At 31.3% G+C, this 288,358-nt stretch overlaps 10 protein-coding genes across 20 annotated transcripts; 7 read left to right on the top strand and 3 right to left on the bottom strand.

Annotated features, from left to right (window-relative positions):
- Window positions 1-12,096: 12,096 nt before the first annotated feature.
- Window positions 12,097-126,147, top strand: LOC130898066 (homeobox protein aristaless-like). Of its 2 annotated transcripts, XM_057807112.1 has the most exons (5): window positions 12,097-12,248; window positions 16,789-17,046; window positions 101,429-101,666; window positions 104,357-104,402; window positions 124,780-126,147. In XM_057807112.1, exons 2-5 carry the CDS (start codon window positions 16,890-16,892, stop codon window positions 125,287-125,289), a joined length of 951 nt encoding a protein of 316 aa, XP_057663095.1. In that variant the 5' UTR covers window positions 12,097-12,248; window positions 16,789-16,889; the 3' UTR covers window positions 125,290-126,147. The 2 variants fall into 2 exon arrangements, with proteins under 2 accessions (XP_057663095.1, XP_057663101.1); XM_057807118.1 differs by lacking the exons at window positions 12,097-12,248; window positions 16,789-17,046 and adding an exon at window positions 75,650-75,801 and having other exon boundaries at window positions 124,780-126,135.
- A 26,786-nt stretch (window positions 126,148-152,933) lies between these two features.
- On the top strand, window positions 152,934-167,681 carry LOC130892484 (uncharacterized). Its single transcript, XM_057797925.1, has 15 exons — window positions 152,934-153,070; window positions 156,090-156,125; window positions 156,190-156,276; window positions 156,408-156,675; window positions 157,859-158,119; window positions 158,180-158,527; window positions 158,598-158,722; window positions 160,495-160,578; window positions 160,651-160,707; window positions 160,803-160,859; window positions 162,058-162,246; window positions 164,155-164,234; window positions 165,040-165,190; window positions 166,670-166,843; window positions 167,487-167,681. The coding sequence occupies exons 1-15, from the start codon at window positions 153,055-153,057 to the stop codon at window positions 167,567-167,569; spliced, it is 2,016 nt and encodes a 671-aa protein (XP_057653908.1). The 5' UTR covers window positions 152,934-153,054; the 3' UTR covers window positions 167,570-167,681.
- Window positions 167,682-170,390: 2,709 nt separating this feature from the next.
- Window positions 170,391-175,842, top strand: LOC130897882 (MOG interacting and ectopic P-granules protein 1-like). The gene is made up of 10 exons (XM_057806825.1): window positions 170,391-170,515; window positions 170,642-170,814; window positions 170,873-171,165; window positions 171,765-171,903; window positions 171,974-172,303; window positions 173,856-174,060; window positions 174,300-174,375; window positions 174,429-174,646; window positions 174,716-174,869; window positions 175,551-175,842. The coding sequence occupies exons 1-10, from the start codon at window positions 170,487-170,489 to the stop codon at window positions 175,713-175,715; spliced, it is 1,782 nt and encodes a 593-aa protein (XP_057662808.1). The 5' UTR covers window positions 170,391-170,486; the 3' UTR covers window positions 175,716-175,842.
- A 176-nt stretch (window positions 175,843-176,018) lies between these two features.
- LOC130897856 (inter-alpha-trypsin inhibitor heavy chain H4-like) lies at window positions 176,019-185,088 on the bottom strand. Of its 4 annotated transcripts, none has more exons than XM_057806799.1 (13): window positions 184,791-185,088; window positions 181,783-181,928; window positions 180,727-180,969; window positions 180,327-180,530; window positions 179,937-180,200; window positions 179,357-179,659; window positions 178,780-179,302; window positions 177,966-178,250; window positions 177,871-177,906; window positions 177,560-177,601; window positions 177,095-177,322; window positions 176,875-177,040; window positions 176,019-176,122 (listed from the first exon to the last, which is right to left on the bottom strand). In XM_057806799.1, exons 2-13 carry the CDS (start codon window positions 181,918-181,920, stop codon window positions 176,095-176,097), a joined length of 2,460 nt encoding a protein of 819 aa, XP_057662782.1. In that variant the 5' UTR covers window positions 181,921-181,928; window positions 184,791-185,088; the 3' UTR covers window positions 176,019-176,094. The 4 variants fall into 4 exon arrangements, with proteins under 4 accessions (XP_057662782.1, XP_057662774.1, XP_057662798.1 ...); XM_057806791.1 differs by having other exon boundaries at window positions 182,141-184,995; XM_057806815.1 differs by lacking the exon at window positions 177,560-177,601.
- A 3,578-nt stretch (window positions 185,089-188,666) lies between these two features.
- LOC130897821 (inter-alpha-trypsin inhibitor heavy chain H4-like) lies at window positions 188,667-210,709 on the top strand. 3 transcript variants are annotated; one of them, XM_057806744.1, is made up of 16 exons: window positions 188,667-188,841; window positions 197,364-197,487; window positions 197,652-197,897; window positions 198,595-198,798; window positions 198,854-199,117; window positions 199,175-199,456; window positions 199,752-200,000; window positions 200,069-200,360; window positions 200,423-200,695; window positions 200,753-200,878; window positions 204,858-204,887; window positions 206,217-206,270; window positions 208,494-208,526; window positions 210,083-210,223; window positions 210,287-210,461; window positions 210,598-210,709. In XM_057806744.1, coding segments are annotated over exons 1-16 (2,538 nt in total). In that variant the 5' UTR covers window positions 188,667-188,839; the 3' UTR covers window positions 210,641-210,709. The 3 variants fall into 3 exon arrangements, with proteins under 3 accessions (XP_057662727.1, XP_057662734.1, XP_057662742.1); XM_057806751.1 differs by lacking the exon at window positions 204,858-204,887 and having other exon boundaries at window positions 188,711-188,841; XM_057806759.1 differs by lacking the exons at window positions 204,858-204,887; window positions 206,217-206,270 and having other exon boundaries at window positions 188,711-188,841.
- Window positions 193,485-195,890, top strand: LOC130897842 (antichymotrypsin-2-like). 2 transcript variants are annotated; one of them, XM_057806771.1, is made up of 2 exons: window positions 193,485-193,630; window positions 194,585-195,890. In XM_057806771.1, exon 2 carries the CDS (start codon window positions 194,592-194,594, stop codon window positions 195,777-195,779), a length of 1,188 nt encoding a protein of 395 aa, XP_057662754.1. In that variant the 5' UTR covers window positions 193,485-193,630; window positions 194,585-194,591; the 3' UTR covers window positions 195,780-195,890. The 2 variants fall into 2 exon arrangements, with proteins under 2 accessions (XP_057662754.1, XP_057662762.1); XM_057806779.1 differs by lacking the exon at window positions 193,485-193,630 and adding an exon at window positions 193,770-194,297.
- Window positions 210,710-211,165: 456 nt separating the features above from the next.
- LOC130901723 (GTPase-activating protein skywalker) lies at window positions 211,166-263,979 on the top strand. 4 transcript variants are annotated; one of them, XM_057813285.1, is made up of 10 exons: window positions 211,183-211,748; window positions 212,643-213,214; window positions 228,803-228,927; window positions 235,093-235,239; window positions 235,332-235,685; window positions 240,014-240,043; window positions 251,479-251,565; window positions 258,912-259,070; window positions 259,707-259,924; window positions 260,847-263,979. In XM_057813285.1, exons 2-10 carry the CDS (start codon window positions 212,707-212,709, stop codon window positions 260,995-260,997), a joined length of 1,779 nt encoding a protein of 592 aa, XP_057669268.1. In that variant the 5' UTR covers window positions 211,183-211,748; window positions 212,643-212,706; the 3' UTR covers window positions 260,998-263,979. The 4 variants fall into 4 exon arrangements, with proteins under 4 accessions (XP_057669292.1, XP_057669276.1, XP_057669268.1 ...); XM_057813293.1 differs by lacking the exon at window positions 240,014-240,043 and having other exon boundaries at window positions 211,179-211,748; XM_057813302.1 differs by lacking the exon at window positions 251,479-251,565 and having other exon boundaries at window positions 211,187-211,748.
- A 3,240-nt stretch (window positions 263,980-267,219) lies between these two features.
- On the bottom strand, window positions 267,220-273,532 carry LOC130901746 (actin nucleation-promoting factor WASL-like). Its single transcript, XM_057813321.1, has 5 exons — window positions 273,155-273,532; window positions 271,713-272,206; window positions 270,901-271,192; window positions 270,222-270,403; window positions 267,220-270,164 (listed from the first exon to the last, which is right to left on the bottom strand). Exons 1-5 carry the CDS (start codon window positions 273,318-273,320, stop codon window positions 269,910-269,912), a joined length of 1,389 nt encoding a protein of 462 aa, XP_057669304.1. The 5' UTR covers window positions 273,321-273,532; the 3' UTR covers window positions 267,220-269,909.
- A 3,346-nt stretch (window positions 273,533-276,878) lies between these two features.
- On the top strand, window positions 276,879-284,556 carry LOC130901214 (DNA repair endonuclease XPF). The gene is made up of 16 exons (XM_057812423.1): window positions 276,879-278,053; window positions 278,107-278,274; window positions 278,326-278,506; window positions 278,555-278,707; window positions 278,760-278,885; window positions 278,944-279,080; window positions 279,808-279,959; window positions 280,073-280,221; window positions 280,282-280,617; window positions 280,800-280,973; window positions 281,026-281,166; window positions 281,221-281,433; window positions 281,487-281,660; window positions 281,713-281,853; window positions 283,396-283,587; window positions 284,013-284,556. Exons 1-16 carry the CDS (start codon window positions 277,929-277,931, stop codon window positions 284,154-284,156), a joined length of 2,706 nt encoding a protein of 901 aa, XP_057668406.1. The 5' UTR covers window positions 276,879-277,928; the 3' UTR covers window positions 284,157-284,556.
- LOC130901223 (aspartate aminotransferase, mitochondrial) lies at window positions 284,433-287,845 on the bottom strand. The gene is made up of 6 exons (XM_057812435.1): window positions 287,519-287,845; window positions 286,875-287,382; window positions 285,508-285,690; window positions 285,216-285,454; window positions 284,856-285,006; window positions 284,433-284,717 (listed from the first exon to the last, which is right to left on the bottom strand). Exons 1-6 carry the CDS (start codon window positions 287,587-287,589, stop codon window positions 284,595-284,597), a joined length of 1,275 nt encoding a protein of 424 aa, XP_057668418.1. The 5' UTR covers window positions 287,590-287,845; the 3' UTR covers window positions 284,433-284,594.
- Between the last annotated feature and the right edge of the window lie 513 nt (window positions 287,846-288,358).

The following is a 288,358-nucleotide window of genomic DNA, read 5'->3' as shown; positions in this document are numbered from 1 at the left end:
GTACTAAAGAATTCTCGTACTGCAAATTATCGATTAAACTTTAAAATAAACAGACATTCTAACATTTTTTTTTAATTGGAACTAAATAAAACCCAAATATGCATTTAAATTGTGGTTAGTTGTAGAAGCAGTGAACCACTAAATGTATTTCGAAGTTATAAATTACTTTATTTTGTCTTCTGCCTAAATATAAAAATTTATAAATGGAAAAGTTTCTTTCAACATCAACTGATGTAAAGGGGCGTTTTATAATTGCTGATTATTGCAGGATTCAAATTATTGGATTTATTGAATTCACTCTCTAAAATATTAATTACTTAACTAAGAAATTAAAATACACAATTTTCTCTAATCACGTTTTTAAAAATTATGCCTCCCGTTTTGCCTGTGACATTTTGAAAAGCTGCCTCAGATTATTTTATTAGTTCTACATTTTGGATTAATGGCAAATTAAATTCCCCTATTTGTGTAAATTTCAACAACAAACAAAAATTCTCGCAATTAAAAAAGCGGCTTTCAACCAAGGGCCCCATTTTGTAATAATAGGTTGAGGTGGAAGGGTAGTGTTCGGTAATTTTTTCTAATTTTTCTCAAATTTGCCCAGCTTTTTTCATGTATGGTGCTACATCTTACCAAATGAGCAAAAATTATGTCCAGGAACCGGAGTATGAAAAAGGTTGAAAGAATCTCTTGTAAAAATATGGTCATTATTAGTGTATTGGTTTTTTATAAATCTTAAGAAGTAATTGAGTAAGATTTTCTTAGAATTTCGTCTAGAATAGGTGAGTTTATCAATACATAGGGGGAGTCCGGGAGAGTTTGGGAAGGAGGAGACTTTAGCCACATGAAATATTTCATAGGTTTCATTACTTATTATGTTGTCGCCATGCGTAAAGTGCGTGCAACATCTGGCTTGTGTGACTCATGTTGAACAAAGGCTGTAGCCAATTTAGGTGAGAAGTAATAACCATCAAAGTGTTTTGTTGCCCGGTAAATGAAAAATAGACTTCTGAATAATTTGACTACCATTATGTTGTAGAAGCAATTGTAAAACCTTTATTAATGTAAAATACAGCTTGAATTGTCCTTATTTGAGATACTATAAGTCTTTTCGATCCAAAACAAATAAATTTTACGATAGATGATCAAAATGGCATCAAGTAGTAATCTTTTCAATCTCTATAATTTCATACAATTACTTTCAAATTGATAATGCAAACATTGATTGTAAGTTCCTTTCAGACTTATTAAATTTCTGTTCGAAGATGTTATTCCTATACCGAAGAAAAGAAAACACCAGCAGAAAAAAGCACAGAATTGATGAAATGGCCCTAATAAATGCTGTACAGGAGATAAATGATGGGCATTCAATTAGGTCGACGGCTAAAAAATATATATTATATTTTAGGAATACCTTGCGAAATTACGTCTGGAAAAACTAGGATACTAACCAAAACTCCAGAAAAAGTTTATGAAGATGAAATGGAACCTAAGAAAAAGGGAGTTGGAAAAATTGTTAAGGAGATAATACCAAAAACAGCCAAGAGGAAAGTTCTTCAATAAAGTCCAGAGAGTAAAATTCCAAAATGCCCAGCTAAGAACACTGAGACAAATAAGAAGATACTAAAATGTGTCCAAAAGAAACGGTTGACTAGAAGACTGAAAGACAAAGAAAAATCAAGCAGTGACATTGATACTCCTTCTGAAGAAATTGTTTGTAAGGACTACTCAGATGACCAACTGGAAGAAGATCCAGAAATAGATGAATGCTGGTTCTGCTTTGTATGCGGTATGGATGAAATGCTGGACATGAGACTTTGTACTTCTTGCGGGAAGTATGTGCATGAAATTTACGTTGGCATGACAAAAGACGATAAAGAAATCTTTTTCTGTCCCAAATGTGCCATCTAGGTAGAACAAAAGACCTGTGCACAAAGATTTTTATTCACAGGCTCTTTCGTCTCACAGTTTAAAGCTTTGAATATTTTTATGTTCGTTTTTAAGAGATGTTTATTTAAAAGGCGCAGATATCATAGTTTTAAGGTTTAGTTGTCTTTATGTTGGTTTTTTATGAGAGATGTTTACTTCAAAGGTTCAGATTTTTCTTTGTTATTAGTTTTAAGTTCTTTTATGTTCGTTTTTCATAAAAAATGTTTATTTTGAAGACTGATCATGTTCTGTGTTAGCCTTGGCTTTGTTCAACAAATAGACTTGTTTTCCATCATTTTTCTATTATTTTTCAAGATCGGTCAAAGTCTCCCTACCAGTAGGGTAAAGTCACATCACATCAGATCGCATACAGTTTTTGAAATTTGAAATTTTCACTGAATCCGCGGTGACAGTTTCCGAAAAGCCCTAATATTGTTGTGAAAATAATATATTTGAGCGTAGTTGATTTTTATTACTTGAGAAAAGATATCATGCATCGTGAATATCATAATAAAATATAGATACTTAATAAAAAATGATTTGCTTCTAGAAAAATATTATTGTATCACAAATCGTTAATTATTTTGGAGTAAAATATTATCAAACGACTGTAAATATATAAATTCTGTCCGTGATATCAATACAAATGTTACCTACTAGGGGCACAAATTTTAAAAATAATTATAAAGTACGCAGAAATATAAAATTCATGGCCTCATTAAATTTATTATCCTTAGTTAAAAATGTAATAGTTGTTCTTGTGCTAATAAGAATAAGAATTAATGAGTAAGCAAATAGATAATACTGCATAATAATTATTACAATTATAATTAAGGCTGTATAGCAGAGACATTGATATGTTAACAGTGATGTGGCATAAAGAATTTCTAATAGAGAATTATTTATTAATTGTATGACCTTATAGATCATTCTGGGATATTTTTTACATTATAAAATTATTTTTATACAAAATACGTATTGTTGTCAATCCATTTTCTTTATAGTAGAGTTCGAACGACCACTCATACTCAAAATGAGCTTTTCACTAAAAAAGGATTAACACCGGCACAATTAAAAACGAAATGGAACTATATAAGGTGACTTGTGTGCATCATTTTTAACAATTAAAAATTGGTCCAAGCAGTTTTGCTGGGGACAAGAATCATTAGAAGACGACCCACGTGCGGGGGTGTAACGTTGAGCATTCCAGAAAAAGTTAAAGTAATGGAAGAAGTTGACTGTGTGAATGGCGATTGAAAATAAAAAAAAATTGCAGCACAGACCGGTATTTATAAGGTTCTAAGGATGCTACATGAGCATTTGAATATGACGCAGCGCAGTGCAAAAGCAATGTCGAGTAGAATGTTTGTGAGCAATTTTAATCCGCGGAGACCACTAAGTGTAATTTTAAAGGGTGACGAAACTATGGTCTTTCAGTATGATTCGACATCTAAAAGAGATTCTATGGAGTAACATTGGAAAGAGGACTCGTCCCAAAAAAACAAAGGTCACGAAAATCATCAAAAACTGATAGCTAACATATTTTTGGACTGCGAGGGTATCCTTTGGATTAAATTCAAGGAGTCGAATACAATCGTGGCATATTACTCTAACATCTTAAGGCAGTTGTGTCAAAAAATTACCGAAAAAAGGCGCGGCAATATCAGCCGAAGTGTGCACTCGCTTCATGACAATGATTCGCTTTTCAAGGCTACTGTACACGAATTTGGGTTCACAGAGATTGTCCGACTATTTTTTGTCGCAAAGCTGAAAGCCAAGTTAAGTGGTAAAATATTTAACAACGACGATGAAATAAAACAGGCGGTGTATGAACATTTTGACTCTACAGATGCATCATATTTTTACAATGGCTTTAGTCGTTTGAGAAGTGTGAAAATAAGGATCTTTCTTTCTGTATTAGGCTGAGAACTCCTGGACCGCACTACGTAGCTTTCCGCTCAAATAGGTTTGAACGTAGTCGTGTTAGGATTGTTTTTTGAAAATAAACACATTAATACTTTATGGCATCCGACATTTTTTTGTGTTATTCTATTCACTTTATTATTCCTTATTTATGTTTGTTGACGCGCAAGTTGATTCGATGAAAGACAAAAGACAGTTTGAGATGCAATAGAAACAGTAGATTAATTAATTGATAAGCTCTTGGTTGAATTAGATGTTTTTCAAATTTAGCTATTGTTCAACCAAATCTGCTTTGTTATGTTTTTGTAGTTCTTCTGTTTATTTATAAGATGTTATTATAACTGAGAAATGCGAAATTCAAATTTATTTCTGATGTCATTCGATTAATCACTTCGGAACTGAATTAATAAGGGGTTGTGATCATCAACCTCTGGTCAAATATTCAACCAAACTGATTCTTACGAATATATTTTTATGGTGTATACCTATACATGAAAGATTTCAATCCACACGCCACTGTTTGATAAGGTAACGTTATTTTTAAGGGAACAATTAATAGGAATAGTTTTATCAATAACTAATTATGGTTATATTTATTATTACTCGTATTTTATTTATACATTTTATTTGAATTTACGCAATGCAGTGTTGTATTCTACAATAATTACTTACGTGAGTTAAATTAATATTTCCTTTTTAAAAAAACGTAATTCATTAGAATAATTTTTAAGTTACACCATTATTATTTTACTACTATTTATTTAGTATTATTTGAGATGTTGATTTCATTCCGCGAAATTACTGAGTAAAAATATGAAGTTTGTCAGTTCTAAATGACAGGAATTATATTATTTGTTCCACAGTTCCGACTTATGAATAAGATATAAATATCAAAGATAGCAAAAATATGAAATCGCTTTTGATTTTTATCAACTGTAACAGTTTTTTTGATTTGACAACCTCAAGATGCTAAAATAATTTAGAACTAGAATTAAACTTTGAAATAATTAATTTTATAAGTAGTGATTTATGTGGATATGCTTATACTAATGGCATTATATGCTACGAGTCTTGGCTGTAAAATAAGGTACTCAACGAATTTTCACAATGGAAAACATGCTTATTGGCATTGGGTAATACATGGGTAAAATGCGTTCCTCCCAAGTATTTCATTAATTCAGGGAAGAGATGGAAATCACTAGTAGCCGCTTTCACACGTTGACGTTGGTTATCATCCGTCATAATTTTCTGGATCCACTTTGCATAAATTTTCGTATATCGCAAGCAGTCTCTCAAAATTTTGTGAATGCAGGACTTACATTTAAGTGAACAACGTGCCGCTGTGAAATTTTGTTTTCTATTCGGTAAAAATGCTGCTGAAACTGTTTTAATGTTGAAAACTGCTTACAAAGATGGGAAAAACTCAAGTGTATGAGTGGTTTTCTCGATTTAAAAATGGCAATATGGCGATTGATGACAAACCTCGCTCTGGACGTCCATCAATTGCACCATGACGACGTACCTGAATACTCAGCCATGAAAAGGGACATGAAAGAACGGCGATTTGAAAACATTGAAGACATCAAGAAAGGAACGAGACAGGAGCTTGCAGCCATCTCTAAAGATGAGTACAAGCAATGTTTCGAATAGTGGAAGCACCGTTGGGACAAATGTATTACTTGTAATGGAGATTATTTTGAAGTGGATAAGGTTGTTTTGTAAATATAAGTATAGCATTTAAAAAATAATTCGGGTTAATTTTGGGTACCTCCTCGTATATTACATTAATGCAGCTCTCGTAAAAAGGGTATGTCGCTTTTTATTATTTTTGCAAGAAACAAATAATTTATATCTACGATTCTATGATTGTTACAATCAATGCGATCTCGCCACAACAATGTTATGAAGATAAGCCAAAAATCGGCTGTGGTTCGATTTTTATCTAGATGCAATGCAACCTTTGTTGACATGAGAAAAAGAGTAATGTGAAATATCATTAGGCGAAGATTAATGTTTTTGAAATAATAATGATTAGACCGATTGCCGTTTTTGTATGGACCACTTTCCATTTATTTGAGAGGAGTTTTTTGCATTTGTTAGTAATATACTGTTATGGTAGCAAAAAATCACTGCATTAGTCAATTCTGCAGGCTTCTTATCCATTATATACCCTTGAATTGCCATTGTTCCCAACAAGAATCTTCCAAATAACAAATTTTTGGCATAGAGATGCAAAAGCAGTTTTTTTATATAGAAAATTTCTTCATTTTGTTTTGCTGTTAAGCTATTCGAAGCCACGAGAGCAGACCTATAGTTACTTAATAAGTAATACTTATCAAGAAAGTACCATGCACTGACCCATCTAGACACTAAAAGAGTGCTTTTTCCATTGCAATTACTTCCACAGTGAAAACTGAACAACGATAAAAGAGAAACCTTTTATAGAGGCCGTCCAAAAAGATATTTGTATTTTTTAACCTTTTATTGATACTAATAGATAAATAAATTTGGACTAGTTTGAACTATTTCATTTGTCTCTAGCTAACGACCCAAAAAGTATTAATTAGATCCTGCATACTAAGGGCTGCTGTTTTTTGCGTTAACAAAGCATTGAATGATATTGGTGTTTTCGTCTTGAAAGATAACATATATAGGTGAGGTACTCAAAGTTGATATATATATATATATATATATATATTTATATATATATATATATATATATATATATATATATATATATATATACACTAGCATTATTATTATACGAGTACAATCAAGTTCGCAGCAGCATATGCAGTTTAACATAGTACAAAACTTCGATTGCAACCAATAGATATTAAAATTTTTCTGTCATATACGAAGTACTTTAGAACATTTCAATAAAATTTTCCGTTCTGTTACAAAATTCATTGTACACATTTCTAATTATGTTTATATTTTGGATGATTAAGGGGGTTAAATCCGGCGAACTGGCTAACCTAAAAATCTTCTAATGTTTATGTAAAACTTTCCTCTTAAATAATTTTCTTAATATTGCTTATAGCTTATAGATAGATAGATAGATGTAGATAATAGAAAACTGGATTGCTTGTTTAAGGTTCATTGTCCTCCCTATCAGAACTATTTCAACTATAGATCTAGGTAGATTAGAGAATGTACTAGATCCAATGTCATCAACTACTTTCTAGTACAAATGTGGAGTTATGTTTCACTCTAACTTTTTGAATTTAACACTACCAAATGTCTGAACCTGGAGTTATCCAGCATGTTAAATTACTTCCACAGTGATTCTCTTTCGGTTTCCTTGTTAATCCGAAACTTTTATAGGTCACATTAAAGCTCTAATGACAAGGGCTTATGCTCCTGGCGACTGTATTGGCATATTCATATTCTTTGATTCCCGTAAGCCCAAGAACCTACATTAAAGATACTTTATTATTTGTTCCCTTGAGTACTCCAGGTCAGTTTTGCGTCGATTACATGGGAGCTCTCGATAAACATTTCTTTATAAGCATTTTTCGATAGCAACTAAGTATTTTTACCTGTAAGATTTTTGGACATGATCCTAGCGATGATGACGATTGGGTATCAGCCCCGAGTACTCTAACGAGAGCTACTATAGTGGTTTTAGAAACATCTGCACCATTATATGAAATTTATTCTCAAACTTTGAGGGTATTTCTAATCTTCTTTCTTATTTACCATCGAGATATAGTTTTTATGGAGGCGTATTTATTGAAAATGATTGTTTTTTAATAAATCTTAGACGTTTAAACAATCAGTTACGCCAATGTCTATCATTAGACTTCCTGTATTTATCCATTCATTATAAGTATCAAAGTATCCATAAAGGAATAATTTTCCGCTTCCAATAAATTTCAAATGTCCAAAGTCACAACTCTATTAGTCTGGTTTCATTGCCACAACAGATGCACAATAATTATCTTGTAAAACAAATTATTACTTAATTTCAACATATTTTGAAAGAATAAACCTAATTTTTAGAACTCGAAGGCTACGAAAACTCTTACCAATAAACGAAGAGCTTGCCCTTCTTGTACTCGACACGCCTGACTGTCGACGCCCTTGCAAAACAATTTATTTACTATCCATATAATGAGGTTAAGGTGATTTATGTGAAGTCTATGGGGTATCATCTAAGAGATCTAGTGATTAAGATAATGATAAGTAACTAATGGGTAGTTTGCAAATAGAAAGAGGTAGAGTAAAGTAGAGTAGAGTACCTTGACGACAGATAAAATTGTATATAGGGTTTAACAGAAAGATAGATAATAAATTGAATCGTATATTTCGAGTTAAAAATAGTTTGTTTCAACGAAAATCACCTTAGATGGTATATACTTATGCTCACAAAGATACAATTTACAGTTATTTATATTGAAATCGACGTTTCAATTTCAAAGTTTAAGCGAACCTTTCCATCAGTAATGTGATAACATGATTGCAGAAGAAGGAAACAGGGAATGGTCGATGATCAATCTTAGCGGCAGTATAATGATCGAATTTCACCTTATATACTGCTAAACTCACATTTATGTTCATTAGTAACATTGGCTTGTTGAAGCAATGGGTTATGATGATTGCAGTATTGATAACGAAGGATAATATAATCCCATCTAGACCAGGCAATGATGTTTCCGTATAAGGAGGTGATGGTGGCAATCATTAATGTACAAATATTGTATTATGTCATAGGTCCTTAATAATTGTGCAAAATTCGAATTGTTGATGCTTTGAATGTACAGCAAGTATTCTTAAGTAGTAGATAGCTAACATATACTTACCTTTTATTTTGATGTGCAATGTGTTTCAAAATATGAGTAAGTTGGAACGTTTCATGACATTCTATTGTTGAGTAGAATAAAGTTTTTTAGAAATGTGGAAGTGGTTAAAAATATCCATAAAAATTATTATTTATTTTCATATAAGTAAATATCGATATGTAGAAAACAATTTAGGGTTTAGATTCTATTCTGCTCCCTTTATAGATAGTTACTTCAGTTACCTCACATTACCATATAATTCTAGTATACTAAGTGTTATCAGAACAGGAATTTCACGTGTCGTTGATGGTGTTCTTCGTTAAAGATGGCGTTGGGATAGAAGGAAATTTGGAACTTTATGTGGCAGATTCACCTGATAAATTATAATTTACGTCTTTGTTGGAAATCAACTGCCACATTTTTAAATAGATATATTTTTTCTTTTTCTACAGTGACAGTAACTGCAACAGATTTAGCTTTAGGTTGGGCATTATTTCTTTATGTTTTAAGCTACTTCGAGAAAAATCGTTTAGTACTATACGAAACTTTATCCATTTTCTGAAACTAAACAATATCATTTATTCAATTTTGGTGCATAGATATATTTTTTAAATCAGTTAAAATGGTAGGATGATGATACAGAATCTTTCTCAAGCCATCATTTGAAAACTTAAATAAAAAGCAGTCACCTTTGTTTTTTCTACAAACTTCTATAACGTATTCTATTATCAACAACTTCTTAACAACCATCTTCAATGAATATTTTCACTTCTGTCTTTCTATACACATAAGATAGTTGTATCAAAAAAAAGTGGGCATCGAGCAATCAATACATAAATAAGGAATATGGGTTAACGGAATGCTATACTAGGGTGTATACTATACAGGGCGATGAGGTATTGTGATTTTAAAAACAACTAGTTTATTTGAAAAGTAACACAGACCAACAAACTTTTGTTTGAAAACTTTTTTTATTTTAATAGCTTATTTTAATAGATCTTATAGATTTTTATGTGCTAAATCCAAATCTGGCCTTAGTTTTTTTGATCACCCATAGTTTCCAAGCTTTATGTATTTTATTATAATACCCTTGTAGGGTATATGAGGAAATCAATGAAACACTAAGTTACATCATAAAAATGGTTTGTATTTACAGTATAGTAATGTAGTGTGATAATACAGGATTTATTTGTCAACTGGAATTTGTCTATATTTTCTTTTCCTTTCTTGTGTAACTTTTTCTGCGATTATTCGCTTGCTGAACTTCCCGGTGAAGTGACCAACAGTAATTCCCTATAATGTTGGTGTTCCAGCGGCCCTAGTAACGTTTTTCCATCACTTTAACATCCTGGTAAAAACTCTCACCTTGCTCCTCACTAACATTTCCTAAATTGTCCGAAAAGTAATCGAGGTGGCTCTTCAAAAAGTCAACTTTTAGGCTCATCAAACATCCTTACTCTTCAATATTTTTTAGCATGTTGGCAACAATAGACTTATATTCTGGATCTTTTTCATTTCCCAAGAACTTGGTGACAACTTGCTTGAAGATACGCAGGCTTCTTTTTCATTTGAAATTTCCGACAGATATATTTGAAACAAGGCCCGTCTTTAGGAAAAGCCTTTACAAACTGTTTCATGAGGCCTAGCTTAATATGTAGTGGTGGCAGGAGCACGTTTTTTGGGTCTACAAGGTTTTTGCGTAGATTGTTTGCAACGAAAAGATGGAAGTATCATAGTAGTTACCTGATGATTGTACCATGACTACCTACATTTTTCTCAAAATCTGAGCCTAATGCATATTCTGCAGTCGATTTTGAAAACTAATCCGTAACACGGAACTGAGTCTCGCAATGCTTCCGTAATTGGAAAGCTACTCTTTTCGGAAGAAAACGACTTATTTGCATGCAACTGCAAATTCACAATAATTATAAGTTGTTTTATAACTCTAATACACAAAATACAAAGATTTTTGCAGATTTTTTTAACAATAATATGATTCCTTTATCCATTCTGTTACTATGGACTAAAATAATTTCTTTATTAAAATACCTACAAACATCGACACTGGAAGTGTATTTTTCGGGGTATTTGCGCGGGGAACGAGCGCACAGATTATATAGGAGGGTGCATCCAGCGCACATTTGCAGGTATAAAGACGGTATTTTCAATTTAGATTGAAATATTTATTAAATAAAAGAAGAAAAATTATAAAAGAGTTAACAACAGAGTATAAAAGAGTTAATACTTTATCATCAATGCGATTAAGATAGTCATAGTCTTCTAACCTAACCTAACCATTCTTAAATTAAAAGGCCTTTTTGTGGAGAATTATTTTGAACCCAATACCAAAAATGCTCTCATTTTATATGATATTGAACATTTGCCCATTTTGGAATATCTTAGATGTTGCTGATGGTTACTCGTTTTGTCTTAGTGATAATAATTATTCAAAAGTTCGTATTTATGCCAAACTCTAGAACTTACTTCGGCAGATCATATTTTATTGTGCGCTCATCGAACGATCTTTCGGATTCGACACAGATAGTGTGCGCTAGATGCATGAAATGCTTTCTATATGTGCCGGTGCGTTCCTCGCACCCCATCAAATACGTAGAGTCTTCCCAAACAAAGCTATTTTCTGAAGTTTTTTGTCCCGCTTCCCAAGGTAATAGCACTAGCTGTGAGGTACCTAGCAGGACATTTGCAGAGTAGATGCTCTGCTGTCTCTATGGCTTGGTCGCAGAATCTGCAGTTGGCGTCCTCTGTCTTGTCTAACGTCTTAAGGTGATATTTGACGAGACAGTCCCGTATTAGAAGACTGGTATAGGTATCTCAATTCATTAATATTTTTTATAGGTATTGAAATAATTTCATGTTTTCCGTGATTGATGTAGGTTAGAATTATTTGTTAATCTCTGAGAGTTTCTCGTTCATATGTTATGTATTTGGCCTCTTCTAAGATGGTCATTGAAATCTGTGAAAATTCAGACGATGAGAGAACATGAATTTTCAAATAAACTTATGGACTGGATAAAAACTAAACGTGTCTGCCTGTGTGGATACATGGTATTCATCATATATTTTAAATTATTCCTCTTAAAAAAAACCAAAGAGCTTTATTCGATAATAAGATTTAATGACAAAATTGCTCAAAGAAATTGAAAAAACTTTTTAAAGGCGTTCATTACTCGCAAAATTGAAACTCCAGCGATTTGTTCATCTTAAAAGCACCAAGTCACGCATCCACAAACAAACCAGTTAATAAAATACCGACTTCAACCAACGCTCTATACATTACAATCAGAGAATAGACACTAACAAGGTTGATAATTAATGTCCGCCCCGCCTACGGGCGGATCGATCGTGAAGTCCGCCCCACTAGGCAGTACGAACTTCTGGAGTCCTGACAGGAGGCCCTCTGCCGACCGACTTACCTGAAAGTTACTTTTGCTTTTCACCTGCCAGTTGTTGTGATAATTGTTCACGTTTATGTGATATTTTTTCGCACGTTGGACATTCCACTCGTTATCGTCGGTTACGTGCTTGTGAACATATCGGGGGTGTGCAGCTTTTGGACTAGGGTGGGATTTCAGTGACAGGGAACTAAGTTTGGTTAGTACTTATACCTTCTCTTATCCTTTCTATATATATTTGCACCGAAAAAACTTATTTTTCATGATTATTTATAGAATAATTTGTGAAGTGGAGCTTTTAAAGCTTCATTTCATGATTTTAATAAATAAGTCAAGTAGGTATATGCGTTATAAAACTAACGAAAATTGATTTCCTGTGATTATTTCCACTATCTATCATTTTCTTCATCTTGATCAGTGTTTTCTTTTTCTACTTTTTTCTACCTAACCAATTAAACATAAATATAATTGTCTAGCTAGTATACCCTAGCTTTGTTATAATATACACTGTACCTATTTTCTTCTTCTCATTGCCGCATCTCATCAAACTTTATCGAAAAATTAATTGAAATACATGATTTGGAATAATAAACTAAATAATAAGTTCCACCTATAATAAGTCTATATATTAGAAATCATTTTTCAAATATTCAGCTTATCTTCAAGCCGTAATGTAATTTCTTCTGTTTTAAGTGTGGAGATACTAATCTATACTTTCAATTCTCATTTCTTTTTAAGTTTTTTCCAATACGCTCAAACAAAAATTTCGAACATCAGACAAATAATTCTTATATTTTTTTTGGCTCATATAACATCGCGACACCTTCTAATCATGTTCTCAAGTAATCTTTATCTAAATTATCCTATTAAGAGGTGTTGTAGCTACTGCAAGTTGGCACATTTTTAGATTTCACCCTTGTGTGAAATAATTCCAAACACATTCTATAGTGTTCGAAGTTGCACCGCTTGCGAGATAATTTAAAACGGGAGAATTTACTTACTGAGGTAATTAGGAAGGATCTTCGCCAAGCGAGGATGTGCAAAAAACGAAGTCGTTACCAACAAATGGAGCGGAAGATATACCAACATTTGGATTCAATATATCTCTAGGAAATAAATTAGTTCAAAAGACCTATAAATGACTATATAAATTAAGCCATTATTATTATGAATATTTCCTGGCAAAATTATAACGTGAAATCAAAGCGATGACAGTATAGTGCGAAGAATTAGGTAAGGAAACCATATCAATGGCGAGAATTTGGAGAGTAGCTTATATAGGAAACCTAAAATGATTCTCTTGGGAGTCATAACAGATCCAAAAAATGAAACTTATAATGAGGAGAAAATATCAAATGTTTCAACAGTTAAGAAAACAGCAAAACAGAAAAGTGCACTACAGAAATTGAAACAAATCGATGGGGCGAGATAAAATTTATACTGAAATAATTAATGCTGACATTGGAGAAAATGATGCCAAACACATGAGGATTAAGAGTGAAACAGAAGAATAAGGTACCATGATGTAAATACTACAAGGTGTTTTTCCCGAGGGCTAATTTTCGACTAGTTCTGCGCATCTCTTTGGGAGCGAATTCCCATTGGCTGCTTACCAGCTGGTGCGCTATAGTCTTTACATCATGTGAGGTACAGTGTCTCAACTCTGTATACCTTATTAAAAGGTAGTTAGAAGAATATTAGACTTGAATACGCAAGTAAATGGAAATCACTCACAAACGTGCATAGATTTAGTGTGAAACAGTGTAAGAGATTGTGGCACCAGAGCAATGAAAAGCTATGTAATGTTCAAGCAGAAGCTGATAAAGAATTAGTGAAAATATCAGCAATGTACGGAAGAAGTTTTCATAGAAAATGTACCTAGACAGTACAGAAAACAATATACATATTAATTATTTAACCTAATTGTCTCTATTATTTGAACTAACAAGGTTTTCAAATAAATTTAGCAAATTATAAATATTCACATTATGATAACAACTAATTTGCTTAACTATCGAAACGCAATTAAAGTTAATTATCTTCGTTCGTTACTTTGTTCATATTCGTTAAGTAGTTATTTATTATTTTTAATTTCCGTAATCTAAATACTATTCGCGAAATTTCTTATGCACATAATTTTCGTCAATTTAGATTAGAACTAATTATAATTTTTAATTTTAGCAATACGCTTAGGCTTTCAACCGACTAGGAGGTAATAACTAACCCTATAAAATCTGTTTCCTTAATTATAACACCTTATTACTCAACATTTTCATCTTTCCTTAATATTTGGTCCTGAATCTCTTATGTCATCTTTGCTTTTTGTCTTTGTCTAATATGTTTTCTTGGATTAGTACTTTCAATATGGTATAAATCTTGATCTATCTCTATTAAAAACATTGATGATATTCGTACACTAAATCTTCAACATCTTGTGACAGTCTTTAATTTATAATGGCTTCGCAGTCACAAAGTATTGTTGATCATTTTAGGAATTTATAGAAAGGGTCTCTCGCAAAACATCTCTAATTAAACACTCCTAATATCCATCTCACCCAGGTGATGTTGATGTAATAAATATAATACAAAATACCTTAATTTTTCGCCAGTCAACATTAGCTAGTACATTATCTAAACCAATAAATGCTCCTGCAGTATCACTGTACGTGATACTTGGTCAACTCCTTCTTGCATTAATATTCGAAATGATTGAGTAAATACCTTGGTTGACAATAAAGACTGTACATTGGATTAATGAATAACACAATCCGTGCATTTTCTATTTTTTTTACGGAAAGAGAACTGGAATAGACAATTACTAGGAAAGTCTGGTAGAACTATGAAGGTTTAGTGTACTTCGAAATCATTCCATATGATCGAGATATCAATACCGAGATATATAATGGTCCGCTGATACGAATGTATAAGAATTTATCGGAGAAATATTCAGGTTAAGTTAACCGAGAGCCGGCTCTTTTACAAAAAGACAATGCTAAACCATATATTGCAAAAGTTACGCGGAAAAAGATCAGCATTTAGTCCATCACATCCATGGCGAAATTCTTGCGTAGTAAAAAATTTGATTTTAGGGGAGATATTGAAAATACTTTACGACAATTTTCTGCATCTAAGTCCAAAGTATGCTTTTACCAATGTCTCAAAGAGCTTGCTGAACATTGAATTAAACTAGATAATAATATGGGCTATATAGTTCGAATGTTAAGGATTCCTTTTTGTATGATTATTTGAAATAAACAAAGTGAACATTGAAAACCAACATTGTTCATGACAATTGACGATTAAAAAGATGTTATTCATAATTAGATATATATATTGCTTTCTCCTCAATTTGATGGTGGCCAGACCACCTATATTCTTTAAAATACCCACCCTTTATTTTGACATTATTCGTTTATACCTTGTCTAATCAAGAAAGATAATAGATCAGTTTTAACGTCTATAATACGTTCAATAAATATCCATGTCGCCACATTCGTAATCGGTAGGATTCTATGTTGTGACATGGCTGTATATTATTAAATCATTGCTTATATAAATCAACATAGTATAAAAAAATTACAGTGCAACAAATCTCCGATACAAACTAAAATATCAGGTATTAAGTACATAATTGTATAAAACTTATATCGCCCATTCTTTATAAAAAGTATCAATTTGCTTCGTTATTAACGCCAGCCGAAGCATAAAGCCAAAAGTAGTGGGTATAAATCCTCCGCTCTTGCACCAAAAATCAACCGAAATGTTTCGATTTTTTATTACCAGAAACTAGAAAGCAAAAACTGACAGTCAGACCTGAGAAAGGTTTATTATATGCTATGATTTTCGTAGTCAAAAGAAAATTAATCAAATCGAAAGAAAGGTATTTTAATAAAATTAATATTAAATATACAAACACACTACGAAGCGAAATGAAGAAAAGAATGTAAAAAACCATTTAAGGAAAGGCGTGCGTGGTTTTATGGTAAACTGCAATCAATTATAAATATAAATAATATGTTTATTCAATTTAGATATTTAGGACACATCGTATAACATTTTATATGGTTGAAATGTGATGCACTGTATTTTAAAATGTTTAATTTAATCGTTTCAAATCAAGTTATACTAACTAAAATATTCATCTCGACAGTGGATACTGCGAACTAATCATTGGGGTAATTGCGAAATTACCATATGTTTCATAATAATTTACATCAATCAATAGCTGTGTGACTGAAATTAATGAGAAAATTACACGCAATCTCAGCATAAATTTATAAATGTAATATTTTGTCGAAGAATTTCTTTGACGAGGAAATTATATTAATTGGATTATGTCAATTTGGATGTATATCAAATCATAAACGGCTTTTTTATTTTTTCAAAAGCTGTTTTAACCATTTAGGCTGTTTATTTCAAGTTTTGCAAAATTATAGGTTACATTTAATGGTTTCTGACGATAAGGTATGGAAAATGATTTAATTACTAACTGTTGTTAAATTTCTAATATGAATTTCCCTACGAGTTATTCGGAGAGTCAACAAACAAATATATGTTAATTGCTATCTAATAAAAGAATATTAGGGATCAAAAAGTCTGAGAATACTAGATTGAATACGTATTTTTCTCATTCCCTCATGACTAAACCTTCTTCTGTTTTCCGATCTGGTTGTCATATTCAGGGAGATATTTTTGTTTTGTTTACTGTGTTTTTGAAATTTTGATTTCTTATTTTTTAGTTATTCTAAGTGCGTCGAGTACAAAAGCAGAACGTCCACGGATGTTAAGGAAGTGACTAATCTTTCTCAGTATCTCAGAAACATCTCCGTTGTATATACCAATGGATAGTGATTGTTTGGAAATGGACTTGACTACAAAACAAAGAGATGGGGCCCCACTGCGTGTAGCCAAATCGGTATTCTCAATAAGGAGCCTTGTCGATCTAGGAGATGTAGGGGAGAGGTTTGATGATAGAGACAATGGTACTGGAAATGGAGGTAAGTTTTTATTAAATTTTTCGGAACAAATTCGGTGCTGGAGACGTAGGATATGTTGTGGGCATCTTAATGTCTCTTTTAATTCACTGTACAGTAAAATTTATTGAAATAATAATTTACAATACGTGTTAATATTTACCGGTTAGTTTTGATACGTTTTTTCAAACACCTTCATTCAATTGCTGCAATAATTATCATATATTATAGATGCAATTAAACGATTTATTATAATTTGCCAATTAGTTTTAATTTGATTCATTTTCTAAAAATTAATCTCAATTATCATTAGTTACTGATTTTTTCAATATTTTATGAACAAATTCAATTGAATTAAGCTACAGGGTGCTTCTAAATTTATGCGACAAAATTCAAGATGTGATTGCTCGTATACAATTAAGATGAGTATGACTAGCCCACCCCTTTCTGAAATATAACCTTTAAAAGGTGATGATCAGAATTGAGTTTTTATTTTTTTGGTAAAATTTAAGCTGAAAACTTGAAATTCTCTAATTTTCGTGTACTCGCAAAGGACTAAGGTGTTTTTTTTTTATATGCAGCTATTGGTTTTGGGAATTTAAGAATAAAAAATATTTCTGAATAAAACAAGAATTTTAAGTAATAATTCTATTTCATAAAACTTCATCCTGATCAATTAATTTCATCCTCGTATAATGTAACAAAAATAGTGAAAAAATACCTGAAATTTTAGAAAAAAAAAAACTCAATTTTAGTCATCACCTTTTAAGGGTGATATCTCGGAAAGAGGTAGGGCAAAGAAATTTTGTTATAGGAAAGATTCAACTTAATTTTATACATCATTTTATATATCGTTTTCTGAATTTTGTCGTTTGAATTAAAAAAGAGATAGGAGTTGCTCCTCTCCAGGGCTCGCATGAAATCAGAAATCAGTTCATATTTTTAAAACTTAATATGTTTTTTTATTTCTGTCACCTTTCCAAGTACGATTTTTTGATGGAGTGATGACTTTTGAGAAGTTAATTTAATGTGATGAATTATTTTATTTTCCCGTTTAAATCTAGAAACTTAGTCCAGGGAATATACAATTTTTTCATAGCATCAAAATGATAATATACATTTTTTTAACAGTACATTTGTCTCAAATCGCTATCCACCAAGTCACTTTTTTGAATTTGAAAAGAAAAAGTAATCGTAAGGAGCCAGATCAGGTGAATATGGCGGTTGAATCAATAACTTACAATAACTTCGTTCGTTCGTACAAAATCAAGTTATTTGTCAAAATTTTTTTTGACAAACGTATTTATATAAAGTGTGCAATCTTGTTGGAGTGTTGTCAAGCAAGGTATTTAGTATTTTGATTAACAATCTTGTTCGATAGTTTGCGAAGGTGTTTTGTCAAGTAAGAGAATCAATGCTATTAAAGAACTATTTTCTTCAACAAATGTGGTTGTTTTTCGGCATCGAAACGTTTCAGAAAATCAGTAGAATACTAATCTGTGAAGATTCTATGTCTATATTTCCAAAATATTGTAGGTATGATCTTATTATCTCCCTTGTAAGAATGCTCCTCGAATTCAGTACACTGTTTCTACTATATTTTGATTCTAATTATAAAGATGTACCCAGGTTTCATTAACTGTGGCATTCTTCGTTAGAATGCTATTTATGAGCAAGCTTTTGAATTGAACATCATCAAGTAGCCGCGTCACTCATTTTGGAAAAAGCCTTGCATATCACTATAAGAAACACAAATATATACCTATGGTTTTGAAATATATATGGTATGAAATTCCAGTAACAGTTTCTCTGTGAGATCAAATTTATATGTCGAAATGACGATATCTTGGAAATAATTATGGTTCATTATAATGTTCAGCTCTCAATGGTATATCAACTTTATAATACGATGGTTAACGCCAAAAGCTCTTTCGATTAATATCATTCAATTTCTGTTTAGGTTTACCATATTATTATAGCAATAATAGAAATATTGTCAACAATTATAATAAAATCATTATCACTTCCATTCTTAAAATAAAATGACGAATTTTTCACAACGCTCTTTATTGCTATGTTGTATCATAGTTTTTTGAGCCCGTTAAATCAATATCTTATCATTCAGTTTGAACAACGTGTTTACTGTTAGTTGACGCCATTTTTATTACATGTACTCGTATCTTAATTTTTTTTTATTAAAGGCAATTTCATTTGTAGTTCTTAGTAAAGTTTCTCGTAAGATGATTAAAGCGTGCAAATCGACGTTGTTCTTTCATGATTTCAGTGAAGCATGCACCAATCGTGAGACAACAATTATCATTATAAGATTGTAGCGTTGTTGAAATTTTATATTTTCTAATGATCACTACTTGTCTTCTTAATGTTTTATTAATAGAGATGGTGGGAATTTGGCTTTTTTTTTTCGCTTATCGTGAGATTTACCAGGAACAGAAAGTCTTAGAAATAATTGAATTGTTTTTTGCTCGATGATTTTTATTAACAATTATATTATTCATATCAACCAAACATGAACAGAAATAGAAAATCTTCGGTGTATGAAGAAGTTTCTAGGTTGAACAAACTTTTAAACTAATCACCCAGTTTACTATCACTCACAATTACATTTTCTGGTCCTACGAGGTTCATATCCAGCTCGAAGGACTATAGATATAACCGAATTGTTGGAGTAGTAGTAGTAAACAGAGCGTATAGTATCAATTCCAATAACGGTTCCAGAAACTTCAGCTTATCTTTATTGTGTGATTTGAAAAATTGATAACCATCCAACCAACTTTGTCTGTGCTCTAATTATTATTTGTAAACATCCTAAGTAATCAACATGAATTATCCAAATTTCCATAGAGATAACGAATATATATTAAAATAGGAATTAAGCTACTTTAAACTGAAAACCAACATATCACTTAAAAACCTTATTGCTGGTCGTAAACAGTAGATGAATTCTTTTTCACATCTATCTTTCGATAACAAAAATTGGTTTAAAAAAAAAAGATGAACCAGTTCTTTGTCTATAAAAATTACTAACAGTTTAGACACGCGACAAATGCATCAGTATAATCAGGTTAGTGTCGTCACCCATCATGCCATCATCCTTTCGGATGTCTTTTATATTACATTCCAATCAGTGGCGTTAAAATCATTTCTACCATGACAAAAGACAAGCTTGAAATGTATTAAATATGGAGAATTACCAATCATTCAATCAATTCATTCTTTTTAGAAACCTCTCTATCACTTGCTAAATATTTTACTTGATTTCCAGTGTTTTGATTTATCATTTAAATGTTTTATTACAATTTTGTCACATTCTAACTTTCATTTCGTTGCTTATCTGGAGTTATTGGTGAATTTATCTCGATTATAGATATTTTGAATTATTTAATTTCTCTCTGTATTAATTCTGAATAAATTTTATCAATTCTAATATACTGTGCCACAAAATTATTGCATATTTTGTAAAATCGAAAAATGCATGTTTAAACGCACTATATAAATTTGTATATCATGTATAATTCCATCCTTTTCAATGCGTCTTCCTTCATTTACGTAATTATTTGTTATAATTTATTTTTGTTTGTTTTAACAAGGGCGAAGATAGATACTGTACATTTGTTCCGCCTCTGATTGTTGTTTGGTCTCCAAATTGACCACACAAATTTTGTTATCAAAATAAATACCGTATTTTTTGGTTAATTTCTATTAATAATCCTGTAAATATGAATTCCTAAGATAACTGAACAAAACCACTAATGGACAGCTTAGACCATTCGTAAGTGAAGTAATAAATTATAAACACCTTTTTTGGTTGAAAGTGAGTCACGTATTTTTATTTTGTATCGAATTCACGGTCACCGTATATTAAAACCACAAGTTTGAAGGAAAAATACACCAAAAATTGAACGGATTACCCTCATTTTTTGAGCAGCAATAGTTAATAAGAGGCAAGACTTATATCATTCATCATATAATTATTTGTTCACTACTGGACAGATCTTTCAACTAATCCATTAGTTGCCGGTCGACCTTTTCTTCGATTATTCGCTATCCAGATCTCTCTTAGTTCATCTCCTTACAATAGCAGATCTTATTATATACATATATTGCCCAGATCAAAATGGTTAATATAACGAAAGGTTGACAACCATACTGTAATAAATGCAGGGGCTTTTTATTCAATGACTAATAGATGGAATTAGAACATTCTCAATAACTGCTTTTACATTTGATTATAAATGTCGCGGTATGTAAATAATAGCCAAAACTGAGTAAGCCAAACATGTACAGAGGCTGTCTCATAAATAATGTCGGTTTTCATATGTAAAAATTCCTCCACCTCAATTTAATCATGTACATTGTTAAGACTAGTCTTTCTATGAAGGGAAAAGAACAATATCTTCACTTTCTTTCAATTATTCTCTTTTTTTTATTGAGGATGCAGTACGTTTTTATAATAAATAGTATGTAGAGTGCGATAGTTGTGTGCGATATTAGTTTATTAAAGCAGTTGTGGTAGCAAGGAAATTATGTGAAATTGAAGGGGAAGGCACAGTTGATGAGCGACTGGTACAGTATGTATGTATAAGGTATCATCTAAAAAATATCCAGACGAAAGAAAAAGATCGAAGAACTTCGTGGCATTGAAATCGTACCATATACAGCATTTCGTCTGGACCTTGTACCGTCAGATTGCTATTTATTCAGATAGCGAAATTCTTGCGTGGGAAAAATTTTGATTCCAAGCATTTAATCCAAAAAGTTGGTTTTACCAAGGTCTCAAAGATATTACTGAACGTTGGTTTAAAACCATAGATTACGGTGGGCTAAACGAATAATTCTTTTTGAATGATCATTTGTGACCCCATCGTCATGGTAATAGTTGTGGTTAGACATTGATGTGATATTAGATCCAGTGAACTAACCCATGGATCGATTACGAACATAGTAGCTTCTATCTTGATAGCTTGGAGAGGATTTGAAGAACGCTGATTTCACACTATTGAATTTAATTGATAACTATTCAAGAATCTCTAAATGAAGATTGTTCTTATACAATGGATAATCAGAGGGAATAAACAGCCATAAGGAACAGAATATATGGAATTTTAATTGAGTTTTATCCGAAGTCATTGAATTTTGGAAATATTCGACAAAAATGGTTGGGATACTGAGATTTTTGAAAATTGTTACTATATAAACGTTCGTATTAGATTATGCTTTTGACGCGTCATCATTTGAAATAATATGATAGAAACTTCCAATTACAACTTCCAACTTACAACTTACTTGCAGGTTGTACAAAACATGTGTTTACGTATAACAATCAAATATTTAGGTTACCCAAAATTACCGATTCCTTTTGATAATTGAAAAAGCCAGTATACTTACTTTGTTACAAAAACAAATTTTCTAAATCATTATCTAGGTACCGAAAGAACTTTATGACAAAAAGTTCAATATCCAACTAATTTTGAACCAAGGATAAATTCAGATGGTTCTTAACTACTTCTAACACAAAAAACCTTCTAATCAAACAAAACCGACGTAAGACTTGTTGCCTTTGTTTACCCCTTTGATTTTTGGGTCCCTAATTATCCACTGCTTTCCAAGGATAACCTGGGACAAAGTTTTTATGCAACTAAAAATGTGTGGAAAATGCTTTTATTAGCAAAGAGCTTCGAATACTGCAATCGAGATTTGTTATTAGGAAGCAGAAAGCATTGAACGAGCACTTTTTAATAATGATGGTACAACCCTAGTCTATGCTTTTTATAGTTGAAGGTAATGTCAAGATTCACGAATTCCTATCAAAATGTGAAAAGTACGAATTCAAAAAAATTTTAATAAGTCAATTTCACGGACAAGCAGGTGTATTGAAAATATTGAATTAACTTACCCTGCAACTGATGTAATTCCGTTTCATTGTCGTATAATAATTACTTTGTTTTATAAAATTTTGGAAAAACGGAAGTATCAAATTGGCCGTTAATCTTAAAAATTAAAATTCAATTTAAGCATAAAATGGTTAACTTTAGTCGAGGAGCTCTAGCTTTTAATGGTGTTTATTAGAAGATACTTATCAAAAGATTTTGATGTGCACTCCATATATCCCAATATAATTAATAAATAAATCAATAAAAGAAAATCTAATGGGTCAGCCTAATCACTTGACATTCACGTAAATTATATTATAGCTCCTGCACATCCAAAAAAAGTAGCACATGTTCAAGCTACGCTACCTTATCAAGTCAGTTTGATAACTTCGGAAGAAAACTATACTTTGTACAAATATGTAGGTGAAATAAAAGTTTTAAGAAAAACTGTTTCTGGAAAGTACAATAGTTCAATAGTAGAATAGTGGGCGACCAAGGACCGCTTCCTGATAAGTCCGTTGAGCCTCACTTGAAGCTACCAGAGACTGATGTCATTTGAAAATCCACTCAGGCGGTTTGGCTTGAACCTTTTGACGTTATTACGCAAGCTTTAAGGCTTGCCCAAGCCTTTTAACCGTGCCCGTGTGCAGTTTCTTACTTCTCCATGCACTGGCCATCTGGGTCGAATTTCGCTTTAATTTAAGTGGAGCATTAGTTCGACAAAAGAGGCAGAAGGCCGATCTATGTATGTTTTAGCTAATTTCATGCCTGGTATCCATCCATCTCCGCAAAGCGTGCCCTGTAAATAAACCTGCAGCCATCACTCACTACAACTCTTTTACATTCCAGCACAAGCCTGGAGCACACAGTTTCGGCTGTTATAGCTTGTGTGGCAGCTCTGTTATCTATCTGAGCAGATTGAGATAACTGTATTATGGTAATTGGGGCATCTTTCTTAGAATGAAAGAATTGCCGTATAACTTTTTTTCGAATATTCAAATGAAAATTGTGCTTAAGATGGAGTGGAGCCAAGACTAAATCATAAAAAAAATACACGAGACCATCTCACTAAGCCATGTAATCGCATTAACTGTGAAATAATAATCATTCATCCTAAACACTAAATTTCATTTTCAAGGAAAATAGTATGTTATTTCAAATTAAAGCAGGTGTCGAAAAAGAATTACAGTCAGCAACATGCATCGACGGTTTGACAGAGACGGAGGTGCACATTTTTTGTGAACACATACAGGGTGCAATATGAACTATCGTCTTGGTTGATTCGTAAAAGCTCATCTATTATTTTTTCTTTAGATGCAGGTATGATCAACACCTATTTTTTGGGGATTTGGTGGAAACTATCGCTTAAAGTCGCATAAAGATTAAATTGGGAACTGTGCGTACAGAGTTTTTTTTCTAAATAAATCTGCTGTGATGGCATCAGTATCTACATCTTTGTTATATGATCTGGTCTTTTGAATGATTTTTATTAAACTGTCTTCTGATTTTACTACACATCTTATTCAATAAGGTGTTTGTGCCTGATTATATTTTCACTGACATAGTCAATACCACATTTAGCACCTTTTCCTTGTTACTGCTGCTTAGTTTTTTTGAGATCCAACCATATAATTTTAAATACTTTCCTCTTGAATACTTGAAGCTTATCATTTCTTTATCTAAGCCTCTAACTAATATTTAACTTGTATAAAGTTTGTTTGGATTATGTTTTTTGCTGATTAAATCCTTATAATGATGTGATGGCTGAATGCTTAGTGATGCTTTATCTACATGATAATGTACAAGACATAATAAGAAGAAAAGCATTTTGTCAGACGTACATACAGTAGAGAAAAAAAATGAATGAGTTAAAGTTATAGAGCTGAAAATAAGTAATAATGAAAGATATATCCAGACCTGAAAGAATCGTAACTGCTTCTGATACGATTTTTATTATTGATTGGATTACATGCTCCTTTCATCTCCCTTTCAGCTCTAACCTCCGAAGAACGTACACTTTTTCTCTAGCCTAAAAACGAACACATTTTTTTCAAATTTATTTAACATGGAGTTCAAAATTCAACTTTTCAATTTGTTATTAAGTAGTACTGGGATCTAATCAACCACATAATTATGCCGAATACCTCAAATTATTATTATATACTTCGGAATCAGTCACTTCTTCTAAACCCTGATTTGAAACCTAATAGAAATCACACTAAAATGCAGACATTTTTCTTCTTTCTATCTAATTATCCTCCATTCTTCGTAGCATAATTACCGCAATTTTTCTTGATGTCATTTATTATGCCGGTTATTTTTATTCCTTCTCAGAATATAGAATAAATCGTGACCGCCTATGGATGAACGTGATTAAAAAAATATAACTTAATAATAAAATACTGTGGGATCCGGTCGAATTTAAAGAAATTTCATCTAGTCATCTTAAATCCACAAGGTTTTGTTTTATATCTTATTGAGTTTTAATATTGGATTTGGTTGTAGAAAAAATACCTACAACGGTGTGTAGCGGAGAGATTTCTCTCTTACGACATATATTTCTTCTATTTTTATGATAGTTGAGTTATTTCAATTCGTTACGTTGAAATTATTATTCAAATATTTGAATAAACTGAAACATGTAAAAAATTTTTCAATTTATATCGACTAGTTAAGAAAGCTTCCGGATTAGAAGAACACTTTCTTATGCTCTTCAAGTCTTAATTCAATCCGAATTTGATTTTATTCTTTATTGTACTTTCATTTAAGAGCGATATAGTTCAATTAATATTTCAATAAATTTTCCTGAAGAATGCTGGATTAAGTATAAAAGAAGTTTGCTTCGATCGTCCTCATTTGTGCTACTTTTTCCGTTGAACAATTTTCATGTTTTCGAATTAGTTCACTGGACACAAACTGCGGAAAAATGGCGGAAACATTTTGAACTTTATATCTTGTAATTCTTTTTACTATTTTATATTGACGGATCTCTATTTTCTAAATTTTTTCTATTGATACGATAAGAGACAAGTTTAATAACGTTGTTATAGAATCCTTTAGAGCTATGAAGATATTAAGTGTTTTATTTCATTAACACCAAGAGCACAATACAGAAGGCTGCCAGTCTGATAAGCGAAAATGGTGAATCAATCAGGCAGCCTTAAAACAATAGCATCAAAAACGAAAAAAAGTGGTAATGAGTTAATAACAAGGCACTCTTTTGATCCTTACACTAGAGTAAGCCTCTGCTGGGTAGCTGGACAATATAAATTGGAATGGAAAGGCAAGGCAGATTGGGTTGCTAAAGGTGGGACGAAGAGAGAGAATGCCTAAGAGATAGTGTTACTATCGATGGAATCGTTAAAAGATGCTACTGACACAGGATATTTTATTTAACAGAAGTGATTATTTATAGACGAATAGGTCAAGGATCAACGGAAATAATACAAAAAAAAATAGATGCCTCAAACATTCAATCCAGAAGACCATTGGACATTTTACTGTACTGCACAAGATTCCAGAAATGAGAAATGACAAAGAACAACTATTGCTAAAAGTGTAACGGTGAATTGCTCTACCGGTGCCATGGAGAAACTGCGTTGGAATATAAGCTATGAAAGGGTAAACATAGGAGGAAAATGTAGAAAATAAAGGGTAACATAATAGGCCTCATTTCTCCAAGTGAACCATGACCAATATTGATCGATGTTGCCAGTACTAACCTAAATTAGCACATATTTTATTTTTTCCATAAATAATCAGTTTTCATTTCTGAAATCAAAATTAAAATTCAAAAAAGTTGAGGTTGATTTACTATTATTTCAGTAGATGAATTTTAGTGCAAATAGCAAAGTGTTTTGTCGCAACAACTCGCGTCGTATTATTATTATTATGTAATCTAACAGGTCTGAAAACGATGTCTGGTTCATATTTTTAAATGATTAGGCACGCCGTAATATAAATTTTGCAATTTATAGAACGTCTCTAGCACTCATAACAGAGCTGATATAAATTTTTCAAAATGGAATATTTTTGCTCCATTTTCTTTTCTTCTTACAACGTTTGATTACGTCACCAGTACCGATCGAGTTTTGTTCGCCACACTACAGCAGCATCCACTCTACGTTGATTTGTTTCACCATCATATGCGTTGTGTAGTATTAGTCGTATTTTTGGTCAAGATATCGAAGTCTCGATTGATAAAGATTCGTTATAAATATTGTACCAACACTATTACTGCATCATATAAAGTATTTTTAAGTATCCCTAAGGGAGAAAAATTACGGAAAAAATGATGTGATGCAATAAAAATGGACAGTAAAAGGAATACCGTTTTATCAAGTACAAGATATCGGTTTTTGTTCAAAGCTTAAAACTTTAGATACAGGCTAGCTTGACGTATTATTGAAAAAATAATGTAGTAGTTTCAAGGTGTTACTTGTGATTTCATTTTGTTGATTTTTTTGCATTGGTCTGGCGTTCGTACGGAATCTAATTGGATATTGTTAAAGAAAAAAAAAAGAGGCACCACCGGATTTCAAAACTAATAATTTTTAAAATCTATTTGGGAAAAGTTGTCTGATGAACCACGAAAAAACCCCTGCTCCATTTTAATCAACAAATCAACTGCTTGTCGTTAAAATAGTTACAAAGGACTTTATCTAGTAGCTTTTCACAAGGCGGCCGCTCTTCTACATAATCGGCGCTAATGACGTAGTACTTTTTGAAACGGATATCGGACAGTATAAAATATATCTAGACTATACTAATATATATACTAATCTTATCGACTTGGAATAAACACCAATATGCTTGTAAAATTATGTTGTATTTATTTTCGTTGAACATAAGTATACTTTTTTAAATTTTCCACGCCTATTTTCACAACTTACTATTTCATTCTTGTTTTGTCAACTGGTAGTATCGGTTTTCAATTAACTTGTCAGTGTTGCCGATTCACATGACACGAGGTGTTTTTATTCGTATATCAATAAGAAAGTTAATAAAACGACCTTATGTTTTTACTTTTATTTTGATAACTTCTGAAGTGGTATTCATAGTAAAATCAAACGCAAACATACGTTTATTAAAAATGATATGATTTAGTCGAATCACTAAGCTAATATACAGATAGTACCAAAAGAAGCATAATGAAAACCATCAAAAGGAAAAAATGAAAAAGAGCGAACTAAAATTCTGAATGGAACAAAACAACTAGGATTCGAAGTAATATCTAAAATATTATCTACAAATACCATAGGTTTCCATATATAATGACCATTCATGAAATAGTCAATTTTCATTTTCATATTACTTTACTCAGCTGTTAAGGTTATAAATATTAAAAAACAAAGTCTATCTCGCCCAATGAATTATACAAGAAATGAATTACTTTGGTTTGTAGTCGAATCATTAATCGTATGAACGAAATTTAGTTTGGTCACATTCATATTTTTCAAATACACCGTAAACATAATAACAAGTGAAATAATACCAGGAGCGCCGTGTATGGATTTACCATGTTTCAACTTCAATAGATAGTTATTTTTCCGACTCGAACCCAACGAATACCTATTAAAACTATTGTAGTTCGGATATTGCATAAAATCGTGTATAGTTTTTATCAACTGATATCTAGTTTGTTAGCTGGATCAATAAATATATTGTTTCCGTTACGTGGAAGTAAATTTAAATTTGAACAAACGGAAAGAAGGTTTTGCGTGTCGGAGGGTAATAAAGCCCGCCAAATAAACAATGTATTGCTAATTTTATTATATTTTCCTCGTATACGATTGAGACACTTAAATATGTTGAACTTCTCCAAATCATTTCGTAGGTACCTATCCGAGGCGAATTAGATTTATTTAGTCTCATTAGCGTCAACACGCAACATAACAAGCTAGTGATTTTCATTATTTTCGTGTCTCGTGTCTATTTGGCGATATTTTTTTCACTTTTTTTCAGCTAAATGCTGCAGAAGTGAATAAATATCTATCAGAAAGGAAATATATTTTTATACAAGGTTTTTTACCGTTTTTAAATAAAAATTTTTTTTTTTAAATTTCATTTTTACATGAAAGGTTCCATCTAATGTTTAATGTAATTCCACCAATAGTAAAACACTTGGCATATTGTTCAATTAGCTTTTTCTTCTGCTACCTGCCTTAACGACACCAATACTATCGTTTTGACATCGTTGTCGTGGCGATCATCCTCTAGGTAATTATTCAAATGAAGGTGGTAGATCGTGACTGAGAGATTCCCAGACACATGAGCCGTTTGTAGATGGACAGAATCATGTAGCAAAAGGATACCTTTTTTTAGGGTAACAATGTTGAGAGTCACCATTTCAACATTGTTTTGATTCTGGTGTGACGTAGACCAACCATGTTTCAATCTATGACGCCTAATAGTATTGCAAGTATTTCTGATTTCTAACGTGATCTTCATTTCTGATATATCAAATATTTCATCTTAAATATTTAGGGTATACGATAAGTAACATTCCAAAAACCTTTTTTTATCAACTTTTAACAATAAATCATCGTTAGTGCGTCCTAACCCACAGAATAATAATTCCATTCATAATGTTTACTGTGAAGAATGTAGTGGCGCGGTGTTTTTCTACAGAACGTTCTAAAGTTTATTGAAATAAAATATCAATCGACTCAATAAATTGAATAGGCTAACCTTAACAGTCTTATCATACTAGCGGTTTAAAAGCGGCTGCGGAGCGAAGCGGGCGTGCAACGAATGCGTCGCGAACACGCCGCGGCTGCGCCGCGAAGACGTCGCGGGCGCGTGGTAGATGTGAAACGTTTTCGTCGCGTATTTGTAGCGTACAATACACTAACATTAATACATTAACGTACGGTTTGGCGTTTGTAAGCGACAGTACAAAATGGCGTCCCCGCTGTTATTCGCAGCGATCTCGTTGTGCGTCCGCAACGAATTCGTGAAGACGCCGTAATCCGCTAGTACGATAAGACCCTAAGTATTTTTCGTTAAGATTTATCATTTTAAAATCTAGAACGTAGCGTATGTTAATGGAGCTTTTGATTGGTAAGAGAATCATCAAATTGTTTAAGTCTTATATCCGTTCCAAACAATCATATATTTCCTCCTTAAAAAACTAGTAGGTATAGATAAGCGAATATGGTGGGCTTTTTACTAATTTGGTTGTAATATCCTGTTTTTTCTTTCCTTTGACAGACTATTAACTCTCTCCTTGTATCTGTGTTTAGCTATAACACTCATTAAGCTACTAACATCACTTAATGAATGATATTTTTTCAGTTTTTATTAGATTTCAATTAAATGAAATTTTGTATTTTTGAACATATGTCTAGTGTTCAGAAGTTTATGACTGACTAATTTGAGAAGGTAGATCCGTTTTTTTCACAGAAGGCTTGCGTCTAATTACCCGTGTAAACTTTATTAGGCACTGATGAACTAATGGGGCTTTTAAAATTTATTAAAATCCCCAGACGAACTGGCGGTCGGTCGATGTTTCATCATCAGTTCATTATATACCTACCCACGAGATATTTATTCAATCATAAATTTTATTGCATGTCAAATTTCTCTTTAACGTAAAAGAAAGGTAATGAGTTCCGTAATTGAAAGGAATGTAAGATCGTTGAAAAATATTTGGAATAAATACTTGATAAATATAATAATAAAAACATATTGTTTTTAGAAAGAACATTTGTTCAAAAGATAAATATTGAAACTGAAATAGCTTTAGAGCAAAGCTAACCAACTTAAGTGCACTACAAAATATGAAGGGTCTCTCATAAATGATGTCAATTTTATAAAATTCACTTTGCTTATTAAATAATTGTATATAAATAATTATAGAAAATAGAGGAAGCTCTATGAGACCTGGTTAAAACCATTCTTTGGGTTTGGATGCAAAAATTTATTATTTGCAATAAATTATTTTCCACGCAAGAGTATCGTTATCTGAATAAAAAGTAATCTGACGGTGCAAAATGCAACTAAAGCTGGATGTGGTAGAGGTTCTTCGATCTTATTTTGCGAAATTTTCGCAGTATGTGGTTTACCATTGTCTTTTTGTAAAAGAGCCCGCTTTCGGTTAACTTAACTTGGATATTTTCCGATGAAACTTCATACATTCGCAACAGCTAACCACTATATTTTCAAATTTGAATACCGACATTACGTTTGAAACACCCTCTGTATTTCGTATGCAACTCATCATACTTTTAGTTTCAATTTATGCATGAAATAACAGTTTAAAGAAAAATATAGAGAAGAAAATGTTAGTTCAACTAAGTGATTAAGTGTAAAATACCATGTTTTTTCAAAGACATGTGCCTCCCTTGTCACTAAAGCTAGCAGTGCAATATGAGTAGGCAGAAAAAACAATAACCGGAAAATTAATTAAATTCTAATTAAGTGACATTTTATGAAGTTTTCCGCTGAGCAATTTTTTGAGATTTTGGCTGTTCTGAAGTTAGCATAGCAATGCAAATTAAATGTGCAAAATCAATAGATAATGAAATTAGAATCGGCGACTTTTAGGTACGTCTGTTTTGTAAGAGTAAAAAAGTTTTACAATTGATTAATATGGTCCCACCGTCTTCTAATTTTTTGATGCGATACTGAGACTACTTTAGGGTATAAAGTTGAGGAGCCGTACTAAGACGAGCAATGCCTAGATAATACAACGGCATTGAAATTAATAATAGTTGCAGAATAAATAAAAAAAATGTTTACAGAACCACCAAAACGTCTTGGATCTTGGACGATTAAGACAGTAAAAGCAAATTAAAACAAAATTAATATGAAATACAAAAGTGTGAAGAAACTATAAACTGCAATAGCAGTAGATTATGTCAACAAAATATGAATTGGAGTGATATCATAAATTCTTCAACCGGTTTCTGAATTTTAATAACCTTCGAAATATGGTAGATAGAGTGACTTATTATGGTTGTGGTGTAACACATTTAAAAAAAAAAGAGCAAACGCCTACTTAATTACATTTCTGTACAACTTATCAAGGCTCAAAAATCGGAAGTATAAAGCAATCGAAAGTAACTTATTATTAAAAATACTGGTAAGAAGTATGGGTATAAAGTTAAATATTTTACGTTTTTCGATAATCATGAACTCAATCAAACCAAAAATATATTTTTTCTGAATTCAGTTAACCAAAGAAATATTTCTACAACAACACTGGTCTAAATTTTAAAAACTTGTTCTAATTTAGGGCGTAGTTTTCATCTGCCAAAAATATTTCGCTTACTTATTTGTTTCTATTTCATTGTTATGAAGTATTTTTACCTGACGTCCCCTAAAAAGCTGACACCGTGAAATTACACACGAAAAACAGGCGTTTTAATATTACCAAAACGAATTCTAATTTATTGTATCGTGAAATGTGGGTTTTTTTTCTTCCTGGAAACTAAGCGTTTTATTTGATAAGATTGAAAATCATCCTCTCCAATCAGCAACAGCAATTTAAACGAGGTTGTTGAGAGTGTGATCTATGATCGATCGGGTTCGTAATGTTTCCCACAGTCGTTCACAAAGATTTTTCTCTTGATTGTTTCGCCGTGAAATTTGTTTTGTTTTCGAAATTTATACTCTAATTAACCTATTATAAAAAAGGACCTTGTTTATTTCGTTTTATTTTTTAATATTCCCAATTGCGATTACTTGGAATTTTTATAAACGCTTTTTGCGATTTATTTATTAAATATATTAAATCTTTGTTTTCTTGAAGCAAAAGGTGAATTATGAAATAAATTACTAATTTCACTCGATTTCATCATAATACAAGAGGTTAGATTAAAACCAAATATTACGTGCACAAACTAACTATTATAGCCGAGAAAGATAGTGGAGAAATATTATAGGTGGTAAAGGTCTACTTCCGCTTCATTTTTTAATGGAACCTACCGCATATGCCGCATTAGTCTTCGTATATAGTGCAATATTTGCGAAGCTAGTGGATACCACGAATATATTGGATCCAGTTGACATATTGTATGGTGTCCTTCTAATATCAGTCGCAGCCATTGCAGCATGAGTTTTTTTCTCTACCCGACTCTCCTTCTTCTTCTTGGAATACTAACGCTTCGGAAGTGCTGAACTCAGTATCTGTGTTATAATGAATATCCATCTTCTTTTTATTTTGGTTTCATTTCGACCTCGTTTTGTATTCAGAACAGATTTTATTAGTTTCGGTTCCTTTATTTTCTGTTGTTTTCTAGTCCGTTTTACTCTTCCATTTTTTTTTATTTCAACTGCTCAATATTCACCACAAAATTTGAAACGAATACTAAATTTTGGTTTTTTGTAACTGGATAAAACACCTGACACATGTGAAATATTGTCGTCCAATAATTTCCCTAGGGTCCACTCATCGGTTTCATCAATAGTTTGTGTATTAAAAATCTACTATTTTCTTCACGATTGACAAAAGATCGCTTATTGGAGCGTATCTGTTGAAGAGAAGGTAAAAAAGTTGATGCTTGCGCTAACGATTCTTGTTCGATGTAACTAGGTACAACTAAGAGGCTGTTTTCCAGCTCAAATTACGTCCCAAACTTACAGAAGTTGATCATTGACCTTGACTATGTATGTTTTTGAAACAAGTGACTATTCCTTCCTAATATATACGTGTTGTTTTTCTGTTGACTAAGAGAATCGTATAGAAATAGAATAATACTAGATTAGTCAGATACTAGATTATTGACCGCGGCAGATTTAGCCAGGCTCTACAAGTTACCAAGTTACAATCTACATATTTTGCAGTTAGGCTGCATTCTAATGATCATATTACAGGTACTGCAGGTAATAAAAGCGCTTCAATGATTCGAAAAAACTTTGTCTAGGGGATGCAGATAGTGTATTGTAGGACTTGGTAGTGTTCTTGAGTAAATAAAGACGCTGACCTTATCGGTTTCCTAATAATACAGCCTGTAGATATTCTTCGCTCCAGTTTAGCCCAAGAAACGTTGAAATGTTGGGCACAGATTGGTTGATACCTTAGTCTTCATGTGTTGCTTTTATCGCACTCTTCAAAATCATCTTCAGTCCATTCACTTCTTTTTACTCTTGTAAATTGTTGGCATTTTGCTCTTAATAAAAAATAAGTCACAAAAAATCATGAAAAATAGAATAAATTATTCACCCTCTATCCCTCAATATCTTTCCTGTTTGTTTGGGTTAGATAGTGACTGACTGGTAGCATTTACCGTAGACCTACTATAGTAAGCTAACCACTCTATGACACTGCGCGACATCTGCTTATTTTTAGCGGAATTAGAGCCTCTTACCTTCTCACTCAATGGAATTACCCTATAGAGACTGATTTTAGCAAAGAAGCTGCAAAAATGATATGTTCAATAATTAGTATCACAGGAATTATCAATCTATTCTATGGTGGACAAATATTTTGGGATAAGATATCAATATACTGTTCAGTTTCAAGTTGGCGTTATTACTTTTGGTTTGAAGATTCTGTACGTCACTGCTTTTTAAATTGCGTGGGCTTCGGCTCTTTGAACAAAGGTAACTTAATAATTTCCCCGGGGCCGTATACAATTAAAAATTGTTAAACAATTGCTTTTATATGCAATTAATGTATGACAGAAAGTAATGAAAATTGTGAAGTGGATTTATTTAATATTCTTAATGAGTTGATATTTTTTTCGACGAGCCAATAAACGGAATTGTTTAGCACCCACACCGACAATTAACATACAAGCTGCCTCGTTAGAAATGTGAATGAGGATGTTGGTATTGTGAAAGAGGATGTTTCAGGTACACGAGGACCTTATTAAGTGGACAACGTAATGAACATAGTAAAACGATGTTTTATTTATTAATTATGGAAATAGAACTTCTAATAACAAAATATGAGAATATATTTATCGCTCTATTGATTGGATAGGAGTATATTGCAATTTATTCTAACTATATTTTCATATTTTCTAGATTGTACATCCATTTATATCAAAAGCAAATTTTCTTCAGCTTAATATATCAACTACGAATATCACGATAACTATTTAAATATTTAATTTTATTTCGAATGGCACCTAGTAATTTTGTACAGCTACTGTGTGGCTTTAATAAAAGTGGACAGTTAACGCCCTTGAGCAAGACAAGCGTAAAGCAATGCAACACACAATGTATGTTCATCAAAAGTATGCGAATTTATCTCTCATCTTCATCTCACAATTTCCACTTTATCAGGTTTGTGTCATTTTTACTGCATGCATTTCTAGGGAAAATATTTTGATTCAGAACTGTCAACAATCACTCAGATTTGATTGGAATACTTTTGCTTCTTCGAACTATTTTGTTGATTAATTCATTTGTTTGCTTTTTTGATATTTGGTTAGTTGTTAAATCGAAAGTGATTAAATTTTTTTCTGTCAATAAGAATTTAGATGCAGTAGAAATGGGCGGAGAACTAAGTTGTGATTTATTGAAATGGCTACGTGACAAGAGCATGAGTGACATAATTTGAATCCTCTATCACAAGTTACTACATTATTTAATAAATTTGATTCATCTGGCCTGACCTATAGATGGCGACAGTTGCTTGAAAAATAACACAAAAAATTACACAATCTTTACAGCATATGTTTCAAGTTTGAAGACGCCACGTTGTTTAGTATTTGTTAATAGTGAACGTTTTCAGTGAATTTGTAAACAAAAATAATTGTTTATCGTTATGTGAATAAATATTTTTATTTGAAAGGCATTAGCGCAACCAAAATAGAAGCTGAATAAGATTTTACTCTGGGTAAGACTTCTTCTTCGTTATCAACAGTAAAATATTGGGTAGCAGAACTTAAACGAGACCGTACGAACTGCGAAGACCAGCATCGCATTGGTCGATCAAATGAGATGACTCCCGAAATGTTGAACATCTACAAAGCGGTACTGTATGATCGTCGACTAAAGTTCGCGAGATAGCAGACATAGTAGGCATTTCAAAAAGTGCGGTTCAACGCATATTAACTGAAAATTTGGATATGAGAAAGCTGTGCGCAAGATGGATACCGCGTTTGCTCACAATGTAACAAAAAAGAGCGTCATGAAAATGTTTCCATCGAGAGTTTAGAAATAAAGCCGAATTTTCTGGACTGAGAAAGGAGAACCGGCTCCAAAGAAGGCAAAGACCGTTCCATTTCAGGCAAGGTTATGGTTTTTTAGGACGCGCGAGGGATAATTTTTTTTTGTTGGGCTAGGTACTTCTGGGACCATCCTCGTGTTCTACTATAGTTTTCAATGTGAAGAAAATGCACAAGGATAGAAAAAGTGATAAAACTCAAAAATATCTTGAATCATCTAAGAAAATGCTTTTTTTCTACAATTCGTGCTCTATTTTCAATTGCAAACAAGAAGCAGAAAAATTTAAGACCCACTCTTTGAACTGTAAGTTCCGTTGGTATTAACCGTTGCTTCAGGGTGCAAAATTCCAATGATCAAGCTGATCTGCCCACTTTGTTTAAGTTTATTTTGCAACACTTCTATTACAAAAGATAATTCATACGGAAAATAAAAATTTAATTTACTATAATTACGTTTTGATACCCACTTTACAATGTAAAAATGTCCTCCCATTTTGCTTATTAGCTATTACTTCAAATAATAATTAAAAACTCTAATAAAATTATTTGCTCTTACAACTAATACGGGTACCCAGCTGAGTTAGGAAATTAATAAAAAATTAATCGACTATGTAATTAAAAATATCGTTAAATTGTTACAACGTACATAACCCAACAGCTATATAATAACAAAAAATTCAACAAATAATGCTGTCGTATATTCCACCAGTAATAAAATTAATTAATATAGTTAATGATGGATTTCAATCGGCCCTTAGTGTGCATTAAAATCGTAATAAAATTAATTCTCTGTATACGCGGTTTTAAATATCAAACGCCGCTCGTAAATCCTAATCAAGAGGGAACAAGAAATCTCTTGGCCTCTAGCTCAAGCCAATTAGTTAACTATTGGCCGGCGTTTGTGAAATAGAGGCTTAGGATTTTTCGTCATCTTGTAATACAAACACGAACTAGAATTTTTTTTTCAATACGAGTAAGTAAATAAATAGTGTGTTTGTGTAATGAGACGTATTGAAAGCAATTCAACTGATGCTTTCATTCACATTAGTTATACTCGTATTGTACGAATGAACATATATTGATTTGTCAACATTTACATTAAAATCTGTCACACGTGGGTGGTTACGTTTTAGGCTATTATGTTTCACAAATTGTGTTAAGCTTTGTTTACACGCACAACAGGACATAAGTTGTACGGCTGCCGTGATAATCCGACACCAGTCGGTCTTTAGTTTACCATCAAAGAGATTTTTATTGTAATATTTCGGGTGAAATAGATACTCATGTTGCGCATTGAAGTTAAATAGACGCGGTAATCAAAATATTTGTGATTCAGTTGCCACAAGCTATTTGTAGTAAATTATCAATATCTGTATCAAACATTTGCATATAATTTTTATAATAACCTTTCCAAATTCCTCAAACTACGGCTACTACTTTAAATACTACTTAAGTTTTGAGATATGGCAACACTGATGTTAATATATCAAATGAGATTGCCATCATAAAGTTTGACATTTTTAATGGTGAACGTACTCAGAACATGTTATCATACGAGTGCTATCTTTACAGATATTTGAAACATTCATCTTGGTCAAAAATGGAATTAAATCACGAACATTTTCGTGCGATGATTTTCTATGAATATCGACATGGATTAAACTAACAGGAGTGTGCCGATCAACTCACTTCGACTTTTGGTGATGAAGAACCATCTTTAGAAAGGTCATCCAAAATCGGCTGTTGTGCCAGAAAACATCAATGCTGTGCGTAAATTGATATTACAAGAACATCATGTGAGGTACCGTGAGATTGGGCATTGGTTCAATTCGCATACATTCAATCTTGCGTTTGTAATCATTTTGTAATCACGAAGATTTGTTCACGTTGGATACTGTACAAACTGCTAGTCGCTCAAAAAAAGCTTGTGTCGATTGGTACAAAGAAATGCTGAAAAAATTTAATCGTGGTGACAGGTGATGAATCATGGATCGATGCATATGAACCCGCAACATTCGACTGTATGAGTGTTTCAGAACCGAACCAATCAAAATTTGTTTGCGTACGAAGCACCGTTTCTGAAAGCGATGTCGAACGGTCAATTCTGAATGGTACACCAGCTTTGGTTTACCATAAGTGTTCGAGAAAATCAGAAAAACCAATTGCAGAAGTCGAATCACTACTATACTCGACTATGCGAGCTCTCACAGATCAATTCAAATAAAAACGTTTTTGAACAACGAATCGATAGATCATCTGCTGTACAGTTTTTGTTTAGCACCCAATGATTTCTTCTTGCGAGGTTAACGTAAATAGGGTTAGATGATCATTTGATGTGGTGAATTCGGATAGAGAAATGTATGATGCAATATTTGTGCATTGTGCTATTTTAAAACCAATAACAAGAAATCAGATTATAGAAAGATTCCAATTGAGTAAGGAAAATTGAAATCTACAATTATTAGATATATGTGAACTTATACTTTCAAAAATATACAAATACAACATAATTTGAAATGCTTAAAAATAATTGAAATTGAATTAAATTTTGACTAAAAACCAAACATTGTAAAGTACATAACAAATTTACACAGACTAAAACAAAGTAACGGATTTCACTAACTGAAACCTAACCTAACTTAACGTGTAGCATCTTTGGCTGAATTTACCAGTAAATTTAAAGCGACCTTTGTGAACCTGTGAGTCAGATAATTAGTTTGGCCGAATTTACATCCCCCGATTATGGACCTGTACGATGTTATTTTTTGAGAGATTTGTTTGTAGTTTTGTTTAAAATGATGTACGCTGTAGTCCTGTAAATTGGGAAGTAATCAAATCTAATTAAAGAAATGAAACAATGATCTATGTATAGATTTTAGAGTAAGCACTGTGCTAGTCAATAATTTTGCTCATTTTAAAAATATTTTCATTCTTGTACAAAAAACAATTTTCAGAACATTTTTTTGTTTTTATATTATGTTGTATTGCAGATGTATATGTTCCTGAAACACAATTTAAAGATCCCGAACCCGTTAAGACCAGTTTTCTTTGTTAATTGCTCAGTTTTCCGGTTATTAGTCAGTGATAGTATAAAATTTTACGTAATTGGGACAATTTTACATTGAATTGGGGTATTTTCGATTTAGAATCGGTACTAGCTTTCATATATTTCGAGACATCAGGCTCCCATAAAAAAAACTTCTACTAAAGGCTGGAAGTCTATTCCACTGAGTTTTCCATATTTGTAGTTTTCTAAAATATCTTCTGTTCATTTAAGGGATATCTCTCTCATTATATCGATGATCTCTTTTTCTTTCTGTTGATGAGATCTGAGATCATTTGGTATGTTCAGTCTCGGTAACATTTCCGTCGTCAGTAATGAAAAAATTGTTAAGTAATTTCTTCTTCAAAGCAGCAGCACCTGAAACAATTAAATTTATAATTCAAATTCAATACACGGAAGCATTGTAGCGTTACTTTTTCGACAAAACATTCTCTAATTAAAGAGTTTTTGTCGACTCTGGCGTTCCGCCTCAAATCTTCACAAGTTCATTATCGGATCGAAGAGGCCCGTTGCATAAAAGCTTTTTTTTCCTCCTTCTTGTCTCCACTATTTACTTTGAACGTTGTTCAAGCAGCGGCGCGCTTTTTAGAACAAAATAATTCAGCCTGTGATTTAAATTATTCATCTTTTTATGCATGAATCAATTAACGCGAATAAAAACTTTGAATTGAAAATGAAAATTTTCATAAGTCGATAAACCTGAGTTAGGGCACTCTAGCAACTCAAGTTCCATCAATACAAACTAAATCTTTTTGTCGTCCTGGAATAATCTGTTTGAACGCAGGACTTTCGACTCTGTTTTTCTTCAACTGAACTGAACAAAGTATTTATTTGATTCACTTAATCTTTGTACTTTAGTTATCTCATTAGGTACTCCGAATCTAAGCTGAATGAATATACGCTTTAGAAACTCTAATTGCATCGCCACTGGTTGAAACAATGGCTTCTTTCATTTGACTTAAATATCTAAAACAATCGAGATAGTAAGTGCGACAAATCAATAAATTAAAGCCTTTAAGAAAATCTCCTATCAGGAAATCTGAATGATTATTAGTCGCTACAGAATACCACTTTCACGCAATTTGTATAAATTCATTTAGGTGTAGTACCGACGAAATTCCTTGGGAACAAGACTGAAATGTATGACAAAAAAGTGCTTGGGGATTTAATTAATTGGATTTTTCACAATAAATTTGTTTTGCCTTTATCTTTTTCTGATGTCCTACGTTCCTACTCAATATAAAGTAAATATGTGTTTGTTATAGTGATTTATTTCCATAATTCTCTATAGGTCTTGATTATTAAATAAGAAAGCAGAAAAATTGAATACCGTTTAAAAATGTGTTTTTTTTTAATTAGTTATACTAAAAAGTAAAAAGTTTAAATAAAATAAAGTTTAAAAAAACCTGAGAAACGCGTATTATAGACATGTGGGATGCTTTCTATACGACATTTTAAAACTAGTTCTTTTGTTTCGAAATGAAACTAGTAAAAAATTGTAACGAGTGACATCGAGTCCTAAATTTCGATTTAACACTTTTTCATTTTTAATAATTGCTAATCAGTTACTGGTCAATCAAACGATGATTCTCTTTTTGCTCTTAATCTCACCATATTATCCATGATATGGCGAAACAGCCATGAATTCATGCTCTATTCTAATTTAATCATATGCACGATTGTACATAAGCAACTTATTTCGACATCTAACGGATCTGATAGTCTATGTTGAGAGGCTTTCTTCTCGTATTCTTCATATTTAACAGAAAAACTTTCTTCGGTATTCATTCATACGTCACATGGATTCTAAAATGTTACCAAAGCAATTTATTAACCATTTTCTTTGCAATATTATATTTAGACTTTTGTACTGAAAATCGAACTGACTGAACGCAGTTTCATCCTATACCTATACACTAACCATTCTAATTTTAATTAAGTGACTTTCAGTTTTTTAAATTGCTAAACTTCTTTCCTTCGCTCTCCTCTATATTTACATGAAATTGTTCAATGTTGTCATTTTCTTTTTGAAAATAAACGGTTGCAGCTCAGGAGATTGAAACTAAATAAAAATACTGTCAATATATTCAAAGCTTGTTTGAACAGTTAATTAAATAATATTCTACAGATCTCTTAAGTGATTACTAGATAGTTTAACGGAGAGATTAATCGTCTAACCACAACCGCTACTTTGCATGAATTACTAATAAATTTTGACCTGACTTCAAGTATTTCTCAATTTAGATACGGGATCAGATTACTTGAAGCTTTTCTATTATCAGCTTGATAGTTTTATTGCTAGCGATTTCACTATATCTGCTACCGAGTTAATAGTGTTGTTAATTATAATCACGAAATCGGTAAAAATATCTATAAATAACTAGACTAATTATTGAGAACACTGATAAAGGACTCGAAAAAAGAAGAATATACTTGAATCGATGACATAACATAGTAATTTTTCACCTGTTGAAAATCAACAATTTCTCAACAGAAATTGTACCTACAAGGTGAGGCAGAGCAGCTTTTTTATTCATATTCGGGATGATCGATCAATAGATTATGGTCATTTAAAACTCATGAACCTGAACTTCCATGAACAGTAATAAGAAATATTACCACTACTGTGAGGGATATGTAAAGCATAACCAACATGTAAACGAATTGCGGAGCTTCAAGCGGAAAATGTAGTAGTCACAAGATATAGCTTCTTATTCCAAATAACTATACCAAATAGATGAGACTGAAAAAGCGGTGCACCCATACGTACATAACAACAGTCAACTGTTATCTTCACATCATAACCAAGCAGGGCTGATGGTACTCCATTTTGTAGAAGTTAACTTTAAGTTGCGTCAATGTTATTCACCAGATCTAAAGAATGAATGAAACAGTTTGCATTAGAATAATCGCCATAATTCACGAGATACGAGATAATAAATAAAGAAAATGGTCAAAATTGTTGAGTTTCTATCGTAAGCTAAGTAGACATTTGGAATGTAAGGGGTTGACGAAGTACTTTCTGTAAGTAATAAACTGTGCATGACGCTCTATATCACTATATGAAGAAAAGCCGTTATGAGATGAAATAAATGAGAAGGATTAGGCTGGAGAATTAGATTTGGAGGATAACTGTAGATCTGTAAAGGTCGCTGCAGGATAAGTCTCAAAACAATTCATCAAATCTATGAACACATGAACAGTAAGAAAATGGCAAAACATCATATAAGATAGTTGTTTCACTTCCACATTGAGAGCATGCTGCTACTAATGAGTTTCTTGATAAATTACCTGTAATGCACGAACTTAATCTATCTGAATTTCTTACTGGAAAAAATTAATATGAAGCGTTGTTTGCATACGTGATATCTTTCTTATTTTCTTTAATGGTGAGGCTCACTTTAATTTTCCAAAATTGGAAAACAACTAATATTTTACATAATTGTTTTATTCTGGATAGTACATAAGCTCAAAGGAGTTTGAGAAAATATCAATAAATATTAGAAAAATAATTATCTTGGGGTACAAGTACGTACGATTTTGTTCAAAATTACTCTCCGCCAAAAAAGTATCGCATCACAATAATTTATGATCATTGTAATGAGATAGAGAAACTAATATTAAAAATGGGAAAATATAGTTTGAAATAATTCTTTTAAAACTGAATTTAGTAACGTGTGTTGCCTCATCGAGCTCTAATCACATCGCGTCAACGCCGTGGCTTCTCCAATTGATATTGGTTCAAATTTTCCCACTCAGCTATTGACACATCTTACAGCCGGTATCAAATTTGTGATTCTCTGTAAATCTAGTAATATTGTCTCACGCATGCTCAATAGGGCCCGCACTGCTTGTAGGCCAGTCTAAAATTACAATATTCACCTCTTGAAAGTATTGGCATAAGGAATAACATATACTTAAAAAATCTCTGTAATGGACATATGGGTAGTTAACAACATGATAAACCCTCCTCCAAAATATATTGCTAGGAAAATACCTCTCACCATCTCCTTCATAAGCCGATATTTTCGGATTTAGAGTATATAAATAAAATCTGGACTTGTACGTGAAAAGTACATAAGCCCAATAAGTCAGTTGAGGAGCAGTTTCAACGACTCTGACTCTAATTCCAGAATTTCTAAAAACACTTCTTATGGTTTGTAAAGTTATCCTTACTTTTAGAGCTTCAGTTCACTCTTTCACAAGAGTTAGCGTTATTGCTATTACATGACTTCTTCGTAAAGCTTGCAATGTCAAAAATCTATTGTCTGCAGATGTAGTTGTCGACCCTGCATTAGTCTTCTGTCATATCCTCTAGTCTCTCGATATCCCGCAAGTACCCGGAACACACTTAACTGATTAATTTCCAATATATTGACAAGACAACTCTGACTGCTCCCGTCTTCAATAAGAGCAATTATTCTAACGATTTAAATGTCTGTCCACGCTCTGGTCAATATTAATTTAAGAATGCCCAATAAAACACAAACTTCTTACTATTAATCTATACCGAACAAAAACTGATAAGAAGCAAAATCCAATTTTGCAATTTCTCTTGATTTTTTCTCTGAAAATTAAACTAATGGATATTTCAGTTGTCCTGTTTTTTGTTGGTTTCTAGTAATATAACTATAATAAAATTCCACTAACGCTGATTTAGTAAGCAATGTTGCCATGTTTATGGCAGAGTGTATTTTGGTATTATCTCACGGTATTGTCCATATAACGATCCATAACATTTTCCTTTATCACATGGTATTTTTTTTTTTCGATTTAAAATAACAACATTCTCTTCATGTCATATTGTACATATATGAAAGTGTATAAATGAATTTAGGAAGGTTTAAGTTATTTAAATTATATTGCTCGCTTTTGTTGTATATATATCTGTCGTTGAAAATTGCATGAATTGCTTGACTGAATCCAAAAAAAAAAAAGAAGAAAAAAAGTTAATCTATTTCACGTTCTGTCCATCAATATCAGAAATCTAATATATAAACAGGCTATGCACACAATCTTATACAATAATAGCAGACCAGTAAAATACTTAGCCTGCAATCATCCAAAACACGTTCGAGTACGTAGACGATCCAACTCAAAAATGACACCAGGCCTATACTTAGTGGTTTTTTCAAGCTAAACCGCATTGCACACGCGTTACCAAGAATATTTTCTTCTTCTTTTTTCTTCTCATTACCGATAAGTATATTGATTGAACACGGGGAAATTACGACGAGTTCGGTTTTTGTAGCGCCTCTCAATGTTCTCGAGAAAAAAATTATGTACCATATTTACGCTTTGTTATGTTTATTGTTATAGTCACTACTATTTTACCTCCTACTTCGTTTATATTATTGAGGTATTTTTCTGATGAATTGTCTAGTTATCGGTGGGAAAACTTTGTGGAATAGTGTGAATTTCATCCAGTTTTTATTGTCTGATTGCTTCTATGTATTTGCTGACCTCCCACGGACTTGATAACTTCAAATTACTTCAAAAGGCGTATTAAGGGCGTGCTATAAACAGCATTTCTTTCTAAAATAAACAATAATGATCATTATTATATAATTGTTCTCTTTAATGAATACAAGTGATAATCAGTTTCACTTGAGCTTTTCTAAAATAAATTCTTGTACTCTTTATAAAACAATTCGGAATACGTGTCTGTTTTAAATTTATCTTCATCACTAAACAGATAGAAGATAGAACTCAAATCTGAAAGGCCCCAAAACCAGATCAGGTTTTTATGACGGATGAGGCCTTAAATCGCTACACAATTGGGGTAATTTCTTTACATCAGTACCGGATAAATTGACAGGCGCATTGATGTGATGAAATAAAACTCTTTTCTTCAACAAACGCGGTCGTTACTTTTTTGACTTTCGTATTGAAAGTTATCGTTTTTCCTTTATTCTAAACTGATCTATCTATTAGATTTATGTGACATTTTGAAGATGACAACAGATATGTAGCAACAATTTATTAACCTCGTTTGTAACTGTGCTCGTACCAATACAGAAGAGTTAGGGCGGCAATAAAGTTGTTCACAGTGCTCCTTTTTTGTGTTTGTTTAGTTTATTATGTATTGCGGTTTCCCCATAGGTAAAATAATCTAACAAAAACTCTATATGGTTGTCACATTATAAAAAGAATTGCGTGTACAAAAGCACCAAAAATATAACCAAGTTCACGGTGAAGTATCAATGATATTGATCACCTCGCTCTAGTGGACCATCAACATTTGCAACTGAACGTAACACTGATTAATGATTGATTTATATTATCATATATCCGAAATAAATAGTCGAAGAAAAGAAACTACTGTTCCACAATAATGGTCACAAAGCATATATCAAACATAATAAATTGATTATAATTAACGAGGTGGACGAAGGAGCTTACAACAAGGCAGACAACAGGAAAAATATGAAGATAGGAATACAAAAGTACAAGAAAGATCTCCAGAAACGAGCAGACTAAATAAACAATAAAGAAAAATCACGCGAACAACTAAAAACTAATAAGTTAAATTAATAAAACTGACACACATGAAAATACCTATGAAAACGAATAGGACATGGAGAATGGAATGGAATATATGAAAACAAAAAATAAAATGGATATATTGAGAACTACAGAAACAAAAAATAAAGGTCAAGGGGAAATATAACTAGAAACATTTTTTAATATTTAATGGGGGTAGATACAATAAGTAGTAAAAGGATCTCGTCTTAGCATCTGTATTGGTTATCGTTGTGTCCAATTCTATGAATGTTCAATAAGCCTAACCAGTTTTTTGATAGTGAATAGATATTGATTTGATATTTATTAGTTATTTATATTGTCCCGTATTCTCCTTCTGTTTTTATTTGCTTCATCATGTGAACCGCAAGTCCTCTTCCTTTATCAGTTCAGTCTTAATTAACAAAACGATTAATCAAAGCTCCACCGTGGTAAAATTTTTTGTTAAAGAAACGTTTCATTTGGGATACGGTTGGCGCATTATAATATGAATCTATTTCAAGTCTTAAAAAAACTATTGAACATCCACCGTATTTCTGTGAGATGACTTTAGCTGACTTTTTTCTTTGTCTTTTCCTTAAAATTTAGAAGAAGCTCATTACCTGGCGTAAGAATTACGTCATGATGATACAATGCATTTAGAAATAGATATATCTTCAGTACTTCATTCATTGATTCCCGATATTTTGGTCACGAACATTTTTTTTAATCCATTTTCAAACTCAATTCCACTAAATATTTTTTCTGTAGCCTCATACTACCAACAAACCATTGTATAGTCATTGATGATCATTTCGTTTGTTTTTTTAAGTAATAAAATTATTTGAAAATGGGTTTCGTGGTTTCGTATTCCAATTAACGTATAGTTAAGAATATCTACAGAACATAAAATTCAATTAATGGAAATATAAAATTATGGTTGGCAAATGGTACTCAATAGTAATCAGTCATCAAATTATATATCTTGCGCTTCAACACTTCAGCGATATTATATCTATTACTCAGCGGACAGTATCGGATCTTCAAATATTTTAACTTTGAAAAACGAAAAATCTACGATTTTTTCACGTCTCACAATGCATTCTTAGATAGAATTGTTCTTATACTTTCTGTAAATAATTTAGTTACCGTTCTTCTATTTTTAATTAAGTTATTTCTATTAGATGTGGTTATGTTTTTATAAAAATATTTTGTAAGATTAACCTTACTGGAAAAAAATGAGCAGCCAGTCTAAAGACTATGTTGTAGATGTTGGGCACCGCCTGCAAATCAATCATAAACGTTGATACAGGAGGTAATACAAAATATTATGGTTAATACTTCCCCTCAACGAATTATTTTTTATATAAGCTTTTTTCCTAATAGAATTATGTCAAACAGTTACGATGGAAAACCCTCCTCGCTTTTCTAATTTTTTGAAATCCTTTTTTCTGTCAGCCATTGACAGCCATTTTATTTAGAAATATTGACATATATCTATATCTTAATTTATCACCATTGTTATGAAATTGAAATATATCTAAAATGTATGTTTTAGTAGATTCAGATCATCGATTTATATTCCATTTACGTAATTTTGAATATTTTCGAAATGTTCGTGTTGAAGTCCGGACCTGCTCGTATTTACTAAGATCCCAATTCGAGAAAATGATTGAGAGAAAGAGAGAGAATATAAAAGAGAGAAAAAAATTGACAATACGTGAGCTGTAAGATCGAGTTTTGGTTGGATAAGAACGGATAATGACCGGTTCTATGTTAGCCACACTATACATTAGCCTAATATACTCTAATATACCATAACTACGGCCTTTATCTAAATCTCTGAAATTAAAAAATTGTTTGGCTTCAACAAATTGCTAGAACGTTGTTTGGGTAATGGATTATTCGAAGATTAAACAAGTTAACCGATGGAAATGATATTTGGCTTGTTACCGTAGTTTTAGTTGTGTGGTTGCATCTCAATAAAAACTACAAAATAAACCATCGATCAATAAGTCCCCGGTTTAGTAACAAAAAACAAGATAATTTTCTTCAAAATTGATTAAGTGGTTTCGACGTCGGTTTCCATCCTTGTTATGTCATTTTTATAAAATGATTTTTCCGCCTGCTCCCGTGTAACGTCCCTTTTTAATTGATATCTCTTTTCTTAGAGCATTTTTTTACCTTTGACGACAACAGCCAGTAGTCGCTAGAGGTATAATCTGGAGAGTATGATGGATATAGAAGCGTTTTATGTGATTTACTTGTACAGTCATAGTCACTATTGATTGTATTTTTCCTTTTACAAATAGTCGATGAGCAATGTATATTGTCTGTTCTCCAAAATACACAGGTAATAAACCTTGTTAGTTGACTTTAACGTTTTTATTCGATTCAGATGGCTTTCGCCGGAACCAACACGACAGATATTTGATCTAACTATTGTTGTGGTGAATTCAACTTTCATCCGTAGATGCATATTCTCGCAAAAACATTCTACCTGAACAGCCTCAAAAAGTGCTCTGAATCATAGCTAAGTTGTTTTTGTTTCATTGTGAGAAAACGAAGCATCCACTTCGAAAGCAGCTTTTGTGAACATATGACGTTTTCTTTTTCTCATTGCAATTTTTCAGCAGGTTTACCAGGAGGACTAATTTATATTTTCTGCTGTAAACGTTTCCTTTCTTGTCCTGATCGTTGAACTTCTGTCAATGATAGTTTTTTCTTGAGGAAGAGCCCACATAATACATTTCAACCCAACTCTCTACCTCTTTGGTATATTTTCCGGTTCAAAAACATTTAACATTCGATTATTATTCAATCATCTTCAGGTACATAAATATACAACTGGAACAAATGAAAAATAGGATGTAGAAACTTGATCATTGGCTGTAAATAAATATTATTTTGTTTTTTATTGACTTAAAAGTTCTTCTCAAACAATTTTTCAGATACTGGTGTAATATTTTTGATAGATTATCCTCTTGACTATACATTATTTATTCTTCCAATGTTTTTTTCTTCTGATTCTTTTAATATAGTTTTCTTTTCTCTTTTGTTGAAATTTTTTCATTTCCACTGTTTACTTACTACTTCTCTACCAGACAAAAATTCAAATAAATAATATTTCGTAATGCGAATATGGGGATGCTCTCTACTCATAAGCGATACATTGCACTTATCCAGATTAAAAAAAAAAACAAAATCTTTAAATACTATCTTAATATTATTCAAAGTTTATGTGTGACATTTCAATTTGGACACATGTTTAGTCACTTGCTGTTTTATGAATCTTATTTCACCTTTCTTATGTGATCTGACTCGTATTTAACGACATCTTCTGGCAGCAAAGGCCTTGTTTACTCGCACCACTGCTCGCAGTTGGGAATATTTTATGTTACTAGAACATAAGCGTTTATAGCAATACATTTATTTTATATTAGGAACAGTATGTCCATTAATATGTAATGATTTTAATCAATTATGTTTTTTGATTCCAAAATGTAATGATTCCAATTGAGAATCATTTAACATAACGAGTAATTTGCAAGTTAATGCAATCTTTAGTTGAAGTTAGTCGTGTACAACACTCTCTTAGTTTACGACATATTACATTTCATGGGGTTTTAAATGATTAAAGTATACATTTTAATGCTATTGGTAACCAAGATGGGATTAAGAAGTATTCCGTTCCTTAAATTTTAAGTAACCGATTTTCTTGCACTTCGAAAGCCTGCTGTTTTCCAAAAACTTTAGATAATACTGTCATACTTACGATGCCCTGGAAACTATCAATTTCCATACGTCTTCCCCTTAATTGGGTATACTTTGCCCTCTTGGAAACAAACCATCCACGAATAGATATGTTTTATTTCCTTCGTTCACATTCATGTCTGCTTAAAATCAGACCGCTTAAAAGTTTTGGCATAATTAAGAACCAGTACATATCTATAATCGTTGATGTTCAAAGAAGTCATTGGTCTGTCTTCCAGCGCATCAGCAATACCTCAATGGTTTCCAAATCTATATAACAAAAGCTTCCATATCTATAGAAAGAAAATTGTAAAATAATCAATTTCGATTGAATTTCGTTGTCCTAATTAGACCATTTGGCGAAAAATGGAGCAAAAAATTGCTTATGATTTTTTGCTTACTGACGATTTCGCATGAATACGAAAATCCTTTCTAAAATTCCTTTCTAATTTTAGAATCGGTAATAAGTAATAAGAAATTGTACGTAACTGAAATAAAACATCGATTACCACATCTAATATGAAGAATAAAAATGTTTAAAAGTTCTTTTCAATTAGTTAAATATCAAAAATCAAAACATCATCTTGCTTAATAATATAATCGAGCGCCGGTTATCAAAAAATGCTCCCGGTTTCTCTTGGGTGGTACTCTACTTCAAAGAGTATGGTTCATCGACACCATCTAGATCATTTAAGCCGTTTAATTATAATTAGTTATTAACGAAAAAGTCATTACTTGTAAACTGCTTATTGCAACAATTTTTCAACTGTCAAATGTTGTGGAATTAACAAATACAACAATCAATCATTATTTATCAATCATACCACAACAGTACCTACTCAATTGGCCAGTGATCATCTGCTGACTGCCTTATTTGGGTAAACCGATTAATCATCTTTATACAGTGGTGTTCTCACCTTATAGAAAACTGTAATGGATGTTTTTTTTTAATGTTTAAATCATTTTTAATAAACTTATGCTAATAACTCAATAGGGGATTAGAATTGTTTGGAAACTAATGGATATTGTAATCATTTAGTTAAATCAATTCGTTTCGATAGTTACATAATAGATTGTAGGACGTGAAAGTTCATTCTTGAACATTTGAATTTTAATATAGATAAAAACTGCAATTAGGTACCAATCACTTGATTTATATACGAAGTTGTTGTCATTTTGACAACAATTACGATGAATGCAGGACCAGATATCACTTGACAATAATTCTGAAACCTATAGAGACTTGTGTAAAATGTAGACAATGTATCGACAATGAATTATATTCAATTGAGTTTTTTATTGCGAATTGTTTACCTAAGCTTTGAATATGAACATGAATAATTTTAATCTAATAATTTGAAATTACATTTGATGAATCTTAACATTGGTTGGTTGTCAGAACAAAAGTAACTATATTTCTTCGTGAAATTGTAACTAGTAGGAAACAGAACTGGCAACAAACCGATAAAGCTGCCGTAACTAGAATTTCCACTATTTAATTACCTTTGGATGCTTGTTATCAAACGTTCATAGAATATTTTCTCGTTTATAGTTTCGAGTTCGTTTTTTATATTTTCTTCTGAAAATCTTTGTAGTACGTCACTGTAATCAAATTGTATCTATTAAACCAATTTACCGACCTTTCATCGGCACAAGGGTGGTCTACCGTAATTAGTTGTAAAGGCGCCGCTCCAAATTTTGCGGTTTTGTCTTTGATTTCTGTATTCTTCTAATGACACTTCATAGGGACATCCGGTATAGCCTATGATGTGTCCATTAAGAATGTAGATCCGCCTTTTTAGGTTACAAACCTACGATTACGGCTGATTCTTTTGTTTGAAAAATCGTGAGAAATTTAGCAGTAGCAAAAGATTTTTTTGGTGCGGAAATTTGGAATTAATATCTTTTTAATAATTTTTATAAAAAAGTTTCCGTGTATTTGTTCAACATGTTGAGATAAGCGCAATTTAGTCTAAATGAAACATGGTTACGTCTAATTTTGTTTTGGTTCCGTTTTAGAATTAAAAAAAAACATGTGAAAATGAATTTTTAAACATCCTTTTTTATGAATACAGCAGTTCGCCTCAAAGTACATTTAATCTTAGAAATATAATATATACGAGCGTTTTACAAAGAGAAGCAGCTTTTGTATAACAGCGGGAAACAAGAAAAGGTATTAGGTGATAAATCGGGCGAATAAGGGCAATGAGATATTAATACGATGATTTCTCCTTCAAATATTCAGTTGTTTGACGTGCTGGCGTGCGGAATCCATCTGGAACATATCTTTCTCTCACCTAAATGTTCATTCAATATTAATTTTGTTGGAGTCTGAGATATCTTCTTTCTGTCTGTAAGACAAGACGAAAATTTTAAATTGTTTTACGAAAAAAAGTTATTCTTTATGAAAATTTCTGCTTTCGAAAAACATAATGTTTAGGTAATTTGACATTAATTGTACAGGGTCCCCACAAATTGCAAAAGATTAATAGGAATATTTTGACCACTTTAATTTCAACTTAAATTTTACGAATTTTAGTTGTGACACACGTCAACTTTTATCTTATTTAACAAGTTAACACACCTTAAATCTTTATTTGTTGATTTGACATATATTAGCAATGAATTTAAACCAGTAATAAATAATTAAAAGCCAACAGAATAATGCATTTTCTAATGTAATTTGAAATATAGGCTCTGACAGTGACATTTCTCTTACTGAAAGTCAGTTTAGTAAAAGTTTTCGAGAAAGAAATAATACATTCCATATAGTTATTGTATGTGTATTGAAATTGAAATGAAATGTAACTAATGTAAATAAAATTAAAAACTTTGGTGTGCATTAATTGTACATCAAGAAGTAGCGAAAATGTCGTTGAAATTGATTTTTGACGAAAAAATTGAAATTGTACTAATTGTCGGAGATTAATACAAATCCTATAGGGACGCTGCAATAATATTCAATAACAGACATCCCGATTAAAATAAACATTTTGCTATAAAATTTTGAAAAGATTCAGGAGAGATGGGAATGTCGATAATAAATTCAGTCTTAGATCGCGAAGATATTCAAAACCAAATAATGCTTCCAGCAGTAGAAAATCGCAAAGATTCGATAAGGAAAACGTTGGCCACATTTGATGAACGTATTTTGTAACTTAAATATATTGTTGAATGATCATCGTGCCATTTTCATCTAAACTTCCTCAATCTCTTGTTGATATTCTCTTCATAGTTTTTATATTGCATATATCTTGCTCTATTAGAAAAATATATTTTACTGTATTCATTTTTTAATCGAAAAGATCTACTCTTTATTAACTTGTTTAAATGCATTTTCAAACAGCTTTATTAATAATGCCGACACAATACATCAAAGACTTATCCACATGACGAATTGTGACTTTAATAAATTAAAAACCTTCTAGTATTACTTAAAGATCAATATTAAGCAGAATATGCAATATCCTGTTTATGTTTTTGAAGAAAGTTCATTTCAAAATATTCAATACAAATATAACTTAGGTATGTCCTTGTGAAATTAATACCTTAGTATAAACTTTAATACAATTATTAAGTTGATACAATGAATCTTTGTTATGTTTATTAAAATAACAACAAATAACATTTGGAGTACCCTCATAAGATTTTTTGTTTCAGTTTAGGTCCATTTTCTTTTGTTTGTAGGAATATCTTAATCTGTAATTGAAACTTTTCGAAATGTTTTTGGCTTCTTTCTTCAATTTCCCACGTAACTTTTCGAATTTGAATGTTTAAATGCTCTTTGTATTTCAAAATATCATCATTTTTGGACATATTCCAAATGGGGTGGTTTGAACTCCTTATTATACGAGGGCTGTTACTTTGAGGTAGACAAATAAAAACAAATATTTATAATTGGATACGGCTTTATTGATTTTCAAAATATTCTCCATTAAGATCAATACACTTTTGTATACGTTTGAATCAATTGTAGAAGCAGTTTCCGCATTCCGATTGAGGTTCCTCCAAAACATTTGAACGCATCAACAACTTCTTCAGGTGTAGAAAAACGTTGACCTTGGAATTTATTTTTCATCTGCGGGAATAAGAAGAAATCATTGGGTCAAGGACTGTATTGCGAATAACCCATCGATTCGTTGTTTAGACGTTTTTGTTTGAACTGATGTGTGAGAGGTCGCATTATCGTTGTGGAGAATGATTCGTCTTCTGCGTTTGGCTTCCCCGATTTTTTCGAACAATTTCTTTGCATTTCCTTGCACCAATCGACACGAGCTTTTTTTGAGTGATTGCCATATCAGCTTACGCACAGCATCGATGTATTCTGCCGATTTTGGGATCTTCACAAAATTCATCCTCTAGAGAAGTGCGACCACGATTGAATTCGAAAAACCAGCGAAACACGGTGACTCAAGACGGTGCTTCATCACCAAAACTTGAACTGAGTTGATCGACACACTGCTGTTGGTTTAATCGACGTCTTAAATCATGGAAAATCAGCGCACGAAAATGTTCGTCATTTAATTCCATTTTTTGACCAAGATTTATATTTAAAGTATCTGTAAACAACTCAAATATTATGTCAGAATTGACATATTTACATCAGTGTTGCCATAACTCAAAACAAGTAACCACCCTCGTATTCAGGGTATTTCCGATTTAGGTTGTCTTAGATGCATCTTCAGAATTTATCATATTTCGGTTTTGAAATTTCATGTGTTTTGATATATATTCTTTCTGTTTTTCTTACTTTGAATTCCATTCCGTTTATTGTTAGTCTCTAATTTCCAGAGCCATACTTCTAATGTGAAAAGATGTTGTTATGAATACCATAGCATCTTATTAATTAAAATTTGAAAATTTTGAAAATAAAGAAAATAAAATTCCCTTTTTTCTTGTCTTCTTCTTGGCTTAACCTTTTAATTATGTAGGCATCGTATTGGAACTTGAAGAGTTTTACCTTTATTCCGCCCTATTTTATTTATATGTTCAATCCATTCTTTTTTCATTGCTTTTCCATTTCCTTATCTTTCTTCGCTGATTTTCATTATTAGTTTATACTGTTTCAACTATTTCTGATTTTTGCCCTGTCTTTTGCCGCATCTGCTACAGATTCAATTTTCTTTTCGTTTTTTATTCTAATACTTTATTTTAAATTGCTTCCATATATCCTTTCCAGTTTCCTGATCATCTGAATTCCATATATGATTGTGGCTCTTCCCACAATCATAGATGGAATCAAATCTTAAATTAAGTACTCTTCTTATAATTTGTAATTAATAATAAATAATAAATAAAGTCTGTTAATTTTCCCGTCTATTTTTTATGATGACTCTGCTAGGCATTAATTGTCGATAATCTTTCTAGCATGTAACATTTTCAAAGGATGAAAAAATTTATTGCAAGTTGACAGAAATGGGAACAAAAGTAGATGGATTGACTTAGAAACGATTTATAGATATTTTCCTAAGTCATAATTAATTAATATTGTAGCTAAATTTTGATTATTGCTTACTCATAAAATCTTAATTTCATTCGCCTTATTTTTAGCCTGGCTTAATGTAAGATCAACATTAGGGATAATAAAAAAAATGATATATAGCCCTTTCGGCGCCAGGTATACAACCAGGGCCCGATACCATATTTTTTTAATATATGCACAGACCGATTTCTTTCAAGAGAAAACGATTTAGTTAAATGTTTTCAATTCATTATTCTTTAAGTATATTTCAAATAAAGAAAATTTTCGTAGTGACAGTTATTACTACTAAATTTTAATTTTGTTTTCTTTTTATTAAATCGGAGCTTTGTGAATGGACCTATTAAAGTCAGAATATATTGAACGTTTTTTATTAAAATTAACGTTGGATACTTTGTATGAAAATATGGATAAATTTTAGTAATATAATTGATTCTATGTTTTCGTGACTAATGGTATTGATACTGGCTTCAATAATATTACATAATATATTCATTTAGCTCTTATCAACACTTTAATTTTTTCATAATAGAAAGTGAAAAACTATCAACTGTGATCGAGTTTTTTTGGCATATTTAAAACATGGTATGATAACAATATCAACATTTCATATTTGATAATTACTGTTTCCTTCAATGATGAAATCTGTTAAAAAATCCGGAAAGTACAATGGTCAGAATGTGACATATATTGGTTTATCGTTAAGGTTTACGTGAACTGTGATGATGATCATGCAGAAGGTAGTAGAGGAATACGAAAAAGATCAACTGGTCAATCAGGGGTACCAAAAAGCTTAAGGCAGCTTGCTCTACCTGATAGTTTCGCTACTAAGCGTCGAATTGCTGAAAAGAATGATTTGAGGACGTGAATTTTTTACTATAAGTAAACTCTATAGTCGCATTCGGCCCTTTGATGGACATTACGATCGTAGATCTATGAGCCGGGATGTTGGGTAAGCTGCTGAAAGCCATATGCAGAGGACTGCTGTAATAATAGCTTGAGACTGTTACTTATGTTAACTGCGCACTTGTATTCATTTGAGGCAATATGATAGCTTGTCTTTATAATAATGTCCTACAAATCACTTCTGCATGGGAATCCACGAGACAACGCACGTCGCACTGTGCAGTTTCTCCAAGTAGATGTTTTGGCTTTGCCTTATTTGTATTCAATCAGACATGTGCACGATATGAGAAGATACTGTCCAGTTTTCTCCCTTCACATATTCTGTTTTTGTCAATGCCTGTACATTTCCTGTAGTGTATACAGCTACGGTGTCCACCTAAATTCTAATAAATATAATAAGCCAAAACGATTTGACTGATTACTCAAAAGAAACTGTTCGGAAAGAAAAGCGCGTTTATTATAACAGAAAATGAAAACATTAAAAAGTAAATAGTAACAACTAGAAAATACTATGAAAATTTAATGAAACTAGATTTATAATGCATCAATAGGAAAAATGGCTTATTTGGAACGAGCATTTGTCGATTAAAATTAATATTGAGTATTCTACCTCTTCACACATTTATGTAATGTTAAAAAATAATTTCGTGGCTCTTAGAAACACGGAAATTATTATAGAAACGGATCAGAATGAAGCTTTTTCCGTATCTTACGCGTGATCCGAAGTCGTCACCCTCAACAGATAAATCCGTGACCATCATTTTAACCTTATAGACCCGGAAATTTTTATAAAAACGGATCTGAATGAAGCTTTTTTCCCTGTCTCTAAATATGGTGGTCTAATTTTAATTTTCGAAACATGGAAATTTTAAAACTAAGCTAACCTAACCTAACCTAATCATCCGTATCCAATTGCCACGGATATTAGTAGTCACTCGTGTAACGTTGTGCACTATCAACAAGCTAAGAATAAATTACGAGATGTACATAGTACTATCATCAATTCATTATTACTAAGGTTATTCTTACAATCAAATTACTTATTAAGAAATTTTTTGTATAATTTGTTCTAAATGAATGAAAAAAATATATTAGGATTAGAAATGGCATATATGTCAGATTTCATCTGTAAGTGCTACCTAACCGTGGATGATATTTGTCAGTGGATGATATTTATCCGTGGACAGTATTTATCCATTGACAGTATTCATCCATGAGTTAAAGTTCATTATTGTAACAATCACGGCTGAAATTAGAGACACGGATAAAACTTCATTCGGCTCATTTCTTTAAAAATGTCCGTGTCTCTATGGTTACAATTAGAGTCCCGTATGTTTCCGTGGAGGGTGCGATTAGACACTTCGATTTACTAAGTGAAACTGATAAAGAATATATTTATTTCAAAGTTTAGTAGAACATTGTATGAAAAAATAATTTATTATTTTCAAATTCTGAAGTTTTAGAATCTGTTTATATTTTTTTGTTAGCCTTAATAATTTTAAGATATGATCGGTATAAAAATACCACTGTAAATAAAAAACCGCTGGACTAAACTTTATAAAAACCCCTTAGTATATTGCTGTTATTATAAACTATACTATAATATGTATTAATAAAAACAGGAGTATTATTTTGTTATTATACTTGAAAAAAGTCGTGAGGTACCTTCGCACAATTACAGTGCGAAACGTTTAAAATCTACTTACTATTTTTTTAGAACCCGTTTTAAACTCATCATGTAATTTCCTAAAAATTATGAAAGCAACTGACACACTGTCCTCAATTAGTTCAAATTAAATTTTGTCGTGTTTGTAATAATAATGTTGTACTTAAATACGAACAATTAGGCACGAACAAAAGAAGACGGATAAACTCACTGTATTAAAATAAAATTAATTTCAAATTTTTTTCACTGATTTTATCAGTATTATCAGAGACCGACAATATTTCTTGAACATTATCTACTTTATTCTGTTCTAGTATTTGTAATTACTTACTATTATTAAAATTATATTTGGTATACTGTAGAAAGATAATAGAAACTGTAAACTACAGCGAGGCTCATACGAATGAGGTTATGCTACAGATAACATTCTATAAGGATATCGACAAGGGTTTAGGAGAAAAAAACGTGTTCCTTTTTTAGATTTTTATAAATTTTTCGAAAAGATTAGATAAGATAAAAAGCACATAATAACTAATCACGTGATGAATACTTTTCATGAAAACGATTAAATTTTTAAGGAGCATCAACACGGAAAATTAAGTAACAACAATTAAACAGTGAGACAAGGTAATTCTTTACACTAGTTTACTCGGTTTTTATATTCTAGCCGAAAGTTACTAAAGTTTATTACTTGATAAACTGGGTTGACTTAGTATGAACAAAAATAAAACAATTAAAAATCACAAATTTTCGCCTTGATAAAGTTCTTTAAAAATTTATCACCTTTGTAACACTAAGATTAATTTAATCGAACAAATGAAAAATTTCTAATCCGATTCTCCATGAAAAAAACCTATAAATACTATAATTTTTCTATTCTTAATATCTTTTGAAAAGAATTTTATATAATACATCTGACAGTGACCGATTTTATCTAATAATATCTTATTTATTCGTAAATCTTCACTACACATAAAACTAAACTTTCTGGAATCTTTAAACAACATAATATAAAGAGACAAAAGTTCAGACAAAACCTTACAATCCAATCTGCCTTTACTACAATTAAATATAGAACACGAACCAATAAATTGAGTAATATAGATTAAGAAATTTCCTGTTTAAATTGTGATAAAAAATTCATTGAAGAATCTAAAAGGTCACTCACAAATCCAATACCTCCCACAAAAGTGACAGCAAATTATACTCCGGTAGATGCTCTCTTGCTGAATACGTTTTCCAGTTTTAACAACTGAAAATAACTAAAAAAACGCTTGTTTTTACAAAACAACACATATTGTTAAAAATGATTAATTCATTAATGAAAAACTCAAAATAACCTTTATGTAATATATATGCATATTATGATTTAAAAAACAACAAACTCTACCAAAATTCATTGTCATCCATAACGACCTAAATTAACCTAATCTTCAATTGTACATATTTCGACTTCAAAATATTTTAATAGCAAACAAAATAAACAAACTTCATATTTATATTTTATTCTCATTTTGGAGGTTGTTTGAACCAAATTAATTTAAAATTTCATGATAAAAGGATAATACCGCAATTCTCGTCAAAATGTGTAAACTACTGTTATCAACGGCTCTGTATAATTCATAAAAGCGTTGTGGACAAAGAGTGTTCTATTGTTTTAAAATTAATACCCGGATATTGATTTTGTGGCATTGCATGTATCTATATTAATAGTGCCCATTTGCATGACCATCTATCCCGTAATCCATGACTAATTCAAATATAATTTTGTTTATAAAAGTGATTTTTAATGTGAAATGAAGCTTATCGTACGTGCCATTAACATTCGCCTTCTCGAGCGCAAGAAGTCGTATTTAATTCCATATTGAGTGTAACAAAAAGAACGAGACATTAACCGTTTTATGTCAATAAAAAGTAAATTGGGTGCGTTTCCAAAACCAACACCAACCGGCGAAAAAAAAATTGATTTACGAAGAGCATTTAACAGAGTAAACGGTCCGTTGTTCGTTATAATATCTCTTAAAAACCACATCCTTTGAATGTCGAGAGCACAATTAAAAATAATTAAAACTTATCGAATCGGACCAATTGCGGTTACGATTCGTTGTTAGTGGTCTGTTATTTGCATTTCTGATATTGAAACTATGGACGAGCATAGATTTTCATTCTAGAGAAGTGTTCTTCTTGTAAAATTGTATTTACTTCCAAGTACTTGTGAAATATCTATAAACATGGGAAATTCCCATTACACCTTTTTCAAAATTCCAAAACGAAACAAAACAAAACGAAAATTGATTCACATGAGTAACAGTCGGTTTGCACTACCCCATTTTGACGCTCAACTGTTTAAATTCTGTAAATGATCTATGAGAACATTTTTGAGAGTACCAATTATTCTTGGTTACATCAATAATGGAATTGGATGATTGAACGATGATGCTTTTTTGAACGCTTGGTGATATAGAGATGTAAAGTTCCTCTTTATTGACGATAACATAGATTTCTCTACAGTAGGTTTACGAACTTCCAATTCCTCCTTGCAGTTTTCCGTTTCTTTCTAACATCTATTGCGATAAGTATAGTAAGTATTTTTTCGTCATTTGAACTTGTATTAGTTTTTAGTACAAAATATGGTGCAAAATCTAAATCTGGAAAAACATTTCCCTCAACCATCATCCAATTTCTGGATCCAATAACTGCATCAGCAATTATTGATGCCTTTCCATAGTCATTACCAAGAAGTTGTGCGGCATGGAATTGGATAACAATTCTCTCGGAGTGCTGCTTCGACATCTTGATTGTTATATCACTCTAATGGCTCAAAATTGCGACGTCAATAAGCCGCAATGTGTCGTGTCTAGAGAATTGTATCATAGTCACCCTGTTTTTTTGCAAACTGTACGGCTTTAAGGTTCTTAGCAACCTAAAACTTACCGTACTTTATTGTATTTTTCACAATATAAAATAATACGAATTAATGATACACGGTATCAAAACTTCACAAAACATCCAGGTGGAGAGCCCGTGCAGGGTTCAGGAATCATTCTTTTGAATGTTATAGCTTGTGCAACAGACTGTCAACAATACCGGTAAAGATAATCATAATTCTATTAACTTCTCTTTCACCGCTAGCTCTTACTCCCACCTGGTGTTTGCTTGACTTGGAAAATATATTTCGACATTTTTCTGAACTGCGGAAAAGCCGAAAATTATTCAGTCGTATCCAGGTCATTATATGTCACTATTGAAACCCTTACCGAAAGAATCGCCGCTGGTTGCCTCAAATAAATATTTGAGTGTCGTCTTAAATCGACGAAACCACTTTTGGCCCGTCATCCTAAGATTTGTTTTCAAGTTATTTTTGATTGGATTTTGTCCCGCAAACTCGAAAGCAGCCATACAGATATCCCGAATTGAGCAGTGGTAATTTTTAGGTATCTTATCATTTTGTCTATATTTTTTTATAGCGATTTATATGTCCATTTCTAAACATTGGTCTTTTGTGCATTTTCGGTTCATTTTGTAAAAAATGAAAATATGGGACCGGTACAAATTAAGCCATTCGTAAGTGGTCCAATTTAGAAAACCAACACAGGTCCCTCAAATTTACAAAACTATTAACAAAAGGGAGATTAACTAAGAGGAATCATATTCAATGTATAGCTAATATTTGATAAAAACACATTATTATCAAAATTCTCTTCTTATGCAAAAACATTCAAAATTCGCATGAAAGAAAAATAATCAACTTAAATTTTTATAGCTGTCTCTTGTGATTCAGTGAAGACGGAGTTTTTTGTAGTGGGTAAAATATAGAATACTTTCATTTATTAGGAATTAACACAATGGAGCAAAATTAGAATTAATTCTAATAAAAATTTTGGCATGATGACGGTTAACAATAACACACAATTTAAGTTACTGTAAATTACCTTAGATAAAAACCGAAATCACTTTATTGAAAGATGAATATCCAAGTCATAAAAACATACATTCGAGTATACCATTACGAATTTCTATATAAATTCTATTCAACCGAATTTAACGCATTACTACGATGAATGCCACCAAGTAGCTTAATAACTAAACAAAAATTCGTATGAATGGTAGTTAACGATTATAAATGTCCTTAAAACAAGCCAGAAAAGTCTCATACATTATTGTAACAAGGAGCCCATAACATTAGTTATTAAAAGAAAAAACTATAAAAAGTGTAGAATTAATGTGGAGTAATCTTCCATGTATATAATTTTGAAAATTATAAAAATGAGAAATATTGATTTGGTGATATAACGAAAAGGTTACACTGAAAGTAAGGTTGGATCTCATCCGGTAATCCAAAGTTCCAATACTTAAGAACGATCAGTTTAGGTTTCAACGACAGTTTTTTTGAGAAGTCACTTTGACCTACCTATTGATTTATTGTGTACCTCGGATTGTTTGCCAAAGTCAGATAGAGAGCCGTCCACGCGCCCTGCCTCTTCGAATCTTAAGAACAGGAAATGTAAGTACTGCAGCCTTTGTCGCACTCACAGAGGACTGTTTTCTTCGGTTCCTTGCAAAAATGACCAAAGCTGTCAGGAGTTTAACTGATGTTCCTAATGTTCAGTGTTCAGAGAAAGTAACTCTACTTAGCTCGTATTTTTTTTTAAAGAAGTTTTTGGGTCAAATTTGTTGAATAAGAAAGAAATCTCTAAGAATGTTTCAAACTTGGGATCTTACTCCGTGTTTCTGATTTTCATTTTTTTATGATGATGACTTGATAGTTTTATGAGAAACCTATGAAAGTAGTTGTACATCCTACCTTCGCGGGGATCAGTTTTCTCATTACTGTGCACCTTGGTGTAGCTGGGTATCCACTTTGTTATTTCTTGTGAAACGTGTGATAAGACTGGATGCATATTTAGTTAAATGCGAGTTAACTTGAAGTTTATTTGCAAGAATATATATTTTCGGAAAATATGATTCGAAATCAAGTGGATTACCTATCAGCTGATTGCGATCCTAAGCCACAATGAGATAAGAGTTTCCGAATGTCGATAAGCCAAGAAAGTACAAAAATCGCAAGCTTCAGTGACCTATCAATAACGCTGCTATTAAGAATCAATTGTAAATAACTGTATAAAGGAAATTAATAATTTTGAAAGTTAAAGAAAAACAAAAACAAATCAATTGACCAGTACAACTGATCGTATTAATCCACGATTTTCTTCGGTCACTTTGCTATGTATTCAACATTAAATCGTAAGTAAGGAAACAAGAAGAAGAGAAGAACAAGAAAAATGAAGAGATTATAAGTAACCTATTTCATGAACTAATTTATATACTTAACTATACATCAATTGAAAATCAAAAATTCACATTAATTTTTTTATCAACCGTTTATAGATATCTAACCATTTAAAGTTGTTGTCTGGACTAAATTGTCATTTTTAGTTATCTTTCTCGATTTAAACAGTAGCGAGCTAGCCCAAATGAGTATATTTCGTGTTGTTTATCTTTTGATAAGATCAAACGTTCATTGCGGTACTATCAATAGAGCTACATGGGTTTCCATCATTATAACCAAATAAAAATTATGTTATTGGATAACATACTGTTGTCTGAAGATCATGGTTATACTGCTTATATAAATATATATATATATAAAGTTTGACGATATATTTATGACGTGATATAATTTATTTTCGTATCGGGTGGGGCGACTAGCTTGAAATTCAATGAAAGAAAAAGTAGATATACTTTTTATTCTGTGTGCTATATAAAGTTATTTCTAACTAACTGCAAAGTAGCGAATCAAATACTTTTGATATTTTTAGTCGATATAGTCATACCATATAACATCAGTATACAATTTTCGTTTCTATATTTCTTTATGTTGAATACAAAATTATGTCTTCATACTTTTTAAAGGTGTGACTTAATTACTTCATATTTTATATTGATTTTATATTATTTTAAATCCTTGTCGCATGTCACATCGGTTATTAGTGTCGTCCTTAACTTTTTTTCTAACTTTGAAATTTGGCATAACTTTATTGGAATTTCTGGAACCGTTGGCGATATTAATACCGAGCACACTGATTACACTACCACTGCACCAACTCTCTCAAGTTTCGATAACCAAATTATCGTTTTCCGACAGTGAAGGGAAACAGTTTACTAACAGTGTGTTCAGCTTGATATAACTTCTTTTCTTCGGTCACGACTAGGTTGAAGGAATTAAAATTTTACTTCACTTGTATGTTTAGTAGTATAAATATAAAATATTTAAAATCTCAACCACTTACATAATCAAAAATAATTTGGTAATTATAACCTTTGAAATGCTTTAAAAAACGTGATTTGATGTTAACGCGCTTGTTTATAAACCTTCCATTCCTATTAAACAATCATGTCTGAGTTTGGTTATTATATCAACTGAATTTAAAAAATGTTGGTGTAGACGTTATTGCGTATTATCATCCATATATTTTATATTTTATGTACAATTTTCAAATAGTTATGTATTTAATAGTTTTTTTTAAATAGTTATGACTTTCCAATATGAATTTAATTTACTAATAATTCTGGGGCTGGTTTTAAAGTCTTTCCACTTGCTAATAAAGCGTCACCTTAATTTACTCCCTCACAACGGACACTTCTTGATACACTGAGAAGGTTTTTTTACCTCTACACATGAATTGAAACAAGAAGTATATAAACAATTTATTATTACCACTTTGCTCACTATCGAAAACTTCAAATTCAAATAAGTAAGTTGATCTGTTCACGCATATATTTCTTCTTAGATACCAAGTCTTATTCTAATCTTCAGATTTATTCTAGTTATATAATTAAATTATTCACAATAATTTAATTTTTGTGTCCCGAACTTCTGTTTAATAAACATTATTACAATATCCAAATATATTCTAAAATTATATGTAGGTACTCCACCACTGGTTTTTATTTACTAAGGATGACCAGTAGATACGGTATAATCTAATATTACTTTAATATTAATATCATTAGAGGTATTGTTGGGAATGAAATAATATTACCACAATGTTATTGTATACAAATAATGAAACTAATCCTAATCATGTTTGAACAATGCTAGGTAATGATACGTAACATGGGAAAATTGGTTGGAGCATTCGAATAAATTGAATTTCACTATTTCTTTTATTGATGAATAGATTATTCAACTGCATATTGGTAGTTGCAATATCCCATTAAAAGATAACAGTAATAAAAAACAAATTGATTCCTCATTAATACAATCACGTATTTTGATTTGAGCAAGACTTTTTATCGAAATATAATTATTTAATTATATTTATGTAATAATAATAATAATAATTCATAAGCTTAGTCCTTCACGTTCTTCTGGTTATAATCACATCAAGAGGAAAATTATAATTAAATTTTTATTTTTTTTAATGTACTTGTATCACCAGAGCTTCATGTCAAGAACCAAACAAAGATATTTAGCGTTCAAATAACCCAATGTAAGTTCTGCGACGAAGATAAGGAATGAGGATAGATCGGATTGCTTTCAGTATTTGGAGTTTGGAGCATAGCATGTATAGAAGAACATCAATACAGATGACGCGATTGTATATACCTTTCAACTCCAAAATTGATCTGGACTGTTAGATCACGCTGTAGCTGTTCCATGAGCTCAATTATATGACAACGGATATACACAAGATAGACACTACTACTGTTACTACACTGGGTAGTATCATTCCTTTGATATCTAATTAGCTACATTCCGTCAATCTCATTGGTGTGTTTAGGTCTAATGCAAGCGAAGCGATAAGTGTATTGTGACAATTGAAGGGTTTTGTTTTGTGTTTTTTTTATTTTGTTTATTTTTGGGACGCTTATGATGTCACCTGTCAAAATTTTACATAAATCTGATTATTATTAATACTAATATTGAAAAAAAAACAGTTTTCGTGTTGGGCAAAAAGGAAAAAAAATCGTCGAAAAAAAGGATATGATACCCGATACGGACATGCAATGTATCATATATGAAAAAACTATCTGTTAGGTGGGTGTATTGATGCTGGTCAAAACAACGTTCGAATTAAAAATTCAAACGAATGTGAATTTTGCACATCACAATCTCCTCATCTAGGTGGAAAGTAATATCGAATTAGAGGAGGTAATGGAAGAGACAAACGCCTAGTTTCTGGACTTTACGAAAATTTGTTATTTTGAATGGTTTAAAAAAATTGGAAACTCGTTGGACCAAGTGTGTAGAACTAAAAGGAGATTATGTTGTAAAATATAATATTTTTTCATAATGAAGTATCTTTTTCATTGAAAAGTCTCTGTTATATCAAACCGCCCTTGTGAATACGAACCACAGAAATATACTTCATAAATAATGATCTTGGGGATTTCTTGCCAAAACTGTAATAATTACTGAAATCACAACTATTGTTTAACCACGACGAATTTTTTTTTATTCATTTCACTCATTTCTAGATTGAAATTACTGAATCTTTTGTATGAAAAAATTAATGAGCACTGCATGGAATGATGGAGCTCAAAAAAGTAGTTTCCGCATGAATTGAATTAAAACAAAGCTTCTAAATACTTTTATTGATTTTATACTATAAAAGAAAATAATTGATAGGTGGTTTGGTCATCGAGGTGGTATCAGGTACAAAAACATGTTGATAATAATATTGAAAAGTGTAATTAGAATACATTTTTTTATTCCTTAATTATTTTTTGTTGTTTTTTTTGTTACAAAACGTGTTTATTTGGATCAATTAATGATGGTATTAACAGTGATAATAATTTTATGAAAGCTATTTGTTCACTTTGACTTAATAATGAACTTAAGCTTTTTAGTTAAAAGCTCGCTGACAAAAATAATTATATGGACGAGTTAAGTCGTTTATTTCTTTTTAACACATACAATGTACGTTGTGATAGAACTTCACGTTTTTTGATCTACGTTGTTTCATCTCATATAACTGTAGAATGACGAAATTATTACCAAGCATCGATTGTAAAACTACTGATCAGTGACGTGCGGTTGGTAAAACATGTTAATGTTTATTTATTTATTTAAAACGCTGTGTCGAGGTTTGTGAACAACAACCACAATTGAAGAAACGTATTGATTAATAATAGCTTCAATATCCACAGTAAATGACATTGAACTATTCGAAAACGAAAGAATGTGATGCCAGATAATTGAATGTGTAGACGAATTTGGCGAAATAGTTATTTCTTGAACAAAAAAAACTTGGGAATGAAAATCGATCTATTATCTATCCGTCTGAAAAAAGAGCTATCAAATAGAAAACATTGTAATAATTCCTATTGAATCAAGGCGATTTTAGATTAATTGTTGTTATGAGGAAAAAACATTGGATTACTTGCAAGATTCTATGAATGAAATTTATGAAAATTAATTTCAATTGCTTACAAAAAACGAAATATATATTTTGTTAAAAGATGTAGCAAAGTTGATCTTTCAGTAGCGGTTAATATTAAGTGTATCTGTGATATAATGGCTAAAACTGTGGAGATACAGTGCACGCCATTAAACTCAATTGAACTCATTTGGTATCTGTTAAACTCCAGAGGAAGATCTGGAAGTGTTTCACCTATGCTGGTAGCGAGTGTGGCAGACTATAAGAAAGTTAATAATAGAAACTTGAAACGTATTGAATTGTTAGGTTAGATGGGTAAAACGGTAAGTACCTACAAGAATTTCCTGTTTTCGACTAAAAAAAATCCTTATATTTTAAAAGTTTCGTATTTACTTTAAGTATTTTTAATTTCTTGAAATCATTCGCTCTGCTTTTTACTGGTCTATTTAGTATATACACATATTCAATAGGTAATAATATTTTTGGGATGATACAGATCCACAATAATTAAAATTTTTGGTTGATGAAAATTTGGTTTTAGTTAATAAAACGCGTAAAATTCCATTAAAAACTTAATTGCCCAATATTAATCTGAGCTAATGGGCAGTTTACATAAAATTAATCATGTTATCTGTCCCATAAACTAAGCTATTTATAGGTTGTAACATGAATATACATTAATTTTTACCGAATACTTAAAACATAAAGTGTGAATGAATATAAAAAATAATTTATTATCTAAATACATAATTGTCATATTTAACTGTAATAATAAATTGAACGACGATAAATTGAGAACATATGAAACATATAAGAATGGATGCCATATTTTTGTTTTAATACAAATTCTATCCTCCATTTGATATTCTTTCCTTTTCATTAATTTCAAATTCGTGTATATTGTGGGATACATCCTCTCCGCGCCCCGGTTCTCGATATTTACACTGGCTAATATAAAATTGAATGGAACATAAAACTACATCGACTTTTCATATATTTTACGCATATGATTGTATTAATAAAGAACAGTTTTTCTAAATTCTAAATAATTTTTAAATAATAAGACTTAGGTAATAAGACAGTCTAGAAGCTGAAGAAAATTAGGAATCAAACAGGGATTAAGAAAGAATTATTTACTGTCTACCGTTACTTTTAAATTCAGAACAAATTATGAGGAAAATGTACCTATTCTTATCCCAGGGGAACAATTCCAAATCGAACTTTACAAATTTTTGGATTCGCTGATGATGTAGACTTGATGTCAAGAATGTAAAAGTGTCTAATTGCATGGATTCAAAAATAAACAAAAAAAAAACAGAATGCAAAGTGGAGCTGAGTGATAAAGGAAGATAAGGTTTTCCATGGACTGTAGAACCAGAAATTGAGTAACGAATTGTTTTTTTCACTTAATTAGCATAGTTTTTATAGTAGGTTACTTCAAAACATACTGGTTCATACTTCCTTTTTATTTTTTGGTTGATGTTTTTGCCTAAACTCTCAAAGAGTCGCTTGCGACACCTCTAGGTGAAATGAGCAACAGTAATACCTTATTTTGCTGGGTTTCCAACATCACTTTTAGCATATTCCATCACTTTAGTACCCTTACTTCTTACTCCTAAAATTATTACCCATAGCGGGGTAATACTTTTCTTCCATTCTTCTCTATTCCTTGACTTCGCCTTCCAGTCCCAAACTACTCCCTCCATTAGATCCTCTTGTATCCCCCCATTCCATCTCTTTTGTATCTTCTTTTTTTCGTGCTCCTGCCATATTCTTCTCCGTAATTTTCTTTGCCACTTTTGATACCGACATTCTTTCTAAGTATCCCAGTATCTTAATCTCTTGGGTCATATGATTTCGTTAATTTCTTGTTCATCATACAGGTTCATTATTTTTTGGTTTGTCCTTCTTCTCCATATCTCTCTCCTTTTTCTCTCCTAATATTGAGTTTCTTGAATGATACCCATGCGTTTTTCTCTTCTAATATGGTAGTTAGGTAGGTATACATAATTTTTTAATGTCATATCCCTTTAGTTCTTTTGACATTTGGTTATAAATTTTGTATCTTGTAATCTGAAAATCGTGTTTATTTCAATAAGTTTTGTGATGTTTGTATCTAATTGTATCTCATTTGTTTAAATTTTGGGCACCTGCAATTTTTATAATTACTATAAAATCTGCGTTACCAAAGCATTATTCCACACTGTATACCCGAATAGATTAATTCGTCTGATATTGTTGAAGGCTCTCTTTGACCATTATAATTACTTTCTAAAACAGTTTAAATTTAATTTCACGCTTAATAAGATTGGAAAATGAATAACCTATCAGTCATTATCTTCAGTAAACAGCCAGTAGTGAAGAATAGGAGAAGAAGAAATAACCGGTAGCCGTTACTATGCCAACGGAACACCCGCTGACATTTTTTCTTCTCGTTTTTTTTCTTTTATTCCCGCTGAAGACGTTTCGAATCACAAGAGATTAAAATGCTTTAGTATGAAAGTGGGCGCCACACAAACAATAAGAGCTCTATTCCAGTGGATACTGCGATAATCGAAAGTTAGCTCGTCTTAACATGTCTACCGTGAAATTACGTTGTTATTTTATTTTAATCTGTAAATTAAAACTCATTTGAACTAATGGTTGGATCTTCGTTATTAATTGACATATACAATCTTTATGTTTAATCACTTGTTCTTCTTTGAAGATTTTATTAATGGGTCGAGGAGGTAGAAATTGTCCAGTACAACATCCATATATATTAAATAGAGATACTACACAATTGGATCATTTTTATCTTTAGAAATAAATATGACGATCTGATTGCATCACGTAAAGACATAATTCTGTAATAAAAATATTATTTTCCAAATATTTTTGAACCTCACGTTTATTATGAGCAGGAGGAACCGTCTATAAAACTTACTGTCTAAAGAAATTGAGTTCAAAATATTAATTTCATGTTTTATTTGGAATAATCCGGTGGTCAGAGTAGACTGGAAAATCTGACATTTTAATTTAACCGTATAATTATTTCTTAGGAAGTGATATTCGGCCTCAGGAATAATTAATATTAAATTAGATGCCACCAGCTTTTCAACGGAATGAAATTAAAAAAAAGGAGATAGAGAAGAGTGGGTAACTCTTAAATAATTAAATTTACTACTGAAAATTAAAATAAAGCTTTAAATAGTGAAACAAGTTTCAGTAATAATATATTTATTAAAAGCGCAAAGATTACAAACAGTTTTAGTGATGAGTAAATGCAAGACCAAGACCAGGTTAGTTTCGGTATTAGTCTTGCATATTTAGTTTTGGTCTTGGTATTGCAGAGTTCAGTCTTGTCCTTGATCTTATACCATAACTCTCATAAGTCTCAAATCTTGCACTTATACCTAAGGGTTGACGCACAAATAATATTGAAAGAACCATTTTCAAGTCATTATCATTCGTTTTTTGGTCTTCTTCCTTAAGGCTGCTTAAAATCTTATTCCCTCAAGATAAATCCATAAAAGATCTCGTATAGCTGACGTGGACTCTCCAAACAAAAACCATACAAATTTTCAACACATAAAGACACATCACAACAATTTCCATTATCTTGTATTGAATGTAATAAGGATAATAAATGATAGACTAACCAGTACGGAAACTAAACGTTCCAGAACTGGTTATAATACTGCAGTTGAAGCAGATTAAACTCATACAAAAACATAAATGGAATAGTAGAATTTAATATAAGTATTACTCTGTTAAATAATATTCCCAGTCACTACGTCTCAAGATAATGTACATCAGTTAACTACAAGAACAAATCTAGGCACATACTCGTATAAGTCACTAAAGCATTTAGTAGAATACCTGAGAAAATAGAAAACTATAGGTTGTTATAAGAAGAGTAAATTTTCACTTAGGTAGAATTTATTCATGTGATTTGTCTGATAAATAAAATAATTTACGTATTCTCCATATCCAAGCTTTAAGCTCAGGTTAGAGAATTGTATTTATTTGTTTTATTGAAAAAGTTATAAATAAAGGATTGTTTAGAAAAATATACGATGATCAAATTGCACATTATGTGCAAGACTCAATAAAACAACAAATAATACCAAACCATACTTTGCTAGAGTAATTTTTTTCACCTAAACTAAAATAATTATGAAGCTATCTAAAATTATTAAAATAACCATATTTTCTTCTAATTTTCAAAAGCAAAACGTTGCTAACGTAATCCTATATTCATGTTTTGTAATCATCAGTTCATTCAAGAACAATGCAAGTATCTTCTGACGGCTTGAAAAGTTTGGAATTGTACAAAGAGTTTCTGTAAGTATTTAACTATTACATCAGAAACATAATTAAATCGAATCATTACAGTCTTTTGAAGATATAATTTAGTGGTTAGGAATGAATTACTTTTGTTATTTATTTTCTATATTATCACATATATGCTCATGGATTCTATTCAATTTTGAGGTAATTTTCTTCCTTAATAGCCATTTTATCTCGTTTTACAATAACAAAGGTCTTGCGGTCAATAAATCCGTTCTGGAATAAAAAAATCAATTTAAAGCATCATTCATTTTACAACGGTGGTTTAAATACATTCTGCTATAGTTAAATTGTATGTTAACAAAACATTAGGTATGGAAATTACTATAGAACCAAGCAGTTCACACACAAACGGAATTACTAAAATTTATCATTTGTCATGATTCCATTCCAATACAATTATGGTATGAGTGAATCGACGCGTTGATAAAAAATACTATGAGCTGTTCAAGACAAACATAAGCGATAATTATAGACTATCTGAAGAAGAAGAATGAGAAAAAGAAAAACAAACGGAGTGAATCGAATGCTGGACAATTTTTAAGGTTACTATTTTTTTATCTGTGGTTCCAAAGACATAGTAGGTAATATTACAAATATATTTTTTTTAAATAATTCAACCACTTTATATATTTTTGTTGATAAATCGTATCGATTGTAGGACCTATTTTTGTCTTTATCAAAATGTATAACCTTATGTACTTACTAAACAATTGTTCACACAACATTTTTTATTATTTCGTGTTTTTGTTCCCAATTCTGAATTACTTTTTAGGTCATCATCATAGTATATTTTATCCACATATTCCAACCATACAACTCTCCTCCCCTAATAAACATGTTTATCTTTGATTTTTTCATTCCAGTCCTCCACACCATTCTGTATGGTGCTGTTAAAGCAATACGTTGCATGTAATGGATCGATTGGCTTTATTCTCTTCGAACAAATTGTGGGGGGCTCAAACCACTTCTGCTTATTTTTTCAATACACTTTAAATGTTCATGAGGGCCAGAGGTGTTTAAAAGTTCCTTGATTGTCTGTCATGGATTTGCTTCTACGTTTGCCCTTAGTATATCGTTGTCTAATATTGTTGGGTTTCCTAATCAATAGGACGTAGAGCGATACAAATTAGCGAAACCAAGAGGTATTTGGTATTGGTATTTACGAACGTTAAATGCACATAGACATCGCAAACATTTTTGGTCGCAACTGTTGCGTTACTACTTTTATCTAGGATTTCACCTTAAATAGCAAAAAGATTCTAATATTTAATTATTTAGAAGTAAACAAGTCACAATATATTACTTTTAGGTCTGCTCAATGTATGACCCGCATTCAATACTTCTTAATAAGAGACCTTGTTGTGGTCTACAGTTTACTTGAACACTAATTCGTTGGTAATGTTCCAAGTAAAAACAAGCATTGGCATTACTCAAATATTTCCACTCCGATTGATACAGGTCTCTACAAAACTTTGTGTTTGTTTACATTTTCTACTAGTTTTTCAAGTTTTAAATTCAAACGTTGTCGAGGGGTCTACGCAGTTTCCAATAAAATATTAATGCAATGATAGTGTACTTGTAAGAAAGTTTGCATTATTCGAAAAGTTGTTTATTTTTTCGATAATAATGAAATAATTCCATGGAGTCGCCGTAATTGTTCTAATTATAGTCGACATAATAATTATATATTGTTCAAATGACTGAAATTTAGTTTAACTTAATAACAATTCAAATGAACAGATAATTTGAACTAATTAGAACTGTAATAATTACAGTGGTTATAAATAAAAATGTGGAAACTATGAAATTTTTTGTAAAATTGAGAAAACCACGGAAGACGTTGATTTTCAATCTCAATTTATGATAAGAGAACCTCAAAATTCAAATCAAAATTGTGTCGGATTCACTCACAAACAACGAAGCAAACTGGAGAAAAGAATATAATAATTAAGCATAATATTCAGTTAAGAATTATTATAAGGAACAATTCACCTAGCAAGAGAAAAATGAAAGAACTGGAGCAGCTGAAAGATTATTCAGCTCAGTCAAGAAACAATTTTTAGCTAAAAAGAAAATACCAAAACAAATAAAAACAGAAATATATATTATACCCACATTGGCATATGGATCAGAACCAAAACACACACAGGTTGTTTTTTAGTTTGTTGCATTCATAAATAATATTCAAGGTTTTATTTCTATTGCATATAATCGCAGCAGTTCAGATAAGCCAAAAAATTTGAAAACGTGAGATATGTTTTCACAAATTTTTCTGGTGTTCAATCTAAATATCCCAGAAGAAGCGTTGACATGTTGATTCTTCATTGAAAAATGATTGAACAAAAACAAATCAGGATCTTAAGTAATACAACCAAAAAAATTTATTAATTATTCCATTTAATCAATTATTTGGCTGAAATTCGATTGAGTTCGTATATGTATGAAATATGACAATTCCTCCATTCCTTTATATGGTAAGAAACGAAACTGAACCTTGTGGTATACAATATATTATTGTAAAGATCTGTAATATAATCTCAATTATTCTTAATGAGTTGTGCAACGAATCTGAAATTGGGATTTAAACGTTTCGACTTTGTTTTTTATTCTATATTTTTATTCAAGTTAAATTTAATATAATTCATTCAGACCAACATAATTGAATTTTTAACGAGATTTTAAGCATCGTAGGAGTATTAAAATTTATTTTATTTTAATAGAAAACATTTGATTATCAATTTTTTCAATAATTTTCTCATTCACGAATTACATCATGGTGATAGACAACAAAAATTTTTGTATAATATCTTCTTGTTTATTTCTGATGCATCTACTAATTTATGCCTTTCATTATACTTTCATGTTTTGTCTGATTTACCCAATTCTCTGTTATTCTGTGGATTGTTAGTACCTAAATTTTGCAATTATTTTGTTTTCGATGTTTTTTTGTGGCCAGATCTTTCTGTTTTTTGATTTAATAATTTTTATTAATCATTTCAGCGATGAAATCATTTAATATCTTAATTTTTCAAAAAAAATTTCTATAAATTTATTAATATGCATAGCCGTTTTATGTTATGTTTTTCAAATACACGTGATGTGAATAAAGAAAACTGGTTTTAAATGAAATTGATTCTGAAATCATATATTAAGAAAGAAATCATAAATTATGATGATAATAATAGAGCGCCTGCGGGCTTCAACCTCAATCAAACTTTTGCTTCTGTGGCTTAAAATGTTTTTGGCTCTAAACTAGAAATTATATGGTAGAATAGGAAAAAAATCTCTTCTATTGTTTTAGACCTGGGGTCTGATTTCATGTCTCTTCGCGTTTCCCCACTTTCTTATAACCATGTATTAATGGATTTTTGGGAAACATATAAAATGTTGTGGTCCTGTAAAAGGAGTTTTCCTACCTTTGGTTGCCAGGTGATCAGCTTGTTCTTTACACCGGTGTGACCAGGTGTGACTATGCTGTTTGCTACCAGCGAGCTCAAAGATTGAGTACAATTGCTAGCTTTGACTTAATTTTAAAAAAGTCAAGTGTTTGAAGAGCACCTCTGCTATCTAATATGATATTTTTGCATTGGGGTAGTTACGTTGTGCACAACTAGCTGCGCATGTAATAATAGCTCATGCGACTGAAAAATGGAAGGCTCCTAGGCCATCCATTCCTGTCTCTACTGGTACATCTCCCAAAAATTTTTTTATTAAAAATCACTCTTTTTAACGCACATTTACGATTGTTTACACTAGTTACATCTATTTACTCTATTTTTACAGGGCAATGAAGTAGCCCTAGCCTTTTTACTTTCTCGCAGAACGATTTGAAAGCCGTACCTAAAGCAAAACGTCTAAGGGTCACAAATTTCCATACCAAGTCAGTGCTCTTCTCCAATATTGAACGCTAACTGCTCGTTGCGTCCGATTTAGGTCTGAATTTCCAGGAAAACAATCTAATAATTCAATGTTCAGAAAGTTATACTTTGACGATGGTTAAATGACATTTCATCTTTTTATATCCCTTAGTTTCGCCATATATGGTTAATCGATTATTCTTGTAACAAAACCAAGTAGGTAGAATGTTTTCCTCAAATCTGTAAAATTGAGATTCAAAAACTATAATTTCTTTTGTTTTTTCTATTTGCTAACATATGAAAAGGTTGATACACTTTCATAATTAGACTAATGTTGATTGAAGGAAAATTATTGACAAGATTTTTAAATAAATTCAACTTATTTATGTCAGTTTATCAAAATTTAAATAATTAAGCATTTTCTCAAATTCACATAAAGCTCTAATTTATTAAAGCATCTATTAACCCCTCTCTTCATAACTATAAAACTCTTTGAAGCCGGATAATTTAATAGCAATTAGATCATGTTTACAAATAATTAGCTACCATGATCTCAGACGTAATCAACAGTTTCCATTATTTTAGTCTGAACCGGTAACTCCGCCTTGAACTAACCATTGGTTACAGTGCGCAGGTGAGTGATGCCCACAACCAAACCATTGGTTGAAGGGGAATGAAGTTTCAGTGTGAGCAGTTGAGTGAGTGAAAAAGACAGACCAGTTGCTCGCAGCTTGTGAGTTAGGACAGTTAGTTAAAGTTGTTAGTGGTGCTGGTTATTCAAGTTATTTTCTTTTAAATTGTTTTGTGTTCGTTACGGCCCTGGGTGAGTGTTTATAATATTATTTATGTAGGTTCTAGTTTATTTTCATCCCCATTATTACATTCTGTAAAATTTCTAAATTTAATTATGAAACAAATATGTATCTAATACATTTTAATAAAGTTTAAATTGCCATTTATCAAATGTATTGATTCGATTTTCAAGTTTTATTACGTTTATGTCAGAAATATTGTTCTCGTTGAAGATCAATATTCATAATTCAATATTCGCCAGCTGTTTTCAGTAACCTCAAACTCAAGGTTGAATTTGGTTTTTGCGTTTTAAGATCCTTCTTCAGCACTTTATCTATGTTTTTTCCACATTGTTTTTAACAAAGTAAGGCGTAATACAAAAATTAGTTGTTCTATTTTAAATTATCTTTCCATTTTCTCCAAATATGGATATGGATAAATGAATCTAATATAGTGTTATATATTTTCCCGAATTTCTTCTTTATTCATTTTTTTTTGGCATGGTCTAAAGTCATTCAGACAGCTTAATTCCATCTTTAATGACCTGCTGTTCGTAGCACGTGATATTTTATTAAAATTATTAATATCAGACAAATACCCTTTTTCCTTTTTTAATTTTGCACTTCTTCATTTTATAATTATTATAACTATAAAAAGTTGATAAACTTTGTTGTCAATAGTTATCGCGAATAAGTTAAGTGATACGGTGGTGCCTTCTGTAAAGTAATATTCTTACGGAAAGACTTTGCCTTGTGTTGTTTCTGTATACTGCATTGTGTAATCTCAATACGTCTTTGAACTTATTATAATTATAGTTTTGGCAAAATCACAAGCTTTCAGGTAAGTGATTTTATCAAAAATTTTACAGAAACTAACAACTTTTTTGGACGGTTTCAGTTTGACAAAAATTGTAATTGTGACACCGAATTGGTGGTTTTGTTCAGAGAACAATTTTGTTAGCTGGATACCGTTTTATCAATTGCCATTAAAGTGCATATACATCAAATAACACTAAATTACAATACATCTATTGTCAAAGAAATTGCTACTTATACATGATATACTATTTTAAAAAATAAAATTAGAAGAAATCAGCTTTAGTTTCTGGGTTTCATCTACGCAAGTATAAAACAGAAAAAACATGTATCGGAAACCAATAATAGTTGGACATCATATTCGTATCAGAGTAACCCTGGTAACGCTCTTCCATGATACGTGATTCCTGGTGCATATACTCTCCCTGCACTTTTCTAATATCTCGTAAATTTTCCGCAAACTTCTTCAGATGTCTATGAAGGAAATAGAATTTAATGCTTTTATTGCACCTCATATTTTTTAATTGTAATAGAAGGTCTTCTACAAGCATATAATTTCTTAACTGAGTATCTTTCGTCAGGTGTCTAATTTGAGCTCCATCTAAAATATTCGCTTTAATCTTGTGCTTATTGAGCTGAGAAAATTTTTAACCAATGTAGTGTTTCATGATTCATAATTTTGATACGAGCTACTGATGAATTATGGATTATATTTTTTTCCAGGCTTCATATTTTCTATCAAGGGCTAATTTCTTCTTCCTTTATGGTCGTTGTATTCTATTTTGTTTAAGGATAACGAAATGATCTTCCTTTAATTTTACTACTATGAACAATAGTTACCTCAGCGTATTTATTTCCATTGTGTGATAAAGCAATTTTTTTTCTTTTAGTTTTGATACTATCAATTTTGTAGCTTGTTTAGAAATATTGAAATCATCTAACTCAGTTTTAGAAGCATGTTTATACTTTCGACGTAACCTCAAAGTCAGTATCATTTTCTGATGAGTTTGGTCCTCCCATTTCTCAAAGGGCTCAGATATATGCTTAGGCATTGAAGAGTGAGGTTAGCGTTGCACTGAACGTTAAACAGAACTAGTACTTGGATACTGCCATTTAGCTCAATTTTAAGAGTTTAAATTCACGTTTACATTCACGCTACAAAAAAAAACAGCTCCAAATTTAAAGCCACTCCTATTACCACACAATCTTCAATATTTCACACACGATTCACAAACACAAATGGGAAACCAAGAGTTTTGATAATAATAAGTTGGTACCTACTATTTTCACCAACTCTGATATAACTTTCTACAATCTTCAAACACATAGTTTCCGATATATGGCAAAAATACACATTTTATCAACTAATATATAACTATGATTGAATTATAAAAACTAAAAACAAAGATTCATAAATGAACATTACCAACCACAAAATTCGCGGTAACAGACAAAAATTTTGTAAACTAGTGTAATTTTTCATCACTTTAATCTTTTTTTTATAAAGGTCAAATTAGAGTTTTTCATTTTTTTTTACTGAAATAAACATTTCATTTAGTGATCAAAGTCCAAGCTATGTAACTATATATTCCACCAATACAGTAAAGTATACAGAAAGTTATCTTGAGGAAACTCGGTGAACATTTATTATCATATATTGACTAGCGATATCCAGTGACAAATCTGTTAGTGAAAAAAATCACTCGCCTATATTTCTACATTATCATCATCATTTTCACCATAAGATGCCCACTGTCACAGTCAATTTTACTCTTCGAGATATTTGTTCTGCAAACATATCCGGAGTAAATCCGGGAGTTAATATCCAGAGCGATTTGGAAAGGCGTCCTAGTAACAAAGCGACGGAAAGCGCAAAGGTTATCTTTCCTAACAGCTTCCTTTTTAATCGGTTTGAACATAGTAGATAATAAAATACTGCATAGAAAATAAACAATATGGATGTAATATCAAAACTCTAAATATGTATCATGAAGGTGAACAAAGGAATTTGCTACCCTTTGAAACGACAGTCTGGGGCATTAATCCCGGATTGCCTCCCCCTAGGTCCCGAGCTGAGTAAAATTAAAGAGCTTATCAAGAGTATCTATGTAACAGAAAAATGGTTGTAGAAAAGTGTATGAATAATATTCTATTCTAATACTATCCAGTCACTACAATCTGTGTACGAGAAGAAGACCATATATTTATCATTAAACAGAAAATGTAAACGTAAAGAAAAGAGACTGTTAACATTCTTATGTTTAAAAAATCTGTTTCATGCAGAAAAAGAGATACTGTTTATTAGCGGACTGAGCAGAAACATGATATTGTTAGTACCACAACTAACGCATTGCAGAACCAATAATATGTTTATAGATTCTATAAAAAAAGGAAAGTTGGAGCTTGTTAGTGAGATATTTACGAATAACATTATAGAAAATCCAAATATCTAGGATATCTGCAATTAAGTGAAAATATCGGTGACGAAAGCAGACGAAAACAATAGTGGTTTTAGCATCACCAGCGCTCTGGGCGAAATTTCTACGGCGCCCCTCAACTGCTATTCAAATATGTACGTAAAAAGTGCAAGATATAATGAAAAACCTAACCACGTTTTCAGTAATTTCATTTTCGATTGACAAAGTTGCGGTAAAATGTGGAAACTTAATATGAATTTAACTTTATTCTTGAACAACGTTTGAGGGAATGAATTTTTTTTGTAGAGCGTAGAATTTTTTAGGAAGAATGCATCTTGACCATTCCAACGTAGGTATATTGTCAACAAAATAACTTTGTTTCTCATTGAAACGAGAAACTTTTGATTTTCTCAGTATTATTTTGTCCTTTCCAATAACATATAATGAAACAAACAAAAACTCGTCGATTTTTTTTGAAACAATGTATCTATTTGCAAGCGCGGATTCCCGTCCTCTTTTCGAAAATTTATGTTAAAAATAGATGTCTAATTAATGTGGTCCTCTTAGTAGGGGACGTGCCCGTTAAAATGAACTCCATGCAGTGCAGTGATTGTACATTGCGTACCATTCTAGTGTTTTTTTGGGAACTGGTGGGCAAGTAAGCATTGCTCAAATATCTCGCCAGCTGCATTCCTAGGCGGCCTCCCTTACACGTCCCACCTTAACGCCGCTACTGGACGAAAGTATTACTGGCCGAAACTAAATAGCTTGATTAAATAAATATGATATGAATGTAAACAAAGGTAAAACAGAGCTGGAACAAGCTCAATTGTTATAATAATACTTAATATGAATAATCCTTGAATTGATTGTATTTAATAGAATACACCAACCAATCTTCTTATTTGGTCGTGAAACATGGGTGTAGAGAAAGTTAAAACACAAAATATAAAGAAATACAATAGTTCATATTCCACTCATAGAAAGATAATAAAATAAAATGTAGATAAGATATGCGAATGAGCTATAGTTTGGAGTTAACGAAACATCGATGTGAATGTAAACAATATATGCTTTTTATTGTTAAATATTGAAAAATAAAATCTGTACTCGATATCGATATACAAAAGAAGGTATAAAAGGATTTAGAGTAATTCCTCGAAAAGTGATAAAAGAAAAAAGATCGGGGGCATTTTTAAATTCAACTGGCGATTATAGAACACTAAAAGTTAAAAGCGATCCAGACGGCTATGTCGCGCTGCTATATTGTCGATTCGAGTTTGTTTGATACGTGCACTTACGCTATCTCAGTTGGCCCTGACTAATGGAGTCTTTATCTGTTGGAGTCTGCCTCGGCCTGACTCCCTGATACTGTCTTTGTTGTTAACACGGATTTTGTCGTGTATTCTTTAATTACGTGCACTCTTTGGGCTTGCGTTCCTCACATTCTTCGGTCGGGAGCATATTTATCTGCTTCGATGACTAATAACACCTTCGATTTTTGGGTAATAAATGGCAAATAAAGACGATCAATGCATCAATTTCGAAAAAACAAATTATCAATTAGAATATGTTAATTTTTATGGTTATATTTTTTAAAGCTATTGGCAACAAATGGATTTTTGGATTGTAGCAGACAACAATATCCAATCTATAATACTTATCGTCTACGATATCAGTAACTACATGAATTTCTCATTAAACTTCTATATTTTCAATTTTAATTGTAATACGAGTGCGGCTTAAAAGAGTTTTAAGATGTCATGGCCACAACGTTGTGGAATTTCGAATGTTTGATCATTTATGAAAAAGCTAAACGATAACTGATCAATATTATGCTGATTTACTGATAAGTTCGGAGGTGGAATTAATGAAAAAACGAAAAGAAAGTATTTGTTGGACAATGCGCTCGAACAACCGACCGCTAATACAGAGAAACTAGCCGAAGGCAAATATACTAGTATCTACTAGCGGTGGGCAAAATAATCGATTAATCGAAAAATAATCGATTAATCGTATGATCGATTAATCTATATAAATTTTTAAATATAATCTGTAATCGATTAATCGAAGATAATCAAATAATCGAAAAATATCGATTAATTCTATCCTTTTTTTGTGAATAAAAGGAATGAAATGCTGACGTTCGCTTAAATAGATATAGGGAGTAATATATGAATTTTGAGAGATCATCGACTTGGTAACTTTTCTCATCAGATGATGGTAGATTTGCTGTTACATAAACCGAGTTTTCTGTTTGCTTATACCGAATAACGTATAATTTAATAATTGATTTTCAATTAATTTACGGAGCTGATTGTAATGAAATAAACATAAAAAATTGGTTCACATCATTTGAAAAGATTTGGAATAATGAGGCAACTGCAAAAAAAGGTGGAGGACACGGTCAAGAGAGCAGCAAAAGGTTTGTGAGAATGTATAATTTGGAATTATTGAACAAATAAGTCAAAACCACCGCAAATAAAATTAAGATAATCATGTAATGAACATGAATTATTAAAATTCCCGCTTCGATTGTTATTAACGAGAATTAGTTAGAGAGAAGCAGGAACATTTATATAAATATTTACTTGATTAGTTGATTGAAGTGAAGTTATTTTTATATCAATTTATAATATTCTATAACTCAAAGAACCTGTTATTGCTCTTCAGCAGCAATGCCAAGTGTAATGGACTTGAAACGTTGTAATAAAAATTTTCATCAAAAATTGACATCTGTCAATAAGTACTAATTAGGTATAGAATATAATGAGCTGTCATCAATAGAATATGTTTGTAATTATCGTATTTAGGTTCTATCGAGGATAAAGATAAGGAGAACAATCTGTGTATATGATATGTGTGTGTCCGCCAAAATATGTTAAAGAGGGTTAGCATCAGGGTAAATTTAATTATTTAAACGATATACAAATTTTCATGATTCTGTCTAATGCATGTCGTCGAAATTTTCAATATTCTGGAAGGTTTTATTTATCGTATACACTTTTTCAATTTTTATCCCAAGTATAAGTATCATAAATTACAAATATTTGAACTATCTGATTTCAATATATGTCTTCTAAATAATAGAAACATATACAAACTGTTTTCATCAGCTCAAAATAATATTTTGATAATTTGCGTGAAAATTTAAAAATTAACCGTCTTTAGCAGCAACAGATGTCATCACTCATAACGCTTGACAGCTTAGACAAAGTCTGAATGTGTAATTAATTCCATTACTAATCGTCGACATGTTTATCTCGCGTTCAAATTGACTTACAGTTAATTTGCATCTCTAATGTTAGCCTTAAATTAATTTGACGTAATAATGTGAAAGAGAACTTGAGAGAAGATAAGACAGGTATGAGGGACGGCAAGGGCCTCGAGGCGTTAACAAAACGAAAATATCAACTTATTTTTCTGCGTGGTACAACAATGAAGGAAGGCTCTCGAATAAATTGAAATGCTTTTTATTTGTAGTATGAAAATGTGTTTGATTACGGTACATCTACCTCATGATGTAAAGACTACAAGGTGTGCTACAGCGCACCAGCTGGGAAGCAGCAAATTAGAATTCGCTTCCAAAGAGATGCGCAGAACGAGTCGAAAATGAGCCCTCTGGAAGAACACACCTTGTAGTTTTTACATCATGATCTACCTCAAGTCGGCCGTTGATAATAGTAGTGGTGCTCCTTCACGAAAAATGCCTTAGACCATAGACGTATCCCATTTTTGGGTTTAAAATTCTAAGAAATTTTTTAACAGTTTATTACATCGAAAAAATGAGCTGAAGTTATCAAGAATCTAGTAATCGAGTTTGTCAATATCCAAGGATATTCTTTGAAGCAGATATGACCGTGGAATCAGTATAAACTAAGTTTACAAGAAATAAGGAAACATGAGACATATGAAAAGTCGAAGAAGGGGATATAGAAAGACCAAACACAAAACATGAATAACGTGATAGGGAATAACGAGCGACTAAAAGGCAGAAACATATAAAATAGTTAAACAGACCAAAACAATACAATTCTCTATAACCACTTTTCAATATTTCCTAGGTGCAGACCTTTTTTTAGAAGCTCTAATTATGAGATGTTAATTCGTAGTAGTTGTTCAGTAAAATAGGCAAGTTTGACAAATAATGCCACCGCACTTTAGTGTAAGAGTGATAAAACTCAATTTTTAATGCAAAACTTCGGTGATTTAGATATTTTTATAACCATATTTTTCATATAATACGAAAATGTTTTAACTATCTACTATAGGAAGTATGGATGATGAATGATCTATTATTATAATACTCCCTTATTCATGAATATTCGTATACAATAAATTTGCAATTTTTTTTGAAGAAGTATAGTTGTCCTTACAAATATCTACTAACCACTGTTTTAAATAAGTACTGTATGTTATAAATTCACCATTCATCACTTTTTTTAACAAAATCGAACTGCACAACACTGCGATATGCTCGATATTTTGACATACCTCACTCGTCGATGGCGAGTGAGCATAAAAAGGGTAGCCTCCATTGATAAACATATTATTTAGAAACTTGGCATTTTAATTGTGCTAAGTGTGCTTATTTCAAATAAATGTGACTCGTTTTCAGTAATTATTTTGCGTTGTAATGTGTTATCTCAACGAACGAAAACCCTCACAACGAATTAATCTTTTAATTAATTTAAATAAAGTTCACAGTTTCTCAAAAATATTTCTTCCAACGAATTAGTAGTAATTAAACTAATTACCCGCCTGCAATATTGTTCTTTTTATAAAAGTCGACCGGTATGAGATCAAATGAAAATACTTTTGTGCAACATTAAACTGATTAAAGGCTCATAAAGTTTTTGTTGACTTTTTGACATGATCGCATTTTGACTTCAGTAAATAAACTAATTGTCGAATGCCACAGAAAATAAAGATACAAAGAGATGGCGGCGAGTTTTTTCAATCACATAACCGGGATTATTATTGGTTTCTTCTCTTTATTTCAAATAAGCCTCGAGACTATTTAGTGTATGTTTATTGACTTTTCATTGAAAAATGTTCATATTTATGTTTTTCATACATTTTAAAGTTAATTTATCTATTTTATCGTGAACGTTTAGATTTATATCAACATCCATAATTATACTCACTGACGAGCATTTCGATAACCAACGGTTCTAGAAATTTCAATTTAATTTCAAGTTTAAAGAGATTCTTAATATCTTAATCTTAATATCAGCTGCTTTTGAATTTTTTTCTCAGTAATTTGAAGATCGCAGCTTTCCAGTTGTGGAGCTTTAGGTCGTTCAATTTCTGATTTAGTAAGATTTCAGTTTCTTGTATATGAAGATAAACGTTTTGTTAGTTGGATAACCTTTGGGCTAACATATCTTTAGCCTGACTAATCATTAGAAGAATCTGCACTAGCCATTTTAGAATTAGCCACTGCAGGTAGGTATAGCTAGTTGTTATCAGAATACAAAACAAAGCGCAATAAAATCAGTAAGATATTTTTTTTTGTTTTCCCTATGAATTTTAGGTTTGACACAGTAATTATCAACATTCCAGATACCACTTAAAATGAAAATGTTCTTGCTAATTGGTTTTGACAGCCAGTTGCGTTAATTAAGAATAATTTCGGACTTTATCAATTCACCAATTTAAAAATGTAATTAATATCGATAGTGAAGGATCGTGATAGAATTCTTATGTAATATTTTATGAAATCAAATCTAATACCATTATTTCAGAAAAATTAGCGCGTTATAGAAACTGCATTTAGAGATGCATTGACATCTAGTAGATTGGTAAAGATTTATTACTAATAGTCTTACGAATATGAGTTTCATATACAAATCCGTTAAGTACCATAGTTGTTACAAACAGGATTTCATCTCGGAAAAGTCAACTAAGACGAAGAATGTAAATTCAATATTTAAAATTTTACCTTAGGATATCATTAAGTTATGAAAACAAAAATATTTTTGAAAGAAACTTGTCGATCACTAAAGACAACATTGCTTTAGAGCAAGTGATTTCTCAGGTAAATTTAATGACAAGTGATGGTAAAATATACAAAATTAAATTGAACCTTGGCGATAAAATATGTAAATGGTGCACCATTAATGAATTTAAGCGTTAAAAACAAGTTCATTTAAAAAATGTAATTATTTCATCATTCAAGACAAGTAAGCTCATTACTAACAAACTTATTGAAAAATTTCAAAAAGACCAAATAAATTTTCGACAACGTCGTGAAACTGCATATCACAGTGAGACTATTGGAGGATGTGAAAGAAATCATAGGGTTCTTAATGAATATATAACCATGTATATAATGAATCACGAACATATTGGGATTATTGGACTCGACTTAGTAACATGCTATTCGGCTTGTTAAGTTTTTCTTTAAACATTTTGAATATACCTTTGTTCACGTATTGTGGATCGGTAGTCACTTCTATTTTAATTCTAACATTCGAGTTTTTGAAGAAATTAATTTGTTATCGATCTCCCACTCCATATACATTTTATTGGTTCTCAAGCAACCTAAATCGATGTAAAACTTGGAGATTTTTTTATCACAACTAACGAAGATCACAGAAAGTTAAGAAATAGTGAAGTTAAACCTATCACGTACATGAAAAAAAAGTTAAAAAATATGTAAACTGTTAAATTAAGTTTAGACAGACCTGTCACCAGTAGTTCAAGAAACTCACGAATGTGTCTAGTATAGAGCGTTATTATTTTTTTAGAGTTATTTTATTTCAGGATAAATTTTTAAGGATTTTTGTAAACTACTTTTTGCATTTTTACATTTACCTACACCAAACAAGATGATAATACGTCCTATAAATAATTTTTAATATTCCTACGGGAACCTAACATTGTTTCGGGATAAAATGTATTCTTTATACTGTTACTTCAATCTTGTATACTAAATTTCCTTTCCTATGCCACTTCATTCCATCTTTCTCTACAAAAATTTCGTAAATCTACTATCACCTATCAATTTCTTCTTTGGTTTTTCTTTTGTTGTCTTTCCCTCTTTTCTGGTTTTAATGAGTTCTTCGGTATTCTATAATTACTCATTCGGTAGACGTGCCGCACGCAACTAACTCTACCACACTTTATCCCCATATCTTTCGATAATATCTATACATAGTTCGAAAGAGAGCGAGAGAGAGAAATGCTTTATTGTCAGAAAATTGTTACAATTTGTAGACAAAAGCTTGTGAAAACTAAAAAACAAACATAAAAATAACTAAATAGAGATAAAACAAATGAAATAAAATTTCAATATACAGAAAAAAACCATAATGAGTAACTAATTTATAGGTAGCAGTAATAGGTAATAATGAGTAAAAAGTCAATAGCAAAAATTAAACCAATGTGCCCGGAATTAAAGATTATTATTATTAGAATAGAAGTCGTTTACAGAGTAGAAGGCACTTTTCAGTAAATATGCCCTCAAATTATTGGGAAATGCCGGAAAAAATTATATCGATTTGATTTCAATTGGCAAGTGATTATTCATTTTTTTTGTATTGTAAAATATTGAGCCCTTAAGCTACGAAGCAGTACGGATTGTTGGAAGAATAAATGTACTAAAACCTCTAGTGTTTACTAATATTGAAAATATTCTGGAACTTAAAACTACTTTTATGGCTCCGCTTTCCTTTCTAATAATGTTTTCCACCATTTGAATTTATGTATTTTCCTCTTCAATGCAGTATTCCTCTCCAATGTCCATTTTTATTGATAAATTGTGTGTATATTGATCCAGGTAATACTTAATCTGTAAGCCAAATTTCATCACCAATACTGAAATTTATCTTTAAGCAAAACGTATTTGAAAAATTATAGCAAAATTATGATTGTGACAGATTGTCCACTCTGTATAGACTTTATGGAGTCGGTTCATTCTGGCGGTATAGATACGGTGCGGTTGCTGGAGGACGTTAAAGAGGTAAGGGGGAAGTTGTGAATATCCTGCCTTGTAATTAATCGAAATGACTGAAACAAGCCCAACACATTAACAACTTGTTATTGGAGATAATATAGCATCATTGCCGCTAGAGGGACTACTTCGTCTTGTCATTTGCAGTGAGATCTGATAAAAAAATTATGAAGGTATGGGTATATGATGGAGTTTCACGGTTTTGATCACTTTTTGCTAACCATACATATTTGAATGAAAGAAGACAGTAAATTGGACAAAATCGATAATCAAATTATGCGCTATAAGATGCAACTAATCTTGAAGTGTTCGATACGAGGACGGTACCAGAAGTATCTGGCCTAACAAAGAAAACACAAAAATTTTGAGAAAAAATATATTTATTTTCCAACGTAATCTCCTTTAAGCTCCATAAACTTTACCAGCGATGTTTTCAATAAAAGTTCGATACCCTTTTTATAGTAAGAATCGTCAATTAATCATTAACTGCCGACATCGCCTCTTCATTGTTGGAAAACCTTAGACCACCCAGCTATTTTTTCAAGTCTCGGAATAGAAAATAATCCGAAGTGGCTGAATCTGGCGAATAGGGTGCATGAGATAGCAATTCAAACTAAGTCATTAATTCATTGAAATAACGGATGTAGAGCTGGTGCATTGTCTTTATGAAAAAACACTTTCTTCTTAGCCAAATGCGGCCGTTTTTGCATGATTTCTTCACTCAACCGTTGTAATAAATTGGGATAATACTCGCTATTGGTTTTTCCTTTTTTTAGATAGTCAATGAAAATTAACCCAGGTGCATCTCAAAAAACCGACGCCATGACCTTGCCTACAGTTGAAACGGATCCTTCCTTTTCAGTCTATTGTTTCAATTGTTCTTTTGTATAAGGTGTGAAGGACCCACGCTTCATCTGTGGTTATGAAACGGCGCAAAAATTCGGCTTTATTTCTGTGAAACATTGCCAGACACTCGATGGAAATATCTTCACGACGCTGTTTTTGTTCCATTGTGAGCGGTATCTTGCGCACAGCTTTCTCATGTCCAAATTTTTAGTTAATATGCAGTGTACCGCACTTTTTTAAATGCCTAGCATACTAATCTGCTAGCTCGCGCGCTTTCAGTCGACTATCATCTAGTCCAGCTTTGTTGATTTTCTTCAACATTTCTGGAATCGTTACCTTATTTGGTCGATCACTGCGATGTTGGTCTTTGCAGGTCGTTCCACCTCGTTTAAACTCTGCTACCAAATATCTCACTGTTCATAACGAAGGAGAAGTCTATCCCAGAGAAGAATCTAGTTCAGCTTTTATATTGCTTGAGCTAACACATTTCAAATAAAAATTTTGTATCCCAGAACGATGATCAATTTTTGCCATGTTTATAAACCCACTGAAATCGTTCACTATTGATGGTTGCCGAACAAATGGTAAACAACGTGTCGTCTTCAAACTTGAAACATATGCTACTATATATTGTTAACTTTCAAATACAGTGGTATTTTTCAACCAACTACCTCATCTCGAGTTGTTTTGTTTACTTCACAGTTTTAGTGCGGTTTCACATACCTATAAGCAATTCCATAAATATTATTTCACATAAAGCGCGTATAATTTCTATTCGTATGACGGGCCTACGTCGAGCCCGTGCGTCGTCATACTGTCAGCGCGCTCACGAGCCATTGCAGGTAACATACCTATATTTTCATATGATCATTAATAATCTCGTATGCCCTGTTGCCGGTTGTGTGTTGTCTCCACGTGGTTTTTGAATTAGATATGAATACGAATAATAATAATAATAATTACAATAATACATATAAAATTAGCGAGGAGCATTAACATACACCATCCAAAACAAAAATTGCATATAAGATGCATCTTGTGTATAATATGAAAATAATTAATAGAAATAGTGTCTACAAAAAAGTAACAGAAGTAGAAGTCAAGGACTTCGACAAGTTTGCTACAAAGGAACAAAATGTAGATACAATAATTAAAATGGCTGTTACTGAACGTACGATGGCTTATATATTGAAGAGCGTACGCGGTTTTATCTTTATATTATAAGAACAATGAATAAAATAAGTAGGGTGTATTCTATTAATTAAATAAATAAGTGATCGAAAAGACTTACAAAATTATTTTACGACGGCTTGTGTCGTGTAAATAATAATAATTACATAACTTTTTTTGTTACCCCAGCCACATTTAAATTTAAATATTTATGGCTTAATAAAAATGTAGATTATATGTATATTATTTTTATATTAATTCAATTAAAAATTATATTAAAATTTATTTATTTATGATAAATAAATTAAGGGTTTAATTTAAATGATCACCATAACTATTAATTTTTATCACTTTTAAATCTTTCATTTCATTTTATTTAATTCACAACATTTAGATTAACGCTTTTTAATAACCGTTATTCAATTTTTTTAATTATTAATTGCTTAGACAACAAATTTAGAAGTCCGGACTCGCTTTCATCAGAATCATTTATCCAGAATTCGTCCATAATAATGTCAGAAATGGTTCTTTGGCATTTGATTCTTTTTCGAATTTTGTGACATAATCACTACTGCTATTCTTGTATGAGACGCAATATAAATATTGTCAAATACTTATTTTATTGAATGATATAGGTACTTGCTTTAATTTCTTCGCTTGATAAATTTCATTAAATTACATTTTCTAGGCTTTCGATGCTTACAACTTCACCAACGTGAATTTTACTCTTAAATTTTGACTTGTAAAATAAAATCAAACTAACACAAAAGTGATAATTATTTAATGTTAATAATAACGCCAGTGCCGTGCTAGAGGATCTCCTCGGCGACCTGTAATTTGTAATACATAGTCGTTCTTTTAAGTTTTGTTCTAGCGCATCGTCAACTACTTCAACCACGCGCAAACAGTTTAGATCTTGTACCGGGTTTATTCACCAAAAGTATCATGATCAGATACTTAAACCCTCTCAACTTACGGCTTCGTACATGTTACGGATATTGATTTTAAATCAAAACCAGTCAAAACTATTCTCACAAAACGGCTGAATGATTTAGTAAGAGAGTTGGTACTTCCAAGAGACCTTTCTCTAGAACTACCTTCTCTTGGTATTGTCAGGCTGATTTTGTGAAATATTTTTCAAGCAATTTTCGATCGAGTTACTCGCTTAGGAGCTCCGGAGTACACACCTTCCGATTGTTTGACATAATGACTTTGTGTTCGCTTCTGTTCGGGTTGACCATTCAGTTCAGTTAAAAGGAAAATTATACACATTTACTGGAATTACTTTGAAGAATATAATATGAAAATCACAACTGGAAAGTATGAGGAGATCTAGACATTTTTGGCTTCCTCTTGGGTCTTTGTATTTCTAAATAGGTACATATCTCTCTTAGCATCATACAATATATCTAAATTACAATTCATTTCTTAAATATACTAGGATATCATATTTTCCACAATAAAAGGTCACGAAATTTTGCGAATGATGCTGTTGACTATCTCCGATAAGTCGCCACTTATAACATATATGGAAACGTGTGTGCACGTTTGAGCGCCGAGCGCATGTGTGCATTACAATTTCTGTCTACCGAACGACAAACTCCTGGAGAATCTATGGCGATCGACTGTGCAGCAGGGTGTAAAAAACCGACCTTTCTACGTTGATGAGGGGGGTTTGTTAAAGCGTATCTGAACCCAAGGTCGCGAGTGCCAATCTAGGACGGTTGAGTTATATAGCGAGTCGATCACTTACTCCCGTGAACGACAATTTTGCGAGTACGCATGCGATCGATCCTAAAGTGATTCGCGAGCAAAACTAATTATTATCAGTCTCATAATTTACCATTTAAATTCATCACATAAAATGAAAAAAAGGGAGGTCGCTCCAACCGGAAAGTGTTGTGAGTTTGGAATTATCAACGTTAAGTACACTTCGAAATCATTCCAGATGGTCCGGATCTCGCACTAACAGATTACTATTTATTCAGATCCATGGCGAAATTCTTGCATAGGAAAAATTTGAAACCAAAGAAGATGTTGAAAATGCAGTTCACATTTTTGGCATCCAAGCCCAAAGAATGGTTTTACCAAGGTCTCATAGAACTTTCTGAACGTTTAAAACCATAGAATACGATAATAAATATCAAGAAGAATATTAATTTGAATCGATTCAGAAAATTGTTTAAAGCTCTCAAATAAAACTCTTAGATATAAAAATGATTTTTTATAATTAAAATCATCATTTGAGATAAAGCAATTTTAAATTCAGAAATTAATTAACAAAATGTTGTGCTTACGTAAATATTGATAATTGTCGACCTTCAAGTCACAGTAATAAATGTTTTATTATCGCTAATTAGTCCTAGAACATGGAATTTAATTAATTTAATTAATAAAACTTCCGTGATTCGCTATCTATTTTAATAATTGTTTCGCTGCATTTATTTATGTAGTGATTAAAAATCCCTGTGACTTGCACCTATTAACCGCCATTATATATTATAATTAAATTTTTATGTTTCTGATTAAGTTTTTTTCTAAGCATAATAGTCTCTTTCATTTGCATGCACAACGAGAGCTAAAGTCACATTTTCGTGTTTCTTTCTGAATAGCACAAGAAGTAAAAACGCAATTTTAAAGTTAATTGACTTAAAAATCGCTCTATATCAGCAAAACTTAAATTTAGATCAACATTATTCGCTGAAAAATTGTCAATCACTCATTGTTTCCATTGAATTGAGTTTTTGGATCAGTAAGAAAAATAAATAATAGAAACTAAACTTTTGTCCCCGTGTATAACATTTTCTATTTGGCAATATCCTATTCAGCTTTCGAAGTTTTTTATTACGATATTTAGATATTAATAGGCTTAATGTTGTTTCAATTCCATTCGTTATTCGTTCAACTTATTTTCGTCTTCATACTTTTCATTAATATTATTCCTATATACTATAAAATATGCTACAGATTAAAATCCTGTTTCCCCTGAAACTGGTACGCTTATGTTTAAATTAAACGACTGCGTTCCCGTCCCGAAAGAAGAATGTGACGTGTGCGAATAATTTCATCAACGTAGGCTTATGGTTATTTTATGTTTTAATTAAATTGAAAAAGATAATAGATGTACGGTGCTCATTTCCGCGGAATTCCATTTTTTTGTCCGATGCGAATACAAGGAATGAAATTGTCATTTTCATTCCACAAATCGCTCGGTACTCGCTTTTTTCGTTCTTCGACGTTATTTCAACTTCTGGTTCATGTTCCACTTCAGAGTAAGCCAACAATGTGCAGGGAGGGATTCAGCCAAATAAAAAAAGATCTTAATAACATGAGCTCACTTGCAAAATCAAAGGAGAATAATATCTAATGTAATAAAAATGTGATTTCCTTCCTGCTTGAATTTTTAATTCTAAACGTTGTCATGTAGATGTCACTTGTGATATATCCATATGTTATAATCTGCTCATTTTTTTGTATATTTGAAAAATGAACAATTATTTAAAATCGATTAAATTTTGAATGCCAAAAACGAATCGAGGCATTTTACAGCAGTACATGCTTTCCACAAATGAATTTGGTGCTATTTCTGTCCAAAGTTGTGAAAAACGCTGTATGGTTTCTGGTCACGGATTGTGACCGTCATTTGCTTTTTGTCTGATCTGATCCCAAGCATACTCTGGGACTGGGACTTAATACAGGCGGCCTGGGTGGAAGTGTCACGTGAAGAAAACCTTGATTTCATATTTGTTCTAAAACCATTGCCTTATCTCGCATTATCATCTATAAAATTGAACTCACCCAGCTCATTTTTGAGCAACTTCAAATTGTAGCATTATGTTGGCCACCATGTGATCCCAATGTACTTGTCAGTTAAGTTTCTATCTAATATAATCAACTCATTTTATAATTATCCTCCTCAAGAGGGGTAAATTTTTTGGACAGATCGTTGATGCAAGGGCTTCAATAGACTTATCCCTATTCGTTCTCTTATATGATCTGCGAACAATCCATAATGATACTTATGAAGATCACGTTCCTCTTTTCATTACGACAGTGTTGTTACAATGCGCAAGGTAATCTTTGTTGCTTATGTGGGGGTTTCTATGGTACTCTCCTTATAAGTCGCCTGGATCTTAAAATCGCAGTAGGGATTCTTCTCTTTATTATTGAGATCAATACAGAAACACCTCTAGTATTAAAATGTTTTCTTCGCAGGACTCTTCAGATATTATGAGGATTTCTACTAGCCGTAAATCCTAAGTAACGATTATCAATTATAGTTCTTTCTCTGGGTCATCTAGTTCTTCGTCTTTTAGCAACAGTTCCAATTTCCTGGAACCAATTATCCATCTTCACCATGACACTTTGGGACACATTTAGTCAATTTGCAACATTCGTCCAATAACCCTAATAGACTCTTCAATAGTATTTTTGAAACCAACCAAATTCTTAGAAATAAGCAATTTTGAATTCTGTTTACCACAGATCCAAGAAATATACTTACAATAAATAATTTCAAATTGTTCCGAATATAGGACGACGATTTAGAAATATCCTTATCTTTTGTTTAGATATATATTATAATTAAAGTACTTATTATGTTTAATTAAAAGTTTATTTCGGTTGAACAAGTGAAATAGGAAGTCAAGTCCAAGGTTTTGAAAAGCATTCAATTATACAATAAAAAACAGAAAAAAACTACAAAGGATATTTCCAACCCTATAGGAAACCTTTATTTTCATTAATTAATTGAAAATAAAACTATCAATTTTATAATTAATAAACTCATTACCACGGTACATTATACGTTTATCATATCAATTTTATCTGTTTTTTATTCTGAGAAAAATATAAATATATTCACAACCTTTGATAGATTTTTCGTTTATAGTACCTTCTGTTTCGACTATTCTTGATTTGTCACATTTTCCCTCTTTATTTCTTTTTGTTTATTCTTACCATTCACTTTTAGCGCACTGTTTGTCGACTGCTGCGTTCATTGAATGCGAAGAACATTGTTCTCTTTCCTCTTTTTTTTTCGCTACTAAAAATCAAACTATCACAAACGAACTAACTTACTCATATATCCAACCTACAGCTTATTTCTTTATTAGGACTACATATCAACTTTTTGTTGATGTTACCCTGTATTGACTTGAACAATTAATGACGTGATTTAAATGGAAAATTAGTTTAATTGAATCAACTCATTTGCTTCATTGCTTTATTCCTCATGTTGATAAAATTTGCATGTAAATTATTTAATAATTTAGTATTCAATTTAATTGGCATTTACTGCATCTACTGATACTTATAATTAGAATTGCGCAAATATATTAGTCGATTCAGAATTTATTGGAAGTTATTCATTTATCTCTAGTAAATACCCGTTTTTATATAGGTAAGAGCAAAAATATATAATAAACTGCTGTTCAGCCTGTTCTTTCGTTCAATACGAGATAGTGATATTAGACTTGTGACGTGAAAGAAGTCCAAAAAGTGTATCAACACCAAAAAACGTAACGAAATGACAAGAAATATGCAAGATCGTTGATTAACCGAGAGAATTTTGGTGGAGGCTCTAGGAATCTCATCAGTATAAGCAATATGTTTGCTAATATCTTGGATTACACCTGTCCAAAATGAGTGCCGCATTTGCGCAGACTGAACCAAGGCACACTCATATGCTACTTTCTCAATAACATTTGAGTATTTTAGAAAGGATTTTGTGCGTTGTTTTCCAAATGAAGATGAGATTTGGCTCCATCACCATTAGTATTAATCAAAACAAAAGGCTAAAGAATGGAGCTAACCTGGTGCTAAGTCTCCAAACAAGTTAGGGCCTAAAAATCGCACAAGAAGGTGTTGGCATTAGTTTTTTATAAGGAAAGGAATTTTTTCAGTGAATCAACTTCACACTGGCAAAACAATAAAGGCAGAATATTACTGTAATCTTTCGAATTCGATTTGAAAATTCGCGATTAACGACCTGAGTTGAATGTAGTTGTTTTGTTTACGAAAAAAGTAGTTCAACGTCATGTGTAAATTCTAATTTCTGACTAAACTTGTGAATAGTATATAAAAACGTTTTAATTAATTAACTTTTTCATGTTTTATCAAATTAGAAAACATATTTTGAAAATACGATGAAACTAATTCTATAGTTAATTTGGTAGAAAAACATTTTCAGAGGGTTGATTTGTTGAACCGATAATACATTTATGTTACCTTGTGGCAATTACCAAAACTAAATCGATTAGGGTGGTTGTACATTAATTACTCAAGTACGATACGATACCTACAACGATAATATTGAAACAGGAAGTAGTTGTAAGTGAGGCAGGTCGGAAATTTCAACTTCCGCTTTCATAATTGATGACTACCAGAATATAGGTGTATACCTACATTTATCGACGTTACAAAGTAAATGAAATGATTTCGACACCTTGTCAACATATTATATTTATAATTGAAGCTACACTCCTCAGAAAACTTAACGCATAATGTTTTATTTGGTTCTAACTTAATGAAACAACAGATTTCTTTTACGAATACACGAAGACTGTTTACAGCTGGAATTTAGCAAATATTGCGTATAGCCCGCCAGGTCATGGAATGTGATAGGCGAAGTTGCATAAAAATTTCTAACTTTATTAACTTAGTTATTATTATTTATATTATATTTATATTATTAACTAAGAAAAATACTTCTTTTGCCAAAAATCGATTTTATTCATCAATGTAAACTCTTTCAAGAACAATACAATAATTTCAACGCTTTTCTAACTTCTCGATGCCGTGCTTGTGAAAGGATTTGTCTTTTTCCTCAAAATAATCTTCAGTTTCAGCAATTACTTGCGGATAAGCAAGCAAATCGAAGTGTAATTCCTTCAATTTAACCATCATTGCCAACGACTAGTGAATCGGTGCATTGTTTTGGTGAAACAATAGCTTTTTCTTCGACATATGAGTCCGTTTTTCCTTGATTTTTGTATTCAAACGATCCAACAAGTCGCGATTGATTGTCTCTCCCTTTTGAAGATAGTCGATGAACAATATTTCATGCGTATCACAAAACACTGAAGCCATAACCTTCTCAGCTGACTGTTAGGCCTTTAAACGCTTTCGACATTCTTCACTGGCTGCAGTCCACTCATATGATTACGTTTTGATTCCCGAGAGAAGTGATGGATCCAAGTTTCATCCATTGTCACATATCGCAAAAAAAACTGATTTATTACGTGTAAACATGACCAATTACTGCTCTGAATCATCAACACGTTGTTGATTTTGATCGACTATGAGTAAGCGCGGCATCCACTTTAAAAAAAGCTGTCTCGTGGTCATTGTTCATGCATAATTGTAAACACACTGCCTTCTGATATCTTTACGCCCTCAGCTATGTCACGCAGTTTCAATTTGCGATTGTATATAACCAGTTTTTGGAGTAACCACCTCAATTGAACGACTAGAACTTCAACCATCATCGGTAACTGTACGACCACGTTTAAATGCAGCAATACAATAACAAATGGTTCTTCTCGATGGAGCATAATCCGAATAACAATTTTGAAGCCATTTCAGAGCTTGTACAGCATTTTTTTCAAAGAAGCAATGATAAATTAACACACGAAATTGTTTTGAATCTGATGTAATATTATTCGAATGTTATAACTGCTTTTATTAGTTGTTAGTCAATTACTTATAAGATACCCTCTGTATATGAAATTTCAAGTCAATATTTTAAAAGTTAGTGAATACTTTGATTAGAAAATTTCATCTCTTCAAACCAAAAAAGTTGAATAAATATTGGTAATAAAGAGATTTTAAAAACGTACAACAAAAAGTATTTCTCAATTTTTCAATACAATTCCTTAAAAAGCTGCACACTTTAAACAGTGAAGTGTCGCAGAGGCGAAATGATGATACGGATACGAGCGAATATACTGACGATGAAATATGAAAATAAAATAAATACAGAGAAAATGAAATACCCACTAATTTAATAATCGATCAGGCTATAAAGATGTTTCCAGGATTAGAGCAGTTGCTGAAACTGTTTTACATTAAAAAAGAAGCTATACTCAGCGTGATAGCTTCTGAAAGGTTTGGTTCATCATCACCGTTGCCCAAGGTCGGATGCTACATAGGACGTGCTCAACGATCCCAGCTCTATTAAATCTAATTGGATAATGTAATTATACCGTAGCGGACACTAATCGCGTTAGAAATAAATTTACATCCAAAAAGCAATTACGTTGTACCGTTATGAGCTTGTTTTGATCATCGATGTCGACTTGATGATGGATCATTGACTATTAATCATCATTTCCATATATTTACTTCAGATAATCGTCTAGAACTGGAACTGTGTATGAAGAAAGTTCCATTTTTTTTTGTAGTATATTGAAAATTAGAAATCTCGCAGGATAAAAATAGTAAAAGTTCATTAATATCTTTATAAACGAGTCTGTATTTAATCAAAATATTATAGAATGCTAGGTATTTTAATTGACAAGTAATTATATAAATTTTTTATACAGGGTTTACTTTTACGTTTACAGAGTATATCGTTTCATACAAAAATTGTGTGAATGTAATTGAACGTACAATGGTGTGCAAATTTCAAGGGATATTAGAAATATATAAATAAGCAGTCAATGTGATAGACAAAAAAACAATGGAGAGGATAAAAGATGAAAAGAAATTAGAACACTCGGTAGACAAAGTAATTTAATATCAGATAAAGATGAGAGGAAGAGAGGTTGAATCTGAATGAGTTGTACGTGATTCGTAGAGATGATTATAAGGAGAAAAAGAAGAGGATTGAATTCGAAGTGGATTAAAAAATAACAAAATTGGAAAAATATTTTGGGAACCGCCACTGAGAGTTAGGATAAAATTGTTATAAAATTACCCTATTCTATTATTGCTATCTTTATACCGGTCGTAGTGTAAGCACATTGTTTCATATCGCTTGATTCCGTTAGAAATAAAATAGGTCTAAACGTATATTTATAGAATGTCACATTGAGTAAATTTTAATGCGGGCAGACATTAACTTATACCAACTAATTAATATAATTACGTTTATCTGCTTTACGGTTAACGAACACTTAATGACGCATTCATACACTATTTTAAAAAATTGTCGTGATTATAATATTTTTTTAAATTGTTTGTTTGTACCATGGATGATGATGAGTTATTTGTTATTTTTTGCACTGTCGTAGTTCTTAGTTTTGTTAGTGGGTGGTCAGAGACCGTTGCGCAAATAGGCCCGTCGTGTCCCATTGAAATCTACCAAAGGCCAATGTCCTCGGAAAAGATAATCCGGCTTGACTTGAAGTTTTAAATGTCACTATCCAAACTGTAAGGCTTCCCCATGTATTTGAACTCTGGCCATTCATCAATGACGTGGTCCGCAGTTTGGTCCTCCTCTATGCACTAGGGTCATTTCGAATCGTTCTATTGCATGGAGATGACGTCTTAGATGAACTTATCTGGTCAGAGAACTGTTTAAGCGAAGAAGTTGATTGGTAAGAAAAGAGGTAGTATGTACTTTAGCTTCTCTCGCGCTACTTGCTTCCATCCATCGTTGCAGATTTTGTCTTGTGAGAGACTACTACACGAATAATGGGTCTGGTCCTATTAGTAGTTTTTCTAATTTCAATTTGGCGAGTGAATCCGCTTCTTCGTCCGTTATCCTGGAGCCGTCCGTATCCTAGTATTGTGGGTTTAGAGGTCCACTGTTTTTCGTTGATCTAATCTCTTACCATTAACGGTCATTTGGTCATAGCCCATATCACTTACATTCTTAATTAGAATCAATGAGCATAATAAGAAATCTATATTATTTGCAAATATCAATAATTGATATATAGTTGAATAATTTTCTTACAGAACGCATCGATATTATTTAATTTCACGTTAATTATTGCTTGAATAAACACTTAACTTGGGGAAATAGGAAATGTTTAATGAGAGAGAGCTGGAAACCGTTGTTAATCCGACACCTGCCTGTTCGATCACGTATATTAAAACAAAAAACATCAGCGGCGAATCTATCGAGGTCGTAAGCGCCACTGAGGGATTCTTGTTTTTCCATAAATTCAGAGTCCCATAAAAATATTAATGTGAAGTTGCACATTTTCAATTCAATTATATGGTTACAGTTGCGTATAGTATATACCATTTATTCTTTATTATTCATATTCATATCATCCAGGTAACACTAAGATTAATTTAATTGAACAGATAAAAGATAGTGTCCTAAAAATTTTTAATTCAATATTTAAAAATACATCTGACATTGTCTACTAATACTAATTCTGACAATAATATCATGTATAAAATCAGTTACTTCCAAATACCATAATTCTGCCAAAGTTTTAAAAACTGAAATTAATTACATAAAACGATCAGTGTATTAATAGAAAAAAACTGATTTAAATAAACTCCATGTACTCTAAGCATATCTTTTAGATTTTGAAAAAACAAATTCTATAAAAATTCAACGACGTTTGTAACGACATAACCTATAAAAACTCAACGACATTTTTAACGACCTAAGCTAACATAACTTTCAATTGGACGGATTTCAAATTCAAAAACCCACAACCATCAAAATCAATAAACTATTTTTTTATAATTATGTTATTGTCAGTTTGGTTTGGTTTTTGAACTTAATGAATTTAATATGTATTCGATGATGAATACATAGTTATTCGAAAGCTTGGAAAACATATTATAAAGTACACTTCAGTGTTTTGATTGCCACAATCCCACAACAATGATCCTTGTTGCATTATACACACACAACACAAACCAAGAACGTTGTTAGTGTTCTGTGCAGAATGAAAAGAGAAACCGGAAACATTTGTAGCGTTTATTAAAATTATACAGAATAAATGTGTAGCGATTAGCGTTGTTTGGATAAACTGATTCCGAACGTCAATAAAACAATAGCATATTAGGCAAATGAGTTTCGACATTTCTGTTTATTCATGATACCATGAAAATTCACATTTAACTAATGATTTAATTGTATATAGGCGTACATTTAGTATTCAGTTGTCACGTTGAGGTTTGAACCGTGAAATTAACTTTTAATTACTTTAAAAAACTACATCTATGTATCGTTTATTTTTTTTTATTCTTCAATCGAAACACTGATTTTTATCTTTTTAATTAATCTAAAGCATTATTTCTTTGGTTCTTAGACAATGAGAAGATTCATTATCATAATTAGCTCTATCATTTGCATAATATGAATAGGTACTTGTTAAATTACTTGCCCCACTCCATATATCACAGATTAATTATATATGTATTATCAAATATCTAGCAAACTACTCGATATAACAGAATAATCAATTGTTATTAAACTTCCATGAAGTTGATAGCTCAATGGAAAAGTTAAAAACAGGATAATCTTGGTTGTAACATTACTATTGGCTGAAAATTTGTAGCTCCTATTCCTTTTATTGCAAATATTTGGCACATCTGTTCATTCCAATAGTTTTTTTTGTTAATAATACGTGCAAACTGGGCCATTATCAGATATGTCACGAGGGCGGATGAATATGAGAATAAATTTTCAACACTTTCGCTACATCGATTACATTGTTATTTTCCGCCATATTTATAATATTACCTGTCAAAATTTCACATAAATCTAACAGATAGAATCATTTTTATATTCCACTAATATAAAAAAAAGCTGTTCGCAAGGTCAGTACGCAATTATTTGATATTAATCCTCGCTCGCATTAAAAATTCAAACGAATGTTTGAATATCCTCAAACTTAGTAAATTTCCGTTCAAATGTTATAGTAGATAAATTTTCCATATACGCCATAAACTTAAGCGAAACTTCATCCGAGAAAACTGAGCCATTTTTTCAGATTCCAAACATGAAATTTTCATTTATTATTTTGGAAAAATTAGACAAATAACTGGCCGATATTATATTGATTTGCTGGAACGTTTTGATGGCAAACTTAAGAACAGAGGGGGTTTTACTCCATCATTGGAAAGCGTCTGCCCATTCTTCCGCTTTTGCTGCAGATAAATTAGCCGAACGGTATTGCATGTATTTCCTTATCCACCAGATTCACTTGATTTGGCTCCCCCTGATTAATTTCTGCCCTCAAAATGGTTAGTAAAAACTGTTTTCAACCGAATAAAGAGGACAAACGCGTATTCTGCGGAAAGTCTATTTAAACATTTATCAGAACACATGTCACATCACTATTTGAAAAAATCGTGTTTTCTTTCAACTTCAGAGACGAGAAGTACTTATCATTGAGTGTCGTCATCAAGGTTACTCCAGATTTTCTAAGCGTTTCTTCACAATATGTGGTCCCCAAATAGTACGGCTTGTAACAATTTGTTCGGATCATACCTCGTATGTTGATTCTTTCTTGATTAAATTATGTACATTTGTTTTAGAATCAGCTCCATCCGACACTAACCCTGACATAATGGGCGTATCTGAAGAAATAACACCAAACGCTGGAGTAGAGCCTAGACCTGCAGGACCTGAACAAAGCGACGGAAGTGATCCCGAACCCGACGAATTTGCTCCGAAAAGAAAACAAAGACGATATAGAACGACTTTCACTAGCTACCAATTAGAGGAATTAGAGAAAGCGTTTTCCAGAACTCATTATCCTGATGTATTTACAAGGTTAGTTTATATTCAAAATACTGATGAATTGAGTTTACCGGTAGCATTCAGAAGTAATGTATTTTTCTCTTTTTCTTTTCTGATGCTGCTAAAAATACATTTAGATTGAAAATGAGCATTCTCACGAAGGTAAGAATTTAAATTCATACCCATCAATTACGAAAAAAATGATGAATTATTCATTTTTAATGATACATGTTAAGGTAATTGACGTCTGACACATTATTTCGAAGGAGAGATTCGAGTTAACTAGGTATATCCTCTCAGAATGATAGTAATATAGATAGAAAACGTATATATAAACATTTTTTCTGTTTGCTACCAGCTTCTGTTTAATTATCGGCATTTTGCGCTGTTTTCATGGGCGTACCAAATTTTTTTTAAATTTGAAATATCATACCATCACCTTTGTTTTAGTTTCATTCCCGTAATTAGTACTAACATTGTACGTTTTGGCTGAAAATATTAGGAATTATTGATGTCTACTCGAATTTTTAAGATTATTATATTTCTATCCATATCATTTTAATGGTCTCCTGTTTATGTTTTGTCTCACTAATTTTACAAAACTATTTTATCGAAAACGTTACGAAAACAAAAACAGGTGTCATCAAACCCAGAATAGGGAACCTTTTTCAAATGATTTCAATCTAATGGCTAAAATGCGTTTGATATTCTTTAAAAAATTTTAAAAAGCTTTTCAATGTTCTACTAAAATACACCATTATACAGGCGAATTGGAGAAGTAGTAGATTGTTAAAAAAACTAAAAATATTACAAATTTATATTACTATTTAAGGAAATGTTGTGGATCAACCCTTTGCTTTAGTTACAACAAAAATTCTTCGTGATATGAAGACTGTGAGAAATTTTCAGTCTTCCTATTTTATTTCAGGCACATGCAAGGTTTCAGCATTGCTATTGATTTAGTGGCGCTTCAGTAAGCCCCATAAATGTTCTATGAGGCTCACATTTGTATACTGGAGAAGCCAGTCCAGAAGCTCGATGTAACTTTCTCGACTCCATGTCATAATGTAAGAAGATTTGTGGCATGACGCGTTAACTTGCTGGAATATAATATCGCGAAAAAGTCTCATAAGTGAGGGCAGTATATTTGTGTACTTTGTAAAATTCATAACCCCTACATGCACGAACAATTCAGCAATCTCAGAACCAGTCATGTAATCCCATACGATTATGCTACCGCTATCGTGTTATGCTGTGGGTATCACAAACTGCTACTCAAATTATTCGTCTACTTAATGACGCACTAAGGTTACATTAGGTGTAACATTGAATCAATTTATTACATTCTATAGGAGCGTTAGATGTACTATCTCACCTCATAATTTGATTCTTCTGACTAATCTTCTCCAATGTTACTGCGGACCTTTCTTGATGTCACTGAAGACTCACGCTTTTTTCTGGCTTCTTGAAGTCTTTTTACTAATAGATAGATCAGAAATTTTTGCTGATAACTCAGCAGTAAGCTCTGAAGATCTTTTCTTTCTTATATTTTGGCATATCATAAAGCTAGAACTCGAATGAAGAAAATATTTGTATCCAGATGTTTTATTGATAGCTGCGGAGTGTGTTATTATTTTTGTCGACAAAAGAATCATTAGACAATAGATTTGATTCTTTTTCATAAGATATTTTTTAATTTCATGACGTTATCAAACGTATTTTATAAAAAATTGAGAAGGAGAATTTCATATAAATGGTGTTATAAATTAACACCTTATAACACTGTTTACAACTTAGATGCGATATATCACATTAAGAAGGATACAAAATTATTTTTACCCCGTACTATCACATCAAAACAAGACTTCATTATATTTTTTGCTGTCACTTCGATCGAAATAAATCTATATATACAATATGATATACAATGTATTAATGTATTTTTCGATTCGATCGTCTGACCTAAAAACATCTACACAAAGCTAATTTTATAATAATCCTCTTATCTCCATGACCAAAATGTGGATACCGTGTATTCAATACGGCAACTTCAGATAAAGCCGATAAAGAGATCTAGTCGACCACGACACACATTCCGAGATGTCTGCAATTTGTACCAACGGCGCTGATGACACTGTTATGTCGAAGGTACTCTCCAATTAGGCCTACCTTCCGAATTTATTCGTAGATTCCATCTATACCATACGCGGAGGAACGAAAAGAGCTAGAGGAGCCTTTCAAACGACAAACATAATTGTGTTTAATTGTGATTAATGAACTTTTTTTCAAGAATTTTCACAGTTGATTAATGGAAATTATGTATTTTCGGCTTTCATATATGTGCTAATAGGGTTAACTGTATAGGGTTATTCCACATAATAATTTGGTAAAAAAATGGGTTGAGAAAATAATATAAAATAAAAATTTATGATGTCAACGTTCAGAGTATTAAATGTTGATCTATTCATATTTTTTTGGAGAGCTAGGGGTAATATAATATTTTTTATAGTAGTTTTTGCGAACAATTTTAATTTTTCTTCTTTCTTTTCCTCAACTAAAAAAAAAAACAATATTTTCGAATCCCCCTATATTTCAAACGATACAATTCTACGTAGAGAATTTTAATTAGTTTCAATCTTGTTCTTCAACTTACAAACAGATAATTTTCCTTCAATAATCTTTTCATTTTTTTGTATTTATTTATTTTCTTTTCTATTTTTCAGAGAAGAACTAGCCATGAAAATTGGTCTTACTGAAGCAAGAATTCAGGTAGGATTTGAAGAAATAATTAAATAAAAAAAATAAGACTGCTTCCTGTAATATATATATATATATATATATATATATATATATATATATATGTATTAATGTATTATGTATTAATTTATTATGTATTAATTAGTTTTAAACCATAGTTTTTCTTTTAAAAATCTTAAAAATCTTGGGCACCAAAACCACTGTTGACCAGTGTAATTATTTTATTTAATTTTTCGTAAGTTTGCACTACACGATAATTTTCTGATTGTTCCAAATGATCGCTTTCTAATTGCCGAATAACATAAACTTCTATTTGATGATTTCTGAAAATGATACTCATCCTCATAAACAAATGGGCTACACAATACAGATGTAAAGAACTCGGTAAATAAATACAGAAGAACACAGGAAGAAGTACGAGGATAATCAAAATTAGTAAAAAAAACTGAAACTATGAAGTTAATAATTCTTCTCTAATAATTCTCTTCTTTTAAATACTTTTCGATCATGTTCTTATTGGAAATGAACACGTGAAAATATTTATAAAGGTAGTGCCTAATAGTTAGTTTTATTAATTGCAAAAGTATGGAAGGAAATGATAGTTTTCAATTAATTTCTCGCACAAATCGAATATTTCGTCGTCAGATGTTTTCGTCGCGACTTCTGTTAATACTAAATCACTCAAGAATGACATATTCTTGTTAAGAACAGAAGCTCGATTCGTTAAGATTAAAAGTAATTGAAAAGAAAAAAAAACTTTCATTTCACCATTGAAAAAAAAATGAACTCCTTTTTAATTATATTTATATAACAATTATTAATAATTCTTTAATTTAGTTGGGCTAATGGAATCATCGACTTTCACAGATATTCTGGTTTTTTCATTGACCAAGTCAAACATTTTAGTTTTTTAGTTATCGTCAATTTGTACTTGCCGGTAAGCAAAAAGTTTTATAATAAAATTTGGCCTGTGTTTATCTAATATCCTTAAAATTTGAATTCTAAAAACTTTTTGTAGCTGACAAATTATAAAACTGTTATGTAATAAAATTCTTTAGTAACATCATATTCAGTAATATTTTCAGTTGAAGATTGAAACGAAATAACTTGAACTCATTCAGCATAAAAATAAAAATCTTATATAATTATTAATAATAAACTTTTAATGCAATAAAATGGGCGCGGTGTTAATATAAATTATTAACGATCATTCTCGACTTTGGCCTGACTCACTGAAAACCTATTGCTTACTGAAAGTGTTATAGTCCAGTAAACAATTGACTAATACGTGATACTTTTGGCAAAAAAGAGAAAATACGATATACTATATATAGTATAGTAGCATACTATATATTAGGTAGCCAAGTTGAGTAACCAGTCGGCCAATCAGTCGTTTACCCCGTCACCGGGCATTGGTTCAAATGGTGCTTATCACAACAAGGCAATTAGTCGTGCAGCCACTTTTTGACTACCGACTGTTTTGCCTAGCTCGGCTATCTCTGATTGCCCTTCTGTGTAGCATACGAATCTTATTATATCGGGCAACCAATTGCCCACAGCTACACAAGAATTCTCTCAATCATAGATTATAACTCAGGTAGTACTTATCACTACGTCGTTTATCATTGTTTGTGGTGTTTTGCATTACGTGTACAAGTTTTATAAAAATATGTTCAAATACATACTATACGGTACTATTATACTGCTATTAAGGCTTAAATTAATTTTAACTTGAATGCACATTTACCTCAAAGTAATTTCAAGTTTCTCTTCTGGTGAGATCCATTTTCTCATTTGAGTATCTCCCAGTTATGTCAAAACTTGGTTTTGATACGTGAAAAAAATTAAAAACTTATTGACATTTGCACATGGTTCATCATAAAATGTGTAGTTTTTTCATCACCTTCTTTTCATGAGTAGTGAGAGAAGAAGCAAATATTCATCTTCCATCTTATCTGTCATATCCACCAAACGTTCTCCTCTATACTAAACAGCGACCCTAGCTATGCATTGTCCTCCTTTTTCGTCTTCTTTCAAAGCTGGCGAGTTATTTGCTGGTCTACAGATTGCTCTGTTCGACAGCCAGAGTGGCTCTGTTCGACTGGTTGCGCAGCTTGGCTGCATCAACTAATAAGGGCATAAGGTGACAACTACCAAAACGGTGAAGAAAATCCACAAAACGAGATTAGATAATCGTTATCTTAAAGTGCTCAAGCTGGCATGCATTTTAGGCATTACAAGATAGGTACTACTTCAGCTCGCAGTTGAGAAAAAACAGTTTTGTGAAGATGGCTCCATCGATTATGTAGCTACAAAGTATTTTGGAGCAGATTCGTGATGTATGTCACCTCATACAATAATGAAATGGAAAGTCGAAACAATGGACTGGAGAGGGAACAATTGGTTACAAACATGAGAATAAAGTTTCATCTACAGACAAGGTTTGGGGTGTCGGTTTTTTGGGACGTGTGTGTGGACATTTTTATGGCTTAATGGATAAAAAAACCATCAACAGAGTATTATATCAATATATAGCAAAGTTTAAGCGCAGAAATCAAGCAAGAACGAATGTTTGTGGCTAAATAGGGAAAGATGTTCTCACCTCATACACCCTATTCGCCAGATGTAGCCCCTTGGATTATTTTCTGTTCCTAAATTAAAAAAAATACTCAATACTCATAGAAGTATGTCATCAGTTGATGGATGTTTTGATGAGCAAATTAGCTCTTATTATATAAAAATAAAATAGAATATTCTAGTTCGTTCGGGTACTCTTGGAGCTACCCTCGTATTAGCATGACAATTATGAGAAATATGTTGATGTTGCTTCATAGATCGCATCAAGGTTGAGATTATTTGCAAACTAAACTATGATATCTGAAATATTGTAAGATGCTTTGTTGTGATGATTTGTAGTTTCCTTTCCAGTGATTCCAGTATGAGATGGAAGCTTGGTAAAAAAGACATATCGAGCAATGTGAATTTGGCATATGTCATAATGTTCTGGCTTATAGGTTTCACTGAATGGACGAAAAAGTATAATATATTTGGTGGACAGAAGGAAACAGTTTGTGAAAGGAACATAGAGGTGTTCAAATATATTCGCTTAGATAAAAATGTAGTGGAATCCTATAGGCAATTCTGACTGATTGAGTGTGAAGGTTGATGCTACATTGGAAACAATTACATAGGGATATAAAAAGAATCTAGAAAACAAGAATATTATACCGGCGATAGACAAAAAGTAATCAATATTTTAAGATCTTGTTCTATTTTTGGTATGTATGTATTTGGAAAAAAATTGATGCCTAATTTTCGATAAATTGCCTCTTTTTTTCTTTGACTGGTCTATGGAAATTGACAGGATATAATTCCGTAATATATAATAATATGTTATAGAGCCCGCATAAGCACTTTTAGTAATTCACCTGGACTATCTTATAATTCGCTTCCTCCCATAAGAAATAATCACCAATTAATTGAAAGCGGTTGTTGCGAATAAATTGAAGTATTACCTATTACTAGAGTAACTGTCAAGGTATTATAAATTGAAATTATGAAATAAATTAACGTAATTGTTAATATTAATAATATTATGCGTAAATTGGAAAAAAGTTATTTCTAGCATAAGGGTCTAATGACCGTTGGTAATTTGTTTGGAATGTTTTTAATTATCGCAGGCTAAAAGATCTAATATCACCATTACTTCAGTTTCGTTATACAACAATAAAACCCACTTTACATCATAATTGTCACTTTCCAAGTGTTTTCTGGAACCCTCCAAACTGAACTCACTGTATATCACTCACATATATACTGAGAGAAAGTGTAATAATTTGTTAGTGTAGCTTTCTGATTTTTTGCGCCTCAATTTAAACATGGCGTAACATGTTAAGACTAGTCTCCAATTCTATGAAGAGTACAATTGCTTCACTTTCTTTCAATCATTCTTGACGGCGCAATTCGTTTTTATAATAAATAGTATGGAGTGTGGATAAATATGAAATTTGTGTATTTTTAAGACGTGGTTTGAAAAAAAAAAAATCTAAAGCAACCTTGGTAGCAAGAGAAATATATGAAATTGAAGTAGAAGACACAGTTAATGCGCGAACGGCACAACTTTGGTCTAATCGTTTTCATAGAGGAGATCTGACGCTTAAAGATCGTTCGCACTTAGGTCAGTTTACAAAGCAAGCAGAAGGAAACCAATCTAGCATCAGCATTCCCTGATTATCGGAGTCCCTTGGATCTTCTAAAGATACGATACATTACCGTTCAAAATCATCACCTAAGATTTATAAAAGATATCAAATCATCGAGTAGAGGTGTGTAAAAAGCATCTATGAGAGATAATCGTTTTAATGGACGCATTGTTACTTGTGATGGATTTATCAAAACAACATGAACATAAATAATCAGAGGTTAAACAAAGGTCAATTAGCGTAACCTGTCGCAAAGAGAGGTCTATTTGAAGTCTTGTTGTGTGTTTAGTGGAGTTGTGTTCCTCGAAATCATGGTATAATTGTCAATGCCGATGTATATAGTGGTCAGCAGATGCGAATGCTAAACCACATATTGCGAAAGTTACGATAAGATCCAATTTATTCAGATCCATGGCGAACTTTTTTTGTAGGCAAAAATTTGATTCCGCGGGAAATCTTGAAAATACATTGCGACAATTTTTTTCGTCTGAGTCCAAAGTAAATATTGTTTTATCAAGGGCTATATTTCGAATACTGAAGTTTCTCTTCGTATAATTATTCATTAAACACAGTGATCATTGGAAAACAATATTATTTATATATTTATATGGTATTTATGTGATATTGCTGACATACTGACGAGGTTGGCAACATTTTTTTGAGCTACGAGGATGTATTGATATCTAGTTAGCCTAGACCAGTTCCATGCATAAACAAAATATTGCGTTACCATAACAACGAACAATAGCTTATTAGAAGTGTCGGTGTGAAGTTTGACGTCAAAAAAGTGAACCAGTGTTACGCAATAAATTAAAAGAAAAAAGATATCCCCCACCGAAATTGTGAGAATCGAAAAAGTGGAGTAGCGAGCCATCATCAAGTACCTGAAGCACTGAATATTTCATACGAACGCGTTCATCATATAGTTCACGTCAATTTGGACATGAGAAAAATTGCTGCAAATGGATCCCTAAATGTTTGAATGTTGACCAAAAGCGTGCTCGATTTGAAAACGATGTAGACTTGTTACTATGGATGAGACTTGGGTACAATTCAACGTTCCAGAAACAAAGCAACAATCGATGGAATGGTGACACTTCGGTTCTCCAAGATCTAAGAAGTTTCGTGTCCAAAAATCTGCTGGAAAAGCTCTTGCCTCAGTTGTTTGGGATTGCCATGGAGTAATAATGATTGATTTTTTGGATAAGGGTAGAATAATAACTGGAGATTATCATTCGACATTACTGACCACTCTACGGGAAAAAATTAAAGAGAAAAAACGCCTAAAGCTATCCAAAGGTGTTTTGTTTTTGTAGGACAACGCCCCTGAACACAAATCTCATGTTTCCATGCAAAAAATTCGTGAGTTAGGGTTTGAATTACTAGAACACCCCCCTTATTCACCAAATTTGGCTCCGTCCGACCATCATCTCTTTCCTCAACTGAAAAAAAGTTTGAAAGGCCGTAAATTTTCTTCCAACGAGGAGGTAATAAAAACTGTGTTGTTGCAGAGCAAGAAGAAACATTTTTTTTTGAAAGGTCTAGAGACGTTGCAGGTTCGCTGTAATAAATGTAACCAATTAAGAGGAGAATATGTTGAATAATAAAATATTTTGAGATTGAAATTTTGTTTGGTTCTAATTTTTCAATATATCCTCGTATATTCTAATTTTTGTGAACTAAATTAAATTTTTACACTAAGTAGGTTAAATTTATTATGTATTTTAATATTATCTGAATATGGATGTACGAAATAGTCACAATTTTCGGTTTGGGCTAATTTTTGTGAAAATTTTTTGACAGATTCATTTAAAGAGCGAGACCTAGCTTCGAGTTTACTTTGAATGAATATTTATTAGAAATAAAAAAAGCAGCTGATATTGTTGAGAAGAGAAATAATTTTAAACTAGAAATATTTTGATCTGTGCGTTTACTGGTGATTCAAAAAGATCTAAATGCGTCAAAATCCATTTAAAATGGACATTAATGGACCGATGAACCGTAACGCATTGCATTCGCAGAGGCAGCGCAACAAATCTTTTAAACAAAATTGTAATGAGCTGAGGAACAGCTTATTTCCAAGCCATTGCTGAATTTCATGGCTGTATTCTTCATTTATAAAACTGACAAAGATACTCGCGTACCGATAAATTGGAAAAAAAGGCAACAATGACTACCTGTGCTAATGATATCGTCTTCAGGTGATTATAGGATTTTTTCTGATCTTCGATCCCTACGGGTTATTATGTGGTCTTAACCTTCACATTCGATGTTTCAACAGAAATACTTAAAGAAACACATGTTTCGTATTCATATTTTGTGAGTTTAATTAAATAATGAATGATTATTAAGTTTTACCAAACACCAAACACATTAAAGTCGTTTTTGAAGTAAATTTTACTAACAATCTAAATATCACAGGAAAAGTTTATTTAAAACATCCAATCTTGATCTAAAAAGTGAAAAAAGTCGATTTTCTACGATATTGTATTAGAAAAAACTAACAATAAAGGCAACACTAAGTGATACACGAAATGTTGTTGACTCTTGTATATTATTATTAACAATGGTGTACTTGTGGAGTGGAATGTCGTATTTATTTACTTTTAATTAGTACAAGAATTTTATACACCGTACAATTCTCAGAAAATCTGGGTGGAAAATTACTTTATCAGGATGTTCTGGAATGTCGTTGGTTTTTTCTATGGAAGAAATAAAATTATCAATTTATATTCTTCCTGATTGTTTCCGTTCGTTAAAACAATTCAACTGTTTTGAAAATAAAACATTTCTAGCATAGTCCAGAAGAGTATTTCAGAAAAATACTCAAAACACAATCGAAATGACAAGCGATAGTAGTTTGCAGTTTCTCAAAAAGTTGTGTATAGCTTGTGTAGCTATACACAAACTCGGTGCATCTTTAAGTTCAGCATGTAAATAATTTGATATCTTTTTACACAGGACAGTATTCAGGAACACCTGAAATATAAATTCTAATCGTTTGAGAGAAGGCTTTTTCGAATTTCATATAAAAATACTGATACTTAGAAGCATGTCAAGATTTAGAATTTTTGGCTTGTCAATAAATTATAAACTTGTGTAAATTTAGAATAACGCCCCAATTTTGTGATTCTATTAAAATGATCTTGAATAATTTTTTATTATTTTGAATTTTGAAAATGTTCGTTTTCCAGTAGCAACCGAAAGCGGCATTGTGCGTGGGTCTGACGAAATCATATAATTACTCTTAATCAAATACACACAAAATACTGGTGTCCATAAATCAAAGTAAATGAAGTACATAAAAATCTGCGTCTATAGTGACCCATTGCTAACTAGCTAGCTTCGTAAAGCCTTCTACTTGATAGTTAAAAATTTTTGGTATTATTTGTGGTGTTTTCAAATGTACCCTCTGCGAATCAAAAAAGATGAACGCATTTTTTATTATACTTTCAGGAGATCGTTAAAACTTCTCGGAGAACTTTTATCAAATTCATAATTAAATATGCATACAATTTGCTTTTTCAAAAAAAGGAAGCGATGAAGCCTGGTCATCGTTTAATTATAGCCTACTTAATTTTACGATGGCGCGGCGTAAACTTAATTTTTTAAAAAATAAAATCATTTAGGTCCGCGTCAATTAAAATACAAAGTCGTTAATACCAAGCAGCGTATTCGCCATAAAATTTTTACGTTTTTACTGCTTCTGGTTAGGTTTTATGCTTCGATTGAATGGAAAATAAATCGTAATCGTTTAACTCCATCCAATCGCAGTTTGCAAATGACTATGATTATGTAAAAATAAGAGCTCAGCTGTATTTAATCTGATATAAACAGCAAGTTGAAATTTGGATTTTATGGAAAACGTGCTCAATCTACATACATTTTACGCTAAGTTTTTTTCTATTTAAGTACCAAATTAAATCACTAAAACTTAAAATAGTAAGTGTTAGTGTAGTGTAAACTGTGTTCAGTAAAAACTTTAACCAAAAATTGAGTTGGGAGTACATAAAAATTTTACAGTTAAATTTCGAATATTTTTCATTGTTTCTTATTAGATAAACAAACTATTTTATAACAGAGAACAAAGTTTTTCTATTTCTACTCATATCTTCCTTATTACATCTATGTAATCGTTGGTTCAACTACTGTTTTATTTTATCTCAGTTTAATAACTTGATCCCGATATAATTATTCATTAAAAATACATTACAGGTAGGACAAAAACAAAAACTCGAGATCGAGAATGTTCAAATCATGCTCTAAATGAGTTTATCATGATGAGATATCTAATAGACCAGTTTATAAAGCAAGGAGAGGGGAATATGTATAGTCGAAAACGTATTGAGATCGTATCGGTTGTCGGATCGAAATATCATTGACTAAATTCGATTAAGATGAGTTTATATAGTTAGAGATAAAAATAGGTAGTGACTAAAAGCGTATCAACATATTTCCTACTTGTATAAAAGAGTGTATTAATGATTAGATTTTCTAGATTTAGGTTCCATTTTAAATAATAACGTGTTTTTGATATAGAGACCGTTTTGGTTTATCGATCTTTAGTATTCAAATATTGTTTTTCAACTCAAATAGCACTCAAATGACAATACATTCTGCTTACGTAAACCATTAAAAATGTCAACTTTATAATGGCAATGTCAGATTTGACATATTCACATCAGGATTTGCCATTCCCAAAATTTAAGTAGGAACCCTCATATCAGTTATATGATTTCGCAGCTCCAACAATAAACATATATCTGCTTCTTAAAAAACATACATGGCATGGTATACAAATAGTAAAAATATTTATATTACAACTTCATTTTGACTAACGTTTCGATTCATTGATGGATCCGTATATCCACTTCTAATTCCACATGGATCGAGTGAAAAGTATTTGTTTAGATTTACTTACATCGAATTTGCCCACTCATGATTGTGTTGGTATTTAGTAGTAGGAATTGTAGTAAATAGTAGCATTATTTTGTATAGATGGCGTTTTTAAATATATGTATCGCATATATTCAATAGTAGGTAGCATCTGAAAATCTTACTATTGGTTTGAAATAAACAACAGCTATCGAATGTAAAAAAATTATTGACATTTAAAGTCTAAAAATCATTTTTGTAACGCAGATATTTATCGCAAATGATAATTTTTACTTATAAATAGTCACATTGAAACAATGTTTGATTAAAAATTATTCAATTAAAAGAAAATAAGATATTCTGAATATTTCTAATAAATATATAAGAATAAAAAATATATAATTGAATCAATTAATGATGATGTTTTTTAATTGCAAATTACTGCGAATGCATATTTATCGTTGAGCAATAAATATTATTAAAATATACAGGAACTTGGCATTCAATAATTGCTTCATAAGAGATCTAAGTGAGTGTTTTCCTCTCGGTATAATTTCCAATTATCGCGAACACATTTTAACATCAAATTAATATCAGCTCAAACGCAAATATTGCTGAGGTAATGATATTGAAATGAATGTAAGTATCAGCTGTTTTCATGAAGATGATGTCTTTCACCTTGCAGATGTCTTTATTTTATTCAAAATCAATTCAAAGCAACCAATAAAATCATCTGGCCTTAAAAACGGATAAAACGTGTTTTCTCTTCTTAAGAGAAGTCAAATCATTGATGAGCAATCCGGTTAATTATTAAGATGATGATTAAGATTTATTTTTTTCGGAAGTTGATGATTTTAAAATCATTTTTTTCTTAAAATCATATTTTTTCTAGACAACATGTGTCATTTAGTTTAAAATATTTAATTTAGACAGTCTCTATAACGTAACTGAAGAAATTACATTTATATATAGAGTTCAGCAGTTAGGAATTTTCGCCCTTCCTAATCACCCGTACCACAAAAACAATATAAATAACTATTTCCGTAAATACCAGAATTACATAATCTTTTTACAATACATTTAAAACGTATATGATAGTTTTTTTGACATCATTCCTTTCATAATCATCAAGTTGTTTATATCCTCATGCCATTTTTTTTTCATTTTTTGATGTTAAATATATATAAAACACACACAATTGCACATAAGATGGAAATCCTGGTGAATAAAATCATAAAATCATGAAATTCATCAAAATAATAACATTTAAAAATCTCAGTTGCCCTATCGAGACATCACAGACCTCACATAAGATACTCAATAAGCATTACCAATGAAGAAAGCACAAATATAAAGCCATTTGTGTATTTTTCAGAAGTTTCCTTTCGAATAAGTTGAAGCAACTGATCTACGAACGTTCCAGTTACCAGAAATATCTACGTTATGGTGTAATGAAAAAACTCACACCTAGCTGGTTAGAAAATAACAATCAAGAGTTAAAGTCGCGGTCATATTCGAATTTCTCTTATAAAATATCTAAAGAAGAGATCCTCTCTAACATATTGTGTGTAGAAAAAGTCTTCAGGATTCTGGAACATATGAAAATACAAAAAAAACCTCAGGAACATCAAGCTTTATGATAATATTCTGTGATATCAAAGCGCAACCTTCCTAAAACAATTTAGTTAACCTTCTTTTAGTACTTTGATTGGTTGCTATAACATCTAAATAGTGAATAATATTTTCATAAGAGGCTTAAGTTCGTTATAACACGTATCAAACAATAACCACAGCTTTAATCTGGCGATTTGAAATCGATTAATCGAGGAATCGATTCCTTGGACTAAACGAATCGATTTCTTAATTCGATATGTTGTACTGAATCTATTCAGTGAATCGATATTACTAACTTAAAAACTGACATTCAATTTTTCCCGTGTTGATGAAAACCATAAAATTATTTTCAATTAACTGAATGTAATCGTAATATTACTGTTGCGGGTTAAAGGTTTAATTACTGAAAAACTCGCGGGATGGCTGTGTGCTTCGTTACCTTGTAAGATAATCTGTTCCTTGTGAGTTGCTTTTTTCAATTGCACCATGTCGGCAAGTGATGAACGATGCCGCTTGAATCGCAATAGACTTGACAGACTTATCAGGTTGCGATTCGAATCAATTTAAAAATCGATCTTTTTTGGAAACAATCGCCATCCCTTGCAAGTACGTCTTCAGTGAAACTTGTCGAAGAAGGCACAAGCACTACAAATGTCTACACTGAAAATATGAGTCATGCTAACTTTGTATCAATGAACGTATTAAAATTTTAATAACTACTCAAAGTCTACTTGAATTTTATAATGCTACCTCAGTTTTTAGGTGTAGCATAAATTGCTTTTAATAATACAGTAGTTGGTACGTACGTATCTTCGATAATTCCTTGGATTTAAATAAGTAAGTGGCGAGTAAGACAATTTTCATAACACTAATTACACATATAAAAGCAAAATATGAATGCCGATTCGAAATTAATATGAATTATTATAGAAAATGAGGAAGATAGCAATTACATAAAGTGAACGTGAAATAAAAAATAAATTGTAACAAATGGGATCAGTTAATAAAGGATAAAGAAGGATGCTTTAGTAAAGAATGTGTCAGAAAAGATTATTAACATTATTAAACCAATATTCAAGACAATAGAATATGTGTCAATTATATTTGTACCACACTCAAAAGTGAACCAACATAAACCAAAGATGGGTAAATATGCGGAGAAATGCTCAACTCAAACAAGCTTTATTTATACCCGAAACTATAAAAGAGAAATGTTTCTTCTCCACGTATTTCTGTTAGAGTAGCAGGTGCTCGTATTTGTTTCATACTTGTTTTATATACTTTTTTCTCTTTTGACACCAATCTTTAATCTAGTACTTTTATATGGCTAAGTACCGTAATGTACCCACATTAACAATCCGGTCGATTTCAGGTTTCCGATTTAATTTTCTTGATTCTATTCACTCTTGTTTTATAGCTTCCGTAGTGTACCTCGATCAATTTTCAAAAGCACTTCACTTTCCCAAATGTTCCAGAAATGATTTTTTCTCAAACAACTATTTCAAATCACCCAGTCTCTCCTAGGGTTGCTACATAAAAAGTGCTTCATACCTTTTTTTAAATAATTAAAAATTATTTTTTTTTTGCTTTGCTCTTATTTCAATTCAGTTATACTTATACAGTCTATTTTTCAAAATATGTTCTTTAGGACACATTTTAAATAAATTCTATGAAAAATTCCTACTTCAATATTATCAGAGAGTTATCATTATAGTTCTGTTATAGAATCTGGATTTCTATATATCTTGTCTGTCTGTCATGTGTCTGAAAAGAAACCGTTAATCTAGATGATCCTGATATTGTCAATACATCTTCACAAGGATGCAATATTTTTTATTTATCCAATAGTTTTAAGAGGGTAAAAATTAAGTTCAGCTGTCATCTGGCAAAGATAAGGGTATGAATTTATTGAATTATTTTATTGTCGTCAATTCTCAACAAGTATGCAAACTTAACAACAAATTTATCTGATCTGTTTATGGTGCGCAAAAATAGAGTATAAAGATTTCGTTACACCATGGTGATTCTGGCAAAGATAATGTGTTGTCGATATAATCGAGATACGTCACATAGATACGTAGATATCGAGCTAATAAAAAAATGTTAAAAAATGATGCAATTGGTTGGTGGTGACCATTTTATGTCGATTATTTCCGAGTCTAATATTTATTATTGTTTTCTGTAATTGAGTTATTTACTATTCATTCATGATATTCAGCATTATATTCCAATTTAATATGCGGTTTTCAGTAATTTTATTAAATTAATGAAAATAATTGAATTGTACAGTCAGCATAATTCTCCGGTTTGTAAATTACGAAATTAGATAATTCATGACTAATTCATTTCTTCTCACAAAATAATAGAAATATTCAAATAATTTGAAATACAAAACCATAATATTGTCAATCAATTAAACCGCATCGACTATGTTTTTGTTGTAAATTATACTGGTTTAATTCGTGTGAGAATATTATTGTTGTTTAATTGAAATAAATTTAAAGTTCAAGACCACAACATTATTGCCCTTGATGAAGGTCGAATACTTTTTACACTGCAACCAAGGAAATTGATTTGTTCAATTTATACCAGTTACTTTTCTAAATTAAATCGTTATGCAACGTTTCATTAAGTATTATGAATGGAGATTTCCAGAAACAAGCCAATTCTTAAAATTACCTTACTTCAATATCTACACCACTATCAATAAATTCGTCTAAAAATAATCCACTATAACTTTCAATATATTAATAATATTAATATTAATAATAATAGTGTGAAAAAGACACATAGAATAATTATTGTTCATATTTATAATAAATTCTATAACAAGTCAAATTCCATAATTCCGACGTATCGATATTGGAAAAATTTTCAATGTAAACACTGTAAGTTTGTAGATCACGTCACGGTAAATTACAATAAACATTATTTATAAATTAATTTTCAACCAACGACTAGGCTGATTCTTTAGTCAAACCGAACCAGTAAAACCACCTATGGTCCAAGAACCCAATCTTGGTGTAGCCAAAATTCTGAGTATTTTACTCGCAATACCAGCTTTGATGAGACACTTGGTATGAGACAAGCTAAGACAGACATAGATGAACCTTCTCACCTTCTCACCAATCAACAGCTCCACTTTAACAAGCATTGATGAGTACCCAGCACTCGCACATACGAGGTACCATGTTAGTGAAGCACCAAAAGCCTATCAGAGGGCGTAGCGGCTCTCGACGTCTCAACTATGAACTACGACATTGGATGTTAGAAAATTATTGAAAATGACATTCTAAAAATGATAACAATATAAAACAAACTTTATCGACGTTAGCTAAACAATTGTAAATTGTCTCATCAATGTCGATATATAGGTACATAGTATTTCAAATAACCACAAAAGAAAAAATCATTTGAAAATAAATCTGGTGTTTAGGAAATCACTTGATAGCACCATATGTGGAAAAAATTGAGGATAACCGTATGCTAGAGGCTCCTAAAATTAATCAGTGGAAACTAACTCGAGCCAAAAACAAATCCTCACTCACACATTCCCACTACATTATTATAAAGTGGAAAAGTCCAATTTATTATTTTTTTTCTGTTTAAATATTCATAACCTCACATTAATTACTATAAGTTAATAACAGGGAAGACATGTACAACGAAGATAAACTTTAATCTTTAAGATTGTTGCTCCAAAATTGGTTTTATAGTATTTCCTGACATGTAGGGGTTTTTTCTTCAAATTGATTTGCAGTTTGTAGATTATGAGGGTTGGGCGTAAAAGATTCAGCAGTTCCTGAATTAGCTTCGGATTTATCAATGTGAATGCTTCGATTATTTTGTACCTGGAAAAAAGTGGTAGTCTGCTTCTGATATAATGTTAGGGTTGTTTCTAGTGACAATGGATTTGCTGTTTCTATACTAGTAAACTAAATATCTAGTAAGAGCTGAAACATTTTAAGAAGAAATATACACCAACAGTTTTTTGAGAGCAAAACAGAACTTGAATGAAATAATTTAAACAAGACAGCGATTGAATGAGCAGAGGAAGACACAGAAAGAGAAGTTATAGAAGAAATAAATATCGGATTCTTCACTGAATATAGAGTTACTAACGAAAATATTTCAATGAAGATTTAGAAAAGTAACAAAGTCACTTCTTGGCAGTTCCAAATCAATTCCATTTCCTCTATAATGATAATGTGGAGTAAAAGATTACAGATATAATTCGTATTATAAACAAATTATAAAAGAACATAATTGCGTACCCAAATAAGCACGTAATTGATATCCATTTATTTTGCCGTTTGGTCTGCAATTACATGCTATTATATATACAGACGGAGTTCAACTCGGTTAATAATTATGTATTTTTTATACCTGCCTTCTGCCGATGTAAGGTTTCTTTAACCATGGGGTGGTTGTAGGTTTTTTTAAGCAAAAAAGGCGTCAAATTTGGTAAGAGGCGATAATACACTTACAGATTTCGTAATTAGTGTAATTTGTAAAGGATGTTGAGGTAACGCTAAGTAATATTTATAACAATAATAAGTTAACGCCAAAATCAACGCGTGTTGTTATCTTGATCTTTGGTTGGAAACACGTCGGTATCAAGGATGAAGTATGTATAACTGAGATGGGGTGAAAAATTGATATTGAACATCAGGAATTGATAAATGTTTAATGTTTAAAATTTATTAGGATACCTGTAACCCAAATTCAAACTGAAATTTTCATTTTCCACAAAAACGTCAACTATAGTTTTTTATTTGGATCCACAGAAAATTTGCTGTGCTATAATTTCCACATTGACACAATTGTTCTAGTTTCAGAGACTAAAGGTTTCTTTTCTTGAGTGTGAAATTTTTTGCATAAGAAATGCTAGTTTTTATCCCATTTTCACATTTTTCCAAAAAAAAAAAAAATAATTGGAAAGTATAGAATATTAACCAATCTTACGAATCATTGTAAAGACTTAGCCAATATTAAGATGAGAAGTATTTAAAACAAAATCAAAAGAACTGAAGTCTAGTCTTTAAAAACTTGACATTTTTTTTCCTATGCTCTTTTCTCGTGTTTTCAGTTTCTTTATTTTCGAGTTTCAATACTTTACTTGATCTTTACCATAACAGACTCACCACACTTTTTCATCATCATCGAAAAATACCTTTTTTTCTCATCATAGTACGCCTCTGATAAAGACGTTTGTTTATAAACTTAAAATCAAAATTGAAGTTATATATCTGTGGTTACGTGATTCTATTTTCTAAATTCGACGGTATGGGGTAACCATATAAATAAAAAACAATAAAACAAAAAGACTGTTCTCCTGTGAGATCCTATAAAAACTAATAACTGTTTAGACACCTGTTTTATGAACGAAATGACACGGCGCAAAGGAAGACAGTCATTTCAGGTAAATTTTTTTAAGGCGCTGTGAGTATTAGAGTCACGGACTTGTGCCATTAGGCTTAATTAAAAAAAATTATATGGCTCCATCTCTAAAAAATAAAATTACGTTGTGCGGTTTCTTCAAAAATGTCGGAATGTTTATTTTTGTGATACGGAAGAATAGAAAATCACTAATAACATGATAAAAGAGGATTTTATTTGTTTAGTTTAAGGTAGGTAATGAATATAATAGATTCGTAAGGGATAATAGCTTCATCTGTCATAGAAGCGGATAGATAATCGATGATTCTGTGATAATTTCAAACAAAAACAATTTTATATTTATAGTCTTTACGTAAAATGTCAATTACCGATATGAGCAATATAACGTGAATCCTTTGTAGCACTTAAACTAACAATGACAACTCATATGAAACTCCACCTATAGTTGATTCACACATTTTACCCCCTTAACTTTACTTTATAGTTAAATTTCTGAGATATTGATTGATTGTGGTAATTATCCGAATTGGTTATCATAAAAAAATGAATGTTTTCATCTCTTACTATTCAGTGTTTTATTAATTTTGTTTCTAAGTCTTACCAATGTTCTTCTTATAGAGGTAATATCGCGTTGCAATCATTAAATAAAATGTTGAAACTTGTATAAAATTACATAATTATGATGTATTGGTGATAGGGGTTATTTGCATAACATGCATTTTAAGTATATTAAGAGAGTTTAATACAGTGTCCTTGAAAGATGCCAGGTGTTTCGACTATAATTTTGTCCAATTCGTTCGTTCTCCAAGAAAAATTTTTAATGAATATTCCGATTCATAAAATTGTGGTCGAAAATGAAGAAAGTATTGACTAATTTAAATCAAAGTTGATACTTTTTTATACAGAATCATACAAAAGGTGTCGATGAAAATTCCTTCATCTCAATTCAAACATGTCGCTACTTCATAGCCTAATAACCCTAATTACTATCCCTCATATTAAGGGAAATAACATCTCTCTAACGAAAACGGTGACACTTGTCTGCACACTACACTATTAGACTGCGTCCTCCCTGATAACAAAGTGAACATCGGAAACCGACATTATTTATGAGACACTCTCCATATTTCGTGTTATGTGTTGATAACTCACAATAAACCAAGTTTCTTAATATTATATACAGTGTGATATAAGTAGTACCTTTCACGCTGCCAGAACGTCAACATTCACAATTACACTGTCTGATGCGCGTTTCAATAACCAAGTTACTGTCTTTAGAGATCGAATGTGGAGTCTATGAAGGAGGTGAAGTCTCTAAAAACGATAAACTCTCTATCGAAATGTGCGTCAGGCAGTGGTTGTATAAACTGTATATATACTATATCCAGAAATGCCAACTAAGGGTGCTATAAAATTACTGTTGATTATCTGTACTATTTAGCTATATTTCAAAAATGTCTTGTGTGTTTCGTTGAAATGTACCAGGTGGCTCAATAATGAAATAATATCTTGTGTTGTCTTTCGATGACTCACAATGTACAAGGTTGCTTAATATAATATATAGGACGATTAATTGTGTTAGGAAACTAAATGTGTGTCTAACAATAATCATAATAATATAAACTCTAAAAAATACTTTCAAGTCCGTGATCTACAGTTTATAAAATGTACTTTTAGATTCTAACAGCAATAATCCAAATAGAAAAATGGAGGAAAACAATTATATAACGGATAAAGAAATCAACAGGTAGACCTTGAAGAGGTATAGCTAATTCATAAATAAAGAATAATAATTAAAATTAGATTTGGTGACACTCGTTCCTGCTAAGACCCGTCCAATGGAATGGTTATCTTAATCCCTTTACCGATGCCGCAAGGCCGCAATTATATTTAAAATACATTAGTAGATTTAATCAATTTTCTGTTTATACTAAGATTACTAATTATACGTTAATTACTGTGAAATAAAATATACAATAAAAAACTTCATATATTAATTGATGCTCATATAACAGCAGCGGCGTAAATGTGAGAGGAAATAGCTAGTTTAATATTTCTACGGCATTATTTATGTTTCTAAACACTACGTATTATCACTTTTTTGCATTTCCCGAGTACCTCAAAAAGATAACGTTATATCATTCCATTATTATGCCTTCGAACGTTTTACTCTTTTCTCTACAGTCTTCAACATAGTTTTCATAGCTTCATTGAGTTTGCCTTTTTTTCATTGCAATTTACGTATCCTCTTTTTGTATGTCTTATTCACCATATATTTTTCACCGATCTATCGATATAATTGGTGGTGGCAAAGGTGTCACGAAGATTGCATACAGCCCGCCAGTTTAATGTTTGACAAGGTTAAGGAAAGGTCTGACTTTTAAGGCAGCTGAATGTGACAGGCGGAGAAAGCATACCCTAGCTGTGCTAGCTAGAACTCACTAACAATATTAAGTAGTTTAACTAACTAACAACTAATACTTACAGCATTTATAATATTTAAATAATAATAAGTCCACATGCTGCTAAATAAATTAAGGGTGGTATCTGTGTACGCTTTCTTCATATATAAATGGCAGTTGGTATCAATATATAGGTGACCTGACGTATTGCTTCATTTACTTTGTTTTTCTTTTTCAACTTAAAAAATGTTCGATTCCTCTTATATGATTAATTTCAATGAGCGGCGGGATTGACAGGTTGTTGAGGCTTGTGGTTTTCGTAGTTTGTGGATTTTGAAAGTAGAAAAAGTTAATTGGTATTAAAATTTAGTGTCATTTTTTCTAAAATGTTCCATTTTACCACAAGGTATGAATAATATTCAAACTAGTAGATAAATCATTTGAAAAAGCCTGTCTTCGATTTGTAACCGTGACAGAACTTTGTCTACTGTAGGAAATTCTTTTTTAAGGAAGAATGCTTTTACTTACCTTCGAAGTGTTTCTTTCATGAGTTTCTATTGGAAATTTTGGTTTTTCTGTAAATTGTAGCGTACTACAAACTAATTTCACGGTGTCATCCACACTTTTACATAAATATTTGTTCGTAAATGATTTAAAACAATCAAATATAAAGAAATTTGTCGGGAAAAAATTCTTGGAATTGAAATAAAACAAAATGTCTTCAATTAGCAAATAAGTACTTATAGATTTTATGGTATGTAATCTTTAATACACAAGGACCTATCCATACCTTCTCCTATTGTTCTGTAAAGCTTAAAGACCAACAAAAAACTTGTATTAGCTCAGGTACAGCTATGAAATTTTTAAGAAATATTCAGATTATTCTGTAATAATATTTAAAATGATCTTTTGATGAAGTTTTGTATCAGTAAGTGTATGAGTAAGTAGTCCATAAAAATAGACTCTAGGATCCGCGATCAGTTGATAAGTGATCTATCTTACTCAGGTTCATAGTTTCCGCAGTTTCTGTTTTTCGAAGATTCGCAGTTACAATTTCACTTCACTGTTCGTTGGCTTGCGTATTATGTGAAAGTTCATTCAATATTATTTTTGGATTGAAAGGCGATAGCCATCAATAGATAGTAAAACCGTTTTAAAATAATTAACACATTTTCCTATTAAATGCTCAGATGATCGCCATCAAAATGAAGACCAATTTAATATTGCTATTTCAAATTTCATCTATCAACCTTGTTTAAATTCCGGTTATACGAATATAGCTTTTATACTTTGGTCGCTTTTGTCGCTTGAATTCAAACTACAGAAAAAAAATTATGTTGAAAAAATTAAAGTAAACTTTTTTTTTTCGAAAGTCATTAAATCGTTCGATTAATTTGAAAACAAGACTAATGATCACCCTGACAGACCTAATTAGGCCTTTTTAGGATTCATTCCAACTCTAAACGTTTTCAACTCAGTGTAAACATGACGAATGTGTGACTAGACCGACCTCACATTATAACAACAGAGGCGGTTCTATGGAAAGGCCCCCCACCGGGCCCAAAATTAGATGAATGGGGGCCCGCTGTTAGGGCCCCGGAGAGCCTATTACTGCAAACTAACATATTGTTCGAAATTTACGCGGCTCTCTTTGTTACTCGATTTATAAGGGGCCTGTTGAGATTTTTTAATTTAATTAAGTGTCTACTAAGGTTATAATATATACGTCCAAAAACATATTTAGTTACAACAAGTTTTTTCAAATTCTGATATTAGATGGTTCCTTTTAACGCTATCTCGTAATTTGTTTTCAGCTTATTCTACCGGTGGACTTTCTGTATTGCCTACATCAAAAAAAGTGAAAAAAGTGTATGATTCAATATTTTTTTGTTACAGGTCTGGTTCCAGAACCGTCGTGCGAAATGGAGAAAGCAAGAAAAGGTCGGTCCTTCTGGACACCCTTATAATCCGTACTTGAATCCAACATCTGCCGGACCCGCAGCACCAATCGTTGCTACAACGCTGCCAAATCCGTTCAATCTACCATTTGGTTTACGAAAACCGTTCGATTCATTAACATTTCGTTATCCCCCTCACGTTTTACCTGGTTATCTACCTTCTCCTCCTTCCTACCATAGAGGAGCTCCTCCACTTCTGCCTACGTCTGTTGGATTGTACCCATCGGCCAGCTCGTTTCAAACGCTTCTAGCTAATATCTCGGCTGCTCAGAGACCAAAGCAAGAATTTACGGCGTCTCCTCCGTTGAGTCCTGGTTCATCGGGGTCAGGTGTAACCCCACCTGATGTAGATAGAAGAAGTTCCAGTATCGCTTCTTTGAGACTAAAAGCTAGGGAGCACGAGTTGAGGTTGGAAATGCTCAGGCAAAATGGTGACTTGATAAGCTGAACGTTTTTAGTAGTTTCAAACAACTTTAAGGCAGTAAAAATAAACGTATTTTAGTATTTACTACCCTTTTCAGTATTTAGATATTTTTAAAATATTTTTTCAAATTTATTTTGAAGTTGACGTAAAATCGCAATTTTCACGCAAACACTGTGTTAGTCGATATATCATTAATTACAGATTTTTATCTCATTTATATATTTACCATGGTGATAATCCAAGTCGTGGAAAATTGTGTGATTCTTCTTGTACACAGGCTACTGAGAAAACCAGTAGTCATTATGATGTTATTTTAATTAATATAGTGGAATAATGTGAACAACACATACATGTCTTGGATATAGTTCCTTATTTCATTTAAATATGACTAACACGTGTTTGATATACTCGTATATTTTATACATAAGTATTAATTTCACATATTTTCATCATTCTAGATCTAAATTTTATGAAGAAATATCTCGCCCACATTTATCTATTTTGTTTAGCTTGCTTACTATATGAATCTTAAGAGATTACGTGATATCCAAGGCAGCCAACGTGTTAAAACTCCTACGTAATATATAGGATGATTCTGAAAAAGTTAATATCGTTAATTGAACTTTATTCTTGTAAAATTTGTTCTGTAGACTGTAAATACCACATTTAAAGTATTAAGATGTGTCGTTAAGACAGTTTTATTTGTACATATTATTTTAGTATTTATAAATGAAATTTGTAGTTAGAATAATTTGTTTCATATTTCATATGATATCTTGCAAACACTGATATCGCAAAACGTACAGTATCTTGTAAACGAATCCGTCCAAAATGTCTTATAGATTTTAAAATTATGAATAAATATTTTATAAGTTACATTGAGTTTCATTTAAAACAATATCAAACATAGTTCTGACATATGTAAATTACATATCATGGAAAAACATCTGCAATGGAAGGGATTGGTAAATACCTACCGAATTCAGGGAAAGCGAAAGTCTTCTTGCTTACCATGATAATTTCCTACAATGATTTGGTCTAACAAGGAACACAATTTAATAATTTAACTTGGAAGTGCTGATGGTATGTAGTCTCCCATTATTGTTTGTATAGTTTGAATTAGAAATTTCTTCATCAAACGGTGATACCGCAGATATATACTGCAGTTTTTTTCTGATCGTTTTTTATGGGTTTATAGTTTTTAATGCAAAACTTGTGAAAATTTGGAAGGGTCGCGTAAACACCAAAAAATCGGAGCTTCAATGTGAAAAAACAATAATATTCAATTGTGTGAAATCATTTATAGTAAAAGTGTTGATTTACTTAGTAATACGATTGGTGTTGGAATTATTATAGAAGAGAAATATGTCGAATATCAAACAGTACGTAGAGTTCCAAGAAAACCAAAATTTCAAAAGAAAAATTATTCAAAAAAAAAGAGATTGCCAGAAAGTGTAAACGTTCTCCTTTAGCACTTGTCCAGATTCGAGATGAGAAGGATTACCCTGAACTAAATCGAAGCACACTATGAAAACTTTCAAAGACAAAGGTTTTCGCTGAAAAAAAAACATTCCAGAAAATCTTTTTTAATAGAGAAGAGTTATTGTAGAATGAAGAAAAAATTTTTGTCAATATGAAGACAGGTTTTTTTAAATAATCTATCTACTGGTTTAAATCCAGCACCAGGAAAGGGGCACTGACTGATAGGTAATAATACACATCAGCAGTTCAAACGATTTTGTGGTTTATTGACTTTTGAATCTTTCGTACCGGTGGGTGACTACCGTGAGGAAATTGAATGCTGACCTCTTTAAAGAATGGTTTAAACAAGTGATAGATCTTCTTTCTCAAAACTTCAAAGTATATCAAGTTCAATTTCGCTTCTGTGATGAAATAATTGTATTCTTTGTGTTCCATTCATAAAGAAAAACTCAAAAAATATGAAATTGATCAAATTGCAGCAAATCATAGAATGAAGGGGGTTAGATGACATAGTAAAAATCATACGATTAAAGAAGAACAAAAAATATGTTCTACACTTTTACTGATGAAATGATCGAGCCACTCATTGTAAATATTGGTTGCGACTGATTTCGATTCTGATTTGGATTTTTAAGAAGTAGCTCTACTGATGAATTTTTGTATTGGAAATGTTATTTATGAACGTAACCTTCTTTAAAAGTCAAAGCTTAAAAACCCTAATGTCCTTAAAAACCCACAATGTCCTCAATATACCTTGGAGAAAAATATTTAGCTGTTTATACACCCGATGTATTTATTATATTTATGCAAATGTTATTTCATACATGGATTAAGAATGGTCTATTATTTCAATATTCTATCGATAATAGAATATTGATGTGATTTTCAAAATCATAATCAAGGGAGCTCAATGAATGAGAGCAATGTTACTTACCCCAGTATCCGTTGTGTAATTTTGTCGTTTAGCGCAGTGTATAGATTTTTTTGTCTACGGAAAATTAAGACACTTCGAAATTTGTCTCTTTTAGACGAAATCTCCAACTGTAACATTTCATATAAATAATATTTCAATTAACATAATTCGAATACAATTAGAAATTCTGAAGTTCACCTATTTAACAAAACATATGTAAAATAAACCTTCTTAATTACATTATATAGTCAATGGCGCATTCATATTAATTACATGTATATTTTAATAGATTGCATTAATAGCGTTTCATTGTTAATGCTAATTAAAAAGAATGACATGCTCATTTAACTACAGGAATAGATTCAATTAACGTAAGTGGTCGAGTGAATTTTAACATTGTTTCGATGTAAGTCAATCACAGCATGAATTATTTATATGAAATCAAACATTTGAGACTAAGATGTTCATTTCATAAAATCTATAATTGCTTCTATTCTTTTTTAATGCTTTCGATATTGAAACTTTATATATTTACAAATTGTAATAGAATAAACTAAGACCAAATCACGCGATTTCATTTTACACGCCTTGAGCACTGGGACAATATATTGTATCAACTGGCAAATGATAGGAAAATATTTAACGAATCCAGAATTTTTTGGATAGTGACGAAGACGTTGGTACTTGAATATGGTTTATGAGCAATCAATACCAAGAGTGTCGGGTCTGGCTGAACGTTCAAATTGGTGTAGTGAATTAATTTCGAAATTTGACCTGTGAGATGTGAACGATGTTTCTACTAAAATTAAAAATCTTTCAAAATTCTCAAAATCAAACAATGATGATAGTGTTACCCAGAAGAAGAGATTGATAATCTTTCAATAGATGTACTGCAAAAAGTAGTACTCAGAAGAAACGGAAAAGTACCATTATGTATGGTTCCATGTTTCAGATGTGCTTCTCTACAAAAAGTAACTTTCAATTAAATACCTCAATATGTTTATAACTATTTAATATTTCTCACATTACTTGAATCGTATATTCCCTATTGCAAAATTTAACTTGGAATTAACATAACCATAGACGTAGAAGCGGGATGTCTTCAGAACATAGTTTGGCGAAACAAACACGTAAGATAAGAAACAAGACAAGAATTTACAGAGGAACAATCAGACTTATAATGACCTATACATCAGAAACAAGGCCAGAAACATCAAAAACAACTTTTGGAGACCACAGAGACAGAGACAGAATATGCGATCCGCGCGTGTGTACTCACTCTTGACCAAGAGCGCATACTAGTGAACATTTTCCATGTATTCCACTTTACATATATATATATATATATATATATATATATATATATATATATATATATATATATATATATATTACAAACAGAACAATCTTCGTTTGTACTTAAATTCTTGACAAAGACTGTTAATTTTCGAAATTATCATAATTGTAAATGTATATCAAATCAAAACGTGTTCTGATTATAAATGTAAGGACTTTTGGGAAACTATAACCCGGCTTCAGGTAGATCACTTATCAGTTGATTGCGGATACTATCCCAGAACGAGATTTAGAACATATTTTCCGCTCAATTTTCGGTGGAAATTTTAAATTAATTAAAGAATAATATACAAGAACATTTGATTTTTATCATTTTTATTTAGTCGTATACTAGATTATAGATATTTAATAATTGTTATTGAGTATTGATCAACAATTCACCCCTTCACACGGTTTTATCGCTAAAGTACAATACTAAAAGCTATTTTTATGCTGAAATGTGAAAAAATGAAATGAAAATCGCAAACCTCGGTAACCTACCAATGACATGGCGCATGAAAATTCATAGAAGATAGTCATTTAAGGGAAATTAATAACTTTTCATGTTCAAAAAACCATAGACAAATGAAACCTGTCAGCTGGTCGCTGATCAGTTCTCTAAGAACAATGAACGTGATTCGGAACAATTTACATTAAACTTGTTGATTAAGTAAAATAATAATATTAATCTTGAATAATTCTTATAAAAATCGATTGTTTGGAAGCCAGACACTAACCCACAACACACTCTACGTTATCTAATATGGCGTATATATTTCGATGAATATTGAATTATAAGTTATTGTGTAGTTTTAGAAGATATACTACTTTCTCTATATAAGTATGTTGAATACCCCTTAGTTAACTTAGCATATTCTGACTCATCGTCGGCGCGTATTATATTCACATTAAAAGACGATCACTTTTATTCAAAACTTAATTAAACGCCTCTCATTGTGTCACGTTCAAGGTAAAACCGGACATTCGTTGCTCACTATCAACTACCCTATAATAATACTGTCAATGCGCCCCTCCCAGTCCCACCCTGACTAAATTAAATCTGGTATTTTATTATTCGTCAACATTCTTATCTTTATCCTCATCTAGTGTACGTATAATACCAGAATGAGATGCAGATAGCTGTATTAAGTGCGGTAAAATGTTGCTAGTAATAATTGGTAATTAAAGATGGAGCTACCGTCGAGATTCTGATCCTGGAACGTAATTAGATTATTAACTTTATATTAAGGCATGGTTTTATGCTGATATCATTGAGAGATATCGATTTTTATTATAGATGATATCGCTCGTATACGATTAAGTTTGGTGTTGATTTAGGTACTTTTTATGAGAGAAAAATAAACATTATAAAAAAAGTAAAACGAAGAATGTATTCAATACCAACAATATTTTCAAACAAATAGAGAAATTTTTTGTCACAATTAGAACTGGAGGTGACGTGGTTGACAAGTACTTGGTACTCATATACGAAATATCATGAATGTGATGTCTTCTATATACATAGATTAGAGTATGGAGGGTAGAGGTAAGGAGTCCATATTGAAGCTTAGCTTAAAAACTGTCCGCTTGTAGACGGTAAATTATAATTCAAAATTTGGCCAGAATGGCGCTCCTATCGGTCGAGATATCATATGATGGTTCAGGTCAGTCTTCCGTCCGTCTTATTTGAATATGCAGTGTTAAAAAATTTTAAATGACTAACAGTCGTCACTAGCGCCTCCCTAACGTCAAGAATTTGATGGACACTTTATTTAGCACAGAGATTGTTCTCCTTACCTCTACCCTCCATAGATTAGAGGAGAAGCGCAGGGTGCGCGACGAAAACGATATCTGATGGTTGCTTAAAATCATGCACGGCAGTATTATATAGTCTATTTTTATGAATAAGAGACAAATAAAATAATAAAGCATCCGAAATCGAGAAGCGTGTCACTTCTTTGAGTAGACAGTTAAAATATACCTCGATTAGTGCCCTATGGAATAAAATTTGTATAAATATAATGTACGAATATATCGGGTATACACTTATATCATCACCTAATTAACCTACTTTAAGTTCCTAAATAGCTGAAGGTAAAAAAATGCATTTTTCATAAAATGTTCATTGTTTATCATACTGGTTATATAGGTATTAGGGTTTCAATTTCAATTTCAAAACGATCATAAAAAAATAAATAATTTTAATATAGAAATTCACCATTGTCCGACTTCCATATTTTCTTATTTAATAGAATGATTATCGCTCCGTTTTTAGGCTTCAAATTATTTAGAGCTTCAAACAACAACTGTTTAACTAATAAATAAATTATTTTTTTTTAAAACTTCTCCCTTTATCTGCCCCCATACCAATCAGATTCAGTTCGTAAAAATATGATGGAGCTTAATATTCTTTTTTTAACGGCTTAGTTGTGGGCGAGTGATACCTTGCATTATCCATTACTATTATACAGTTCTGAAGAGGAATATCTATCATTTGTTCGAACCATTTTTAAAAAACTTCAGCTTTCATGTCCTTATGGCAGGCACAGGAACGAATAGATTCAAAAGTCAATAAACCACCTTTAACGATCAGTTTGCACTTCCGATGTGTATTACTATCAGCATTGTATAAAGAATATATTTTTTATACAATGCTATCAGTCTGCGCCCCATTCCTGATGGTGGAGTTAAACCAGTATATAGATTATTTAAAAAGCGCCTGTCCTCGACTCATTTCTTTTATAGTTGCTAGGCACTTTCTTCTCAATACTACAATGTCGTTTCTTTTTATTAAAATAGACTTTCTGGAATGATTTTTAGCGAAAACCTTTTTCTTTTAAAAGTGTGCTTCGACTGGCGGCAAATCTTTTCTAAAGAAAAACATATAAACTTCTCATCGGAGTCTTTCTTTCAAATGATTTTCTATTTGAAATTTTGGTTTTGAAGTTTGAAAGTCGCCAAATTTCTCTTCTGCAATAACACTGCAAATCGTAGATTTCCCAAAACTTGCACCTTGCAAGTTGCTAATAAACTAAACTACACAAGTTGGACGACCTTCTTACAGCCGTATTATTGGTAAAATTTTTCGGAAATAGATTCTTGAAATTAATATAAAACAAAATTTCTAGCTTTTATTAGCAAAAAGGTACTTAAAGATCTTGTGATACAGCTATGTCATCTTCAATACACAAGACCAATCAAAACCTTTTTCTATTGTTCTGTTCAGCTCACGGTTATAAAAAACCAATAAACTAGTATTAGCTGTTATATTAATGAAAATTTGAGTAAATGTTCAGATTTAGATAGTTTTGAATTACTAAGTACGTTTTATTACATTTTACTGAATGTGAATACATAATTTCATAATTATATGCATTATAAAACACTGTTAACGTGTTTTCTTTAATTAATTTATAAAAATGTATTATGATGAAAAAAGTAAGTATAATACATTAACAACTGCAATAATGAACTGATGGTGTTAATATTGAAGATGGTTGTGTCGTAAAAATTGTTGAGTGTAAATTTCCGAAGAAGTGAAAAAATCATCTGGTAGCAGAGTGGAAAAACAAGTGTGGCAATGTTACATATTTGTCTTTCAAAAATGGAGAAACTAAATTGAAAAAAAAAAACAATACTTACTTCACTCAAATAAACGATAGCTGCTCAACAAATTCTCCTAAGATATTATACTGTAGTGCAGAAGTTTTTATTTTAACTAATATTAACCAGCAAATTATGCGGTTTCGACCAGGGAAAAAATGTCATGTTGTCATTAAAGTTTGAGGGTATACAGCATTATTGATAATTTGTAATGATGGTTAGTATAAAAAGTTTCAGAAACCTAAAGAGTACAACAAATTTTAATTGTTACGATTTTCTATATTTTAAATACTATGTTTTTAATACGTATTAAAATTTTTCATTCAATTTTATCATGTAATAAGAGTATGATTTAACGATAATTTGACCCCACTATATACTTACTGACAAGATCAGTAACTTAGAAGCAAATGTAATTGGAGCATAAGAGTCATATATCACAAAATCAAAATAAAAGGTGTCTTTTCAGTTCAATCAAAACAAAATCTTGGAAATCTCTATGAATATTTCGGATTAATTTCAAATATAATACCACAAAGTATTTTGAAAATTTTGATCTTATCCTGGCAGTTATTGTCTAAGCGAACTTTACTTGAAGCTGCTGGTTTTTTATGGCAATAATTTTTTCATTTGGAGATTGATACCGTTTTATTTTCTATAGTTAACCGAAAGGACTGCTCTAGATGAATGGCTGGGAGCAAGAGTTATAACGAGGGTTGTTCGAAGATTTGTGCATGCGTTGAAAGCTAAAATTTCAGCTATTTAGTATGAGTGAGTAGTGGCGAAAAACACTCAAGACAGTGCTGTGCAAAAACCCAACCTGCTGCGAAAAAGACAAAGATGAATTCATTGGCCGGAAAAGTGTTTTTTGGGTTTAGTCATGGGGCTGGGACAACCCTCGTAAGCCTACGCGGAGTAAAAGATGAATGATATGGCTCCCATACATAATAATAATTATCCTGTTATCTATAAAAAGGTTATATAACTAACATTCATTTATTTCCATGTTCTTCATGTTAATTTACAATTTTTAATATTTTTTTATTTCCTTTGTCTTGCTCGTCTTAGTGAATTGTGTATACGAGGTGATTTAGGCTGAATCGTTGTATTATAAAGCCAAAAAGTGATTGTATATAGGGTAATATCAATAAATATAGGAACTAAAATAATAGTCAGTATAAGTTAGTGAATAAATCAATAATTTTTTTGCATTAGGAAATTTTATGTACAATTAGGAATTTTTCTGTATTGCTTTGGGTCGTTGCTAATTTTGTATCTAAGAAAAACAGTTTCAGGAATCTCCTTTCGTTTTCTTTACTTCTATTATACATAACAAATGTGATGTGACAAACGCTAGTGAAAGCGTTTTTGTTTTTTTTTTTTTTTATTAGATTAGGTATTCTTATTAATGAATTCGCTTGATTTTGGATGGCCCTGACATGGGGGATTCGTTTCCTCTGCAGGACACTAAATTGAGACTATAATTTTCCGTATATAAAGGTGGTTGTCAACGCTCTAACTGATTTAATTTGATTTTCTGACATAAAAGTAAAAGGTGATGGTGAACTTTCTAATAATTCTTTTTGTCTACAACTGTCAATCTATGGTAACATAACAGGACACGGTGGAAATAAACCAAAACGATAACATAAATGATAAGTTAGAAGAAGAATTGTAATAATAATTTACATCGATTTTACCATACAAACAATGTTACATGTACAATTATCACGGAAATTAGAGTACTTACTACTTACAATATGATAGTTAAAGATAATTCACCTGTAATTTTTTAATAATTGTAATAAGGTTGCTATTAATTATAATTACTATAATGTTAACAAAAATTCAAATTAGTGCAAAAATCAGTCTCATGAACGATATCCTTCATCACTCGCTCAATGAATGATTACTATTAATTTCGTATATTCATTAATACAAAAACAGGTAATCCAACTTCACTTACGGTAGTCTTATTTAGAGGTCTTGTACATTCTAATTTATTCAAATTCTAATGTTATATTAAAGTTAATATATTTTGAAAATAAGGAAATATTTTTACGTGGAATTATTTCATTTTATTCAAGTGCGTTGTTCTTATTAGAGGAAATTTGAAATTTCCACACTACGTGGCATTTCAATTAATCAAAGGAAATTACGTGAAGGTAACTATTAATTCTAAACAGAATATTTACTAAATCTAATCCCATAACTCATCTGTCAAGCAACAATTAATAACAGATAAAAAACGGCCAGTCAATTTAGAAACTAATTAACCTTTAAAAGCTACAATAATCCGAGTCGAGAATTATAACATGAGAAAAATAATACCTCAGGCTACTATATTAGTCTGGTAGAATTACAAATACTGAATAAAAAAACCTCTATTGGAAATGTAATCTGATACTGATTTTTGTGATAGCTTTACATAATTAGGTGATGAACAGCAGGTTGAAGAAGTGTATTTCGAACAAATGTAGGTTCCAGCAAACGTTGGAGTCCAAACAGCACAAGGTTTTATTCACAGTGAATACTCATTATACATATACACATGTACAAACAGCTATTGAACATTATACACCTGAACTCTGATAAGAATACAAGCAGCACTGTTTTACATTCGTTAGACGGTTGTCCATAAAATAAAGTTCCCCAAGAGCTCACTCGGATTCAAGTCTGGGTTGTAATCGCAAAATTGCATGGCCATGTTGTGTTAGAATTTCATTTATCTCGAATTTTAGAGTAAGTAAATATTTTTAGATTTTAATCAATTTGTTCTTCTTTTCTAATTCGATGTCTCATTTTTTAACAATAGGATAAGAAGCATTGTCAATTATTAGCACAGACTTTGAAGGCAAGGACAGAATTAATATTTCCAGTAGCTATTGTTTGTATTTTTTCTAATTCAATCTCATTATCGTAATCTTCCGTTGTGATATTAGACTTAAAAATTAGGTAATTTTATAATAACTAGTCTAGTGATTTAGGGCTTGATAATATTCCATTGATACAACCACAGTATGACTGCAATGTTTTTTATCAAAAATTTTATATTGACTTATGTTTTTCTTTATTTCTTTCTTTATTTATTTATCCCCTCACTCTGCCCCTACACAATAAGCTCATAAGCAGATTCTGAAGCCTAATGGTGTCCAATTATGGGGGATGCACCAAAGATTCCAAAACAAAGCACTGAGGATCATAGGGACCTGGATATGGACACTTTTGATCAGACCATTAAAAAAGTAGCCAAGAGTCATGGAGAAAAAATTCATCAGCATTTCAATGTCGAGTCTATCCAGCTCCTTGACAATACTGGGTTAGAAAGAATATTTAAAAATACCAAGCCCTTTGAGTTAGTTTAGTATGTTTATTGCATAATCAGAGCCTATGTATGCACGTTAAACTTGAGTGCGATCCATTCTACCATGAGTATACCTTAATTGTAAGTTTCTACTCTATTAGATTAAATTAAAATTAAATTCCTCATTGGTCACTTTTGACCAGATGATCGGCATTTTGGGTGAAACTTTTTCATCAATTTGGCTTTTTTTGGGTCCCATTTGGTACGAATTGCGTATATCTCGAGGGCAGTACTTCTAACCGGCCATGTCTAGTTCAGTTGTTTTATAATATAATAAATTGGTTGAGTTAACAAAACAATCAGCATATCTACGTAATTTCTTATTTTTTAAATAAAAATGCAACTTACTTTCATAAAAATTCGACAACGACAGAAAAAAAAACGAATCTTAAGGGGCATATGTTATAGGATATAATTTTTTCTAGCATTTCATGCAATTTTACCATACTAACATTAAATCTATATATATATATATATATATATATATATATATCAAATGTTAATTGGGCTAAAGAAGTAAAGGATCACGCTTGCAAATTATACGGTGGCTGCTTAAAGATACTTTCCAAAATTGCTCGTTGTATAAGAATATATCAAATTTGACGCCTTGAATTATAACAAGAAATGAAATTATGTAGATTGGAAGTTGGCCCTGATCAGACTACTCTTAACATTCTGTTATTATAGTGTATAGAAATTGGATAATGACAAACGTGCCACTCATTTCCATAATTTGACGATTCATCTCTATTTGAATTTGGTGTTTTAAAAAAAAAAGGCGAAAGTTAAAATTTAAAATATTTGCATTTGTTTCTATTAATATAAACTATTATTATTATTATTAATTACATTGAATACATAGACTTATTCAGCTATTATTGGAAGCCAAATATTTTGGAAACATAAAGAATCTTCCGACAAAAATCACAACAACACTATATTGGAGCTCTTTTCCTATACGAACACAAGTTTAGTCAAATAATATTCTTGATAATAATAATTGTTGACTTAATATAATAATGTTTTATTCTTGGGTCGTGTAATTTAGTTCAAAACCAGCCCACAAACGTTCCTCTTCAAAAAATGAGAGGCGTGGCTCTGAATATTTTCTAGAAGAACAAAAATATAGATAGAGGATAGTAGATTTCAAAATTGAAACCCTGTATAGTTATATCTATTGATTACGCAATACGCTAATCAATATAATAATAGATGATAGTTTCATATAATAGTTAGTTGTAGCTCTATTTTTATTAATTGAAATTCTGAGTATGAATTTATGAAATCACTTATATAGAATTATAAAAAACTACATTAAATCTAGAATAAACCGCCTCGGAAACTGACGTTAAAATTCTTTATTATTAAACTCCAAATTATCTCTTCTAATTAGAATATAATTTATGCGGTTCATAAATATAATGCTCAATCCTTAATGAACAGATATACCGTCTAGTGAAAACTTTGTTGCAATAAAAATATAACAAAGTTCAGGGCAGACCTGCTATAATTCATAGGTATCCAATAAACGTGTCTGCAAGGGTAAACAAACCGCCAACAAGTTGATTTACGACACCTACAAACGGTGATTTATTGTAAAGTACGCGGTTGGAGTATCCCTTTTATTGGCATCTATTCACTTACTAAGCGCGTTGGAATCGAAGCCAAAATTTCAGATAGAAATACGAAAACTTATTTTGTAGAAGCTTATGTTTCATTTACACTAACAAAGAAAATTTTTCTTGTAATGCTAACAGATTATATGAATTTTTGTTTTAAAAGCTTCCATTTATGAGTTATAGGTACTGGCAAAAAATGCCGAATAACCACGGCCATGATATATACTATTATGGAAACTAGAAAATATCATCGATATTCGATTGTCATTTGCCAGCTCATTGTGTACTTTAAATTCGTGTCAAAGAAATTTCAAGGTTATCGTGACTCAATCACCTCTACATAATTAAATCTTAGAATTTTTTAGGAAGTTGGGGGTAAAATGGATAGCCAAATACCGAAAAAGCATGTCCAGAGCATTGTATACTTTTAGAGTTTCGCATCGGTAGTAACACAAGGTTTTTGAGCAAAAACTTCTGCTATGTTTAAAGTTTCAGTAATTTTTATCTCTCTAACTCTGGCAGCAGTGGAAGCAAATCCCATCTAGACCATCAAAAAACTTTCAAACACCATTAACCAACTTTGGTTGACGACCCAAGAATATTAACAGTTGATTGGAAAATAAGTAGAGCAGGTATTTGGATCTGTTCGGAGAGAACAAAGCTAATCGATCCACCACATGCAACTTATTGCTTCAACGGCACTATACAGAACTGTTTTTCTGTCGGCGCTTCATAACAGGCACAAGCAGTGATTCTCTACAAGTGACTAACCACGGAGTTCTGCGAAGCCATGTTTACATCTCAAATTCTCATTGCTTATCAAACTTAACTTTTTACAAAAACGTAAATGAATTCCTATTTTTTATAAGCAATGTAATGAAAAAATACCTGGAAATAATTTAGGGTTCCTCTAAATTTATTTATGTTAATCTTTACTTTCAGCAATATACATATAGGAAAAATATATCGAATTTTCTGGACCTGAGTAATAGTACGAGGTGATCCCAGACATTTTCCGAATAATAACATAGATTTTTATGTGTCCATGATTCGTACTTCTTACTAAAATTGAAGGGATATTTGAAGTTGCTTATTTAAAGTTATTTGAAAATGGATAAAAAATATCATAAACGATATTAAAAAGCTTTAATACTTTATTCATTCTGTGAAATTATGTCTTTCAGCTTCAATACGTTTTAGTTGGTAATTTTGATCAGCAAAAATGTATTAAAAAATTTAAAAGGTTAAAGAGTGTATTTAGATGTATTAAACGATTCGATCAATTACTTATTTACGGTATACCTCAAGAACAATGTGCAATAAAGACGCAGAAAAAACAGATGACCTTCAATAAAAAAATCTCCTTCTTGTACATATTTTTGATAAAAATAATATTTTTTAAACAATATTTGTACATAAATAAAAATAATTACGAAAATCACCTGAAACATCAAATAAACAAACGAGATCTAGGCGTAATATCTGTCAAATCGGTCCGCATTTTATCCATATAAAAGCACAAACAAAATTAAATCCACACAGCGTGAAGTTACTCTTTGTTTTCTCCGATCTCTATTGTACCTACCAACATTCAATAAATTTGATTTTTATGCGACTATAAAACGTTTTTAAATGTTTATGGTCACATAGAACACGTAGATAAATGAAAACTATAAAGGTAATTTGTGTCCGAGCCTATATTTGTTCGTATTAAATATATGTGGATATCTTTAAGCACGAGCTTGGCCCACATGTGGTTGAAGACATTGAAATACTCAGAATATATTAAGTTGCTGTTTCATATATATTAACTTGTTCAATTCACGTATTTTATGAAAGTTCAATAAAAATATCGGTACCTACTGCTTCTTATTAGTCAGAATATGATTCAATGCAACAGAATGTCGGAAATCGCTTACTGACATTCTTTGAACAATTTTCCTTCTAATAAGGATTGAGTACTTGGTAGAAATCTTTGAGTTTCATAACTTCTATGACTCTCAAAATATGTAGTGCGGTCCACGACTTCATAGAAAGAAAGGTCATAAATTAAAAACTGTGATTATTTTTCAATATATTCCTTTCCACATACTTTTCAGGTGCACCTTTAGAGTCAAAATGTTCGTACATCACCTGTTCAATTTTATCGTTAAATATTTTACCCTTCAACTCGACCTTCCGCTTTGTGGATAAAAAATAAAGGTCAGATCTGTGCTAGAGGTAGCCGTGAAAAGGGATGTAGTGTGTACTGGAGAAAAAAATACTCTCGCAGTCCCCAAATTTTGTAGCCATAAGTTTTTTTGGTGCTTTTTGAGACGTTTGCTTTTTCTGGCACTGGCTCTCTTTTCCGATGCCGCTCCATGAAATCTTTTTTGGACGTCGAACAATAGTAAAAAACAATAGTTTCCTCACGTGGTCCAATTGATTGGATTGGATTTCTTGGTCCTCGCAGCAATGCTCCACAAATCACTCTTAAATCACACTTAAAACAATTCCTTCCACTAATTTAATATTTTATGGAGTAGTCATCGTCACAGGACCTGCCGTGCGTAAGTCATCTAATGATTCTCATCTTCAGCGAAAAAATTCAAGTTCAATTGTTGAAAATGATGATTACCTGAATAAAGAGACTATTATTTATATAATTAAATATTGGGTTGCTAAATATTACGTTACCAAAATAAATACTGTTTGGAGAGTTTTACAGAGACGTTTACAACTTGCAGTTTCAACAGACTCTCAAAAAAGCCCGCAAATCATATTTCATGTGCCAACTTCGCCAACGAAATCTTAATGATAAAGTTATTCAGTGACGAATTAATCTGTTACCTTAGTGAGCATGTGAACACTCATGTAGATCTGAGGCTCACGATAATACGATAAGTTAACAAGACATACCCCGGTGGAAAGTTTCTGTGCTTTTGTTTTTTGATGCAATATGATTCTTCCCTAGTTGGAAAGAAATCAGCAAGATGGTGCGCCGCTTAACCGGTAAAACCACGAACCTTTGGAGGTTTATAAAGTATATCGTGTACTTATTTGCCTTCACTTCTTTGCTCTTCTAGAATTAAAAAATAAGACTGAAGCAATTACTCGAGAGAGATTGATTTGCGAAGAACTCCTTTATCGTATTGACGTGAAACATGTTATGAATTGAACATTAGGTTTTAATACAAAACTCTTCAATTTCATCTTTCGTTCCACAGATCATTTATGACTATGAGTATATTCCGTTTAAAGACATTTTATCTTGATTCACTTGAATCATGGTACTGCTATTGCGTGTTCTTGTCGAATTTTCAATTAAATCATTTATGATGACATCCTGATTAGATATTACGATTATAATCTTTAATTATCAATATTTTTGTGAAGATTAATTTAGTGGTATAATTTACGGGTCTCCTAATAGTACTAGTTACTTGCAATTACCAAGTACTTACTTATTCTATTTTTTCTTGTGGTTAATGTTTTTTTTTTTTTCGTTTTCGTCATCAATAAAATAATAACTTTTTCAGTCATCTCCATTTTCTCCTAGCACAAATTCTTTTGGAGTGGTAACTTATTTATAAACCCGTATAAATTTTTGACTGGTCCGGGGTCGCCTTTGAGCAATTATCTAATTAAAATTATTAAAATTAATGCACGTTTAAAACCCGAGCTCATCAGAAGATGCCTGCGGTCCATATTAATCAAGAAACAATCAAGGCGGCCACGATGGATTTTTGTAATTTAATAAATAATGGAAAATACATCCAGATCTAGTTAGCAGGTGTATAAAAAAGGTTGGCTGGGTACCGATACCGATATTGGTTCGAGTTCTAACGATTTTATTTTGTTTTGTTTCCTTTATCAATTTCGTAACGGTTTTTTAAATGATTAATTGATTTTGGTTAAGGTTTCCAGGTATCGAAAATTGTATTTAGGAAAATGTTTGCCGCTTCATACATTTTATTACAATAAACCAATTTCACTGCTTTTAATGGTTTTTCATTTTTTGTCAGTGTTGATGTTTTTATTTTTATATGATCACAAGAATTGCGATTATTCTTTCCAGTTGACTTAACGCAATTTCTATTGATTGCCATACAGAGCAAAACCAACAGATAAAATAGAAGTTGAGTATTACGGAGAACACGATACTTAGTGAACACAAAATAAAAAAAGTAATATTCACTGAAATCATCAGAGATAATTAATTTTTTTCAAAATCTCGTTACTCACGAGAATATTGTACGAGTTGTGATCAAAAAAACCAAGTAAAAAAGTAACTTTTTTGATTTTGATCTCCTCAAAAGTACTGCCCATGTCCAACATGCACTTGAAGCATAATTAGAAACATTTCTGGAAGGCTTATTTCTACTTCTTTCTCGTGGCTTTCCTAATATCAGAGATATTAGGTGTCAAAAAGGTTTCCATTTAAACAAATTTGTTCCAAAAAAGCCACATATCGTATCGTACTATATCCGGTACGTAAAGGCTGGGGCACATATACGATTCATACTCCCGATCCGATTCCGGGTCGGCCGAGTTTTTCAGGAGTAAATTGTGTTCAAGCGGCGTACTTCACATTTTTCCTGTACGTGTCCGAACCGTCTCTCACCCGTCTACAATCTTGCTTCCAATAATGCTCCGATTGTGCCGGAGATTACTATTCGACATTATTGACCACTCTACGGAAAAAATTAAAGAGAAAAAACGCCTAAAGCTATCCAAAGGGGTTTTGTTTTTGCAGGACAACGCCCCTGCAAATAAATCTCATGTTGCCATGCAAAAAATTCGTGATTTAAGCTTTGAATTACTAGAACACTCCCCTTATTCACCAGATTTGACTCCGTCCGACCATCATCTCTTTGTTCAACTGGAAAAAAGATTAAAAGGTCGTAAATTTTCTTCCAACGAGGAGGTAATAAAAACTGTGGAGGTCTAGTTTGTAGAGCAAGAAGAAACATTTTTTTTTGGAAGGGTCTAGAGACGTTGCAGGTTCGCTGTAATAAATGTATCCAATTAAGAGAAGAATATGTTGAGTAATAAAATATTTTGTTTGGTTCTATAGTAAGCTAACAATTTTTCATTATATCCTCGTAATTCGTCTAGGTTCATTGTTAAATAAAATCTTCCATTTCATTTTCTGTCTTGCAGTTATTTTAGTTATTTGTATAACATTATACTTCTTTACTTACTGAGCTCACTGTTTGTACACCAACACTGCCTGTCGCGCGTTTCGATAACCAAATTATCATCTTCAGAGACTGAATGTAAACTCTTCTTACTTCTTAGATTATCTTTGTAAGTCGAAAGAGGCAAGTGGATCTTTTAGTCCCCTTATTGGCATGTCAAATTAGTTATTTTGACGTTTGTTAATATATATATATATATATATACCAATATATAATTTCATTTTACACCTTATAACGTATTATTCTCCATTGTTATTTATCACTTCAATTCTACTTGTTTTCGTTTATATCAATAAATCGTTCCAAATATCATTTTTTTTATTAAAAATTTCATATACAAAAAAGTTTTTCGTTTTATATGATAAGTACTTTTGTCAACATCATAATATTACTGTTTGCAGCTCTGTCACTGTCTATGCTCCATTTCAAGTATTACGTTTAAAATTTTTTCAACAACGTATGACTTTAGACAGGTTGTAGAAGGTATTGGATTTACAACGCATACCCTTCTCTTATGTAGGCGTTATTGCTTCCTTGAAATAATGTGCTCAATTAATATGCTGTTATCAAATGAAAATCAGCTTCAACGATATAACGAACTAAGCACCCAACTATAATTACAACCATTTTAGCTTTTAATTATTCTTATCTCGTATAAATATAATAACACGGTGGTAATAGGAAGATGTTATACAAGGCTAAATGTAACGCCTATAGAAAAATTCTTAATTAAAATTTATTTACTTTGGTCAGTTTACTTAGAGACTCAAACCTAACTATTAGTTGATACTAGTCCTTATTAACTAATAGTTGGTCGAATGAATTTCTCTTCCTAATCTATTCGTTTTATCCAATGTTCAATCGAGATATATAATTATTTTTGATTTTTTTATATAAAATGATTAGGGAAATCTGGAACATTCCAGCTTTTCATTTCTTCACCATAGACGTTTGGAAATATATCTTTATAATACTTTTCTCACTTTTTTTCCATTACCGACTATGGCTCTATTTCTAAAATTAATTTCTTCTGTCACCAGAGGCAAGTCGAAACCTGTTTTTGATCCTTTCGCATCGGATCCTCTTCATAGTCGTGCTTCTGTTGTATGTATTTCAATTCAATTCAACAACTTATAAAATAAGTTTCCATGATGATATTCTTTTTAGTTCGATTTTCCCTTTTCTATTTGTGGCTACTATCATTTATACCAGAAATAAAATAAACATAAAAAGGTTAAAATCTCAGTATTCTTGTCCATTTAAGGTTGCATCTTCAATTTTCCTCTGCAAATTTCCTTACAAGAATATAACATTAAGTTTTCTAATGCCTATCATCTCCTTTTCATACTTTTATCTAAAATAAAGCCTGAATTCTTCTGAAAAACATTTCTGTATTTTTTTATTTTTATATGATTTAAAAAAATTTAAAAAAAAAAAAACATATAATACATACCCACACACCCATATCAGCCACTGGTGCAAAAACAAATAGAGTAAACGTAACTTAATTTTAAAACCGTCATTTCTGTGTAATATACATGAAAGATATGGCACTCAAAAATTCACTTAAAGCCTCTACATTCGAAAAATCCCCAGGTATACTGTAACGCTTGACTGTTGTTTCATTATTATGATTGGCACTTCCAATTAATATTAACATGAGAGGTTTTAAAGACCCACGGGATGGTTCTCTTAAATGTAAATATATTATACCTATAATTTTGCTTGACATTTTTATTTTAAAATTTGTTAATGGTCTTTAAATCTTGCGATATTAACAATTAAAAAAAATTGGATAAGGTAATAAAAAAATCAATGTTTACGATTCAATGGTTGATGGAATGTATAAACAAATATCATTTTTATTTGAAAATCTAATTGCTATTTTCATCTACACTGTGGAATTTGCAGCATTGGTATTGGAAAACATTTTTTGAATGCTCGATATAGTATGTTATAAATGTATATAACTAAATATTTTGTATGCCTACCTTTGCAGGAAATTTGGAATAGAAGAAGAAGTCTCTAAGTCTATCATGATTTTTGTCCAACTAATCCATGGTATCACGCTATGATCACATTTCCTCCCCCTTAATACCTCTACATACCAGAATATCGCTTATACCATGTACATAACATATAAATCTAGAAAACTCCATACGAAATAGCACTTTTCAATCCATCTCGATAAATATTTTCTATTGAAAACAAAACAGATTCAGAATTAAATGCATTACATGAACGCATCAACGTCTGTTTTTATATTTATATTCACAATGTATGTATTCTGGAGCGTACAGAAAATAAAGGTACTAATACGAAGAAAAAGCGTGAAAGAGGTATGTAGAAAAAAAAAAAAATAATGGAGAAATAGACAGACTTAGCAATAAGAAAGAAGGGAAAAAATTTAGTTGATTGGGAGACTATATAAAGATCGAATATCAAAAATAGAGCTACATAGAATAACAATAAATAAAAACATGTAGGCAACATTCTATGACAGTTTATTGGAGGAGCTTGAGATTAATAACATTCAGAATTCGAGATGAAAAGCTGGAAACACGAAGGAATGGAGAAACAAAGTATGAACCGTTAAAATCTAGAAGAACTAATAATAATTCATTCACACAGTTCACTGCTACAGAATTAAATCATATTTTAATGTACTATATACTAACCACTGCTTGCGATTTAGTGTACTTGTGATACTACTTAACTAAACGATCTCTCCAGTCGTTTCGTATTTATTTGGTAGTCTTTTTAGCAAATATCATCGTGCATTCGACAAAGCTTTGAGATTCTACAATGTATTATGAATCAGGATCGGCTTCGAAGACTGCATAAGTTTTTGATTGAATATTAGATTAGAAATTTAAATATGGAATAGTGTTAAATACAACTTATGGCCTAGATCCGTCTTCGACAATTCGCAAATCCTTCACCAATTTTTTAATAAATCTATTTGTGGATATTTTTATTAAAGTAAATTACTCGACATTCAACAAAATTAAAATATTTAACCATGTTCATTGTATTAGAATTTGATCAATACCACCTCTAAGACGATACAACTTCATCCTATGAATTGGTAAAAAATTTCACAACATGAAAATTCACAATAATCTCAATTATGAACAAAGAATTATCTAACTTTTTATAATATATTAATAAACAACTTACAGTAGCATTATATCTACCAGCATGACTCATCAATATTAAATTTTTTTACAAGATATGTCTGTAAGTCGGTCCTGACTATTCCGTAAGTGTTCAAAATGGGCCGAGGGATCGCATTAGCCGCAGTCAATGAAACTAATTAATATGACAAGGTAGCTCTACGAGAATATATACTGGCTGAGTACTGCCTAGTCATAATAAACTGGGAATTGTTTTTCCTGGCTCAATCACGGTCGACACGCCTCCTGATGTAACAACATTAATTAAACTCTTAAATAGGTAACTGTCTATTAAAATACCGAAGCGACCAGTTATCTGATCAGTGGTGTAACTAGAAATTAGTTATTAAAGGGATTCAATATAGATGATTGCGATACCATTTGCTACATCATTGCAGTAATTAATTATACACTAGAAAAATGAAGACCATGTTGATTTCATTCCACACCAGGAAAGTGCGAACATGTTTAGTTCTGGCTTATCTAAGATCTGAACCAATGAAAATATCAAATCAAACTAAGAGATATAAATACGTCAAATAATTCCCAAAGATGCAAACAGGTATAAAACTCTATAATGAATAATCTTTCTCTATTACTTCTCTACGTCTGTATAAAGATCTGTAAGTGTTATAGACAAATGTCAATATGCAAACTCTTCCAAGATTGACTAGTTTATCGTAAGCTTCATCGAAGTCCTTTGGAAGCCGCGAAATAAATTCCAATTTTAATCTTTATCTCTAGTATTTTTAGTCAAATATAAAAGTTACTATTTTCTCGCTTCGTCCAGTCAATTCTAGAATCGGGATGGTGGCGGAATGTCGATCTGTACTGCACTTGTAACTTTTCTTGTAGTCTTGTAGTGAATTAATTTGTCAGTTCAATTGTGGACCTTGAGCATGCGGGTGTGCTAGATTATAGATGATTGAATCAAACATATTTATTGATGTAATAAAAGGTCTTCATTCTCAGGCTAAAGAAATAATGAACTGAACAGAAATCGCGGAAACAATTAACACTCTTTTTTAGAGGAATCATAAAAGGATGCAATCTGATTTTCTTAATGCCGGTCCAACCACTAATTTACCGCACATATGATATCGATATCCGAAGACCATTGTTTACCACGTTTGGCCTTTTTAATTTATTATTATATTATTACAAATATCCGATGTTTATTGATGTAATTAAACTATAAAAAATTATATTTGTTACTAATTACATTGTTGATATTATTGTTTGGTAAATATCCTAGAATCGGTAATAACAGGAAATAATATCGCATCTGTCAGCTAGGCAGGTATTATTGTATAGGCTTGCGAGATATCTCGAACTAAATGTGTTTTCAACTAAACATTAATTACCCTGGAGGAAATCTTAACGAACCAATTAAAATATTATGCTAACTTAATATTAATTTTGATATATTATACGCGTTTATGAAGTTTATCAACATTCAATATTTTTATTAATATAATTACAGTAACCGTGTGATAACATACTTTATATTCTAATAAAAACAAGATTCTATATTTGATCTCCACTCGATGTTATATGGAGTAGAGCAATTTTCCTTATTTGACTTTGATTCTCTTTAATAGAGAAATTCATGTCGTTTGGTTCAGAGTTATAACGAAATTCATTTTCCTAATGGTGATTCGATCATCGCCAAGAAACGTAAATTTCGTGTCCAAACAGTTTTGCTAGACCACCAATTTACCTATTATTTTAATTAAGTCTTCAGTACATAAAAATTGATATTTTTGAACGCACCATCATATAGTAATTATTCATGAAATAATGTTTTATTCATATAGATAATCAATCATCATTAAATATTTAATGAAAATATCATAAATTGATGATAGTATATTACGTACTCTCTTTTTACAATTTTGGCAACAGTACCTGACATCCATTTTAAAACCATTCAACGTGTAATTACCTTAAATTATGACCTGTCCATAAACAAGAACACTTCCACATTTTCTTTAATATTATAGACCAGTGAAATTAGATTCATGAACATGATGCGGTAACGCAAGGTCTTAAGACCGCTTCGAAAAGAAATAAACATGTTCGCAAATTTTTTTCGGCATAATAAAAAACGTGAGTCTCAGCACCTCTAAAGATTATTGGTAATTATTAAAATCGACCAAATTGGGTGTTAAAATTGATGCTGTTTTAACATGTAAACGAAAAATATGTTGTAAGTTTCATGTCTTGAATATGTAAGTGAGAATTTTATGAAATGTATTACTTATTATTGTTTTTTCTCCTCCTTCTATAAATACAAACAAAAGTTTTATTCAGTTTATCGTAAAATCCAATTATATAATAAGATAATATTTAGAAGATAATTGATATAGCTGTTAAATTATAGCTGCAGTTCTTTAAAGCTTTTCCAAACCAACTACAAACGCAATCTTTCTAAATCGCTGTATAAAAAGAATTGCATCTACATTATAATTGCCTGTATTGTCACCTGATCTCAATCCGTTGGACTTGTGGTTTGGTCTATAAAACAAACCCGATTATATAGCTGACTTAAGAAGAAGATCTGAAAGAATTCAACTACTCTGCAGATATTGAATGATAATATTATCCGAACGAAGGAAATTACCTCATTAAAAGCGATAACAATAAAATTATCTTTATGACAAATATATTCTAGCTTATACCCGTTTTTATACGAGGTATATCCACAATGTAATTCGTTTCAGCGCTGCGTTCGCAGTTCCGAGCATTCATGGCATTTACTCTGACTAAAAAAGAAGAAATGTAAGCCAGTACTGCCAACGTATTCTTTGTAGTGATTCTATATGATTTCAACGTTAATTTAAAATGCCGCCGCTTGTGAAATCAGATTTCTAAATGACAAAAAAGTTAAACCAAGTGAAATTTACCGACGAATCTGCGAGGTTTACGGACAAAATTCTATAAGTGAATCAATGATTAAAAGATGGGTCAGACAGTTCAATGAAGGACGTGATCAAATGCACGATGAAGAACAATGTGGATGCCCGTCTTCGGTTACTGATTTACGCGATTGAAGAGAAGCTTAAGCAAAACCGGAAGTTTACAATTATTGCTCTTGCTATGAAATCTTACGATCACTAATTTATGGAGTTAAAACTGAAATTTTGAAAACTTTGCTCACGTAATGCACTGTGGTTCTTGACACGCTACAATGAAGACGTGCTGATTTTCGTTCTCGTATAATTACGAGGGTATCTTAGAATACTCTAGAAACTAAAGGCAAATCAATGGAATGGAAGCATACATCGACCCCAACGAAGGTTGAACCTAAACAAATTTTGACTTGATTTTTTGTACAGAAACAGCATTTTGCATTTTACTGGTTGATTCCGTACCACGAATATAAAAAATCAATGTATATGTTTACTATGATACTCCATCTTATTACACCCAAAATCTTTACTTGGTGGTCAAAACTTGAATCAACGTTGATGACGAGCTAAAAGAACTACATGGCTGAAAACACAGGCGGTTACCTTCTATGAAGAAAAATGTAGAAAAACTTGTGCCACGCTTTGACAAGTGCCTACAAAGTTTCAGAAGTTATGTAGAATATTAATTCAACAATTAAACATAGACAATATCATAGTAATTTTGGAATTTTTGTTCAGGGGAGGCATGAATAATATAATAATATAATTGATGTATAAAAATTTATATATTATATTATGCAAATATAAAATCGAAGAATTGAATGTAATAACTTACCCAAAATAGTGGTTTGCTTCGCTTAAGCACCGTCGATTTCAAAAGATCCTGGGGTCCTCTACCAAATCCTCAAGCTCCCACATCTTTCGTTCACTTGTTCGAAAGATGTCTTCCAATTTTCTTGTTCAAGTTTTGATGATGATTTCATCAAAAGTAGTAATTTCCTTTTCATTTTTTTTTCGTATCTATGAACGAAAACTACGTGGAATTAATGGGAATCTTTAATTTAATCATTGATTGAATTTGACAAAAACCCAAGCAAAGAATCACGTAAAGTGGTTCCGTTATCAATTGTAGAAGCTGTTTTATAAGGTGCCAACAAAAACTCACTTTGTTAACCCGATCGTATATACAGAGTAATCGATTGAAAAATAATGTTCATAACTCATATAATTTCAAAGAAAGCGATAGTCTATGGTGTTCAAAACAGTGAATCGTAAGTTCAAACGCATTTTTTTGACCCTTTATTGTACCATTCAGTTCGGTTGTGTTTTCTGGAAAATATAAACTCATTTATTCTTCAGTTGTAAATAGTAGAACTATATCACCCCGAACAAAAGTTATTAGTGAACGACAACCTTTATCAATTGGAGACTTTGAACTCTTGATAATCTAAATTACCAATTTTTGATGCTAAAATGTCTTGATTTTAGATCTCTTCTGATCGAAAATTGAGACAATTAGCAACAAAAATTTATACAAAAATTATCTTTTAAGAGCTGGGAAGTGACATAAACGATTATTATTTTATTATTATTACTTCTTCTTCTACGAATGGACTAGTAGATTTTTCTATTTACGTATGGGATGGTGCTGAAACGTGTTTTTTGAACATCTGTTACATCGATAAAGGCGTCTTTGCATTTAAATTATCTACAAACAGCCGTTTTTGAGGACAAACTGTAGTAATTATTATACATTGATTTTTATTCGATTCTTCGCTTACGCAGATGTGCTATCAAGAGACCGTTTACAACTTATAACATTTTGTGTTAAAATTAGCATTATTTTGATATAATCGCTTGAAAAGCCAGTTCATGTGAGATTTCTTGGAAAAAAATTTAGTTCATTTAACAGGAACGGTTTTTGTGCTAAAGCTTCTGTTAACTCAAATTACCTCAAGTATTTTTCAGTATCTCGCAATCAAGCAAGTGCTGTACACTTACACATACAGTAATTGGATTTAGCAGGGCCTAATTTCGTATAATAGCGTATCATTTTATGCCATTTGGAAGATTAAACTATTACATGCATGTGTAAAACTTAATTTACAATAATGACTCGATGCAGCGAGTGTATTCTTCTTGGAATAATCAGTTGAGACACTCTTTTCTGTAGTATCCCCTTAAAAGGTAAAAGCATCTTTAAGAAATCAAATTCTCGGAAAGTACTTAACATTTTCTTCTTCTTTTAATAACAGTGTATGTATCAAGCGTTTAATTTATTATATCAGTTATAAAAATACTGGAATTTTATATTTTAACTGTTATTCCCTTTACTATTTCGTTTTTTTTTTTATTTCCACTAAAATGGATGCCAATCGCTTAGTTAATCTAGTCCCTTTCCTTAGATAACTGCGATTCAATATGTGGTTTTATCTCAAAATATTGTACATCTTCGTAAACAACAAAGTTGGTCTGCTAATCGTTATTAGCAAAACTACAAAGAACAATGATGGCATTTGTGTTGGAATTACACAACATGAAAAGAGCATATTTGTGTTTATGCAAAAAAAAACGTGAATTTTGCGAAATAGTAAATAACTTTATCTTCGATTTTTTCCTAAAGTTATTAGACAAGCTTGTTTTAACTAACGTTTTCGGTCAACGTACCGATTTTGGACTAGATAATCATACGGTAAGGCTGCTGCGAATCCTCGAATATAGGAGACTCAAAAATAATCAACAACGAAAACCTAGCTTGGAACAACCCAAGCGCGGACAGGATCCGAACCTGCAGCAAGTCTTCCTTACTTGAGAATTAAAATACGTTAAACTGTGGTAAGAAAAGGCAAAACAAAGAGACATGACTTCAGTCATATTGCTGCAAACAATCCTAAACTTTTACATTATAAGTAGTTAAGACAAATTCCTCAGACTGCAGCTGAATAGAGGAGGAAGAGCGAAGACTGGTCTAATCACAAGACATATAGAAGCAGACGATCTGGACTGACGGATCTGGAGAATAGAGGAGAAATTACATCCTCGGCAACTGTCAAATTTCCATTCATATACGGAAGAAAACCATAGGAATTGACCAAGTGGAGTACAGAGTTGCTCATCTTGAAATAATAATAAAATAAAAAAGGAAAATCTCTATATATGATTAGAAATTTAGTATTTTACAATGTTTTCTATAAAATTTCTATAAAATATATTATTGTTTATACGATAACGCGAGGATTGCCCAAAAACATGTAAATTCAATGTCTTCTGCTCAGTATCGTGAAGTGAAAGAGCCATTAAAATGTGAGGATTACTTAAATGTCATGATATAGCAGCATATCAAGAGCTACCATAGGTACAAACAAAAATTATTTAGAAATTATGTGAAAATCTAGTTGAAACCTGATTTAACTTTGTTTGACAGATAGAGAAGGAGATTTCAAACAAAACTTCATTTCCTACCTTCAAATCAATTTTATTATGACAAAATCCAAATAGTATTGGTTAAGTCCAGGAGAGATCCACAGCGGAATTGTGTGACGAATTATTTTTATAAAGCCTTCCAACCTACAGAAGAATATTGATTTCTATGGAATGTTTGTCCACGCGAAACCAACGTTGTCAAAAATACCTGATGTATTGCTTAGGTACCTCACGTATATTTGTTGCATTTGAAATAAAATATTTCCCCAAAAGTACCACTTTTTGGGAAGTACTTAGAATGTAATGTTGGATTCTCAGTTTTTAAAATGTAATAAATAGCAATAATTATCAATTAATCGAAAAAAGTCAAATAATTAATCAACTGAAGTAGAGACTGTTGAAATATTTATAAAATATTTGTATGGTACATACCATCCTAATTCTTCATATAAAGAGATTAAGTTGCATTTCAACTTAATCTGACACTTAAAATTAATTATGACGTAAAATAAGCACATAGGAACGTTGGTCCTAGTTTCTCGTGAATCCATCGACTAAAAAAACCATATATTTCTATGACTATTTTTGATTCAATCGAATTGGAGCCCGATATGTCATTTAATGCCTGTCATTCGAAAATTGACAGTCAGATAGACTTTACCTTTCGGTTACGTCAAGATATAATATATAAATTTGAATCTAAATTAAAGTTATATTTGGAAAGAACTTGTGTGCATTTAGTGGATTCAGAAGTACTAAAAGCTGCAGATATAGAAAAGATTATGAGTTCGACAAAAGGTGAGTCACAAAAATTTTTTTCAAAAACATATTCTAATATAGATTTTAATTTAACTGATGCGAGTGATTTTTTTAAATTTTGGTACAAAGTGCCACGCTTAGAGTTTGAAGCTCGACGCTTCAGTTTCCCTTTTGGAATCGTTTCTAAATTTGCCTACTCCTAATGTCGACATTTTCTTAGTTATTATTCTACTCTAATTTGTCTATTCTCTTACTTGGATTTAATTGGGGTTCAAAATCTTACTTTTTGTCAAAAAAAATAACCTCTATCCGCTATTTGTTCGCATAATAAAATTATGTCTTGAGTATCCACGTCGGAAAATTGAAAAGTGTTATATTTATGAATAGAAAATCCCCAAAATTCGATACCATGTGATATGCCTTTTTGAAATTTGTAATTTTTATATAGATACGTAGTGAAGAAGCAGTTGGAGAATTCTAAACCGAAATTGTAATTTCATGCAATTCTTTTTATTTAGTTTAATAACTCAAATGAACTTATCATTTAATTTATATACGAGGATGGTACCAGAAGTACCTCGCGTGACCTAGAGATGGAGGTAGTGGCTTGAAAAATACCACTGTATTTGAAAGTTAACAATCTACTAGCTTTTACCCGCGGCTTCGCTCGCATCGAATCCATTAAATAAGTATCAGAAATCATTATAATAGAAAAGAACGAACTCTGTAGCTATATTAGAACCTGAGATATAGATCTTTGAATGTAGAAAAATTGCCAAAAACCTACAAAAATCCATAACTCCACATTGAATGTCCGCGCCTAGCTCCTCTCCAACTCAACCGATTTAAGTGTTCAAAAATTGAAAAGAAAGAGGGTGTTTCAGCGAGTGTTCTTAAATCAAAAAGAAGTCTCTATCTTGAATAGAACCTGAGATATTGAGGATAGTGAAAAACTTAGTGGATGGCTGATCTGTGCACCAATACCTCTCATTGAAGAAAAAAAATTAAGCAAATCGGTTGGGTAGAACGCCTGAACGGACACGGAATGGAAATCACCAATTTTTTAAATATATAAGATACAGCATACGATTCAAGTTAGAAGACGCCACGTTGTTTAGTATTTGTTTGGTAGCCATCAACAGTGAAAGTTTTCAGTGAATTGGTAAACATGGAAAAATTGGTTATCGTTATATGATAAAATACTTAAATAGATTCTACTCTGGGGAGACATCTCCTTCGTTATAAACAGTAAAATATTAGGTAGCAGAGTTTAAACCAAGCCTTACGACCTGCGATGACCAGTGGTGTATCTAGTGAGGTAACCATTCCAGAAATGTTGAAGAAAATCCACAAAGCTGTACTGGATGATCGTCTACTAAAGTTCGCGACATAGTGGGCATAGTGCGGTACATCAGATATTAACTAAACATTTTGACATGAGAAAGCTGCGAGAGAGCGATGGGTGCCGCGTCTAGTCACAATGGAACAAAAACAGCATCGTGAAGATGTTTCCATCGAGTGTTTAGCAACATTCCACAAAATGTTTGCGCCATTGACCTTTCTATTTGCAGGCAATGTCAAGGCATAGGTTTTATGGGATGCGCGCGAGATAATTTTTCATTGAAAAAAACTATCAACGGCGAGTATTATACGGATTTGCAACATTTGAGCGAAGAAATCATGCGAAAACGCCCGCATTTGACTAAGAAGAAAGTGTTTGTTTCATCAAGACAAATCACCAGCACACACATCCGTTATTGCAATGGCCAAAATGAATTAACATTAATCGCCAGATTTAGCTCCCTCGGATTATTTCCTGTTCCCAGACTTGGGACTGTTGCTTGGAGGTCAAAGATTTTGATGAGCTTGACGATTCTTATTATCGAACTTATCGAACATCGCTGGGAAAAGGGTATGGAACTAAAAGGAGATTGCGTTGAAAAATGAATATATTTTTTTCCAAAATTTTTGTGTTTCTTCTATTGGGCCAGGTATTTCTGAGACCATTCTCGTATGTGGTGTTTCTCAATTATATAAGATCAACAATTGCTATAGTTGATTCGCTATTTAAGTTGGAAGTTGTTAATTAATTAGAGTGAATTTTCGACAATGACACTATAAGGTTGAATCCTAGGTGTCTGATTAGATTGTTCAAGGTCATTGAATTTTGGTTGTTGCCCTCTGTCATTACTATGAAATATGATCTTAATGAATTTTAATTGTATTGAAATCAAATCAACGTCCTGTGACTCATCAGATAAAACTTATCACAGGCGTTTAAGAGTACCGAATACGCAATCTTTCAGGTTACTTTAAAAACACCCTGTATATTAATATATAGTTTATATTACTTGACTTACTATTGAGAACTTTATAATTCCTTTTTCGATTAACATGATAATAGCAAACAAAACAGAGTAAAAAAAATCAAACCAAAAAACGATTTCTAATAACTGCTTCACAATGCATCAAACACCTTATAAATCTTAACGTGTGTTTGTGGTGTTGAAGACTTCATTTGGAACTAATTGCATGACGATGATATGGCATATTCAACGCCGATTTTTGTTTTATTAACTGTTTCAAAAAAGCAAAACCTGATGGATATTATACGAGAGCATCTCACAATTATTTAAAATAAAAATAGATATACTAGTATACTAGATCATTATCATCATCTACAATGAATATATCTTTCATTTGACTAATCATAATCTGATTCTACTGGTATTATTATGTTTTAGTTCGTATACTACTCGTATAAGGATTTATTTTAGGTGTAAGGCTTTTAAATGAAATTATAATTAAATAATTTAACGAAATTTCTATATTTGAAAGAATTCGTAGTAATAGTGCTGCCATCTGTTCAAATAATAATAAAGCTGAACCTGCAGATGAAGAGAAGCAGATGTCACCAGTATATATGTATTTCAAAGAGCTTCCATTTATAGTCCGAGCCGGATATTTTTTCATATCAATTATTATTTTTATTCAATTACATTTGATACAAGGCAGTAATTTCAAAATTAGAAGTATTTAATATTTTTTTTTTTTTCAGGAAAACGCATTATCGACTCGTTAATCAGACCAACCCGTAAGTTATTTACAATTTATAGTTTTTATTAGTACTTATATTGATAAAATTCTGCTATTTCCAGGTCCTCTAAAAAATCAAAAAGACAGACGCTCATCTATTTACCTATATAGAATCACAAATGATCCAAATCCGGAATCCAGTATCGCTGGTATTTATGAATCATAATTTACGCGCTTCATTTTGTTTTCTCGAAGCTAGAAACAATTTTTATCTTGTATTTATTCGTATTTCCTAACAAAAAACGTAAACATATACTGATTCCTGTATATTTTTAAACAGAACCAAAATTCGGCAGAGGAAAAAAAATCCATGTATGGTTAAACGGGGAAGCCCATTGTTACGAATTGACCGTCAATCCCAATGACTTCAGAACCTGGAACGCCATTCTTCGTTTTTTCACCAACAGCATCAAACCAGTCTTTGGAGCTATTACAAGATTGCTTGCGTTAAGTTCTATGCAGTACATCGACTGTTTTGATGCGCTGGATCCCAATGAAAGATACGTGGCACTTGGTGCAGCTTGCAAATTCAAAATGGCACCTGGAGGGTGAGTATTAGATAAACATTATAAAACTAATAACAAAAATAAAAAATTTTATTTTGGAGAATCGATAATTATGAATAATTAATTGTGTTTGGAATGTATCGGGTAGACAACTAACAATATCTCAAAAACGGATGAAATATAAAAAAGTGGCTCCAAAAAATATGTAATATGATCCGTTCCTGAGATATCGCCGACGGTCGTTGTTAGTTGCATCGGGTACTGGTGAAAGTATTTATTGTATTCAAAAAGGAACATAATATCCTAATAAATAGGTTATTGGCAATGTTACACAACAGACGGAAGTCTTCTTCTTCTCTTCTCATTTCTTCCATGCTTTTCTACATTTAGAAATACTTTTATTCCTTGCAGATTATGTCCCATTCTATTTGATTGTATTTTCCATCTATTTTTCTGGAATATTTCATGCCAATTGCTTTCATACTTCCCCAACCAGTTTCCTTTTTGCTCTGACAGCGAGTTGAATTGAAATGATTGCTTCTATTAAACATACGTCTATCACTGTTGGAGATATGATGTAGCTACTACAGTTGGTGTGGGAAAATCAAGAGTTCTAATTTTCATTTCATGGATGCCGACCATAGTCTCCAAGAAAAAGGAATATTTGATTGCAATTGTGAATGAACTTGACGGTTGATAAAAAAGGCAAACCAATTCAAAGAAATTAAACACAGAAATTCGAAGGGAATTATTGGATTTTGGTGTTGTAGTGACAAACTCAATTTTACGAAAAGTTCATATTACTTCTGGAAGACAAAAGAACTAAGGAAACAACAATTTTTAACTCAGAAAATGGTATATTTTCAAAAAACTTTTAGCTAAGTTGATTTGCACTGAAAAAGAAAAAATTATAACGAGTGTTATATTCGACGTGTGGTTCGACGATGATGAACATTAGTTATCAGCACTCAGCTATCAGTCATCTTATCATGCCTCGGCTGCTTCTTAGGTTTATTCTTGGTTCCTTAAAAATTCCTCTGATGTTCTCCCTCAAACCTGGTATTTTACTGTTTCGTATGTTCTTTTTATTGCCTTTACTAATGGTATTATTACATATCCTTCTTAACATTTCTCTACCTATAGTGCCAAAATTACTAACTTAGCCTGAGTTCCACATATCACATATTTATTATCAAAAGTCTTGAAATTAAATTCCATTTTGCAGATATCATACCTCTTCCGAAAAGGAACTGTACCAACGAGGAAAGGCAACAAAAAAATTTTACTCCGGAGAAATGAATAAGAAAGTCTTACCATTTTTGAAAGAAACGGGAAGAAAAAATCTTACTATAGTCTATTTAGTAGTAAACGGTAAAAAATCTCAAATTCCCCAAAAGCTTGTTCTTAGTTCCAAGGAATTAAAAGATTGGGTATTGATATACAGATATCTAAGTAAAGTTTTAGATATTCCTGATGGTATTTCTAGGTGGGTTTGGATATCATTGTTACTTATATATTTTACTGATAATATTCTATAAATTTTAAGCATATGTACTATCTTCGGTGATGAATTAAAAAAACCTTCAGAATTTCAACACGGTTACCTTTACGTAGCCGTATCATTCAAAGAAGAATTTGTTGAAATGGATTACTTAGGTTTGTTTTATGAATATGTTAGTAAGTATAAAAATAGTTATACGTTGGCGATACATCGTGCTTCTTCGCGTGCCGGAAAACATTATTCGGCGTTTAGAAAAATTGAAAGAAGAGCCAATAATTCGAACAGTTTCAAAGACAAACAGTTGCAAAGTATACCTAATATGCAAAAAGAGAGAAAACCGAAGAGTTCGTTGAAACAAATACATCAGGCTGGTCATAAGGATACACGGACACGGTAATTATTTGAACGTAGTAAAGTTGGTTATAGAATGGTTATAATGTCTCAAAAATATCATTTATTCTAGATCTGAATCACAACAAACCGGTAGAGTGGTTACAATTGTGGAGCATAACCCTTCAACAAGATCCGACTCTGCAAAGATGGAACGCTTAATCCGAGCGGAGTTAGAGAAGCAATTGGAAGCTCACGGTGAGTTCTTGTAAACACAATTCAGAATATTTTCTTCTTATTCAATTGACATGAAAATAAGTCGCGAATATTTATATACAAAGGTAACACCAAAAAATCTATCGATACGATACGAGTTATCACTGGTATCAGTGAATCAATGGTAGCTTCTTGTAAAAACTCTATAAAAAGGAGTGCAGTTTTTAACGCAATGTATAATGCGGTCATAAGAACAGGCTACTTTCCACTATAATGAAAAGTTGCTCAAGTTTTATTAATACCAAAGATTGAAAAACCTGCTGAGGAACTGAAGTCTTTTACCAATCATGTCCAAACTACTCGAAAAAAAATTACTCCTGTAAAAATTTGAATCAACTCTGAGGAGTAAGCAATTAATACCTAACCACCAGATTGGCTTCAAATTACAGCATAAACATGATACCTTAGAGCAAGTACACTGCATCACCAAAAAGAACCAGTCATTCTAAAATGAAGAATACTGTTCTGTTGCCTTTCTGGACATAGCACAGACTTTTGACAACGTATGGGGGAGAGAGAGAAAGGGAAATACTTTATTATCAAAAAATTGCTACAATTTTTAGACAGAAGCTTGTAAAAACTAAAAAAAAAAAAAAACATAAAAATAACTAAATAAACATACAAATAAAATAAAATTCCAATATACAGAAGAAAATCACACTTAGTAACAAAATTGTAGGTAATAGTAATAGATAATAATTAGTATATAAGTCCACAGCAAAAATTAAACCAGTATACAGCATGTCCGGAATTAAATATTATTATTAGAAGAATAGAAGGTGTTTACAGGCAGCTTCCAGTAAATATGAGAAAGAAATATTTAATATTTCCCAGAAATATGCTGTAAGGCTTAGCAACCATCCCAATAATCTGGTGAGGAACCTAATGATATCACCCAATCGACGAAGGCTATATAGATTTTAGGACTGTTAGACTTAGGAAGACTCATAAATTTAGTAATTAGCATATTCCAGATCCCAATGTCCAACTAAATAATTTATTTAAAATAGTAAATAAGAGAAAATAGTTACTTTTCTATTTCCTACATGTCCTGTTGAGCGTAACAATCCATTTGCTTATCCTAACTACTTTACAGATTGAAAATAAAGTAGGATATTCCAAAAACAATCTTCTTATACCACGGCAACATCGTTCATTCACAAGGAGTCGTAGCACAACTTTCTCAAAACTTAATAAAACGCATTGTATAAATGAGGAAATTTTAATTTAGTTTTTACAATGTTGAGACATGCTCAAAGTTTTGTTTTACATACTTTTGAAAAATAAATCACGTCTCCAATTCGCGGAGACATGCGCTATGTAGGCAATTTCTTCCTGAATATTGTTCTTTAAGAGTGATTTTTAAAAACCCCATAGAAAAAAAATCATCTGCGGACAAATCAAGATATGAGTCCGGCCTTTGAAAATCGCTCTTCATTGCGAAGATGCGTTCTAGGAAGTGTTTCCTCAAAACAGTCATCGCTGTTTTAGCAGTGTGTACCGTAGCGCCGTCTCGTTGGAACCAAATCCCCTAAGTACCTTATCTGGTCGTGAGAAAAAAACTTCATTTTCCATAAAGAACCAATAATTACATGTGACAAAATAGCACACTGTGACTTTAGGGGAATGTTTCTCATCCATTCTTGGACTTCGTCCATGGATGCTCAACAGGATGTCCTTTCTCAAGTGCGCGTGTGTATGGTATGTTATTCTGGATCAACTGATCGATTTTTTTTTTTTTTTATATTTTTCAGATAAAAATATTACCGAACTTGAGCAAAATAATTCAAAAGAAGATAAACAAACTATGACTTATTTCAATAAGCGTCATAGTACAGGTAATTACAACTGTGCTGTAAAAAAGCTATCACAATGTTCTTTCATTAATTTATTTTAATTATAATTAACAGAATTTCAACCGAAGACCAGTACCAGTTCCAATATGACAACTTTTGCAGAATTGGCAGGTAAGTTTACTCTTGAATGAATAACTGAAAGTTAACTCGATATGAAAATTTTCTAAAAACATATTCTTTTTCATTATTATAATTATATTTAATAGAATCTCAACGTAAGGATAGCTCTTCTTCAAACATGACAGCCATCACCGAACTGGCAGGTAAGTTTTCTAGAATTAGGAGTCTCCACTACTGTTCAATGAACTCTCAAACTCAAAATAATTATACAGTAGAACCTTAATAACTTTAATCTCGACAATTTAATAATCTCTATAGATTATTAAAAGGTCGTGCTCCCTTTCCCTCGGAGCCCAAAATCTCTTTTACTCAAAATACGAACCCTCTATAACTTAAACGAACTTGGTTAGACCAGTGTAGAATAGTGTAGAAATAAAAACATTAGTGTTGGCGGACATATACTAAAAGAAAAATAGGAAGACTGAGTCACTGCAAATCCTTAATTTTAAAGCCAGTAATGGTTGGTTGAAAAATTTCAAAAGGCGACATGATCTGGGGAAAGTGCAAGCATAAGCAAAGAAGTATGCAGAAAATGAAAAAGTCAATTGGACAGTATAATAAATGGATACGACCCCAATGATGTCGACGCAACGGGACTATTTTTCAAATGTCTTCCTGACATAACATTAACATTTTAAAAGGAAAAATGTCATGGAGAGAAACACAGCAAGGATCAACTAATGATTCCGCTTTATACAAATTCTACAGGCACAGAAAAATTCAACGCATTAATGATTAGCAAATCAAAAAAAAAACTCGTTGATTTGCGGGTTGTTAATCACTACCACTACCGGAGAATAAAGTATTGATGTGAATTAAATAAGGGTCTCTTCGAAGATTCCTCACATGCGATGATGAAGTAGCCACAGCAGGAACGTTAATAGAAGAAGATATCATCATGAGCCGTAAGATCCACCTACGATTATATTTATCAACGAAGCAAGGAAAGCTGTAAACACTTGCCGATCTTTTATAGAGCAATGCGGTAATAGACAGAATGGTATTGTGTGAATAGTTGGAAACAAAAAAAAAATAGTGATTTTGTATGTAGAATAAAATAAAATTTAATAAATGTAGGAATGCACCTATGTATCAACATTTGAAAGCCTTAAACAAAGCTCATAAACGAACCTTTGTAAGTAAAAATATAAACCAATGAAAACTCTTCAACTTAATAAACCATCACTAAGTAAAAACCTTGATAATCAAATTATCTTTTGGTCATTATGTTATTGAAGTTCTACTGTATATAAAGACACAGATCTCATATTGATAAATGGAATTAATGAATTTTAAATGATTCCGAATTAAGAATTGGTACTCCATATTACTTTCTTTCAGTTCACAGCAGTGAAACCCCTAGTGAAATTACTGAGAGTATATCAGAATCCTTGGCTGAAAGTCCTACCTATACAATTGTGAAAATACCTTCATCGCCACGGCGATTAACAGTTATGGATGCCTCAATAAACACAAATAATATTTCTATCGCATCTGGATCTAAAAATACTAACATTTACACGAGAGAAGGTATACACCACTCCTTAAGGCTGGGATACATATATCATGCACACTTCTGATCTGACTCCGATCCGATTGTACCCCCTGAAAGCGAATCAGTACGGGATTGGTATGATTGAACTCACATATTATACAAGCAACTATTGTCAGTCTTGTTTTATTCGAAGAATATCTCGACGGTCTTGCGCGAAATGCTGCTGGACGACAAAACAACGTTTTCCCGGTAATTTTAGAATATTGCATCGACAAAAAAATGCTCAGAGACACGAATCTTAAAATACAACGAATAGACAAAGGTTTCATGGAGAAAAATGAAATCTTTTTTTTGTAAATAAAATTTTAACAGTTAAATGCACATTTTTTGTATGGAAAAGGGGGAACGTCAACTTCGTTGTAGGGTAAAAGGAAGATGGTCATTAAACACTCAGGCTTCATCACATCAGTTATGTTTATTAAAGATTACAACACAATTACTAAAATAAAGGTTTTGTCATATTCATTTCGGGACTGACTTTTTTGTTTTTTTACTGCTTTCTTGCGTCCCGGCTTTTCTACACGTTCAGCTTTTGGGAGGTTACTGTTGATGCAAACCATGTTTCAGTCACATTCTAAATACGAATGACCACGAATCGGAAAATTCATCTTAATCTTATCAAGTCTTTTTACATGGTGGACTAGATAATGGACCATTCTAGAAACGGTCCAGTTTTTATTCTGGCCCCCACAGGAATCGCAGAATATATCCAGTTCTTTGACTTTAGTGTCAAGTTTAGTCATAATAAAACTGAACAAAAATAAAGCAACTTCATCTACTCCTTTTTTTGCAACTGTCTCGTTATAAGCATAAAAATATGATTCATTATTTGATAGGACATGTATATTTAACTTGCACACTGTGAGCTAATGTTTGTAATAAACATCATTGGTCGTTATGTTAGGGACCGGAAAGTTTTTTTGAAAGTCCATAGCTATATTCTCTTTACTTTCATCTTTTTGACTACTTAGTCTTGATTGTTCCTTCCTAACATAATACATCGTTGCTTTTGTTAAATGTAGTTTGTTCTCTTTTGACAGATTTTTTAATTTTGCTTCTGTTATTTTCTTTTCTTCACTTCCTTCTTGACAATTTCTTAACCCAGTGTGTATAGCTTTTACCTCTGCTATGTTCGAGTCACAGTTGCTGCAAGTATCTTTACGTGTTAATCCAAATCCTATATTAAACTTTTCACTAAAAATTTGCCTATATCTTTTATTAGATAATAAATTTTTTGGGTATTTTTCTTTGAACAACTGATACATTTTCTTTACACTCAACTCAGATGGCAAGTATAGTTTTTTTGTCTTTTTAAGGCTGTAATATGCTTTTTCCCCTTTAAAAGAAGCAATATGATCGTATACTGCATCAAAAGTTTCCTGGGACAGTTTGTGTTTTCTGATTGTATGCCTACTTCTTCGCTTATCAACAGGATGACTGCCGTTTTTTAAGTATCTTTGTATTATTTCTATTTTTGTTTTTGACACCCCATGTAATGAGCAGAATGCTTTAAAGCAAATAGGAATGTCTACAATGCCACCATCTCTTACTATATATGAATATGAGGCAGTGTGAAGCTTGGCGGCATCTTCATCTTGTCTAGGCCTACGCCTATTACGGCTTATTCATCGAAAAACACACTTCTAAGTACACAGCATAACCTCGAAACTGAACCTACAGCTACACTCCACACAAACAAACAATAAGAAAAGTATCAGCTGACAATAGTAGCAGTGCTGCTAGTCTGACATTTCTCCTTTTTCCCTTGAACCACATTGACATTCCCCCTTTTTCTCCTGTACTGAAGTCGGATCGGAAGTATGTGTGATATATGTGTCCCTTAAGTTCGCATATCTCACCTCCAATAATTATTTCTATTTTAGTGAACAGTAAGATAGCTATGGTGAAACCTACAATTCGAGAGTCCACAATAGTGATTACAAACTTGAAAGATCCTCGTAAAGTATGTTGAATTCTAGTTAATTTTATTTAGACAGAATCGTAGCATGCGAACTTTTAAATTTATTTCTCAATACTAAAAATACAAAAACAGTGTGAATGTTGAGAACGAGTGAAACAACACGAGGAGTTACTTTGAACGCAGTTGATTTTGTGAATATTCGCCTCAAATTTTACTCAAAAATTAACCTCATCTCTAAATATAAAGCTAAAGTTTGGTCCAATTTGTTTTGGAATGATCCACATCCACTAGTTATTCCAGACTTTGCACCGTCAGATTACTATTTATTCAGATCCATTTTTGGGAATTTTTGCGTGGAATAAATTTAAATCCAACGGAGATATTGAAAATTCAGTGCGACAATTTATTTTTTGCATCCAAGTCCAAAGAATAATTTTACCAAGGTCTTAAAGAGCTTCCTGAACGTTGGTTGAAATGCATATCAAACGATGGGCTTTACTTCGAATCTTCAGGGTAATATGAGAACAGGACATTGATGATGTTCTGTGAACCAATTTTTTCCAGCAAGACACGTCCACATATTAGACGTCGACCTAGGAAAATTTTATAGAACTAATTAGGTTTAAGATTTAAATCCATCTAATTTGTGTGGGATATGATGAGAAAGATACTGTCCAATTCGCACAATCTTTCACTGTGTACAAGCGGACATCGACATTCATCAAAGTTTAGACAAATACATAATTTTTTTATTTGATTTCATGTTAATTAAATTGCTTGCTGATGTTATCATTTCTCTCTTTATCTAAGGTGTTATAACCATACCACAAATAGATTCTATTTATAGATCAAGAAGGTAATTCTTGTATCGAGTCAAAATACCCCTCCAGTTCATCTAACAAACAGAGAAGACATAACTGTATATAATATACCGAAGAATAAATACCTTGACAAACAAAGCAATAAAGCTGGATACAAACTGGAAGAACTTACGAGAGGTGAGTCAAAGTTATCGTTACAACGAAAATAATAGTAATAAAACTAGGAATAAAACTAAAGAATCTACTTGTAAATAGTCTTGTATGGATAGTAAAGATTCATCATATCAAGGTGATTTTTTGTGATAAATTCGAAAAGAGTTTATATTATTAGAAAAAATATACACTAAACTTCTAATGTTAGGGTGATATTACACCTTTACAATCTTCGTATAGGGTACATTCCACTTAAAACCCAAAATATCTTTTATCTCATTCTTATGGAAGGTGGGGTAAAGAGTCATCTGTGTGTACATGAAAAAATGTCCGTTGAAAGGTGGTGAATAAAGGCGGCGCTACATTACTATAAGGGTAAATTTCTTCAAGTTTATATTTAGTACATTATTTTGTACAACACGAGTCGTTTAAATTCTCATGAATGAACGTCTAGTAACAACATGTACGTTATAAATATTATCAGTACAGGGTGTGGGCATAAATAGCCACTCTAAACGGTGTTAATACTAGTTCCCTAACAATGAATTTTTTCATCACATGTGTCCATCCATTATAAAGGCTATGCTCCAACTCCCGCACTTTTCACTCTCTCCGAAATGAGAGGAGGTGTATCTCATCCGTCATTTTCAATGTACATTTTAGTTTGATTAATTAAAAACCAACTCCAAAGACAGTGCAGTGGCTAATATTACGATTGATTACGATTAATATAAGTGGAAATTTGAGTTATTCATAATAAGTACCTACCTTATTTAGAGAGATAAATTTACCAATCAAAATTAAGATGTAATAAATCGAAAGGTCCAACTGTTAGAAAGACTCGTCAAAATAATTGAAACCGAATCCAACAAAGACATGCATCAGGTCTTGATGCGATTCAAAATGGTAATCTCCATACCAGGATCATTTTGGTACTGACATCCTTAGTCGCAATTTTACAACGTCAAAACTGTTTATTCAACTAAATCCTAAACTATGGATTAAATTCTAGTTTACACCAAGAATAAGCAAAGTTGCTTTATTATGCAGGTCATAGTTAATCCCACATTTTTTGTCAGTTATCAGTCTCGCGGATATGTAACCTTACATTTCCTATAAAAAAATTGCTTATATTGATTTTGAATTTTAATTATATAAACAAAACCGAACAAAAAGGATGAAAATATTGCTACTGCTCTCTAGTGGTCGGGTACACATTTCAAGGTACGCAAAAGTCGTACTTATGTGTTTCTATGAGCTCTGCATTTTTTGGTTTTGACAAATACAATCAGAAGTCCCCTTCAAATTAAAGTTGTTTCTAATCCATACGAAGTATTTGGTCCGAATTGCACGTTGCACGACTTCGATGTACGTTCCACCTATACCTTCAACACTTCGCGGGCTTTTTCTGTTGATGAAATTTTCGCGATCGTGAGCATTGTGAGTGGAATGTACCCATATATAACCCATTAAAAGAATTGAAAACAATATTTTTTTTATAAGGTTCACGAAATGAAACATCCACTTTTGACTACGAAAAGACCCAAAATATATTTGCCTCGATATTTACAAGGGAAGAAAATTCGCTTCTGGAAATTTCAGATGTTGATATTGACGACAAAACTCATACTTCCAGTTACGCAGAATCAGATATAAGTGAAGAGGATTATTTAGAAGGTAAAATTTGAAAAAAGCCATTATTTTCTTTTTTATTTTGTACTAAGGCTATAGCAATTTTGAACTTTATATATACACTTTATACACTTAAATGAGTTACAGAATTTTGTCCAATACTTACAATAAATATATATTTAGATATTTGAAATACGAGGGTTGTCAATTAAATAAGTTTCCCAAGGAACTACGGACGCTAGGAATACTTGTAGCTAGTTTCCTTTTCTCACAGTTCCCGCCGCAGCGAGCTGTCTACAACGATCATTCTTGTCTTGGTAGCCGTAGAAGATAAATTCTCAAAATTTCTTCAAACAAATGATAGAAATACTATAATTTTTACTATTCTTGAAATACGGCAATAGAAACCCGTTTGTACATACGAGTGTCCGCAACTGGATTACAATGCTTTTTAACTAGTTACTACGTTTATAATTCTGTCTACAAAAATCGCTTCGTTATTTTATTTAATTATATTTATTAATTGAAAATGGTAGCGTGAGATACCACGTGTTAGATTTTCTATATACCTACTCATAAACACTAGAGCATACAACTTTAGCCTTCAAAATGACATTACAGATAGATTTTGGTGTCGATATTTTTGACAGAAAATTTGAAGAATTTTTATATATAATAAACTTTTTAGGGCATTCCTCTGCCGAGGAAATATATATGAAAGAAGGATGTTCACAATCTTCCATTTCCACTGATTCCATTGAAAATGCATAGGTATTCATAGGCTTGCTCACATAAAAAAAAATAGCAAACTTTTTGAAAATTTTCATTGAAAAATCTGGTTCGAATTAATGTAAATTATAAAAAATAGATCTTGAAATAAATTTTTGTGAGATATTACACAAATTTGTATTTTAATTTAATTATACTTTAATGGGAACATATAACATTAGTTTTAAAGAATTATAAATCAGTATGACAACGCCGCGACCAACCATGGTCAGGAAATATTAATGAGCTGCTCAGGAGCGCATCGTTGCCAATTTCAAGTTGTCAACTGTCATATGGATCATCACAACCATCTCTTTTTGAGTCTATTTTTATTTTTCGTGTTCCCGCCAGATTTATATCAGTCGTTTTCTTTGCCTTATCAGTTATCAGGATACATTGGAGTAAGTAGCTACTAATTCATGCTCAATCTAAAGAAACAATTTTGAAAGTTTCAACGTGTCGTGGGTTAGTATTTCCTTCGTTTTTTCTGTCCTTGTTGATCCAAAGAAGATATACAGGAAGCCATTTGAACAACGAAAATAAACTTTCTTATTTTTGAAATCAGTTTTAAATACGGAAAATCTGATTGGGTTAACCAGAATCTTAATCTTAATCTTAATTTGGTTATACTTCGTTGTATTAAAATTTAGAGTAAAGTCCGTGTATTTGAATAAATCTAATATACAATTGAATAAATGTCTAGAAACAGAAAAAAACTATAAATACGAAAAATCGTGGCAAAAATTCATACTCGAAATAAGAGATTTTTAAATTTTAACTTTCCATCAGAAACAGACATTTGAAAACTTTTATAAACATTTCGATCTGGGTTAGAATCCGCAATCATCTGATGGGTGATCTATATGACTGTAGATCATAATTGATAGAAAGCCTTATGTCTTTCTGAAATAGTTATTAAGTAAGTAAGGACAACTGAACTGATGAACAGGTTGATATGCATTATTTTGATCAACAAATGATGGCGAACCTGAAGGAAAGATTCATAATGGATTTGATACAAAGTCGAAATGTCAACGTTTTGTTCTCTCGTTCAAAAATTATTGAAAAAAACTAATTTTATAACAGAAGAGACTTAAAATCAAGACGATTTACAAACATTAACATGTATAAAAGGTCTAAGAAATAAAAAATTAAAGAAGTTTAAAGTATTATGAGCATTTCTATTATAGAGAGTAGCAAATCAACAGATAGTATTTAATTAATGGAAATAATGAGTTTATAACTTCTTGGAAATATTGTTTACATTAGGTAAAACTTATTTAATGGTTACAGCATAGTAAACTCATGTTTTACCAAATAGAACAGCCTGAATGTTATCTTGAATTTCAATTCTACTTATTTTATATTAAAGCATCATATCCTACTGTAGTAAATCTAACAAAAATTAAGTTTAGAAATTCTCAACAAAAAAATAAGTAATTTGCAGAATATAATTTTTGTTCCCCTGTATATTAAATGAAATTTATGAAAATCTTAATGAGTAGCAACAAGTTCTTTTGGTATTATTAAATGACCTGTAAATTGTTGAACACATCTTTGAAATTCAAGTTGATATACATTAGAAAAACCATAAAATTGATATGCTGTTATCCTATAAAACACACTACTTATTACAAAATAATTTTACAATAAGCTTTCGATTTTTCTATGAAACTTTTTCATACCTTTTGAGACAAAAAAGTTATTGAACTCTGTAGGTATAAATTGTGGATGCCTTAAAAAAATACAATCAGAAATTTTTCAAATAACATTGTGAAGTTCCTTAAGTATGTTCATAAAAAATTTTCTTGCTATTATCAATATTTTTATATATGGTCCAAATGAAAGTAGAAAAATTTTTACCACAAAAACAATAGTTTTAAAGATATTTCAATTAGAAATAACCACTGGAACGGGAATTATTTTGAAAACCGGCAGATTTACAGAATTTTTATGAAGAATAAAATTTCTTTTATTTCCTGAAATATTTCTACTATCCATAACTATAAATGTCCATATACAAACTCATAAATATTATGGAAATGAGCAAAATTCCATTTATTTGAAGATCTGGATAAGTGGAGAAACCAAGCTAGAATTAATTTGGAAAGATGTATTTGTAGAAACTATATAAATTTATATAACATATAAATATGTTTGCTAAAGCCTAAAATGCATGCCTACGAGTAGGTCTAATACACAACTACATAGTTTTTGAACCAAGTATACATCTAAGTACTCACCCATAGCTTTATTGGTAAAGTTCAATTTAACTAAAACTACACAAAAACGAGATATTCCACTAAAATGAAAACTAGTCAATATGCTATTTTACATCGAAAATATGATATAATCACTAAATTTTGTTATTAAATTAATCAACGCTTTTTAGCAAACGAATCAGCATTATTTCATTTGCTACATTTCAATGAACAACTATAGTAGATAGTGCTTTGGAGGGTATTTATTAGCGCCAAGTTCAAAATGTTAAGCAACAAATAATTTTTTGAATATTGTTACACTGCAATTATTGTGACATTCAGAAAGTAAATTACCATAATCACGTGCTGAATAAATATATAAATTTAAGCATAGCAACAAAGCATAGCGTCGCCTGGTGAGATCTGATTGACCAGCACATTGCTGTTTCCTGTTTCCTGTTTCCTCCATCGCGAGCATCGACTGGCTAGGCGCAAGCGCCAAAAGCCGTGTTGGTGACGTCACTTCTGCTTTATAGAACAAAAAAAAAACAAACTGCATTACCGACTGAGATTTTTCAAGCTTCCACATGAAATTGTAGTTGCTACAGTTAGATATTCATTGGATTTTGTGGGGTGCTGTTGTGAAGGAGTGTTATATTTATCAAGAAAAATTGGTATTGATAAATAGAAATTCCTAAAAAAAATCGTTGGTGAAAGCTATGGTGAAACCTCAATCTAAATCTTCTCGGTAAGTGAATAATTCAAGTATTTTGTATTTATTTTATTACATAATTTTTCAATTCAATATGGCGTTCGAAGATATTGTCTGATTGACCAGTAGGTAGAATATTATATTTAATTTATTGTTACACAGAAGGAGACGTTCGAAAAAATTAAAGACGAATGAGAAGGTGATGATGGTAGAACATAAGGAAATATCCTTGCCGTCAACATTGACATCAACTTGCAAAGACTTCGTTGTGGAAACCATAGAACCATCCAAAAATACATTGGATGCACCAATGGCGGTTGACGAGATTTCTGAAGGTACTTGAATGATATAATTTGGTTATTATTTAATTTAATTTTAATTTTGTTTTATCAGATTGGGAAATTATTGCTGCTTCCTCCAATATGCCTTCTAAAAAAGAATACCCTCCAGTGAATTCTTCATTACCCAGCTTGACCGAGGATATGTTCATCATCGAAGCGCCATCGTTTATCGTAAATTACATTTACGAAAAACCACCGTTGAAAAGCTTTGCAGGACAAATGAACGAGAAAAAACAGAAAATCGACGGAGATGCTAAAAAGAATGAGGAGAAAGCCGATGTTAATGATTGCGGCAACGTAAAGTTGAAGATGAAGGGAGTGGACAATAAGCCGCGTAAAAAAGGGGTAATGTATTTTTTTCAACCAAAATTTTTTCTTTTCAGATTCCTATGGTCGAGGCATTTATACCATTTACTTAGAATAAAATTGTAAAACATGATTTATTCAACTGATCTCCAAAATATTTCTTAAAACAATTTAATTTTGCCGATTATTTCATGCAAAATAAAAAATTTTTTGGTTTTTATAAAATTTTTGACTAAATAAATTCATGACACAGTTGATTTCTTACGTAAAATCGTCAGTTGTTGCCGAAACTTCAGGTAAGATTTAAATTGAAGTAGAATTGATAATAGTGGCAACACCGTAAAAGACGATCACTGGAATTCTTTGGTGCCAAGAATAGTTGTCGCTTAGCCGCCATTAATATAGCACATTTGTGTATTGCATTAAGTCGTAAATAATTTTATACTATCTACTTTTATTGGTCTACAGTGAAACCTCATAATTTTTTTGAGATAAATTACTTTGCAACATATAGCTGTCGCGATGTTGCCCGATTTTCTTGCAAATGTTGGAAATCACTTATTTTTTTTTGTGAATTATTCTTACTAAAAATACATTACCGAATACATTAGTTTACATTGTTATTGTTATTTTTAAAGGCCAAAACTGATTCGAAGCACGTTACGGATGCCAACAATGCTTCTTATTTCGATCGTCCTTCAGCAAAGTTTTTTATGGATATAGGTCTTGATCTGGTGCAAGAATATGTACAAAACGACGTATTGTCACAACAGAAACGTAAGGATAAACGAGAAGCTGAATGTATCATTATACAAAACTTTTTTGCAATTTTTTTTTTAATTTATAGGAGGATCGATTCCGGAAACAGTTCAAATGGGAACTTCTCTCAACAATACTTCGGCTATTAACAAAGAGAAAAAAACGCTGGTTAAAAAACGCTTGAAAAAATGCAAAAGTTGCAATTTCAAGACTGATTCGTCTCTAGTGATGTCTCAACATTTGGAAATGCCGCACTTAAAAAATTTTTTATATTATTGTAATTTTTGCCCTTATAAAGTGAAAAAATCCAGAAATATCTTAAAGCACATTAAACTCGTGCACGGAATCCAGGGTCGTATAGAGAAAATTCCTAAGCCGTTCCAATGCTCAAACTGCCCATACGAAAGTTACAAAAAAGGTAATATAATTAATTTATTATTGTTTTTTGATAAATCGTATTGATTTTAGATTTATTCTGAATAAAATTAGTCTTTAAAAAAGGTAAAAGTTCTGTCTATTAAAATATAACATTAATAATTTGCATGATTAATCAATAGATCACTTACATCATGAATATCAAGATAAAAACACAAAAAATAATTTTTGTGTTGATTTGTTGATTTCAAAAATATGTAGCAGCCGTCAATAAAATCATTCGTAGTTGCATAAAAATAAAATAGTTTTAGTCAAATTTGTCTTTTTTAACATTTCTCAGCTTTCTCGTTCCTATTTATGTGAACCATTTCTCAAAATTCTCTTTTCCTTGTATTTAATTCCGTTATTTGAATCCAATACAAAAAAAGAATTTTTAGAAATAATTCCTATACATAGGTAAAAAAAAGCTGATAAAAAAAGACCTAAACAATTTGAATAAAACTGTATTCTAGTTCGTAAATTTTTTTATAACTACGAATAATTTAATTGATGGCCGCTACTTATATATGACAACTAAGAAAATATTTACTTATTGTGGATTTTTTTATTTGATATTCGTCTTAAGTTATCAACGTAAAGTAATACTTTAATAAAGACCGAAATAGGTCGAAAGGTGAATATTTTTACCATTTACGAAGACAAATTTTCAACAAAAACCTATGAAAAGGTCTAAGAAGTAAAAAGTTAAAAAAATTGATGGTATTTGACGGTGGTTGAAACGTTTTGTGTTTTCCATCATTCTTAATTTCCTTTTGCTTCATCGTTTCTAATTTTTATGGACTTTGTTATTGATACAAATTATTTTATCCATGTTTATTGTCAACAGCCATATAATTTCCAGCCCATAATTACCTTCTAAAATTTCACGCGCTTTCATTTTCAGAATCCCGCGCTGTTACTTCTTATTTAGTCGAAATTTCCCCTTCTTTTTCCATTTCTTGTTCCCGCATCATGCACCGAGTAATTTTCCTGTCCAAAATTTATGCCACAATGTTGGTATCAAGTATACCTATTGAAGATATTTAGAATTTGAATCTAGGGACTGGTGAGTTTAGATTTTATAACTCCAGTTGATATCAGCTATTATGATAGTTTTCCAGGTATAATTTTCAAAGATTGCCATATCCACCAACAATTATGCAACAAATAAATTTTATTATCATTTTTTTTTTTTTGGTCAGAGTTGATCATTTCAATGAAAAAAGCGCTGGAAACAATCCATTCTCTGTACACAAATGAAATGAATTCTTTGTTTGTCATTGTACTGCAAACATTTTTTTTAACAAAATGTTCACTGATTTTCACAATTGTTTTCTAATGTGGTGATCATTATATGGTTTCCTTTAATTAAGTCTTCGATTATTGAAAGTTTCCATTCTTAAAATTTCTCCTTATATTTCTTATTTATATATTTAAATTTTCTTTCAAGAGGTTTCCTAATCCTCGATATCTTTGTTATTTTTATAGGTTACATGGCTTTCTAGTCATAATTTTTAAAATAATTGGTTTTTAATTTTTTTTTTTTTTTTTTTAAGGGAGGATGAAGTCCCACTTAGTGAACTGTATGAAAACCTTCAAACTAGAACAGAATTTAGCGCCACCAATCGATTGGAGCCCACCAGCAACAGAGGGTTTGTTGGCATTGAAAGTATCAACCTTTGATCAATATCTGAACCTGTCTAAGATTGAGAAATCTGCTATGGAAATACCATTGAAGAATGCTCAAAACGCCGTTAACAGGTACTCTTATTTCTAATTTTAATATTTACTTCTTCTCTCTAGAACTCCGCAAGCGCTTTCGAGCGCCAGTGTATTGACATTTTATTTTTCATTCTTCTTTTATCTATTTTTGTACTTTTTCCGATCCTTTTCTACTTGATTCATTTCCTATCCATGATAAGTATCAATAGAAAATACTTTTCTGATATATAATCGAGGAAAAAATCATTTGAACTTCAATTTTTTTCTCTGTTAACTAGATTCGAGGGCCCATCTACTTCGGGTGCGAATGTCAATGGCCAGCCGAAAAATAAGACATCAATTGTGACGCGCCAGGTTTGCTTCGTATATTTTTTTCGAAAAAGTATATAACTTCATTTCAATTCCAGAATCAATCTTTGAAAAATAGAACGAGAAAACTCACTGAAGAATCTATCGATTTGATCCTCACTGCTTCAAAAAGCGCAAAACCGGTTGACATCATCTCCGATCCTACGTCTGTAGTTTGCGAAATTTGCAGTGGATATCTGAAGAATTTCGAGCTGCTCAAATACCATTTAGAATGGATCCACAAGATTAAAATCCATCCAAAAATAAACCACAAAAAGTGAAGTATCTCTCTTCTATATTATCAGGGATCTTTTGAACATAGTTGACTAAACAATTCTCATTTCAGGCCGCCTTTGAAATGCCAGGTATGTAATTTTGGCCTCCTTAGCGAGCAAGGCTTAGGAAGACATTTATTAGGATTGCACGGTCTAGTTACGCCCAAATTGCAGCAGGCAGCCATGAAGAATGAAGATTCAGGAATTTGTATCATTTGCGGACTGGTGAGTGGCTAAAAACTTCTAATTTTCACAATATCATTTGGATTTTGGCCGTTCTTGATGTGATTCATTGTATCCACATTAACTCTTCTTCCAGTTTCAGTGCTAGACAGTAAGTTACGAGTTTAAAACTCCAAATCTCAAAAGTATTATTTGAACCTAATTCACACCATAGATCTGGCCATAAAGTCAAAAATGTTGAGTGGCAAGATATTTTTATCTTTTTGATTTTTTTGTTCACTTTGTTTAAAAATGTAGGTGACACAATTAGATTAAGTGGCTTTGATTTAATTCGCTCAAAAGACATTTTGATATAGAAATAATTGAAAATGAATATGATTATGAAAGAAGGTGTACAAAAAAATCAGTAAGTGCGTTAAAATTAAGAAATTACTGTCAAAGGACGTTTCTTATATGGAACTAAAACTGGAAATTTTCTGCATTTATGATTTTTCTTTTTGCAATTATTTCTAATAGTCTCTAGGTCTTGCTATTTATTTCGATTTGCAAGAACATTGAAGGATGGCACTTTTTTGTGATGATTCTTTTATTTTCAAGATGTAAATTACTTTTCTCCTTAAGGATATTTTTCTCTAGTAACAAATTATAGAAAAAAAAAACTTATTTGAAGAAAATTATGGTAGTTCATATTCTCTCAAATGAACAATATTTGTCTAATTTTAGGAATATGGATGCAATATTTTAAAACACGTATCCATGGATCACAATAAGACGCTAAAGCAAATAGATCTTTTTTACCAATGTTTAGTGTGTACTGTGAAGTTTGAAATGTACCAGCAATTCGAGAATCACGTCTATTCAATCCACACTGCTATCAAAGAAGAGTGAGGCTTTCGAAGTTCAAGGAAATGTTAAAAGTAGTCAATAAGTCGTGTTCGTCAAAGTGTTTTTTCTTATCATAATCTATTTTTTTGTATTTGTCAAATATGTGCGTTCAATAAAGTTTTGCATTAGATTTTTTTAAATTTTTGTTCCTCTCATCTACTTATTTTGAATAATAAAAGATTTTTCATTCTTATTTCTAAAGTAAATGGGGCTCTATATCCTTTCAAATATAAAAATCGTTGATTCAATTATTCTTAGTATACTTATCAGATAACATGATAGTAAAAGGAAAAAGTAAATAATATGGAGAGTTTAATGTGTGTTTATTATACGCTTAAAAACATGAAAAATAAGTACAACTAAAATATCGGGTTCAAATGTATTATTTTGGACAACACACGCCTGCAAACCTGAAAAACAAAATACATTTTACTTCTTAGTTTCTGTGTTAAATTTGTTATAGTTGCAGTAACAACAAAAAGTATTCAATTAATGGAAACAAACAATGAATTTATATCTTATTGAAAATATTTACAGCAACGTTTCATTACGTCACAGAATATGAAAGTTGTTTTTCTCATTGAAGCACCCTGTATATGATCTTGAATTTATATTCTGCTAATTTTCTATTACAGAAAAATATTCTAGTGCTTAATAAAAATGAAAGGAACAAGCAAGTACTTTTGGATTTAAAATAACCGAGAAAATCTTGACGTGTTTTTGTTCTCCTGTATACAAAATGAAATTTATCGAATACTTGTTAGTTGCAAAGCTATTCTAAAACAAACGTCTTCTGATATTATAAAATGAGCTGTAAATTTTTAAAGAAGTCTTGATTTCCACGTTTGTAAATAAGCTCATACAAAACTGAGGTAAATACAAAGAGATTTAACGGTTTATCTTCAACAAAATGGCAGTTACATCATTCAATACAATTGAATTTTCCCCTTATCATTCATACAATAACTGTTTTTGGCTATTATTAGTGTATTTTATACAGGATTATTGATTTTTCTCTTGATTATTACAAACGTAGTATTTTGAAGTAATTCAACTGGAATTAAGATTATATACAGCATACAAGTGCCTTGTACTATCTACCAATATTTTATTGCCTATGACTATAAGTACCCATATATAAATAGATAAGAAAATGTCTCACCCTTGAAGATCACAGAAATATTTTTCATATGTTTGTATATCAGTCAACTGAGTGAAAACTTGAGGACATTCATGGATCAATGTACACTTTCCTGTTTGATGAGGAGTTGTTGAAGGACATTCGGGATGAGTGAGGACAGTTTCATTCAAACCCAGTTTGAATTCACCTAAAACAATCGTATTAGTAAAAATTACGAAAATTGACATAACTTGTTATTTACCTTTAGAGAGATTTAAAGTCCCATTGTCATTCAAAATACTTGCTAGCCATGGAAGTTTTTGTTTCAATTGTTCCAATGGAGATGGAGTACTTTCTGTAGTGTAAACAATTGGGAGAGGTGTAGTGGAATGATGTGTTGCCATATCAAAAAAGTTCAGATCTTCTTCTTCTGGTTCTTCCTCTTTAACAATAAACGAGTACGAAGCTGACGGCATATTTATACCGCTGGCTATAAGTAAATATTGTATCTATAAACAATATTTAAAATATTCCTCAAACAGATTTGTGATTCAATATTTAATGGTAAAATAATGGTAAAAATTTCATTTTAGTGCTAAAAAGATTAGGCATTGAACAATATTAATGAATGACACGGTATATTAGCAGATTAATGTTTAAAATGAAATGAGTATAATATTAGTTTTACATGAACCCATCGTAAAGAGATAGAAAGTTACCAACAAACCTGCTAATGGTAGCATGGGTGCTTTGGAATGATATAAATTAGCTGCAATAAAAACAACAATTTAGATTGAAATCAAAGGTTTTATCCTTTGTAAGTGAAACTGTTAATAGTTGTTGCCAAATTAAAATTTCACTTTAACCAGTTTTAATAATTAGGATAGTTTTCATACTAAATGATTATTCATCAATGATATAATTCATATTGTAAAAAGACTGGCTTCATTAATGTGACATTTTAATATGGAAAAATAACGAAAATTATTTAAAAATTGGAAACTTTCATGCTAGAGTCTTACTAAAACAATTTTTTACCTGAGAGAGGAACTCCAGCAGCTATCATTGGATACCCTATATAAAATGATGATGAGTGAGATAAAATTTTAAACAAAGTAATTAGTACTACATACTTTTGTCACTTCCATCTTCAGTATCCACAGCATCAGTTTGGTTCGGTTTGACTACTACCAAAGAAGTAACGTCACTGACAAATGAATATTTCAAAGCAATTCTCAAAGCTTCTTGGGTAGGTCCTGTTTTGTTATCAGCAGCTTCTCGTTGTTTCAAATATTGTTTAAGAGTTAAATAGGCCCACAGTCGTTCCAAGTTACCCACAGATTGATTTACAACTGGCACAAGTTTCACTGGACCATTGATTCCCCAACCTTCTACTAAAGATGGAGCAAAACCGGGATCTGCAATTGATTTGTTACAAACGAATAAAAGATTTGAGAATATCGTATTTGTACGATTTTTGAGAGAAATTTGTTTTGAGAAATTGAATTTTCAACAATTCCACTTCCCTTGGAGCTTTATGATGATACTAACTTCTCATATTGCCAGTTGACTTACTATTATATATATATATATATATATATATATATATATATATATATATATATATATATATATGTATATAATGTTATAATTGTAGCTTGTCTTCTCTGGATCATGTATTGTCTATTTGAGATAAGCAAGATGCAGATAAGGGTATACCTGATTCAGAAATGCGAGAAAATGGACTGAGATGTTATCAATACCAGAATAAATTAAAAATATACACATCTAACAGTATTAGAGGTGAATTTTTTGTTTGTAACGTTTCCAAACACAACAATATCGGTATTGATAGTACATAAATGTTATGAGTAAAGTTCTACCGAGATAACATTTGTGTTACTATTTAATTATTATTTCGCATACTACTCATTTACTAGAACTAACCTAATATTTTTCCCGATACCACAAAGTCTGAACCTTCGAACAAAATGGGAAAATCTTGCTGGGTAACTTCAGTTACATTATTCACATATTTAAATGTAACATTGGATAAAAGAGGCGAGGAAATCTGCTTATAAAACTCTTGTAACTGTAATGATGCATCAGCTCCCTCATAGATGTGTCTGTTGAACCCTAAATTCTTCAAAGATATCTTCTGTAGAAAGTTCCTATCAGCACCATCTCCGAAAGATAATGAAAATATTGGAGTTTTTCCACCGTTCAGCTCACTTATAGTACTAATAATTCTATCATTATTAGTTTCACCAACTGTGGCTTCTCCATCTGTTAAAAATACTATTATGGGTTGATGTTTCTTATCTTCTTTATTTTTTAAGACTATTTCCAAACCAACACGAAGAGCTGATTCGATATCAGTACCACCATACGCTTTCAACTTCTCAACTACACCTTCAGCTTTCTTTAAATATTCATCAGATGCTGGATACGGAGGAGGAATTGGTTGTTGCTATAAAAGACTTAATGTATATTACTATTATAAAACCATTTTTCGTATTTTTACCATTCTATTTGTAAAAAGTGCTTCTGAGTTATCAGGTTTTGCCCATTCATCAATACCGGATTCATATTGAACAGCTTGTTTATCAATATTCCATACTTTTACAACTGACCCAAATTCAACAATACTAAATATATCTTCTTTCTTCAACTCTTGCAGAATACTTTTCATTGCCTCTTTCAATTGCATCACCCTAATACCTTCCATACTACCACTTGTGTCCAAAATAAAGACAATCTGTTTTGGAAGGGCTGGAAGATCACTTGGAGAGAAGAAATGTACAAAATGTCCACCATCAACCAAGATCTAAAAATTTATTTTTAGAATTAGATTAACTGTCATGTTAAAACTATGAAAAAGATTATTATTTTTGTAGCACTGAAGAAAAAAGGCATAATGAATCAAACAGGTAAATATTTTCTATTCAGCTTTGTAGTAGTTTTGGCTATAAGTTCTTATTAATAAATGAACTCAGTGTTTCATCTCTATTTAGCACATGTAATCAAAAACGAAAAACTGGAATCATGAAAAAAAAAAGGAAAAAACCTAATAATAACAAGCTTTAAAAAACTTGAATTCTTACTTCGCCTCCAGGTGGTAGTTTCTCTATATCATATTGAACAATAAACTGTCCAGCTAGTCCATATTCGGCTTCTGTTCCCAAGTCAGTTGCGTATTGCTTCTGCTGTTCTAAATCTGGACTAAATGTAACAACAGCTGAACTGGCGTTAATCATTTTGACATCAGCATTGGGGTTCAGTTTTTCATCAGTTTTCGAAATTTCGTTTCCTGATCTTAATGGGGGAGCCTTTACAAATCTGAGCGGTCGTGTTTCATCAATGTGTACCTAAAATAAATAGAATGTAACAGTTATTCTGAAGTATGTAATCATTCTCAAATCTCAGCATTAATTTACCAGATTAATTTGATAATATATAAAAAAAAAAATAACAAAATTATAATTCATTATCACCTGGACATCTAAGTTTTTCACTGGTTGACCAGGATGTATGTTAATAACTAGTTCATACTGGTTATTTTGCCTTTCTAATAATTCTTCATATTTCAAATAGAATATGGCTTTTTTTTGTGGTTCCACATTCACAGATACTGTAAATCTATTAGAATCTCTTGCGCTAACACTGACATGAGCGGCACCTTGTCCTTCTTGTACTGCCTAAAAATACAAAATCCAGTTATATCAATAAAAAACAAATGAACTGAAAAATAACGTATGATTAGGTCTAAACAACTTCAATTCATTATATATAATTCGAAATCATCAATTAAATTTTTTCAATTAGTCTTACGGAATGATTTGGTGAGATATGAAATGATAATATGAAGAGGTCATTCAGAGACCTATTTTTTACCTTATCATAAGTTTTTTTAGCTTCTTCTTTTTCTTGAACATAAGCCTCATATTGCTTCCCATCTATTTCCATGATAAATCCAGAGATGTAAGCTTGTTCTGGTATCACAACTGAAAATGTAGCTTGGTGAGCTTCTTTGTCCAAATTTTTTACTTTGCTTGTGATTTGACACTTAGCAAATCTGTTGGAAACGTTCGCTTCAACTCGCATCTCATAAATTTTCGGAAGAACTGGAGCATCATCCTGAAAATAATTTCAATAACAAAATTACAGTCTTATATCCATTGAAATAATTGAATAAATTGAACATTCTAAACACTGACTGTATTGGAAAACAATTTATAATGTACAAAAGACGATGATGAAATATTGTGTAAGAAATATTTAAAGAATTGTTCAGATTGGCTAGAGGCTTGACTATATAGAAATACAGTCTATATTCTGCACCATTATCACTTTTTCTCCATAAACTCTCTTATATGGACTACAGCACCTCAGTGATAGTGATTGTGCTTTTGTTATTATGGGGTATTCCTCTTTGATCTTCTTTTATTCCTTTTTAAATCCTTCATTATGACCTCTGCTCTCAGAGGCTGTGCCAATTATTTGAACTCTCTAATCAATTGTTCTTTATTTGACCACATCATGCGCGCTTTAAGCGAGTGAACCCTTTTAGTTTTTCTAATGGATTCCATTGTTTGCCTTTAAATTATCAGACTTTTTGTTTAATCATAATTGTAACTCACTTCCACGCCCCTGAATTTTTGAACAGTTCTTTTATTTTAAATTTCATTGGTATTTTTATATTCATCTCAAACAGTACAATAAGGCCCAAATATCAAGTTTCCTATCGCTACTGTTCATGTTTCATTTCAAAACTTATACAATGTATAATGGAGTTATAGAATGAAGTTAAAATTCACCAAAAGCTTTTTTTTCTGTTTGTTTTCTTTGTGATTTATAGAGTAATTTTTTCCAACCTAGTATTGAAGTATCAATTAAATTTTATGTTTATTTTTGTAAGTAATTATTATAATTTTGGAAAATATAACTCACTTGTTTCTTAGTGGCTTCATTTCCTTCTGTAACGTAGCTGTTGGTAGAAGTTACTAAACTACCTGATTGTGGCAAACTGTTTATCAGGGGAAAAAGACTTATCAGAATACCCGAGAGGGTAATCACTTCAGCTCTCATGACCAAATCTGTAATTTTGAAGAAAACATTCTTCTCATTTCATTCAGTATATTGCATAAATAAAATTCATCAAATGTTTAAATTTGAAAAAATGTGCTTTTCCCGCCAAAGCCTTTCAGATAATGTTTGCTAAGGATAGAAAAACAAAATAAACATGTATTATCCCGTAAACAAAAGTTTGGAGTTATTGTTATTATATCTAAAGATATAAAATTCTTACCTGGAATAAAAAGAAAGTTTATTCTTCAATTTCAATTTATTTTAAAGAGTTCTTTAATTACTTTATTTATATTTTTATACATAACGTATTTTTTCAATGTCTTTCAATGTGCATCTGAATTACAATTTATGTAATTGCCAGATACAAATCGTTATTGACATGATGGCGGCAAAATTCAAAAATAAATAAATACGTCTTCTACATATTATCTCTTATTTAAGTAAATTCGCATCAAAAAGTATCTTAACCAGAAAATCTTGGACACTTTTTCTAAAAAAAAATAGTCTAGGAATTATGTAACTAAACAGAAAAGCTATAACTTAAGCTTAAGTTATCCATTCGTCACATCTAGCATCTAAAACAATAATGTTCTTTATTCCACCCCATTGTACCTATAAATTACAGCCACTATACATAACTGACAGTCCAAAATCACAATCCCAATCCCAAACACATGAACTCCCAGCACCAGAAATAATTTAGATAAATACTGAGCTGCAATCTTCAGAAAATCCTGAAGTAAGTGCACCTTCATCAAAGTTTTTATCATCTCTCGTTTCTGTAGAGCCATTAAGTAGGTTTAAGACTATTCCATTTTCGCCAAAGTTCGTGAGACCATTACCAAAAGCCGAGCCCAGAAAGCAACTAACACGAAGGAAAAAGTAAAACTGCGCTGTTTTGACAGACATTCCCTAGAAAGATGCTCCAAGGAGTCTGATGAAAAGAATTACTTGTTAAGAAAAATAATAGAAAGGTTAATAAGAAGAAAAAAAATGTGGGGCAAACACAACTTCCGTCAATCACCATCAATCACAATGCACTAGTTGCCAAAATTGGGCTCATGCACTACTGTTGTTCTCGTTTCTATGAGGTATCTCAACTATTTTATTGCTTTTGTTTCTATATTTCATATGTTTGACAAAATTTGTATAACAACTTAATAACTTTAGTGACTCTGTTGGGTGGTTCAAACGACTACGCTCTGCCTTAATTATTGTCATACTATTACAGAATTTTATTGTTCTCAGTAAATTATGCTTTCTACTTTCGGTGGTTTTTTTTTCAAAATAACGTTTGTCGTTATGGAAAGTTTCCACATAACATCTTAACGTTTTTCTTTTTCCCATTTTTTAAACGGTTTCTAATCATCGATACTGTGTGCATCATAAAAATGTGCTACCCTTAGAACAAAATCCATGTATAACTAATATCGAGGGATATCAGTGGATCATCGTTCTGTGATACAAAATTTTTATTCGAGAAGTGTTAGCTCAACCAATATAAAAGCTGAACTAGATTTTCCTCTAAGCAAGACGGCTTCTCCGTTATTAACAGTTAAATATTGGGGGGTAGTACAGTTTAAACGAGGCCATCGACTTGCGAAGACCGGCATAGTAGCAGTGGTCGACCAAGTGAGGTGATGGGTGCCGCGTTTACTCACAATGGAGCAAAAACAGCGTCGTGAAGATGTTTCCATCGAGTGTTTAGTAATATTCCATAGAAAAAAAAAGCAGATTTTTTGCGTTGTGTCATAACCATGGGTGAATCGTGGGTCCATAACTTTACCGCCAAAACAAAAGAGCAATCAAAACAATGGAATGAAAAGGGAGAAGGCAAAGACCATTCCATCTGCGTCGGTTTTTTGGGATGCGCGTTGAATAATTTTCATTAACTATTTTGAAAAAGGAGAAACCATCAACCGCGACTATTATGCGAATTTTCGCAATGTTTGAGCGAAGAAATGAAGCAAAAATGACAGTATTTGACTACGAAGAAAGTGTTGTTTGCACCAGCTGCCTCATGCACCCTATTCACCAGTTTAAGCCCCTCTCGGATTATGGCTCAGTGGTCAAAGATTTTCCAACAATGAAGAGGTGATGGCGGCAGTTAATTCTGAGGAGCTTGACGATTCTTATTATGAAGAGTTTGCCAACTTGTCGGCTGATGGTTTGCTGGATTTGAGCGCCATATATGCACGGAAAAATGATTAAGTATGATTTTTTTGTTATAATTTGATGTTTTTCTTATTTTTTAATATTATGTTCTTCGTTTCAATGTTTAGCTTTAATGAAAAGTTTTGACATGAATTTGTTTATTTTGTCCCCATCATTGTCACAGTTTTATCAAGAAAAAACAAGGGCATGTGATAGAAACATTTTGAAAAATGCGTTTTATTTTCAGTTTAAATCGTACTTTAATACTAGGGAACCCGTTATTATTATTTTTTTTTTTCGTGTTTCTCTATTAAGTTTGAGTTATTTTGGGCCAAATTCGGCCGTGGAGGATTTAATTTTTCAAATGACATCAACGATGATATTATATCTCTAACTTTGACACCTTGTATACATTATTATTGTATGGAAGAAAATAGAAAATACTAATCAACGGAATCTGGGCATTATAAAACTTCCGAAAATTTGAAAATAAATAAAAATAAAAAATTCATGGATAAATTTATCAAAAATGGGGATTATTCGATTTAATTACATTAATAATAATTAATAAAATACCTACACTTTATTCAACTCAACAATTGGAATATTTTATGCCTTATTAAGCTGCTTGTCACATTTTTATATATATTTAAATGATAAGAAAAACTATTTTGTCATTAATTTTATTTCGTTTTATGATTTATGTAAAAACTCACCTGAAAAACGAATAAAATGTTTAGTGTTTTAAATATAATATGCTATTAATATCAGACAACAAAATACTCTTGACCACTTTTCTTGTTAACTAACTTAACCCAAGTTGTCCCCACCAAAAAATAAAAAAACAAATAAATCAAGATGACCCTGGGTTATCCCCGGCACACATTCAGCGCACTTAAACAGAATCAAAACACTACAAACTGATAAAAGACCGGTTCGTCTCTAACCGTTTACTCTGTTTACATGTACTGGAAACGTGTAAATGTATACTGGGTGGGCTGAAGAACTTGCACTATTGGTATTTTAACATATTTACAATTATACTGAAATTTGTAGTAATAAATTCTTGTCAAAGTGACCATAATTTATTTTATTACCTTTAAATAATACCTCCTACGACTGTTTCAATAATACCTAGAATTTCTATGAAACGAAAAATATGGATGGGAGATTATGGGGGGAGATGAAACAAAAATATATAACATAAAGCCAGAATAATATTTTGAATGATTTTAGTATATATAAATCATTAAGGCTATAATATATTATAAAAATCAACTCAAATCTAGAACATCGAATAATGTAAGAAGCAATACGAGGTCTGGCTATTAAATAACGCGACTGGTTACGAAAAAGTGTTTTATTAGAAAAATTATTCGAACGCTCCCCTGTGATGTGAACAACTTGAAGAAATATATCGAGCATGTCATGTTAAATTAGTCCATAATTGTTGTTCCGAAGAACAGAATCCTTTTTAAACTTAATATCAATAATTTTTCTTGCTATTATAATCAATTCGTAATTCATAAAAAATTGTTTTCTTTTGTAATATAATTACACATGGAAATCCGTGCAGATTAACTGTATATTAAATATAAGTTTTAACTTTTCATATCAAATATTAAAATGAAATTTCGGCTGTTTGCACAAAATGAGCCAGAAGAGAACTTTCGAATTAAATAATTAGGTTTCATTCAAAACATTTATTTCATTCTCAGCTCACGTCACTTACAATTGAAGTAATTTCTCTCTTGACAATGGAAAAGACTTCAAACTTGTCTTGATACAAAGTGGAGCAAACTGGACGATACAAATAAAAATATTTATTAATCTGCCTCATTTATGAATAAATTATATAGAGCGTCTTATTGGAAACGCTTCGAAGATTGGAAAGAAATTTAATCAAGTTAACACACCCCCTACGTAAATTGAAATCAAAGTATAAACCATTTGTGATGATTACTAGGTAGGTTGAATCTATTTAGTGAAATGTTTGCGTGATACACTCTTATCTGTACAAAGCTAGACTATCCATGAGTTCTTGGCAATAATTTTTGTGAGGTGTATATAATCTTAGTTTTTTTTTATTTATTTAATACATTTTTATTCTATGCTAAGCTAAGAACTGATGGACCGCACTACGTATACCTATCCATCAAGCTAAAAGTTATAACAATTTTTAGTTATTTGTCAAAAACTGATATCAACAAATGTATTTTGCATTATTTCCTCTCAAGATCAATTCAGCTGCTACATAAAAGTTCTCCGGTTTTCCCCACTTTCATTTTTATTTCGTGATAACTATAATCGACATAAACTTTAACTACGGTGATGTTGATGAATTTATCCGCAGATATTAAAATTATGAAACCATTAAAAAAACACAATGAATAGCTTGGTACTTATGACGTGCTGTTTAGTCCTGCTAGAAAAAAGAGGAATTCCAATATATTAACTTTCAATAATAATGTCCGGGTATCGGTTTTAGTATTATAATTACTGGATAGAGCAAAGTGGTGGACAATTTCAAATATAAAAGATATAGTCCTTTAAGAACATTAAATATGATGTCTGTCAGGTTGTCCGATTTAAGGCCGATTCATAAACTTGACTTTCCGTTTGGCATTGCCGTTCGCGTGTGACGTTTGCCGTTTGACGTTTGTAGCCAGTGTTGCCAGAGCTATTTAGTGTATTTTATACGCTAGTACATTTTTCCTTTTTTCTAATACATTTTCCCTGAGTTCGCAAAGAGATTTTTGTACTGCATTGCTAATTTTATCGGTAAACTTTATATAAATTTTTCATCCTTAAAATAATAATTGACACAGTCTATAACATTTTTGGAAAAAAAAATTTAATTTAAACTTATGTTTATACATCTTTCTATAATTTTATTAAATTTGTTTGAAGTTGGTACAATCTAGTACATTTTCTAGTTCAATTTTTACATTCAGCTTTTAAATTGTGGCAACACTGTTTGTAGCAAATTCTACAACATAGTCATAAACTTGAGATTGCTGCTGTTAACCTAAAAAATTTGTTTTTCTTATTGACGTATGTACTACTTTTTGTTTTCGTCATATTTCGTGTTTTTGTTTGTAATCCAATATTTATGGAAAATGAAGAAGAGTTTTTTTTATTGGTGGTAAACGTTAAACGGATGTGATTGGCTCTTTTCTATTGCTACGAAGGGTGGAATAAATAACAATGTCGTCAGGCATAACATGAATTTTTTCGAACGTCAAACTCATGTGGATTAAGCTCCTACAGTTAGTTTGTACAGATGAATATTTAGTTTTTCATGAGGGATTTATCTCACAGAACGAGCAGAATACCCAACCACAGCACCATATTTGCGAGTTTAGTGTTTAAAGGATATGCCTTAGGGTTTTTTACTGTTCGTGGAAGACCAGGTGTTCTTTTCAGATTATTAATTTTACTGTAGCTCTTTTCACGTGAATACGGCCATAATATTAAAATATTTGACATTATGTGGTGACCATTACTAAAATATGCATCAACAGCGAAATTTATATGTTTTTATATACAAACAAATGGTAACTTTGATATGAGTAAAAAATTTGATTCAACATAGGAAAAAAATGACCCTAAAAATCCAAACATCAGAAATTTTTTGTTTTATTCTCAAATCTATTTCATTTCATATGTTTTTCTCATAGTCAAGTGAGTAAAGACTCTAACCTGGTCAAAATAATTTTTTTTGTTAATAAGTGAATCTTGATTGGTACTTCGAAATGATGCCAAAGTTTTTAGGAAAATTTGATGATACTTAGAAGAAACATCAATCAACTTCCAAAAATCATTTTCCCGGTGTTGAAAATTTACAAATTTTTTGTTTAATTTACAAAATTTATTCCATTTCATATGTTTTTATGTAATCCAGTCCAGTTAATAAAGGTCAGCACCTATTGAGATAATTTCTTTTGTTGATAAGTGAATCTTGATTGGTACTTTGAAATGACGAAAAGTTTATGAACATTTTTGTGCTATTTGACCAAAACTTTTTGCTTTATTCACAAATCTATTCCAGTTCATGTTGCTTTGGTCTAGTAAATAAAGGGCTTGACTTGTCATAAGTTTCTATTAAAGTATTTTTTTTTTTTCAATAAATAGATGTTGAGCAAATTTACTTCATTGAGTGCCTATTATAACTTTTTTCTAAACCCTGCGAGTCCCGTGAAATCAATTTCTAGCGAGTGAAGTGACTGAGCTTCTGCTTAAACAAAAATTTACCGAAATTTTTCCAAGAAAAAAATTGGGTAACAACAGATATCTATCCTAGTGTAATTTTTTAACAATATATTATCTTTTTTGAAATTGAAAAATATATCAAAGTATATTTCAACATTGTGTATTATTGAAATTCTATCAACGAATACAATTCAAGAAATTTTGAAGTTTTACCTACAATATTTCTGAAAAAAAAAAGATTCTAAAAATTATTTTCAATGTTTTGGATAACCTTTAACTTATTGATACGCTGTTAACTGGAAGAAGAAAAATCGAAATATTCTTTGGAATGATGAAAATGGTAAATAATCAAATCTTGTTACTCATTTCAACATTAATTAACAATTGGGATAACCCCAGGCGAGTGGAATATAAAATAAAGATATGCTGCTGTTTTGATTCAGTCGAACCGTGCGAGTGAGAAGTCGTCATCTACAAATATATATATATATATATATATATATATATATATATAAATATATATGCGTTAATAGTGCTTTGTATACTTGAGATAATGTAAGTACATACTCATAATGTTGAAGTCGGTATAAAATATGTTTTATACGCTTTTGATAGATGCATGTTATTAATTAATGATGCTAAAAGTTTATTTTTTGTATCTTTTAATTGTATTACATATTTCAAATTATTACATTTTATTCGTAAACGTTGAAAAAGCTCATGTTTGTTTACACTTTATATAAATTTAAAGTAAACATTGTGTTGAAATGAAAAATGCCCGTAATAATTTATAGGTTAAATATTAGTCCAATCAAATTAGGACTTCAAACATGCCACATATTTTTTTTTGTGCAGAACGCCAATACAGAGCGCTACTGTCAAAAATTTAGGACATAAATTGTTTATATCACTGTGTGAAGGGTCAAAATATGGTTTTCCTTAATTTTCGAGAACTTGTAGATATTAAAAAAAAAAAAAACTACAAAACTGTAGGTTAATCAACAGGATTACATCGCAAAATGAAGAAAATGGCTGAATGTTAAATTTTCGATTTTTTGCAGTAAAAAATTGTTTATTATAGTTATAAATTGGAACACTGCAGATTCCGATTGGTCTTATCAAGACGAATAAAAGGATGTATTTGATATTTGCGTTAATTCTGTTTTTTATTGGATTTTTAAAAAATTATTTATTGCAGCTATCAGAGGTCACATCAACACGGGGTAAAGCTTATTCTCTGGAAGGATTATACTTCAATTGTTCTGTATCTCGCTTTTATTGGTTTTAAACTATGAAAAAAACACAATCAATTTACGCGAACACACGCTGCCCGAAAACTGATTTAAAAATTTTCTCGCCACTAATCTATAGATTTAAGTAGCGTCGAATTTAGGGAGGGTCTAGCGGGGGCTGAGCGCCAGGCCCGGAGCACGTAGAGGTTCCGCAAAATTATCGATTTGTTTTAATTAATAACTATAATTAACAATAACAGTTTTTTATTGCAAAAAATGTGAAAAATTTAAATTAACCGTATTTTTCCAACTTGCGACTTAAATAATTGACAAAACTTAATGAATAACCTCTAGTTTTGTAGCTACCCACAACTTCTTCCTTACATGTGGCATCCACATATTAATTTTCTTTGAAAATCATCTTGGTACAAGCAAATTTGACTGGACTATATGACCAGAATATTGGCATTGTATAAAGAATATTCTTTATACAATTATACTGGTATGTACCGTACTGTGAACAGTTTTAATTATAGCTTATTTAGTTAATGAAAGCTCATTGATCTTGTAAATTTGCAAATAAAACGTATTTTTATGCAAATTAATTCATTGATTAAATGTTTAGAATATTTAGATTAGAATATTAATTATATCGGCGATCTAAAGTTACATATGGGAGCTAGATCTTGAGATTACCATAAATTATTTTAGTAATTGGAATTCTTGAGATCCTTTCCAGCTTAAGAGTTTTTAATGTACCAAATTAGTAAGTGTTGTAGTTCTTAGATCATTTTAAACAACAAATTTTTCATTTCATGAGTAACTTCATGAAAAATGAGTGATAAGTGATGTGCGTGTAAAATCAATGGAGATGTGATGAAAACAGTTTAATCCATGGATCAACTATTCGAATCTGACGAAATATTGATATAAAACTTTCGTTCCTATCTGTGATAGATAGTCTCAGCGTTCGCCCCGGACAAAAAAATAAATTGCCGCCCCATTAAACAAAATTTTATTGTCAGAGCAAAAGTTTAAGACGAGTAAGATATTTATATAATCATTATATTACAGTATTTTACCAGAACCCACGAAAAAAAATTTATAATATATTTACTTTTACTGGCTATTGGTCTGTAGTGCATATCTTTATTTGAGAATAACGAAAAAATTATTTTAGATTATAAAAAAATTTTTATTTTATAGGATAGATCCCATAACACAAAATTCACAATCAAATAATACAAAAAAGGAAATATAAAAAAATATTATTATTATTATTATTATTAATTTCAGTATTTCGTTTTTGCTTCCTTTTTTTCCCTAAAAGCGTAAAAACTGCAGAAATTTTTCTCCACTAATTTTATCCCATTTATGTCAACAGAATCGCCATCAGTTAAAATTATTTGCAAATCCTTGCAGTGTTTTAAGAGAGCTTCTTTAGACATGTTTTTTGAGTCGTATATATTATACAAGAATTGAAAATAATTACTATGTTGATCAAGTTATTCAAATCTAGTATTCAGTGCTTGATCAATTGTAAAATAAAAAGTCTATTTTATACTTTTCTTTCGGATCTTTGCTCGGTTCATGTAGCGCTTAGTATGAAAAGTTTGTTTTCATTCTTTTTACTTGGTGTCGTGGTATTGTTGATTCGATAAGTAATATCACAGCCTGTAATTTTTCAACAAAACGAAAAATTTCTATCATTTGTTCGTTTCTTCCGTTCAAATGACACTCAGTAATTCAAAACAGTTCTTACGCCCACGTTTTCGATTTTTTTAAATTTCGAATTACAAACAAATTCGGTACTTACATTCACAAAAAGAAATCACAGATCTCACTGGACAAATCCCCGTGTCAGCCGGCCCTGGAGCCTGGAGTCTCTTATTATGATTGGTAACTAATATTATACAATTAAGTTCAAATGTTAACCATCGAGGTTATCATATTTATCGAAGACAATATTTCATTTATTCAAATTTTAATTTTAAAAAAATATTTTGCTAATTTTAATGGAATATACTCGATAAAAATAAAATAACTTCTAAAAAAAATCGCTAGGTAATTAGTAGAACCTGTTTTCAAGTTTCAGCATCAACGACGGCTTTTTCGAAATAAAAATTTTTTATTTGTTTGCTCGTTCTATCAAGGTTTTCTGATACCAACTTCTTAATAACGTATAGAGACAATAGCAAATCAGGAGTATATTTAGCAATCAATCGAAGATACTTTATGTACAAGAGATTTAATATGATTAACATACAATCCTCAAGAAATACAAAAGAAATTATTACATCCTTTGTTTTTATTGTTTATTTGTTACATTCATTTGGTTTAATAAATTTTCGTACTTAATTTCTATTAATCGTGCTTCAACGATTGAATAACGAATTAAGCAAAATAACCATACAATGTGGTCCAGAATTATGCAACATCATTTGTTAGAATTAATAGTACCTTCAAAACTAAAGTTTTTGGAAAAATAAATAATGCCCAAGTGTAGAAGTGCCACTTTTAACAAAAAGGTGAGTAAACTATTTAGTTATATGTATATTCAAAAGTTCCATTATGCGTTGTCGCTTCGGCCTGACTTAATTACTTGATATATAAACTAACGAACCACTTATCACATTAATATAAAGTATACAACGTGTTTGATAACACGAACCACATAGAACTCGACTATCCTCCAATAAACGGCAGCCCATACTAATTACAACTCTAATAACAATTTAGTATCTATACCTTCACTTTATATATCACTTTATCACACTAGACTAAATATAGTCTATGATAGTATTGGGATAGCTGTAGCTGCTAGAGATCTTCTATTTCATACGCTTCCAAGTGTAGTGCTCTGAAGTTCCTTAGTGTTTCACACTTTAAGAGAATGTGCATAGAGAATTTGTCCTCTGTGCAACAAAATCTAGCATCTTAAGGTGTATTGATATGGATAGGGCTCATGTTAGTATTCGTAGATTGTTCTTACTTAGGTTAATACATTCAGCTGATCTTCTCTGGTTACGTTTCCCAGGTAGGTTGTCTCAATAATCGGTATTGCTTCTATCTACAGTCTTCTACGGTGCCTTTCACGTTGTTCTGTAGCTGATACCACAGAAGAGTTCGGGTGCAATGAAGGGATTGTCTGCACCAGCTTTAGCGAAGTTATCAGATATTTCATTTCTCTTCACTCCGATGTGTCCCGGAATCCATAGTAGCGTAACTTTGGTTTTCTTGCCTAACTCGACAAACGAGTTTTGATTTTTTGATATTGTAGCTCTAGTGGCTTTTTGGCTATCGAACAGGACGGTGATCTCCTGTTCCTGTCTCAATACATTGAACTGGACAATTGCATAAATTTCTGCTTGAAAAATGCTGTTGTGTTGCCTCTGTTTCTTGTTGTAAGTAAATGCGGTTACAACTGCGACTGTATTGTTGCCTGACGTCGGCCATTTTACTGGTGAGCGAATCCATCAGGAAAACCGCAGAAAACCTGCAACACGATGTTCCAGAATATGGTAGAACATTCCGAAGTATCTACTTAGTTATTGATAACATCTTTCCCTATAAACACCTAACATATTAATCCAATGGTTACCCAATAGATTGAGCTACCCAATATTTCTTGTATGGTTTTCATTACATGAAGTTATGGCCGATGCTGTCGTCAGAAAGTGGACTGAAAACACTTTTAAAAAGCTTAGTGAATAGATCTCTATTGGTTTTCAGTATTATCAATGTTTTAAGACAATTCGTAGCCTCTGAACAATTTATTCTTGAGGGTATTCTTGAAAATATGTATGTATAGAATCAAAATAAAGATTTTATAAGCTACTCTAATACAAATAGATAAAAAAATTTGAAAAATGAAAACTTTTTTTAATGTAATCAATCTATTCAAAAACATTCAAACGATTTTAGATTTGTTATTAAAGTTATTTGGCGTTTGACCTTGATTATCATTATAAAAGTCAACATTAAAGGCCAACAGTTATCTTATTTTGTTGATTGACTGACTTCTTTTCAGTAAAATAAAGATAGCCTAACAGTTCGTTTGTACTTTAATGGAAGTTTTGGAGAATTAAAAATCAAACTTATTAATATATTATGTGAGTAGTCTATTAATAAATGTTGTTTATTGTTTGAGATAGTACATTATTTACGTTATATCAATCGTAAGCTAAGTACCTATACGGTACTGGTTGGAATAAAAATATTAACTACATTGTTGTGTCACTTGTAGCCTGAACTGATTCAGATTAGGAATATTTGTTACCTAATGAAGACATTTGGCTTCATATATTTGAAGTAAGAGAAAAAAAATCGATCCTACCGATATCTCGTAAACACGTGGTAGTCAGGAAAGCCTCGAACAAAGTACACTAAATCTAGAATGGATTCTTGACATTATTCCATATTTAATTGCATCATCACTTTTGCAAGTGTCGTCTTTTAGGTCTGTTTTATCTATGGTGCTAAATAAAAATCGTTTACCAACACTCAGCACAATATACGTGGGTTATTTCTAATCTAGAAACAGATTGTGTTCGTGTCCTTCTATTAAGCGGCATCAGTGTTAGGTCGACCACTTACAAGGATTGGCTACTTCCATAAACTCCACAAAATCCAATTTTGTGACGTCATAAATTAAAGCAAGCATGTAGCTTTCATCTTTGTGACAATGACAAAATCAATGGTCATACTCTAGAATTGACATTAGCAATCTTTCTGTGTTATTGGATATTTACTCCTCGAATCATTGAGTGATTTTTCTACGTAAGTAGGTTCAGTATCTTATGTTGAATTGGGTGTATGAACTTCCAGTGTTCCAGTAAGTTATATGGGAAATTTTATGTTAACAACTTTATCTCCACTACCTTATCTAGGTATCTATCTTTCGGTTCCCTTGTGCATACTGGCTTTCACTTTCACTATGTTTTTTGAGTCCAATCCGATCGATAGTTCTTCAATGTTTTGAGTTGACGACATTTTGTTTCACTTTAATTTTTGAGTCCGTTACCATGTTGTGCTTATTTTTAATTGTTTTTTTCTTTTATTTTCAGAAAGAAAATGAAGTTTACACTAGTGACGTTGTTATTTTTTGGTGCCGCTTTTGCAGACCCTCCAAATCTGGATGAATCTATTGAAACATTAGCCACAGGAAACAGATTATTCAATACAGCGGTGTATAAAGAAACTTTAAAAACCAACAAAGGCAACATAATATTTAGCCCTTTTTCTGCAGCAACAGTCTTAAGTTTAGCTTCGGAAGGTGCTAAAAATGTAACTAAATCAGAATTGATCGAAGCATTACATTTATCCGCAGAAAGCGAAAAGAACCAAGAAGCTTTTAAACAACTTTTACCAAAATTGTCTATACAGACACCGTATGTATCACTACTAAGTGCTAATAAAATCTATGCCGACGACGGTGTTACATTAGAAGACGCATTTAAAAAAATTGCTGTGAACATTTATCGATCTGACGTTGAAAATGTCAAGTTTGCTGAGAATATAGAAGCCGCTATTCGAATAAATAGGTGGGTGGAGGATCAAACGCGGCGTAAAATAAAAAATCTTATTGAATCAGACGAAATTAACGCAGATACTGTTCTAGTACTAGTGAACGCTTTGTATCTCAGGGCTGATTGGTTTCACCCTTTCACTAAGTCTTCTACTCATCCCCAAAAATTCTACAGGACAACTAGCGACTTTAAAGAAGTTGATATGATGCACAACGTAGCTTTATTCGGTTATTACGAAAATACAGAATTAAATACGCGATTCATCAATCTTAGATTTAAATATGAAGGACTTAGTATGGTCATAGCTCTTCATAATGAAATAGAAGGTATAACAACATTACAAGATAATTTAGAGGAAGTTTTTAAATCTCAACCATGGAAACCAGAATTCGTTGATCTGAAACTACCCAAATTTTCCATAAGTTCCAGTATTAATTTTGTTAACATTCTCAGGGCGCTTGGAGTTGAGAAGATATTTGATGAAGCTCAAGCTGATTTGAGTGGTCTTTCAACTAACCGTAAAAATCTGTATGTGTCTAACGTGATTCAGAAAGCGTTCATAAACGTTACTGAAATTGGTAGTGAAGCAGCTGCAGCCTCCGCAATTATGATACAAACTAGATCCGGACATATGATTGGACCGAACAGGAAAATATTCCACGCAGATCATCCCTTTATTTTCTATATAAAATACCATGACGTAATTTTATTTACAGGAAGATACACTTTTTAATTCCCATTTTATATTTATAGTTAACTATGGTTCCTTTATTGTAAGATTTTTTGACAATTTACTTTTTGAATATGTACTATAGATTACTTTCAATATATAATTATTCATTTATCACTATTTTTCATTTATATCTCCAATTACCTAAATAAATTGAGCTTTTATAGAGGTGGTAATCTTATGATTAACACATATTTAAGGCTCTGTATAAAAAATGGATGACAAAGTTCGATCCTAGCGACATCTCTCGAACTAGCTTCGTACCAATAAAAAACATTTCTATAATCAAAGATTTGATCTAAGGTTCATATCCATGCTAATTTCGCGGTAAATTTAAAAAAAAAAAAAACTCGAGTAATTTTAAATGCTCGAAGGTAGTTGTCGCATCAAATTGTGAATGAAACAAAAGTATTATGCAAAATACTTTCATTTCGCTAACATTTCAAATTCAAATATTGTTGTTTACAAGAAAATATAAATACCTGAAATTAAAATGCTGTTTTAAATGAAGTATTTTAATTTCACAATTAAATGGTTTACATAAGATATAGGTAGATGGAATATTGAAACACAGGATGATTATTATAATTTTCATTTTGTTTTTGACATTTTACAACTATATCTACAAACAAAAAATTTTCCTTCACACTTTAGCAGGCTTAGGACTGTCAGCAGGTAAATGTTGGCGTGTTTAAAAAATGTTTCTGTTTGTACATGGTACATACAATGGTATATAAAAAACTGATTTTATAACCATGGTTAATTAATTATTACCATTGTCTTCCTTGCAGCTTTTCTCTATATTTAACATATGCCATATTCATCACATCATAGTCTTTATATTGTTGATCTTTGCCCTTCAAAATTTTATTAAAAATACCTATGTAATGAAATATGCATATGTTAAAACTAATATTTACAAACATATTTACATAATCCTTATGATCTGAACAAAATATTGAGGAAATATCTGTCAAATCCTCCAAACGAAATATTTGTTTTTTTATTCCTAACGAATTGATTGACTGGGACAATTTTTCGAAAATTTTATCAGAAAAACTTTTAAAAATATCACAGAATTTTGCTGAAGGCGCACATTAAACATTTTTTTTATGTTCCCTAGAATATATTAATGAATTTGCCTTAATTAATTCGTTTGACAATATTATATTTTTACACAAGCAGCATTTGAGACTTTTAAATAATTTCTTCGCTACTGAACCTGCTACACAAGGGCTTGAAATAATCGCTTCCTTGTGTATACCTTAACAGGTTTTTTTGTTCCCTCTATTGGACTGTTACCAGTAAAGGTGCTGATAGAGGAACTAGTCCTTGCAATTGGTTCTAAAAAATGTCTCAATTAATCTCAATAGAAAAAGGAAATCAGTAAGCAAAAATAAACAATTGGACAACTACATTATAGAAAATATACAATGACATATATCTTTCACCTCAATTATTATTGAATAATCCTTTTGGTTATTAATATAAAATAAAAACATGAAGCCTGTTCCCCTGATGTTAAACAGATCAATCCATTTCTCTTTGTTTTCAAATAACTACAATAAGTATTTTTTTTCTTTACAGGAATTATAAACTGTTAATATTGCCAATATTGGTGATATTGCATCTAAATGGAGTCTTCGGTGCCCCGGGTGATGTTAGTTTTATAGTATCATCAACTGAGACAACCAAAGAAGGAGAAAATAAGGTACTAATATGATATAATGCAAGCATTGATGATTTCTGCTATATATGATTATTTATCGATTTCAATTCAATAAGTATTAGATAATAAAAATGTTGTAAATGCACTATGTAATTCTTATCAATTAATTAGTGAACCATACTGTATATTATTATTTATTTCTGTAGGCTGACAACAATAACAATGAACCTATTATTTATGCAATGGATATAAATACGAACGTTGCGAACCGTTATGCAAAAACATTGATAACGAGTAAAGTGAAAAATCCTGCGACATCTGCGAAAGAAGCTACGTTTTCTGTAGTTTTACCAAAAAAAGCTTTTATTTCAGAATTTGTTATGCAAATCGGAGGGAAAAACTACAAAGCTTACGTTAAAGAGAAGGAAGAAGCAAAACATATATACGATGAAGTGAGTATTGATAACTGGCTATGTAATATTCAATAATTGTTTTATAAATTTTTTCTATTTCTATTTTTGCATGCACGGTATCTAAATCGGTTTCAAAGCATCACTACTAAAACATTTCTATACTGCTTCCAATGTTTCCAATCTCCAAATTTAAAATTTGTGATGCAATTGTAATTCCAACCAGTTAGAACGTGCGCCTACGTTGTCAAAAAACATGAAATACGGAAAAATGTATATAAGTAAGTTTTTTATTAGATTCACGGATATTGTTGTTTGCAATTGTCCAACAAAAACTAGGCTATCACAAATCTTATGGGGGCAGCTAATTCATAACTGAATCGAATCAGTACTGGTGACAAAACGTGGAAAATTTAACTGTTGTTTCGAACTAAGTTACACAATAAACTATGTACTGTCACCAATTATGGAAACCATTTCAAAACCAGTGCCGAAAAAAGTTGACGTCCAAAATTGTGTTTTGAGTGTTAATGCTTGCGACCACCTTCAAGTCGAATTTAAATTGCTATTTCATATGAAGATGATAACTTTTTAAAATCTTTTTTCAAATCCAAATCTTATTCTCTGCATAGCTTCTTTATGCGGTTTATTTAATGCAAATATTCTGCTTCTACGAATATCCTACTACTAATTCAAGTTTATTAGTTGTTTCAATCACTTAATAATTCATTCGATTTAGGCCGTCGCCAGTGGGCAAAGCGCAGCTCACGTAGCAGTGAGTGCTAGAGACTCCAACACATTCACAGTGTCAGTTAATGTCGAAGGAGAAGCTAAAGCTACATTTTTCTTAACTTATGAAGAGCTTCTAGAAAGAAAAGATGAAAAATACGAAGTGGTTCTGAACATCCACCCTGGACAAGTTGTTGATGATTTAAATGTAAAAGTAAGTTATAACAATCAAATTAAAAAGAGATGCAATATATACGTTTATTTGCTAGGTTTTCATCAACGAAACGAGAGCTCTTCGTTTCGTTGAGACACCTTCGTTAAGATCTGGAAATGAAATTAGTAAAAACGATGATCAACTCAAACCAAATTCTAATATTGAAATTGTCAATTCCACTACTGCTGTTGTAAAATTCCATCCGGATGCTGAAGCGCAAAAAGAATTTGGAAAGAAACTTATTGGTAAAGAATCTGAAGGTTTATCTGGTCAATTCATCGTGCAATATGACGTTGAACGTGATCCTTTTGGAGGAGAGGTGGATATTAACAAAAAAAAAACATAAATCAGATATAATCAAATTCTATATTCTTAGGTTTTGTTGCAAGATGGTTATTTTGTTCATTTCTTTGCGCCTAAAGACGCAGAAACCCTTCCTAAAAACATTTACTTCATCTTGGATACTAGTTCTAGTATGTACGGAGTGAAAATTCAACATTTAAAAGACGCCATGTCTAGTATCTTGAACGAAATTAAACCGGAAGATACTTTATCCATCGTAGAATTTAATAGCGAAATATTCGTCTGGAATATAGAACATCAAAACACCGTTCCAGTTAATTACAACAATTATCAAGAGCCTTTCGAACAACTTAATGTAAGTATTTGGAACTAATATTCATTCAACTTTTCATTTCTCATTCACTGCAAAATTCACTAAATCACTGATTTGAAAAGCGGTTAATTCAAAAAGGCCCCGCCCCCCAGTTTTTACGACTTTTCTTCAAGCATTCACGATATCTGTTCAATCAATTTATACTATTGCTTTTATAAATTTTTCCTTTAATGCTTAATAACCATTTATCTCTGCCAAAACAATAACTTTGCTCCCGCTCACCCTAATCTTTTTACGTCCAAGGATATTATTTTTAATTGAAATCCATATTATGTAGAAGAATGATTTGCCAGGACCAATTCAAGCCACAAAAGAAGCTATTGAAAAAGCGAGAAATCTAGTTAACAAGATGGTAGCTACTGGAGGTACTTTCATGATCGGAGGTCTTGAAGTTGGTTTGTATCTTGCTAAGACCCAAAAAGAAAGAGTTAAAGACACCGATGACAAAAAACAACCAATTATTATTTTCTTAACAGATGGACAACCAAATATTGGAGTGCACTCTACTAACGAAATAACCAAACTAGTAAGTACATGATTACTAGTGTATGTACCTAATATGAATTTTTCTATTAAATTTGTGGTGTGTTGTAGACAACTCGATTGAACAAAGACATTAACGCTCCTATTTTCTCTCTCTCATTCGGAGAGGGAGCTGATAAATCGTTCTTAAGAAAGATTTCATTGGAAAATACAGGATTTTCCAGGCATATATATGATGCAGCTGATGCTTCTCTCCAATTACAAGATTTTTATAAACAAGTGTCATCTCCTTTATTATCGAAAGTTCATTTCAAGTACGCCGCAGAAGCTAAAGAAGTAACCAAGACTGATTTTCCAATTTATTTCCGTGGCGGAGAACTAGTTATTTCCGGATGCTATAGCGGTAAATTATTCAACAAAAATGTTTTTAAAATATCTAAATTATATGGTTTCCATGTATTATAGGTTCCACTTTCAGCCCCATTGTAGACGCAGTAGGTCCAAGAGGTCCAATAACATGGAAGCCTAAAATTCAAGAACCTGTTACGTCTTTGGAAAGACTGTGGGCTTATTTGACAGTTAGAGAAACTTTGGATGAAAGAGAAATTACTGAAGATAACGACAAAAAGTCAGCATTAACCAAAAAAGCATTGAAAATTGCTCTCAAATACTCTTTTGTAACTGATATAACTTCTCTAGTTGTTGTTAGACCAAACGTTACTAATCCTATTGAAACAAGTGAGGTTATTCTAATAAAATGCTCATTCTTTATTATAAACTTTCTTTATATTCTAGGACCATGGCCAAGACGTCGTATAACACCCTACCTTTACAATATGAGAGCAGATCAGGTTCATCATAGTTCTTTCGATGGTTATTCAAAACACTCATATATAGCGGCCATGCCTACAGCTCAAAGTGGTATCTTTTTTTTTTATTTTAACTTTTATATACCATAAAAATAAACTCATAAAGCACCAATGATCTCTGATACAGAAGTAGAAACTTTGATGTGGTCCAGGATCAATTACATACAGTAAAAATTGTTTCAGTCAATGAATACACTGAAAAAACTGATCATATCCGATCCAACTTATTCAAAATAGGACTCAACTCATTTAAGAAATGATGACGGTTCTAAGGTGCTCTCTTGATGTTTGCTATCGAGAACAACGGCCGAAGACACATATCTCATGATAAGTTATAGAAGCGGTGGCTTTCCCGATGTAGCCGACTTAATGTAGTCCGATGATAAGCACCAAATAAACCGGGATTAGTAGCGGGGTTTTCAAGTTTTCTCGCCATTAAAGTTACTTTTATAAATGATACACTAGAACAAAGCGCAAATAAAAGCCTAAGAATTTTATATCGTACGTCATACATTGATGTTTCATTTCGATTTTTTGATACGTCAAGGTAGTGGTAGTGAAGATACATAAAAACGATTCTTCCGAAACTCCCAGAGAGAGAAATCAGACGGCGTTACATCGGGAACCCATGGAAGTTCTGTCATTAGACACCTTGCTTCAGAGGCAGCAGACAGATACAGTGACGTTCTAACGTACTTCGTTATGTTGATGATTCATCATCATCATCGACTAATCCAAAATACCTCAGACAGATGCTGGATGCAGTTTAGTTAATGTCCACAGATTTCTGTTAATTGATACGATATAGAATGTTAAGAAACAACGTTAGGTAGTGACGTTAACTCATCCGACACTCACGACTGATACCTGTCTCTCGCATTAGTATCGGTAGTATGCATTTGACGAGCACCTAAAAGACAAAATACCGAAATTTTTGCAAATATGCGCTGATATACTTTGATATCCTTCTGTACTGGTGATTATTTTAAGTTATTGACATGATAGATTTTTTGGTAAAAATCAGGTACAAAACGTTAATATAAGCTCACTTAGGGCTCTATCTCACCGAGACGCCATAGCGACGTCGCCAGCTACATATCCACATATTCGTCAATTTAGAAGCGTAACCATGATGTAAAGACTACAAGGTGTGCTATAGCGCACCAGCTGGGAAGCAGCCAATGAGAATTCGCTCCCAAGGAGGTGCGCTGAACGAGTCGAAAATGAACCCTCGGAAAGATAACACTTTGTAGTCTTTACATCATGAGCGTAACCACAACTGTCGGCTCGCTGTATAGAGTTTGGAGATTGTGGCGACCTGGGGCAACGTTGCCACTAAAATGTACACGCTGCAAGCTGCATCTCACTCATTGTGTCCAACCGGCCGAAAAGACGGACGCAAAATGAGTTTTTATACAGAAAAATTCTTCATAGAAATTCAAAATAGACCATGTTTATGGGGTACCAATTTAAAATATTATTCAGATCGTAATTTAAAAATCGTAAAATATATACAAGGACAAAGACGAGATGACGCTTCTCCTAAACTTTTTTAGTGCGATTTTTTCAATGTCCATTCTCGATATGGTCGCCTCATTACCTCCATTTGGCGACCGAGGTAGCCATGGCTATATAACTGGCGACGTTGCCGTGGCGTCTCAGTAAAGTAAGGCCCTTATTACATATAAAATAAAACAGCGTAAGTAATATTTAGAATATATTAGGTGGAAGGCTAAGAATTTAAACGTGATTTATACTAACACTCTTGAGTCTGGAAAATTAAAATAAAAAAAATTTTCCTCATACGGAAAATATCCATTCATTTCCTATTTCTACTAGTTTATGATTTATCTTAAACCTGCTTGAAAGTCGAGTTCTTTTTCTTTTTGCTAATTAAAGGTAATGAGAATAATACCTACTTTCTTCTTCTTTCGCGCTATTTTCTTCACTTTTAGCCTTAAACTTTTCTTTGTTTATTGTTTAACTTTTCGTAAAAAAAATACCTTTTATTGAACTGAGTGGTCTTGTAGATACAAGGGCTCTCTTTGTGGTTATGCATTTGCGGCTATAATAAAACATGTATTTCTAAAATTTGAATCTGTACAGCAAAATCTACTGGTTGTTCAAATGGTAGAAGACTTTCTTCAAACATTTTACATAAATTACGAACACGAACAAGTGGATAAACATCTAGCGAGTCAGCTATTGGTACTGTGCTTTTCTGAATATTTAACGACGTTCTTTGATACCAAAATCTCAGACTGGCAATTTCGCAGGGAAATCGTTGTCTTGCGAGAAGATAAATGCACGTGGTACCTATCTCACTACACTCAACGACTTTCTGTGATATTCTGTAATTTTTTCTGATCCCCCTCCTTTCCCCTTTGTGATTAATGGAAGACATCTATGATATTCTGCGGTTTTCCTGTAATAGGAAATAATACAACCGCAGAAATGCTCGCTCTTTCGCCTTCCTCTTAGTCAATACCCTCCAACAGCTTTTTAGTATATCAAACCAGTTTGATTTGTTGTTTTTCACCCCTGGGCGAGAGCTATACCAAAAGAACCATTCCAACATCAACCCAGCAGAGGAATTTTTCATATTCCAAAACCATTCTTGAAACAAACCATATTCCATATAAAAAATAATTCCCAAAAAAATCACAATTAGCTCTTCTCTCTTAAAACTATTTTTGTTACAACACAATATCTTCTTTCTCATCAACAAACTTTCATTTCTCCTTAGGAACTGAAAATTCACTCAATTACCAAGTGAGTTGTTGTTGTAATACCTCAACCAGATTATTTAACGATACACAGTTGCCTAATGTATTGAATATAGAAGACTATAAACGCAAAATATAATTTTCTCGCTATCTTGACATATCAAATTTTGAATTTTGCAACCCTGTAAATTCATTCTGTCCAATACGGTGATAGCGGCATAAATGAAGATTTATATATGGATTGGTGTGGTAGAAATAAAACTTTAGTCGTCCACTATTAAATAGAAACCAATTAGAAAATTTGTTATTGACAATCCTTTAGAAACTCTAGTATACAGTAATTCAAATCCTTCAAATCAAGTCCGTGTTGCTAAACTGAAAGAAAAGCTCTCGTAAAACATTTATTGTAAAAAAAAGAAATTACACACACTAGAACGTATAAAGTTAAATGTAGCTTCAGCTCAAAATAGTACAAAACAATATAAAAGAACAAAATCATTTTCACTGAAATAGTAGAGTAAATTTAATAAACCTTTCATAGATTATCGGAATTGTTTAAGTAGGTTATCATTTACATGACGGTCGTCATAGTTGTTTTCTAGGAAATCACCACCATTTGCCACCATCTCTTTCCGTTGGAAACGTTTTAAATTTTGATTTTTCAAACCCGAGGAGTGTTTTGATAGTAGAAATTATTTTCCTTGCATAGATTTTGAGAGAGAAAAATGAATAAATTTTGAATTTTTGAAAAAAAAAAATATTTTGATCTTCAATATATAATAATCTTCAATAATCGGAGACGAAAATATATACAAATATAACTATTACAACGTCGTCCGACAATCATTATATAAATGATTGTTTCAACTTTTATTGGTAGTTAAATTACCTTAACTTGTTTATTCTTCTTTGAAACCAAACACAAAACTGGATAAACGATAATGGAATAAACGGTTCTTTGAAAAATCTGAATCGATTATGTATATATGTGTTGAAAAACCAGCAGCTAGGCTATAAGATAATCAGAAAAGTTGTGTAATTGATCGAATATCTAATTTACGAGTTTATTAAGTCAGATATATTTTGGTAGAAAAGGGGAAATTTTTAGAAGTAGCGTTTGATAAATCAAACAAGTAAAAACAATTATTTAACGTTGAATATCAATTAATTACACGCAACATTATCTTAGTAGGTGATATAATTTTGTTATTAATACGTTGTTGTTTACTTAAAACATAGTTTCATCAATATTTCGAGCTAAAGTTACATCATAGAGTCTAAGGTGTATAATTTCTTTTCTTTCAGAGTATGAAGATTCGGATGTAGATACTAGAAGTAAGTAACAACAATATTCGATACATCTTTCAGTGACACATAATATCTAATAGATAAATTTTGACAGAAATATAATTTTTTAGCGGTATTAATGGTTACCTCATAAAAACTGCTATTTCGATTTCAATCTGTACTGTACTGCATAATTTGATAATTAATTTTTATATGAAAAAAAAATTGTTAGTCTTCTTCGGCAAAAATTAAATTTTATTACATTTAGTTTGATTGTTAGTTCATGAAAAGGCCGCCGAAGAGTATTTGCCTGACAAATTTTAGGTCTCGCTAAAAAAGTATTAAAACATTTTTTGTTGCAAGTTTTCCAGTACCTTTCGGTCGTAAAAGCAAAAATGACAGAAGTTTGTAGCGGACATCTGATGAAAATTTGAGAACAAAATTTGATTGTCATTGAAACTTTTTTAAAAACCATTTTATTATTAATTATTGGTAATGAAATAAGGGTATCAATTAATTATTGATTTTGTTTCTAAATCGTCTTGATCTTAGGTCTCTTTTGTTTTCAAATTATTTTTTATTTTTATAATCATGATGTAGGTGATTTCTTGATTAATATAAATACGCAAATTGTGTTGTCATATTTTGATAAAAGCCGCAACAAGTCAAAACTTCATATTTTTATCTATTTTTCAGAAATTATTTATAAAAAAAAATTAATTACAGAAGAGACCTAAAATCAAGACGATTTAGAAATATAAACATTTATAAAAGTTTTTGGTAAGTAAGAAATTGAAGAAATTTAATTATTTGTTGTACCCACCACCCAAAAACTATGAAATTATTGATTTTTAAAACAATTTCATATTAGATAGAGTGCATTTTCCAAATTTGTGAAAAAAATTGTAAAGGCGATAATAGTGAAAACATGGTAATTTTTTGAGAAATTACCAGTAAAATGATCTAAAAATAAACAGACTTGTTTTTTTTCTTAAATTATCATCGATTTTCGTTTATAACTTTGTTATTTTTGGTTCTATTTTAGTTCTACGTATGTAAGCTACTGGATCAAAGTTATAGAGAATTTTATTTTCAACTAAAAACGTCTAAATAATTTTTTCGTTAGAGCTATAGGTTTTATGTAAACCATTTGTGCTCCTTTTTGCGAGGGACAAGGTTGCAAACCTACAAACTTGGATTCATCTTTACACACATTTTCCCTTGATAACTTAAAAACAAAATATTAACCTCAAATATAGCTTTTCAATTAACTATGTATAACTTTCGAAATGTTCGTATTTCCTTATATATTATGTGTCAGTGTTTTTTTTGTATTTTTCTGTTACTGTTTCTATTAATGTTTGTATATTTTTTAAGGTTATCTCTCTGCAAAACCACTCATGTTCCGTAGTAGCACTAAGAAAAAAATCAGTTAGTATGATTAAATTATATTAAGATAAAAACTAAATTAAAGAAATAAACAGTTTAATGGCTGAAGTGAATGAATTATTGCAAATAAAAAGTCAAAAAAATATATTACATATTAGGTTATGCAACGATCGTAAAGATTAAAAATATTTTCCAATCAGTTTCAGTTTGATGATATATAAATATCTATTGGTTACGTAAAAAAGTAATTCTGATACTAAAATTGCGTTACTATACACACTTTCCTATTGCCAAAGAGTGATAAAGTTAAATTTGTAATGATAGGGGTGATTAAAAATTTAAGTTATAAGGGTCGAATGATAGATTTTCCAAAAGATGTATTTTAATTCTCTTTACAATCAACCATACTTTCACAAAAATTGAGGGATTTCTGAGGAAATATGTAGCATTATTCAGAGTTATAACGATTTATTTTATTTTCCCATGCTTCGCCAACATTTTTGAACACATATGTCAATACATTGTGGTAATTCATAATTTTGTTGTCGAAATAATTATATCCAAGTAATTTGCCAACATATGTCAGTATCTAAGTTATAAAAAGTGAAAAACGACAAGTTTGCTCCTCTTCAAATACGAGCACTAACATTCCATTTCTTATGCCTTTGGGTATGACTTCCAATAAATGAATGTACTTTAGTTTCACTCCAATACGTTGCGTCTGTTGCAACTGACTCAAACTTCCATGTCGACTCCTTCATTCCTGATCGCTCGCTAATTATCGTATCGCTTGGAACTTATTCTCTCATAAATATATTCATCAACTTTGAAACATATGACTAATAATTTGATGATTAAGTAAGTGCACTGTAGCTCCAGCACATTAGTTATTTAAAAAGAAAATCCCACAATTTCTATTTTGTTCTTATAAGTGCATAAACCATTGAAACGACGCTGTGGAAAAGTAAAGAAATAAAGAAATCTTGAAATTTGTTTCTCGTAAAAAAACTCTTATTAAGAAACTTTTTTATGTAAAAAGCAAGCACAAGAAGGTAAACCCTATTACACTTGAGAAGTTCGAGTGGTGCTGGCCGTGTGGAGGTTGTACTTCTCCAAACAAAGAGTCCCAATAAATTGAAGTTCTTGGCGTCTACAGACAAACTCGATGTTCGACGATGTTCATGAGCCACGTTTGCCAGTCGAGTAGATCTTGCAAATATTGCTCCAGAAGGTATTATCTTGAACAGCTCGGAAGAGCATCTGCCGTGGTATTATCGGTAAAACAGAGTCAGCTTGGCGACTTTTCTCCTATGCTCTAAGCTGTCAAAGTTTCTGGTCAACTCTGGATCGCCTATAAGTCGAAATACTCAAGAACCGTACTCCAAAGATGGACGAATCAGGTTCTTGTAGAGGATTAGAAGCTGTATATAGCTTTTCGATCTCAAAAAAGACTACAAGTTTTTGTGAAGCTGTCTTACCAAGTCGTGCCGGTTGGTTTGAAGTTTTTCACCCATGATTTGATCAAATTTATACTTAGACACTGATTAATATTGTGTAACAATTGGTAATACAATCGAAAAAGATGGCGAGTAATGACGTAAAAATAATTGTTTTACATAGAATGCGCGTTGTTCTCCCGTGAGACCGCTAGACCGTTTACAAAAATGCAAAAATTTATGGTTCACCCTGTACTTAAACATAATAACAATTAATTAACTGCTATATCTAATGTCGTGTGATTCTTGTATAAATAAGAGAACAATTTAATGCTTTTTTTTTGTATTTTTCAAACCCAGAATTATCTAAAGAAATATTTCCGCAGACGCATTGTTAGATATTAAAAAATATTATCGGCGTTTGTAAAGAGAATTGAAAGATCTTTTGAGAGATATGAGTACCTTGCAATTTGAATATTTCAAGGGTGACAAATATTACGCAAAAATGTGTCGCCGCTGGAATCAAGGTCGATGTAATCATCACTTTCATAAAATGTTATAACTTCTGCAATTATTCAAGGTGACTATTTATCGTTGGACGATCGTGTATATACTCTAGGAATAGTTCCACGAAAATACTTCACAAAATTATGATAAATTAAGTGTTTCTTAGAGGAAAATGTAACGCAGAAGAGCCTTTCCTTTATATGCAGCATTTTTTGGATGAAATCAATTTTTTTGACTTTTTATCTGACATATTTTGCTTGTAATAATATGTTTTCAAGCTGTATTCCATTCAATATAATATTTTTTTTTCTAAAATTTTCAGGTATTTTCCCACATAGTTTATCTGCAGGCCGATGTAAGTTTTACTTTAATAAATACTGTATAATGTGTAATAACTATAATCTTATCCATTCAAAAAATTTCTTTTTTTGAGATAACTATTCCAATTTCTACTAAAAAGGGATTAGAAACAAGTGTAAAAAATCTAGAATAATTAACTTCATTAAATTATAATGAAATAAATCTTGGTTTCACACTGTTTATCAACTCGACTACGTTAAAACTAAATTACATGAGACATTAATTAGTTCATAGACTGACATGAATATCGTGTTGCCAAACTGAAACCAAGACCAAGTTTTACAGAATGGCATGGTTCTCATGTTTCCTGGTTTTAAGAATTTCAAATAGCCATGGTGCGGCACTACTATCTAGAGATGTAACTTAAAGCGTAACATAACCTAAAATCGCGAGTGCGTTATAGTGTCACCTGTGTTCCAATTATGATATTTCGTGTTTTTCATATTCATTATAATTCATTTGACGACGAATATTTAATTTTTCTATCCCTCAATCAGAACGCTGACCTGGCGGCCACAGAGTGCGATAATAAAGCGCCCATGAAATGCACCCCCCCCCACTACCTTCATTTCAAGACCTGTATGTGAGACCGTGGAGTAAAGTAACTTGAAATATTGAATAGCATAAACCATTACTCCATGCTGCAATATAAAAGACAATATGAAACACACAAAGCACAAACTCTTTGATACCGAACACAGTGCGCGTACAACAATTCCACCAACACTCACAACTACATTCTCTGGTTGGTTCTTTCTTCGAACCTTCTTCCATATATTACTGATGCATATCCGGCTTGAAAGACAAAACAGTTTAATCGTGAGTGTTGGTGTAGTGTTAGTATAAATATAGCGGGATTCCGAAATTCGCGAAATTCTAATTCAAACATTTTGAATTGCTCATGAGTGAGTAAAAACAGAGCAAACGTAGAAATTTAACGAGAAACCATCACACGCAGTATTACCAACCCAAATTAAAAAATTACTACAAGCATGTTTGATCGAACTAAATTCCCTCTTCACTTTCACTCTTCCATTATTACTTAGTAGTAAGTATGGAAGGTATAGGTGAGGAGAAGTATCTCATCTGGGAGAAAACTTGAAATAGTGTCTAAATGTATACGATAAAAACAATTCAAGAACCTTCCACAATGGCGCTGGTGTAGACAAAGGGAATGTATGAATGTAATAGTTGTAGATTAAAAAAATTAAATACCATAGTTTATTATTGAAAAATTCAATAACCTGCATTGTACAAAATGATGTAATAAATATGACCCAAAAGAAATTTACCTTGATGCTAATGTGGCGCCACCCTTAATTCGAAGGACACTTTTTCATATACACAGATGATTTCCATTACCACTACTCTTCATATTAAGAAGCTTGCACTCACTTTTGATATTAGTCAACTAGTGATATTGGGGTTAGTTACTTATTTGCGTTTTTTAAAAATGAGGTATAAAATTTATGAACGAAATACAATTTCCCACAATTATCGATTGAACAAGGCGTGTTTCTATTTATTAGGGTTGATATTTTTATCTTTCAGTCAATTATTATACGACACCCCGATTACCCCCATCACCACCTACATCAACAACAGAAGTACCGAAGAATACAACTGTAGCTGAATCATTGAAATGGTTGTCATCAGCTTTAAATGCGAATGGTACACTCACTCTACCATCAGGTATATTTTTCAATTATTTCACTTTTAATTTAATATTAATATTTAACAATGTTTTTATTCTAGGTACACTGAAAATAGGTGATGAATCTCTCAATTTTACCCCGACTAATACATGTGCTAAGACTCCAAAGGGCACTGAAGGTGGTTTATGTACTTTAATCAAAGACTGCCCGGAAGTTTTTTCGGATTTGACTGATTTTGAAACTTATAAACAATACTCTTGTCCCGTGCAAAATGAGTAAGTGTTACTCACTTGAAATACACTTTTTATAGAATTTTCAAACGGTTTCATTGATGTCTATAATAATTCTAAAATCGATAAACAGAATATAAACTTTATATTTAATTAAATAAAATATTCCTATTTGTTTTAGGTATGCTGGTGTTTGCTGTCCTAAAAAAACTGTTTCAGCTTAAAAAAGATATGACCTTTATTGAATGTCAACAACAATTTTAATATATTTTTAATAAAAAAATAGTTTGCAATATTTGTTTTTATGACAAGCCCATCTTTATTTTAAATTGATATGCACTGTTTACCTGAAATAATAACCTCGTCAATGATATTAGAATCAGCCTTACATTGGTTTGGGGAAACAGCAACGAGTCACCCTTAAATGGATTGTATCAATGGAGTACGACAAGATTTTCAATATATGTTAAATAAAATCCAATTTTTTTCATTTTGAATATGAATACGACTTCATTATAAAAAGTGGTTGTTTGGCGAACGCAAAGAAAAATAATTTTTGTACATTTACGTTGGAATTATTGGTAGACACGACAATTGAATGTCCGCTCTTAGAGAACCAAGATTTTAGTGAATAATCAATATGGCAGAGGTCACTGTTGAATCGATTAGTAAGTGTTGTATTTAGAGTTGCCTATACATTGAAACTATATTACTTTCCTTTACCAATTTAAGCTTTATTGCGGCTGTCAGTAAATTTATGCAACCATTGTTGACTTTATCGAAATAATATATTTAGGATCATTGGACAGTAGTTTGGAGAAACTAAACTTGATGGGGAGATCGTTTCAAAAACCGCGTGACTGTTGTGGTCACGTGTTTGTAGTGAAGTTGTCAAAATAGTGTATACAGTGTGTATCATGAAAATAAGTTTTTACATAGGGAGTGGCTTTTTTCTACCTTATTCAAACAAAAACTGGGCACAATATTGAGTCGATAAGTCTTAAAAAGTCCCACCGATACTTTCCTAATGAAAATTTTGGTAATTTGTTGAGATGAATTTTGTAAACAGTTCGAGCTATTTTTATTGCTTACTTTAATAGACTTGCGGTTTATATTTATTGTGTTTACCGTACTAAGTCGGTCGTTTTGCACGAAGCTTAGGAACAGTTGTCGAAAAACAACCTGGTGAGTGCGTGAGTCTTTTCGGTAAAAAAATCGAAAAGGGAGTTCAACTGTACAGAGTCTGGATCGATCATTCAGGCTTAAAAAATATTCAATGTTTCTGAGGAAAGTGCATCTTTCAAGTTACCACTATTAGGACACTGATTTTCAGTAAGTATTTATTTTTGAACAAACTTGAATAAAAATTAATATTCTCCTCTATAAAAGTGGGTTAATGTTTAAAGAATGTGGATGTCCTTTGTTCACTGGTATGGAAAAGTCAGTTTTAATTTAGTTATATGAGACTATGATACTATGTGATTCATTATTTTTAACTAATTATAAAGTATTTAATTTGGAAATTCGCTGAATATGAAATTAATTTTTTTTAGAATTATTTTCCACTGAAAAACCATTTTCTTCTCTTTATGAAAAAATTTTTGTTTTAACTGTGATAGAGTATGAGTAATTTGCACCTATGTATATCAAATATATAATGTTCACTGATTGCTTCAACATTTTAAAGCAAATATGTAAGTAATTAGTAAGTTATCCATTTAATTTTCACTTTATTATTATCACCTTACCTATATTATTAGCAGTAAGGAGGTTAAAGGCTTATTTAGAATGATGATTATTTTAAGGCTGCAATAACTACTTGTCTCTAAGTGGACAGGAAGTGTTCATTCTACATTAATTTTATGAAGTGTACTATAATCAATATTAATTTAGATGTGATAAAAAAGTTTTCCTTTATGCTTAACAGACAATCTGGAAAGTGTAGAATCAATGATTTCAATGATTATAAAGTGCATGTGTTCATTGGCAATTATATAAAAACACTTTGTTATCTCTAAAATGGGGGTGTCATATCTAACAAGATAAGATTTCCTCATAATTCACAACAAGAGCACATCCAGTGTGATTATCTTATTAAAATCAATTCTGACATTTCATACCATTATTAAACAGTTTAGTAGAGGTCAGATTTATATAGTGTGAGTGTGGCATGACATCGGGACCAAGCTTTATCCTACAGAAATTCAATGAAGTTTTCCGTTCCAGGTATAAAAAAAATGCTGCAGGATTTGACATAGAGGGTCCCTCTCCAGGCGGGAGGGCCTTGGGAATGCTGATAATGCCTTCAGTGCTGGAAGAAGTGGAGGATAACTCCGTTTATACCCCCTTAGTAGACTCCAGTGGAATAACAGTGATTCCACCAAGTCCTTCTTCCAAACCCCTTAAGAATATTGGTGATATCAGATTACTTTTACAACAAGGTCGAAAGCAAGATGTTAAACAAATTCTTAGGAATAATGCTTGGCCTGTCAACAGTCCCATTCGTAAAGAGTTATGGCCACTTTTATGCACACAACATCAAAATGGTAAATCAAATTTTATGGATGGTTTTTATTGGGATATGGTAAATCAAGTTTTTGGGACCACAGAGCTACCAGATAAGTCTATAAGTTTACCACCATTCGTGGAACCATCACATTGCCTTTCATACTACATGACGCATAAAGGTAGAAGTATAACAGATCGTGTTGTGTCAGTGTTAGGATATGCTTGCCCTGATATAGTTTACAGCCCTACCATTTATCCAATATGTGCACTTCTTCTTCATTTTATGACTGGTAAGTACCTATTCAATTTTTCTATCAACATTTATGTCAAATTTTGAAGTTGATAAGGTGTCATAGTTTGTGTAATGAGATAAAGTGATTGGAGATTCAGTTTTAGAGAGACTGTCTTGCAAAGTAACAAAAAAGTCACTCTAAATAAAGTTACAAGGTTGCTATGCCTTCAAATAGAATATGGAATATTTTTATGACATAGAGAGCTTTTCTCCTAACAGCTTATAGATTCATGCATGCATACTTTAACTTCAATCTTGATATGAAATTGTGTAGTCACGTAGAGGTGATACTCATCTTTTTCATATATAGCACGGGCTACCAATGATATCTTCTGTTTTAAAACATATTTTGGTCTATAAATATTGCTTCATAGCATGTAAAGATTTGGAAACTTTTCATCAGTTCTAGTATCTGAGTTTCCAACTTCATTTTTGCAAATCCATATTCTCCTTGACACTAAGATTTTATTTTTCTTTATAATAGTTTCCATTTGTTGGTCATACCAGAAACAATTAAAAATTTTAGTGCTTTTGTACTAAAATAATGTTTTCTATTTTATCTTATTGGCTAATCGATTGTGAAAAATAAATAGATGAATATACTGCTTAAACAATTCAATACAAATTTTTTTTAATCTTAGTAAGAGAAGGTACTCTCTCATTAACCCGATAGAAAAAAAGCTAACTACAATATAATATTCGGACCTTCTATTGTAGCAATTGAATGTTTAAAACAATCTCTTTTTACACAAAACTCTTGAATCTGTATAGTTCAATTTCTTAACACTGAGCATTCTTTCTCTATCCTGTTATTGAATTTCTTCCCCAGCCTTGGCTAATTTTTTTAATTATTTGCTATCAGCTGCGTGAGTTGAGGGATGATTAGGTGATGTTCTGGGGGTGGTATGGTCTTAATAGTTTTTTCTACCTTTTTTATGGTCTCCTCGGTGATTCTTGAGAATTTCAGACTGATATTCGGTCTTTTTCTATTTTCGGTCAAAATAAATTATACGGGTTGCATTCCAAGGGTGACTTTAGGATTTGTTACCCCTATTTCTTTCGTTTTTGCTGTATATATCATCAATGGTACTTATATTTACTTTCCAACCGATTTGTTACACAAATTTTTTATTTTCGTTTAGAAAGAAACGTTTCGAACCACAGGTGGTACATGTTATTTCTTTTATTCCTTACTGATACAAATTCTACACCTTAATTATTTACAAAAATGTATTGATCTTTTTGGAAAATTTATATAAATTGAAAAAAGTCCAAATTGTTTTATGATTATGCAAGAAATATAAATAGGTAGTAATCCTCCTCTCATCCTAACAGTGTTCCATAATGATCTTCTGTAGATCTTCTATTCTTGAATACAATTTTCCATCGAATTTTTCATTCTTCTCAAACTAAAATTAGTCATGGTACGAATTATTTTCTTAAATAATATTGTTTTGAAACTTATTTAAATTCAAGAATTGACCATCACCTGTTAAGTTAGATAATGAATGCTAAAAAGTGACGTAGAAAAATAATGTTGATAAATCTAATACACAATTCGTCAAAAACCTTGATTATTATTATGTTTTGGGTAAACATCCATTTATTGAATATTCATGTTCAGTTATTTCTGTATCTGGATTAAAAACAGTTTCTTTAGTAAAACATTTACTAAGTATTTAATCACATTATTCTCTGATTTTGTATGGGTTGCAAAACAGGATCCCCGTAACCCGTAATTGGAGTATTTTAATTTTATTCAACAAATTATTTATAACATAATTGTTTTAGAGAAAAGCATAATCAATACTTAAATGCAGTTTGCGAAAAAATTCACAAGCAATAATGCACTTATACTACTTAGAATTACAACTTTAAGTTGAATCAAAGTCTTGAGAAAAATAATTTCTTCCTTTCAATTGAGGAGGTTTATAGTTTGACCGTATGGTGAGATGGGGAATAGTCTAGAATAGTCTTATATCAACATCAGCACTAAATTGGCCGAAGAAATAATGGAAGTGGAAATTTCCATTTGTTACTATTCTTATTTTACAAACAGATTAGATGTTTTCGTGACTTACAGTGTGAACTGCCGAACACTTAACTGATTAATTAAAAATTAATTGATTTGATAATTGTTTCGATAAATAATTCAATTTCACAATTCATAGAAAAAAGCGCCGATAAAAATATGAGTCAACATTGTTTTTCCGGAGAAAGTTCTAATTGTTGTTGTATTAGTAAATACCGATTACTTTGTTACCAGCTACCAGACGCCGAACTCATAAGCGGGTGGGGTAGCTAGTAAGCTACTGCGTAATACCAGTACCATACGATAAGTAATCAATGTGCTAACAGTGTAAACAACAACTACTACTTCTTATTCTCGACATATTTCTTGTTTCATTTTTCTACAGTGACTAAAAACGAAGATTACACCATAAAAGCTCTATTTATGGAATGATACCTATTCTGACCACCAGGGAGTGGAGTGGTGTGGTGGCAATACGATGTTTGTTTTCCTTGTCTTTGGGTCGCTGAAATATTTTTTTTTTATGTAATATTAGGACTTTTCAGACACGCGGTCATAATTTGAATGTTCGGATACTAACCCTGATCACATTCATTCTTGTTCAGAAACTAATCGAGTTAATCGGGTCGTATCACATCTTTATTCCCTTGTGATGGGTAAATGCGATCAGCTGATGGGTTGTTTCCTTTATATACGATTTTTTGAACTTTCAAAATTTTTTATTCCCCTAAAATGGCCGTCTACTTCAATTCTAGTAGTGAAGAGCGTCATTGATAGGTTACTGAGGTTTGTAGTTTTTATACTTTTAGTCATTCCAGCATAAAATAGCTTATTACGAGGGCTGGTCCTCAAGTTTTGAGATAGACAAAAAATATATATTTATAATTTGATATGCACTTTTGCAAAAATTTGAATCGATTGTCGAAGCATTTTTTGAATTCGGATAGAGGTTCATCAAAAACGTGTAGAAAAACGTTGGCTTCGCAATTTATTATTTATTAAGAAGGACTGTACAGCGGATGACCCTTTGATTTGTTGTTTTGATTGTTAGAAAAAGTTTTTGTTAAAACTGATGTGTGAGAGCTCTCATTGTCGTTATGAAGAATGATTCTTCTTCTGCGATTGGTATCCCTGATTTTTTCGAACAATTCTGGCAAACAAATGCTGGTGTACCATTCATAATTGACCTACGTTGCTCGGTGGCGACATCGGGTCCAGTTATTCCAAAAAAAATAGGCGACCATTTGCTTCGTGCGCAAACTACTTTTGTTGGTTTGGTTCGACTTGAGAACTCCATACAGTCGATTGTTCTTTAGCTTCGGGTTCGTATGCATCGATCCATGATTCGTCGCCTGTCACGATCTTTTGAAGCATGACGATTGAATTTTTCAGCATTTCTTTGGACCAATCGATATGAGCTTTTTTGAGCGATTATCAAATTTTGTGGTATCCTACACGAACAAATATTTTGGAAAACCAAAGATTGAATCTAATACAAATAAATAAGTATCATGAAATATTTAACGCATTGTACTTGCCATAATTATTATCTAAACAACTCGAACATAGAAAATCGGTGGTCGAGCTATCAACGATCAAGTGGACACTTGAGCAGAATGTTTTATAAGAGAAATATCCAGGTTGAGTTAACTGAAAGCTGGTTGTTTTTTACAACAAGACTTTCCTAAAACCACATACTGCGAAAGTTCCACGGAATAAGATTGAAGATATTGAGAATACAGTGCGATTATGTTTTGCATGTAAGAATGGTGTATATATAACGAGGTCTCAAAGAACGATTAAAAATATAGAATAGATGGTCTATACTTAGAATATCGAGACTTTTTATGCCAGCAGTCGCCAGTAGCTGGACTTTATAATTGACTATAATTTAGTAATAGACTCACCTTTGGTCCATTTAAGAAATACAGCGAAATACAGAGTAAAAAAACCCAGACACGATTTAGTTTTCCACATTTACTGAAAATTATTGTATCGTGTAACAGTGGATATTATTAACTTCCTTATTAAATATCACAACCCTTGTATTCTTCTCCCTTATATAGTCGAGTAATAATGGGATGAACGTTTTGCCAGAAAGTATCGGATAATCGCATTTTTCGTACAGTACAGTACTGCACCAGTCCTCGGTAGTTCGGATTTTGGGAAATTACCCTTAGATATATTACAGGGTGTAGTAAATTACCGCTATTGTCTCTATTTCATTTCAGTATTATATCTATGTATTTTTATCTAAAATTTTCTGTCTACGATGGGTAGAATATAATAAAAATTTACTTTTTGCACCAAATACGTCATTGATTTCGTTTTTTAATTTTAAATCTCGAAAATTATAAAATGCTTCTCCCATATAGGTAATTTATCATGTAAATAAAAACATGTTTGAATTGTGACCAACAGAAATAGCAAATCGTGCCAAAAGCCGCCCAAAAATATTATATGCATTCTTAAGTCTATTTATAGATATATCAGAATTTCTCCAGAAGTTTGTTAAACCGATAAGCATGTGATCTACATATATACAGTAAGGAATAATCCAGTCACGTCGGAATCTAACGAAATAAGCTGAATTTTCGTATAGACTTTTATTTTACACACATACGTGTGAGAGTCCTTAGATGTTCAAGGTAAAATCAGTTTTTTGAGAATATCTCGTTCTATCCCTCTGCTATTGTCTTAGCATTAATTATAAAAGTTGTGGAAAATAAAATTATACACTTATTTCATTTTGGATATTTTTTATATCTTGTTGAATTTGATTTGGACTTTCCTGATACATTTTTACTGCTTAATTTTCAAAAACCGGGACAATCCGTGTCCCGGGAAATTTGGGACGGTTGGCAACCCGCAAAATTAGCTTAAACCTGCTTTCAGCCCCTTCAAAAACTTGTCCAAACTCCCCTTTCGGTGTGTCTCGGTGATTTCAAATAAGTTTATAATTAATTATAGTACTTTATAATTATAGTAAACTATTACTCTAATTTTTTAGTCCCAAAAAAGCTCAATTGTAGTCCTTGTTTTTCGGCATGGCAAAATGAGCGTTAGCACGGTTTTTTATTCTGCCCCCAATCCTTCTAAATTGTTTTTTCAGACACATCACTTCAAAGAACTCATAGTCGTCGTTTATTCTACCTCAATGGCTCTAAATTAACTGCTCAGATGAGTTAAGTTAAGAGAAAACAAGTCCATCTAACAGTGTTTCTAATTAATTTTTTGTGCCTTTCCCTCCAAAAGTTTCCTTAATCTCGCTACGTATTTCCCCACAGGGATTCTAAATTAGTTTTTCCTTTTAACTACCTCAAAATAAAATGAAATTATCTTGTTGTTCATCATCAAAAAAACTCGGTTTCCAGTGTAATCTAATGGTTTTAATTTATTACAAATATTATTTTTTCAATATGTTTACGTTAATAATTTTATTCGTTTGACCATATGCCAAGCGGTAACGGTTTTAATTTTTTTTTTTTATATATTTGTATAGTAACTACAAAATTATTTAAAGTCTAATTTTCTATCGATATTTTCTATGCAATGGAAGTTAAAAAATTCAAAACGGTTATTCCTAAAACTGGCAAAACCTTAAAAACTGAAACAGTGAATGTAATCATCACTGAGTATGATGTAGTGCCAAAATTTCAGGCAACCGAGTTATTTTTATCAAAATTTTTATTTTCAAACTTGGCCATACATAATTTCGGGATAAACTCTATGACAAATTTTTCTTCTCGGGAAACCGAACGATTTGTAATTTTCTCGGTAAAATCATTTTTTAAACGTTTTGTGGAAACAACAAATTCTCAAAAGTAACTAAGTACTGACTTATAACTTTGTAATTTATTAAAAAAAAATAACATACTAGATGTTGAGTAATTATGAGAAGTTTATTATTGGTTTCATATTCAGGCAGATTTTTGTGCCTGTAATCGAAAAAGTACCAAGCTGAAAATGTTTTTAAACTATTCCGTTGTGCTTATTTTTCCTGTTTTTTTTTATTCAAATACCAGAAAGAGACCACATCACAACCATACGAATCTTTCAAAATTTCCCCAGTTTATTGTTTGGCTCATTGGCTATTGTTTGGTTAATATTTAAACTATGAATTTTTTTCCATAATTTTACCATAATTTGTGCTAATTTTTCAAAGAGTCGGGGAATTTTCGAATTAAACACAAGTTTTGGTTGAAAACATGATAATTGTCTGCTTTGAGCTATATATACCATCCTTCTATACCTTGCAAAAAATATGTCATCGAAATAATTATTTTTCATCAGATGATTCGTCGTCGGAGTCTTTTCTTTTTCGACCCTTTAGGTGTGGAAACGAGAAATATTCACTCAATTTTGCTATGTAAACTGCACCCTTGCGTTGTCGTGGCGCACATTTTTTTCTTTGCCAAATACCGTCGTTTTTCTCATTAAATTTTCCTAATAAATCGGCGTGATATGTTTTTTTTTTTTTGTTCTAAAGCCCTTCTTTATTAAGTGAACTCACCAATTCGGACTCGAATACCTGATGTCTGTTGACAAAGTAGTGTGGCGGCTTCAGTTAAGTCGCAGAAAATTGAGTAGTACGAGGTGTGGTTATTAAGTAACTGGCGCTGCTACAGAAAAAGTACGTATGCGCCAAAGGTTAGCGACTGTCAGCTGTTTAGCTAGTTACCGGGTCACTAAACAAGCCATTGTAGCTTTGGCTTTCGTCTGAAAAACTGCAACTGAAACCAACTAATTTATTGGAACAAGTATAAATATACCAATGAATGTTTGTCGTGTCCACGTGTTTTTGAGTGGTTTAAGTGTTTTCAAGATGGCCAGAAGATGATTCACGTTCGGGTCGATCTTCCACATCAAAAACGAATGAAAATATCGATTCGAAAAAGTCAGTAATCTCCTTCGATCTATCCGCCGTCTAAGTATTCGTGAGAATCTATAGGAATCTGCGTTAAAAGGAGCAAGACTTGAATCTGTTGAAGTTGTGGAAGAAAAATATTTTCTGAACTGTATCGAACAATGGAAGATTCGCATTGAGCGATGTATTGATATTGAAGGTAAACATCAGAATAAAATGTTTAGGATGATTACATTATCATTATCCTGGAGCTAGTATGGTTTTTAATAACCAAACGTTTATTTTAAACGGTCCAGTTTAACTAAAACGTGTGTGAGCCGAATAATGTTTCAGTTTGTTTGACTCAATTTCAGTTCCATTTATAGAGGGGTTCAACTGTACAGCTCTCGGTTCAATTTAGAGACAGAACAGGACATATGTCGCTCAATGAGTCAAGCCCAGACTTTATTGATAGTGTATAGATTAGAACTTACTACTAGAGTAAATAATTTTTACTATTAATACGCGAAACGAGAAAGAAGGGTGCCGAGGATGGCAAACTAATCAAGAAGTTGGGCCCGGTACTAACAACTCATTATAAAAACTGAAGAATTGAACTGTAGGTGTGTAGGCTTCACAGTCTATTATGAATTGCACATTATTCTCTCAAAACCTTGGACACATCTCATAATATACTTATTGCTCTTAGGACTGATAAACTTTGTGGCTAGTTATTTTAGGTATCGGAAATACTTTTGTTTTCATCAATTAGGAAATGTTTTTGTCTGGATAGAGGTGTTAATGTGTGATAAAGGTTGAAATTTATGACAGTCGTGAATTATTAATGTACATGTAATAACGTCAAGCCATTTCGAATTTGATTTAATACCGAGTAGCTTGAAATAATTTCTACGTTTTTCTATCTGCTAATAAATATCGTTTATAGATGTGTGATCAGAGGTGGTTGCATAAAATGTTTATATTACACTAACATAAATCTCAAAATGATTTCCGTTCGTGTTTTAGTCTGGTTATTTCACTGGAAGTTTCATTTTACCGGCAAAATAAATAGAAGCACTCGACTTTCATATTAAAATACGTTCAGCCTTGATAATGCATTAAAGCAAATATGTATGCCGAATTAAAAATAACTTTACTGCATTGAAAGTTCTTAACCAACAGTTAACTTTAAAAAGCTTGTCGTAAAACCTAAATGTGCGGATTTTGAAGAGGCCAGATGGAGGTAGAAAGGAATTTGGTGAACTTTTAAATGATCATAAATCAAAACGTGATTGTTTATGATGATCATTGTGGTATTTTAAGCAAAATATTATGCACTTGTCGTTAGGTAATACATTGGATATAAGCTCAATGATATTGAAATATATCTATTCAGTGACTCCCTGTGAATTCTTAAATAGTTTAATGTTGCATTTGTATGATATCAGTATAGAAGGAGCTACCTAATTAAATTAACGACATGAATAAAGTATTCGACACCCTTTCTCACAATATAAGTAACTAAGAGATGTAGCATTAGAGCTCTTAACAGTTTATACTATTATTTTCAATGTTGAAGATTGAGAAGAAGTTGGTCTCGTCGCAGAAACACCCTCACGACAGATAAGTTCATGGCTAAATGATAATCTACTACCTTGAACGTATGAAAAACAAAATGCATCACAGTAAGCTTAGCTGTCATTAATATCCCGATGATTTTGATATTACATTGCATACCAATGACTGTTCCCAAAAAAATATCTAAGCTTAACTACTTAACCAACACCTACGGTGTCTAGAACATGACTGGGACCCTTAATGAATTAATTAGCATTAATTAATAGCAGAACCTTTATGGAGATACTGTACGGTAGAATTGGGAGGAGTATTTAATAGTGCCAATAAAATAATTTTATAGTCTTGATATTCGAAATATGACACATCTATTCTGTGGTTTTAAACGTTCAGCAACCTCTTCGAGACCTTGGTCGAAGCAAAAAATTGTTGCACTGCATTCTCAACATCTTTGGATATAATTTTTTTCTTGTAAGATTTTCGTCATGGATCTGAATAAATAGTAAACTGCCGGTGCAAGGTTCGGTCTAAATGCTGGATGAGGTAGGAATTCTCTTACAACCTTAGCGTAAACGATCTTCATGCGTGAAATCTTCGCTATTAACACAATTAAACTAACTCCATACTATATATGATTGAGAAAATAAGCAGGAGAGGTGCGAAAGATTCCTTCGGCGGCACCGTGCAGCACCATTTTGTTATTGCTTGATGACTGGAGAAAAAAATGGGTCCCAAACCCAAGCGTATGCAGCAGGGGCTCTTTCCAAATTAATGACCATGAGGTGCTGCGGTTCTGAGTTTACATTCCAAAAAAGGCGCTTCTGTGTTTAGTGGAGTATATGCGAAATTTGTACATTTTCAAGTGCTGAAACCTGAAGAAACTGTCAACGCAGATCTTAATTGTGAATAATTGGATCGAGTAAACCAATTTTTAAACGAAAGGTATTCGGTTATTTTAATAGAAAAGGCTTTATTCTGCTACACGACAATGTAAGGCGAACCTTGGAAAAAATTTATAAATTATGGTGTAAAGTACTGCCTCACCCACCGTACTCTCCCGATTTGCTTCAACTGATTTGGATGATGTCTAAAATACCAACTCGAGATATTTTACTTGAAAAACGATTTGATTTTTATCGATCCGGCAAAATGTTGTTGGGGAATAACGATTATTCCTTAAAAATGGGAATTTATTCGTTTCCAATTAATTCAAAAAAGCAACACATCACTTTCCGGTCGCCCTTTGTTTATAACATTATCATCTCTATTTGAAAAAAAAAAAAAAAAAAAAATTACAAGGGAGTCAATTTATAGGGAAAAGCCTGTTACACTTAATAATTAAACCTATGTACAATTTACATAAAAAACCTTGAGTTTGTGATCATCCAATGAAAAACAAAAAGTTACGCGTTCTATTCACTGAACCACAGTTATTTATGATATAAAATTAATAAATTCTTATCTGTATGTACGTGCTCGTTATTAGATTTAAGATAAGATTACTACTAAAATGTTTGGGTATGATTATCGAAGGAGGGTTTCTTATTTACTATATGAACGAAACTAACTCGTGAAAATCATGTGACAATTATTATACATAACCTCTTTAAGGTAAATTTGGAATTTAACTTGCACACGAAATCTTGAAAGTTTCGTAATCTCGAATAAAAACAAAATTTACTTTCAACTCTACACACTTAGTCCAGCGAGTTTCCATTTGTTTCAAACCATCCAAAACAGAATCTTTCTCCGGTCTAGCAAAATGTGCATTTTACTCTGCCATCAATCTGGTGCATGTGCTATTCGTCCTTTTTGTGATTTCACCAGGAAATAAATAACCTCTAACGTATGTGGTTTTCTACGTAATTCCAATATTTCAAAAACTTTTTATTTTCCATAAATCGTTATTGTAGGTAATTCTTCTAACGTTTGGAAACGTTCCTGGTTTTCCTGGAACATTCTGACAGTTTCTCAACAGTCCTGTCAATATATGTAGTGAAATTGCTGATATTTGAAATGTGTCCCGTCATGGTGGTGCCCACGTGTATTATTACATTATTTTCATAATTATATTATCATGTGAAATTGATTAATAAAATTTATGTAAACTACCTCTCGTTGCTCTCGTTAAATTCGAATCTTTGAGCGTCAAAAATTCCAAAAATTTACATGGTGCTGAAAATATTGTGATTGTTTTTATGAAAAAACCATTTGCTCGTTGGTCGGTTCATGAACTCGGCTCGAAAAAATGTTTTTCGTTTATGATTCTTCCCAAAATAAATACGAAAAAAGAAAGAGTATAATTTTGGTGATTTTTCAAATTTTTGTTGCGGCTCTCGCTCGGAATCGTCTAAAATAAACGTTTAGTTTATTATTAGCGTTCTCTCTCAACTTGTTGCACAACTCAATTTTATATCGGAATGAAGATATTGGAATAAATGAATAAGAAAAACAGAGACGGAGTACCCATAACCAGTCATACTACTTACTTTTATACTCTGAAATCAGCACGCCTCTGTAATTTTAATCTAAAAATTCATCTGTAACCACTCAAGGATTTTTCCTAGATATAACTAATAGTATCAAAAGGTATCTCAAAAATTAATTAGACGACTTGAGATATATTTGAAATAGTATTTAGAACCACCGCTATATGAGTGAAACGTAAAATATAAAACAACTATGCGCATGTCGATATTTTAAAGTTATTTTATCTTTTTCCCTTCTAATTAATGAAATATTATAATTTTTTGCAATTTGGGGTAAAATGGCCGGTTACCAGAAGAACATATCCGGCATTGTGTACTTCTTGAGTTTCCTATCAATCAGAAAGACCAACAATGGCATGACAATTAGTGCAGAAGTGGAAGCAAATCCACATCAGATGATCTAGGGATTCTAAAACCAACCAAAAAGATTTATAGCAGATTGCAAAGCGAGACGCAGTATTTCTAAGCAAGCGCAGATGAAGTTCAGCTGATTGTTTAATGCAAGATCTCGCATTTGCAATATTATCGATTTGGTGCCATTTTTATTGCGTACAAGTTGCCATTCTAGGCTAGTTAGCTGGTTATTCACTGACCCCTTATTCCTGGTTCATTTCACTTTGACTTTGGAAAAAATTTCATGCAATTTCTTGCACGTTGTCTTGCACAATGTCAAGCTGGGTTTAAAATAAGCAATTAAGAAGAAACAATACACAATACAACAGTCTAAAAGAAAATTCTCCATCAATTGTTAAATGAAGCTTATTATGAACCAAGTTGGTGTGTGGAAATTGATGTAATCTAAATCCAAAATTCTATTACATAAAAAAATATACACCATGCCTTTATATAGCTTATGTATTTCCATTTCCGTCCCCATGAATTATATGCTATTAAATTGTAAGAGGGGTTCTAGAACTGGTTCCTATAGGTTCCTCTTAGAGGCTCGGAAAGGCACCACCGATTTTTTCGTTCTTCTGAATCTATTAGAATTTTCTCACTTGACAGATCGGCTCTGGATCTGAAGAGTATATTTCATATCTATTTTAATAAGGAACTCAGAGTAAAGACTATTCCATCAATTTTTCTGTTTTGATTTGATTGAGTTGATGACGTTGAGGCTAACTGCATTGCTAGCTGGTGGACCATTTAATCAGATTGAACTAAGTTTATATATGCAGCCATATAATGCATTTTAATAATAATAAGAGGTGTGTTTGTAGAATTTACCATAAATGTAACAAAAAGATCATGTTATCAATAATACCACCAATATCTTTAACATTTGTTGAATTATATCATTTCTTTTTTTCTTGTTGTTTACTTACGTTCTATTCAAAGGTAAGTAGCTGTACATTTACTTTTCTTGCTCCTCTAGTAGATGCTTCCATGGCAAAATAAATTCAATGCTGAAAGATTAATGCACCTTTTAATTGAAGTTTTATCCTAAATATAATAATAAAATATTTAATCAACCATGAAATTTCTGTAGAAAATTGGTCACAAGACAAAGGAAGGAAATCTTTAACTCCAGTTTGTAGTAGACTTTTTTTGGCGCGTGAACCAAGCATTTATTTTTGTATCTGTTATTTATTTCAATCCTGCATACTTCTTTGTTTTCCAACTGGTTTTCTTAGTCATATACTTTTAGGGTTACGCTCAATCATGTTAACAATTTTTTAAAAAGTAGTAGATTTCCTTAAGAAATTTTAAATTGTAACTATATTCCATAATTCGGTTAGGTTAGTATCTCCAATACCTTTTTTTCTCAAGCACTTATATTTTGCAGATGCCAAGACTAGCCGCTTTATCTCTTTTCAAATTTGTATTTTTTATTGATCCAACTTGAACTGGTCTGTAATTCCTCTCTGTATCGTCATTTGTTGTAAACTCAGTCTCCATTGTTTTATAACTTTTTTTCCCTTTTTTTATTCGTGCTTTTTCTGTAGGTATGTTAAACCTTTGTAAATTTTTTTAGTATTTTGAAGATTGCCGGTACTTACGAGCCCCGTCCCATTTCAGTTGGCCCACTTAGAAAAATTCGAAATTATTAAACTTTATTTTAAAATTCCAAAAAAAAGTAGCTGTTAGTAAAACGTTTTAAACTTTTAGTTTTACGTCTAAAATAGGTTTTGGATGAATATTGTCAAATATTTTGAATGATATTTAATATAATGGATATATTAATATGCATATACGAGGGTTTTCAAAATTGTGTTCAAAGTTTCATTAGGTCTAAAATACGCAAATAATAAAGTAGGCTGTGTAAGTCATATTTTCACAAAATGTTTTTTTTCCAAGTGACAGATAGATTTTTGAAGTAATAAGGTGAGTATAATTTTTAAAATGGGTATTGAAAAAGTTATTGATGAAAAAATTCGATTAATCATAATAAACTTATTCAAAAACAAAGATAAACTAGCGTTAAAAAGAATAATTCAACAAAACAGACGTCAAAAACTATGGTCAACTAAGTGTACTTTGGAGTAATGCAGTGAGTAGGCGGGTTTCAAGATCCACATGTCACGGAGAGGCTCAAAAATTAGGATTTCGGACATACAACGTGAATTTTGTAACACCTTAGTTTAATGCATATTTTTCTAAATTTAAATTTTCCTCACATAGGCCAAGGAAAAGCCATTATTGACTCAAATCCAAAAGAAACTTAAATGGACCAAAGAGTATAAAAATTGGACTTTTGAACAGTGGAGCTGTATACATTGGAGTGATGAGTCTCGTTTTGAAGTTTGCGTGGGTGACGATCGAAGTAGAGTTATTCGACAAAAAAATGAAGCTTTTCATCCAGATTTTTTGAAGCGGAAAGTAAAATTTCCTGCATCTGTGATGGTGTGGGGCTCGATATCTGCAAGAGGAGTGGGAAAACTGCATTTCATAAACGGAATTGTCAATACTGAAAAGTACCTGGATATTTTAGAAGAATCATTGTTGCCAACAAGTGAAGTAACTTTTCAGCAAGAAGGAGCAGCATGTAATAAGTGAAAAAAGGCCTTAAAATGGTTCTCAGACAACAATATTCCACTTTTAGAGTGAGTTTCAACTAGTGAGTTTCAACTAGTCCAGATTTATCACTAATAGAAACACTTTGGCACAATGAAATGAAAAAGCAGTTACGTGCAAATCCAGCTAGAAATGTCATGGAATTAAAAGAAAGACTACAAGAAATTTGGGATGATTTTACCCCCGAATACTGCCAGAATTTAATAGACACCATGCCTCAAAGAATTACGGCTGTTATTAAAAATAAAGGGGATGTTACGAAATGGTAACTTTCAAAAATATGTTTAATATTTAAGCTTTTTTGATTACATTTGGTTTTTGTTTTAACATAATATGTTAAGACTTGTAACTAATTCCTGTAAAAGTATCTAAAATAGAAAATATAGAGTGCTCAAAGCGAAAAAATTTGCCGGCTTTTAATAGCTGAAAAAGCAATAATTAGTAATATTTTTCAATTGGGCCAACTGAAATGGAACGGGGCTCGTAAATCCTCAATTTTTATTTGTCAAATTTACTTCCTAAATATTTTTTTATCAATTTGTTCTGTATCTTTCGCTGCTGATATGAAACACTTCTGTCACTGTAATCCTTTTTAATTTACTACACATTTCTTCTATAGCTTCATATTCTAATATACCCATTTTTCTTTATTTGTATTCTTCAAATTCTCTAAATGTTTTTTGACATTAATTTATAAGGTTAGGTATATATCTTCCTTATGTAATTATTTATTTTTACTCACTTTCACATATTCACCTTGTTCATAAGAACGAAAACAATAACCAACATCTTGGTTATATTCCAAAGTGCAGTGCGACAATTTTTTTGCAACTAAGCCATAGGGTTTTAGCAAGCTCTTAAAGAGAAAACCATAAAATACGATTTATTTTGTAGGATTATTTAATTACCAAAGTAAACATTGCAAACAAAATTATTCGAAAATTTGGAAACACTCGGTGTATTTTTGGAGCATTCAAACAGTTCGAAAATTCGTGAATATTTGTGGACAAATCTAGAAACTTTTCTCGAAATGTTCGGCGTATTATCGAAAACAGTTTCTCAAAAATCTAAAAGATTTCTGAATCTTGTAGATAATTATAGTATGTATAAAAAAAGTTTTAACTCGAAACTTCGCTTATTTCCGATAAAATTTCAAATGATATCAGCATTCTTGTATAATAATTTTACGTATACCTGTTAAGAAGATTAAAACAAATCATAAAAAGGATATCTCTCAATTAAAATAATATATTAACTATTAACTAAATAAATAAAATGCAGCAATACGTTTTATATAAATATGATGCAATAAATCGTATTTTTTCTAATGAGCTATGACAAGCCAACACATGAAATGATACCATTGTCAACGCTGACTCATAATTTAATCTGATGTTAATCTCATGAGATTATTTACAGTATTAATTAATTCATCCGAATCATTACACAGCCGAGGATGATGTAAATTAATCAATTAGAAGAATAAGAAACGTCGTTAGTCTTATAGAATTAACACAGTTTGTTTATAATAAACTTGCATCTTCAACTAGATGGCCTTTGATATCAAAGTAGTTAATTTTAATTAAATGGTTTGATTTAATAATTAGTTTGGTTTTTTTATTGTTGCAGAAGAAGAAGCGTATCATTGTATGGCAAGTTTAGTGGCGTCAAAAGAAAAAACCTTCATCACCCAAACCAAACTTTTATATGAAGTTACTTGGAAGACTGTCATGCAAATTTGCAAAAAACACGTTGTACGTATATTTTTTTTTATTTTTTATTTTTTTCGAAATTACATTCAAATAGTATTGGATTATTTCAAATTTTCAATAGAAACATTGTTTTCACTTCTTAGACCTTTTTATATGTTTTTTATACATAAAAAAATAAATAAAAGTATACTTTGATAAAGACCGCAATAGGTCGAAATTTTACCAACAAAGAAAACACAAAAATTTTGGAAACGAATGAATTCATTTTTCAACGTAATCTTCTTTTCCCAGAGATGTTCGATAAGTTCGTGACCCTTTTCATAACAATAATCGTCAAGCTCCTCAAAATAGTCATTAACCGCCGATTTCATCTTTTCATTATTCGAAAATCTTTGACCACCCAGACATTTTTCAAATCTGGGAAGAGAAAATAATCTGATGGGGCTAAATTTCGAACTCTAATTCATTAATTCATTGAAATAACGGATGTGTGAACTGGTGCATTGTCTCGATGAAAAAACACTTTCTTCTTAGCCAAATGCGGCCATTTTTGCTTGATTCCTTCGCACAAACGTTGCAAAAAGTTCGCATAATAGTCGCAGTTGTTAATTTTTCCTTTTCAAAGATTTTCGCATCCCAAATAACTGACGCCTTGACCGTGCCTACAGATGGAACGGTCTTTTCGGGGCCGGTTCTCATTTTTTCCACTCCATAATTTTGATTGTTATTTTGTTTCGGGTGTGAAGTGATGGATCCACATTTCATCCATGGTTATGAAACTGCGCAAAAATTCGGCTTTATTTCTGTGAAACGTTGCCAAACACTCGATAGAAACATCTTCACGACGCTGTTTTTGTTCCATTGTGAGCAAACACGGCACACATTTTGAGCACAGTTCTCTCAGGTCCAAATGTTCAGTTCAGCGATGTACCGCACTTTTTGAAATGTCTACTATGTTTGCTAGCTCGCGTACTTTGACTCGACAATCATCCAATACCGTTTTGTGGATTTTCTTCAACATTTCTGGAGTCGTCTCCTCATTTGGTCGATCACTGCGATGCTGGACTTTGCAGGTCATACAGCCTCGTTTCAACTCTTTAATATTTACAGTTCCACCCAGAATAGAACCTAGTTCAAATTTTATATTGATTGGACTCCAAACTTGAAACATATACTATATAGATTGTGTACTTTCTAATACAGTGGTATTTTTTAAGCAACTATCGCCATCTTTAGATCAGGCCAGGTACTTCTGGAACCATCCTCGTATTCATAAAGATGTAGTATCACTGAAAAGTCAAAAGCAGAACTTATATAGATAAAAATCGTATTCGTCACTCAATCTGGCCACTCTGTATCATTTATGAACAAATTTGTCCATTAATTTCAAATTGAACCAAATTTGATCCGTTATTTAGTATTTATTTCATAAAAAGACTGTCAACGGCGTTGTCGTAAATATTTTATTGGTTAGGAATTTTATTGGTGGTTCTCCAAATAATCGGAAAACAAAAGCCTGAGCTGCCTTCCGACAACCTTGACCCGTATAACGCCGAAACTGGTTATCGATGGCAGTCGAATCGCCGTAAATAATCGAGAGTAATCGCATAACTAATTAATTTTAAAAGTTATATATACAGGTTGTACTAATTCGACCTGAAAATATCGGAAAAAAATTTCAACATCACAGTATTTAAAAGAAACTTTGTCTTCCCACAATGATAACAGCGAGCGGATAGACGATTTAGGACGATTTAAATAGAAAGGAGCATAAAATATTGGAAATACGAACCGTGATTAGATTTTTATGGTCATCTAGCATTCATGATAAAGAAACACTAAGCAGATAACATGTGAGCACAATGCCACACTATTCATGTGCAGTCTCACATTTCTGTAGCGGTACCATTATCTTCACAGAGAAAGAATATTGGTTCCACCATTTTATTCCTTTAGCTAAAAACGAAGGAGTCACTTTGGAGTAGAAAAATCCTGATTCACCAATTACGAAAAAATTTAAGTTATGGTAACAAAGGTTCCCATGGAGCTGCGGTTGCTAATAGTGTGCAACATGTACGCAAATGGTGCAGAGAATTCAAAGATGGACGTGCAGCCTAGACTTGCGAGGGACGCATTTCACAACCGACGAAAGGCTGAGAAAAAAAGGTTTGAAGCTATCTTCGCGGCGACGCATTGGTCTTAACAACAAAAAATGTATTATTCGATGCCAATAAAGAGGTTTTTCATTGTGAGAATTCGTTGGAAACTTTATTTTATGGACCAACCACATATTTTCTGGGATTCACGTTGTGTGTGTGGTTAATAGTGCTAAAGTAACGCAGGAATATTTGCGGTTGAAATCACCATCTATACAACCCAGATTTGGCATCTAGTACTTTTTCTTCTTACCAGAAACTGACGTGAAAACATCTCCTAAAACCTGGCTGAATAGGAAGGGACTTTAACGTATTGTTAATTAATATTTGCTTATTCCACTTGCTTAATATTATTCTCATATTGGTTAATATGGTTATAGATGATTTATTTTTCTTTCCACCTTCGGTGTTTAGAAAATAGATTGTTAATACGAAGAATTTGAAACTTTTCCGAATCGTGTTTTTAATGAAATATAAGAATTCGTGGGCATATAGATAATTCGTAATCACGAAAATGTTTACTACACTTAAGTGAACTGTTGAAAAACAATTTTCCGTATTTTTGAAACGTTCCTACACGAGTATCTGATGACGGAATTCGGATTATTAACTAGTGCGCCCGACCACTTTGTAGTTAACAAACAACACGTATAAAGGTTGAAAGCTTCCAGGCAAATTGCATGACAAACGACATCCTTTCTTCTTATCCCTCCTACGACTTCCTAATTAGCTGAGGTGACTTTGTGTCTATGCGTGAGTGGATATATTATACGACATTATATAGATGATGAAGCTGTTTTTATAATAATCCACAAATATTTTATAATTTTGATAATTTCCACTAGAAAAAGCGTGATAAAATGAAATTATTAAATACTTTTTTCCAAATTTTCGGACCTGTCCGCTACTATTTCCAATCGCGACTTTTTACTCTTACAATAAAAAGAGCTGGAAAATTCGTGGGCTAAAAAAAATTCTTTTATAGAATTTGCTATATTATGTAATAACTCTACAAATGTAGAAAAATTAATAATAACCAGTAGTTTTTTGAAAAAAATTGTTCATTATTGTATATTTGACTGAATGAAGATCTAAATTGTAAGAATGACTAGATATAAAATATCTCAACCAGCCATCCATATCGTGAAGTAGAAAGAGGAAACGACAAAAGAGAAAAACAAGAACTCATTGACAAACACCCCCTAACGGGGTCCTTGAATCCTTGAAAATGGTTCATATAAGAAAAAAACAACTTTTTAGAAGAGAAAAAGTAATACGAAAATTGATCCAAAGATCATCTGGAATTGAAAAAACCCGAATTCACCGAATCTATGGAAAGGCTTTATTAGATAAACAGTTCCGAGACGATATGAAGGACTGATGTAAAAAATAACGACCATTGCAAGGTATATAAACATTAAAATGTTGGTAAAAGGATTTCAAAAGGATTTTTTCAGATGCTGCACCATTTTCATAGACAGTTATTAATATGGTTAATACATTTTAGTTGTAGTTTAAGTTTATAATCTCATTTGTATTATAGGTATCATAGGTATTTGTATTGAATGAAGAAGACCAGATCATTATTCCAGAAAATCTGGCACATAAATCGCACCTTTACATCATCATCCAGGAATTTCTGAAACGAAACAAAAACAATATTCTAGTAGAGAACATTATGGTTTCTAGGTTGCATCGGTTAGGTTAGGTTAGGTTAGGTTAGGGCGGATCAGAATGTTTTAACATGGATTTTATGAAACGAATTTATATGACCGATATCCTTTGACGAAACGGAGTACGATAATTGGAATTATTCCTAGAAGAATTAGTACCACAGTTGCCTACATCGTTTCCTAACCCTGGTCATGCTAATGTATAGATATGTAATTTGTAGGCACCGAGGCACCGAGATCCGTAGAATGTCAGTGTGTCACTTCATTCTTTCTAGTTCATCCCCCTGCTAAATTGAAGTGGTATTCTATTTTCTTCCCTTCATCATAAATCATAATAATGATTTATCTTCAATTTCAAAGAATTTAGACTTAAACGTAAACCCAAACAAAACGATATTAGGTGGCTAAAAGACGTATAACAGATTAGCTTATAACAGATTTTTAAGTATATTATAAACGGTTATATTTCCTTTTATTTAAAAATTGGAATTTTTTCATGTTTATATCACATAAAATATTTTAATTTAATTAATAATTAGAACATCACGCAATCATACGTGAGGGCGAACTCCACCCCTAATGCAATTCATCCGTTCCATACGATATTACCAAGAAATATTTAATAAAATAATATTATTGTAATTCCCTCAGTACATATTACAAAATAAATTTTGATTTATATCGATATAATCTTAACACAGTTTACATAAAAATAAAAAAGTACTTAAAAACCATCAGCGTTTGTATATGTAAAGTAATCACTAGGTAAAATTATAATTTGTTTCTGAGACTACTTGTCGGCATTTTCTCCGATTTGGAAAATTTCCAACAAAATTTTTTTCCGCTCGATGATTGGCTTCTACATATACATACACCAACCGATCTGGCCTCGTCGACAGCTCCTAATATTTATCCGTCTGGGAAAATATTCAAACTGATCGTGTGCATATTCTTTGAGATACACAACACGTTATCGTTGAAAATAATTTATTAGAATTAAATTAATTACATCCTCTATACATATTAACATCTTTAGGATCCCATTCTCTATCAGTTTCGACAGCCGCTAATCTTTGAAATAAAAATTTAGTTCATGTAATTTGAATTGATTCGGAGTATTAGTTGAAACTATCAGTTTCAATTTATCGGACTGACGGAAGAGCTGGGACCCTTTAGATCATGATTTCCTTGCAAACAGGATTTTTAGAAAAAGATTCGATATAAATGAATAAATATCTAGAAGTTTATTGAAGGTAACTCAAATACCAAATCAAGAAATATCTTGATCCTACAGATTATTCTAAATAGGTTGGAAACAATTCAAATCTAGTAGCAAAAAACAGACCATTATGATCTGGGATCCATCTCCATCATTCAGCATCATTCATCCTGCATTCCTTGGGTCTTTGCATTTTCACCAATCTAAGTTTTCCTTTTTATACGAAGTACGCTAGGCTAATGAAATGATTTTGGATTCTCTTTGTTTCATTTTCTGTTTTGAACACAGTTGAAACGCATTTGGTGACGAAATTCGTTCACATCAATTGTGCTTTGCTGGTATAGCGTACTTAAAAGGGGGGCGGATATCGCTTGGTGATGAAGAGAGTGCTAGTAGTTTCTGTTCCTCAGTTACCTTTGGAAACATTTGGAGTGAGGCGTAGAACTGAAGAAGATCCAAGATGTACCTATCAAGCGATTGACATAAAACTTGGTGTTGGATCCGCAACATTAAATTCAATTTTAGATCATCAATCATCTTCATTTGGAAAAATTGTTGAGTGCTACTTACGCTTAACGACTTCCAAAAGGATGAATCGCGCGAAAAACGTTAAAAATGTTAAATAATGGTGTACATCGTATTTTTTCCAAAATGGGAACAGGTGATGAAATATACATAACATTTTATGATACTTTTAAATCATCCTAAGCGAAAGTCTTTCAATAGAGTTATCGTTGTCGACATTTCACGACGGAGGATAATATAACGGAAGTAATTTTAGAGGTTTGTGTATTGGGCTTTTCGATCTTAACAATATATGTGGTTTAAAAGTGTTTTGTTGTTAAGAAAACCCGCTTTTGGTTAACTTAATCTGGATATGAGCGCCAACGATCTTTAAGCGCCAAATCTTCACTAGTAAAACGATTTAACCAACGACGTGCCGTTTGCTCGTTAACTGTATCTTTCCCTTAAATTTCACATTTTTTCCTTGCTTCCACGGCTGCTTTAAAGTTTTGTTTCCAATAATGTCTTGAATGAGTACTCGAATTTCATATATTTATCACACTTAATTATAAAAACCTATATGCTTCGAACTTTAGTGAAGATTATATTGTAAAGTACAGCTAAAGTTGAATTACCAACAAAAATTTTGCTTCAGAAGTCAGCGGCGGTTCATATTCAACGGCATTGCGCTGCAAATAGATCGGAAAAAATCTACATGGATTGGATCTGGTGGATTTTCCAAGGGCTACCTTTCCAACATCTAGTGAGGGTGATGGATTGCTTTTTTCACGAAGGCATTAAGGTACCTACACTGATATTCATTACACTTTCACTTAAGAGGCGAAGATTTTATTATTCTTTATTTATTGGCATCTGGTTCATCGCTTGTTCTAGGTGCTCTATCGAACGGCGATGGCTATACTCATCTTATTCCAAAAATCTTCAACTCCGTCATCTTCCGAATGGCTAGCGGAGATTCAGAAGAACGGAATCGATAGCGCGCTATCCAAATTTTGTAAAGAATGCCCAGTATCGCCGCAAAAGGTATTAAAAGTAGCGTTCGGCATCAGAGGGTTGAGTTCCTCGTATATATCGAGGGTATTTTTGAAGACTGAAATGATCTTAAGGAGTAAGAACGTCGTTAACGGTTCCAGACAGTTATTTAAGTCGAGGTCGAGTGAGAACTTACCAAACAGTCAAAGTCAAAATAATATTCAGATGGTATCACACACACTCACTATTAGGGAGGTAAGTTTTTGTAATAAATCTTTAATTGTTTCACATTTTTTTAGAATTAGAAGATTTTTATAGTTGTTTCGGTTTTAATATAAATTAGTTACTATAAAAATTTTATGTTTTTTGCATCCGAACTGTACGATACTGTAAAAATTTTGTCCTGTGTTAAATATTTAATGTGTCAAATAAACGTCAATTCCATCAATTACTATTAGTACGGGTGGTAGTGTTGAATATTTTTGAATCGTTTTGACAAAGCTGAAAATTTTGTTTAGTCAAGTTTATGATATAAAAATGGCATTAATATATATATATATATATATATATATATATATATATATATATATATATATATATATATATATATATATATATATATATATATATATATCACCTTGTGTTCTGAACTTGTCCAGAACTGATTATATTTCTATATGAGCAGAATTCCTAATTTATCTCCATAATTTAATTCTTAACTTCTTTCTCATATTCGTTCTTAATTAAAATAAAATAATATTTTCAAACAAACCAATAATGAAGACCACACTGAAATGAGGTTTTTAACTTTTAAACCTCTATTTACGATTATCTTTTTAGCATTTAACAATTAAATTCTAATTAATATGTTTTAGATACATGTATTTACTTATTCTTCGTAAACTTTTTTGAGAGTGTGACCTTCCTTTTTAAAAGTACCACTCTAAAAGTCAGTCGACCACCGGCTATTGCGAGGAAAGTCCAAAAATCGAAGAGTTTCACAACTTTAAAACAGTCATATTCACTTTAGATAATAAACAAGTAGTCAATTTTTGTTTAAGGTTATTTATTGTTACAAAAAACAATACCATCAATAAACAATACCAGATAGAGATGTTCAATCTTATAAAAATACATTATTCAAATATGTACGAATAATCTTTTCCTTATTTCTTTATCGTCAGGGCTTTTCTTCACTTTCACCCATTATTATTTACCTCATATGAGATAAACTAACCCGCAAATGTGTCGACTCTTCGCCACAGTACCAAGACAGCATTTGTATTTTTGTATTTTGGACAGCGGAATTAGATCTCAGTATGAGAGACATTGCGAATTTGAATGAAGCCTGGCTGATCTCTTAGAAGCAGGTTCTCTATCGTAAAATTCCTTAACTTCTGCTAGATGTACTTTTGTTGTCTCCAGCTTTCTTATTTGAGATAAGAACATGCGCAATACCTTCAAAAAGTTGATGTTTTGGCAGGGATTGAATGGCGATCATTATTTGAAATTCATCATTCCAACTTTGGTAAAATTACATCCCGATCAAGTTCCAGTGAATGCGATGTGGTTTTAGAAAGATGGGATATCAATAAATTACCAGTGGCAGTAACTTAATGCAATACTTTCCAGTTGGTGGATAGGGAAACGAGGATAGATACAATGGGCAGTGCTAGCGCCACTGATCACACGTTATTAAAATTTTTTTCTAAGGGTATATGTGAAATCATTCCAAATGGTCGAGCTGTTAGCGCTGAGAAATATCCAGGTTCAGTTGACCGAAAGCGGGCTTTCTTACTGACTGAGTGCTATAAATTGTTGCAAGAGGCCTATGGGCACAATTCTCTATCTCGTGCGCGTGTTTTTGAGTGGTGTAAGCGCTTTACTGATGACCGAGAGAACAGTGAAAATGACCAGCGCCCAGTTCGCCCTGTGACTATTTCAACTCCGAAAACAGTGACCAAAATCAAGCAAATTGTGCGTGCAGATCGTCGAATGAGCATCCGGATGATTGCCGAGGATGTAAACGCCGATAAAGACACGGTTAGAAAAATTTTACACGAGGAATTACACATGACAAAAGTCGCTGCCAAAAAATCTGACTCCTGACCAAAAGCTCCTGACGTCAACGGGTCTGCTCAGATTTCCTTGAAAGGTTAGAAAAAGATCTGCTTGAAAATGGAAAAGTGTGGGATGAGGAGAGGGGAGTATATTGAAAGGAAGCATTCGAATGTAGAATAATTTTTCTAATAAAACCCTTTTTCGTAACCAGTCTCGTTATTTAATAGCCAGACCTCGTATCTTATACTTCTCACCGGGGGTTGTACCTGGCATTCGAAGGGGGTAAGGATCGCATTTTCACGTTGAAGTATACGAATTTGGCTTCTACTCATTTTCTACAAATTGATTCACCTCATCTTTAGTCACCATTCTGTCACTTAATTTATTGTAATAGCTACGTAAAAAAATCGGCTTTGCCAAAACCACTTCTAAAATTTAACGCTATCTCCTGGACTAAATGCACAGTTTTTACAAAAATGAAAATTACCGTTGTCGAGGAGATAAACACTGGATTGTCAAATTTATCATTAGATAGATTTATTTGATTGACACTAGATTCGAATGGCATATTCGTTCGTGAAGTATACGGGTTGTCCTATTCATAGTTTTACATTAAACAACCACGTCTTCGTGTTCATATAATTTATGAGAAGATGAGAGGTTATGAAAGTAAACCTTGTCGTGTACTAAATATAAAGATCAAATATTGATTAATGGACGTATTTACAGTATCCGTAACATGTTTATAATTATTCTGAATGAAGGATATGAAAGATTTTTTTTTCAATAAAAATAATTCATTCAGAATATCACAATTGAATTTTTAACGTATTTTCGAGCATCGTCGATAGAAGTATGCAAATTTGTTGCATTTTGATTTCATTTGAGTTTTTTTTTAAGATTTGTGCTTTTTGGTGAATGGTTAAATTGTACATATTTTGTTATATTCAAACTTTTGTACAGCATAAAATGTGTTAACCCTAACATTTCCCTTTTTTTCTTGAAAAATGTCTAATTTGAATCACGATCTATGAAGGTTATAGTAAAAAAAAATTATTTCGGCAGTTGTTTCTTTTTCATCTCTAATATACCTACCAATAGAGAAAAAAATATTTTGGATTTATTATTCGATCATTTATATTATCGATATAATTATATATTTATATTATATCAAAAAAAGTCTTTCGAGGTGAAAAAACGTGTAGAATTTAGGGTTTTTGACTTTGAAATATGATTCACATTCAGATATTGCTCCAAGACCAAAATATATAAAAAAAAATATGATGATAGAAAAGTTTCCATCATTTAATACCAAAGGTTACCTCAACAGGGGCGTATCTAAGTCTGGGTCTCATTTTGAACTCTTTAAATCAAATATTGGCGTTGGTATTGGTTATAATAGCAAAACCAACATTGAAAAACAGCTTTTCCTTAATCTGAAAATGATAATACGATTTTATTCTTTGAGTATTCACAGTATCCAAGCAATATTCAAACTTTACGTACGTTTGACTCGACTAAGTCAGTCGTTTTTAACAAAGTTTGTCTATGAATTCTACCAAACTCATTGCTATTAAAATTATGTCCTCCATGCATTCCACAGGAAATTAAGGGAATTATTTAAAAACTAGTTAGAAGAAGAAACAGTATTTAACATCATCTATTGTCCGATTTAGCAATACTCTCAATCGAAGCAAATTCAACTGCAAAAATTAATTACAGATCCTTACTACATGATTACAAGGAAACAAAAATCCAAAGAAAATTACTTTTGTAGTATCACTGATTACTGATGCTGATGCGACTTCGTCGCCACTTCTGATTAGTACACGCTACGCCACTGTTTTCCAGAACTAAGTAGGGAATTTTGTATCATCTAACAAATGTTTAATTTTTACCACGAAATGTTTATAAAAATCAAAATCTCGTTCGGGCTTTCAATTAGAATCGAGAAAATAACTCCATCGAAAAAAAAAAACTCGATGAAAAGGAAAAAACTGCCACTAACACTATTTCGGATTTACAAGCTTCGTTTTAATTTATTTTTTAAAAGGTACACAAAAAACTCTGTTTGATATAAAATATATACGGAATGATAGCAAAACTAGGGACCTTACAACCAAAACTAACTTATTTTAATTTTCACTAACTATCTTATAATTAATCGCCGATAAAAATTTATAATAAAATAGATAGTGAAAGAAAATCCTATTTATTTAACAAAATATTTATTTATACTCTTATGGCTATTGATTTTCGAACATGAAAAATCTCTATATCGTCACGGGGGTATACTTTGAAAGCTACAATCGCATACGCAGACATGTTTCGGCGTTCATGAGCCTCGTCAGTATAACTACGTGCTATGTCACTAAATAGAACAGAAACAATTTTAATTCTATTCTAGTTAGTTTTATTAAATCAGTAGTAACAGATTTTTTTGGGTCCACTTTTGATTTTTTTTAATTTTTTATTTATATAAATCTCGTACTGGTGTAGCGACATTTCGTTTACATTTTCAGAAAATGTCCGAAGAGATGTACAATGAGATGGTATTGTATTCGATTATTTTAAATTGAGAATGTGACAATGTTTGTGTTTCTGTGTGGACATAATCATTGCTATTTTTCTATTGCTTTTCTGCCGCTTGTGATCTTAGCTCGAATCAAAATAATTATTTCTAATGAACGCTTATAAAAGTTCAATTGTTTATTTAACTTTGAAAGAAGCTTAAATTTTAATATTAATATTTAGTAAGTTTCACAAGAGAGATTACTGTTTGCACTGAGATGCTTGTGAAAATATACAACACTACTGATATAACTTACGTATAAATCTCCAAATAACAGTGAGACGAATGAATTATTTATATATGTAAGGTAGCCATTAATGGAAACTGCGTCAACGTTCGCTGGTATCTTCAGAAGAAAAAATAAATACGAGGCCTTTCCAAAAATATCGAACTCCGTCTTTTCTTTAAAGAAAATTACTCATTCCACGGGATATTTTCTAAACTAAAACTAATAACGAACAAAAAGTGATATTAAAGTAATGGATTGTAAACATTAAATTAAATTCAGTGAGTGTGTTGCCTCCTCGAGCTCTAATCACATTGCGAAAAATCCGTCGCATACTTCTGATCAAGTCCTCCAAGTAATTTTCGTCTGAATTGTCCCACTCAATAATTAAGATCTCTTGCAGTTGTTAGAGGTCAACTGATATGAAATTATCCTACACATGCTCAATAGAGTCTGCGAGCAGACCAGTCTAAAACCACAATATTTACATCTTGAAGGTACGAGTGTATTCTAGCGACATGAGGACATGCATTATTATGCATTAACACAAAGTAATTGCCTATAATGTTCCTTTAAAATCTCTGTAAAGTACCTATGAGCAATCAATTATCCTTTATATAACAGTACCGATTTTGTGTGTGTCCTTAAACATATTTCACACCACAAAATTATAGACCCTCCTCCATAATTATATTGCAGGGAAAATACCTCTCACCATCTCTTCTATAAACAGGTATTCTACGATCTAAAGTACATAAACATAAATTTGGACTCGTCAGTGAAAAGTACATTACTCCAATCTTGAACATTCCAGTTCGTATGTTTGCGAGCGAATCTTAATTTAGCTATACAATGTTCCCTGATTAGTTGAGGAGCAGTGTCAGTTATTCTGACTCTAAAAATCTGTTGTCTAGAGGTGTAGTTGCCGACTTCCGACTCTGCACTAGCCTTTATTATATGCTCCGGCCTCATCTTGCAACTCCCGGGACACAGTTGACTGATAAACTTCCATCATATTGGCAACGTACTTATGATTGAGCCCGTCTTCAATAAGACCAATTATTCTCTCTTGTTAAATTTGAATTTCTGTTTACACGCTCTTCCATAGTCAATATTCATTTAAAAATGCCCAATAAAACACGAACCGTGTACTTTCTATCTGTGCCGAACAAAAACTGGTAAAAAGCTCCGTTTTTTGTATTTTTATTAGTTTCTTGTTGTGTAACAATAAAACATTCCACTTCAAACGGCCCCACGGTTCATAATTCCACCCTTACTGATATTTTAACTAGAGCTTCCTTTAGATTAAAGGGTTATTTAACTTAGTTTTTGTGAAGAGGTTTTTTCAAATGAGGGTACCTTTAAAAAGGAAGTCGCCCCTAGCTTAATCCGGCCCTGCTATGTTACGAAACTAAAACCGAGCATCAGATACAGTTTGTACGTTTTTATCTATGTTGATATATTTTTTGTCTTCGCATGAGCTGGAAGTAGCACGATATTTAGACATTGTATTATAAACCGTTTACTTTTTAAAACTTTTTTATTAAATGTCAATCATTAAACACGCGACTTAATTTAATGGAAACTTTAAATTTAGGGCATCATTTGAATGTATTATGAAACCGGCCGTATGAAACACAGATTCTGTATGCAATGACGTGTTTGGGGGTGATGCGATACTTTTTTGGTGGAGTTGATTAATCGGTAGGTTTTGGTTCATAATTTTGCTTTTCTATTTTAAAACCGATGCCAGATTCGTTTTTAAAAACTACCAAAAGATAACCATTTATTGTAGTGAAATAACAAGTAATAATAATAAATCATCTAGGATATTTATGGGTTAATAAAACAGCTTTTAAACATTTTTATCAGAATTTATTTAAATCCCCGTGTTTGTCAAACAATCTAGAAGAAAATTACTTAGATATTATATTTAACGTACAAACAACTAAATATCAAATATCTTTTTGCCCCAATTTAAAATCTAGATAAATTTATACGGGGTTTAGTGATATTGGTGATTAAGATATTTTTGGAACAAATTTTAATATACTGTTCAACCTAGTTGTGATCAATTCTATTTTTCTAAATATTGCCACTTCTACCTCATTTCCGTATAATACTAATCTTCTTATTTTTCTTTTTCATTATACTTGCTTATTACTTTCGGTATATTGTCAGATCCATTACTTTTCTTTATTCCTCTTTACTTGTTATTGTTCTAATCTCAACTGATCTAATCAAATTTTAGGTTTTTAATAATCTCAAGTACGATACCCTTAATACGATTTCTCTTAGCTTTGTAACTCTATTAGGGGAGCGTCTGTGGATGAAAATAAATATGGAATGTTTAGTTAATAACATAACTACAAAATTTTACCATTTATCATTTTATTATACGACAATATATAAAAGGTGGAAATAACAGTTTGATTATTTGGATTTGGAAGTATATAATTAATATTTTTTTGATAGTCTCGAAATTATACAAAGACAAGTACGTCGTGATTTATAGCACCACGGACGGCGTACTTATGTGAAAAACACGCTGCTGTGTTCAAATCAAATAAACCGGAATCTAAATATAGTTATGCCAATTAACATACCTTAATTCGCAACTTTTTACTTTCTGGCGATAAACATAACACATTCATTCGATCCAGTGGTGTACGACACAAAAAGTAAACGATTTGTTAAGTAAGTTCTTGTATGAAAGAATACGAAAGATACGGCGAGAATCAAAAAACCATTGCTCTTTTTGCATAGTGAATACGTGTAAAAGACAGAGGTGAAAATGCAGAATTTATCTAATAACTGGACCTTGAATTGCTTGTTATCTGCTTAAATTGCAGATAACCTAACACGACCACTACCTGAGCCACCGAAATAATTACTAGTTCATCTCGTGTTTAGTTTTTACCAGAACAACCAAGAAAACAAAACGTCAAAGTTGAACCGATGGTTGAAGCGGAAAAAGCCTTAAGTTAATGCCTCCTTTACACCTTAAGCTTAGGTTGATGAAGCTACTTGTTAACTAAATTAAACTTTTTTCCCGAGTTATCAGAATGTCGAAAACTACGTCCGCTTGTAAACAAAATAATTTCAGTACAATTAAGTCAGTTACCCAAAGGTGTCGCCAATGATTTTGTAATAAAAAAACTTGTTTTAATCAATTTTTTGTAGATATGTATATACAGAACATCGAATTAACGATAGATAAATTTTATATGCTGCCATTGACGGATGTCTGTCGAATTATTTTGGGAAAACGTTACGAAAATAAACGGCAAAACACTCGAAAACATTTTTCATACTTCGCGTTTAATAGCAATTAATTATATTAGATTTATCAACAACTTGAGAGTTGTTTTAATATCTACCGATGATTGGAACCATTAACATTGTTATGGTTTCTGAGGTTTTCATTTAACACAACAATATATATATATATATATATATAACCCGAACACCCAGTGAAAATTATCATTTTATTTCGGTAATATTTGGCGTACATATCAGGAAACTCGTTTTATGTAAATGATTAAAATATACTTTGATCGGATGACGATAATCTAACTGATTATCAATATTGATCAATTGATCAATATTTTTATGATGTATTTCAGCTCATGTTACTTACCCCTATCCTATGTCTCAACTTTGTATGAATTGCATCGCACTCATTTTCAATTGAACCTGTTGAGAATTGTCCCGGGTTTGTTTGGCTATAATGGACTTAAGAGTTGGATTTGGAAGCTATTTGTAGATAAGCACCAAATGTAAATATTGATGTGTGCATTCATTGCATTCGATGAAAACTAAGGTAACTTTTAACCATAAGTATGATGTAGGTGCTGCTCAATCAATGAGTTTCATTCCCTCGTCTTCTTCCTACCTTAGCTCGATAATCATGCAAGTTTTAACGGAAGCGGAAATCAATCTATTGCTGATTTCGAATCAAATCTTCTTATCCGTTTATTAACACTTCGAGTTACAAGAATGATTCCATGTTATGCAAACCACTCAGCTCCATTGCACTTGTCGGTGAGGAGCTAATAACTTTGGGCTAAATCAATTTTCATTGTGCTAAAATCAATAGTTTTCAAATTATTTGGTTTCAACAGAGAGAAGAATGGATCTATCACGTACACTCGTCGAAACTGAAAGTTCATAGAAAAAATAAAACTCAATAGGTACAAAATTATTCATTACAAGTACTCAGTTTATACATTTAAAAATGGTACTGTCGACTAGTCGACTAGATCAGACTAAATAATTTCTTAAACACGATTCTTTTTATTATTGTTTCTTCTGTACAACTCCTTAGAGACCACAACATACGTAATAGATGAAAAAACATCATCCCATCTCATTAATTTGGTTGGAAAAGCAGTCAACCATCGACCAAGTTCACGGAATCACAGAGGTAATTGACGTAACACAGAAAGTAAAATCTTATTTATCGGACAGCTATTTTACTCGTAGAGTAAAACAGAAAGAAGACAGGAGTAGTGTACTAGGCCCTGGACTCTACTTACTGTATACCAGCCAGCGATATACCAAATCTTGAATAGAATATAATTGCAACGTTTGCCGATGATACGGCCATTCTGGATGTAGGAAACTAACACGAAGAAGCTAATATCAAATTACAAACATCCATGTGTTATTAACACTTTAACTAATACATGACGTATCAAGTTGATGAAAACAAATCTGCTGATGTTAACTTTACAAAAAAAAAAACGAAAACAAAATAACCTAGCAACAATAAAAAATGCAAAGTATTTGGGAATTACACTTGCTGTAGACTTCGCTAGGGAGTCCACGTTATTAAAAAGAAACGCGAACAGCTTGGTATAAAATATAAAAAGATATACAAATGAATAAACTCCAAATTGTCCACACACAACAAATCGCTTCTCCACAAACAAATATTGAAACCCGTTTGGACTTATGGTATACAGCTTTGAGGTTGTGCCAGTAAATGTAACTTTCCCAAGTTTCCCAGTTCCCAGTTTCTCGATGTAGAAATTGTTGACCAGACCATAGCCAAATTCGCCCGTAACCATTAACAACGGATACAACAACTTGAGAACGTTGAGGTTATCCAACTCAGGATCAATAGGATCAAGACGTTGAGTTTGTGAGCTAGTTCAAATGACGGTGTTAGTTCAACTTTTTTCAACATATTACATAAAAATTACAATTCTCATGATATTTTTCATTGCACCAATTACAAAAGTAAGTTATGTAATTAGAGAGAATTTGGAGGGTAGCGACATTTTCTTGTTTTCCATAATATTATCCCCAAGATAAAAATATTTAATATCGCTTTCACTGCACAGCACTTCATGGAAATCCTGTATAACAAATTGATAAATTATAACAAATTATTTTATTATAAAAAATATTCGCAAACATCACGAGCACTTATATAAATAAAATGAGACTTTCAAAGACCAAAGATTTCATGGATTTTGGGATTAGAAGATTAGATCACGACTTTATAGTACTCTATATTATTTTTATAAATATCACTAGAATGTTATAAATATAGTAGGAGAATACCAATGTAGCTTTAAAACGAATCCACAATATAAGCAACACACACACATTTAAAGAGATAATAGAAAAAACACGTGAACACAACATCGATATTTAAATGGTGTTTATAGATTGCCAACAAGCGTTTGACTAAATCAATAGAAAAAAGATGATAAAAGACCAAGAGAAACTGGAGAATTCCCAATTAATAAAGGAGTAAGGAGTAAGGTGACTGACTATCTGCAACACTAATTAGTCTATTGTTGGAGTACGTACTAAGTGTCGAAGAAAACTTAGAAACAACAAGTCATAATATTGCATATATGGGGTCCTAGTTACAAAAATGTAACATAATGTTATGGAAACTGATAATGGGAAAAAAGGAATAGGAATGGAAATAAATTCTCCTTGTAAAGAGGTAGATGAGATGTTAAATCTCAAAATCGTTCAACCTTTGAACTCTCCTTGGTGATCAGTGCATGCAGTCAATTCCCACTATATTACCCCCATATAAGGTTTCCGCTATCTCGTGAAACAGTCGTAATTTTAAAATACGAACCTATTAATGAAAAAATTCACCTAAACGATATTATCATTCTTTAAAATTGGCTACCAAGGAAAATAATTCGTATATACAGTGAATGATTTTGAAAAATATTTTTGTAATATTTCTTAAAATGAGCTAAGATCACTGTGTACATATTCTAGTTGTTTAATTAATATCATGAGCACTACTAAAAATACCATTTTTCATACTAACGGCTCGAATACGAATTTTATTAATTGCATTTTGGACTACAATTTCCATTGTCATACATATCATTGTCACCTCTGCCATTGAGATGTTTGAATTTCACTAAATTCACAGTTAGACTGCTACCATTATAAAATGCATGTAAAACGGTTAGTGATTGAAATGTTCAAAAGATGTTCGAATAAAACTTACTAAAATTACTAAACGCAACTTTCTTACTACAAAATATGGTGCGCTGGAAGGTAGGTAGCAACCAGGGCCATAAACGTTTGTCATTGTTAGACATATCGCTAGGGCCGAGAAAACATGAATTTTTCCTCATAAGGGGGTTAAAATTCCCGAAAAGTGTTCCAATGTTTTTGCTCGCCAATGCCAGAAATTATTTTCTCTCCAAAAACATTCCGGTAGAACTGCGAGAACTCCCTATGAGAGAATGAAAGCAATCGATTCCTCGAAAAAAGGAAATTATTTTCAATTTGCTCTTGTGAGGATTAATGATTGTTAATTACTTTAACTGCTTACTAAGTGTGCAGTTCGACAACTATCGCGAGAGGGTAAAAAAAGGAAAATCCTGTAATACTGACAATTCACAAAATTGATAAACCTTAAACCGTTGAATAGCGTATACACGACGAATCAACTTTGTTCTTTCGAGATCTTTAGATAAAAAAAATTATGTCATAAGGATCTCTATTTCATCCCCCAGTTTGGAGGTCAATTGCGTTAGGTTTTCTCGATTGTGCAGACATTATGAACCGTAAAAATAATTTTCTGCGAGAATCGACTACGTTTACTAATTAAAAAACTTTCTGGCATAAGGGGGGGAATCGATTAGGTGCGTCTTAGATAAGTTGCGATTATGTGGCGTTTTACCTATTATGAGAAAAAATTACTTTCGCCCCTTGGCGCCATCTTCCAACGCCCCATATTTTGTTGTGACTTTTTAAGCATGTTTTGCACATTTCTACAAACGTGTCACGTGCATTTTATATGGATAGCTCTCAGTCTAATTGTGCAGCATGATTAGTTCAAACTAAGTGCATACAAGAAATATATACAGTGTCTTCATAAAGTAACGTAACTTGCTAATATTTCGATGTCGATTAGGTTTACATTAAAACGATTTGTCAAATAAATTTTCAGTTTTCCATATCTATGAATTACAAATACACCTATCAAGACTATCGAGAAAAAAAAAAAAAAATAGAAAACAACATTAATAGGATCAAATATTTATTAAATTTATTTAATCTAATGTTTAAATTGTCTCTCTACTTCTATTTGATAGTATACCATTATAACAAGCTGATATGGGATTACACAATTTCTGTTTTGTTATTAGACGGGCTGTTATCAGTATTCTATTTCTCTGTTTATTCCTGTTATCAGGTTTTGTCTGGTAAACACTTTTCCTTAGATACTCTCCAAAAAAAGTCTAATGGCGATAAATCGGAAGATCTGACTCCATTCCTTCCATTAATCCGGCGTTGGAAAATTTTAAGGAATTTCTAATAGCCATACCATCCCAATGAGACAAACTATTACGAACTACATTCCTCATTGAAGGAAGTATTCAATTCCTCAAACAAATCCAAATAATCTGGTTTTACAAATGGATGTACAAGGATATACTTTGGATAACGTTCAATGTTTTTTTTATTATCAGTTATGATCTTTGGTCAACCAGTTTTGGGGCTAGATTAGTGCTTCTAAAAGTTTACCATGCCTTCAAACTATAGTTTGAAGCTTCACCCTAGTTATCTGAGAAATAATGTTCTCGTGGTCAATGGTTAAATATTATTGACCTGATTGAGGTGGGGAGTGTACCAAAGTGCTTACCCATTCCACGCCAGGCAGCTTCAAACTGTTAATTAAAAACTCTTGACTCAGACCCAATTTGAATCAACACAGTTGAGTGATCATGACGGTTAAATTTATAATTTAATAAATTATTTAAAAAAAAGATATATACAAGGTGTACTGTTGAAAATATATATGATAATTAGTTATTGTGGCATGTAGAATAAAAATTTTATTCAACATAACCCAAATCCAAAAAAACTGTATCGTAACTTTATGAACACACTATATACATATCAGTGTATGTATAAATAGATGGTATATCTAAAATAAAGTTTAGAGCGAAAATTTAAATACGAACATTTCAATAAAACATTGTATTTTTTACTATTGTTTTCATCTTATTTTATACTTTTGGGATGTACTGTAATTTTCTAACAACATCCTTTGTGTATTGGTGTAATCACTTTAGATCACACACGATTTAAAAATATCCTTAGATGTCGACAAAAACAAAATAAACCTTTCCTTATTTATCCAATTGTATCGCGTACAAGGAAACGATAACAATCATAATTGTAAGTTTAATGGAACTGATTAAGGGTTAATCAACCTCTTATAAGATTTTTAATGAGCTGATTAAAACATGAACGTTCGATTTTAGAATATTGACAAACGATGATAAATTTGTCTCTATCATAAAAATCGACTAGAAGTAGATCTAGATCGGGAATTCCAAAACTGTTTTTGAACCAGAGATACTTTTTCGAAAATGAACTGATACCTCGATGAGTGAACTTGGAATCGTTTTCTCAATAATCTTTATCAACATACATGGACTTAAAAAACAGTTGGATTCAGTGTATTGCATAAACCTGGTGACTTTCTACCAAGCTAGATATCCGACGACATATTGTCCATTGAGGAATCATAGTGATCATCAAACCTACAAGTAAAATTATTGTGAAATGCGTCCAAACCAATAAATGTCAATAGAATTAATAGATATTGTATTATCATTCAAGCTCCAACGAATTTCAAAATTCAAAGAAACTTTCAACCTAATTGCAAGCTTGTTTCACCACTAAAACATGAACTTGGACATGATCATGATTTCGTGTATGCGTCTAATTGTGAGAGACTAGGAAACTCCAGAGCATTACACCTGAGAGCGTATGAAATAGAAGACTAAGATCTCTGGCAGCAAGAGCCATCCTACATTCTGAACTCTCTAAGAAATCTGGGAATAATATATCAGCTCTAATCACCTGTGCCATAGTGAGGAAAGGGAACACAATAGATCCTTTGGGTCGCATGGTACATGACAAACTAAACTTCCTATATATATATATATATATATATATATATATATATATATATATATATATATAACATTAGTCAATAAATCGTGTGTAGTATGAAGTACCAACTTTCAAAAGACTATGTATAAAATATCATGACATTTCGATTAGTCAGAAAAAAGTGACAACCGTTTAAGTGAAGCTACTTTTGTTATTTTCAAAACAATGTCGTTTGTTAATTTTTAATTGCTTCTTAATAAAAAAGAAATACTGTACAAGCTCAGCAATGGCTTAAGTGTTATTCGGATTCTGTTCCATCCAAAAGAACCATTTGACGTACAGTCACTGATGATGATCGTCCAATTGACGTGGTTACTCAAGAAAACATAAAAATAGTCCAAAAATTGGTTATATTTAATCGTAAATTGAAATTGCGTGACATAGCTGAGGGCGTAAAGATATCAGTAGGCAGTGTGTTTACAATTATGCATGAACAATGACCATGAGAAAGCTTTTTTTAAAGTGGATGCCGCGCTTAATCATAGTCGATCAAAATCAACTACGTGTTGATGATTCAGAGGAGTAATTGGCCATGTTTACACGTAATAATCAGATTTCTTGCGTCGATATGTGACAATGGATGAAATATGCAACCGGGAACCACGTCCAAAGCGTCCAAAGGCACAACAGCTGAGAGCTTCAGTATTCTGAGATGCGCATGGAATATTGTTCATCGACGATGGTTAAATTGAACGAATTACACTTCGAATTGCTTCCTCATCCACAGTATAGTGCAGATCTGGCCCCCAGTGTCTACTGGCTATTCGCTGATCCCAAAAAAATGCTCGTCGGTAAGAAATTCAGTTCAAATATAGAAGCATTTGTAGAAACTGATTTTTGGCAAAAAATGTGATGTGTTATATACATAATTAATAGGTGTCACTTTTTTATACCTCACCGGCTCCCAAAATAACGTTTCCCTTATGCCGACACTTGGGAAATTAATTTCGACCCCAAGATATCGTTATTGACTAGTTTAGCATTCCTTGATCTAGAGACTTCTTGTTGATTACAAATTTTCAAAGTTCACATTATAAAGAGACATAAATAATACTGAGTTTATTATATTTTGACAGCAGGACAAAAATAGAAAACGTTTCTAAAAAATCTGCTGAAAAATATAATCATCTTACAAATACGGAATGTTATCGTATTTCATTTTTTTCTATTCAATTTTCAAAAGTCTAGCGAATCTTAAAATGAATAAATAAACAAAATATTGACTAGTCATGAATTTCATAAATCTTTCAGCGCATAAGTGTCAAATTCAGGATTATGTTTTGCTTATAGACTATTATTGGGTCACAATTTATATTGTTATTAATATCCGCCGAATTAAAATAATTTCGTTAGATTAGAGGCTTTTTCAACCTATAAATTACTCACCTCTTATCTTAGTTGTTATTGCTTATAAAAAAATTGTGTGGTTAGGGTTAAATTTTTCTAGTATCAGTAATTTTTTACAAAGATAATATAAAATAGTCCAAACACCTTAACGTATAAATATTCTTCATTTCCACTGTACATTGAACAGAACTCACTATTTTTTATTATCAGTTTTTCCTAGTTAGATTTAGCTGTAGACTTTTGAAAACTTACACTTAGATTCCATGTACGTTATTGTCCGAATTAGTTTTCATGTTTTTTTTTTGGTCGAACGACACCTATTTTCGGTGCGTATTTATTGTGTTTGTTCTCTTCCTTTTTTGCTGCTAATAAACAAAAAGGGAGCTCATTCACCAGGTCCTCGTACCCTATCAATGGGCATCTATCCCATACAGAACATTAATTCGTGTATACTCGGCCAACAGGACGTAAGTTTAATATTGTGCGATGCCCTTCCACTATAATAAGTTGATTAATTTTGCTGCATTAATGAATACATCCCGTATATAAATAATAAGTTGCAGTGGTGCACTATAAAAATTGTTTCGGAACTAACAATTAAAATACAAAAGTATTCCATAAAGCTTATTATCGTGAAAGGTATTTAATTCAACAAACAATTGCCAAATTCATATCTGAGTTTCTATCATTATCATTCATAGTATTCGAATTTTTTTTCAATTTTTATATTTTGACGAAATTTACTTCATTCCTGTTGTTCATACACGATTTTTTTATATTCAAAACACACTTGCACTGGATTTTAGTTAGATTAGAACCGAAGTAATCCCGCTATTTTTTTACAAATGTTGTAAACCCTCTCCTACCCCTACCTTACAAAATGGTTTCATTTCCCTAATCCCACATTCAGAAAAGAAGAAATATAACCAGTCCGAAGAAAGGGTTTCAATGAGAAAAAATAACTTGTAGAAAATAAATTTTACTTTGAATTTCTACAAAAAATAAAAATTTCAAATTTTCTTAGACAGCTTCAGAAGCTACTCCACACTTTTTTTCTACCTCTTACGATAGATAATATCATTCTAATTTTGTTGTAACTATATAAAAATATTTCATCGTATACAGTTTCTTTAGAAAATATATTTTCAACGCCCTCGAGAAAACTTATTTGAAACTGAAAAAACGTTGGACTATACTATTTTTCAAATTTATGCTAACACTACATTAAAGTGAAATTGGTGTACCAAGAAAAACGGAAAAAATTAATTTCAATTGTTTCAAGGGAATGAAACATATATTTACAAACTCTCTTATAATTCAGCCATTTTATCCTGATAATTTAGATATGCGCAACCGAAAAAAATAAAATGCCTGAATAGACAGAGAAAACTATTTTACGATGGTGTATCTGCTTGAAACTTCAGTGTCGTGTAAATAAGAAGAGATTGTCTCAAAATTAACGTCTTCAGTTTTCATATGTGAAAATTCCTACACCTCAATTCACCTCAAGTTGTTACGCGACTCTAATTCTTTCAAATGTTCAAATGAAAAGTACAATTTCTCTATTTTATATACAGTTAATAAACGAACGGCAGAACGTTGGTTTAATCGTTTTTATATTGGAGATTTGGCGTTTCTAGGTCGTTAGCCTTCAGTTCGTCCAGCTAAGTGGGATATTGAAGTTAAAAAAGAAGCACTACAAAACGAACACTCGCCGATTATCGGACTCCCTTGGCCCTTCTGAAAATACCATACATCGCCCCATTTAAAATCGTTAGGTAAAACCTATAAAGGTTGTCGAATAGTGCCACACGAATTAACCGATATTCAAGCGAAACTTCGAGTAGATATGTATAAAAAGCTTCTTGCCCTGCCGAATCTCAACACTTGAAAGTAAATGAATATAAAAAAATTACTACGCCTTTGGAATTTTTACCTTGGAGGTTGAATCTAAGAAACGGTATCATCAAAAAATGAATCGGTGTTGATGGGCGGAGTTTGTCATAGCCCATCAGGACATTCTCAAGGTCGAGTGCCAAGCTAGGATAGTCGATCTATTTTTTATTGCTGATTATTTCGATTATCGATTTTAAACTGAATTTGAGACTTGATTGTTGTAAAACTTATTCTTCGAAAACCAGGTGTTTACACTTACCAGTAATTATAATAATTATTAGTGATGGTGAAATGTTGAACGACTTTTATTAATTAGAAAATATACTAGGGTGTTTCAGAACTACTGCTCAAAAACTTAATTTTGCACAAAATACAATTTTTGTGAAACCTTGTTTATGGATCATCCAACAAAGCTAAAAAATGATGTGATTGAGTTGTCTAAATAATTGCCATGACCATGATCAGTGCACATAATAAATTTAAGAGAGCAGAAATGCCATTGGCGTATCGTCAACGGGGTTCCGGTAAATGTATCATAATTTCTTTACACCGGTATAATTAACAAGAAGATGTAAGATGTAAGAAAACTAATAATTGGCAGGAATAAATACTATTAATATGAATCTTTTTATAGTAGCCAATTGCTGTAACTTGAATAAACTTAACACGCGTCAGTCTGCTTAAAATGGATTTAAGGAATGTACTTACTACACGTTATTTTGATAATGAACCTTATAAATAGGTTGATCTTTAGGTTTAAAGGACGTTTTTTCCGGACGATAGATAATTATTTTGTCCCCAAACAAAGAGTGACAGTTGACATGACATTTCGTAGACCTCACTTTACACCAGCGCCTTTGAGGTCAAACTCAAACGCCATACCACTCACTCTCGTAAATTTTCCAATATTAATAAAATGGTAACTATTTTGTAGTTCGCATAGATTTGATAAATAGTATATAAATTCGAAAATAGACTATATAGTAGAACAATGAAGTTGGAATTTCTGGTACAGTTGCTCATATTGAAAACAACCGGTTTCGTTTACTAAGTAATCGTCTTCGAAGAAGATAAACTATTCACCTTTAGTATCTGAAGATGATAACTTGGTTATCGAAACTGTGAGTGTTGGTATAGTAGTAGCAGTAAACAATGTATTCAGTATAAAAAAAAAAAAATGTTAAAAGTATAACGAGGCAAGTAGATTGAACGAATGGGAAGTACACATATATCCTTACAGTTAACTCCCTGATAAATAAATGTCCTTTTTATTATCGTGTATCATGTTTGAAAGAATTTTTTCGACAAGCATGAACTTGATAATTAAACTCTTAGATAGATTAATCACCCCTTAATAGATTTTTGAAGTTTGGTTTTATTTGCAAGAGATCTCGAATATATTGATTTTTAATTATCGAAAACTACATAATTATCTGAATGCAATTAAAAGAATATTCAGCTACGAGGACAGTTTCATGACGTGTTGAATGAAACATAGTTTTTTTCCATTGTATTTTTCAACGAAGATGGGGGTAATTTGTAGCCTAATTCCTGAATTTAATGGCTGATAACCTACCTCGCACCTGTTATTTGGTCTTTGATGTATTGTTGTGGATCCGTGTTTCATCTACAGTGACGAATTAGCGCAAAAACTCATATTATAGCTGAAGACCGTCAAACATTCTTAATTGTCACAAGATTATTAATGTGATCACGGCATCCAGTTTCTTATTCCCATTGATAATTCAATATTGAAAACTGAGTCATTTGAGATGACTATTGCTATCACTATTTCGTTTACTGATTCGAGTATAGTATATATATATATACTACTTTTATACCATTATACCATACCAAATCAAAAAAGTAATCTTAAGTTAGTACCTGTATTAACAGAAACTAAAAATTAAATCTTCTACTTCTTAAAATTTTAGCAGGACATTGTTGACTTTTCATTTAAGGTTCGGATCTACAGACCCGCCCCCGTAACACAAATATTTATAAAAAGTTGGCAAAATTAATTGGTATGTTATTATAATATATACAACCATATCATTAAATGGGTAATTTGATTGATTGCCACAGGTAAGATAAGAAATATATACATAATAATCATTACTAAGAAGAATATGGTAAAGAAACTGATGATTATTCCAGCTCTTTTTAAATAGCTTTAAATAACCAATGAAAAAATTACTTCACTTCAGTAAATGTTTCGATTCAAAATAATCAGGGGAGACTGAGAATTTTCAACATAACATAAATCACTGAATTTGGGGGGGGGGGTCGAGTTTAAATTTATTAGAATATGATAAAAGTAAGAGGTTATATATGAGGTAGGTATTAAAATCAGAATCCACAAAATGTTCGATCCTATTATATACCTTTATTACTTCTATTATACTCATTTTACTATTTACAATCATCACAAAGAACTCATTCGCTTTTTTTTATATCGTTGCGATTAATTCTAATTTGCTTGTGCTTTGTTATTTGGGATCTATCTGATTTGTATTCCTATTTTTTTTGTACTTTTTTTTTTGTTTTGACAACACTGCATGACTAGTGTAAAGGAATAGACGATGTATCTTCCTCTAATGCGTAATTTTTGATAATTTTTTGGATTGATTTTTTACTTGTAAAATTGAATTTTAAAAAATACTAATACACCAGTAATGTATATATATATATATATATATATATTGCCGGAGATACTGAAACAATATCGCTCCTTAAAAGAGATTGCGAATGATTTAATCAACAGCAATTTCCTAATTGAATTAAGTGAAGCATAGACACTATTATAGTGTCGCCTCACATGTTGTAGATCAAATTAAAATTTTCATTAATAGTAATTTCAGTTATTTAGCACTAATTCTCATCATTAATGAGATGAGTGACGATTATTTCGGTTTCGTTTCACACAATTAAAAATTGTGTTCCTTTCTTAATTTGATCAATTTGTTTAAAGAAATCTGGAAAATTCTGATTTATTTAGAAAAATCTTTTCAAATATAGGCGATTTTTTTAATGGAAAACTACAGTGTTAGATACAAATGTTTTATTTGGTTTGCGAAAGATTAGCTTTCCATTACACTTCGTAATGTGTTGAAGGCTCATTATTTAGCCTCTAATATTCTGCTTCGGCTGTCCAATATCCTAGGACTTTTCGGAAATTACAACCGGGTTCAAGGTAGATCACCTATCAGCTCTGCGAGATTTATATCACAGTTTCCGAAATTTCAAACAACTTTTGTTTGTTTATTACTTTTTTCCATGATATTTACTCAGTTAGATTTAATCGATTCTAGATTTTCATTGAGCAGTTATCAACCCTCACACGGATTTTGCACCAAATTTCAATGCTAAACTAAGTTTCAATGCTGAAGTCGAAAAGTATGAAAAACGCAAACCACAGAAACCTATCAATGACGCTGCTAGTAGGCGGCCATACGCAAGGGAAATAAATAAGTTCAAAAAACCATAGACAAATGAAACAACCGGTGAACTAAGGTAGAAAGGATTCTAACATACGACTAAGGCCCGATTAACTCGATCAGTTTCCGGACAACAATTTTATAAATCAGACGCTCCCCAAAAATTTCACGAAGTAGGTCCCATAGTTTGCCTAGCAGTTTACGCAATGCTACCATCTTGTTGAAACCAAAAAGTTCTATAAGAAGTTCCAGAAATCTTTTCAGATATTCATACTCATTCTCCAATAAATATAGGTGGCCATAACACATTGAGATGAGTGAAACTGATGCTGGTGTGCTGCACCAGAGACTTAAAATTACAGTTTTGTTTGTTGACATAACCAATTAATTGGGAACACGCTTCAACTGACATTAGTTGAAAAATAAATTTCTAATTGTGTAAAACGAATTGCACAATTTCAATTGATAGTTCAGAAACAGATCGATCATTTGTTACTGCAAATGGAAACCGATGGCGGTACTGGTCATACAAGGAAATACTTGGAAAATTAGTTTTATGTGGAATGGCGAGCCGTGATTGTGTGTCCATATCTGACATTTACAGTGAAAACATGGAAATTTATGGTCAAGTAGCACATACTATGTGGCTGAATGGTGCCACGTGCGTTTTCTGATAACTCGAATGATGTACTCTTGCGACGGCTCAGGTGGATAATGTCTTGAATTCAACACAGTAGCTTCCATTCTGAAAATGTAATAAACAAACAAAAAATTATGTAAATAATTGACAAATATAATTCGTCGAAGTGAAAATATTCACTCTATTTCAAATGATTAACAATATTAATTTATCAGTATTGCGTCATAAAGTTCACGTATCTATATCTGAAATCTTGGAACAATTTCCTGAAATAATTTCTTCACAAAAGCAATTAGAGGATGAAATATCAACTTTCCTGAAGGATATTCATGTTATTTATATTTTTTGCAATTATTTTTTCATTTTCGAAGTATTATTTTCACTCCTAAAATGGAAAAAATATCTTTTATACATCAGCTTCTTTTCAGTATACATTATCTATAATTATTAGATTATTACGATTTGAAACAATATACTTTAAATAAAAACTTTTAACATTTTTATTGTTCATTATAAAACAATTTTTCTATTAAAATATTTTAACGAAATTATTTTGACTACATTGACAAGAACAAAACAAATAAATTAACTAAACACAACCTCGGAACTTTTGAGTGTAGTGCCAAAAAACATTTTTAATTTTATATTAAGACAATATTTATTTTATTTCCCATCTACAAGAAAAATCAAAATAGTACGCGACGACAAGTAATAAAACATTAAAAATACTTTTTAATGTGCGTGGAACATTTAAGGTTATGTTGATAAGCCGATAAATATTTGATAAAGATAAATTTTATATCCTCTACGTTGTCAGATTTTTTCAAAAAAATTAAATGTTAGGAAAATTGGAAAAAGTCTGAACCATCTTAGTGAAACACCTAAATGTTCATGATAAATCGATTATATAATGACCGATTTTGATCGACCTTCTCGGCATTCATCACTAAAGGATTTCTCTGTTGGTGCTTTACCACCAAAAATTGCACGAAGCGAGTCTATGCATTGTTCTAGACTTTTTAAAATGATAAAAAATCATCCAACATAAGAAGCCTTTACGGGCGATTTCCGTTTTTACACAAACTTGCTTCTTTCAAACGTTCACTATCAACAACTAAGTCAATTTCCAAATTGCCGCTGGCTTCTCAATAACAAACGAAATTGTTTCACAAATACAGTGGTGCTACTACTCATTAACGCCACCTATTGTTCGATTGTAAAAACTTAAAAGGCAACCATCGCGTTTAATAAACATTTCACAGCGTCGAAATTACAAATTAGACTATTAGACCGAGAAAAAATACGAGAAGGTTAAAATGGAATAAAAAAGGACAAGAATTAATGGAGAATAATAAAGAACACAAAATTAAAGGCAAAAAACTACTACTAAAAAGAGAACAAATTTATAGAATTGAAAAAAAGAGTAAAATCAGTACTAGTGATATATGGATCAATTAGGCATGTAGTGTAAATATTATTTCAAGAAGTTTTATGAACTAAATCTTGACATGGTCGTAATATTTGTCTATATCTCGAGAGATGACGCAAACGAAATTAATCTCTATGACCACATATTTAAAAATTGCCAAAATTTACATGTGATTGGAGTTTCCGTCTAATATTTTTCTTCATTAATCTGAGGTTATGTTGATTTATCAAAATTTGGCTATACACACACACACACACACACACCACTGTTTCCGCATTATACATTCACATACAACTAAGAATTTTGAGTCTTTGAGGAGGATAATCTAATATCCAAACATCGAGTGATATTGTTTCAAATTGTTTTATCGTTGACATGTCCATTTTTCACTATTTTTATTTTTAATAATAGTTGCTTACACTTTGGTCCTGGTTGCCTGTAAGAATTACAATGTATCAACCCATTTTGCTCTACACCACCGAGGAACACGGATGCTCATTGACGACGTTCTACGTCAGGGTGGAACAACACGAGCCCACGTTATTGATGATTAAAACGTGCAATAATGAGGTAAGTAGATATTCTCATAGATGAATAAATAATATTATATAGATATTGATTAAACCATTACGTTAAAACATGTATAATCAAATAAAGCTTAGCAAAATCTACATGGGCAGAGTAGTATCCATAAATTCATAAATACTTCTCGATACGATGATGATCCATTATTTAAAAACATATTTTGTTTTGTTATAAATTAATTTCAAAATAGCATCGATTTAAACTTGTACCAATGCGATATGATAACGTCAGAAAATATCCCAAAAAAACAATTTGTTAGATTACCTCAATACGAATACCTACTTGACGCCTCATTATTAAAAAAATCGGTTTCATTGTTGTTTGATTATAATTTTGGTAAAAAGCATTTCATAACGATATCAACCACTTAATTTTTTTTTTCCTGTCTAGAGTAAGTCATACAAGTAAACAATAGAATACGTCACGTAGTTACTATACAATGTGATCAAACGAAAACGATATTTTGTTAAACCACCAATTTTAATGTTTTTCGTTGCAATTTTCGACTCAGTTATTTTATTTAGGCAAGCCTTCTACTGAAGATAATTGATAAAAAACATAAAAACTTTAAAAAATTATTTTGCGTTTCAATAATTTTTATTATTTTATTAATACTTCCAGGTATTCGGAGCTTATTGCTCTTCTCGTTGGGTTGAAAGAAATATAAAAGATGACAGAGGTAATAGACAAGCATATTTCGGTACTGGCGAAACTTTCCTGTTTTCTCTCTATCCAGAAAGAGCGAAGTATCCTTGGGTGGGTATGGAAGTGGATAAAGTCCAACATGGCGCAGAACTCTTCATGGCTGCTGATTCCAAGATGATAACCATAGGAGGCGGGTAAGTAACTATCGTCTGGCAAATGTGTCAGTTACAACTGCTCGACATCAATAGATAAATATGGAAAATAATCAATGATTGCATAAACATTGTACATACATCTGTTATTTAAATATGATTTATTATATCTAAAAATTAATTTACCGATGAAGGTACCAAAGTAGCAACTTTGTTGTGAAGTCCACTTCATAAACAGTAGAAATCGCGTTAAAGTAACTTTACGGTTTCAAAATATTCAAATGGAAATTAAAAAGTGTAAAAAACGTTGTTTTGACTTGATCTTCTTATTTTTTATCTTCCTTCTTTTGTTTTGTTTTGTTTTGTTTATTCTTACTTCCGATATCTGTATTTCTTTTCAAATTATTCTTCTCAAATACCCATATCAACTAGATTGTGTTTTTTCTTTATACCTGAGGATCGATTCCATTTGTATCTCTTCTCTAATCGCTTCTTGTCTTATTATTATTCCTTCTATATTACTACTGTTAAATAATTGCTATGTTCAACTTGCTCCATTTCCTTATTCTCTTTTATTTTTTGTCGATGCTTTTACCTGAAATAACCCTCACTTGTTCTGCTCTGGAGAAAGAGCTTCGGTATAATCTTTTTTCTATTTTGTTGTAATTTTTTTCTCTTTGATTCGTGTATCTCAAAAAAAAACTGCTCCCCTCATTCTATTATATTCTTAGTATTATTCTACTCACTCTATATCTTTGTTGTTGAAACCAATAAATATTTCCGTACCTTTCATTTAACTATTTAGTATCTACATATCGGTTTCTGATCATTTTCATCCCTTGTTTGTTTCAAGTATTTCCAAATTGATACTCTTTTTCTATATCTCGAATATAAAAAACGATTTTTACTTCTTCTGTTTATTATCTATTTATTGCTGGGAATTGTATTTTTTTTCTTTTTTCAGTGAAGGCCAAGCAATTTGGATGGACGAAAACATAAGATACGGAAAAACCGACACATGTGCCACCTTTAATAATCCACCTCTAGTTCCAGGAGGTGACTTTGAAATCAGAGTTCTGGAAGTTTACGGTTTTGCCACTGATCAACTCAGTTAAACAACGAAATTCATCGAAACTGAAAAAACATATAAAAAATAGATTTTTATATTATTGATGTGTACGGTTTGACCAAACATTTCATTTATCCAAATATTTTGGATATAGTTTCATGTATTACTTTTCGGACAAGCTGTACAAATACGTTTATTTGTACAGTTATTTTCGCGATATGTATTCTCATGTACAGAGTTATTTTTCATCAACAAAAAAATTATATTTCTATTAGATAATTGGAAATTCTTTCTCTTTTTATTTAAATGGTTTCTGAAAAAAAAAACTTATTTATTAAAATGAATATGAGTCCATCCTACCATCAGAAATTTCTTGAGATGTCGATCAAGAATTGGGACCTTCATACATTATTATATCATTAAAAACGATTCAATTTTATATAAGAAATTGTAGTTTTGGTGTCTTGAAGCTTAATGTTTATATTAAATAACTCTGTTTATGTTGCTTACGTTTTTTCTTTTTGCGAAAAAAGTAAGAAGTAAAAGTGAAAAAATTCATCGTCTGCATTCCACCAATGCTTGAAGTTATATGCTTTTTCACGTGTTTAAGTCAAGAGATGCAAAAGTGATGAAAAAACTGCAAGTGTTGATTGTGTAAATTGAAAAATTACACAGGTGGATATGACCTGTAGCGTTGTCACTTTTGGATGGCTTGGAATTCTTCAAATACTAATTATTGAACAAAAAAGTCTTCTGAAGCAGATTGGTAGGTTTGTTAATATACCATTTTTTAGGTATTTAGATGACATCTAGTCGTTGTAATAGAAAGAAAGCAAACTCGTTTTTCCCTTGTATATTTTTTAACTTATAAGTTTCTTTTTTTATGTATATATTTAAATAGTGTATTTTGTTGAGACGTCTCTAAAAAGTGTTGAATCTATTTTTTCAGAAATTCTGAAAAATTTCATATTTTTTATGCAATTGTAGTGTGTACATTAATCAAAAGCTTTAAAATTTTGTTCTGATCAAAAATTAAAGTATCATTGAAATTTTTCAAAATTTCCGAATATTACTTTCTTGTAGATGATTTTACGTTGGACTATTAAAAATTTTATGTATAAAAATTTTAAAAACTGTCATAATACTAGCAAAAATAAAGAAAGAAAGGAAACAAATTTTACATATAGACTTCAGTAAAAGAAATATGTTAGTATATGGCTCAAAGAATTTGCCAAAAAAATATTTTTTTTACGCTTATCTGATATAGTATTAGTACAGTTTTTATTGACCTTTGTTTTAGTGCCAAAAATGTCATTAACTCATTTGTGGCATATTATATTTCAAGAATCAACCATTTCGCAGTATCTAATATAATTTGATTTTATTCTGCAATGCTTTTTTATTTTAAATCGTCATTTATCAACTGAAATTTTTATTAAACTGAAATGAAATGCGAAAATTAATCTTATGGTGAAAATGTGTTCCACGTTTTAGATTTTTCTAAATTAGTTCTAGCTGCGCAGTCCTTAAGAGTTGTAGAACTTTACAAAAGGAAATATAAATATAAATATATATATATATATATATATATATATATATATATATATATATATATATATATATATATATTATAGCCTCGTTGCTCATTATTTATCAAGGCATATCACAGTATTCTTTTTAGTTTCTAGCATCACATAATCCAAAACCTAAGAAGATAGTCTATCTAAATAATTTCCCAAAAAAAAAAACATTGATACAAAATTGCTTCTGTACACTTAATACATATCGAAAAAAAAACTTTCTATTGATCATCCTGTTTGCTACCCTAAATCTACAGTCTTTCAAGCCAGATATGAACCAGAGATCTATGGAAGGCTCGAAGGACCAGACTGTGTAGTTGGTACTGAACAAGATGAATATTACCAGTTTCAGAAATTCCAACATAATAAAATTTTCCCAGAAATGCGCGTGTCGGGGCATTTGTACTCACTGAGGGCGATTCATTAGTGAGAAGATATATTGAAAAAAATATTGGGAATCTATATAAAATTTATATTAAAAATATTACAAAAGACTGTAATGGCACTTGATGTAATGTTTTAAGGTAGACAGCCTTGACTGTAATATTGTCAAAATATATTTAAGTCAAGGTTTTAATAGGAATAAAAAAATGTAGTCAGGCAACAGTACACAGTCAGGTGTAGTCGATTCTTTGGTTTTGGATTATCATTTTTTTTAATCTTACATGTTTTAATTCTAGTCTTTTAGTTCCGCAACCGGTAGGTATTTTATTTTTTGGTTTTTGTGGTTACACTCTTGGGAAGTATTCCCATATGACAATTCGATCAAGATATATAATTCAATTTATATCAATTTTTTATTATTAAAAGTATTATTACAAGAAAGTCGAATGGAAAACATTAAATCTTTAGAATAATAGAAGGCCCTAGGTATCAAGTACACGATGTCATATAACATAATATTTGGTGGAAAAGAAAATAATATTTGAACCATTTAAACAATAATTTCAAAAAAACTACATTAAATTGGTTTATCCAAGTTGGGATGAATGGAGCAGATAATTTGTGTACTTAAATGAAGACCAAATTGATCCCACAGATATGCATATTGAAACAAAAAATAATGAACCCCAGATGTCTAGATTCACTGTTTACTTTAAATAACTGAAAAACTGTAACAGTTATTGCTTCATACGGAATGTCACAAAAATTGCATCTTTTACAATCTGTATGCTATATCTACTAAAAGTTACCTGACATCATAATCATTCATTTTAATTTATTACAAAAGGCCCTGCTGAATATGTGATTTTTTAATATAAAATAAGTGAAAAAGATATTTTGTTTTAAGTTCGATTTTCTAATTTGGGATTTCGGAATAAAGTATTTTTTTATTTTAAATAAGATAACGTTATTGTTAAGTTTGTTAAAAATGATTGTTGATTGAGTTTATTTAGAATAGTGAGTATGAAGTTTATATTCTGCGTTATCTTTAAAAAAAAACAAAAGGAGTACAAAAATATGCATATTTCAAAAATAATATTGTCAATGAAATGTAATGTCCGTCATTATCAACACTGGTTAGGAATCACTCATTTTATAATTTATTTTTAACAAACTTTTGGATATATCTCAATATAACAAATAAGCAGTTATACAGATATTTGGTACAAATGAACTACTAACGTTACTTCAAGTTTTACTTTCGAATGTATCTATTTATGTTCATAGGCTAGGAGATTTTTAACTGTCTCTCCAATTCCATTATTGTGACCAATTAGTACCAGAGTCATCTGTTAGGACCTAAGTTCAGTCAGTTATTATTAAATTCATGAAAATACTGGACACACTATTATGGAAATAAAATGCAAAATCGTCTACTATTTCGAAATCACAATATAGGAGAACAAAATTATAAAATGAGTGAAAAAGTATTTTTTTTAAATCACGACCGTTTCTTTTTGTTGGGAGCAGTGTTTAGAATGTGATGTTTTATTACTCTATTAAATGTCTAAAATAGAATATTTTAAGAATTTTGCGACAATTCTTATACAGATTTTTGAAAAAGGTATCAAAACGAATCCCTTACATTATATCGTAAAATAAGAACAATATCTAATATACAGAATGTCCTGATACAACAATAGATAACTTTTAATAGCAAAGGTATATAATTGAAATTTTGTTATTTACTGAAGTTGATACTCATTTTTTATTTACATACAATTACATTACAAATAAAATGAATAGTAATTGTGGAGTGGAGTTGAAGTAGTGAACAAACTTCTCTATCTTGTCACTATTTGAATTAGTTAGATTTAGTTTCAAACATAATGAAGAAATAAGAAAAAAATATTTATTCCAGATTAATTATTGTTTGATATTTATTTTAAAATTTACATCATCTCTGCAGTCTTCGGAAGTACTAAACAGTGATTCATTTAATTGCATTCAATACTCAGAGATTAGTTACAATCTTCGTTACAAAAAGGATATAAATGTTGGAAAATATAGTATCAAGTTATTATGCCAACACCATACAAAGATGCTTGCTAACAGAAACTTTTTAAATACAAAACAGAATATTGAAATAAGTTAAATGCCACCTGTTTTCCGCGAATTTTCTGATGGTTCAAATATTAACAGTTACATTTCCATTCAATGGATTGATTAATTTGTGAATGTTATTAAAGCTTAAAAATTGTATTGTTTCGTATGACAGATTGAATTATCAAGTTTCTATTGTTCTTATCAATAACTACACAGTGATTGTTTTTGGTACCGTTTCCAAATCTGTATGTTTCATGCGTAGCAATGCCTATAAAACTAAGCTTGTTATTACATACATATTATAAATATATATAATCAGCATAAATTTATGAATTAGTCTGTCTTGAATGATATTTCTTTTTGACTGTTAAGAAGCACTTTGAAGCTTTTTTAATAGGCCATTTGTAATGAAAATATTGAATGCATAGTTAATGTCAACACTAAGCACCGAAATTTGCAGCTGCTAGAACTCTTAATTTAACGTTTTAGTATTCATGGAGGTGTTTTTCATCATTAATACCAACATGTTTTTTTGCAAACTCTTTAGTGTCATACTCCTCCTCATTTTCCACGATTGTATCTCTTACAAAAATTATTTTCTACCTGATCTTATTTCTATGAAAAACATCAAATATACTCTCCATTATTTCTCTATTACTTTATTTTAGCTCTCTTTCATAATGGGCTATAGTCTAAAATTTATGATTGATGAATTCAGATTTTTTTTGAACAATCGTAGCTTTGAAATTATACCTCATATACAAAGTTTTTTGGTGCAATTGAACAATTATGAGGTTCGCTTCTATTATGAGTCAATTAATATTAAACTTCTCTAATAAATATGTCTAAATATTTGTCCAGCTAATCTATTTATTTTATTGATATAATCCTATAGTTGCAGTAGTGTTCATGATAAAACGCAGTATATGTCCCTCAATATTTTTTTCATTATTCTACTCATTGTGTCCAAGAGTTTCGATTGGAGTAAGTAAATTGGTAATTGTGAGGTATGTCATAATATGCATATATATATACAAATTTTGACAAGAGACAGATGTATATAAATACCTATAGTCTATCTGTATCTTTGGAACGTGATCAAATAAATATCCCAGTGTAAGATATTTTGATGGTATTGGAAGATGTTCTTGTTACAATAAAATACAATACGGGTTTTATACTTTTCAATGTGCTTCATAACCTAAAAAAAAACTTCGATGTATTTTTTCTTTTTATAGTAATGAGTTTCGTTTTGATCAATTGACTGATACATTAAAAATATAAAATGAATTAATTGTTTTTGAAAAATTGTTCTCACTGTATCCGTACTTATAATTCAAGTTAACTTCAATGTCAATAATTCGCTTCAACCTTAAGAGTGTTAATTGCACTTAATTTTGGTCGTCAGTGGATACATCACGAAACTGATTACTGGTATAAGCAATAACTCATGTGATAATTCGACCGAGATTTGAAATGGAGAGGGCTAATATTGGAAATTTCCTTAGAAGCCCCGATCAAAGTTTAATCTTGGACGGAAGAGAGTTAGTAACAAAAAAGTGATTTTTTTTATTTCAACCTTTTCATCAATGTTCGACCATTCTGACTGTTTTACTTGTAGTTACCGGTCATGTCCTTTGTACTGATGTATCTAATGTATTATTATTCATATTAGTGTTTATTCAATCTCATAAATGTCTTGATATTATAAAAAATGTGTTTTATTTACCCATCCCTACCCCATAGCGTGGTCATAATTTTCTTCCCATTCTAGTCCCGTACTCCTCTTTCCAATAGATCTACTTGTGTCTCCGCATACCATCTCTTTTTAGGCATTTTTTCTTGTTCATGCCAGTATTATATCAGTCATTTTCTTTGCAATTTTTGTTTCCTGTATTCTTTATGTGTCGCAGCTATTCTAGTCTTCCGGATTTTATAATTTTGCTAATTTATTGTTCATCATATAGGTTCTTTATTTCCTGGTTTATTCTTCTCCATACCGCTTTACCAAGTTACACATCTCCAATGTGTCTTAATTTGTTTTCCTCTGTTTTAATTAGTATCCACGTTTCGCTTATATAAAGTACTGTTGGTCTGAAGACTTTCTGATTTAGAGTGGGTGTTTTCTGGTCTATGTTATAGATTATAAAATACTGGTCAAATATTAGAAACAGTTAAAAAGAAAAAAAAAACGCATACAACTTTCATAACGCTTTAATCACATATGTACAGAGATATTTATTACATTATGTATATTTACAATTTTCCCCAAATTATGAAATTGTCAAAATTATTTTGAAACTTTGACAAAAACGAAATTAATAGATTTAGAAAAAGTTTAGTCAGCTTTAAAAATTAGTCTACCTATATTAGTAGACACATAATATTTGAGAAGACAAAAAGAGTAATTTTGATTTGAAAAATATTTTTGTACTTTGATAGATCGACAGAGTAGTTCCAAAAAGTTTGATAGAGACTGTCATTGACAAAATGTTAAGAATTACTGATGGTTGTTAATAAACATCCCACCAAATATTTAATATCCAAAAAGTGAAACTAGAACATATTTTTAGGAAATATTAAATGATAATATCTCAATATATTTATAAATGTGAAATTTCTTGGATCGAGTACTGAAAATATTTGGTCAAGGAAAAACCAATGTTATGAAATAGTAAACATTTTTAATAATAAGATAAAATGATTGTTTATAAATAAATTACAATAAAGATAAAAGAACGATTGCTATTATCAGTCTACCAATTTGAAATAAGAATTAAATAAAAGGTAGCAACAATATAAGTTGAATATATTTCTCAATGCCAAATTTTTAATTAATATTCCGGTTCAAAATGGAAATGGAACACAATTCAATCCAAAAAATATTCTTAAGACCTTGGTTTAAATTCGTCGGATCAACGGATCGGTTAATTTTTTATCACTAGGTTAATAGTAGATCAGTAGACACTTCCTTTCAAATACCTTCAAAGATAGTCGAAGATTCTAGGAAAACCTAAAGTAAAATCTTCTGGAAAATAAAATAGGATATTTTTAATATTATTTTCGGAATGTACGATGTTGTTTTAGTAGTGAAACGAAAATTTCGTATACAAAAGTTGGTTTAGTTGTTTTCTACTCTGTAACGCTCAAATTAATTTTGAACTATTTAGTAATAAATATATCTTCTATATTATAAAATTATTAGTTTTTTGGTATAGTAACAACCAAAATAGGAATAAAAAATGAAATCATGTCCGTGAAAAAAAAATTCAAATTTGAATGAAAACATTTACCGGCCATATATTCATGGTTATTTCCAAATTTCTAATTAAAATTCAAGAAATATAGAATCTTTTGAAATAAATTCAACCTGTATATGAATAGCACCAATAGCTAAAGATATGTAGTTTTTTGATATTCGTAAAACATTGAAAAAAGGGGAAAACAAATCGAAAGAACAAGAATTATAAACGGAAAAGTTGAAATGTTTAAAATACATGATAACTGCTGGAAAACATATAAGAAATGATTCTTAAATTGGAAAGTTAGATATTTAATAATGAAAACACACATGTTGTTGAATATGTTTACCTGTAAAGTATATGTAATACGACATGAAATGTGTGAAACAGTTGGTTCTTCAATATCTCATATAAAACATTTTTATTTTGAAATTTTCCAGTTGTAAAAAATTTAGTCTTAGGCCTCACTGATTATATAAATAAAAATAAATAAAACTGAAAAATAGATCATATTTTGTATAGATCGTAATCAAATGAATGAAATATACAAGGTTTCCAGAAACTGTCTTGTCTCTTGTCACACACAAATTGCAGATATTGAATGTGATTCATGTTTATCTAACCTAATTAACCTTTCCAATAGATCCTCCTGAAGGAATTAAAATCTTTTGAAGATAAACATATTGAATTAGTTTTTTAAACATATCTCAATAGAAAGAAGAAATTCGGATGACTATTTTGTTCATCAGTATTCTAAAATTTTACAAAAAACTGTTTATAATAAATTTTTTACTATTGGTACATGCAATGTACCAAATTTGAATTTTGTAAATAACATTTTTTTGAGGTACAGTTAAATAAACTGACAGTGTCATCTTCTAAATGCACAAACTCCTCTAAGACAAATTATTGGATAATGTTTTCATTATATTAGATAGATATAAATTACATTTATTACCTGTAGTTTTCATTTGATCAGATCAGTTTATGGATATTCTGTATTGATTGAATTACAATTATACACCATATGTGCAATTTAAAAAGAAGGGTCAGAAAAAAGCAGAATTATGACTGATGCCCATAATGTAACATAATATTCAAGACTAGATGTCCTGTGAATAAAGCAGTTTTTGTTACATGAAATAAAGTGAAGGTCATTGCAAGTCATCAATATCTACTATTTTTATCACTGTTGTCACATTTATTTAATATGTACTGAGCAATTACAGAGAAAAGAATGGTTTTAATTAATTTATGTATTGAAATTCACAGCTATCACTGCTAGGAATATGTTGTTTTGTAGAGACAACTTTAAGTGAATTCAAGTTACTGCTTATACTAATTTAATATTTTTTGTATATTAAGAAATATTTCTGTGATTCCCTGCATGTTATCTTTCATAAAATAAATATAAATACATAAAACTGTAGTAAACAAGTATTCATTAATTTCAAAAATAAAATATACTTCTAATACTGCTTTAAAAATTGCACAATAGATTACTTTAGATAGAAAAAATGACCTGCCGCTAAATAAATAGATATTTGATTTGTTTACGTTTTTGTAGCAAGTTATTTTTATTAATAAAGCAAAATATATATAAGGTAAAAAAATACCAAATAAATATAAAATAATAAATCACTGACTCAATCATCCCAATCGGAAGCTGTCGAAGACGAGTCAGATTTATCATCATCGTCTTCGGAATGTATAAATTCGCTCCTCTTACTCAATGCTCTAGCTAATGCGCTAGCTAAATCATCTCCTTTGATTGGCACCGAATTTGGTTTGATGTTACGCTCATCCACCGACCTCAGCTTACAACCTTTTCTGATCTCACTTAGTAAGTCACTTCTAGCATCATCTTGAGCTGGCAAAGGCATTTTTCTGTCATCCACAGACTAAAAAATAAACCAATACAACTTTATTTAATCAAACAAATTTTATAGGCTACTCACTTTTAGAGTTGTACCATTTCTAATGTTCTCTAATAAAGCAGCATTTGGTCCTGATGAAGGCTGAGGTGGTGTTGATCCAGAGCTCATACCTTTTGAACTATTTATTTCCTTTAACATAGGGGGTGGTGGTGGAGGTGGTGGTGGAGCCGGTGCTGAAGGAGCTGCCGGAACTGGCGAAGTACCTACAAAGGAAATATACAATTTGAAATACTGTATGGAATAAAGTCGAATCTTTCAGTGGACTAAATTTCATTTCAATTTCAACCTATCCCTAGAAAAAAAATCAACTAAATGACAAAAAGAATAATGAGGACAAATAAAACAACCATAAAAATTGTCAAGTGACAGAAGAAAATGAAATAATTGGGGAAAATAGCAAATGAATAGCAATAGACAAGAAGATATAGAATATTTGTTGTGCTAAGTATAGTCATAAATTGCAGAATTTGTTCATAGGAATACAATATAAAGCATCCAGATAAAATGAAAGTGACTCATGTGAGTGAGCCTAGCAATGTGCTGCATGAAAGTTCTAGTTTAATTTTATTTTGTTTTCCATCTCTATGTAGAATGTTTTATAAGAAATAGCAATGAGATAGCATGTTCTTGTCATGTACATAGAAAAGGATATTTTATGTATATTAAGCTGAAAAATGTACTGAAAACTACATTTTCTTACCAACATTGGGAGTGGGCGCTGGTTTCTTCGGCGGTGGAACATCCATTCTTGGCTTTCTTGGAGTAACGTTGTTGTTGGTATTTTTGTTTGGAATTGGTGGTGGTGGAGCGTTTCTTAAATGTGAATGTCTTGATCCAGAAGGTACTCTCGGTGGTACAGCTGGTGGAGGAGAAATTATTTCTGCAGATCTGTTTGTTTGTTCAATGGCTTCTCGTCCTCCGTTGCGATTGATAAAGTCATAAATATACTCTCTGGTACTTTTATCTTGTAACTGTTGTTCAGATACACCTGCCTAAAAATGGTTATGGCTCGGTAGATATAAAAAACAAGCTGTAGCACAATAAATGTTATAGATTATTACCACAAATGTTCTGATGTATCAACTTAGTTACTTCCTTTCAAGTGAATACAAATATGTACATTCTATTACAATCTAAAGACATTACTAACTATAAATTAAACACATTACAACCAGCTAGTCTGATATGCGAATAAAAACAATTTAAAACATTATCACTTGTTTATAATTAAATGAATCATTATATAACAATTCAATGATAGTTTCATGACACATGGTAAAATATGAAGGAATTTGGCATTTAAAATTTATTATCTTACAATACTCTTTGATACAATTTGGAATTAATGATATTAAAAATATTTCAAATTATACATGATAAAAAATTTCCAATTAAAAATAAATATATGTAGCCTTTTTGTTTCTGTTTAAAAAATGTTTAGCATTATATTACAAAAAAAATTGAGTTAGTTAAATTCTGAATCGCTTCCTACAGAACTAAGTTTATATTTACCTTTTTAAAAAATGCCTTAAGTTGTTCATCTTCAGTATCAACATCAAATCCATGTGTAGAATCCCATCCAACATGTGAAATATGCTTAAAATCCCTTGGAATTCCTATATCTGCTTTTGTAATGTTTCTTCTCCTTTTAGCTTGTTGAGCAGAAGGATCTAGTGTCTTTTTATAATTCATAATATCTGCATTTGTTTTTGGAGGAGGAAGTGTATGACTCTGACTAATCTGTTTACATCTTTTTTCTTCACGTTTTTTTCTTGCATGAATTTTTTGATGTACAACTATTCGCAGATCTCGAGCATCTTCTATATTAGCAAAATTAAAGGCTACGTGACAATTTTCACCCTCAAAGTAGTGAAAAAATGGAGTAGCATCAATATACTCCATGTTGTTGTACATTTCATGTTCCCAGATTTTCATATTCCTTTGAATGCAAAATAAGCGAAAAAAGAAGTTCTTTTTTGTATTGTCCTTTACAAAACAGAGGACACCTATAACATAAATAGATATTTGTATAACACATTCTCACACACAAGTAAATAGCAACATTGGGTTATTCCAAATTTACCTGTAAAATGTTATGTATTGTAATATTTCATAAAGTTTGTCTAATGTATAACTACAAGTAATGAACTTAAGAAACTTTATAATATTCTGTATTGCATAATTTTTTTCTCAACTGTCCTCTTAATTTGTTTGGTAATTTAGTATTAGTTCTATAGAAATAATAGAAAGCACAATCAATAATAAAATACTGGGCCATCAATAATAATTCATTGCATAAATCCAAATAAATATGAAAGAGCTGCACATATGTGTAATCACAATATAGCAGATAAGTATATGTACTTTTTATCTCAATGTACCTGGAGCCATTTATATTCCTATACTTTAAATATATTCAACTGGAAATAAAGATTTAACACATAGACTAAGCACTTATTATCCCTTGCACAAAGGTATACACTTGAGGTTAGAATTTTAATTAGATTGATTTACATTGTAAATAATATAAGTCTCAACAGAAAAGATACTGATATGATAAGTATGTTGTTAAAAATAATGAAGAAACAGTCCATGTCTTGTTAATATTTGGAACCCTCAGTAGCTATTGCTGAAAAGTTCACAATGTTTGAATCAGTATATTCAACATTAGTTAATTAATCTTAATAACACTAAGTTGAAAATCAAAATAACTGGAATATTAGACGAGAATAATTTAGGAAGTATTTTTGAAAAATCTGCTCACTATGGGCCTGTGAACCTGTATACAATTAGTTTGGATAGGAATGTTTTATAAAATAGTAGTATATAAACTGCAATATTATCTCAGAACGGAACCGTCTATGTATCTAATCCAAACTAGTGGATGTAACATTTAGGATAATAACCAAATTGGATTATTACATACTGTTAATTAAATAGTTGAAGCTTCTTACCTGTAGTCTTTTTGAACCATTGTGTATGGTCTGGAGGTTTCGTCAAATATAATTGAACCACTGTTGTACATAGGGTCTGGCAGCGATTTCCCAGTAATTTGAATATTTGTAAATTTTCTTCATTTGTTAAAAGACCACAATAGCTATTTTCTAGGACAGGTGCCATATCGTTAATTAATATTTGAAGTAAACATTGTATTGTAAATATTTATGATAAAATTAATGGTAAATTGTTGTACAACTTTTCATTATCACCAAAAAAGTAAAGTAGATAACCTAGAATTAGTCATATACGTCTCCATTGAATAAGTTAGTTTATGAATTGTTCGTGTTACTCGAGATTTGCACGTATTCAACACTACTGTCAATAATAACATTAGCATTACAAAAGTTTAAAGATCAGCCAATCATAACGAAGATTTTAAACTTTTAAGTTTTGAAGGCTGCAAACACGAATAGTTGATTGGTTGAAGAACCTTTCACGAATGTCAAGCTTTCCAAAATTCGAATAGTTTCGATGGATTTCTTACAAACCATAGATCTTATTTGAATTTATTACCATTTTCACATAAGAATGGGATACAATAATTTATTATTGAGAAAATCATGTTCATTTTTTAAAAAAAATTCAGTATATATCACGTTTCGTATTCTATGGTATTGAAACTACTACTGTGTAGACAACTAGTATTACAGAAAGTTATCAATCTGTTCCAAATTAAAAATAATTAGAATGTATGTGTGTATTATAATATATACCAATGTTTTATTCTTTCAGAGTAATATTTTAACATATAGCTTGAAAACGTGAAAAAAAAATAGTAACTAAATAGAGGTAAATAGAGTTTTGAGAGAAAAAATTCTAAAAAACAATGAAAAAAATTTTCTATTTTCTCTCAGATGTGGGATTTAAACTTTCCCATACAGATGATTGTACAAAAAGCATGGAGATCAAATTAATTACACAAAACATTGGGTATTTTTCTTTATAACTTTCGTTGTACAAAATTGTAGGTTTTGCAAATCCAACCTCATCTTTTCCAACTTCTGAGGATCACTTTAGAATTTTTTTAATAAAATACAATTTGAGAATGCCTAATGAATTGATCAACTAATTTGGATTAAAACAACACGACAAAACTAATTTCTAAACTTAACATCCATTTAAAAATTTAGCTGTGAAAATTGAGAACTGTGGATATACAATTAAGTTGGAATTTCTGGAACCGTTGGTGATATTCATACTGAACAAACTGTTTACACCACCACTCCCAATTACACTGTCTGACGCCCGTTTCGATATCCAAGGTGTTGTCTTCAGAGACTGAAAGTAAACAGTATACCCTATCGAGACAAAGTATAAAATTTTTTCTGCAGAATAGTGTTTCTTTTAAGTATTTCTCATCATAACTTGTAGGATTACAGATTACATTACATTAACTCTAAATCATTTCAGTAATTTTCTAGTTATAATGATTGCTTTTTAAATTATGTAGTATTTATCAAAAAATAAGTGTAAAAAAAATAATAATAATAACGAGGAGCTGTAATATAGAGATAAACCAAGGGTTTGTTTATCTTTTTCTCATTTTCTATAACTAAAAACTTGAATAAACATCAGACCTACTTTCTCAAACATCTACATTTCGCCTTGCAGTTATATTGAATTATTTCATAAGTAATGGTGTCAAAGAGGTTTGAACTACACTCCTACAAGTTCCTAGTTTGATAACCATGAATTGAATATGAAAACATTGCTAACCTACTGATAAAGAAGTTGACGTGGATAGCGTCTTTCCCCCAGATCAACCAGGTGGTCTTTAATAGGAAAAAAAGTTGTGTGTAAAATGATTAGATGAACAATTAGATGTGAATATACAATGTAAATAGCATATTTGAATTGTTTATCATTAAGTAGGACCTTTCAGTATCTTTTTTCTGTCCACAAAATGTACTCTCACCCGTTTCTTTTGACCTAATCTTATTAGTGGTAGTATCCTGTATAAAGAAGTTATTCAGGAGTCAGTATCAACCATATGAGTCAATAAATTGTTACAATACTGTTCATAGATAATTTATTTTCTCTTCTCATAATATTAATAACGTTTGCTTCTTCTATGTCGTCTTCTATTCACTCTATGAGGCTTATCTTCAGTAAAATATCTTGATTGAAGATATTGATTAATATGTAATTTAGGGATTTTAACAATCAGCTTCTTCATATTGTATGGATAATATTGAGAATGTTTGAAAATATTTAGTCGAGTAAGTTCAACTATCAGTTTGCCAATTATGCATGGAGGACTTGAAGCATATTGGATAATATTTAATCGAGGAAGTTTCACTATTAATTTTCGTTCTGGAAAACTGGGAATTGTTTTGATGTAGTATGTTCCTGTGTAACCTACAAATTAATACACATTACTTGATACAAATTGAAGATTTAAAAATGGTTTGAATAATAAAACCATATATGTAATACTCCCATATGGACAGTTTCTCAGTTTCTATAAGTGGAAGTGTTCCGACTCCGAGCGCTTTAGTTAATTCTGCGCATCTTTTGCGCGCATGCAGCATGCGCAGTATAGATAAAGTGTCCCGAACAAGAGAGAAAATGAAGATTGTGGGCACTGTAACTTATTTTCCCATATAGGAGTAATACATATATGAATGAAACACTTACTTCTGCCATTGCAGAGGTTACATGAATTATTGCTTAAACTAGCATAACATCCAAAGCAACATATATGGCCGCAATCTACAACAGTATACTGAGCAACAACAGTGAGGCTGAAATTGAAAATGATGTTAATTGATTCACAAAATCTAACTTTTGTTTGTTTTATAATACCATGTCAGACACAGCATGATGCTTATTTTCAAAATTCCAATGCTAAGCGTACGAAAATTCCTAAAAAGAGAATACATAAACTTCAAGTTGAGTTAAGAAACGCGTTTAGGAGAGAAATAGAGAAAGTTAAAATAGGATTAGACAATTGCTAAAATTATTTATTTATAAAAATGTTCTAAAGACAAAATATCTTGTTTTTGTCTTTAGAGAAATCGAAATATTTAATTTTTTGAAGATAAGTCAGAAACTACTATATCTACATTTCTTTGATTATTTTCACGTCCATGATCTGCTATAATTAAAATTTTTTAATGCAAACATATGAAAAAAGTATTGATATTCACATTGAATCTTGAAAAGATCTATGACTATGAACAAAATCAAACTTAAGAAATCAGGATCGAGATAATCATCTATTTTTTTAAATATTCTGCGAACTTGCATTTAATGTTTGCTACTTACCACTAATATTAATAATTATTTCCTTTATGAAAAATTGTGATATTTAGTTCTGAAACTATACCGGCAAATTAATCTTTGAAAACTTAACCAAATCACATTTCCAATTTTATCTCCGTCCAACTATGACACCATAACTTATGAAGATGAAGCATAATTACGTACCAATTTATATGTTAAAAAATATCCCAGTTTCAGGAGGACGAAGGCTGAGAAAAAATGGCTGTTAATGTACTGGCAGAAAGTGTAATCCTTTCAATTGAACTGTATTCAATTATTTTCTCTCTTCACAAAGAGGCTTAATAATTTCCAATTATAGTCAATAAAAGATTATATTTTTTGGGGGGTTTGCTGCGTTTTTAATTGGAGCTGGAATCCCTACTAGGTTCCCTAATGCAATAAACTTTGACCATTAAAAAGAAGAAAATTGAGGTTACAAATTTCATTATCGTGTTTTTGAGAAATAATTCACTTGTTTTGTATATTATTTAATAATTCAATCAAATAGAAGTCAGAATAAGAAATAACCAATTTCCTTTTGACGAATACAGATTCAACAATTCGAAACTCAATTCTTTAAATTTGCATAAAAAATGAGGGGAATTGATTTAAATATCTATTTTATAATCGCTGATTATAAGAGTGAAAACTTTACTTTTTTGGGTTAAAAAAACAGAATAGTGCGATTTATTATTAAAAAAAAAAGTATCCAACTAACAAAAACGTAGGATATAATAGTAAAAATTTAGAGTGAAATTGTTTTTTAAATAAATAACAAATTAATACTTGAAATTTTTTTGAAGAAATACAACTGTTTTTATTAAGTTCATGCTGTGGTTATACTATGCTGAGAATGTTGTATAATAAACTGGAATTAGAAATCTTTCTTTTAAGCTGTTTTATAATGAATCTGAAATGTTGTGATATACGCGGTTTCCATATATTCTACCTTATCAACTGCCTTTTATTTTTATAAAATATGTCGTGTCTCAAATTCTAGCCGTATCACTAGAATATCGGAAACTAAAAAAACTGTTTAATTGTGACAAATTTGTAATTCAAAGGAATAATAATTAAACGCGATAAAAACTCCAATATATTCAATATTTTTATGCAAGCAAACAGTTAGTTTGTATCTAAATATTTGCAGAGTTAAGTTATAATGAATTCGTAATCTCACTCAAAAATGGTTTTTGGTATATCTACCGGCTTTAAAATTTGCGGCATTCTTTTTCGAGCGTAAAAGTTATTAAATTCGTATTTAACGGGGTCTTCGGAGGCCCTTAGGCGGAGCCTACAACTATCTACGATATCAATAAAATTGGAGCCTCAGTTAAGGTGGCTGAGTTAATACTGCTCTTTCTTCTTTTCTGTCTCATAGAAAAAGAATATTGAGGTTACAAATTTTTGAATAATGAATATTTTCCCTGTCTATTTTAATAATTCCGTTCAAATATTAAAAATATGAGTCAAGATTTAGATATAACCGATGCTCTTTTGGCGAAAACAAATTTAACGTTTATGCTGGATTTTGAAACCCAAATATTTTTGGATTTGTTACATGGAGATGGATTAGTACTAACTTCAAAGTACGTAATTGTTTATAATCACTATTTCCAGAATGAGTAATATATTATTTTAGAGGAATTAACTTGGATTTAGTTATATTAAACCTATTGAAGGTTTATTGTGATGCGGGTAATTTAGTTATAGTATTGAACGCTACCGAAATTGAAGAAAAACATTACACGGAAAAATTGAATGATCCAAATGTATATAAAACAACTTGTGATGTGAATACAAAAGACAGGTAATGTAATTATTTTCTAATAAATATTTGCATTTTGTTGTGCAATTTTAGAGAAGAAAAGTACTTGTCAGGAGGCATACATTTTGTTACAACTCGAATATTAGTAATGGATATGTTGAAAAAAAGGATACCTATTGAAAAAATTACGGGAATAATTGTTTTAAGAGCTCAAAAAATTTTAGAGAGTTGTCAAGAAGCATTTGTATTACGATTATATCGTCAAAACAATAAGGTATGGTACTGTTAATAGTTTATAGCTGTATTAATATCAAATTTTTAGGTTGGTTTCATAAAAGGATTTTCCAATAATGTGCACAGTTTTACTGTTGGTTATGGACATATAGAAAGAGTAATGAGGGCTCTTTTTGTCAAAGAATTATATATATGGCCAAGATTTCATTCTACAATTGTACAAAGCCTAAAGACTCGACAGGTATTTGTTCTTAAACATGAGGTACTTGAATGATGAATTAAATATTTTTCAGCCTCATGTTATAGAATTACACATACCAATTACAGAAAAAATGAAAAAGATGCAAACATATATTTTGGAACTAATGAATTTGACTGTTAAAGAACTTAAACGTATTAATAAAAGTATCGAACTTCAGGTGAGGTTGTTATCAACAACACAATATTTTATAGTTAATAAATCCATTTTAACTTTAGGAAATCACAGTTGAGAACTGTTTAACAAAAAAATTCCACAAAATTCTACAAGCACAATTAGATGTCATTTGGCACCAATTGAGTAAAAAAAGCTTTCAGTTAGTAGCTGATCTTAAAACTCTTAGGCATTTAATTATGTAAGTGTCTTTTATTTGTGAAATTAAGGAGTGAATTTATGTTTGATGTACTTCATTCTTCCAAGGGGGTCAGTTTATTTTCTTATTGCTACCACCTATTTTCTTGATATCTTTGTTATTTTGGTAATATATTTGTGAAACTTCAACTTTTTGTTTTGAAAAGAAGAAATAATTTTATATAAGAAATTTTATGCTCCTATATTTCACCACACCTAAAAACTGTACTTGCTATACTTTTAGAATTTTTTTGTGAAAGTACTTTCCCAATACTTGCTCTCATACAAGTTTTTCTTGGTTTGATGGCAAACTTGCTATTATTAATTAAATTTGTCTATTTTCAGACTTGCCAAAAATTTTTAATTTCTTTTTAGTCAGTTTCCTTAAAACATTCTAATCCCAAAAATAGCACAGAATCATGTTAATTCATTCAGTTTATCTTGAAGTCATTCTTTGGCAATCAAAAATAAGATCAATTTAAAACTACTGTTCCACTGTCCAAATTTGAGTTGACTATTTCCAAGATTTTCCTAGTTTGATCCTCAAAGTTGACCTTCTTTATTTACTTCCATTTGTTGGGACATCTACTTTGAACATCCAAAGCTCTAGGGCTCTCTTGGTTTGTTGGTTATATATATATATATATATATATATATATATATATATACACTTTTAAAAGACTAATTTTCCTATCAAAGTATTTTGTTGACATTATTCTAAAACTTTTTAGTACAATGTTTCATTCGGATCCTGTAACATTTTATTCATCTATAATCAGTTATCGTACTAAAGAATATGCTCAAAATGCAACATGGGTTCTCTTAGAACCAGCAGAACTACTTTTTACTCATGCAAATTCTTTCATTTTCAATAACAATAAAGGTGAGTTATTATTACAAAATGACTATCTCAATGTCATATTTTTGTTTTCGAACCAAATCTGTTTTAATATATAGCAATTTAATACCTTACAAACATTTTATTCATTGTATTAGAATTCTATCCTGAGTTTTGTCCGAAATGGGAACCTCTTTTGGAAATTTTGAAAGTTGAAATACCTGCTGAAATGAGGAAAACAAATTTGAAAGATTGTACTATTTTAATTTTGTGTGCAGACTACAAAAGCTGTCATCAATTAAAAGAAGTAAGTATAGATATGTACAAGGTTTTTTAAATGGGACTTTATATACACTTATATTTTTAGATTCTAACCAAAGGTCCTCATTTTTATTTATACCTGAATGCTTTTAAAAAGAAACTGCAAATTAAAAAAATAAGTGATTCCTTTAGAGTAACTGATAAAATTCCTACAGAAATAATTGTTACAGAAGAAAAGAAGGAAGATTTCAAAAATAAAAAATTGAAATATACTAGCTCTGGAAGTGATACCAAAGAAGTAGATAATGATCAGAATAAAATCGAAGAGGAGGAAGAAATTGAAAATTTTAAAAATAGTTATATTCTTACCATGAGTCAAACTATATGTGAAGAAAATAGTTCTACTTCTGATGAGAGTTTTGTCTTTGAACCGTTTTCTCAGGTATATTTACCACATTAAATATCCTATATTTTGTCATTAATCAATTAGACAAGTTGATTAGATTTTGCAATATTTTGCTGTCATAAAAGTACATGTATATCTTTGATAAATAATTCGTTGAAGTTAAAAGTACCGCAAATTTATTTAATCTACTAACAAAATTTTTTATATTCTCGTTGTAGTTAGAAAACATGGATCTAACTCAAATTTGTCAAACTGTAAACGAACCCAAAATTCTTCTACAGACTTTTAAGGGATCGAACGAATTTATAAACTTGCAAAACACTTTGGAAAACGTCAAACCAAGTTTCATCATTATGTATCATTGTAGTATGACAGCTGTAAGAGAAATCGAGGTAGGTGTGTAGGATAAGAATATATGCATTTATTTATTATACATTTTATTAGATGTATGAAGCTCATAAAAAGGAAAAAGATGTAGTGAAAGTTTATTTTTTGTTACATTCTGATACAGTTGAAGAACAAAGCTACTTAACCACTCTCCGAAGAGAAAAGGAAGCATTTGAGTATCTCATAGAAAGTAAATCTGTATGTTGATTCATTATTTGGTTGTGATATATTCAAGTTTGTTAAACTTTCTAGAAAATGGTAATACCAGCTGATCAAGATGGTAAATCAGAAGATTGTTTAGCATTACACAGAATGATATCGAGTCCTGAAAAAAACACCAGACAAGGAGGAAAAGAACAAATTGCTAAAAAACAAATTATAATTATTGATATGAGGGAATTTAGAAGCGAACTTCCGTCATTGATACATAAAAGGGGTATAGATATTGAACCTCTCACTATTTCAGTAAGTATTTATCACATTTCTACTAAACATTATATTAGGTGAATTTTTTTTAGGTTGGTGATTATATTTTAACACCTGAAATTTGTATAGAACGAAAAAGCGTTTCAGATTTAATAGGATCTCTGAGATCTGGTAGATTGTATCAACAATGTACAAATATGTCGCGTTATTATTCAAAACCAATGTTATTAATCGAATTTGATCAAAATAAGAGATTTGGATGGGAAGTAAGTCTCTTGAAATAATCTTATATTTTTTTATGAAATGTTTTTTTTGCAGAGCAGTTACATGATTTCGAGTGATTCCAATAGTTTTGAGATTCAACAGAAGTTGTTATTACTGACCCTCAATTTCCCAAAATTAAAGATCATTTGGAGTCCGAGTCCTTACGCATCTGCTCAGTTGTTTGAAGAATTGAAGGTAACTTGTTCTTCTCATTTTTATAACACTCATCAATCTTCGAAAAACCTCGTTTTAATGAAGATATCCAAAAGATTTGATCTAATATGAGTGCTCAGCTCCCCTTACTCTCCCTAACAAAAGGAAAAAAAATTATTAACCAGTATGGATTTCCGTTTTATTGTGTATTTTATATGGTATATTCATAAAAAATTGATTTCAATTCGTACCTTTCCTTTCTTTTTGAATCTCAGTTATCAAAATGGAATAGAAACATTACTTTCTGATTTTGTTCTTTTTTCTAATTGATAATCTATCTCGGTGCCTTGAAAAGAATAGAAATCATTTCTGATTCTACTTTAACAATTAAAATTGTCAATTTTTGTTGAAGAATCACGAAAACACTTTTTGATTTTTTTTGGAATTATCAAGAGAAGCTAAGAAAATATAGAATAGTCGTAAAAGATTGATTTGATGTTTATCCTTTTAGATTTTTTGCCACTTTTTCAACCAAAGTAGCATCCCTTGGAACTGTATATTTCTCAATTCTTTTTAGTTGTTAGCTGTTACTGACTTGTGACCAATAGCTGCTCCATATGAAAAGTTAAATTTTGTTGTAAAGGGGAGAGGAGAAGTTACTCTCCTTTTTGGCTTCTGATCTAAAATGTAAATCATTTTTTTTTGGTACATAGTAGAAGAGTTCTGGTTCACTTAAGACAACTTCTAACATTGGTAACCGAAGAACACATAATAAAACTTGAGAAATCAGTGACAGAAGTCGTATCAGGACACTGTCACCTCAATAGACACCTGAAAACTGTAGACTTATCAGATAATACAGCATGTAGATTCTGCTGCACAGAGGACGAAACCTATATCCACATTCTCTGGAAGACATTATGGAACTCCAGAACACTACACTTGGGAGCATATGAAATAAAAGACAAATATCTCTAAATTTATAGAATGAGATAAAAAAAATAGGATAAAAGAAGTCTTATATATTTATTTTTTGCATGTGCATCAATAATTTATTGCAACACGTGGAAGCTTGGTGACATTGTGATTTACATTTTATTTTTAAAACAAGAACACCGGTTTGTTCCACATTGTTTACCTAACTTAACCAGTCTGAGCATGAGCTAAAATTTTCTCATGATAATCTTCTACAGGTACACAGTAAATAACAGCATCTGTTTGTTTTGTTCTTTTTACGATTACGTGACATTCATTTTCGATTTGCAATAGTTCATACCTATTCACATAATGTTAGTAAGTATTGCAAGCTTTGGATCTAGCTTCTCTGTCTGGAGGACCAGCGAGTAAAATTTGCTTTACTTTGTCTGTTCTTTATCCCATATACCGCGATTACCTTTCTGACTATTAAACAATTTGGCCTTTTTCAATAGATATTCCATTATTCGAAATTTAGCTAAAGTCCCAGGAGAATAGACAAACGCTTGGACCTACGATATATACATTATTATGCATTTCAAATTTGTTCGATCACCTTTTATATTATAATTTTTTTTCTATTAATTCAATGAATGTGTTTTATTCTAGGCAGGTAAAGAGGAACCGAATGTGGCGTACGCAACTGCCGCTGGAGGCGAACAAGATCTCGATGTTATACAATCAAAATATAATTCCAATATTTATGATCTCATACAGAAACTACCAGGAGTCACTTCGAAAAATATTGATTCGTTCCTCAGAAAAGGAGTAAGCATGGACGAGATTGTTAAAAAGAGTGAGGTAACAATATAAAGAATGAGACAATGTAAAACTCCATTTTTCAGAAAATCGTTAGTTGTCGATAGAGTTAAAGAGAGGTTTTTCACATTTTTATTTGTTGTAATAAATGTATATGTATTGTACGAATTACTCAAATTTGCAGGGTAAAATTTGAATTAGAGAAATAATTTTAGAAAGAAATTCGAGTTTCAATAGTGGTGTTTATGTTGAAATTCTGGAGACTTACTCTCTTACATTTTTATACTAAATCATCGCATTTTTCACTCTTCTTCAAAAATGGAATGTCAATAGATGGATACAATATGAAAATGGGGCATTTGCTATGGTGGCAGAAAATAGTTGCGCTTTTCATGTTCCTACCGTCCTCGAAAATTTTATGAAATGCTTCTATGTGGGGTTTAATTGAAATTGATTGTGGTTTTTAGGAAGAACTGAAAGAAATACTGGGAAATTCCATAGATGCGCAAACTTTGTATTCAATAATCCACGAGGAACATAAACCAAAATCGGATGATACAAATGAAAAATTTAAACCAAAATCTCGGTTCAAGGGCATTAAGAAGAAGTAACAGATTAATAGTTCTTCAAATCCTACAGCTTTGACTGAATTTATATTATTTTTTCATTGAATTTATATTAAATTGTCATAAAGAAATATAGATAATTTTTAGAAATAATATTTTAATATTAACAGTATCAATTTTGTGACATTCTAAGCTTTTGGTACCATGTTCTTGTAAACTTTTATTTTATGTATTATTGAAATTATTTGTCACTTATATGAGACATCAGGTAAAATTTGTCTTTCAATTGTCAGGTTTAAGGATATTACAAAAAAACTCGAATAATGTAACTCTTACTATTGACAACAAAATTGTTTTAACAAAATATAAGATGTGTATATATATATTTTTCATGCAACAAAAAATTGTAAATAAAGGTGAATATAATACTTTTGATCTCAAAAAATCATTCTTTTCACAATTCAATTCTATTTAAAAGCATAATTATTTTGTAGATAAATGCATAGCTCTTGCTAAGTAATCAACATTTTTGGATGTAACTCCAGCTATCGAGATACGCCCATCTTTGGTGAGGTATACGCTGTGTTCTTTCACCAACTTTTCCACCTACAAAAAAAAAGAATTTATTCTGTAAATATCAACAAACACTAAAAATTTCTCTCAGTATAAAGAGTGTAGAGATTTTTTTTCTATATCCAAATTAAATTTATTTTTTGACATTCTGTAACAAATGTTTCTGATTACCTGCTCTGGAGTCATTCCAGTGAAACAGAACATTCCAATTTGATTGGTAATGTGCTCCCAGTTTCTACTAGATCCTTCCTTCTTTAAATTTTCTTTCAGTTTATTACGGACAGATATGATTCTATCAGCCATTCCCTTAACTTCTGGTAACCTAATAAAATTTTTTCATGCAATTTTCAGGTATTTATTGACACAAATTCATTAACATGATTTTACCTGGATATTTGTTAAGTTGGGATCAGGAAGGGCAATTATTTTAGGATGAACAGGAATAGTTTCAGCGGGTTCATGATTATTATTTATATCTGAAACTAAATTTGTGAATGTTTAAGATGAATTATTTGTTTAAATCAAACTTACCATTCGCTTTTTAAACCTGGGTCGCTCAAGATTTCGGCAACGATTCTAGCACCGTTTATGGGTGGATTTGAATACATGGGTCTGATGAGTATTTTAATTTGTGACATTATTCTATCAGCTTCATCTTTAGAGGAGCCGATGATACTAAAAGCTCCTGCTCTCTCACCATAAAGCCCCATATTTTTAGCAAAACTTTGAGCCAAAGCAATGTTGTGACCTTGCTCCAAGAAATATCTCACCTAAATAAATCCCTTTTCTTTTAATTATACATTTAATATTGATAAAAACTTACAGCAAATGCATCGTTGTCTACGCTACCTGTGGCAAATCCTTGATATGCCATATCAAAGAATACAAAGAGGTTCCTTTTTTTGATCACCTCGGAGATTTCTTTCCATTGCTCTTTGTTGGGATCAACTCCAGTTGGATTATGAGCACAGGCATGAAGAAGGATGATTGATTTTTCTGGGATTTTCTAAAATTATGCAATAATAAACAGACAGTTACCTATGATCATCAAAAAATTATTCTATACAAGTTGATCAAGTGAATCAAATATACAAAAGATGAACTTAGATTATCTATTATCAAGGAGCTAATTAAAACAGTGGTTAAATTTTCTGCTATAAAATTAGATAATTTGGCAATATCTATTCGAATTGATGGGTTAAAATATATATAGCCATCTCCATAGTTTCCATGAGTTACACTACATAGTTTGTAATATTTTTGGTAATGTTGAAGAATGAATGATCATCCTTTAAATCTTCACTGATGATTAAGTGAGAAGCACTTTGTTTACGTAGATTTCCTTAAAAGCGATATTTGTAAAATATGTTTTTATGCCCATGGATGACCAACAGTTACCTTTGCAAATATTTCAATTTTTGGTATACTCTCCAAATATACCATTATCAAAAGATAGTTAGAACCTCCCTCAATAGTGTCCACATTGAGACTGATTCAGTTACAAGCTGTGTTATAAACTGTTTGACAATACTCTGTAAATTTTTCTGTCTTTTATTAGCTTGCAAAATTTCAATACATTTTATGTTGTTAAAAATTTTTTGAAAATTGTTTAAATTGGAATCTTCCCAAAAATAATGAATATTTTTCAATTGGCTTGACAAAGTAATTAGTTTATTTTTAGATTGTCTTATCAGCTATTTTCAGAGAAACATTATAATGTTGATGTATTTCATTTTTGGTATCAAAAATATTTTTAATATATAAATTGAGATAACTGAATTATTTTACAACAGCAATAAAAATCTTATTTATGGGAAGTCATTTTTGATACCACTAGAAGTTAATAGAGAAATGAGAAGAAAATAGAAATTCCTTATAATTACTTACAACATAAACATCAATTTTAATTGATGAGATTTCACCAGGAAAATAGATTTCTAATTGTTAAAAGCTGGAATAAATTCATAGAAAGAGATTACACATTTCATATAGATATTTAACTACCTGTTACAATCTTTTCAAAATGGAACTCTGTTCAATAATATTTTTCCATTTTTTAACTTTTTATTGATTCAAAATTGAAGTATAAAAACAAGCTCATTCAAAATGACTTTTTTCAACTGAAAATTACAATTAGAAGCTTTCAATACATATATAAATAGGATATATGAAAATACTTGAACAACTTACTGAAATATCTTCAAGAGTTCCTTGGACATCCAATCCACAAGTTTTAGGATTGTAATATCTGTAGCTCTTAACTTCCAAACCGGAGTGTTTGAATATGGGATTATGATTGCCCCATGAAGGAGATGGCAAGTAAATGATCTTATTACCCGGAAAGAAACTATTTAAAAATGCACCACCTATCCTTAAAGCTCCAGTTCCAGAAATACCTTGAACTGTAGCATTTAAACCATTTTTCACAGCTGGGGAATTTTCTCCAAGAGCTAATTCAATACTTCTTTTACAGAATTCCGGAACACCAGATATTGGGGCATATTCTTTATCCAAACCTTTAGCTTTTATCTTTTCTTCAGCCTTACGCACAGATGGGAGTACATATGGTTTACCATTATCATCTCTATAAGCACCTACTCCCAAATTAATTTTGTTAGGGTTGGTGTCTCTCTTGAATGCTTCGGTCACTCCTAAGATGGCATCTGGTGGTCCCATTTGGACACCGGACCACCAAGAGCTTAAAAAGACAATCTTAATATAATAATAAAGGTTATGTAAGTATAAAATAATTTTTTTTAATATAATTTATGTTGGAATGCTTTGGAACTGAGATAATCAAAATAGTTGAAACCAACATGAAAAAATTCACTTACTTGGCTCTCTGTAAAGCGCAGCAAATTCCATTTTTGCTTTGCAGCAGTGTAACTGTTTGCTTTATCGACATGATGCTACTAACTAGTTAGTTGTTTTTCTGAAGTTAAATATACTTTTTTAGTGAATAATAATCAACGTCACTCACTAGAATTTCGGATCAAATAGCTGCAAAATAAGTGTCGAAATTCTTGCCCCGCAAACCTCGCGTACACAACGATAACTTCTGATATAAACCGGTTAAATTGCCGGAGATATTATCAAAGGTCAAAAAGGTCGCATATTCATTCTTTGGAAACGTCAGCTTGACGTTCTTGTCACGTGATTATAAAAAAATTACATAACACTTCTTCTTTTTCAGAACTAAATATCTTTGATAACAGATACAGGTTTCTACGTTAATGAATAAAGTTGAGTATATTTAGAATTGGTTAATAACTTACTGTCCGTAAGATGTCGCACCAATCTATTTTATTTAAAACTATGCAGGCGTGCGTTAGGATTAGGAGAATTCGCTTTTGCTATTTGTCACTTATAAAAACTATTTCGAATAATAATATATGGAATTTTTCATTTCAAAATAATTCAAACTATGGATTGAAAAAGGTTAAAATAAATAATAATTATTGAAAGATATATTGTATATTACAGTATATTACAAGTAGGAAAAAATACATTATAAACAAAAATAAATTCATTCTTTACTGGTATTAGACTCACTTGTACCTTAATCTCTAATCCAATGTTTAACATAACAGTCTGTTAAAATACAAACAGCGGTTTAAATCATAATCGCTTCCATCTTATTTTATACGGTTCTAAATAAAGTTATGTCATCGATG

This window comes from Diorhabda carinulata, chromosome 1 (genome assembly GCF_026250575.1).
Source record: "Diorhabda carinulata isolate Delta chromosome 1, icDioCari1.1, whole genome shotgun sequence".
NCBI lineage: Eukaryota > Metazoa > Arthropoda > Insecta > Coleoptera > Chrysomelidae > Diorhabda > Diorhabda carinulata.
Note: the sequence above shows the minus strand (reverse complement) of the source record. Positions and strands in the feature narration are given on the sequence as shown.

What these genes read in the sequence shown, in the direction of transcription:
- LOC130898066 (XM_057807112.1), top strand. Translation starts at nt 16,890, where the DNA reads ATGGATAGTGATTGTTTGGAAATGGACTTGACTACAAAACAAAGAGAT. An exon ending in CAATGGTACTGGAAATGGAG is followed by an intron (nt 17,047 to 101,428) that starts GTAAGTTTTTAT and finishes CATTTGTTTTAG; the next exon opens with AATCAGCTCCATCCGACACT. An exon ending in TTACTGAAGCAAGAATTCAG is followed by an intron (nt 104,403 to 124,779) that starts GTAGGATTTGAA and finishes TTTTTGTTACAG; the next exon opens with GTCTGGTTCCAGAACCGTCG.
- LOC130892484 (XM_057797925.1), top strand. An exon ending in AACTTTTGCAGAATTGGCAG is followed by an intron (nt 160,708 to 160,802) that starts GTAAGTTTACTC and finishes TATATTTAATAG; the next exon opens with AATCTCAACGTAAGGATAGC. An exon ending in ACTGGAAGAACTTACGAGAG is followed by an intron (nt 165,191 to 166,669) that starts GTGAGTCAAAGT and finishes TTTTTTTATAAG; the next exon opens with GTTCACGAAATGAAACATCC.
- LOC130897882 (XM_057806825.1), top strand. Translation starts at nt 170,487, where the DNA reads ATGGTGAAACCTCAATCTAAATCTTCTCG. An exon ending in CCTCAATCTAAATCTTCTCG is followed by an intron (nt 170,516 to 170,641) that starts GTAAGTGAATAA and finishes ATTGTTACACAG; the next exon opens with AAGGAGACGTTCGAAAAAAT. An exon ending in ATAAGCCGCGTAAAAAAGGG is followed by an intron (nt 171,166 to 171,764) that starts GTAATGTATTTT and finishes TTATTTTTAAAG; the next exon opens with GCCAAAACTGATTCGAAGCA.
- LOC130897856 (XM_057806799.1), bottom strand. Translation starts at nt 181,920, where the DNA reads ATGAGAGCTGAAGTGATTACCCTCTCGGGTATTCTGATAAGTCTTTTT. An exon ending in TGAAAAACTTAGATGTCCAG is followed by an intron (nt 180,201 to 180,326) that starts GTGATAATGAAT and finishes TATTTATTTTAG; the next exon opens with GTACACATTGATGAAACACG. An exon ending in TGAAGATGGAAGTGACAAAA is followed by an intron (nt 177,907 to 177,965) that starts GTATGTAGTACT and finishes CATTTTATATAG; the next exon opens with GGTATCCAATGATAGCTGCT.
- LOC130897821 (XM_057806744.1), top strand. An exon ending in TAGTTTATCTGCAGGCCGAT is followed by an intron (nt 208,527 to 210,082) that starts GTAAGTTTTACT and finishes TTTATCTTTCAG; the next exon opens with TCAATTATTATACGACACCC. An exon ending in TACACTCACTCTACCATCAG is followed by an intron (nt 210,224 to 210,286) that starts GTATATTTTTCA and finishes TTTTTATTCTAG; the next exon opens with GTACACTGAAAATAGGTGAT.
- LOC130897842 (XM_057806771.1), top strand. Translation starts at nt 194,592, where the DNA reads ATGAAGTTTACACTAGTGACGTTGTTATTTTTTGGTGCCGCTTTTGCA.
- LOC130901723 (XM_057813285.1), top strand. Translation starts at nt 212,707, where the DNA reads ATGCTGATAATGCCTTCAGTGCTGGAAGAAGTGGAGGATAACTCCGTT. An exon ending in TTTTTCACGAAGGCATTAAG is followed by an intron (nt 235,240 to 235,331) that starts GTACCTACACTG and finishes CGCTTGTTCTAG; the next exon opens with GTGCTCTATCGAACGGCGAT. An exon ending in AAGAGATGTACAATGAGATG is followed by an intron (nt 240,044 to 251,478) that starts GTATTGTATTCG and finishes ATAAACAAAAAG; the next exon opens with GGAGCTCATTCACCAGGTCC.
- LOC130901746 (XM_057813321.1), bottom strand. Translation starts at nt 273,320, where the DNA reads ATGGCACCTGTCCTAGAAAATAGCTATTGTGGTCTTTTAACAAATGAA. An exon ending in ATGGTTCAAAAAGACTACAG is followed by an intron (nt 272,207 to 273,154) that starts GTAAGAAGCTTC and finishes TTTATGTTATAG; the next exon opens with GTGTCCTCTGTTTTGTAAAG. An exon ending in GAAATGGTACAACTCTAAAA is followed by an intron (nt 270,165 to 270,221) that starts GTGAGTAGCCTA and finishes TTTATTTTTTAG; the next exon opens with TCTGTGGATGACAGAAAAAT.
- LOC130901214 (XM_057812423.1), top strand. Translation starts at nt 277,929, where the DNA reads ATGAGTCAAGATTTAGATATAACCGATGCTCTTTTGGCGAAAACAAAT. An exon ending in CAGCTGTAAGAGAAATCGAG is followed by an intron (nt 280,974 to 281,025) that starts GTAGGTGTGTAG and finishes ACATTTTATTAG; the next exon opens with ATGTATGAAGCTCATAAAAA. An exon ending in AGATTGTTAAAAAGAGTGAG is followed by an intron (nt 283,588 to 284,012) that starts GTAACAATATAA and finishes TGTGGTTTTTAG; the next exon opens with GAAGAACTGAAAGAAATACT.
- LOC130901223 (XM_057812435.1), bottom strand. Translation starts at nt 287,589, where the DNA reads ATGTCGATAAAGCAAACAGTTACACTGCTGCAAAGCAAAAATGGAATT. An exon ending in GAACTCTTGAAGATATTTCA is followed by an intron (nt 285,691 to 286,874) that starts GTAAGTTGTTCA and finishes GCATAATTTTAG; the next exon opens with AAAATCCCAGAAAAATCAAT. An exon ending in CTGGAATGACTCCAGAGCAG is followed by an intron (nt 284,718 to 284,855) that starts GTAATCAGAAAC and finishes TTTTTTTTGTAG; the next exon opens with GTGGAAAAGTTGGTGAAAGA.